The sequence below is a fragment of the Grampus griseus genome (genome assembly GCF_964374135.1).
Source record: "Grampus griseus genome assembly, chromosome: 2".
Lineage (NCBI taxonomy): Eukaryota > Metazoa > Chordata > Mammalia > Artiodactyla > Delphinidae > Grampus > Grampus griseus.
Genome location: NC_139018.1, coordinates 171,965,252 through 172,253,609, shown reverse-complemented (window position 1 = coordinate 172,253,609; position 288,358 = coordinate 171,965,252). Strand labels below are relative to the sequence as shown.

General features: G+C 41.5%; 3 protein-coding genes across 3 annotated transcripts; all 3 read left to right on the top strand.

Moving 5' to 3' along the window:
* Positions 1–9,373: 9,373 nt before the first annotated feature.
* On the top strand, positions 9,374–29,778 carry HACD1 (3-hydroxyacyl-CoA dehydratase 1; the record flags this gene model as incomplete). The annotated part of the gene is given in 8 exon segments (XM_082648009.1): positions 9,374–9,440; positions 9,443–9,635; positions 18,585–18,702; positions 18,889–18,907; positions 18,984–19,072; positions 21,703–21,824; positions 26,813–26,991; positions 29,604–29,778. Coding segments are annotated over 8 exon segments (870 nt in total). The 3' UTR covers positions 29,687–29,778.
* Positions 29,779–144,431: 114,653 nt separating this feature from the next.
* On the top strand, positions 144,432–280,494 carry ST8SIA6 (ST8 alpha-N-acetyl-neuraminide alpha-2,8-sialyltransferase 6; the record flags this gene model as incomplete). The annotated part of the gene is made up of 8 exons (XM_082647596.1): positions 144,432–144,532; positions 145,018–145,116; positions 221,056–221,145; positions 245,642–245,728; positions 272,156–272,300; positions 276,184–276,296; positions 278,710–278,802; positions 280,026–280,494. 8 exons carry the CDS (start codon positions 144,432–144,434, stop codon positions 280,492–280,494), a joined length of 1,197 nt encoding a protein of 398 aa, XP_082503722.1.
* On the top strand, positions 165,672–165,971 carry LOC309818125 (small ribosomal subunit protein eS26-like; the record flags this gene model as incomplete). The annotated part of the gene is made up of 1 exon (XM_082647597.1): positions 165,672–165,971. One exon carries the CDS (start codon positions 165,672–165,674, stop codon positions 165,969–165,971), a length of 300 nt encoding a protein of 99 aa, XP_082503723.1.
* Positions 280,495–288,358: the final 7,864 nt, after the last annotated feature.

Genomic DNA, 288,358 nt, shown 5'->3' with positions numbered 1-288,358 from the left:
AGAGAGTCAAATAATCAAGAGAATATGAGAAAACTATATAGTTTTGCATATAGTGACAACTTCAAAGAACATAAAACAAAAACTGACAGAACTTCAAGGAAAAATAGACAACTCCATGATTATAGTTGGAAATTTCAACTCCCCTGTCTCGATAGTGATAGAAGTCAGTAAGGTTGTAGAAGCTTGAATAAAACTATCAACCAGCTTGTCTTAATTGAAACTGATAGAACACTACATCTGATGAAAGCTGATTACGTATTCTTTTTTTTTTTTTTTTTTTTTTTTTTTTTTTGCGGTACGTGGGCGTCTCACTGTTGTGGCCTCTCCCGTTGCAGAGCACAGGCTCCGGACGCACAGGCTCAGCGGCCATGGCTCACGGGCCCAGCCGCTCCGCAGCATGTGGGACCCTCCCAGACCGGGGCACAAACCTGTGTCCCCTGCATTGGCAGGCGGACTCTCAACCACTGCACCACCAGGGAAGCCCCCTGATTATGTATTCTTTTTAAGTGCACATAACATACTTATCAAGATAGAGAATATTCCAGGCCACAAAACAAATCTCAATAAATTTAAAAGGATTCAAGTCATACAAAGTATGTTTTCTGAGTACAATAGAATTAAATTAAAAATAAATTACAGAAGAATATTTAAAAGTCCCCAAATATTTGGAAACTAAGGTAACACTTCTAAATAACCCATTGGTCAGAGGAGAAATAAAAATGAAAAATAAGAAGTATTGTGAATGGAATGATATTGAAAATACAACATATCAGAATTTATGGGAAGCAGTTATAGCAGTATTTAGAGGGATATTTATAATATAGCATATATACTGGGAAAAAGATCTCAAATCAATTGTCTCAGCTTTTGTTTTAAGAATCTAGAAAAAATTGCAAATGAAACCCAAAGAAAGCAGAAGAAGGGAAGCAGTAAAATCAGAGAGGAAAGCAATGAAAAAGGAAACAGAAAAACAATAGGGGAAAATAAAAGGCAATAAATAAAATTGATAAAACTGTAGTCGGACTGATGAGGGAAAAAAGAGAGAAAAGATACAAATTACAAATTTCAGGAATGAGAGAAGTGATGTAACTACAGATGCTACAGATATTAAAAAGATAATAAGGGAGTATTATGGCCAACTCTATAACTATAAATTAGATAACTTAAAGGAAATGGCAAATTCCTTCAACTGCACAAACTACTAAAGCTCAGGACAGAAACAGTTAACTTGAATAGCTCTATTTCTATTAAAGAAATGTAATTTCTTGTTGAAACCCTTTAACAAAATTAACTTTGGGTCTAGATGGATTCACTGGAGATGACCAAGGGGCATGAGGAAATTGGGAAGGGATGGGTTGATGGTATATCTTCATCATTTTGATAGTGGTGGTAGTAGTTTCATGGATATATATATATGTCAATACTTATCAAATTGTACATTTTAAATATGTACAGATTATTTTATGTCAATTATACCTCAATAAAGCTGTTTAAAAATCACCAGCAAGAATATCCTTTGCAACAATTTATAGTTTTGATGAAACATTTTTAGACAATCACTTAAAAATATGAGTGAGGGCTTCCCTGGTGGCGCAGTGGTTGAGAGTCCGCCTGCCGATGCGGGGGACACGGGTTCGTGCCCCGGTCCGGGAAGATCCCACATGCCGCGGAGCGGCTGGGCCCGTGAGCCATGGCCGCTGGGCCTGCGCGTCCGGAGCCTGTGCTCTGCAGCGGGAGAGGCCACAGCAGTGAGAGGCCCGCGTAACGAAAAAATATATATATATATATGAGTGAAGGTAAAAATGTTTGAAAACCACACCCTCAGGTCATTACCCAGCAAGATTGCCCCACCTCCCCAGGCTCTCCTAATAAATAATTCTAAAACAACTGCTTCTTCTGACTAACATGGTTTAACATGTTTTTTTTTTGAGCAGGTCGGACCAATCTGTAAAATGCAAGGGTCTATAAATAGCCTTTTCACAACAAAAGATAGTTTTATAATAAATATAAACTCCCTTGATTTATTTTAGCTCAACTCTTGACTTCCACTTTTGACCCCTTGCTTATTATAAAGATTATACATCTTCTTTAACCTAATAACTGCTAATGACTGGGTAACTGGATTAGCAATACTCAACAGTTGGTGAGGGTTTATGGTGGTTCCGCTGACTCAGTTTGCAGCTGGTGTATCATGAAGGATCTTTGAAAATGAAGATGTCACCAAGGAATCTGCTTCTCCCCAGCATTTACCATTCAAAGATTTTTCAGAGGCTTCCAGGCATGTTAAAATAAGCCACAGATTTTCAAAACAGATGACTCCAATTATGAAGGTAGCTCAAAGTTTCTGGGCACAGTGAAAAATGAATGTGCTTACTGTAAGGAAATATGTAAGAAGGAAAAAGGCAGCTTCATTCTAAAGCTCCCTTGCTATATCTGTGCCTATGTAGCAAATGTTCCCCAAAGGAGCACTTAAAATACTACTTTTTATATTGTGTTTAGTCTAACATAATTAATGTTTATAATAGCATATGTGTATCTTTCATTTCGTTTTCATTATCAATTTTGTAAGGTATGAAATTGTTCTTCGAGAATGAATTTCTTACTTATAATAATATGACTATAGAACAGAAGGGTTTTACTTACAAAGGTTGGACTTTCAACTTTCTGCCTAGAACCACATTTGTAGGATTGATTCTATTTTAGAGGAGATGCTAGTAAGCTCTAGGTAATGACATCACTGTGCCTCAGTTTTCACATCAATAAAAAATTAAATTAATCCAACATTCCTCCCAAAATACAGTGCTAAATTTATCATTTTCTAGATTAGTACCTCTGCGTTTAGAGGTTTCTCACTCTTAACATTTCAGTTCTCGTTCTCCTTGTATTTGCTTTCAGCTGTACTTCCCTTACTCACTTCAGCTGCATTTTATAAATACTCTCTTCTTGAATCTACCAGCTTTCTTCTCTCTCATATTCATTCCTATTGTGATACTTACAAATAGAAAAACTGGTTAAAATTTTTAATTGTTTTTTTCTCTTCAGTTACTGACATCACTTCCCATTAATGATATCATTGTTCTTATCCTGTTGAAATAACCACATCAAGCCTAGTTAAGTTTTATCACTATATGCTAAAAACACGCATTACATATCACATTATATCACTAGCATTACTAACACAGTCACTAACACTGTCACCAACACAAATCATTAACTCTGATTTCAAGATTTGTTTTAAAGCTATGATAATCAAGACAGTATGGTACCGGTATAAGGATAGACAAATCAATCAATGGAACAAAATAGACATTTGAGAAATACATCCATACATATATGGACATCTGATTTTTGACAAACATACAAAGGCAGTTCAGCAGAGAAAGGATAGGTTTTCAACAAATGATACTGGAACACTTGGATATCTATAAGCAAAAACATGAATTTCAATCTATATTTCACACCATATACAAAAATTAACTCAAAATGGATTACAGGCCTGAATGTAGAACTCCAAACTATTAATCTTCCACAAGAAAACTGCACAAAATATTTTGTGACCTTGGGTTAGGCAAGAGTTTTAGATATGACATCAAAGACATAATCTATCAAAGAAAAAAATTAGTAAACAGGACTTCATCAAAACAAAAGCAACTCACAAACTGGGAGAAAATATGTGCCCATGATATATCTGATAAAGGACTTGTATCCAGAATATATAAAGTACTCTTGAAACAATAAGAACACGATCGTACCACTAAGAAAATGGGCAAGAGATCTGAATAGTCTCTAAAGCAAAGAAAATACCCAATTGACAAACAAGCACATGAAAAGAAGATCAGCCCATTAGTCATTAGGGAAATGAAAATTAAAACCACAATGAGATAGCACAACACAGCAATTAGAATACATTAATATAAAATTTCAAAGACTGGCCACACTAAGTGTTGGCCAGGATGCAGAGCCACTGAAAGTCTCCTACATGGCTGGTGGGAATGTAAAATGGTACAACCCCTTTGGAAAACACTTTGGCAGGTTTTTTTAATTATTTATTTATTTTTTAAATTAATTAATTTATTTTTGGCTGTGTTGGGTCTTCGTTTCTGTGCGAGAGCTTTCTCTAGTTGCGGCAAGCGGGGGCCACCCTTCGTCGTGGTACGCGGGCCTCTCACTATCGCGGCCTCTCTTGTTGGGAGCACAGGCTCCAGACGCGCAGGCTCAGTAGTTGTGGCTCACGGGCCCAGTTGCTCCGCGGCATGTGGGATCTTCCCGGACCAGGGCTCGAATCCATGTCCCCTGCATTGGCAGGTGGATACTTAACCACTGCACCACCAGGGAAGCCCATTTTGGAAGTTTCTTAAAAGGTTAGGCATATACCAACCATGCAAGCCAGTCATTCCACTCCTAAGTATTTACCTAAGAAAAATGAAAGCATAGATCCGAACAAAGACTTGTCAACGAATGTTCATTGATGCTTTATTTGTAACTGGAAAAAAACCAAATATCTAAGCATGAGTAGATAAATTATGTGGTGAATGGATAAACAAACTGTGGTATATCCATACAACAGAATACTTCCCAGCAATAAAAGAGTGAATTACTGGGGCTTCCCTGGTGGCGCAGTGGTTGAGAGTCCGCCTGCCGATGCAGGGGACACGGGTTCGTGCCCCGGTCTGGGAGGATCCCACGTGCCGCGAAGCGGCTGGGCCCGCGAGCCATGGCCGCTGAGCCTGCGCGTCCGGAGCCTGTGCTCCTCAACGGGAGAGGCCACAGCAGTGAGAGGCCTGCGTACCGCAAAAAAAAAATTAAAAATAAAAATAAAAATACAGTCGTTCATGATCAGTGCTATGCAATTCTTCCCCACAGCCAAAACACACACAAGTGTGTTAAGTAAAAGCAGAAGACAATATATAATTAGCTGCTAAAATGGATGACACATTATCAGTACAAACTAATTCTGTGGAAGAGTAAGGATCCAGTATGAGCTGAAGCAATCAGCGAAAGCCACTTGAAAACACTGGTATTGAATGTAGCCTTGAAGAGTGAATGAGACTTACACAAACAGGAATGGGAAAATAGCAGTTTGGGTAGGGAGAAAAGAATGGAAGTTTGGATTAAAAGTTAGCCAGATCAGTTTACAGACAATGGACAGACCTTCTTAGCTGGGTCAGAGTATTTTGGTGACGGGCACTTCCTAAGAGATAAATGTTCGATTGGCTCCCCTGGGTTCAGGTTATAGTAGACAGCTCTGAAGCCAAGCTAACTAATCCATTTTTACCCTAAAGACAAGGGCTAAAGTGTAGATTGATAAAAGATGTTTTGAAAAGTGAAACAATGTTATATGCAGAAAGCTATTCCAAATCTTTTTTTGCTTTGGGGACACCTTGCTTTCAAGCAGGCTCCCACCTCAACTTTTTTTTCCCTGCCTCAAAATACCTCCATCTCCACTTCCTTCATGCCTGTCTGAGAAAGAAGGGTCCTTTCTCTTTTTGAAACCTAATTCCTCCATCTATGTTCTTAATCGCTAACCCTCTCACAACCACAGGGATCTTGCTTCATGAAATAGCCTATTTCACATAGACAATCAGCCTCTTCATATCTTATTGCCCCTTTGCTTCAACAAATAAGCAAATAAAACCCTTTTTTTGGGGACTCTGCTGTGTCTCAAGATATTTCCTTATTCATTCCCCTCTTCATGCTGAAGTTGACCACCAACCTAGCTCTGGGCTGTATCATTTCTCTCTCAGACTGAAACTCATCTCATTTCCTGCATCCCTCATGCCTTCTGCATTCAGTTCACTCTGCTGCCATATTAACCTTGGGAAAGAGGCTTCTTCAGTATGATTTTCCTTCTCTCCAGTCTTCAGAAATTCACTCCTGCCTTTTAAAATAGAGTGGTTCTCAACGTGTTTCTAGTCTCGCCTGATACTTTTAAGATTTAGTCAGAGTGCACAACTCACTTATCCTCAAGCTTCTTTGTTTTTCCCACTCCCACGTTCATGGTGAGCCCTCAGCCTGCAAGATCCTCCTGCAATCTGTCTGTTGGAATCATACTCATTCTTCAAGTATTCAAAAGTGATTTTCTGAGCCCCCAGACAAGTTATTCCCATAGCACTCCGCGATTCACTTTTCAATTTCTTTTACTCTGCATTTGATGATAGAATACGGACTTTGGTGTCAGGAAGAGCATCAAAATCTCTACTTATTAGCTTCTGACCTTGGGCAAGTTTCTTAATCCTTCCAGAGTTCAACTGCCTCATTGGAAAATGTGGATAATAATACCTATCTGTGAAGATTGTTGTATGGATTAAATCAGTGGAAGTGCCTGGCATATGAAAGGTGGTATGTTTCTGACATTATCTTGGAATACATTTGTGTGAGTTTCTTATCCACTAAAAAGCACTGTAGGTCTTTTGAGGACAGGCCCCATTTTTCATTCATTTTGGTACCCCCTATTGGTATGTAGTATACAGTAAATTATTTACTTTTTAAAGGGACAGTTTTAGAAGTCTGTTGGCATGTAATTTACTCTTAGGATATTTCAAAGTTTTTTCCCCAAAATGTTATATTCAACTTTGCTAAAAAATATAGCCACTCTGAAAATGTTACATCTCATGTCATATTCAATGTTTTAAAGAAATAATTGGAGGAGAAACTATTAACTGTAATATACAAACTCATTCTGCCACAAAATTTGGGTTTTATGCTAAACATATCAATATTGTAAATTTTACACTTTAAAATATTTATTACGCATGACACTAAAATTGACTCTAAGTAATAATTTATATACATAAAATGCATCTGCTTTATGTGTTTAGTGTGATGAGTTTTGACAGATGTATACACCTGTGTAACACCACAATCAACAAACAGAACACTTACATTATTCCGAAAGGATTCCTGTGTCTATTCCCAGCCTGTTCTCTCTGCACACATCCCCAGCACCAGGCAACAACTTTCCTGTTTCTTGTCACTGTATATTAGATTTTCCTTTTCTAGTTTCATATAAATGAAATCATATACTATGTAATCTTTCTGCTTTTGCTCAGCATAGAGTTTATTAGATTCATTCATGTTGCATGTTCAGTAGTTTGTTCCTTTTCATTGCTGTCATATTCCATTGTATGAACATACTACCATTTGTTTATCCATTCACATGTTGATGGACATGGATTATTTTCAGTTTGGGGCAACTATGAATAAAACTGCTATGGGCTTCCCTAGTGGCACAGTGGTTGAGAGTCCGCCTGCCGATCCAGGGGACACGGGTTCGTGCCCTGGTCCGAGAAGATCCCACATGCCGCGGAGTGGCTGGGCCCGTGAGCCATGGCCGCTGAGCCTGTGCTCCGCAACGGGAGAGGCCACAGCAGTGAGAGGCCCGTGTACCGCAAAAATAAAATAAAATAAAATAAAATAAAACTGCTATGAACGTTGGTGTCCAAGTCTTTGTATGGACCTATTTTCGTTCTCTTGGTTAAATACTTGGTCTATCCTTATGCCTACCCTACTGTCCTGTAAACTGTAGTTTTATACTGTTGAAAACAGATATGTATGTGTTCCAACTTCATTCTTACTACACATTTTTGTATCAATTTTAGAGTTATCTTGTCAAATTAAAAAATATTCTGCTGGGATTTGGAGAGAACTGACAGTTGAACAACTTGAGTCTTCCAATTCACGAACATAGAATAGGTATTTACTTAGGTCTTCACTTTCTCTTGACAGTGATTTATAGTGTTCAGTGTACGGGTCTTGCACGTTTTGTTAAATTTATCCCCCTATATTTCACGGTTTGGGATGCTGGTAAGCATTAGATTGTTTTACTCTAAATTTCAATTTCCAGTCGTTCATTTCTAGAATGTATGAAAGGATTGACTTTTTGTTACATTGGCCTTGTATCCTGCAACTAGTTCCAGTAGCTTTTTTGTGGATTCATTAGGCTTTTCTAATAACACAATGTTGTCACTTGCAAATAGTTGTACTTCTTTTTCCAATGTAAATGTCTTTAAAAACAGTAGTTCATAGTTTTCATGAAATTTGAACAATTTTCAGCCAGTATTCCTTCCCCAGGCACACCTCAGACTTCCCCATCTCCCATTGTCAACATACTCCTCAAAATTATCTAAGTTTCTCAGATCAGGCTGGTAGTGCCGTCTGGGGGAGGTGCCCAGAGCCCAGATCAGGATCCGCGTGGACCAGGTCCAACTTTCGTCTCCGTGGTCTTTCGGGGGTGGTCTCCAGCCCAGGGCCAGGATCAGGTTCCCGGAGGACGACCTAACAAGTAGATCGCTTCCCTTGTTCTGCGCAGAATTTCTTTCACTGGATCACCAGAGATCCGAGTTGCCCGAATGGCGCGCACACACTGATTTGGGGTGACTCAAACTGTTTCAGGCCTGTAAGTGGTTTACATGGATTTCACTTAAATCTCACAACAACCCCACGAGGTAGGTTTTAAAATTATTCCCATTGAGGAAATTGAGGCATGGAGAGATTTAGTTGCCCAAGTTCACACAGCTAATAAGACTGGTGGAGCCTGGAATTTGGGGTTTGAATTCCAGTCATCTGACTCCAGAGCCTGCCTTCTTAACTGTGTGCTTTAAGGGGAAAGAGGAAATAACTGTTAGGAGAAAGCATGTGTATCTGGAAGAAGATTTTAAAAAAAGGAGACACAGAGTGCATAACAGTGGGATACTACGTTTCTTAAGGGAAGGGCTCTTGCTAGCTTTCCACCCGTAGGTTGCCTCTGTCTGCGCAAACTTTTCTCCTTTGGTATCTTGTCACGTCCTATTTCCTCCAGTTTCCCTCTAACATCCAGCGTCCCGCGCTGCAGTGCAATGAACGCCCACACAACACTGGCTCCAGTGGAATCCACGCAGGTGAGGCACGCCTATTCCACCCCCCGACCCATGCCTGCTTCGCCGGCTGGGATAAGTGAAACGGTATGAAAAGTTGGCGCTTCCTCCCCAGAAGCTCTGAAGAATGAGTCTTTGGCGGGAGGATCCCACGGCCTCTCTCCACCTCCAGAAACCATCTTACAGAAGTCTGGGCGGGGAAGGGCCACGCCAAGTCCAGGTGCGTTTCGGCTCAAGGCACTAACTAGCAAGGCGCCCGTAGTCTGCGCCAAGACGCCCGGGCTGTCTCCAAGAGGAGGCTTCCCCAGCTGGCGAGGCGGATGGGTTTCCCCGAGAGCAGAGCTTGAGCTCGCACCCAGGGGCTCCCGGGACCCCCGCGCGCCCCCTCGCCCAGGACCGGCGGCCGGGTCCCCGCGCGGCGCGCGCTCCCGCGGGCCGGGGGCGGGGCGGTGGCCCGGGACGCCCTCTCCTCCCCCTGCGGGCGGCCGCGCTGGCGGCGCCGAGGCTCCTACGCGCGGCACATGGGGCGCCTGACGGAGGCGGCGGCGGCGGCAGCGGGCGGCGGCGCTTCAGCGGCGCGCTCGGCCGGACCCCTCCCGCTCCCCTACCCCTCTCGTCCACGTCCCCCGGCTGCGCGGCCACCATGGCGTCCAGCGAGGAGGACGGCACCAACGGCGGCGCCTCGGAGGCCAGCGAGGAGAGGGAGGCCGCGGGCAAGAGGAGGCGCCGGGGCTTGCTGGCCACCGCTTGGCTCACCTTCTACAACATCGCCATGACCGCGGGGTACGTGCGCCCCGAGGGGCCCTCCTCGCGCCGCCGCCCCTTGGCGTTCCGCGCTCCGGGCGCCGGCGGGCCGGGGGGCGCGCCCGGAGGCGGGGTGGTCGCGGCGCGGGGGCGGCGCGCGGCGCGGTGGCCGTGGGGGAGGGGCGTTGCAGCCGCCGCCGGGCTTGAATGGAGCGTGGTCGGGGGGGCCAGGGGCGCCGGGGCCCTGCTCGCGGGGCATTGCCTAATACGGTGCACGGCGTGCGCTGCGGCAGCGGGGCGCGGGCCGGAGGTTAAGTATAGACCCGGGCAGGAATGCGGGGCCGCCCCGCCGGGGAGGCGGCTCCGGCCCGGCCGCCGCGGGCGCCGCTGCTGCTGCAGCTGGAGAAACGCCGGGGTCCCGCCACCCCGGAGCCCGGAGCCGTCTGGCCGGGGGCCCAGACCTGCGTCCTCGGCCGCCGGCCCCTGGAGTGCGTCCTCGTGCCGCCGATGGTTGGGCAGAGTGTTCCTAACTGTTCGTGTCGCTACGGGTTTTTTTGCTGTTGTTTTGTTTTGTTTTTTAAGTAATAGTGCTCTCGAGAGCTTCTTACTTGGGACGGTTTTCTAAAAACCCTGCCGGATCGGAGCATAGCACTCGTGTCCAGCATCTTGTTGGCTCCATGACTGATACCCCGTACTTTTATTTGTGGCTTTGAGTACGACTTACAAGTTAAGGTTACACAATGACTGTCTCTTTGCAAAGAGCTGTCACAGTGACTTGTGTCGACCGCTTTTCAAAACCGGATGGGAAAATGCTCTTGCGTTTCTCAATGGCGTTGCCGTTTAAAAAAGTTATTTTCCCGTTATCACATGAAGTATTATTAATCTATACAAATCTGGGGAAACGTTTAATACCTTTAACTTTCTCTAGGGCTTATAGAAAAATGTGATTGATAAAGATTTAATAAATGATTTGACACTACTGAGTACTTATTATGTGCTTAATACCAAATACAGTTAATGAAAATATTGGTATCTATTGAGGATTCACTGTGCGCTAGGCACTGTGTCAGTCACTCTAGGTGTACTATGTCATTTCTGGTCCTCTGCAGTCCTGTGAGGGGTGCATGATATTACATTTGATAGACTAGAAAACCGAGGCACAAATAGGTGAAGTCACTTGCTCAGGTTCCCCAAACCAGCAAGTGTCAGACTTGGATTTCGGCACAGTCTGAATCCAGAGCCGTGCTACTTCTTTCCACTTCACTAAATTTTATAATCTTGAAAGGGAAAACTAATAGAGTCAAAGCTACTGGAGAACAATGGAGTACCCACTGTGTGCTGCAGCCTTTAGATACCCTGGAGGCTGAAAATATCCTCTGTCCTCTGTGCTAGTCTCATCCAGTTAATAAACACTTTGGGGACGCCCACCATTTATTAACTGGTCTTGTGCCTTTCCTTTCCAGGCCACTCTCCCTTTTGAAGGCCGAGGTACCTTTTCAAAAAATGGAAGTCAATGCATAACTCCAGTTTAAAGCCTTCGGTGACCCCCCCACCCCCCCACCCCGCATTGCCTCCACTGTTGTGGAAGGGATTTAGGCTGTCTGTCGTTCAAGGACCTTTGCGATATCTCCCTGATTTCCTCTTTCCAGTTTTATTGCTTTTGAAGTCTACTGTAACTAACTCTGCCCTCAAACACCATGCAGTTTTATCTTCATGGCTCTCTCCGTCTTCGCTCAGGCTGCTCATCCTTTGGGTAATAATCCCCGTGTTTCTGCTGTGACTTCTAGCCAAGCCGCCTCTGAAGTTTTCTGGGTCTCTCACCCGACCTGAAGTATAATTAAATGTGCTCTCAGCTGTGTTCTCACACTTCATTCCTAACCTTCCTCCCTGGCTCAGCAAATTACTGCTTCCCCGAAAGTTGTTTGTCTCCCTGCCTATGTTGAGAAGGTCCCTTGCCAAGGGGTGGGATAGGGAGGGTGGGAGGGAGGGAGACGCAAGAGGGAAGAGATATGGGAACATATGTATATGTATAACTGATTCACTTTGTTGTAAAGCAGAAACTAACACACCATTGTAAAGCAATTATACTCCAATAAAGATGTAAAAAAAAAAAGGCAAGGGGAATGGAAATGGAATAATCCATATAATTAACTCTTTGGGGGCTTTCTAAACGTGTTGAGATTTGAAGAAGGGATAGGATTTGCATATGTAGGGGGTAGATATTCCAAGTGAGATTAATTCTGGAAATAGGCATGAGATGCAAGAAAGCCTCCCGATTTAATTGGAGGGTTGGGGCAGAGGGACCCTGTTGTTTATCCATCCTCTCTATATACTGGTTTACATCTGCTAATGCAAAGGTTCTTTTGTTCATTTGCTTGTTCTGTTTTTCTCTTTTAGCAGAACTTTGGAGGGTTTATTCATTTTTTTGTAATCGTCTTGAAAACAATCAAAATAATATTTAAGAATTAAAATTTTACATAAATGTAGAAAAGAACTTGCCTAATTCTATAAGCTTAGCATGGCCTTTCATTTCTCCTTGTTATCGCTCACGTGAGTTACTTCCTTCAGATTTTTACTCAAATCTCCATTCTCAGGGAGGCCTTCGTGGCTATCTTCATTCAAATAGCAAAAACCGCACACAGACACTCCTTATCCCCCTTGCCTGCTTAATTTTTCTCTATCGTACTTATTACCGTATAACTGTACAATGAATTCTACTGATTGGTTCTGTTGCTTATTGTCTGCGTCGTCCTGTAACAGTGTCAGCTCCGTGAAGCACTCAAGAAATAGTTGTTGAGTGAATGAATGCACATTATAGGGTACTGTAGTTACAGTATCTGCTGTGTAGGATATTTTCTGTTTTCACTCACTGTTTCACCAAATATTTCTACATAGTTTTCATAATTACACTCTTTCATGGTTACATAAGAGGGAATAGAGTTAAGGTACAGTAATGGACTAAATCATGCCTCTAATGATGTTTTACTTTAATTTGTTTCTCTTGAATTAGTTGTTTAGGATGAATTCCTGGAGTAGAACTACAGGATGTAATTAATTTAATTAAGTAATAATGTAATTTAAAGGATGTGAGGATTTTTATTGTACTTGCTCACAACAGATGCTTGACTAGGAAAGTGAGCGTTTCTCTCTCTCTCTCTCTCTCTCTTTCTCTCTTTTAATTCTTTTGCTTTGCTACAAACACTTTTGAAGCCCACATGTGTTAGTGCGTTATCCTAGGTCAAGCGAGAGACAAAAGCTAAATATTTTGGGCCCTGTCCTTGTAGAAGTGCTACCTGGGGCATTTGTAGATTGCAATAAAAGACAGGATGAAGTAAGTGTTCCGCAGAGGTGTCAAGTCAGACAGGTAGGGAGGATCAGAGAAAGCTTTGGGCGGGGGAGGGGGACCATCGCATTCCAACTGAGCGGCGGGGATGAGGAAAGAGCAGGAGTTAGGGAACAGCTCATGCTGACGTGCGGTTGGGGTGACAGCAAGCGGGCCTGCAATGTAGGCTGGGAAAGGAAGGGAGCCTGGCTCACTGCACAGCCCTTACATGCCTCGCTAACACGTTTGGATTTTAACCTGTAAACAGTACAGGAAGGTGTTCATTGAAGGTTATGTTTTCACTCCTTTTTAGCTGGGTGACCTTAGGTAAGTTCCATAACCTCTCTGACCCTGGGTTTTCTCATCGGTCAGGGTAGCAAAGCAACTACTTTGCTAGGTTATTACAAGGAATTAAGAAATAGTGGATATGAAGTGGTCGGCAGGGTGCTGGGCACACAGTGGGTGTTTAGAAAGGATAATTCCTACCCCTAGTGGTGAATTGAAAAATGCACGTCATGCAGAAGGAAACTATTTAAGATATCCTCACAGTGTACATAGCCTGCATTAGCAGAGCACCAGACCCAAGGTTCAGGCACGTACATTTCTTTAAGTGTTGAGTAACAGACATATATTTTATTCCTGAGGTAGGTGGATCCACGTATGAACCTACCACAGCTTGTTTCTCCTTCATCCGTGGATGGACGTTTGGGTTCTTTGCAGTTTGGGGCTATGACAGATGCCGTGGTGAGCGTCTGTATGCAAGTCTTGTGTGGACCCACGCTTTCATTGTCCTTGGGTAAATACCTATGAGTAGAATGGCTGGGTCATAGGGTAGTCACATTGCTGGTTTCTTATAAAACTGCCAAACTTTCTTCAGAGTGGTTGTACAGTACATCCCCACGGGCAGTGAATGAGCTTTCTGGTTGCCACATATCCTCATCGGCACTTGGTGTGGTCAGTCGTCCTAATTTTATACCTTCTAAGTGGTGTATTGTGTTACTGTGATTTTAATTTGCATTTCCCTAGTGACTAATGACCCTGAGCATCTTCATGGGTTTACTTACCAGTTGTGTACCTTTTTTTGGTATAGGGTCTGTTTAAATCTTTTGCCCATTTTTTATGGGTTTGTTGTTTGATTTTCAGCTATTGAATTTTGAAAGTTCTTTATATAGTCTGGATACAAGTCCTTTATCAGATATGTGATTTGTAAATATTTTCTATCAGGTATGGCTTGCTTTTTCATTCTCTTCACAATGTCTCTCAAAGAGCAGAAGGTCCTAATCTTACCGAAGTCCAGTTTATCTGGCTTTTTTCTTTTATGAACCTTTCAGCTTAACTCTGTTGGCATGAGAGCCTTATGTGTGATAAATTGAAACACATGTTGGCTACTAAACGAGTCTGCACGTAGTCTAGGAAAGGAAGTTTAGAGTTGTCAGTGAACACCACACAGAAGTATGGATTGTATGAACGTCAAAGATCATCTCCGGGGCTTCCCTGGTGGCGCAGTGGTTGAGAGTCCGCCTGCCGATGCCGGGGACACGAGTTCGTGCCCGGTCCGGGAAGATCCCACATGCCGCGGAGCGGCTGGGCCCGTGAGCCATGGCCGCTGAGCCTGCGCGTCTGGAGCCTGTGCTCCGTAACGGGAGAGGCCACAGCAGTGAGAGGCCCGCTTACCGCAAAAAAAAAAAAAAAAAAAAGACGCGATAAAATCAGAACATCATCATTTCTCAGTAACTGCCGAAATAATGGATGTGGATAATGACCATCGGTGCTAACATCACAACGAAGAGGGACAGCCAGAAATTTTGGGCTCCCTGGGGAAGTACGCAACACAACGGAGAAATTAACCTTGAACGTGAATCTGTCTGATCAATCCTTTAGAACTAACTAAGCACTCACAGGAAATACGGAGGCCAGAAGAACATAATAAATGACATGGGGGTATCCAGTTAGCAAAACCCAGACCACGGGTAACTCTGCAGGAACCACTCAGGGTCTTCAACAGATAAATTTCATGAGAAAGAGGGGAGGAGAGATGAGGATGGATGGAAGGAGGTGAAACCTATAGATTTAAAAGAGTCATAAAACACATAGCAACTAATTGCAATGTATGAATCTTATTTCAATCATGATTTTAAAAAATTATGAGACAGTTAAGGACATTTGTATCTTGACTCTAAGTTTTGTGATTGAAGAAGTTATTGTTCAGTTCTTCACATGGGGTAGTGGTGTTTTGGTTATGTTTATGAAAAATAAACCTTTTAGAGATACATAATTAAGCATTTATGAATCATATTATAGGATGTATGAGATTTGATTCACAATAATCAGGGAGGAAGGCTTGTGGGGAAAGAAGTGAATAGAGGTTTGGATGAAACAAGACTGTTAATAAGATGATACTGGTTGAAGCAGGGCAGTGGGCAAATGGGGGTTCATCGTACCACTCATTCTCTATACCTTTGTATATGTTTGAAGTTGTAAAAAAATTTTTAAAGCGGTGTTGAAATTAAGAAAAAAAAGTATAGGTGTAGATAACCAAGTTCTTCAAAAAGCAGGTGGTCTCCAAGAAATCTGAGGAGAAAAAGAAGCCCCAGAAGGCAGCTAGAAGAGCTCCACCTTCAGTAAGATTTTTCAGGGTAATTGTAGCCATAGTGGCATGAGAAGAAGGCATTTAGTGAGTGTTAGAAGGTGTTTAGGAAGTTATGCCACATCTCTTTCGTTGCTGCAGTGTTCTGTCTCCACTTAGTAACTTAAGATTTCCTTGAGGCCAGAACTATGTCTTGTTTATCCCTAATTCCCCAGCACCTCGCACAGTACCTGTCCTGTATTGATCCTGAAGATGAATGAATGAATAAATGAATTAAGCAAGTGAGAAACCTACATGCGGAACACATGTTTATATTTTCCAAAGAGAGTGTTTTGTCAAGGACTGATAGTGTCTATTTGGGTTCATATTTAGGCAATCATTAGGTCTGGCATTTTTTTAAAAAAAAACTGTCCAAAAAAGAATTCCTAATTGTAGACACTCCTGTCACTTTGGGAAATTTTTAAAATTACAGTTACTAAACTGACGGATAGAGGAAACCCAACGTTAGCTGAATGTAGAGCCCTCAAGAGAGACTTTGATTCTCACCCTTTGTGATTGGGTGGGGGGGGGGCTTAGGAAGTGAGCACGGGTTAGTTCAGATGAGTTCCTGGCCATATTTACCAAAAAACAGATGAGAGGTTAGTATAGATAGTTCCATGGTCCTTTCTAACCCCAGAGTGTTAATTTCTTTTATTTCCAACAGGTGAGTGGGGATAGTATTGTTATACTGTACTAGTTGGTACAATACTGCCGCCTATGGGAAAACAGTAAAATTTGTTATACTGTTAAAATGCATGGATTTTTATATCATGCCTTTAAAAATGTAGAAAACTTGCCATCTAAATTAATCTTTTGATGAATTCTTTGGTAGGTTAACAGTTACCTCTTAAATCGGTCTTTGGTAAAAATCTGATTTGGATTTGTCTAAAAGAAAAGACAAGTATATGGGAAAATGTGAATGAAAACATTAAACTTTTTGTTTTCTTGTTAGAAGTAGTGTAAGGACTTGGAATTGAGGATAATGAAATCAGAACATTTTAAACCTGGAAGGTACCTAAAACATTATCCAGATTAGCACACTCAGATTATCCCAGCACAGGGTTGAGTGTTGGCTCTAATGCGGGATGGAACTGTGAGGTGAATCCAGTAAAAGCCATGGTGCAGTAGGAAGGGAAGAGCAGTGAGGGTTAGGAGACCTCCACCATTAACTTACTTACTCTGAGCCTTAGGGTAAGTCGCAAGATATCTCTGCATGGTGATTGTTTCGTATAAAACAGTGGCTTTCAAACTTTCTTGATAGCGTACTACTATCAGTTAAAATATTTGAGCATAACATTCTGTATAACTTTAAAAATTACTTATAATTTAAATACATGAATTATTATGATTAGCTAATATCCCAAGGCACAGTATATGCTTAGAGCCAGACCAGTACAGCAGAGTAGTTCAAGAGCGTAGACTGTGAGATGAGTGGTGAGTTGAGGTCCCAGCTGACTGGCTATAGGGCCCTTTCTGCCTATTTCCACAGCAGTGAAATAGGATAGTAGTAGTCGCTACCTCATGGGGTTATTGTGAGGAAGAAATATTAATATACTAAATATGCATATAAGACAGTGTCTGGAACATTGAAAGCATTCTGAAAGTGTACCTATCATTATCATTGTTGTTATTATCCTTAATACTTATACATTTCAAAGGTCTTTGTGGTAGTTTCCGGCACTTGCCTGATTCCTTGTCATATCTCACTAAAGGTCATTGTTTTTAACCTCATGGTGTGCTGAGGAGAAGAGATTCCCAGGGCTGAGGTGCCTCTCTGCCATTTTCTTGCTGTTTGATTGAGTCTGCATTTTCACCCCCACTCAGTCGCTCGTTTCTTTGCAGGCACCTTTAAGCCATTTGTCTATTTTATTGAGTTCTCTTTAATTAAAAAGTTAAAACTGTATAAAATTATTATAAATTTTATAGTTCATAAATTCATTTAACTAGACACTTTGGAGACCACTGTTTTCAAAAGCCTGGGGTAGCTATTCATTTCCATGGGTGTATTATTAAGGAGTTTTAAAAGTTACAGGAGACGCAACTTTTTTAAACTTCAAAGTGCTTTTGTAATTGCAAAGGAAACTGGAAAAAAACATTACCTCTCATCAGTGACTCTTGGAGATTGAGTACCCGGGTGACAAAGGTGGTCTCCACAGGTGTAGCTTCTGTTTTTAAGTGCCATTAATTCACAGCAACTATATTTAATGTACAAGTGTAAGTTAAAAGGGGGGAGGGGACATATGTATTTTTTCTTTTTCGAAAACAAACTTTTTTTTCAATTGAAGTATAGTCAATTCAGGTGTGCAACATAGAGATTCAGTATTTTTGTAGAATATACTCTACTTGAAGTTATTAGGAAACAATGTCTATATTTCCCTGTGCTGTACAATATATCCTAGTTGCTTATTGATTTTATACATACTAGTTTGTATCTCTTAACCACCTGCTCCTGTCTTGCCCCTCCCCCCTGCTCTCGCCCCCTTGGTAACCACTAGTTTTAAAACACACTGTTTAAAAGCAGGCTTATGTCTGACCTTCTATATGTGTCCCTTCTGTGGTACCACAATTGTTTTTATTTAGAGAAAATGATAAAAGTGTTAATTAATGATTCTCATTCAAAATTTTTACCTATAATTACATATAAATATATACTATATGTTTGTATAAAATACATATTTATACACACACAGCTTTTTACCTCAAATTTTTATATAATTATTAAATGCTTTATAATAACTTCATTTTTGGTACAGAAACCTATTCCTTCAGTCCGTCAGTTTATCTGCTGAGACCAAAAATGCAATGCACAGTGTTTGACATTTGTATGTAGTTGATCTCGAGTATGTTCTCTTTATTCCCTTGAAGAGTCGATGTAAAAACGATGTTTGTCATTTCTTCCTATGGGTTTTTAAAATAGAATAATGAACTGAGAGCATAATAACACATACATGTTATTACTGTATAAATTATGACATTTCCTTACAGGAGTCAGTGGAATTCGTTGTGACAGAATTTTATAAAATGCTTTTACTTTCTCTAGGTGGCTGGTACTAGCTATTGCCATGGTACGTTTTTATATGGAAAAAGGAACACACAAAGGTTTATATAGAAGTATTCAGAAGACACTTAAATTTTTCCAGACATTTGCCTTGCTTGAGGTAAGTTTTCAACGACGCTGTTTATCTGTCACTGCCATATTTATTTGAAAATATATCAGTGGAGCAAAATTAGCCTTATTTTGCTGATTATGTACTCCCTACAGATGCATTTAAAACCAACGATGACAGGAATTTATTTTATGTTGTATGCTATTGACATGTGATTTTTTGTGTGTTTGCTTACAGATAGTCCACTGTTTAATTGGTGAGTTTTTGATTTAATTTTTATGTTTGGCATAGATGGCATTTCGGGCAGTGGTTGACTTGTTTTTTTCTTTAAGGAATTGTGCCTACTTCTGTGCTTGTGGCTGGGGTCCAAGTGAGTTCAAGAATCTTTATGGTGTGGCTCGTTACTCACAGTATAAAACCAGTAAGTGACACAACACTTTGTCTACTTGAGCCTGCGGGAAAGCTTTCTTATTAATAGGAATCCAAAGTGTTAACTGTGTTTCAGGAAGCAGAACCCTTGGCCAAAGAAAGGTTGGGTTTGGATGTAAGTGTGATTGTACATTGACTTAGTGCGTTCGTAGAATGGCTTTGAAACACCAGCAAAACCAAAAATTGGCATTTTTATAGCCATATAAATTGGGGTTTTCCAATTTAAAAAAATTTTTTTATTTTAGGCTGCGTTGGGTCTTCGTTGCTGCACGCGGGCTTTCTCTAGTTGCAGCGAGTGGGGGCTACTCTTTGTTGCGGTGCACGGGCTTCTCATTGCGGTGGCTTCTCTTGTTACGGAGCACAGGCTCTAGAAGCGCAGACTTCAGTAGTTGTGGCGCATGGGCTCAGTAGTTGTGGCTCGCAGGCTCTAGAGCGCAGGCTCAGTAGTTGTGGCGCATGGGCTTAGCTGCTTCGTGGCATGTGGAATCTTCCCGGACCAGGGCTGCAACCCGTGTCCCCTGCATTGGCAGGCGATTCTTAACCACTGCACCAGCAGGGAAGTCCCTATCCACTCTTTTTTTTTTAAGATTCTTTTCCCATATAGGCCATTACAGAGTATTGGGTAGAGTTCCCTGTGCTATACAGTAGATCCTTATTAGTTATCTATTTTATATATAGTGGTATGTATGTGTCCATCCCAGTCTTCCAATTTATCCCTTTCGCCTCTTTTTTATATTACAGAAAATCTCTTCCTTGGTTTTACTATTTAATCTTCTCCAACAGTGGTATCTCATGGACATCTTTCCACCCATCTTTAATTAATTCAACCAGCATGTATTGAGTGCATTCTATACCCCTGGCACTGTGCTTACTTTGGGATTTACAGAAATGAATAAGTCAGTCTCAGCTGTCAGGGGTACTGACCATCAGGGAGTAGGGGGCAGCCCTACAGATGTTGAGTCATTCAACAAGTATGAATTACGCGCCTATTCTGTTCCTGACGCTGTGCCGGGAATCTGGCTATTTATAATACACGTATGGTTCCCACCTCATGGAGCCTGGAATTGGGAGAGATGGTGCACAAGTTGTTGCAGAAATAATTGTTTGATTTTACTAGTGTTAGTGCTTTGAAACAAGAGGCCAGTGTGGATTGCAGTAACCGGCAGACTTGGCCTGACTTAGGGAGTGAAGGAAGGCTTCCCCGAGGAAGGAGTGTATCAGCTGAGTGCTGTAGATATACAAGCATTTGGCAGACAAATCCTGATAGAAATTGGCAAGTGTTATAACACAGATATGAACACAGTACTGTGAGAACAAGGAAGGGGAGCACGTAACTGCTCAGGGTGAGAGGAAGGGGTTTGGGACAAGTTTTCCAGAGGCCGTGGTGGTTAGCTGGATCTTAAAGGTGAGAAAGGGTTTCCCATGGGAAGTATTGATAAAGGGAGGAGCATTCAGGGACTTCCCTGGTGGCGCAGTGGTTAAGAATCCACCTGCCAATGCAGGGGACACGGGTTCGAGCCCTGGTCTGGGAAGATCCCACATGCCACGGAGCAACTAAGCCCGTGCGCCACAACTACTGAGCCTGTGCTCTGGAGCCTGCAGGCCACAACTACTGAGCCCGCGGGCCACAACTACTGAGCCTGCACTCTAGAGCCCACGAGCCACAACTGCTGAGCCTGCGCTCTAGAGCCCGCGGGCCACAACTACTGAAGCCCACGCACCTAGAGCCCGTGCTCTGCAACAAGAGAGGCCACCGCGATGAGAAGCCCGCGCACTGCAACGAAGACCCAACACAGCCAAAAATAAATAAATAAATTTATTAAAAATGAAAAGGGAGGAGCATTCTATTGATAATTAGAGGGAATGGCGTGTGTTAAGACACATTCAGAGCATATTCTGGAAATAATACAAAGTTTTGTGTCCCCAGAGAGAGCTGGGGGTGGGGTTGAGTCGTTGCACAAGAAGTCAAGATTTCTGAGCTCCAGCTGTAAAGATCCTTGAACATCATGCTCAGGTGGGAGGGTTTTACCCTTTCCTCCTGTTAAGCAGTGGGGAAGCCATGAAGCTTTTAAATCCTGGGACTAGCACCTTCCAATTTTGTTTCTGTTGGTTTGCTTCTGTGTTTTGCTTTTAAGAGAAAACGTCCACCTCTGAAGTGGACACTGCATAGGGGGCTGTGACAGCATTCTGCATGAGAGGTGATCAGGTCCTAAATTGACACCGTGGTAGCAGGGCTGCAGTGAGTGGGCAGATTCGGGAGTTAGTGCTGCAGTAGGATGGGTGTGATTTGACGACCAACAGAAAGTCCGAGGGTCAGATTGTTCCCAGACTGGTTTTGAGGGGCTGATGTTGTCCTGGGATGGTTGAGTTATTGGCTAGAGTGAAGGGTGAGACAGAGAACCCAATAGAAATGTGACCATTCCTGTGCTTAGAGCACATTTAAATCGCGTGTTTGTAAAGACTTATTAATGGTGACTGCATTGCGTTTTCTGTATTGCATCTGTCTAACCCTAGCTCTCCGTTATAATAAAAGGCACGTACCAAATAATAAACAGAAAATATCTTCGTGGAGAAAGAAGTTCAAGGTTAAACAACGCTGTGGCTTTCTCTGTAATTCTGCAGATCCAGAATGAGGAGAGTGTGGTGCTTTTTCTGGCCGCGTGGACGGTGACAGAGATCACTCGCTATTCCTTCTACACATTCAGTCTTCTGGACCACTTGCCATACTTCGTTAAATGGGCCAGGTGGCGACGATGTCTTGCAGTTTAGTTGCTCTCGGTCCTGCGCGTGCGTGTTTTGTGTGCTGAGCTAACACAGAGAATTAAAATGTGTGTCTTAGCCCTGTGTTGCCAGGAGGCTGCTGTTTTTGAAATCAGCAGTGTTATACCTTGCATTCTAAAAGCTTAACTTAATGACCAGGCAACAATCATATTAACATATATCTTGAGTGAAAGCAATGCCAGACAAACTACGTTAGTGTCCTTAGCCTCTGAGTCGGTCATTCATTTTTCCTTGAAAGCAAGATATACATCTTTGGAATTACGTTAAATCAACTCTTGGCCAAAAATATGGCATTTTGTTTGATTGACTTAAATTTTTTTTTTTTGACAACTCACAAGGTTTTTATTCTACAAAACAAAGTTAGGAAAATAAGCTAAAACACTAAAAATAAACTTTTAAAATAGGCAAGCTTTAGTAACAAAATGCATATTAAAGAAATTATTTGAAACTTCCAGTGCATAGACATTATTTTAACACGACAGACTTTCATTGAATTAAATACATACTGTTCTTGTAATTGCTAAAAGTGGCCCTTACATCAATCAGTTATTGATTTAAATTACTTTAATATTCCACCTAGTATCCACAAGTTTTAGTATCTTATATATACAATGTCAACTTTCTTGTGTGTGTATAAAGTAGCAGAGACAGACATTTTAAAAAGTCACCCTTAGAGACTTCCCTGGCGGTCCAGTGGTTAAGACTCCTTGCTTCCGTTGCAGGGGGCATGGGTTCGATCCCCAGTCAGGGAACTCGGGGAACTAAGATCCTCCATGCCGCATGGCACGGCCAGAACAACAACAAACAAACAAAAAAGTCACCCTTATTTGAAATTGTATTGTTTGTTATGAGGACAAAATTTATATTTCAAGGGTTCTAAACATAGCCCTCCCAAAGCAACAGTTTTTAAAGCAGAAGATGTTCCGTCCTTTTTAAAGTATGCGTTCTTTGAGCAGCTGGTATTTTACAAAGTTATTATAAAAACAACTTATTATTTGTGCCCTTTGGAGAACAAATCACAAACCAGCATAGATTTGTTCATTTCATTCTCCATGTTGCACTTAGAGTTGAAATAACAATAATAACAATGACATATGCTGTGTACCTACTGCATACCTGAGGTGCAGGTGTGAGTGCAACAAAATCTCTGTCCTCTCAAGATGGAAGGGACAGAAAATACAACAACTAACAGGTGTGAGAAATGCCAGGTGGTAAGAAATGCAGGGGAGCAGTTGGGTTAAGAAACGTCTATCCCATATATGTCTATGTAGATAGGTAAATTAGATAGATAGATACGGTAGATAAGATAGATAAGATATGTAGGTAGATAGATAGATATATAGATAGGTATCCCACATAGGTAGAATAAAAGAATTTGACAGTATCTTCATGTGTCAAAATTTTTATTAAGCTACAAAAGTAATATGCTTTCATTGTGAAAAAATCTCAAATAGTTTTAGTATATAGAATAAACGTGGAAAGTTCCTGTTTGTACTCCTACGTGAGCCCCACTCCCTTTCCTTGGAGAGAGAAAGTTGGGAGTTTACCATCAGACTTTGTTTTAATAACAGCAATGTGAACACACAGATGTGAGTTTTTAAAAACATAAATAGGGGCTTCCCTGGTGGTGCAGTGGTTGAGAATCTGCCTGTTAATGCAGGGGACATGGGTTTGAGCCCTGGTCTGGGAGGATCCCACATGCCGCGGAGCAACTAGGCCCGTGAGCCACAACTACTGAGCCTGCGCATCTGGAGCCTGTGCTACACAACAAGAGAGGCCGCGATAGTGAGAGGCCTGCGCACCGCGATGAAGAGTGGCCCCCGCTTGCCACAACTAGAGAAAGCCCTCGCACAGAAATGAAGACCCAACACAGCAAAAATAAATAAATAAACTACCCCCAACATCTTCTTTAAAAAAAAAAAAAAACATAAATAGGATACGATACTTGATTTTTGTTTATATACTGGAGATCTTTTTTTAAGTCAGTACAGGTCCATTTAGATCTAGCTCTCTAAATCTTAATGCTGCATAATATTCCATAGTATGACTGACTCAGTTCTATATTGCTAGAATTTAGATTATTCCCAGTTTTCTGATGCTATAAATACTGCTTTGTGATATTAAAAACAATGTAATATCCGTATTTCCATTATTTTTTAAAACTCTGATATTTGTATTAATTCATAGCTAGCTTATAAAGGTAATTCATAACTAGTGTCAGACTTGTTTTTGCTCCCCTTATACAAAAAGCCTAACATTTTTTATTAATTACTCCTTTTTTAATAACTCATATTATACATGTTCAAATATAATAAATTAGTATATATAAATAACCTAAAAGAATAAAAACCTTTTAAATTGTCTATATTCCCCCTACAAAGGATTATCACTCTTAATTATACTATATACCCTTTCAAACGTTTTTATATTCTCTAGCTCTTTTTTAGATATTTGTGGCTTACCATTTTGAATATGACAAAATACTTCAAAATTATAGTTGGAGCTTAAACGTTTCGTCTGTCATAAGAAGGTTGCACTACCATTTATAAGCGTTTGGCAAAATTGGCAGTTTGGAATGTAGCTGGATTCTAATCCCAGAATGCATCTCATGCCATTTTGAATGACCTCCGTCTTTCAGACTTCTAGCACCTTTGAAAATACTAATTCATAATATGGTCTCTTTTTATTTGCTGTATTTATAAAATTTGTTTGCGGGAGATAATGGTCTCTAATGCTTTGCCCGCCTTTTAGAATGCATTTGCATGTCTTGAATTTCTGGAAAATTTCCAAACTCTACCATTGCATGTTTAAATTTGCTGTTAGAAATCCTTTGTCAATTGCCTTAATGTTAAACAGGTTACTATAAAATCTTTCAACTTTGAAATGCACATGTTAACATAACACATCACGTCAGTTAAACATAATCGTGAATAATTATGTTTCATGTCAAGAATCTTAAAGATCCCAACCAGCTGTGTATTTGCCAACCCCATTAAATAACCTAAAATAACATTTATATTTATGTTCCAGTGTTGAAGCTATTCTCAAGTAAAGCTTAAAAATGGCTTCTTATTTATAGAGTTGCCCTGCTGTGATGGTTTGAATATACTTTGATTCTATTTATCTGCCAGACATGTTCCTAGAAAAACCCACTGAATAGATAAATGCATAATGTTATGTTTTCATATTGATTTCCATTTTAATTTCAAAAAAGCAGTCCCTTCAGAAAATTTTTGATGACAATTGGGAATCTGTAAGGAAACATCACGTCTCTTTCTGAATAAGTAGTTAAATCTGTCATGCTGCCATCAGAACTTAGAGAGTTGGTGACATAGAGCCTTTTCAAAGTGCAAGTAAAGTCAAATAAATTGTGGAATTTTTTCCCATTTCATTAAAAATAATCACGTCTTTAAGGCTTTAACCTAGTTTATACTTAGTGTGATATTTTTTCAGTTAAAGAACAATCTTGGGCTTCCCTGGTGGTGCAGTGGTTGGGAGTCCGCCTGCTGATTCAGGGGACACGGGTTTGTGCCCCGGTCCGGGAGGATCACACGTGCCGCGGAGCGGCTGGGCCCATGAGCCATGGCCGCTGAGCCTGCGCGTCCGGAGCCTGTGCTCCGCAACGGGAGAGGCCACAACAGTGAGAGGCCCTCGTACCGCAAAAAAAAAATTAAAAAAAAAAAAATAAATAAAGTAAAGAACAATCTTACCCCCAAAAAAATTATCTGAAAGTCACATAAAGTTAAAAAAAAAATTTAAGAGGTTTGAATGTCTTACTTAAGAAGGGAATATAAAATGCTCAGTTATGTACTTTTAAATTGAGGTAGGAAATCGAGGTTGGAAAAAATTGATTTAAATAATACACACATAACTACACCAGGCTGATGAGGAAGCAGGCGGCATGCACAAGGCAAGGAGGGGACACAGAGGGGCAGTAGAAGGATCATTTTCTTTCTTTACCAGTTCATCTATTTTGGCAAATAATTCTGCCCCCCTCTGTCCTCTCTTGTCCTTGCATATCCTTGGCACATAGGAATAAGGAAACTCTTAAGAAATGTCATTACCTTGGGCGCTTGAGGCTGTCCTGCGGGTCCACTAGTGGACACTTGTGCAGTGTTCCTCTAACTGTAGGTGGAAGTGATGCTGGCCCCGCTCTGTGTCGGAGGGTGCTCCGCAATGCAAACGAACAAACTGTGACTTGGATTTTGACTAGAACTCTCTCAGCTCTCTTTTAAGCAAGCTGACTATTCCTTTAATGAGCAAATTCAGGAAACGACCTGTCTTCCTTGTTTTGTCATGAAAACAGTTTTAGGCAGTATGTTCGTTAGTAGTTACTGATGCTTCAGGTGGTTTTATCAGTTTTCTAAAACAGTCGTTCTTTTAATTAGTAACCACAAAACGTTTTCCAAATGTCTCCAAACAACGACTTTGGCAATTTCAAGATTTAGATATAAAATTAGGATCATAACTGGTCTTTTTTAAAAACACAGCATTTGATCAACAAATGACTAGCTGCAGGGAAAAAAAAATCAGTATGATTCCAGGTGTCAAAGCAGTTACTTTTACAATGCCTTACAATGCTTACATTTACTTTACAATACACTAGAATAGTTATAATACTTGTATACTTTATTATACTTTAAAAACTGCATCAATCAGTCACTGACTTTAAAATCTATTGTTATTTCAATTCTGTAAAGTAAGTTGACTTCTTACTTTATTAAGATCTTGCCACTTAAAATGAAAACTACTATAAGAAAAAAAAGCGATGATAATTAAATTAATAAGCAAATGATTAAAGTGAAAAAAAATTAACCTTGTTACGTGAGGTTAATATAAGTATGTATAGAAAGGAGAATTTTTAAGCTTAAATAAAGTAGTAGCAAAAGAATCATGATATAAAATCCAATAATTATTCTAGAAAATAATTGTCAGGTTTTTCTTTCTCCAGATACAATTTTTTTATCATCTTATATCCTGTTGGAGTTGCTGGTGAACTTCTTACAATATACGCTGCCTTACCATATGTAAAGAAAACAGGAATGTTCTCAATAAGACTTCCCAATAAATACAATGTCTCTTTTGACTACTATTATTTTCTTCTTATAACCATGGCCTCGTATATACCATGTAAGTATGTCTCTATTAGTATTATACTTTGATTTAGCATATGCTGTCAAAGTTTTTCAAAAGATGTCATAAGATGCCAGATTAATAAACAAGGAAAAATAATGTCTTAAAAATACATCAAAACCTCCGTTCAATGCCACATGTATTCATAATTTCAAATAACTGAAGGGTGAGTTGTGAGAAAAAAAGGTAAGTAAATTAACACACAAATGATTGCCTTCTCAAAATCACTTAAAAATAAGCTTAGTATGATTTATGTTTTTAAAGAAAAGATAAAGCCTGCAGTGAACTCTTTGAAAGCATTTAGAATTATGTATCTGAACATGAACATTTTATCCAAGAAAATCTAAGGTCATTTCTATTCATTAAGCACATACTTGGAAAGATCATCCAGGAGTACTTGTTAGTCTTATGTGTGTTGCCCTGTGTACTAGAAAATAATAAAAAAGCTGCTTTTCTTAAAATATTTTGAATAACTCAGTCTTTCCACTAATTTCTCCTCACCTTTCCATAGTTGCAATGCATTGGTGAGACTCTAGTCATTTCATTTAAATCCAAATGGTATATTTTTAGGTCAGATTTTGATAATCACTAGCAGGAAATATGTAGATAAAGCAAAGCTGTTGTTTGCCCTCCTCAGTAAAGTTAGAGACTCTGGGGTCAGAGAAATGAGAAATGTTTATAGAATCTAAAATCGACATTGATGCAATGTGAAATAATTTCATCTAAAGAGGATGAACGTAAAATTTGGCCACTTCCTTGGGACCTCCAACTTTTAAGCTTTTCCAAAATCAAAATTGCCTTGATGGTCATATAGTGATTTTATTCCCCTCATCTTCTCCCATCTCAGCCTGACTCCTCCGATTATCCACCAGGGCCAGTGCAGGAGGGCTCGGGGGTGGTGTGCCTATGACACTTGTTTCTTCCCCTGCTTTGCGCAACATCTAGTGAATGTTGGAGGTCTGGAGCAGAGCCAGACCTGTCCTATCATAGTTACAGGTTCAGGTCTTGGGTTGCCTTTTTTTCCTCACAGCCACTGAGGCATCTCTGTGGAAACCCAGGGCCCAAGAGATCATGGTTTGAAACCATCAAACCAGTAACTTGTGACTGTGCATTTTCAGGTGTCCTATGAAGACCAGCCTTTGCCAGTAGCTGCTTCTCAGTTTAGGAGGCTGTTAGTTACCTGAGAGCCCCACCTGCTGGAGGATCAGCCAGCCAGGGGGGTGTTTTCACCTGATTATTAGTATTAGTAGTAATAGCAACTAATTCTACTTTGCTTATGAAATCCTTTGCTAATTACAAGTATAAAAGTACATTTTGAGCACTTAGTGCTCAAAAGAAGTTCTTTTAGTTCTCATTTATCGATGGGGCCATTAGAGATTAGAGAGGTTAAGTGAATTGCTTTAAAAATCACTCAGCTAGTGAATAAGATCAAGGTTTGAACTCAAGCCCATACTTCTACTAAACTACTCAAGATGTTATAGAAGTATTTGCAAAAATCGCTTTAAGTCTATATGGCCTGAATATATTTAGGCCCTTAGGTATAATATGACGGTTACATTACTGAAGGTTGGATACCTAAATAAAAAAATAAAATCTTTTATGCATGTTGGCTCCATTTGAGCTAAGTTCAAGAAGTAGTTACCCACAGTTTTGCCTAAGCAAAATATTCAAAGCTTGTTTTGTCATTAGGTTAATTAGTTTTGGCTATTCTGTTCGTTTTCAGAGGTATTTGTATACTTGTATTGTTTGTAGCTGATGTTAATTTGTTCATGCACCAACATTTACCCTATAACTTAAAGTACTCGTTCAAATTGGCTCAAAATCATTCTCCAACTTTGACAGGGTGGATGACCATTTGTCTAACTGACCTAATACATATATATTTGTGTGTGTACCAGACCACCCTTATGCCCAGCCAAGAGGGGTTTTGCTCTGGGCCCAGTTTTAGATAGAGGGCCATGTCCTGGCTCACTGCTGGTCACCACTCCACACAGGACCCCCTTCCTTCAGATCACATCCTGGAAACCCGGGACCATGGAATTTGCAACCCAGATGGCACTGAGCACGCATCTAGACTGCATAGCTCTCTTCCCCAGTCTGTTCTCCTGGGGGTTATAGCACCGTTACCTGTGTACACATCCCTGAGATCAGGGGGCAGCTGTTTGTGAGGGGGGTGGATGCAGCTGGGCTGTGCGGCCTTGGACATCCACACAGATGTTCACGAGACCTCTCATGGTACAGGACAGCCGATGGAGTGGAGCGAAGGGGCCGGGTGGGACAGCTTTCCGTGTGCAGCACTGTTCTGGCACGGTGTTCCGAAGAGTTATAGAATTCTAAATTCAGACATGGCCTTCCAGGTCATTATGAAGAGAGATTTATCAAAATATTTAGGTTTGCTGAAGAGACTGACAGTTGATGGCATTAAAATATTTAGGCATCTGGTATGTGGCCCTCCCTTTGTACACTTACCCTGAACCCTGTAAATATTAGGGGGTGGTAGCAACTGTATATGATGTGCTTGCTTTCAAAGGCCGCCATGTTTAAGAGGTTTCAAGTATAAAAGATTTCCAACCATAGCTTACCTTCTCTGTTTTCTTTTTTCAATTAAGTGTTCCCACAACTCTACTTTCATATGTTACGTCAGAGAAGAAAGGTGCTTCACGGAGAGGTGATTGTCGAAAAGGATGATTAAATGATCCCTACAACAAGGTGCCTTTTCCAGAATAACCAGGATTACTTGAGTCCAAGTTTTAATAATAAGAATAAACAGCTTCATGAAAGATCGCGGATTGTGTTATTTCTTCAACTATAACGGGACATGCGGTATTTGCCAATATTTGCCTTCAGATTGTGCCAGGTCCGTTTTCTCCAAGAACTATGCAAGTGTTTATTATCAACTCCTGGGTCGGTGATGATCATAAAAACAAATAATTGGGTGTATTACCTGGAAAAACAACTTTTGTTAGTTTTTAAACTAAAAATAAGTGTTACTAAATTTTTTTTGCAACATATGTTCAAAGCTTTTGAAATCAATATTTAGAAATTAGTTTAATGATTTAATATTATGATGCCTGCCAGTGATATTTATAAATGAAACTAAATACAGAATTATAATAACTGTTAATAATGTATTAGCATTTCTTGAACCCAAGGTCTATTTCTCTTAAGTTATAAGGTAGCATTTTTGATTAATAACAATTTTTGGAAACATAGACATAGTTTGCTATGGTAAATCTTTTGATCTAGATAAAGTAGTCATATAAAAAGCCCAAAATATTCAAGTATGTGTCACAGTTGGAAAATATTCTTTGGAAATATGTTTAGGCCACTGAAATTATACTCCTAAGCAAGTTTATTTTTATTTGAATTAACTACTCAAGGTCAAGCTTTTCAATTGTAAGGATTTTAAGGGATTAGAAAGAATGTATGTACATACTTGGCCTCACTTGTAAGAAAACATAGTAACATTGAATCTGATGGTAACACTGTGTCTGTTACATTCAGAACTCTGGCTGAAAAAGGCTGCTCTATACCGTGGAATCATCTAATAAAAAATCATCTTGTGACAATCCCTTTGTGGTACTTAGGCAACAAAACGTTTTAGGGTATGATCTGAAATAGACTCCGTTTATTCTGAATTCCATTGAATAGCAAAAATCTTATGGTAAAGCTTCTGTCCACGGGTTGAATAGAAAGATACACTGAAGATAATCTACTAATGCTTTAGTTCTAAAAATGTTTTAATTCTTAAAAATGTCCTTAAAATTTTCCCCCTTATATTAAGGTAAGCTGCTTTGCTGGCCTGTTTTAGAGACACTATTAAATGTGTGACTTTAAAAGAAAGGGAACTTTGGGCCTGCTGTAGATATGTAGGTGTCATTTTGGCTTTAATTATTCTGTATTCTTTGCATTTACAATCAGCATGTAACTTTACACTTTCCAGAATTGCTTGTTTTGTGTTACTACCTCCTTTTCAAATGATTTCATGTGGAGATTTGTAGCGCAGAATAGTTTTGCAAACTTACATTTTAGATAACTTGATTTTTAAAAAGGTGCTATTTGTCTTATTATGTTACATTTTTAATATTTCCTTTGCAGGATTAGGTTACTAATTCTCAAAAACGCTGATGTTCATTCTGCGTTTACATGGCTTTGATCGTTTTCATCTTGAATTTTTATATGGAAGAAATTTTCAGGGACTTTTTCCTTTTGGTAACATAGTATAAGAAGCTCACATATTTATCTTGTTAGATGCCTGTCTTATGAAAAATATTTTCAATCCTTTTCCTAAAATTTGCATTAATTCAACTTGTACTCCCTACCAGCAGCTGTAATTCTTTTCTTTTCCCTTAAGTGATGGAATATCTTGAAGTAGGAATTGTGATCAACTTTAATAAAAATGAAATACGTCAAACTATTCAGGGACTATATTAATATACTCAATGCATGCCGAAACTTTAGACTTAGTTTATCTTTTTTTTTTTTTTTAAAGAAGATGTTGGGGGTTGGAGTTTATTGATTAATTAATTAATTTTTGCTGTATTGGGTCTTCGTTTCTGTGCGAGGGCTTTCTCTAGTTGTGGCAAGCGGGGGCCACTCTTAATCGTGGTGCGCGGGCCTCTCACTATCATGACCTCTCGTTGCGGAGCACAGGCTCCAGACGCGCAGGCTCAGTAGTTGTGGCTCACGAGTCTAGTTGCTCCGCGGCATGTGGGATCCTCCCAGACCAGGGCTCGAACCCGTGTCCTCTGCATTAGCAGGCAGATTCTCAACCACTGCGCCACCAGGGAAGCCCCTAGATTTGGTTTATCTTCAGGATCTTTTGTTTCAACAAATTCTAAGCTGTCTTTTGTGTAGAAAATAAAGTGCTTAAATGGTAGTTTCATTTTAAAAAGAGTATTTGAAAGTCCTTTGCACTTGTTTGCTGTGACAACATTTTCTTTTGAAAATCTCCCAAAAGCGTTCCTTTGAGTAGGCAAGTCAGGCTTGAATCAAATAGACCTTGAGGGCTTCCCTGGTGGTGCAGTGGTTCAGAGTCCGCCTGCCGATGCAGGGGACACGGGTTCGTGCCCTGGTCCGAGAAGATCCCACATGCCACGGAGTAGCTGGGCCCGTGAGCCATGGCCACTGAGCCTGCGCGTCCGGAGCCTGTGCTCCGCAACGGGAGAGGCCACAGAAGTGAGAGGCCCGCGTACTGCAAAAAAAAAAAAAAACAACTATGCTACATGATTTTAGTTCAATAGTATTGTTCATTGAACAGAACTTCTAGTCTTTTCTTTTTTGGTCAATAACCTAAACACACACACACACACACGCACGCACGCACGCACGCACACCTCTTAGGAATATATTCAGGATTGTGAAAAACGTATATGTTCCTGTTTTTGAGAAATATGCACAACAGAAAGTAATTATAATTTGCCTGAGTGATTTATGACTTAATCATCAGTTGACTAAAATAGATTTGTGGTTAGATGTGTATGTTCAGAAGCTAGTTTTATTGAGTATACTCTAACTGAACTTTATTAAAACCTTTACAACAGAAATTAATCTTAAGAACTGAGGAAATGGAAAGATTAATTTACATTAAATGTACTCAAGAAGAAAAAAATGACTTAGTTTTCAGCTGGGAGAATGTTGATATTTGAGCATCAAATTTTTTTTTCAAAGCTACAAGTTTGTGACTTATATGCATAAGCATTTGCTCTAAGATTAGGTATTACTTTTTTGTTTCAGTTCCAAAATCAACATATATGGGATAATTTATATAGAAACTGATTTTGTAGCATTAAAAATGTATCACATTTTAGGGGCTTCCCTAGTGGTGCAGTGGTTAAGAATCCTTCTGCCAGTGCAGGGGACATGAGTTCGAGCCCTGGTCCGGGGAGATCCCACATGCCGCAGAGCAACTGGGCCCTTGCACCACAACTACTGAGCCTGTGCTCTAGAGCCCGCGAGCCGCAACTACTGAGCCCGAGTACCACAGCTACTGAGCCTGTGTGCCTAGAGCCCGTGCTCTGCAACAAGAGAAGCTACCGCAATGAGAAGCCCATGCACCGCAACAAGGAGTGGCCCCTGCTCTCCGGAACTAGAGAAAGCCCTCGCACAGCAACGAAGACCCAATACAGCCAAAACTAAAAACAAATAAATAAATTTTTTAAAAATGTATCACATTTTAAAAATGGAAATTAAAATTTCAGAAAGTTCAAAATTTGAGGATTTTTTTTTTTTTTTTTTTTTGCAGAAGAGTTGATACTATCTGTACTAGGTAGTATGAACTAACAGTGTGATAGCAAAAGTTAGGTATGAGCATAGCTAGTGAAAAAGGCCTTTAAAAACAGGTTTTAAGAACGTTGGTTATCTCACAGGCTGTACATGTTCATAGTTACGAAGCATTTTTGGCTCTGAAAAGTTCCTAATTATTATTATGCTTATGGAATTATCTGCTTTATGTAAATGCATTCAGATAGTTTTTGAAGAAGTGGGTTTTTTTTTGTTTTTTTTTTTTGTTTTTTTTGCGGTATGCGGGCCTCTCACTGTTGTGGCCTCTTCCGTTGCGGAGCACAGGCTCCGGACGCGCAGGCTCAGCAGCCATGGCTCACGGGCCTAGCCACTCCGCGGCATGTGGGATCTTCCCGGACCGGGGCACGAACCCATATCCCCTGCATCGGCAGGCAGACTTCCAACCACTGCGCCACCAGGGAAGCCCTGAAGAAGTGTTTAAAAATATTTTAGATGCATATATACCTTGTGAACACTCGAGTTTGCTTATTTTTTTAATTAAAAAAATTTTTAATTAATTTTTTATTGAAGTATAGTTGATTTACAATGTTGTGTTAGTTTCAGGTGTATAGCACAGTGATTCAGATATATATATCTTTGTCAGATGCTTTTCCCTTATAGGTTATTACAAAGTATTAAGTATAGTTCCCTGTGCTGTACAGTAGGTCCTTGTTGGTTATCTATTTTATATATAGTAGCGGAGTTTGCTTATTTTAAAATACGTGTTTCATTCAGTAAACATTAAAAGAAGAAAAGAAGTCATTGCCACATTCACTTTAAACTTAAGGCTGAGTTGTTTTAGTACTAATTCTCGCCTTGTAGTGAATGAAATGGATTAATTTAAAGCTATAAATATTTCTTTAGGGGTAAAATGTACATAGATTTATTTCTTGACAAATATTAACAAAATAAAATTATAAACAATACTGTAGGTTATTTTTACTAGATTCTGATGGCAGGTATTTTTAAATTCATCAGCCACTTTCAGTGAAAGAATGGTGACACTTGTAACAGCTAAGGACTGGGACCTGGGAGTGAGACCTGTGCTAGATTTGGGGGGAAGTACTTAATTTTCTGAAGATTCTGAGTCCTCATCCATAAAATGGGGTAAGGAATTGTCTGAGTTGCAAATGAGATAACATCTATAACCGTGTAGCACAGAGCTTGGCAAATAGACGTAATCAGTTAATGACAATTTGCTTTTAATGGTTTTGTAACAACTATATTGTGCCAGGTGAAATTTCTGAAGTCATATCAAACCCATTTACTTCTGGGGTAGAATTTAGTATCACTTCCAGAGAATTGTTTTGGTGGAATTTTCTTTTCCTATACTTTTTCTGTTTTTATCGATTTGAACGATGGCTTCGATTTAGCTATTTTTCTTATCTTGAATTAGAAGGAGAAAGCTATAATTTCATTTAGTAGGGGAACAGTGGAGAGGAGCTACCTAGGCGTTGGTCTCTTTTAGGATATAAGTGGTGTCCCGATTGACAAGCCTTTTGATAGTGAATATTTCAAATAAGGCAGAAGCTGTAGTGAGATACTTTCCAGCCAGCCTGGCCCCCTGGCAGTGCTCACAGGAGTGGGACGCGGGCTTTGATTCACTGACAGGAGTCCCTGGGCTGAACGAACTATCTTTACAACAGAAGATCTTTTTAGAGAATTCTATTATGTCAGCGTATTATTAATAACTTGTATTAATAGAAGAATATAAAAGTGTTACAGGTTTCTCAAATGAAGAGTTCCTTGATCAGAATGGGATGAAATAATTTTGCTCCGAAACGCCTCGTTAATCTGCCATTGTTAGCAATAAGATGATTCTCCAAAAACCTTAAGCTCATCATAAGTCCCCATTTTAAAAAATTAGATATAAATCTCTGACATCCTAAATGGTGTGCAAAATCTAGATGGTAAATCATCTTCTCTCGTGTCTAATCTGAAGAGCTAGGTGACCACATTGGTCAGAGTTGACCGAAGGCATATGGTCCAGCTGTTATGGTTTCAGATGACTCAAGTTCATGGGTTTTGGAGGGGACATTGCAGCTTCTACTGGCTGTTCAGAAAGGTCAAAATTCAAACAATACAGAATGACCTAGAGTAAAAAAGTGTAAGTTTCTCTTCACTTTTTCCCTTTGTTCCAATACTTCAGGCATTAATAACAATTTGGTATCTTTTTAGACCCTTAAAAAACACACATTTATTCTTTCTCTTCCCCTTTACACACACACACACACACACACACACACACACACACACACAAATTGTTACATAAATGGAAATAATCTAAACATGTATTATTTTGCTTGCATGTCTTGGAGATTTCACGTGTGTACATATGTATGTGTGCATGCTACTTCTTAATATGTATTTCTCCATTGATGGACATTTTTGTCGATAATCTATAATCATTGATAGGTACACAAAAATAACATGAGACGGTAATGCTGACAATCGTAGTGTCAATATATAACATTTACTGACATTTATTGTGTACCAGGCCATGTGTTAATTTATCTCACTTAACAAGCAAATGAGGTACACATATTATAATTAATATTTTACCATCGAAGGATCAGGCTCAGAGAGGTTAGGGAACAGCCCCAAGTACTTTTAGACCTCTTTACGGATGTACACATGTGAGAGAGATTCCTAGGTGTAAAATTGTTAGGTTAAAGAGGACACCCGTTTTAAATTCTGATGGATACTACTGAATCGTGTTCCAAAAAACCTATGTCAGTTTAATCCCAACAGCAAGGTAGGGGAGCACATATTTCTTCATATTCTTACACTAAACAGTGTAAATCTTTTCATTTTTTTCCCTTTTATATTTACTTGATTATTTCAGTTGAACGTATCTTCAGATCTTTATTGGTTATTTGTATTTTTTTCTGTGAATTGCCCTTCCGTATTGTTTGCCCACTCTTCTCTTGAATTGTTAGTCTTTTTTATTGGTATGGGACAGCATGTATGTTATTTACACGCATTCTTTGTCATGTGTGTTTCTGTCTATGGTGTGCTCATCGTTAACTTGTTTATGATGGCTTCTGTCTTATAGGAGATTTCAGTTTTTATGTACAAAATCTGCCAATATTTTCCCTGGTTTTATGTTTTGCTTAAAAAGACCTCGACATCTCAAAACCTTAAGTACAATTTCTTATTCTTCTTCGGCCTGTGTAACTTCCTTTCCATTTGAAATTTTGAGTGTTCTGCTGTAGGGTAGGGTAAGAATCTAATCATTGTGCTTTGACCCGCATGAACCTCAGCTTGTAACAGCATTCACTGAACAAGATCTTCCTTCTTCTCACCGAAGCGGGGTGCGGCCTGCGTCAGTGTCAGGGGAACGTTTCATTTCCGCGTGATCTGAGTCTACGATACTGTCGTGAGACAGAGGAAGAGACTCTTGGCCTCGTCACACGGGGAGGTGATTTGTGTGTTGAGGTTCCCATTCTTTCCTCTGTTTTTGTCTCCGTGTCTCTTCCAGTACAAGCATGGGTCTGTTTTCACTCTGAGATTGGAATATGTGTTTGGCGGAGGTGTGTTTCGTGTCTCAGCCCATCAGTGACGGTGCTGTGGCCCAGAAATGCCCGGGGCACTCACCTTGGCCCGTGCCACCTGTGGGAGCCCCACAGACACTCCACTGGCTGCAGCCCATCTTGTGATGGCGTGGCCAGCCCAGCCCTCGTGGTTCTTGTTATGGTTACCAAAGGCACCTCAACAGCCATCAGGGAACTTTGGCGAAACAAGATTCATGACTCAGGTCCTGGAGGGTCACAAGGACACATCCCAGGGCCACACGGCAAGGTCTTGGGGAGAGAAAGAGAGGAAACATGGGTTCTGCCTTTACGGGAGGGAAAAGCGAGGTCACTCAAGTGCTCAGTTATCTAGGTCACCCAGGGCTTTCGAAAAGGGGAACTTCACGGATGCAGGGGGGCCTGACTTCGTCCAGTCGTGTTTCTGGCACTGTGTGTATTCGAGATAGATGACTTTGAAGTAGATGCTTCAGCTATCAGAAGCTTAAGGTCAGGTACCTACATGACAATCAAAAACGCCGTACCCTACAAGATGAAATAGGAAAAATCGATTATGATCTAATTTTGCTTATTTTTTCCCCTTGTAAGGGCAGGCCTCTGTTAGAAATGGTGTTTTGGGGGGGCATTTATGCATCTAGAGAGGAAGGAGCCACCTAGGTTCTAAAATCTCTTACCTTTGTGTAGGCGGTCTAGAAATCCTTTAGTGGGACAAACAGAATTTTAATCTAGAAATAGCCATATGGTAGAAGATTTTCTTTTTTCTTAAAGAATATGATTTAAAAATCGAGTTCCCTCCATGTAAAAATCCCCAAGATATTTTGCTAATGTGGGAAAAAGCAAGGGGGTGGACTAGTGTGTGTAAGGTGCATGTTTTGTTTAAAAAGTGGGAAGAGGAGAAACATCATATATTTGTATGTATATACAGAAACTCTAGAAAGATATCTAATAAAATACAGATGGTTTTTACCCATTGGCGACAGACATGGGGGTGGAACTGGCCAGGTGTGGAAAAAAACTGAGAGGAGACTTCTTGCTGGTGACAATTTTAAACTTTCTAGTTTGTGAGCCACGTGAAAGTATTACCCATGTTTTTTGGTTTTTGTTTTTTTTTTAACAGGGAGTGGTCAGTAGTGAAATGCAGCAGGAATTTCAGTAAGGCGAGAATGGGAAGTGTCTATCGTGTTTCCCAATGATTTGTTAAATTATGAACTTTACCAGAACAGGTTCGTAGGTGTGTGAGTGGCTGAAGCAAGACTGCGTGCAGTGAATTGAAATGTGGATGAGAAGCATTTTTATTGTATATTACTGAGTGAAGAAACCACCCCAGGACTTCCCTGGCAGTCCAGTGGTTAGGACTCAGCACTTTCACTGCCGAGGACCCGGGTTCAATCCCTGATCAGGGAACTGAGATCCAGCAAGCTTTGCAGCATGGCCAAAAAAGAAAAAAAAAAAGAAACCACCCAAAACGTAGTGGCTTAAAACAAGTCATTTTACTCTCCCACCGGCCTGAGTTGTCTGGGCTCAGCTGGGCGGTTTCTTTACTCCATGTGATATCAGCCGAGGCTGGAGTCACCTGGGGACTCAACTGGGTCAGAGCATCCATGATGACTTGCACGCGTGGCTGTCACCTGGGAGCTGAGCCGGGGCTCTTAACTGGCTTTCCTGGATACGGACGTTCTGTCTGGCCTTGGCTTCTCCAGGGTAGCTGGGTGCAGAGAGACTGCATACCCAGAGCAAGGAGGGGATGCTGTTTTCATAAAGGTGAGACTGAGAACTGGTCCAGCATCACTTGCAGCCCATTCTGTTGTTCAGGCAGACCTAGGGCCAGCCCAGAGTCAAGGGGAGGGGACATGAAGCCACCTCCTAATGGGGAGAGTGACAAATCATTTATGTCCATCTTTAAGCAGTCGCAGGAAGCCTTTGCCAGAAATTAATTACAACTGAAACATCTCCTGCACAACTCATATTAGAAAAAGTCCTAGCTGAGAGAATTACAAACTTATTTGCAGAAAATTTTAAGATTACGACTAACAAAAAATCTGCATGCCCTACCCCCTGTGGAACAAGGAGGAATGTAATGGGCAACTTAGTCCAAAATGTTTGGGTAGCTTAAAAACTTGTGTTTAGTGAGTTTTGCTTTGGAATAATGCCCTCTGCTTACCTTGACGGAAACAATAAACCATCACAGGCAATCTGCTTGTGCATTTCTCTCAGAGTATGGATAATATCCTCTACATTACCTATGTGAAGAGCATTAAAGATTTTTTTGCAAATCCTAGTGCTAGGAATCTTTACTTTCTGTGAAGAACTGATACGATTGTTTCTTATAGTCAATGCAAAACTGATTATAAAGAACATACGAAAAATTTACAGGTCCAATTTAATAATACTGTAGTGTACGACTTGCATAACTTTGCGTTAACTACACCTTAGTGATGATTTTCTGTACCAGCTAGATGTTCCATGAGGTGAATTGCTATCTATTTCTACTTTTCCAGTTTAATGTATGGTCCTTATAAATCTTCTAAAATCTCTTGCAAAATAAAATAGAGAGTACATGAATGAATAAAGGGAACAACGACAAAAACATTTGTTAGGTGGATAGAGATAAGACATCTTAAATTTATACGCTTATGACTGAAAGCCAGAGTTTGTTTAGTAGGAAGGCAGGAACAGAAGAACATTGAGTCTAAGCATCTGAAGAAATCTCAGAGGAATTAGAAAGGGGATGCTGGAGGTCCCAAAGATACTTCATCTCTCAAAAACTCTTGGTTAGAGCTACCCTGTACTTTAAATTGAGAAAAAGAGGGATTTTCTTAATCCAATACCTAGTACCTACAAAGAGCCTACAGCAGACATACTGAAGGGTGATCTAGTGAATGTTTTCCTTCTTGTAACAGGACACGTATGTCCGCTATTACATTTTCAATTCAGCTCTGTTCTGGAGGTCCTGCCTAGTAGAATAAGGGGAGTAAAAGTATGAGGAAGAAGGAGACAAAGCTGTCGTTCTTCACCGATGATACTGCAGAAACTAAAGCAGCCAATGAAGTATTCCTGGTTATCAGGAACAGAGGAGAACGAGAGCTGGGAGAAAGATTGCAGAACTAAAAATGTAGGTGACAAAACAAAAGGGGACATACTGGCTTGTAATGGAGGCTTGTAACCATCTCCCAAATCTGTTCTCTTTTATGGTAATTGAACCCTTGACTTACAACTTGCCACTGAGAATAAGGGTATTGCCCAGGGTCTCTTACAGCTAGGTGAGCCTGTATGACTAAGTTCTAGTCACACTAGCATGTGATGAGAAGTGGCGCATGCGGCTTCCAGGAAGCATGCTCTTACTGGGATGTGGATGCAGTGGCGGCCATCTGTTTTGGAGCAGGATGCATCTTGGAACTCCCTAGGAATAGCAGAGCAATAGGAAAAAGGAACATGGATCTCTCCCATCATGGAGCAGCCATAGGGCCGCTGGATACAACTGTGCAGTTGGACGTGACATTAGTGGGTACACGTCGCAGAGACCACAGTGTGAATATGACCCCATAGAGTGGTGCAACAGACATCAGGAAAAATGAGTATCCTGCACAACCATACACAGTATCCCAGCGTCACCTGCTCCAGGTAGGGCTACCCCGAGGAGTAAGTCTTGGGAAGCTTACACCTAGACTCTTTCAAATACTGTTACTTTGGATCTCTGCTACAGGTGCTGAACCTCCGTTACAGTTCACACAAGGTTCTAAATTGGGAAGAGGGTGCAGTGTCCTTTAGCAAAGAAAGGAAGTCAGACAAAGTAGTAGCCAAGGGGCAAGATGAATTTCACATTTGTTGAGTGAATGCTCTGTGCAAAGATCTACGGTAAGAGCTGGTGGAAGATACGTGAAGGACAGTTCCTGTCCTCCAGGAACTTAAAGTCTAGTGAGGAAAAACCCATCTATAAACTTCAATAACTTTCGGGAATACAACCTTCAAGGAATTTATAATCTAGTAAAGAAAAATATATTTATACCAGTAATTTTAATACATGGCAGTGAAGTGTGGCTCTGAGGCAGCAATCTAGTAGGAAAAGACATTTATACCAATAATATTAAGTGGGTGCTGGAGGCATCCCTGATGTTAAGCAGAGTATAATTAGCTAGCCCCAAGTTTCCGAATCACAACGTTCATCAGTTTTCCCTTCAGATAGCCTTAAGTTATGAGACACAGTACTAATTTTTCTATTTCAGTGCCCTAAGACATCTGGCAGCACGTAAGCAGTTTGCCTAGTGTATTTTAAAGAATTCTTCTTAGTAAAAGAAAGAGAAAAAAATCAATATTTTTTTATTTGCACACAGATGAAAACATGGTGGGCCTCAAAGGAAAACAAATCTAATTTATTTTACAGTGGTTTCTAAATATTACTCCAGAGAGACTTATATTTATGGAGAGTATCAATATGACCTTTAAGAAACTTACATTATTTTGGTGGTGGTGTTCTAAACAGACTATGATAATAATAATACCCAATAAAAGAAAATGAATTTGAAAAATAACGTGTGTGTGTACTGGTTATGTGTGGGTGGGGACCAACCACAAGTTCTGCAAGTCTTTTCTCAATATTAAGACTGTTGTCACTGGAGTAGCAATTTGCTGTTTCAGCCCACCATGGATGTTTATTAAGGATCTATTCTGAGCAGTGCTCTGCTGGGCACTGTGGGAATGTGGTTAATAAAACAAATTCTGCATTCTCATACAGTAGGCCACTGCCCAAAAGGAGGTATAGACACACATACTCATAACTAACCAATACAGAGTACTAGGTAGAGGCCCAAGGAAGTACGAGTATGTTGGGGAGGAAACTTCTTTTGTATTAAAAAAAAATTGATTTACAGAAAGGGGTGGTAGGTGGAATTTGCCTCTCAGGGTCAGGTTTGCTGACCCTGTTCTAGAAGAAGAGAGACTACAGGTGGGATCTTCTCTTTTGGATGACAAAGGACAACCTTAGGTCGGATCCTTTTCTTCCCTGGGTAGCTCAGTTTGTTCTAAGACAGTATGTCCCCTTAGGGTACATTCCCAGCCTAAAAGTCATCGCCATGGGAATATGGGCTGTGATCATCTGTTATAGCTATTTTGGTCCATGAAAAAGGGGTCATGGAATCTATTTCTTTCCCTGTATTGGAGATATGGTAAGGAAAGAGTCCATGGTCTCATTCTCCAGCTGTTGGCCAGTCTGGCAGGAGGCTCGCTGGCCAGCATCTCAGAGTCTAAGAGCAAATCTTTACCCACATTTCTATGTACCAGGGAAAAGATGAATTCTTACTGGGTGAAGCTTAAAGGACTTCATTGGAATGATGGGCATTAAGGATTGGAAACATTCCAATATGCAGAGTTAGAAGTGAGTTTGGGGCTGGGGCAGGTTTGGAAAGAGGGAGGGGGTAGTGCAAACCTATAAAACTAAGAGGCCAGAGCATATACAACAGGACCAACAGGCACACGGTGGGCTACGTAATAAGACGCACGGCTACAAGGGCCGTTGTGTGGGTTCTTGCTCCGTGGAGAGTCATGGTCTTTGTTCAGCAGGCAAAGGCCATCAGAGATTTTTGAACGTGGTGTTGACAATTCCACCTGTACTTCCTCATCGTGGGAGGAGCTGGAGGCATCAAAGATCGAAGGCTGGAGACCAATTAGGAGGCTGCTGCATTATTCCAAGCAAGAAACACTGAGAGACTTGACTGAGGGAACATGAGAGAAAAAGCGAAGGTGGATGAGACATTGGAGACCTTGTCAAGAATGACGCTCCAGGATTTGGTGCCTGGGGAGAGATGGAAGAGGAAAAAGTACACCCTCAAACGGTCCTCTAAGTTTTAAGCATGTACGTTATAAATATGATCTTATCATCTAACAGAAAATAAAACACAGTAAGCATGGTTTATATTTCCCCCAAAGATACACATTAATGGTGGGTAAATACACATTTACCCACATATTAATTAATTAATGTGGGTAAATACACATTTACCCACATATCGGTAAATGGCAGGTCTATTTTCCTCACCTTGCAGTCATCATCAGCATAATATTTTCCCTCGTAACTCACAGCTTGTTGCCTTAACCTTCAAAGTATATCCAGAATGCAAACATTTCCCATCTCCACTGCTGATACCGTTTGGGGGTTGGCTGCCATTTTCTCTTGCCTATGTCATTACTGTAGTCTCCTAGCTATGTTCCCCAGTTCATCCCTGGCTCCCTGTCATCTGCTCTTAACACAGCAGTCACTTATCTTTTTATAATTTTTATTTTATATTGGAGTATCGTTGATTTACAATGTTGTGTTAGTTTCAGGTGTACAGCAAAGTGGTTCAGTTATACATATACCCATTCTTTTTCAGATTCTTTCCCACCTAGGTTATTAGCAGTCAGTTATCTTTAAAACAAAAGTAGGATCACGTCATCCCTCTTCTCAAACTCTTCCAGTAATTCCCCACTTCGCTTAGAGTAAAAGCAGACCTTCTAACCACAGCCTACACACCCTCCATAACCTGCTGCCTCACTACCACCTTCTGCCTCACTTTCTTTTGCTACTTTGCTCTGGCCAAATCTGACACCTTGCCGTGCCTGTAAAATGCCATCCAGTCTCCTTTCTCAGGGCCACTGCACTTGCTGTTACCCTTCCCTTTAGGTGTTTGTCACTTTGCCGGAGCAGCCGTCCCTGACTACCATATGGTGTAGCAACCGTATTCCCTCCACTGCATTCTCCAGGCATTAGACTCCAACTTAGTTTTTTTCCATAACTCTTGACAAACTATGTATCTATATAGTTTGTGTCTCTCCCTCATAGGGACTGTAAACTCAACGTGGGCGTGATTAGTCTTTTTCTTTTCTTTCGTTACTGCATTTCCAACACCCAGAGCAACTTGGCATAGAGCAGATATTGAAATATTTATTGAATTAATGGAGTCAACAGAAGGCTGAATTCCACAAGTGCATACTAGACGTTCCCGTCGGGTTTTTTTCTGTGTTTTTTAAAATTTATTTTATTGAAGTATAGTTGATTTACAATGTTGTGTTAATTTCTGGTGTACAGCAAAGTGATTCAGATATCTATATCCATATCTATATCTATTCTTTTTCATAGTCTTTTCCATTATGGTTTATCACAGGATATTGGTTATAGTTCCCTGTGCTCTACAGTAGGACTTTGTTGTTTATCCATCCTGTACATAATAGTTTGCAGCTGCTCATCCCACACTCCCAATCCATCCTCCCCCTCCCCTGCCCCCTTGGCGACCACAAATCTGTGCTCTGTGTCTGTGAGTCTGTTTCTGTTCTGTAGATATGTTCATCTGTGTCATATTTTAGATTCCACATATAAGTAATATCATATGGTAGTTGTCTTTCTCTTTCTGACTTACTTCACTTAGTATGATCATCTCTAGGTCCATCCATGTTGCTGCAAATGGCATTATTTCATTCTTTTTTATGGCTGAGTAGTAGTTCATTGTATATATGTACCACATCTTTATCCATTCATCTGTCGATGGACACTTAGGTTGTTTCCACGTCTTGGCTATTGTGAATAGAGCTGCAGTGAACATAGGGGTTAGATACTCCCATTGCTAACACGTACCTTTAACATAGCATCTGATGTGTTAAGAGAAGCACCTCATTAGAAAGTTCTGGTAAACTACTTCTGGTAAATTGTAATTGCAAAATAAAGCCTAGTCTTAACAAATCCAAAATCTACAACATCTTGGTAACCATGCTGCTTCACTGAGTTCTAGCAAACGAAAAAGCTCTGAGGTGTGGGCTTAGGTTAATGAGTGATCTGGGCATTATTTTTCAAAACAGCTCTAATCTTCAGAATTCACTCAAGCAATCATATAACAAAATTCCTTCAACAACTATCTATATACCAACACCGTGCTCTGGGCATGGAAAGATGGAAGGTTGTTCCTACCCTCAAGGGCCTTACAGGCTGTGAAATAAAAGAAAAAACAGGTCAGCCTGCAACTAAAAATGCGTGTGTCAAGTGCTTTGTGGGGGAGGGGTAGTACAGAAGAGGGGCAGCTAACCCAGGAAACAGTCTGCAGAGGAGGCCAGGCTGGGGCTGGATTAGGTGGATTTCATGTAAATGGAAAAGACAGAACGGGGTGTCCTAGGCAGAGGCGACTGCAGCCTCAAGCGTGCAGTGCTGGGGGAGTTTGGGAAACTCCAAGTACTTCTGTGCGGCTGGTACACAGGTATCTTCTGAGATGTGATGAACATGAGGATGGAGGTGTAGGCAGAGCCTAGATTATGAAATAGAAGGAGACACAAGACACATGTACGATGGTCATTCTGATCGGGGCACCTCGTGATAGAAAGGGGACCTGTAGGGAGGAGGGGTCAGACAATGCATACATGCTGTTGTATTAAAGTTTATGTTTAATTCCGGGTGTTGTTTAATAGTACTTTCTCTAAAAAAGCTCTCAAGTATTATACAGTAAGTGTAAGAATAAATAACACTTTGGTTCTGATCACACATCAGTTTTGATTAATTGAATTGATAAGTTCATTACAGATGGAAAGTTACACACTTCTGTTTTATTTGTATCAGGTAAAGTTAATGGTACAATTTGTGATCTTTAAGATTTTGAAAGTATTTCCCTTTTCTCTTTGAGAGTTCCTATTTCTGAGTCTGTACTCCTGTTTCAAGGCACGTAAATCATTTTGTCAGCTCAAGAAGGCCCTTCCATTGTCTGAGGGCAAACAGCCTTGAACTACAACTGCAAGATTTTTAGAGAAAATTCCCAGCCTTTGGAGCAGGCGCGGCAATCTCTCATGTTCTCCCAACTAATTGATGGTTAGTGGCTGCCGGGGTTCTGTGCCGGGCACTCGGAATCGTGCCAAGATCATGAGTGACGTCTGTACGGGCAGGAGACGGCCAGTGGTGGCGTGTGTCTCTAAGTGTTACCACCCCTGCTGAGGAGAATATACTCTAACAATTCAATCTGGTGGCAGTGCTGAGAAATCAGACCACTCTTTTTAGCCTTCTCTCCAAAGCCTTTGAACCCTCGAAATTTTCTGAACCACGTTGGCTTTTAAACTCTTTGAACCATAAGAGACACAGGGACATGAAGTAACTTGCCCAAGGTCATCCAGCTGATAGTTGGTAGATCCATGATATAAAAGCAATCTGTTTGACTCCAAAGATCATGTCCCTCTCTTCTTTTCTTTTTTTATATTATGGATCTACCAACTATGAGCTGGGTGACGTTGGGCAAGTTACTTCATGTCTCTGAACCACAATTTCCACATCCATAAAATGGAGAAATTAATATCAGCCTCAGAAGAATGTTGTACCTACCTCATCGCTTTCATCACATACCATCATTCTCTCAGTGTTCTCTAGGTTGGCAAACTACTGCCTTTAAGCCAGATTGAGCCCTGTTTTTGTAAAATAAAGTTTTATGGGAATACAAAAAAGAAAAAGAGAGACACAGGGACTGAGTTTTGACACATGAATGCAATTCACGGCCATAAGCTCTCAGACTTCCTTTTCCTTGCTCTCGACCTTCTTTTGGCTGCTAGACAGGTTACCAATGTCTACCAAACATCCACCCGGTGTAACTGGCTATGGAGTAGTCAACCAATAATGCTCCTGCTTCCATATGATATCGGGTAGGGTATTTTCAAATGCTTATTGATACGATAGTTGGACACCAAAACTATGAGTTTTGCTTAGATGAAAAGATAAAGTTTAAATAAGAAGGGGCATGGCAGATAAGAAATTAGAACCGTTTTTTAAAACACTGAAATATAATTGACATATAACATTATATTATTTTCAGGTGTATAACATAATGATTCAGCCTAAGTATAACTGCAAAATGATCATCACAATAAGTCTAATTAACATCCTTATGGAAATAGAAAGAATAAAATCAGGGTTATGTGCACGGGAGCTACAGAGTTCTAACTTGGAATTTTTGCCTGACAAAGGTCTAGCTTACTTCCTACTAATTGCTTGCTAAAGTTAATTTGCAATCCTCAAACTAAAGGTCAGGGGGTAGTAGAGGAAAACTAGCTCTTTTAACTAGTGTATCCAAATGTCTCAGCAACTTACCATAAAGTCAAAAACGGACTGGTGTGCAGCTCTCTCCAAACAGTGACTTGGGGACCCAGCCTCCTTCTAGCCCTTGCCTGGGCCAGGTTTTACATATGACTCCCAAGACCAACGTGCCTGTCTGTACCCAGCTAGCACAGCAGGAGAGACACACAGATTCGCGTGTAGCAAGTTTTATGGGCCAGACGTGGCCGTGGCATTCACAGATGTTCCACTGGCAAAGACTTGGTCATGAAGCCAAAGCAAACAAAGGATGCTGGTGCCCTGGAGGTAAAGGAAACAAGCTGGTGAAGAACTTCCTTATTTCTCAAACAGACATACCCCAGACTTGCTTTCACTGTAAGGTGCCTATGGGCTGGTGCCTATTTACCAAAGGGCCTTCGTTTTTATTTTTAAAAAATGTTTTTGGCGGCCCCGCCCCCAGCGCGGGGCATGGAGCCCGGGTTCCCGCGGAGCCAGAACTCCTGGCTGGGCGTCCAGTCCCGCCAGCGGCTCCGACGGGAGGGCGGAGCGACCCCTCGCCGCCCATTGTAGCCCCGCCCCGAGGACGGAGGCGGGAGAGCGACCACGCCTGCGCCAAGTCCACAGGGCCCGTGGCGTCTTCTCTCAGCGTCTCTTAGTAGCAAGTGGCCTCCTGCAGGGCCAGTTAGCGTCACACCTGTGGTTGACCTGGATCTGGGATGGGCCAGCGCTTTGGCTTGGCCTTCTGGGATTGACCATGCCTGGCGGAGTGGACGCAGACAGGAGGTCGGTCTCCTGCGGACACGCTGGGGCTTCAGCTTCTGGGAAACACTGGGCCCCGTCCACGCAGACAGGACCCCAGTGTCTTCAGGACCTGCTGGGAGGTGCCGCCATGAGAGTGAAAGGTGAAGAAAAAATGGGGAGAAGCTTCCTGTATGTGGCTGACGGGTGAGGGGGTTCCGTTTTCAGAAGGGCCCACAGAGGAAGGGCTTGATGTGGAAAAGTGTGGATTTCAGGTAGTTTTATGTGTGTAGACAGTTTCCAGTGTCTCTCTTTGGTATGTGGTATCTAGTTTACTTGGTATCATTTTTTGCTTTTGTTTTTGCGGTATGCGGGCCTCTCACTGCTGTGGCCTCTCCCGTTGCGGAGCACAGGCTCCGGACGCGCAGGCTCAGCGGCCATGGCTCACGGGCCCAGCCGCTCCTCCGCACGTGGGATCCCCCCGGCCCGGGGCACGAACCTGTGTCCCCTGCATCGGCAGGCGGACTCTCAACCACTGCACCACCAGGGAAGCCCACTTGGTATCATTTTTTTAAAAATATATTTATTTGTTTATTCAGCTGCACCCGGTCTTAGTTGTGGCAGGTGGGCTCCTTAGTCGTGGCATGTGAACTCTTAGTTGCGATGTGCACGTGGGATCTAGTTTCCTGACCAGGGATCAAACCGCGGCGCCCTGCATTGGAAGCGCGGAGTCTTACCCACTGCGCCAGCAGGGAAGTCCCCGGCATCATTTTTTGCAGGGACTTTCCGCTGTGAATGTCCTTGGCGGCTTTGTCATAAATTGACCACATCCATGTCCATCTGGATTATTTCTGGGCTCTCTGTTCTGTTCTTCTGGTGCCTGTTTTTGTGCCCATTCCACACTGTTTTGGTTCCTGTAGCTTCCTAGTGTAGTTTGAAGTCTGGGGCCAGGTTGACTCCAGCTGTGCTCTCTTTTCTTAGGATTGCTTTGGCTATTTGGGGTCTGTTTTGGTTCCACACAAATGATAGGGTTGTTTGTTCTGTTTCTGTGAAAAATGCCATTTTAATTGTGTTAGAAATTGAATTGAATGTGTACACTGCTTTGGTTGCATGAACGTTTTAACAATATTCTTCCAGTGCCTGATCACAGAATATTTCTTCTTTCAGTTTCTTTATGAGTGTCTTACAGTTTGCATTGTGCAGGTGTTTGACATCATTGTTTAAATTTACACCTGGGTATTTTGTTCTTTTCAATGCAGTTGTGAATGGGACTGTTTTCTGAATTTTTCTGATACTTCTACTTTCTTCTTAGTGTATAGAAACGCAACTGATTTTTGTGTATTGCTTTCGTATCATGCAACTTTACTCAATTCATGTATTACTTCTACCTTTTGGTGATTTGATGTGGAAAATTGTAATTTAAAAATCCCATTGTTTCTACTGTATCCCAGTTCATCCACAACACCCAAGACATAGTGACTACTAGTATTATTAGGAGGTACTGTGGAAAGATTATATGTGGATTCCTACAAGAGTAATTAGCTTAACTATTTGGGGTGAACTGAATCTGTGTAGGACTTGGCCCCTGTCATGAAGTTTGATGTCTTACCTACTTTTCTGGCCTGGTATTGACATGTTTGTTTTCAAAAGTTATTTACTTACTAATAATTTCAAACATATAGAAAACTTGCTGTCCAAGTACAATGTACTCTTTATCTAAAGTTCAGATTCCCTGGTCATCATTAATTTACCACCTTTGCCAATTTAAATGACACCTTCCATTGTGTTTTACCCCCAGAAAGGGACACTCTCCCAGGGAACACCCACATAACCCCAAATGAGAAATCATTATGGTTTTCACCTTCTAATCCAAGCCACAGGCCCACTTCCATTTTTACCACCTGTCCCAGAGCATGAAAATGTCTTTTTCCATTCTGATCCAGTTTTCTTTTCCTGGAAGTGTTCTTGAGACTTTCCGTCATTTTCACAACCTTGACGGGTTTAAAGCATACAAGATGAGTATGATCTGGGTGACCTTCTCTGTATGGCTTCTTTCCCTCAGGATGTTTTCCATGTTCATGCGTGTTGTAACATGTAACAGTACTTCATTCACGTTTTCCATGGTGATTAAATTTATCGAGCGTAACATTTACCATGTAAACCATTTAAAGTATATAGCTCTATGGCATTCACTACATTAACACTGTTGTACAGATATCCTCACCATCCATCTCTTGTACTTTTTCATTTTTTCCCAGTGAAACTGCATCCATTAAACACTGACTCTCTTCAACCCTTGTCAGCCACGTTCTACCTTCTGTCTCTGAGTTTCACTTCTCTGGAGGATACCTCATAGAAGTGGAATCATAAGAGTCGTCCTTTTGTGACCGGGTTATTTAACTTAGCATAATGACTTTAAGGCTAATACATGTTGTAGCATGTGTCTGACTTTCCATAGTTTTTAGGGCTGAATAATATCCCTTTGTGTATATATCACATTTTGTTTATTGATTCATCTGTCCATCCATGGACACTTGGGTTACTTCCACCTTTTGGCCGGTGTGAGAAATGCTGCTGTGGATATGGGTGTACAAACATCTATTTCACTCCCTACTTTCAAAACTTTGGGGTTCATTCCCCTGAAGTGGAATTGACGAGCATACGTTAATTTATGTTTAAGTTTTTGACAAACTGCCATACTGGTTTCCATAGCTGCTGCACCATTTTACTCTATTTCTGTGTATGTGGAGTAATAGGGAAGTGTATAGATCTGCCCTCTTTTGCTTATCCATTCACCCGCTGATGGCTATTCAAATTGTTTCTACCATTGGACCAGTGTCAACCATGCTGCTATGAATATTCGTGTACGAGTTTTTGTTTGAACACCTGTTTCCAGTTCTTTGTGGCACATATCTAGGAATGGAGTTCTTGAGCAAACTGTAATTATGTTTTTATCTTTTTGAGGAAATGCCATACTACTGTACATATTGTCTGTACCATTTTACATTTCCACAAGCAATGTGCAAGGGATCCAATTTCTCTACATTGTTACCAGCATTTTTATTTGTTTGTTTCTGATTATAACCATTTATTGTAGGTGAATACAATGCACACTGTGGTTTTAATTTGCATTTCCCTCACAACATGAAAGAAATATACCTAAGACAGTTTTATTAGAATCTCAAACCCCAGGATACTGCTCAGTAGACATAGCTGTTGTGTAACCAAAAACTATTAATGTTCCCCTTAAATAAATTTTAAAAACCATTGAGCACAAAAAATAGAAAAAAAAAATTTTTTTTAATTCAAAGAAAATTTGAAGGGAAAAAAGCCCATAATTCCACTCTATATTTTAATATATTTGCAATCTTTTACTTATATTTGTAATTTTAAAAAGAATATTTGTAATTTTTTACTTATTTTATGAAAAATATTTGTAATTTTTTACTTATGTAATTTTCAGATTTATGTATAGCAGTTATAATTATTTAAAACAGCTATATCGTATTTCATGGAACTGATATTATTTATGTAATTTCTTCTTTTTGGATATTAATTTGATTTGATTCTAAGCCTTCTTCCTCCACCTTTATAAATAAGGCTGCAGTGAGCAAATTCTAACATAATATTTTCATCACTTAAATTGTTTTCTTGTAATTATGCAGTTGCATTATTGTATAAATAATTCTGAAGTGAACACATTTCAGCAGATAGTTTTTTCTTCTATTGTATTATTTCCTTGGAATAAATATCAATCAGTTACATTACTGGATTCAATAGTATGAATATTTTAATAATTCTGGATGCATTTTTTTGTTGTGTTGCTTTTTCAGATGTTTATACTAATTTAAAAAAATTTTATTGGAGTATAGTTGATTTACAATGTTGTATTAGTTTCAGGTGTACAGCAAACTGAATCTGTTATACGTATACATATATCCACTCTTTTTTTTGGATTCTTTTCCTATATCAGCCATTACAGAGTATTGTGTAGAGTTCCCTGTGCTATACAGAAGGTTCTTATTAGTTATCTATTTTATATATAGTAGTGTCTATATGTCAATGCCAATCTCCCAATTTATCCGTCCCCTGCCCTTATCCCCTGGTAACCATAAGTTTGTTTTCTACATCTGTGACTCTACTTCTGTTTTGTAAATAAGTTCATTTGTACCCCCTTTTTTTTAGATTCATAAGCGATATCATATGATATTTGTATTTCTGTGTCTGACTTACTTCACTCAGAATGACAGTCTCTAGGTTCATCCATGTTGCTGCAAATGGCATTATTTTGTTCTTTTCTGTTGCTGAGTAATATTCCATTGTATATATATACCACATCTTCTTTACCCATTCCTCTGTCAGTGGACATTTAGGTTGCTTCCATGTCATGGCTATTGTAAATAGTGCTGCAGTGAACATTGGGGTGCATGTATCTTTTTGAATTACAGTTTTCTGCAGGTATATGCTCAGGAGTGGGATTGCTGGGTCGTATGGTAGTTCTATTTTTAGTTTTTTAAGGAACCTCCATATTGTTCTCCATAGTGGCTGTATCAATTTACATTCCCACCAACAGTGCAAGAGGGTTCCCTTTTCTCCACACCCTCTCCAGCATTTATTGTTTGTAGATTTTTTGATGATGCCCATTCTGACAAGTGTGAGGTGATACCTCATTGTAGTTTTGATGTGCATTTCTCTAATAATTAGTGATGTTGAGCATCTTTTCATGTGCTTTTTGGCCATCTGTATATACTAATCTTCAGTGCTATTAATTTTACCCTTTTATTCCAGTCTCACCAGCATTTGTAAAACGTTTCCTGAAACTAACTTACTAGGTGTAAAATGGTATTGGGTTGGCCAAAAAGTTTGTTCAGTTTTGAGTGAAAATAAAAGAGACAGTTTTCATTTTCACCAAGAATTTTATTGAACAATGGCTTCACTAACTGAAGAAACTTTTTGGCCAACCCAATATTTTAGCGTTGTCTTCTAAGATGAACATTGTTTTCACTGTTTGCATCTATAAAATGCTTGATGTTTTCTTTATAAATTTGAAAGAGCTGTTTATCTGGTAGAGATATTTATCTTTGTCTATTGGTTTTGCTGCAGTTTCTTTTCCTCTCTGCTGTCTTGTGATTGTAGGTTGCCCATACCTCACTCCCCGTGGACACAAGTGCTTTTGTCTACACAAGCTGTTTCTATTTCCCTTTGTTTTTTGTTCTGTTTTTTGTTTTGGCTGCGCTGGGTCTTCATTGCTGCGCACGGGCTTTCTCTAGTTGCAGCGAGTGGTGGCTACTCTTCATCGTGGGGCGCATGCTTATTGTGGTGGCTTCTCTTGTTGGGGAGCACGGGCTCTAGGCTCACAAACTTCAGTAGTTGCGGTGCATGGGCTCAGTAGTTGTGGCACATGGGCTTAGTTGTTCTGCGGCATGTGGGATCTTCCCGGACCAGGGATCGAACCCGTGTCCCCTGCATTGGCAGGTGGATTCTCAACCACTGCACCACCAGCAAAGTCCCTCTATTTCCCTTTGTGATGTTTCACTCTAAAATTCGTAACCACAGAAATCCATGTATAGTGGGATCTATTTGAGACTTTGTGTTTTATCCCATTGGTTTGTGGTTTTTTTTTTTTTTTGCAGTACGCGGGCCTCTCACCGCTGCGGCCTCTCCCTCTGCGGAGCACAGGCTCCGGACGCGCAGGCCCAGCGGCCATGGCTCACGGGCCCAGCCGCTCCGTGGCATGTGGGATCCTCCCAGACCGGGGCACAAACCCGTGTCCCCTGCATCAGCAGGCGGACTCCCAACCACTGCGCCACCAGGGAAGCCCTGGTTTGTGTATTTATCTCTGTGTCAACTCTGCACGATAGGTAGTTGAAAGATATTCTAGAGATGGGGAGACTATGTGTGTGATGAAAGGAGAGATCAATCATTTAATTTTCTGCATATAATTTTGTTTTTAGGTTGACTTAAATCTCTCAGATAATGGCTGAGTATGGGTACAAGTGTCTGTGTGTGGGTATGTCTGTGTCAGAAAGAGGGAGAGGTGAGGAAGGACAAACAAGGTGATGATAAATTGTGGTGGTTGGGCTAGAACTAGTGAGCTGGTAAATTGTTTGGGGTTCATGCAATAATTAGCCCACGTTTCTCTATTGAGTTCGTGGATTCCAAGCAGCTTCTGAATTGTCAGACTTGATAGAGCATTCACTTTGTATTTATTATTAATATCTGATTTAAACAAGTCTTCCAAATGAGTCATTCATGGCAATGAACTAGATTCAGGTTCTCATATCAAGCAAACAACCTAGAAAGGTATTCAGATTAAGGACATGCAAAAATGCTATCAGGAAAGTAGCAGGGTGATGTTGAATACAATAATTTTGTTTTTCAGGAAGACATGGGATAAATGACTGTTTGAATAAACACTGCAATAATTGTGTGCAGAATTCATATTTTCTTAGGCTGAAAGGCAAAAAAAGAATTCAAGTGCAAAGAAATTGATGGTTCATTTATGAGAATGCATTGAGAAGTAGAATTATAACTGCCTGAGGCTTATTTAAATTTATAATTAAGGCAATTCAGAAGGAAAGCAGTGTAGACTTGATCTACCCAATGTTGTGATCTTAAGACTCTCCAGACTTCTTGATAATATAAAACATGATTGTAGCAGAATTAGTGAACGTGTATGGAATCTGGACAGAATCCAGAATTTAGTGCAGTCCAGGGAAAAAGAATTCTTTTGTGTGGTGAATATATAGAGGCATGATACAAACTAACCTTCACCTATTTATTCTGGTTCATGGTCTGGTCATGTCCCCTGCCAGAGCTTTTCTGGGAAGCTGTAAGGAGAAAATGATCTGTTGGCCTAGCTTCTGACCTGACTTCCTTCCTCTCTGCGGGGCATCACTTTACATTTCCTTAACTGCAGGGACAGCTTGTATGGCTGGTAGTTGTTTGAATTGAGAAATGGATTTTAATGAACGACAGTTTCTTTTGCTCAGCTGGAATTGAAGTGGTCATCGACTAAATTAACAGTCACGGTCAAAGCTAAGATGACAGCTGTGTCACAGAAGGGGAAAGGTTAGGGTTTATTTTGTGCTGCTATATTAGAATCATGCTCTTAAAATAATGGGTTTTGCAACTTCACACTTTTGAGTTACTTTGCTATTCTTTCTAAGGTACCATATGGCTCCTTCAGGGTAGTTTTGGAACCTTCAGATGTCAGGACAGGGATAGCAACCTGGCTGTGAATCATTCATTATTAATCAGATGGTAATTTATATTCATCATGTGATTTAGAGTACATAGTCTTAAGTTTTTCTTCATCATGACCAAATGTAATAGGTCATTAACATTAGTCCTCTTGAACATCTAAGGATACGAAGGCAGTTAAAGGTTAAGGCAGGGCTTCCCTGGTGGCGCAGTGGTTGAGAGTCCGCCTGCCGATGCAGGGGACACGGGTTCGTGCCCCGGTCCGGGAAGATCCCACATGCCACGGAGCGGCTAGGCCCGTGAGCCATGGCTGCTGAGCCTGTGCGTCCGGAGCCTGTGCACCGCAACGGGAGAGGCCACGACAGTGAGAGGCCCACGTGCCGCAAAAAAAAAAAAAAAAAAAAAAAAATTAAGGCATGTGGACCAACAGAATAAAAATCATATTCCCTAGCATTTAATTTAACAAGTAGTGTAGTTTCTACTATTTCAGTGTGCTTCACAAACCTTCCTTCAGGCATTTTGAAAGCACTTTTATTAGGCATTATGCAAATTAAAATTATTAGTATTAAGTTTGTTTTCATTTTTAGTTCATTACTTCCTACGGAATAATATTGCCCAATGCTTTTCCAGAAAACTCTTAACGATGTGTTTTAAATGCATTCCTACTCATTTACCATTTTGATAAATAGACTTAGATTTAATGTATTATATGGTTTAGTCTCTTTAAAAGCCATGTAGCAGTTTTGCAATAGAAAGTGGAAATGCTGTGACTTAAGTTTAAAATGTGCCACCTTTCAGAAGGCTTGGATGAAACAAAATGAAAGAAAAATCTAGTGAGAATAACGTTTATGGTGTTCCATGAGTCCCTTAAGCTACCTTCATGCCTTTTCATTCCCTTTCTTTTTGCTCCTCTGGTTGATTTCCACTGACATACCTTCAGATATGGTGATCCTGTCTTCCACTTGATCGAGACTCTGCTGTTGAATCTCTCTGTTGAATTTTTCAGTTCCGCTATTGTGTACTTCAGTGCTCTGATTTGTGTTTGGTACTTTTTAATATCTTCTGTTTCTTTGTTAAAATTCTCACTTTGTTCATGCTCTGCTCTCCCGACTTCAGTAGCAACATCATGACTGGTATTTTGAATGCTCTGTGAGATCAGTCACTTACCTCCCTTTCATTAAGATCCGTTTCTGGAGACTTATTCTTCTGTTGGGAACATATTCTCCTGTTTCTTCACTTTCCTTTTCTCTCTGTGTTGGTTTCTTCACATTAAACAAAACCGTCTGCCCTCGCAGTCTTGGTAGTCTGCCCTCATGTAGGTGTTGAACTTCTCCAATCAGCCCAGCCCAACCTCCTGGTTACATCCTACACCTTTGTATTTGTCCAAGCTGCTGTCTTTATTTATTTTTTTGCGGTACGCGGGCCTCTCACTGCTGTGGCCTCTCCCGTTGCGGAGCACAGGCTCCAGACGCGCAGGCTCAGCGGCCATGGCTCACGGGCCCAGCCGCTCTGCAGCATGTGGGATCTTCCCAGACCGGGGCACGAACCGCGTCCCCTGCATCGGCAGGCGGACTCTCAACCACTGCGCCACCAAGGAAGCCCTGCTGTCTTTATTTTTAATGGCTCCCGGGAGAATAGGATGTACCAAGACTCATCAGTGTCCCAAAGGCATGAGAAATGCCCACATACCCATTCAGGCCCTTGGGGGACTTCTAATTGCCTGCCCCTTTAGCTCCCCAATCAGGCTAATTGGAAGCCGGAGCTTGAAGCAGCAGCTGGTATTTCAGGAGGTTAAATATGTGGTTTAGACCATATCAAGGAGAAACTAGGAACTGGGTATTTTTGTCTACTCACTCTGTGCTAAGCTAGAGGGAATAGCTGCCGGGAGTGCTTGTTTATTGGGAAGGGAATAAAAGAGCATCTCATGTGCTGGAAATGTTTTTGTATCTTTATCTGGGTGATGATTAAGTAAACATAAAAAGATGTAACCCTTCACTGAGTTGAACATTTAACATTCTTTACTGAATGTATTCACACCTCAATGAAAAGGGGAAGTATTTGCTCTGGTTTATTCTGTAATTCTAGAATAAAGTCAATAAGTCAAGTTGAGAACAGTGAAAAGAACAAAGGAAGGGAAGACCCATAAGTCATATTACAGCTCTCTTCAAACAGTTGAAAAGATGTTATTTGAAAAAAAGATTTGTCTTATTTTACATGTTTTTAAATTTTTTATTTAAGTATAGTTATTTACAATGTTGTGTTAGTTTCAGGTGGACAGGAAAATGACTCAGTTATACATACATATATATTTCTTCTGATCCTTTTTCCTCATAACGTTGTTACAAAATATTGAGTATAGTTCCCTGTGCTATACAGTAGGTCCTTGTTGTTTATCTATTTTATATACAGTAGTGTATATATGTTAATCCCAAACTCCTAATTTATCCCTCCCTCCCCTTTCCCCTTTGGTAACCATAAGTTTGCTTTCTATGTCTGTGGGTCTATTTCTGTTTTGTATATAAGTTCATTTGTATCATTTTTTTTAGATTCCACATATAAGCAATATCATATGATATTTGTCTTTGTCTGGCTTACTTCACTTAGCATGATAATCTGTAGGTCCATCCATTTTGGACCTGAATAAATGGCTGAGTAATATTTCATTGTGTGTATATATATATATATATATATATATATATATATATATATATACACATACCACATCTTTATCCATTCCTCTGTAGATGGACATTTAGGTTGCTTCCATGTCTCAGTTATTGTAAATAGTGCTGCAGTGAACATTGGGTTGCATGTATCTTTTTAAATTACGGTTTTCTCCGATATATGCCCAGGAGTGGGATTGCAGGATCATATGGTAGCTCTAATTTTAGCTTTTTAAGGAACCTTCATACTGTTCTCCATGATGGCTGCACCAATTTACATTTCCACCAACAGTGTAGGAGGGTTCCTTTCTCTCCACACCCTCTCCAGCATTTATTATTTGTAGACATTTTCATTATGGCCATTCTGACTGGTGTGAAGTGATACCTCATTGTAGTTTTGATTTGCATTTCTCTAGCAATTAGCCGTGTTGAGCAACATTTTATGTGCCGTTTTGGCCATCTGTATATCTTTGGAGAAACGTGTATTTAGATCTTCTGCCCATTTTTTGATTGGGTTGTTTGTTTTTTTTTAATATTGAGTTGTATGAGCTGTTTGTATAGTTTGGAGAATAATCCCTTGTTGGTTGCGTCAGTTGCAAATATTTTCTCCCATTCTGTAGGTTGTCTTTTCATTTTGCTTATGGTTTCTTTTGCTGTGCAAAAGCTTTTAAGCTTAATTAGGTACCATATGTTTATTTTTGTTTTTATTTCCATTAATCCAGGATCCAGAACCAAAAAAATATTGCTGTGATTTATGTGAAAGAGTGTTCTGCCTGTTTTCTTCTAAGGAGTTTTGTAGTATCCCTTCTTAGATTTAGGTCTTTAATCCATTTTGAGCTTAATTTTGTATATGGTGTTAAAGAATGTTCTCCTTTCATACTTTTACATGTAGCTGACCATTTTCCCAGCACCACTTATTGAAGAGATTATCTTTTCTCTATTGTATATTCTTGCCTCCTTTGTTGTAGATTAACTGACCATAAATAAGTACATGGGTTTATCTCTGGGCTTTCTATCCTGTTCCATTGATCTGTATGTCTGTTTCTGTGGTAGTAACATGCTGTTTTGATGACTGTAGCTTTGTAATATAGTGTGAAGTCAGGGAGCTTGATTCCTCCAGCTCTGTTTTTCTTTCTCAAGATTGCTTTTGCTATTAGGCGTCTTTTGTGTTTCCATACAGATTTTTAAATTATTTGTTCTAGTTCTGTGGAAAGTGCCATTGGTAATTTGATAATGATTGCATTGAATTTGTAGATTCCCTTGGGCAGTATAGTCATTCTGACAATACTGATTCTTCCAATCCAAGAATATAGTATATCCTTCAATATATTTGTGTCATCTTTGATTTCTTTCATCAGCATCTTATAGTTTTCAGAGTACAGGTCTTTTGCCTCCTTAGGTAGGTTTATTCCTAGGTATTTTATTCTCTTTGATGTGATGGTAAATGGGATTGTTTCCTTAATTTCTCTTTCTGATTTTTTTTATTGTTAGTATATAGAAATGCAACAAATTTCTATGTACAGTAAGTCCCCTACATATGAACGAGTTCCGTTCCGAGAACTCGTTCATAAGTTCAATTTGTTCCTAAGTCCAACAAAGTTAGCCTAGGTACCCAACTAACACAATCGGCTATACGGTACTGTACTGTAATAGGTTTGTAATACTTTTCACACAAATAATACATAAAAAACAACAAACACAAAATATAAAGAAAACATTTTTAATCTTACAGTACAGTACCTTGAAAAGTACAATAGTCCAGTACAACAGCTGGCATACAGGGGCTGGCATCAAGTGAACAGGAAAGAAGAGTTACTGACTGGAGGAGGGAGAGGACATGGAAGATGGTAGAGCTGAAGGATTGTCAGCAATAGGAGACGGAGGGCGAGCTGCAATTTTGCTCACACCTGACGTTAATGGCACAGGTTCTGGTTCCTTGCTGGATTCGATTCTACCTACCCTCTTGAAAAAAATGATCCGGTGATGTCTGGGTAGTAGCTCTTTTTTGCTCATCATAGATGATGGTAGCACTGGATTGCATTCTGAGTGGCTGCTGAAACCTTCGTGTACCATTCTGTGTTCAGGTCCTGTGCCTCAAAAACTAACGGTGTCTCCTCAAATAAAAAAATCCCCTTGGCATTTCCTGCGTTGTGAATCTCTTTGGTTCTTCAGTTACTTCTTCCTCTTGTCTCTCTTCGTCCTTACTCTGGGCCTCCAATTCAATCAGGTCTTCATTAGTGAGTTTCTTGTGCCCCACAGCAAGGAGTTCAGTGTTATAAGAATGAGCGATGTCTACCATCTTTTCACCTCACTCCACTGTCTCAATTATTTTCACTTTTGTTTCCATTGTTATTGCTTGGTGCTTCTCAGCAGTACTAGCTGTATCACCGCTGCTTTTACACTTGCTTCCAGACATCCTGAGCTTGAAATAAACATACAGTACTCCTTTACTCTATACAGCACTGTACAGTAAAGTACACAAACGCACAACCACTTGTAGAGGATGCACGCACGTGACAGTGTACACCAGACATGTGAACTAACTTACGTGGTTGGATATGCGAACGCAGGTTTGCATCTTTGAAAGTTCGCAACTTGAAGGTTCGTAGGTAGGGGACTTACTGTATTAATTTTGTATTCTCCAACTTTACTGAATTCATTGTTGGGCTCTAGTAGTTTTCTGGTAGAGTCTTTAGAATTTTCCATGTATAGCATCATGTCATCTGCAAACAGTGACAGTTTAACTTCGTTTCCAATTTAGAGTCCTTTTATTTCTTTTTTTTCTCTGATTGATGCGGATAGGACTTCCAAAACTATGTTGAATAAAAGTGGCGAGAATGGACATTCTTGTCTTTTCCCTGATCTTAGAGGAAATGCCTTCAGTTTTTCACCATTGAGGACGATGTTAGCTGTGGGTTTGTCATATATGGCCTTTATTTTGTTGAGGTAGGTTCCCTCTATGCCCACTTTCTGGAGAGTTTTTATCATATACGGATGTTGAATTTTGTCAAAAGCTTTTTCTGCATCCATTGAGATGATCACATGGTTTTTGTTCTTCAGTTTGTTAATGTGTTGTATCACACCGATTAATTTGCGGATGTTGAAAAATCCTTGCATCCTTGGGATAGATCTCGTTTGATCATGGTGTGTGGTCCTTTAAATGTACTGTTGCTTTCGGTTTGCTAGGATTTTGTTGAGGGTGTTTGTGTCTACGTTCATCAGTGGCATTGGCCCGTAATTTTCTTTTTTTGTGGTATCTTTGTCTGGTTTTGGTATCAATGTGACGGTGGCCTCATAGGATGAATTTGGGAGTGTTCCTTTCTCTGAAGTTTTTTGGAGTAGTTTCAGAAGGACAGGTATTGTTAAATCTTCTCTAACTGTTTGGTAGAATTCACCTGTGAAGCCATCGGTCCTGGGCTTTTGTTGGTTGGGAGTTTTTAAGTCACAGATTCAATTTCAGTACTTGTAATTGGTCTGTTCATATTTTCTATTTCCTCCTGATTCAGGATGGGGAGATTGTACCTTTCTAAGAATTTGTTCATTTCTTCTAGGTTGTCCATTTTATTGGTATATAGTTGCTTTTAGTAGTCTCTTATGTAATGTTTCATTATGTGGATACCCAGTAATCCTCTTAGTTACCTCATTGAAAATTTAGCTGGCCAAATTCACAAGCTGCAGTGAAACTTCCTGGTAATTTTATATGAGTAAGAGCTAAGTGAACAGACATGGTAATGGAATCTACTATATAGGCTTTGAGGGTAAAAAAATGTCCTTACAATTTCTACTAACAATTGAGAAATTTAAGTTATGCACAGTAATTTTACAACAGAGAAGACTCTTGCTTTGCCTTATCAAATATTAGTACCTTATGCTGCATGATCACCAAAGGATGCACATAACTCCCCTTTCATAGTGAGGATGTAGTTTTCTATGGGAACCATTTTATCCAAATGCCTCCTGAGAGTATTGAGAAAGGACCTTAACTGCTGACAGTCTAGGTTTTAAGAAAGGTCCAAAGAGTGAAAAAGTATTAAAAGCAGAATGAATATCTCAGGTCTGATTACAGTTATCTTGTCATAGAAAAAGCTGCTGAAAGAAATAAGTGACATGATTTGAAAGTATGTCAGTAGCTTTCTGAAGATAGAGTAAAGAATAATGGGCAGATCCAAAAAAAAGAAAAAGAAAGAAAGACCTGGAATCATTTTATTCCAGGACAGCTATTCTGGTTGATGATCCTTTTAATAAAAAATTAAAATTTTGAGACACTGTAGACAGAGATGATCACCTGCACGATTAGGGATTATCGCTTCTAAAAAGATGTTCGTGTTTAAAAAGCGTAGCAGCAACTACTGACAGCAGGAAAGAAAAAAGCAGCGTTTAGCAGATAGAGCAGGAAGTTCATGCTCAGTTGTTCTGAATTTGAAAGAAGCAACCCATGGGGACTATGTAGAGCCACAAGATGGGATATTATCTTCGATTTTATAAGTAAGAGATAAGAGGTGAGAGCGTGTATTAGAAAAATATATATATATATTTTTGGGGTGGTTACAGGTACAAAGAAATGAAAACTGCAGTGTAGGATAAAAAGAACAAGTGTTTTATAGAGAGGAGTTCCACTCTGTGTTGAATGTCAAGGTAAGATTTGTCTTTGACAATCACATATTAAATAATTTTAGAATGGTAATATTGAAGTTTAAAGGGAAAAAAAGAAATGGAGAGAAAATAAAAATGTGAAAGGAATAACATGCACAGTCAATTTTCCTGGCATTGTTATAATCTTGAATAAGCTTGCATAAAATGTATTTGGTTTTGAAAAATGAACAGCATATCCACAGAATGGCAAAAATATTGCAAATCATATATCTGATAAGGGACGTGTGTCCAGAATATATAAAGAATTCTTACAGCTCAACAATAAAAAGATAAATAACTCAATTAACAAATAGGCAGAGAATTTGAATAGATATTTCTCTGAAGAGGGTATGCAAATCATTAATGGTCACATGAAGAGAAGTTTCAGCATCATTATGATAAGGGAAATGAAGATGAAAACCATAATGAGAAACCAGTTCAAACCCACCAGGATTGCTATAATTTTAAAAACAGACAATAACAAGTATTAATGAAAATATCTGGAAATCGAACTCCTCACACATTGCTGGCGGGGTTGTAAAATGGTGCAGCCACTTTGGAAAACAGCTTGGCAGTTCCTCAACATGTTAAATATAAAGTTGCCATGTGACCCAGCAATTCCACTCCTAGGTATACACCCGAGAGAAATGAAAACGGTTTCTACACAAACATTTGTACACAAATGTTCACAGCAGTATCATGCCTCATAGCAAGAAGTAGAACACCCTAAATGTCTGTCAGCTGATGAATGGATAAATAAAATGAGCTGTATCCATTCAATGGAGTATTCATGGGACATAAAAAGGAATGAAATACTGATTCACGTTGTAATGTGGACGAACCTTGAAAGCGTTACGCTAAGTAATAGAAACCAGTCACGAAAGACCACATATTGTATGATTTCATTTAAGTGCAATATCCAGAGTAGGTAACTTCATAGACAGAAAGTAGATTAGTGGTGGCCAGGGGCTGGAGAGGTGGGAAATGGGGAAAGCCTGCTAACGGGTATGGAGTTTCTTTTTGGGGTGATGGAAATGTTCTAAAATTACATACTGGTGATGCTTGCACAACTTCGTGAATATACTAAAAACCATGCATTTGATATTTACTTGAAAAGTGTGAATTTTATGATACATAAAATATGTCAAGAAAGCTGTTATAAAAATTGATAACAATTACATTCAGATTATAAACACAGAATTTCTAAAGAAATGGTGCTGTTAGGGTTCTCGATTCATATATCATGTTTGCCTTCTCTTTTACTATTATGAATAACTGTACTACCTTTGTCTACTTGACTGAATCATGGAAGTGAAGTGGTACTCTTCCATCTGACCAAGCTAACCTTGGTTTTGCTTTCATTCATTTATTTCTGTCTCATTCATTAAAAATTAGGAAGGAACATGTTCTACTTATTTGTTGAGATAAAGGAAACGTATTTCCTATTTTTCCGTTTTAATTACTGTCTTTCTTTGTGTGTTCCTATGAATCTCAAATCTTCCCTCCTCCCCCGCCTAGAACATACCGTTAAAGAAAATGATTGGCTAGAGGTGGAATGGTGAAAGCATCTAGTATTATCCTGCTATTTTTACAAAATTTTTTCACATTTAACCCTGATTGTCTACTCCATGTGTACATTTTTATATGCCATATAATTTCAGTTGCTTCAATTAATGTTGTATTAGGAATGCTTTTCCTTGTTTTGGCATAAATTTCCCGATGATTGAAGTTGGCAGAATAATCGCCACCTTCTCCTCTACTATGTCCATATCCCAATCCTGGACCCTGTGAACGTGTCGCCTTATGTGGCAAAAGGGACTTTGCAAATGTGGTTAGGTTGGGCATCTTGAGATAGGGAGATTGTCCTGGAATATCCTGGATTATCCAGGTGGGTCTGATATAATTACCATAGTCCTTTAAGGGAAAGAAGGAGGTGGGAGAATCTGAGGAGATATGACCTTGGAAGCAGAGATCAGAGTGAGCCAGGGGACCAAGAACAAGGAATGTGGGCTACCTCTAAAAGACGGAAAAGCCAAAGAAACAGATTCTCTTCTAGAGCCTTCTTCCAATCCATTTTGGATGTCTGACTTCAGAATTGAAGATAATAAACATAAGTTGTTTTTAAGCCATTCAGTGTGTGGTAATTTGTCACAGTTACGATCCGGATCTAACACAATCATCATTTAAAATTGCTTCCTGTTGTTGTCACAGTGGACCATAGCTTCCCAACTCATTTCCTTGTTTTGAAAGAGCAAGCATTCTGAAACAGCAATGACATCAGTGTAGCCAGATCTGCACGAGGAGGTTTGGTCTGTGCAGACAGAGTGGTCTGTCCACTGCCACCGTTTCTTCTCTCTGAGGGATGCTTAACAGTGAAGAGGACTACAGAGCACCTGGCCCCATTGCCATCAGAAACACTTCACTGCAGTCTCGGGTAGCATAACTCAGGTAATGTGCAGCTGGACAGTCGTGGGCCCTGAGTGCAGAAACCATATTTTCTGAACCAAAAGTTGAAAGACAGAATATTGAAAATTGGGCTTTTAGGAAACTTGGAACCTGTGACTCTCAGATGTATGGCTCAGTGAGTGATGGTTTACGGTCTCTTTAGTTGGTGGATAATAACGTAAGCATTGCAGAGGGCAGAGCTCCTTCTTTTGTGCCTTCTTAATTAAGTACCATGAGACAACGCCAAACAATTTCTTGTTGAGACACTGGACGTTTCCATTTTGTCTTTCGAAGTTAGCCTGAGTTCCAACAGATGGAAGGGCAACAGGGCAGCAGCATTTGCAATGGATGACCATGGAGAGAGACATAAACAGAAGCAGAGAACAAAGATTAAGTTCCCAACCGTGGAAAGTGCAAAGCTTCCTAGAATTCAACATTTGTAGGGGTAAACAAAATTCATGAGGCGAATGTTCCATTAAAGTCCATAAACTTATGGGCGGATAGGGTAGGTTAGGCCACATGAGCTATAAACTGTGATGATGGTATACACTGTCCAGTTAAACTGAGTCCATCTGACATATGTGGTGGTCTAGATTGTTGTTAATAGGCAGCATGGTGGAAATGGCAATTAGGGAAAATGGCAATGCGTTCACATGAATGACTTAATTAGTATTATTTGCGCAAAGAGCCATTTTCAAACACTTGTTTTCTTCTTTTCATTTTCTGAGTTCTCTCGCACCGGGAATCAGAATCACTATTTTCTGTCAATCGAAGCTCCATTTTCCATCCAAATCATCATCCATGCCATTGTGCAGGGCAAAGTGCTGAGTTCCCCCAACATTTGCCCTGCGTCATCACCCAAGGGCTGAGGTTCCTGACACTTTATTTTCGTGATTCCGTGCTCTACCCAGCACTTCTTCCATTCCCTGCACTGAATGTTCTGCACAGTGAAACTTGTGCTAAGAGGCTTTGACTTGCTTTCCACATGCCGGGGTGGAGGGGGATGTCAAGGGACATTGAGACTAAAGGACAGGAGAGGGCCCAGTAAACATGTTCTCTGAAGTTCAGGAGTTCGCCCAGGGCATGGTAGTGGGAACAGCCAGCCCCAGAATAGGCAGTAAGAGGATGTGTTGTCTGTAGAGAAGTGGAAAACAAAACTGGCTAAAAGTGGAGAGAGTGCAGACAGTCCCATACAGGATAAATCCAAGGAGAAACATGCCAAGACACATATTAATCAAACTACCAAAAATTAAATACAAAGAAAAAATATTAAAAGCAGCAAGGGAAAAACAACAAATAACACACAAGGGAATCCCCATTAGGTTAATAGCTGATCTTTCAGCAGAAACTCTGCAAGCCAGAAGGGAGTGGCAGAACATATTTAGAGTGATGAAAGGGAAAAACCTACAACCAAGATTACTCTACCCAGCAAGGATCTCATTCAGATTCGATGGAGAAATTAAAACCTTTACAGACAACCAAAAGCTAAGAGAATTCAGTACCACCAAACCAGCTTTACAACAAATGCTAAAGGAACTTCTCTAGGCAGGAAACACAAGAGAAGGAAAACACCTACAATAACAAACTCAAAACAATGAAGAAACTGGTAATAGGAACATACATATCGATAATTACCTTAAATGTAAATGGACTAATGCTCCCACCAAAAGACATAGACTGGCTGAATGGATCCCAAAGCAAGTCCCATATATATGCTGTCTACAAGAGACCCACTTCAGACGTAGGGACACATACAGACTGAAAGTGGGACTGAAAGTCCCTCACTGAAAGTGAGGGGATGGAAAAAGATATTCCAAGCAAATGGAAATCAAAAGAAAGCTGGAGTAGCAATTCTCATATCGGACAAAATAGATTTTAGAATAACGACGATCATAAGAGACAAAGAAGGACATTACATAATGATCAAGGGATCAATGCAAGAAGAAGATATAACAATTATAAATATTTATGCACCCAACAAAGGAGCACCTCAATACATAAGGCAAATGCTAACAGCCATAAAAGGGGAAATCGACAGTAACACAATCATAGTAGGGGACTTTAACACCCCACTTTCACCAATGGACAGATCATCCAAAATGAAAATAAATAAGGAAACACAAGCTTTAAATGATACATTAAACAAGATGGACTTAATTGATAGTTTTAGGACATTCCATCCAAAAACAGCAGATTACAGTTTCTTCTCAAGTGCTCATGGAACATTCTCCAGGATAGATCATATCCTGGGTCACAAATCAAGCCTTGATAAATTTAAGAATATTGAAATCATAGCAAGTATCTTGTTCGACCACAATGCTATGAGACTAGATATCAATTGCAGGAAAAAATTGGTAAAAAATACAAACACATGGAGGCTAAACAGTACACGACTAAATAACCAAGAGATCACTGAAGAAATCAAAGAGGAAATCAAAAAATACCTAGAAACAAATGATAATGAAAACACGATGACCCAAAACCTATGAGAGGTAGCAAAAGCAGTTTTAAGAGTGACGTTTATAGCAATACAATCCTACCTCAAGAAACAAGAAACATCTCAAATAAACAACCTAACCTCACACCTAAAGCAATTAGAGAAAGAAGAGCAAAAACCCCCCAAAGTTAGCAGAAGGAAAGAAATCATAAAGATCAGATCAGAAATAAACAAAAAAGAAATGAAACAGTAGCAAAGATCAATAAAACTAAAAGCTGATTCTTTGAGAAGATAAACCAAATTGATAAACCATTAGCCAGACTCATCAAGAAAAAAAGGGAGAACACTCAAATCAATAGAATTAGAAGTGAAAAAGGAGAAGTAACAACTGACACTGCTGAAATACAAAGGATCATGAGAGATTACTATAAGCAACAATATGCCAATAAAATGGACAACCTGGAAGAAATGGACACATTCTTAGAAAAGCACAACCTTCTGAGAATGAACCAGGAAGAAATAGAAAATATAAACAGACCATTCACAAGCACCCAAATTGAGACTGTGATTAACAATCTTCCAGCAAACAAAAGCCCAGGACCAGATGGCTTCACAGGCAAATTCTATCAAACATTTAGAGAAGAGCTAACACCTATCCTTCTCAAACTCTTCCAAAATATAGCAGAGGGAGGAACACTCTGAAACTCATTCTGCGAGGCCACCATCACCCTGATATACCAAAACCAGACTAAGATGTCACAAAGAAAGAAAACTACAGGTCAATATCTCTGATGAACATAGATGCAAAAATACTCAACAAAATACTAGCAAACAGAATCCAGCAGGACATTAAAAGGATCATACAGCATGATCAAGTGGGGTTTATCCCAGGAATGCAAGGATTCTTCAATATATGCCAATCAGTCAATGTGATAAGCCATATTAACAAATTGAAGGAGAAAAACCATATGATCATCTCAATAGATGCAGAAAAAGCCTTTGACAAAATTCAACACTCATTTATAATAAAAGCCCTCCAGAAAGTAGGCATAGAGGTGAACTTACCTCAACATAGGCATATATGACAAACCCACAGTCAACATCGTACCCAATGGTGAAAAACTGAAACCATTTCCACTAAGATCAGGAACAAGACAAGGTTGTCCACTCTCACCACTATTATTCAACATAGCTTTGGAAGTTTTAGACACAGCAGTCAGAGAAGAGAAAGAAATAAAAAGAATCCAAATTGGAAAAGAGGGAGTAAAACTGTCACTGTTTGCAGATGACATGGTGCTATACATAGAGAATTTTAAAGATACTACCAGAAAACTACTAGAGCTAATCAATGAATTTGGTAAGGTAGCAGGATACAAAATTAATGCACCGAAATCTCTTGCATTCCTATACACTAATGATGAAAAATCTGAAAGAGAAATTAAGGAAACACTCCCATTTACCACTGCAACAAAAAGAATAGAATACCTAGGAATAAACGTACCAAAGGAGACAAAAGACCTGTATGCAGAAAACTATAAGACACTGATGAAAGAAATTAAAGATGATACAAACAGATGGAGAGATATAGCATGTTCTTGGATTGGATGAATCAACACTGTGAAAATGACTATACAACCCAAAGCAATCTACTGATTCAATACAATCCCTATCAAACTACCAATGGCATTTCTTTGCAGAACTAGAGAAAAAAATTTCACAATTTGTTTGGAAACATAAAAGACTCCAAGTAGCCAAAACAATCTTGAGAATGAAAAATGGAGCTGGAGGAATCAGGCTCCTGGACTTCAGACTATACTACAAAGCTACAGTAATCAAGACAGTATGGTACTGGCACAAAAACAGAAATACAGATCAACAGAACAGGATAGAAAGCCCAGAGAGAAACTCATGCACATATGGTCACCTTATTTTTGATAAAGGAGGCAAAAATATACAATGGAGAAAAGACAGCCTCTTCAATAAGTAGTGCTGGGAAAACTGGACAGCTACATGTAGAAGAATGAAATTAGAACACTCCCTAACATCATACACAAAAATAAACTCCAAATGGATGAAAGACCTAAATGTAAGGCCAGACACTCTAAAACTCTTAGAGGAAAACATAGGCAGAACACTCTATGACATAAATCACAGCAAGATCCTTTTTGACCTACCTCCTAGAAGAATGGAAATAAAAACAAAAATAAACAAATGGGACCTAATGAAACTTAAAAGTTTTTGCACAGCAAAGGAAACCATAAATAAGATGAAAAGGCAACCCTCAGAATGGGAGAAAATATTTGCAAATGAAGCAACTGACAAAGGATTAATCTCCAAAATATACAAGCAGCTTATGCAGCTCAATATCAAAAAAACAAAAAACCCAGTCCAAAAATGGGCAGGCGACCTAAATAGACATTTCTCCAAAGAAGATATACAGATTGCCAACAAACACATGAAACGTTGCTCAACATCACTAACCATTAGAGAAATGCAAATCAAAACTACAATGAGGTATCACCTCACACCAATCAGAATGACCATCATCAAAAAATCCACAAACAGTTAATGCTGGAGAGGGTGTGGAGAAAAGGGAACCCTCTTGCACTGTTGGTGGGAATGTAAATGGATACAACCACTATGGAAAATAGTGTGGAGATTCCTTAAAAAACTAAAAATAGAACTACCATACGACCCAGCAATCCCACTACTGGGCATATACCCTGAGAAAACCATAATTCAAAAAGTGTTATGTACCACAATGTTCATTGCAGCTGTATTTACAATAGCCAGGACATGGAAGCAACCTAGGTGTCCATCGACAGATGAATGAATAAAGAAGATGTGGCTCATATATACAATGGAATATTACTCAGCCTTAAAAAGAAACGAAATTGAGTATTTGTAGAGAGGTGGATGGACCTAGTCTGTCATACAGAGTGAAGTAAATCAGAAAGAGAAAAACAAATACCGTATGCTAACACATATATATGGAATCTAAAAAAAAAAAAGGTTCTGAAGAACCTAGGGGCACGAGAGGAATAAAGATGCAGAGGTAGAGAATGGACCTGAGGGCATGGGGTGGGGGAAGGGTAAGCTGGGACGAAGTGAGAGAGTGGCGTGGACATATATACACTACCAAATGTAAAATAGATAGCTAATGGGAAGCAGGCACATAGCACAGGGAGATCAGCTCGGTGCTTTGTGACCACCTAGAGGGGTGGGATAGGGAGGATGGGAGGGAGACGCAAGAGGGAGGGGATATGGGGATATATGTATGCATATAGCTGATTCACTTTGTTGTAAAGCGGAAACTAACACAACATTGTAAAGCAATTATACTCCAATAAAGATACTAAAAAAAATTAAAAAATAACAGTAATAGCTACGAGTTTTTTATAAGACACGTTTTTATCAAATTGAAAAAATTTCCTTCTGTTACGGGGTTGCTGTTGGTTTTTATCTATGACCTTGCTATTTTTATCTATGATCCAGTATTGACTTTTATCAAGGCCTTTTTCTTTATCTACTGAATTAATTGCATATTTTTGCTCCATAAATCTGTTAATGTAGTGAATTACACATTTATTTGCTTTTTGAATGTTAAGCCAATTTTGAATCATGGAATAAACCTCACTTGTTATTGTAGTGCTATCGTTTTTATATATTGCTAAATTTGATTTGCTTATATTTTATTAAGGATTTTTGTGTTTACATTTACAAGGAATATTAGTCTGTAGTTTTCTTGTAATGTCACTTTTAGGTTTTGGTATCAGTGTTATAGTGAGTATATAATATGAATTGGGAAATGTTCTTTCTTCCTTGTAAACTGAAAGAAATTCTGTATTATTGTAATTACTTCTTCCTAAAAGTTCAGTAGCATTCACCAGTGAATTCTGGGCCTGGTATTTTCTTTCCAGGAAGGTTTTTTAATTAGGCATTCATTTTCTTTAACAGATACATTACTCTTTAATTTCTATTTCTTCTTGTGCTACTTTTACAAAGTTGTATTTTTGAAGGAATTTGTTCATTTCTAGGGAATTTCTCAAATTTATAGAGAAAAAGTTTTTCATAATGTCCTTTTAGTATTCCTTTTATGTCAGAGATCCAGAGTGATGTCCTTGTGTTCATTCCTGATATTTTTCTTTCTAGGGTTTATAAATTTTACTAATCTTTCAAAGGGCCAACTTTTGCTTCATTGATTTTCTCTATCATTTTTTTTTTCTATTTCAGGAGTTTCTTCTTTTATCTACTATTTCCTCCTACAGTGTTTTTGGTTTTATTTTCCTGTTCTGTTTCTAGCTTCTTCAGGTGGAAGCTTCCTAGATCATTGACTTTGAATATTTCATTTCTAATACATGCATTTAAGTTACATAACTTTTTTCCAAGCACTAATTTTGTTCCATCCTATGGATTTTGATATGTCATATTTTTATTATTATCTAGGCTGAAACATTTTCTAATTTCCACTGTGATTTGTTCTTTGATCCATGGCTTATTAAAAAGTATGCTGCACCATTTAAAAATATTCAGGGGATTTTCTAGTTACTTTATTATTATTATTATTATTAAGTTCTGGTTTAATTTATTGGAATCAGAGAACATAGTCTTATAACTTCAGTCTTTTGAAACTTATCAGGAAAGTCCTTTGAAAAAGCATATGATCTATTTTGTTAACTGTTCTCGTGCACTTGCAAAGAATGCATATTCTCCAGTTTTTGGATGCAGTATTCTGTTGACTAGCTTGAGTTAGTTAATAGCGTTGTTCAGACCTTCTACATCCTTGCTTGTTTTTTCATCTGTTTATTCTATCAATTACTAGGACGTGTGTTAAAATACTCAACTATGTTTATAAATGTTTGCGTTTCTTCTGTTACTTCTATCATTTTTCACCATGTTATTATGTACATGCAGACTTAGGATTGTTTTGTCTTTCTGATGAATCAACCTATTTATCATTATGAAATATCCTCTTGATCTGTGTCTTGAAGTTAACTTTTTCTGATATTAATATAGGCACAATAGCTTTCTTATGACTGGTGTATGCAAGGGATTTTTTCCCATCCTTTTACTATGGACCTATCTTATGTTTAAATTGTATCTTTTGTAGTCAGCAATGACTGGACTCTGTTATTTATCTAGTTTAACTATTTCTTACTTTAATTAGAACATTTAGTCCATTTATGTTTAACTACTGATGTAGTTAGCGCCATCTTCTTACTTGTTTTCTATTTATCCCACTTGCCCTTTGTTCCTTTTTTCCCCTCTCTTCTTTTAGATTAATCAAGTAGTTTCTAGTATTACATTTTATCTCTTCTATTGGCTTTTAGCGATACCTCTTTGAATAATTTTAGGGATTACACAGAGGTTATAATATGCAAGCTTTGCAAACTGAACATATCAAAATCCATCTGGAATACCACTTACTAGACAATGTAAGAAACCTTTGCAAACTATAATTTAACTTACTCCCCTTTGTGACTTTTATGGAATTATTGTCATATATTTGATTTTGCACAGGTTAAAAATCCCACACTACCTTATAGTTACGGTTGTTTTAAAGACGTTAAAGAAAAAATTTTGAAGCATTAAAAAGAATTTTACATCTTTACTTACATATTTACCTTTTCTGATGCTCTTCATTCCGTCTAGGCTTTTATTCAGGATCATTTCTCTTCAACCCAGAGGACTTCTTTTGTATTTCTTATAGTGCAGGTGATGAATTCTCTCAGACTTTGTTTGCTTGAAAATTTGCTCATTTTGGCTACGGTGTTGAAGGACCTTTTCACTGAGTATAACAGTCTAAGTTGACGGTTTTTCTTTTGGCATGTTAAAATGGCATTCCTTTGTTCTAGTTTTCATTGTTTTTGAATAGAAGTTGTTTTCTGAAATATAAAGTATCCTTTTAATCTGGATATTATTAAAGTTTTCTCTCTACGTTTGGTTTTCTCTCTATTATGCTTTTCAGCAGTTTGGCTATTACATGCGTAGGTGTAATGTTCTTTCTTTGTCGAACAATTTTTGTTTGGGGACCTGAGATTCTTGAATCTATAGGTTGATGTCTTCCTTCACTTTTGAAAAACTCTCTGCTATTATCTCTTCGCATGTAGCTCTGCCTTGTAATTTTCTCTGTTCTCTTCCTGGGTCTCAAATTACATGTCATTCCATAATTCTCTGAAGATCTGTTCGTGTTTTCACTTTTTTTCCCCATTGTGCTTTAGATTAGATAATTTCCATTGACCTGTTCAAGAACATTTATTCTTTTTCTTGCTGTGTCAAGTTTGTTTGTTATTAAGCCTTCCCAGTGAATTTTTCATTTTAGATATTATGTTTTTTGTTATAGGATTTCTATCTGACTCCTTTTTAAGGCTTTTCATCTTATAATGGAAATTTCCTCTCATTTGTGCACCACTCCTTTAAAGTTCGTTAGCATATTCGTGATTGTTCTCTTAAAACCCTTGTCTCTAATTCTAACATCCGGGGCATCTGGGGATCTGCTTCTAGTGATCATTTTATTTCTGTTGATTTAAAGTCACATTTTCCAGCTCCCCTTCATATCTGTAACTTTCAATTGCATATCATTCTGTGACAAAAGAGCATTAGAGGGGGCTCCCCTGGTGGCGCAGTGGTTGAGACTCCGCCTGCCGATGCAGGGGACACGGGTTCGTGCCCCGGTCCGGGAAGATCCCACATGCCGCGGAGCGGCTGGGCACATGAGCCATGGCCGCTGAGCCTGCGCATCCGGAGCCTGTGCTCCACGACGGGAGAGGCCACAGCAGTAAGAGGCCCGCATACCAGAAAAAAAAAAAAGAGCATTAGAGATTGAAGTAGAGAATAATTTTTTTCCAGAAAAGCCTTACCCTTTAGGGTTAGAGGTTGATTTCTTTTCTCAGCAGTAAGTGAGCAGGGTCAGGATTGCATTGCTGCTTTACTTACTTTCAGTTTATTTCTGGTGCCATTTGTTTTGAGAATGAGATCAGAACTGAAGAGTCTATTAACAGACTGCTCTCTGCCTTCCAGCCCCATTTTCATCTTCCCCAAGGTGCTGTTTACTCAGCATTATTGCTGAGGCAGGCAGGGACAGCTAGTTCTGTATCTGGAGAGCCTCTAAATTCTGCTCCACTAGACCAGCCAATGTAATCCTAGCTTCACTCACCTCTCGGCTACCCCTGTATCTCTACCACAAGTCTGAGGATGAGTGTTTCTTCAGTTCTTTTTTCATACTATATTGTTTACAAATTTATAAAGTCTGATATTTGCATTTCATGTTTTGTTCTGACTTAAAACCAGCTAGAAAACAAACTTACAGTTACCAGGGAATAAGGTGGGGGGAGGGATAAATTGGGAGATTGGGATTGACATACACACAGCTATATATATAAAATAGATAACTATAAGAACCTACTGTATAGCACAGGGAACTCTACTCAGTACTTTGTAATGGCCTTTATGGGAAAAGAATCTAAAAAAAGAGTGGATATATATATGTGTATGTATAACTGATTCACTTTGCTGTACACCTGAAACTAAGACAACATTGCAAATCAACTATACTGCAATAAAAAAATTAAAAAAGAATACTTGCGGGCTTCCCTGGTGGCGCAGTGGTTGAGAGTCCGCCTGCCGATGCAGGGGACACGGGTTCGTGCCCTGGTCCGGGAAGATCCCACATGCCGCGGAGCGGCTGGGCCCGTGAGCCATGGCCGCTGAGCCTGCGCGTCCGGAGCCTGTGCTCCGCAACGGGAGAGGCCGCAACAGTGAGAGGCCCGCGAACCACAAAAAAAAAAAAAGAATACTTGCATAATGAGGATGTTTAGAAAATGCTCACACCACCACATGTGTTATATTGGATGCATAACTGTATTAACAGAAGAAGCTTACCTGGCTACTTTCTAATCATATTTTGAAGTGATATTAAAGTGATGTCTACACATTTTGGGGGGGGGTGTGCATGAGGGTGTTTCTGTATGAGATTAGCATTTGAGTCATTGGACGCAGTGAAGCAGATTGCCCTCCCCGATGCAGGTGACCAGCGCAGGTGAGCATCAGCAAATCCACTGAGGGCCTAAACAGAGCAAGAGGCAGAGGAAGGTTGGAATCACCATCCCTCTGCCTGACTGCTTAAGCTGAGGGAGGAGGGTCTTCTCCTCCCTCGGACGGGGAACTACATCTTCAGCTCTTCTGGTTCTCAGGTCTTTGGACTTGGACTGACCTGTAACACCAGCTTTCCTGAGACTCCAGCTTGCAGATAGCCGACTGTGGGACTTACCATCTTCCATGATCACATGAGCCATTTCCTCATAAGAAAATCTATCTATATACGTACGTATCTTTATCTATCTATCAATCTATCTACCTACCTCTATCTATCTATCTATCTATCTATCTATCTATCTATCTATCTATCTATCTATCTATCTATCTATGTCTTATTGGTTCTGTTTCTCTGGATAACCCTGACTAATACATGGTCATTACATGTATTAGTACTAATACATGGTAATCAATAACTGATAATGAGAAGGTCCTAGAGTTACCATAATGGAAGTGACAGAGGTAAGATGCCTGAAAAAATCAATAGAGAAGAGGTGTTCAAGGCAAATGAGAGGGGAGAGAATGGTCCAGGTGCAGCCACGAGGAGCAAAGAGGACACTTAGCCCATCTGTACGTCCAGTGGGTCAAGAGTGAGAGGTTGAGTCCCAGTGGCCACCACTTGGAAGAGCTGGAGAGGACACAGCGTCCTCAGGGGAAAGGTGGCTTTGGGGTTCTGAGCAGGAATGGACTAGAGTCAGTTCTCCTGTAACACTTTTTCTCAAATGGGAATTTGTGCAGCACAGTTGACATGTCAGGGAACCATTTGAGTCTAAGGTGAATTGTGCATTTGCTTAGATGCAATTTCATCTGTGAGCAATACTAAGTGAAACTCAGAAGAGCTCTCCAGGGTGACTGGAGCACCCTAGGCAGACATGAAATGCACACTCTCCAGCCTCAACCAGGGCCTCGGTTTCCCACATGCGTTAGGATCCGCCCTCACATTAGGTGTTACAAATTCCCTCTGGTTTCAGCGGGCCCTTCTCCCACTGCCTCACGACCACCCACAAGCTGCAGCCCGTCGACATCCACTTCCACAGGCACCTGGAAGTCTTGTTCAAGGTAAAATGCCACGTTCATTGGAACGTATATGACTTTCTTCACTATTTCACAGGTGTCAGGTTGTGCTACTGTTTTTATTCGATTCCTGTGTTTTTCTAATATGTCACTGACAAAGTTCTTGAATGTTTTGCCCCCATGCTGTTTTCCCCATAAGCTCTGTGGTTTTTATAGGGCAGTGTTTTGGGTTTGTTTGTTTGTTTTTTATTTATTTTTGGCTGCGTTGGGTCTTCGTTGTGGTGTGCAGGCTTCTCACTGTGGTGGCCTCTTCCTGTTGTGGAGCATGGACTCTAGGCACGTGGGCTTCAGTAGTTGTGGCACGTGGACTCAGTAGTTGTGGCACGTGGGCTTCAGTAGTTGTGGCACGTGGGCTCAGTAGTTGTGGCTCACGGGCTCTAGAGCGCAGGCTCAGTAGTTGTGATGCATGGGCTCATTTGCTCCGCGACACGTGGGATCTTCCCGGACCAGGGCTGGAACCCGTGTCCCCTGCATTGGCAGGTGGACTCCCAACTACTGCACTGCCAGGGAAGCCCTATAGGGTGGTTTTAAATAGCACAGTGATTTTTGTTGCGTTACCGCAGACCTGTGTTTAGAGATAGGCTGCCATTGAGTGGATTTTGCTGATGAATGGACCGTACGCTCCAGAGAGCATCGTGGAAGGGTTTTGAGGAGATAAGGAGGTGCAGGAAGAGAGGACAGTAAAGGGATTATGAGAATGCAGGGTGTAAAATGTGACCTGGGAGTCTGGAGCTGCTCGGGGATTAAACAAAAGGCAAAGGGTACAGTGGGATTAGCGCTGTGGTCTCCAGGCTCCTAGTGACAGCCAGGCTGTGAGTGTTGAAGTTGGCAGGGGGGTGGGGGAGGTCGGGGGGGTGTGGGTGGGTGACTTTCTGGGCCCCTTGTCCTTTCTGCCAAAGGAAGCAAAGAAGTGAGGAGGTGAGGGGGTCAGGGCGGGTGGGGTCTCTCTGGGCACAAGGGGCTCCCTGAGAGAATCAGTACTTGAGTTTGAGTAAATTCAAGATACAAATGAGATAATACTCATTATTATATCTGTTTGGATAGGAGGAGGGGATTTAAAAGTAGGAAAAGTCAAGGCCTGAAAATACAGGTGGAGTGGAGAAACTTATTCCGGTGCGAGAGGGAGAACGTAACAAAAAGAGGAGGTTGGAGACACACATAAAGAAAAATGATTTCACAGCCTTCCCGGTTTTGCCTCAGTTTATTTTCAGTGTCTGAGCGGGAATTGTGGTGAGGAATTGGTATCATTTCTGTCAAAACTGACAGGTACTTTATGAAATGGTTTGAGAAGGGAGGATAACTTTTTGAATAGAAAACATTCTTATTTTATTTCAAAAATAAAGTTAATGTTCTTCCAATGGAAAAGGGGGTGAAGTGCTGAAAGTAAAAGAAGAAATAAAAAATCTCATTCTCCACCAAGGAGTAGAAGCACGTCTAATATTTTAGTGTATTTTCCTTTGAATATTTTCAATATTCCATCTTTAATGTGAGTGGACCCCAAACTAAAAGCATGTACTAAAAGCAATAGTGCATATTCTAATTCTAATTATTTTTAAAACACTGCTTTCTGATTTTAAAAACATTCATCTCAACATAAAAGTCATGACATATAGAAAAGTATGGCAGAAAACTGAGTGCTAAGAACTCCATCACTCAGAGTTTTATGTATTTTCTGGAAGGTTATTTTACTTACAGTTTAATTTCACAATATCCCGTGCATGGCATGGTTATCCCAGGTCTATTTATAAGTTCTACATCTGTGATTTTCAAGCTGTAGTCAGTGGGCCACCTGCATCCACAACTCCTGTGAGCTTGCTGAAATGCTGATTCTTGGGCCAGGAACCAGGACCACTTAGTTGGGATCTCCAGGGGGTGGGCCCAGGAGTTAGCATTTTACAACCTCTTCAGCTGTTTCTTTCTAAAGTTTGGAAATATGATCTAGGTGGGGGACAATATAAAGAGAAACTTAAGTATAAATATCTGGTTATTAGCCTCTTGCAGTTAAAATTGAGCCACTGGAGTTATAGTCAAGAGTGATAACACCAAAGTTTGTTAAGCTGTGATGTGCCAGGTGTTTGACATATGAAACCCCAGTTTTCCCAGGACTCTGAGTACAAATTGAATCACATTAAAGATCTTGTTTCATGCACTTGTGCCCTTACCAGCATAACAGAGTTCAGCCCTTCTCCGACCTTCCCAGGCAGGTCTGGAAGCCCGTGTTGTGTGTCCTCCGTGCCCTGGAAGCACTCACTCATTGATGGAACTTTAGTAATTCCACTGATATTTCTCTAATTTGCTACTTCTCTTGCCTGGCCAGTTTCGCTGGTACCTGCATGCCTTAGGATTCTGCAGAGAAACAGAACAGATAGGATGTATGCACGTGTGTATAAAAAGAGATTTATTTTAAGGCCTTGGCTCACCCGATTAGGGAACTGGTCCCAAGATCTATACGGTGCGTCAGTGAGCGGGATGCCCAGGGGAGCCAGTGGCGTAGCTCCAGTCTGAGACCGAAGGTCTGAGAATCAGGAGAACCGATGGTGTGTTTCTAGTCTAAAGGCTGGCAGACTCGAGACCCAGCAAGAGCTGATGTTTCAGTTTGACCCAAAGGCAGAAAAAAGCTGATGTCTTTGTTTTAGTGAGGAGGAATTCTCTCTTCCTTGGGAGACGGTCAGCCTTTTTGTTCTATTTCAGGCCTTCGACTGATTGGAGGAGGCCCACCCACACTAGAGAGAGCAATCTGCTTTACGCAGCCTACTAATTTATTATTTTAAAAAAATTTTTATTTTATATTGAAGTATAGTTGATTAACAATATTGTGTCTGTTTCAGGTGTACAGCGCAGTGATTCAGTTTTACATACACAAGTACCTACTTTTCAGATTCTTTTCCTATTTAGGTTATTACAGAATACTGAGCAGAGTTCCCTGTGCTATGCAGTAGGTCCTTGTTGGTTGTCTACATATCAATCCCAAACTCCCAATCTATCCCTCCCCCACCCCCTTCCCCCAGTGACCATAAGTTCATTCTCTATGTCTGTGAGTCTGTTTCTGTTTTGTAAATAAGTTCATTTGTATCTTTTTTTTTGATTCCACATATAAGCAATATCATATGGTGTTTTCTTTGTGTGACTTACTTCACTTAGTATGATCATCTCCAGGTCCATCCATATTGCTGCAAGTGGCATTACTTCATTCTTTTTAATGTGAACCTACCAATTTAAATGTTCATCTCATCAAAAACATCCCCACAGAAACATCCAGAATGACGTTTGACCAAATATGTGGGTGCCACGTGGCCCAGTCAAGTTGACACATAATTAACCATCAGGCTGTGTCTTTCTTATTCAATCCAGATGGTGCATGTGGTATTATATGAATAAGTTAAATAGTTTTTATATTACAACCTAATTATTAGAGATCACATATTGTTATGTACTAAAACGCTAATTCAGAGTTTTAAAATAAAACTACACTTTCACAAGCTAAATTTAAGTATCAATACAATAATTCAGTCTAATATGAAAGGAGAGGCATTGCAGTTGGGAATATATTCTGATCCTTAAATTATTTTACTTTTTTTTTAATGGAAAACATTATCTTTGCCTATTCTTTTATTATTTGCTTGTGTTATTTTATTTATATGGGTTTCTTGAAAATAGCATATTCATTCATTTTTGTTAACAAATATTTACTGAGGTCTTTCCTATATGTAGTCACTGTAAGCACTGGAGAAACTCCTGTGACAGGCATGGAATTGCAGACCAATTGGGAAACACATATTAAACAAATCATTACATAAGTAACTTCTAGTAATGCTTGTGGTCTGAAAGAAAAATGCAGGATATGACATATAACGGGGCCTCTGTCCTAGAAATGAGGGTTTATGAAGTTGTGGAAATTTCCTCAAGCTGAGGCCATAAAGGATGATCTAGAGTTAGCTTCGTATTGGATGGAAATAAAGCTATTTCAGCAGAGGAAACAGAACATGCAAAGCTTCTGAGGTAAGAAAGAGCTCAGAGCGTTTGGACTAAGAGAATTCTAAGGTGGTGAAAGCCGAGAGGAGTCCGTGTAGACCCGTGCAGGCTTTGTTGAGGGTTTGGGGTGTTTTCTTTCTTTCTTTCTTTCTATTAATTTTTATTGGAGTACAGTTGCTTTACAATGTTGTGTTAGTTTCTGCTGTAAAGCAAAGTGAATCAGTTATATATATATATATATCAGTTATATATATCAGTTATATATACCCATATATCCAGTCTTTTTTAGATTTCCTTCCCATTTAGGTCACCACAGATCATTGAGTAGGGTTCCCTGTGCTAAACAGCAGGTTCTCCTTAGTTATCTATTTTATACATGGTAATGTGTATATGTCAATCCTAACCTCCTAATTTATCCCCCCGCCTTTCCCCCCTTGTTAACCGTAAGTTTGTTCTCTATATCTGTGACTCTGTTGCTGCTTTGCCAATAAGTTCATCTGTAACGTTGTCCTAGATTCCACATATAAGTGATATTATATATTTGCTTAGTTCATCTGTAACATTGTCCTAGATTCCACATATAAGTGATATTATATATTTGCTTAGTTCATCTGTAACATTGTCCTAGATTCCACATATAAGTGATATTATACATTTGCTTTTCTCTTGCCGCCCTATTTCATTCTGTATGACAATCTCCAGGTCCATCCACGTCTCTGCAAATGGCACTATTTCATTCCTTTTTATGGCTGAGTAACATTCCATTGTATATATGTGCCACCTCTTTTTTATCCATTCCTCTGTCGATGGACACTTAGGTTGCTTCCATGTCCTGGCTACTGTAAATAGTGCTGCTTGGGATGTTTTCTTAAAACACATGGGAAGCCTCTAAAGGGTTTTAGGCAGATGCTGTGATTGGATGTGCAGTTGAGAAGATCACTCTGGATGCTCCCTGGAGGTTGGACTAGGGGGAGGGGGGAGCGGCCGTAAGGAGATGCTTTGGAAGCCATGGAAGAAGGGAAGGTGGGATGACGGCTGGACGCAGGGTGGTGGTGCTGACGGGCAGCAGTGGATACTTTCAAGGAAGTTTGAAGACACAGAATTGACAGACTTGGATGTGGATGAAGGAGAAGGAGGAATCAAATCTTGCTGCCAATTTTCTAGGATCACTATCGGAGTGGGTGATTTTGCCCTTTGTTGGGAGAGGGCCCACTGGAGGGATAGCAACTTAAGGGGGAAGATTTTGAGCTCGCTCTGGACTTCGGATGTCAGCGGGATTGCCAAGTGTAGTAACATCAAATAGACAGTTTGGAGGGAGGGAGGAGGGTCTAGGCTACTGGTGTATAAATGCTTTGGTTTTGACCCGATCTGGGCAGATGAATTTTCTAGAATGAAAAATACTGCTTACAGACCTCCACTTACTTTTCTGCCCAGCTGAGTCTATGGTGATTCCAGTCTCCAAATGGATTTTGGAAGAGAGGAACCACTGGCCCTGGAGTAGGGGGTGCAATGGAGGTGAAGAAAGGCCAGGAGTATTCTGAGTATATCAAAAGGGCACTCAGGCAGAAGAGTAGCAGCTGCCCACTGCTCTCCGTGGAGCAGAGCTTCTATCATTAAACCTGGCAAATGATCCTAAGGCAGAAATAAAGAATCTTTCCTTATTCCATTCAGTAGGTCAGGCTCCTTTGGTTGCAATTCCATTGGACTTACATTAAGTTGAAATTATCTCCAGTACTAGATTTTTCTGGTGGTTTTGGTTTTTATTTTCTTCTGTTTTTGTGTGGCATATTTTAAGGGGAGTTTGGAAAGCTAGGTCAGAGGTTGCTAGACAGACATCGTTTTTAACCAGTAGTCAAATTTCTTCTTTTCTTTTATTTTGATTTGTTTAAAATTTTATTGATGTATAGTTGATTTACAGTGTTATATTAATTTCTGCTGTACAGCAAAGTGACTCAGTTATACATATATATTTTTTCATATTCTTTTCCATTATGGTTTATCACAGGATACTGAATATAGTTCCCTGTGCTATACAGTAGGACTTTGTTGTTTATCTATCTTATTTTCTGATTAAAGGAAATAATTTTGTGTTTAGTTGATTCTGTATAATGGTATCACCACTGTCTTGTTTGGGGCATATTCTTTTTTTTTAATTGAATAAAAGATTCAATTAAATTGTATAGTGCTTTGCAATTTTCAAAAGTTTCACACACATGATTTCTTATAATCCCATAATAACTCTTTTTTCCCCCTACACTTATATTGCCACTCCCAGTTTCCCTCTCCCCACTGGCAACCACTAGTTTGTTCTCTATATCTATGAGTCTGCTTCTTACTTATTTTATTCACTAGTTTGTTGTATTTTTTTAGATTCCACATATAAGCAATATCATACAGTATTTTTCTTTCTCTGCCTGACTTATTTCATTTAGCATAATGCCCTCCAAGTCCATCCATGTTGCTGCAAATGGCAAAATTTCATTCCTTTTTATGACTGAGTAGTATTCCATTGTGTATGTGTATATGTATGTGTATATATATATATATACCACAACTTCTTTATCCATCCATCTGTTGATGGACACTTAGGTTTCTTCCACACCTTGGCAATTGTAAATTATGCCACTATGAAAACTGGAGTGCATGTACTTTTTCAAATTAGGGTATATTCTTTTGAATCTAATCAGAAATATATGAAAATGATACTATGTTTTAAGTAATTTCCCCAAATTTTTAAAGACAGAAAATGAAAGATAATACTTAGAACTCAACAAACTCTTCAGTTTTTAAAATTTCTAGTTTAATGGATCAATGTTTAGCATGAATCAGATGTTCCGTTTTATCCCATTGGATAATTTAGAACCCAGAATAAAAAGTATAATAGTAAAATAATGGACTATTGTGTTTCCTTCAAATCAGGGAATTTGGCATTATGTTTAGGTCTTGGTATTTATAGAGCAGCAAAAGAATTCTATCCTTACCTAAGGAATAGTTATTATTGTTATTATTACTATCATTATTATTATTATAGTTTTTAAAAATAATGTGTTTTATTTACATTTGGCTGCATCGGGTCTTAGTTGCGGCACACAGGATCTTCGTTGAGGCATGCGAGCTCTCTGTTGTGGTGCCTGGGCTTCTCTCTAGTTGTGGTGTGCAGATTTTCTCTTCTCTGGTTGTGGTGAGTTGGCTTCAGGGCGCGGAGGCTCTGTAGTTTGTGGCACGCAGACTCTAGTTGACGTGCGTGAGCTCGGTAGTTGTGGCGCACAGGCTTAGTTGCTTTGCATCATGTGGGACCTTAGTTCCCTGACCAGGGATGGAACCTGCGTCCCCTGCATTGTAAGGAGTATTCTTTACCACTGAACCACCAGGGAAGTCCCTATTAGTATTATTTAGGCACTTTTTCTTTCCTACATATCAAGAGTACTGAGTGTAGCTTTCAACCTAATTCATTAGTGTCTAAGTCAGTTGGTTGGGAGATTGCAAAAGATGGCATAGGCTGAAATGAATCAGGGTTTCCTGAACAAAAACATAGCAGACATAGTACTTTATTCATTTTTCTTGTTTCCCTGTACTCTTTATTTTAAAACTCTTGAAAAAAATATATAATTATACCATGTAAAGTATTTTGGGGCATCAACAGAACATAAGCACTATTTTGATGAAATATCAAGTTAAGTCTTTTAGTACAAACATAAAGCCATCTCCCTCCCTCCCTTCCTTCCTTCCTATTAACTGCTAGGCACGGAGCATTTTGTCTAAATGTATGGAGAGTATGTAGCTGTCTACAGCATGATGTTGGCCTTAAAGGACTTAACTTCTTGTCTTAAAGGACAGATATATGTGCACCTAATAAAACAGGGTGAACTAAGAGGTGGAGTGAGCTGGATGTGCATTAAATGGGGAAGGAGCCAAGCCCTGCATTCTAAATGGAAAAACTGGGTTCATGGTTTTGGCGGGGCCGGGAGCAGGAAAACTGGCCAGATGGAAAGGGCTCTTTAAAATCACCTGAGTGACTGGATCAAGGGATTTCTAACAAAATTCCCAATTTGGCACTAAAAATGAGGATTTTTTTTTTATAAATTTATTTTTTAAATTTATTTTTGGCTGCATTGGGTCTTCGTTGCTGCGCGCAGGCTTTCTCTAGCTGCGGAGAACGGGGCCTACTCTTCGTTGTGGAGCTCGGGCTCTAGGCGCGCGGGCTTCAGTAGTTGGGGTGCGTGGGCTCAGTAGTTGTGGCGCATGAGCTTAGCTGCTCCGTGGCACGTGGGATCTTCCTGGACCAGGGATCAAACTGTGTCCCCTGCATTGGTGGGTGGATTCTTAACCACTGTGCCACCAGGGAAGTCCCCCAAATGAGGATTTTTATGATTGAAAAATTTTATGAGTAAAATTAGAAGCCATTAAAAGCAACATTTAGGCCCAAAGGACTTAACTAAGGGCCAGAATGCCTTTGTGGGTCACGGTTGCTAATGTGAATTGTACTCAGGTGAATCTGGAGCCAGCACAGACCGAGGCCCAGTCGTTTCTTCTATAAAACCAGGGCCTCTAAGTGAACCAGCTGCTGTGCTCTGAGCCTCTAACATTTTGAGCTGTTCTCAAGTGTAGCTGCAAGTAGGGAGAATTCAGACTCCCTATTGGCAGTGGTTCACTCAGCACTGTTAGGGATTCAAGGTGAAAATGTCCTCTGGGCAAATGAGCTTGGGAAACATTGAGTAAAACAAAGTTAAGCAAGGTTTTCTACGGCAGAACGTCTCTAAGATGTTAACACCCTTATTCGGACTGTGAACTTGCAACAATATTTCCCAAGTTTATTTGTCCAGCGAACTCTTTTTCCTAGAGCATCTTCTAAGAGTTGTGTTCCACAAAATATGCTTTGGGAAACATTTTACGGGACTAATCTTTGACTATAGACTGTAGCTGGGGTAACCATATAATTTACAATATTATCCCAAGTGGGAGTCTTTGAGAATAGGCAGGGAGTTATTGGTAATTATGTTTGACAGCAGCATAGACTGGGACTGCCTTGGGCAAACCAGGATGGATGGTCCTCCTGGATCATAGCTAATAGGGCATGTTGCAGTGGCAAATATCAACCTCTGGACATTGCATCGTAAAAGCAACAGAACATAAATAGGTTGGGTCAGTTCACATCCTCTGAGAAGCAGGTCTCAGGGTGAGCTTAGATATGCCAGAGATTTATTGGGTGACCCTCCAGGAAAGGATGCAGAGGGAGGGAGGGAGGAGGAGGGAAGAGCTTCAGACTGTGATTCAGGTCCGATCCCTGTGAAAGGACAGAGGAAGGAAGGGAAGGAGGGAGGGGGAAGGATTGGGTAGGAAGAGCCTCAGATTGTAACACAGTACTCAGAGAGACTTGATCAAACGGATGGGTCCCAAAGCAAAAGGTGCGTGTTGAAGAATTCCACCTCGGGCAGGAACGGGCTAGCTCTGGTGCCCTCGCTGTGGGAACCAGGCAGGGGAAACTTGGCTTCAGCAAAGATACCATGCCAGGTCCCAAGGGTGGCAGCTAGATGCTCCCTTCAGTAGGTTCTCTTGAAGGGGATATGAAAGGCTCATCTCTGTGGCCACCACCTAGGTTAACTTTCCAAACATCAAATACTGAATTACCATTATAACGATTTCAGTTCTATCATTTTGTCCAAGGACAATATCCAAGGACCTTGGACCTTGGCCCAGGTCCCCACAGCCCTGTAGAAGAGGCTGACATTTCTTCATAATTGGGAAATCCCTTAGCTACTGAAAGACCCCTATCCCAAATGGGCATTCATTGGAGAAGCTTTTAGATGATTCCAGAAGATGCAATTCATCAGGTAGGGGGATTCCATCCTGGGCTTATTTGCAGTCTTGTTGCCAATGAAATGCTATTACGATAGATGTGCTGTATTGCAAAGGCAGCAGTACTGTCATCACTCCATGGTTTATGGGTGCGCGGATGTTCCTGTTCTTGGTAGATTCCAGCAGACAGAGGAGAGAATTTCAGCAACTTTGAATTCAAGGCTCAAACCTTTTCTGGTCCTGACTTGGCTGTTGAAACATGGCTCTTGGAGAGTTCCATGCACTCTCTGAGACAGCGTGAGTGTATTATCAGAAGTGATGGCCTGCACAATAGATTTCTCTGTGCTCCTCTGTGGCTGCTTCTAGGTGGAGATGGATTTTGACCCAGCAGACCAAAATGGAGCATTTGTCTATGACCGTATTTCAAAAGCCCAAATGATGAATTGTGGTTATGCCTCTGTGACGGTTAATTCTATGTATCGACTTAGTTGGGCCACGGTACCCAGATACTTGGTCAAACTCCAGTCAGTTTGTTGCTGGGAAGGTGTTTTTAGCTGTGAGTAACATTTAACTCAGTAGTCTTGAAGGAAAGCAGATGACCCTCCAGAATGTGGGTGGGCCTCATCTAATCAGTTGAAGGCCTTAAGAGAAAAAAGACAGAGGTTTCCTGGGGAAGAGGGAATTCTGCCTCCGAACTGCCTTTGGGCTAAAGCTGCCATGTCACCTTTTCCCTGGGTTTTCAGCCTGCTGGTCTACCTACCCTATGAGATTTGGCGTTACCAGCCCCATGAGCCAATCCCTTAGAATAAATCTCTGTCCTTGTGTCTCTCTCACTTCCTCTTTCCCTCTCCCCCTCTCTCTCCCTCTCTCTCTCTCTCTCTCTCTCTCTCTCTCACGCACGCACGCATGCACGCACGCACAGACTATTGGTTCTGTTTCTCTGGAGAACCCTGCTCATTACAGCCTCTTAACGGAGAAGAGCCATGATGTGCTTCATCCGAAATGGTGACTCATTCAAGTAGCTGGTATTTCACTTTGAAAAGCACCCTCTGCTCTCCCACCTTGTGTATCATCCTGTTGGCGAGGGAAACAGTAAACAATAGCATTGGCAGTGGCAGAGATCATGCTCAGAGTGCCCTCCTGGAGTCCTGAGTATGTGCTTGGTGGTGTTCTAGGTACTGCCCAGGTATTAACACTTCGAGGTCACATTTAACAACCCTGTGAAGCGAGCGTGACTGTTCCCATTGTACACACGAGACAGCCGAGGCACAGAGAGGTTATGCAGCTTGTTCAAGGGCCACAGCTGGGAAGTGGCAGAGCCAGAGTGCCGACTGGGGGTCCTGCTCGCGAGCCCGTGCTCTTACCCACTGCAGGCTATGCTTCTCGGGAGGCGCTGCACACAGCATGGAAATCCTGCTACTGCAGCTGCCGGTCTCTTGGTCCGCTCAGCTTGGTCTCTTGGTCCGCACCCATCGAGGAGCCCCAGGCCTATTCGCTCCTCCCCACTTCTCCAGGGGCCCAGCACAGAAGCAGCACCACACACCTGCCCTGTCCGGCTCTACCTCTCCCCGCCCCTGACAGAAAGCTGTGCTTCTGTAGTGATGAATAGATGTCACTGCTCTTCTGTCCAAACCCATAGAGTGTGAAACACCAACAGTGACCCCTAAGGTGAACTGTAAACCTTGGGTGAGGTGTCAGTGTAGGTTCGTCGACTGTAACCAGCGTACCACTCTGGTGGGGTCTGTTGATGATGCGGGAGGGGCCGGGTGTAAACGGGAGCTCTCTGTGCCTTCTCACTTTCGCTGTGAACCTAAAACTGCTCTAAAAATCAAGTCTTTAAAAAAAAGACATATTGAAGCCCTAACCTCAGAACGTGGCCTTATTTGGCAATAGACTTACTGCAAATCAGTTAAGATGAGTTCATACTCAGGTAAGATGGGCCCCTGAACCAATATGACTGGTGTCCTTGTAAGAGAGGAGAACACCTGCAAATAGAAGCATGTACAGAGGGAGGATGGTGTGAAGACACACAGAAGTCAGCCATGGGACTGGAGGGATGCAGCTACCAGCTAAGGAACACAAAGGACTGCCAGCAAACACGGGTAGCTAGAAGAGGCAAGGAAGAATGCTGCCACAGAGAGAACATGGCCCAACGCATGCCTTGATTTCAGACTTCTAGCCTCCAGACTATGAGACAATAAACTTTCTTTTAAGCCAAGAAAAAAGAAAATTAAAAAAAAGAGAGAGAGAGAGAAGAAAGGAGTGCTATACTTTGATTTCTAAACCTCAGGTTCTGGAACTTTCTGGGGGGACCTCCAAATTTGTTCAGCTCTTTCTGGACCCTCTGAATGGACCTTAAAGATGGACGATAGCAGCTGCTTCTTCACGGAATTAATGAGGCCAACTCCCAAGGGATGGGATGCTCAGAGATTGTTTGAAAGGGATCCAGGCTCTGCAACATGAGAGAGAAATGCATTTTATTTTATTTTACTTTATCTTATTTTTGGTCTGTACATAAATACTGTTGTATTTTTTATGTTTTTTATTTTATATCTGAGTATAGTTGATTAACAATGTTGTCTTATTTTCAGGTGTACAGCAAAGTGATTGTCATACTAAGTGAAGTAAGTCAGACAGAGAAAGACAAATATCATATGCTATCGCTTATATGAGGAATCTAAAAAAAAATGATACAAATGAACTTATTTACAAAACAGAAACAGACTCACAGACTTAAAGAACGAACTTTTGGTTACCGGGCCCGTGGGGGGTGGGGGGGAAGGGATGGGGGAGGGATAGATTGGGAGTTTAGGACTGACATGTATACATGGCTATATTTAAAATAGATAAGCAACAAAGACCTACTGTAGAGCACAGGGAACTCCACTCAATATTCTGTAATAACCTAAATGGGAAAAGGACTTGAAAAGGAATAGATGCATGAGAAATGAATTTTAAACAGGTATCTGGATCTTCTTGTGCCTGTGAATGTCTCAGAATGTTTTAAAATGAATTAAATATAAGATTACAAAGGACACCAATAATATTTTTACCAAACTATTAAATATGGTTACCAAACTGTTGAAAAGTAAATTGCAATTTAATAATATAGGTGCTTTGTTATTAACATCATACCTCACATGATTTAGCAGTGAATCTCATAGTAGAATTTCAAGGTAGTAACTAGGTTAAGTGATCTTTTGGAATCTCTGAGAACTGTTATGATATGAAAATAGATGATATTGCAACTGGTCACAGAGTCCCCAGTATTGCTAATACTATTGTCAATCGTTGCCCACATTTATACTTGATGAAAATATTAGATTTTGGTTAAAAGATAGTGAAAATAAAGATGCAGGTTTTTTTGTTTTGTTTTTGCGGTACACGGGCCTCTCACTGTTGTGGCCTCTCCCGTTGTGGAGCACAGGCTGCGGACGCGCAGGCTCAGCGGCCATGGCTCACGGGCCCAGCCGCTCCGCGGCATGTGGGATCTTCCCGGACTGGGGCACGAACCCATGTCCCCTGCATCGGCAGGCGGACTCCCAACCACTGCACCACCAGGGAAGCCCAAGATGCAGTTTTTTTCCATGCAAGTTTCCATGTTCAGAACTATTGTTTTAAAAGTTTCCAGATACTTCTTATCTAGGTAGAGACCAAAAATTCACCTTTGCTGGTGACTTTTCTTCTTTATTCTTGGAAGGGCTGGTTGGATGAACTCTGCCTACTCAGACGGACAGGGGCTTAATTGCTCCGCAGAAAGGATCATCCCGTACATTTTGTTGCTTGACAAAGTCTCTGCTCTAGAACTGGTTAGGTATTGGGGGGCAGAGGGGTGGAGAGAGAGGGACAACCTTACCCAGGACTCAGGGAACTTCCAGGAAGCAAAGAAACTTCAATCTCTTCTGTTCTGATTTTAAATGTGATGTGGTTAAGAGCACAGAATCTGAGCCAGACTTTTAGGTTCAAATCCCGCTTCTTTCTAGTTACTAGCTGTGTTACCTTACTTCTCCATGTCTCCATGCTTTCATCAGAAAAATGGGGCAAAAATTAATATTTACTTCATAGCATCTCTATGAGGGTTAAATGAACAAAGCGTTGAGAACAGACCCCAACTATTCATTATTATTATTGCTTCTGTTATTAAAGGTCAATATATCAGAACCTCTTTGAGGATTGACGGGGTGCTGACTGATGTCTGCTTGGCTTGCAAGGGTACCAAAGATTTCCAAGATGGAGCTCACATCAGGGAGAGGGTGTCTGGAGTCGCGGCCACAGATTCCCCATGGCTCCTTGGGTACGGTGGGCTGGTTCCAGCACGACCTCTGGATGAGGCTACAAATCTCTTGCTTCTTCTGCTTGCCCGGGTGGGCTTGGGCCACAGTGGCAGAGAACATGAATGCAGATAAAATAACCACATTCATAAGAGCCCCGTGGTGAAGCACCGTCAAGGGAAAGGGGTCTCTCTCATTTAAGAAAACTTATGGCTCTGGATCACCCGTGGAATCATTTAAACAGTGATCATGGCACGTGACCTTTGAAAAACTGGTAGCAACAAAAGCAATGGTGATGAAGTAAGGACTGATCAGATGGATAATTCCCTCTACCTGCTATTTGAAAGCCAGACTGGACGTTTTATTGCAGTAAAATTTTACGGAAAAAAGCCCGAATGAACTTTTTGGCCAACCCAACAGAGTGAAGAAACTTCCAGAATTCTTCCACAATTCCGGGCAAGTGGGTATTTGAGTGATGAATTTGAAAATTACAGAGGTATAACCTTATCTGTGTCTGAAGGTAGCAAGATAGTCATGCTACCAAAAATATTCTTTTGATGGATATTATAATTAATTCCAATTCTGAGTGTATATCGACTTGGAAGTGATACCCAGATTGGGAAATAAAGGAGGAATCAAATCTAAGGTTGAAGATATGCTTGAGACTTATTTGACAAATAATTTTGTATTAGCCATTGTTTCGAAATACTGCAAACCATCTTCTAGTCCTTTGCAGCAGTACCAATAGTCCAAAACTAATTCCAGTTCTCCCCTGCAACCTCCAGAAACCGATGCAGAAATTCAAAGCATAATAGATGCTTTCCAAAGCGTCAGCGAGTCATATCGGAAGGGCGAGAATCAGGAGAGGTGGGCTGAGCAAATACGTGTCACTCATCTGACGGATGGTGCATCTGATCACGTTGGAGTTTGTCCTCCAAAGGGCGTTCTTGTTTTCAAACTCATTTTAAAGCACATGGAGAAAAGCTGTCTCTTTTTGACTAGTCTGTGAATTGCCAGCATCCTTTATGGACCTTACATGTCTACGCTGGTTAGCTGGTGATCAGTGGCTTCACCTGTGCATTTCCCCCAACAGGCTGTGTCCTCTCGCCCCACCAAGATTAAGAGGACGGCATCACATTGTAGAAAGGATCGGGGTATGTGGAGAAGAAAGAGACAGGTCTTGTTTACTCTGCACCACTTCGTGGCCATATGATCTGGGAAAGTTACTTACCCTCACTGGGTAAAAAATGCTGTAGCTACTCAAAGCAGGAACTGGATCAGATAATCTTAGGGTCCTTCCAAAAAAGGCTATTTCTGTACAGCTGTTAAAATTTTATACTGTATATCTGGGTATAATTATTGTCTTTTAAATTTTATTCTGGTTTTTGCATATTATGCAATGAGCATTTATTGCTAATTAAAACTATTAAAAAGAATTTGCACTATTAGTATTTACGTTTTCCCAGTTAAAAAATCGTTGAAATGTTACCATTAAACACTTAAGAAATTTTGCTGACATAACTCTGGTCTCTGTATGTTATTTTTAAATTGTACTGAAGTGTGATCTTCATCTTAAATCTTTAGCAACACTGTCAACCTGACGCTCTGGGATAGAAAAGAGGAAATTGTCTCTGGTGTTGCAAAGGTGACCAAAATTCTCATTTTGAGTTAACACTGTGAGGATAAGCTGAGGGGTCCCACATTCCTTGTTGGTTGTGGGACCACGGGCCGTCTTCTTATTCTCTCTTTATTGCCATCTGTAAAATAAAAGTTGCTGTACAGATTAAATAATGATCACAATACATTATAGATAGCATCACTCTGTAAAAAGTAGATGTTTATTAGCATTTTGTAAGTTAACTGTGCTAACAGAAGGAAATTCTGCTCTTCAGTATGTTTTGTTTGTTTAAAAATATTTTTGTCATTTTTCAGTTACAGTGTCTGACAATGAATTGCCAAACGTAAGCTATTATTTAATATGTAAAAAGTTTTAAGTTGTCTTGGGCTTCCCTGGTGGCACAGTGGTTGAGAGTCCGCCTGCCGATGCAGGGGACACGGGTTCGTGCCCTGGTCCGGGAAGATCCCACATGCCACGGAGCGGCTGGGTCCGTGAGCCATGGCCGCTGAGCCTGCGCGTCTGGAAAATGTTTTAAGTTGTCTTAAACTCATATCTCAATAGCACCATGTGTTTGTTTTGTTTTTATATAATTATAAATAATTTTTATTTATCTTATAATAGCAGGACATAAACATTTTCTAAGATAATTGAAAACACTTAATGAACATATGATTGCCTGTCATATTCCGTTGGATAGATATGCCATTATTTACTTAACCAGCTCCATTGTCCCAGTTGTTACTATTATAAATATTATTTTGATGAATATCTTTTTTTATTGAAGTATAGTTGACATATAACATTATATTAATTTCATATATACAACCTAATGATTCAATGTTTGTATTGATATATACTGTGAGATGATTACCACAGCAAGTCTAGTTAATATCTACCACCATATGTAGTTACAAATTTTTTTTCTTGTGATGAGAACTTTTAATATCCTCTCTTAGCAACTTTAAAATATGCAATACAGTATCATTAACTATAGTCACCATGCTGTATATTAATTACATCCCCATCACTTACTTATTTTATAACTGGAGGTTAATACCTTTTAACTGTAAGCTTAGTTTCTTTGTTTGTTTATTTTTTTAGATTCCACATATAAGTAGGATTATATGGTATTTGTCTTTTTCTGTCTGACTTATTTCACTTAGCATAATGCCCTCAAGATCCATCCATGTTGCCCACAAATGGCAAGATTTCCTTCTTTTTTTAATGGCTGAATAATATTCCACTACATACATATATATGTAGTGGAATACATACATACACATACATACATATACATGCCATATTTTCTTTTTGTTTGTTTGTTTTTGGTTTTTTTGTTTTTTGGGTTTTTTTTGATGTGTTAATTTTTTTAAACATCTTTATTTAAGTAAAATTTCTTTACATTGTTGTGTTAGTTGCTGCTGTATGACAAAGTGAATCAGCTGTACGTCTGCATATATCCCCATATCCCCTCCCTCTTGCATCTCCCTCCCACCCTCTCTATCCCACCCCTCTAGGTGGTCACAAAGCACTGAGCTGACCTCCCTGTGCTATGCGGCTGCTTCCCACTAGCTATCTGTTTTACATTTGGTAGTGTACATATGTCCATGCCACTCTCTCACTTCGTCCCAACTTACCCTTCCCCCTCCCTGTGTCCTCTAGTCCATTCTCTACATCTGCGTCTTTATTCCTGTCCTGCCCCTAGGTTCTTCAGAACCTTTTTTTTTTATTCCATATATATGTGTTAGCATATGGTATTTGTTTTTCTCTTTCTGACTTACCTCACTCTGTATGATAGACTCTAGGTCCATCCACCTCACTACAAATAACTCAAGTTCGTTTCTTTTTATGGCTGAGTAATATTCCATTGTATATATGTGCCACATCTTTATCCATTCATCTGTCGATGGACACATAGGTTGCTTCCATCTCTTGGCTATTGTAAATAATGCTGCAATGAACATGGGGATGCATATGTCTTCTTGAGTTAGTGTTTTGTGTTTTCTTTGGATAAATACCCAGAAGTGGAATTGCTGGATCATATGGTAGTTCTCTTTTTAATTTTTTGAGGACCCTCCATATTGTTTTCCATAGTGACTGCCCCCAATTTACATTCCCACCCAGAGTGCACAAAGGTTTCCTTTTCTCCACATCATCTCCGACACTTGTTATTTCTTGTCTTTTTTCATAATAACCATTCTAACAGGTGTGAGGTAATAGCTTATTGTGGCTTTGATGTGTATTTCCCTGATGATTTGTGATGTTGAGCATCTTTTCATGTATCTGTTGGCCATTTGTCTGTCTTCTTTGGGAAAATGTCTATTCAGATCCTTTACCCATTTTTAATCGATTGTGGAGTTTTTTTGCTATTAAGTTGTATGAGTTCCTTGTATATTTTGGATATTATCCCCTTATCAGCTGTATGATTTACAAGTATTTTCTCCCATTCGGTAGGTTGCCTTTTCATTTCGCTGGTCGTTTCCTTTGCTGTGCAGAAGCTCCTTGTTTTGATGTAGTCCCAATTGTTTACTTTTGCTCTGATGCTTTTGCTTTTTGCGTCTGATTCAAAAAAGTCATTGCCAAGACCGATCTGTCTGTGTATCTATCATCTATCTATCTATCTGTCAATAGATGAGCATATTCATCTAACTCTCTCACAGCTGGGCCTGCACCTGAGGTGATGTATTTTGTACCATTTCCCAGAGATTCCCAGTCTCCAGCTCTGGTAACTAACTTACTGACTGGCTGCCTTCATTCTCTGTATCAGTTTTCTCCCTCACCTGTCTGTGTTCCTTATACCACCTAGCAAACTGCTTTCACTCAAATCCTTGCCTAAGGGTCTTCTGTGGAAACCTAAACTAAGATGTCCTATAACTGCTTCCTTTTATTTTTCAGGCTGGCCTGAGAAACCTTGGGAAGCAACTGTTTCTGTTTAGTATCACTTAGATGTCTGGGATTCCACCACACGGCCGGAGTTTAACAGTGTCCAGGAAAATCTTTCAGTTCAATTCTAGTTTGTCCACCCTTTCTTCATCCTGTCAGAGCTGGTATCAGCCTTGTTGTTGCTTAGATTGTTAGCTTCTTATTTCCTCCCTCCAGCAAGCCACTTGCTTCCACAGAAGTTGTTCACATAAGTAGTTTTCTCACCAGTCCAGGCATGTATCTCTTCATGGTCACTGGGGACAGAGAGTCTGTCTCGGTCACCCACGTATTACTCAAAACTAGCTTGAAACAAGAGCCACTTATAATTTCTCACGATGCTCTGGGTTCTCTGAGCTCTGTTGAGATGCTGTGCTCTCCACTTGGTCTTGGCTGCGTTCAGCTGGGAGCTCTGCTGGCTTCTTTCACATCTGGTGCCTCAGCTGGACTGGAATGTCTGGGGCTGGCTGGCCTCTCTCTCTCTCCATCTGGTGCCTCATCATGGTTATAGTCTAGCCCAAGCTTCTTTATATGGTAACTGGCTTCCAAGAAGGTGAAAGTAGAAGCTTAAAGCCTTGTCTCAGAAGTCCCAGTGAAGTCCCATCACTTCCATTGTTTTCTCTTGGTCAAAGGAAGCCATTAGGCCAGCCCAGACTCAAGGGGGAGGGAAATAAGAGTCCACCCCTCGATGGAAGGAGTGGCATGCACGTGCACAGATGGAATCGTTGGCGCCCGTCTTAGGAAATGATGTACACGGCACTTTTTTCACTTTCAGGGTGATACCATGAAACTGTGGTCAGCATCATGTTTCACCTCCTGTACCGTTGATTAGCCTCACCTGGCCAGAGATTTTCTTCCCATTTTCATTGGTTCTTCCATCTACCAGTGCCAGTCCTTTCTAGATAATATGCCTCTTTACACATATTCCACAAGGCACAGCAGAACCAACAGCAGAGGTATCTCTCATGGAACCGTGTTGGTAGTACCCTTGGTAACACTTGCAATAGTACCTTTTGTCCTTAAGAGTCAAATTAATTGACAACAAAACTTTGCAAACATCTCTTCCAAATCTCTCCCAGTACCTGGAAAAACTGGCATGGCTCTTCAGGTGTTCTTGCCATATACTCCTCTTCTTGTTATTTTATAAGAGGCACGTGGAACAGGAAGTCTGAGTTGGCTATTTGCAAACTTAGCCTCCTTTTCCTAGAATTGTAATGGGTGAGAAATCTAAGAAACTTACGGTTGTGCTTTCGGAGCTGCCACTTGAAGGTTGTTGGCCTTGTCCTTGGGGAGCCCTGTCAAGCAATTCTGTCTCATTATGTTCCAGAGTTTCTCCCAATGGAAAAGGACCACAGATCTTAACGTTTGCCCTTCCTCCCCAGCCCCGCTCCTCAGAGAGTACTCGAATTAAAAACCAGCGTGAGACTAGTCTTTGGGTGAAAAGCTTTTCTTCCTCTTATTATCCTCCTTCTTTTTGCTATTTTTTTTCTGGTTCTGTTAAAAGATTGCCCTAGAGCCAAGAGAAATTGTGGACAGTGTTGTAGAGATTAAAAAGTCACAGTTTCTGGATCTTTAGTGTTAAATGAAATGAAAGCGTTTACAGTTTGCCCTCTTCTCAGCAGGGAAGTCATTACTCCGGTGACTGAAAGCTATGTCCTTTCACCTCATTTTACAGATATTTTGAAGCCTCTTTCTGCTTCTCTAAGGAACAGTTCAAGGAGCAAAGGAATTTGCATATTTAATTTGTCATGTTATAACTGTAAAATAGAACCATCTGAGGAGGTTTTCACCCTCACGTTGCTATTGTTTCATCCCACATGACTTGAGCAACTAGAACAAAACACGTCTCATCTGCTGGATGGGGCAGATGCTGGGAAAATTCCAGTTAGGGGCAGAATACAGTATTCTGAGGGGAGAGCAACCCAGTGGCAGGCAAATTATTAGTTAGGGGGTCTGGCAGAGGTGTTTGAGTGCTCCGGGAGGCTAGCTGGCTCAGTGAGGGAGAGCACGGCCACAAATTTTGGAGCCCTAATTGTGGACCCTTAGAGTTAGGGAAGTCCATCACAGCTAGTAAGGCCTCCAGCCACTTCTCAGGGGTTTAAGAGGGAGATTAGAATTTTCTAAGCAGTCGATTAGGAACAGCAAGGCAGGACCTTAGTCCAAAAAGAGCTAAGATTTTAGGCAGGTTTTCTAACTGGGAAATGATGTGAAGACTATTGATCAGACATGGAACACAGACATTCTTTTTTTTTTTAACTTTTTATTTTATACTGGAGTATAGCCGATTAACTGTGTTGTGATCGTTTCAGGTGCACAGCAAAGGGACCCAGCCATCCATATACATGTATCCATTCTCCCCCAGACTCCCCTCCCATGCAGGCTGTATGACATCCCTTATATGCGGAATCTAAAAAGAAATGATACAAATGAACTTATATGCAAAACAGAAACAGACTCACATATGCGGAATCTAAAAAGAAATGATACAAATGAACTTATATGCAAAACAGAAACAGACTCACAGACTGAAAGAAGGAACTTAAGGTTACCGGGGGGAAGGATGTGCGGGGAAGGGATAGTTAGGGAGTTTGGGATCGATGTGTACACGCCGCTGTATTTAAAATGGATAATGAACAAGCTCCTACTGTATAGCACAGGGAGCTCTGCTCAATGTTACGTGGAACACAGGCATTGGAATGCTGTCAGTGGTTGGGCTAGAGCTCTTCAGATTCCGTCTACGTAAAATGCCTGCAGTGGTCATTTTGCTTCAGCCACGGGAAGGTTAAGACTTCACAGGTTAGAAGCTAAGCAAGCCTCATCCTCTCACTTTGTATTATCTCTTGCACCAACTGTGACAAGGTCTGTGAGAAATTAGGGATTGTTTTAATCCAATGTGATTTTACAAATCAAAGCCTTTCTTACTTGTGATCCATATATCCCAAAATTCTAGGTGGGGTTTTGTCTCCAGAAAAAAAATTTTTAAATGGTTTAGGTACCGAAATTCCTTTGGAGAGTCTTTGACAATGAGAGGTAGTGAATGACAGTAATGGAGAGAGGATGACAGTGACAAGGCTGGATTGTGGAGAGGGTTTGAGAGTATGGGAGAGCAGATGAGGAGGGAGAAAACCTCACATAATTCAGAGTTGCAGTGAAGGCTGGCATAGATCTGGACCACTGCATTATCCATGTCCCATATTTGCTAGCCGGTATCCATCAATCCATCATTTCCCAACTTAACTATTTATTTATTTAATTCAAGTATAGTTGATTTACAACGTTGTGTTATCATAGGATATTGAGTATAGTTCCCTGTGCTGTACAGTAGGACCTTGTTGTTTATCCATTCTCTGTATAATAGTTTGTATCTGCTAAGCCCAACCTCCCACTCCATCCCTCCCCCACCCCTCCCCATGGCAAACACAAGTCTGTTCTTTATGTCCGTGATTCTGTTTCTGTTTCATAGACAGGTTCATTTGTGTCATATTTTAGATTCCACATGCAAGTGATATCATATGGTACCAAATTAACTATTATTCACTGAATGCAGGTACTTATAGTTTTGTTACCTTAGACTTAGTGGAGAAGACAAGAATTAAATGAACTGCACAATCTGATTTTTCGCTGAGATAAATTTTAGAATTTGATAGACTGCTACAGGGAAAATTATTTCTTTTGATAGCATTTTTAAAAATTTCCTCTCAGGTGAGGAAAATGAGGTTGTGATTTCTCTGCAGCTTCATCTTTTCTGTCCTCAACTCTGTAATCACTTCAAGTCAACGAGTATATATTAGGCATCTCTTATATGCTAAATATTTTTAGCAAAGCCCAGTAAATTGATGAGTTAGCCCTTGATAAGTCCCATTCACTGAGGGTTTATTTTGTCAAACACCAAGCTTGTTGCTTTATGTACACGTCTCATTTAATCCTCATAATAATCCTTTGAGGTATTGCTGTGCAACAAATAATCGCAAAACTTGGCAGCTTGAAATGACCATTTTATTATGCCGACAGATTCTGGGTTAAGAATTTAGACAGAGCACAGAGGGAATGGCTTGTCTGTGATGCATGAAGTCTCAGGTCTCAGCAGTGACAACATGAAATCTGGGGCTGGAATCACCTGGACGTGTCCTTACATATCTGGTAGTTGATGCTAGCTGTTGGCTGGGGCACCTACACTCGGCCTTGCTGTGTGGCCTGGGTTTCCTCAGAGCATGGTTGTCTCAGGACCTCCAAAAGTGAGTGCCCTGGCTAGCAAGGAGGAAACTGTATTGACTTTCACGAATAGCCTCCAGTGCCATTCATCACTATTTGAAATGCATTCTGTTGATTGCCAGCGAACTGCAGGTCTGCCCTGTATTCACAGAGAGGGTGCGTAGACCCCACCTCTTGAAGAGAGGGGGTCAAAGAATTTTCAAACGTGTTTGTGAACAGCTACAGGCACAGTTTTTGCTCATGCACAATAGTGTCATCAGGCTTAGGCTTGAGGTATAGGATCTCCTTATAAAAATCAAGTCCATACACGGATGAGACTCCTCAGGTACAGTTTCTCAGGTGTGGCTCTTCAAGACTGGTCCCTCTTTATCTTAAGACCTGAGGACTAAAGAAACAAACTACCCAGGCCTTCCCTGGCAGTCCACTGGAGAGGTCTCATTCTCATTCTGCACGGAAAGACTGTATGCAAACTGGTGAACCACTCATTTTAAAACATTTTAGTGGGTATTTCATGTGAGTTTGTAAGTCTTTTGTTATGCAACATATTTAATTTATAACATTTATAACGTGTAAGAAATTAAAGGACCTGCTGATTTATTGATTGACTTGGAACATAGAACCCTATCAATGATGGTACCCTAGCTGCAAATTTGACTTTATAGTAGAAATCATTCCGAGGTCCATGGGAAGAGGCGGTTTGCTTACAAAACCAAGGACGTTTCTGTGCCTGTTCTGTGAATCTTTGCCGGCAGGGTAGCTTTCATTAGTATTCATGCCTTATTGCTTGTGTCTTTACTTTTTTCAATAAACATCTTATTTTTGAAAAATAGTTATTCAAGGCAAATGGCCAGGGATAATTTTCAGGGAAACATGCTTAAAACAAGACCTTTGATGGCCCTGAGCTGAGTCGTAATGATTACGCAGTAGGTGGCACTTTGAGTCTCTTGATAGACAGATTTCTCTCATCAGAAAAACAGCCTGTATCATAAGCATCTAACCCAAACTTCATCGACCCTTTCCATTTGTAGCAAGGACAATTTGGTGCCTAAACTTATGGCTTGCATTAAAAGCTTAGGAATCTGAGATCCATAGTTTGAAGTATACTACATCACTGTTAATATCTTTTTTTCCAAAGACTTCAAAGGAATGCTTTTTTCTCCCCCCCTGTAATTTTTCCGGTACATAAAGTGCTTTGGGTTTGAGGTAGGAGAATTCAATTCTATAGTGTATTTCCTAGATTCCTACCTGCCATGTGCAGGAAGCCACAGACAACAAAGCTGAGACAACAAAGGCTTTAGTTCAGGAAATGGATCGTCCAGTAAGAGCTGTGACAAGGACACGAACAGTCACAAATCAAGGAGGGTACCAATGACAATGGACTGTGGAGGCATGGAGGTAGTTGCTTGCGTTCTAGGAAGATCCCATCCGATTGGCGTGGGGAGAATCAGGAAAAGTTTTCTAAAGATGGTGAGACGTTTGGTATATAGAAACTTGAGGAAAATTGGCTTATCACACTAGCAACACACAAAAAATGGGTATCTAATACTTAGGAAACATCTTCAGCTCTACTACAGACTTAACACCCGACCAAATTTTAGGTGAATAGTAGAAGAAATATTTCCTTGGTAGAGTTACGGAAGCCCATAAATGGAATGTCCCTTTGAAGTGCTGTTGGGGAGAAAATGTCGGATTCCTCTTTCTGGATCAACTCACAACTTTGCCTGGAAGAGAGTTTGGTTGGAGTCATTGTATCTGCACCTCCAGGTGTGCAGCAGCTCAGGAGGGCACTGCCAGGTAGTCATCTTTAAGTAGCAGGTCAGCGCTGCAGTGTTTAAAAGTCGGGAAGACTGTTGCAACGCATCTCTCGGCATCCATCTTTCTACTCCCCCCTCACTTCCCAGTACTTCCAGTCATGGTAGCTTTCAGGTGTTTCTTGATCATCTGCAATTCAAGTAACGATTATGCTAGGAATGACCCTACTTCGATTGAATTTTCAAGGGAAGATGAATTCACAGTCCAAGAGAGTGTGACCTTTTATTTCAAATATGTCATCCAGTTGAGGCAATTGCTAAGGGAAGCTTTACCGATTTCTTGAGAAACAGCTTGTAAAGAAAGCTTTAGCTCATAGATCCAAAGTAATAGAAGGATGACAGAAAAGAGAGTATGGTGCACATAAAAATGAGTAAGAACACTTGCTGGTCTTCATTTTAACAAGTCATTGACTGACAGGATATTTATGACCTTAACACTTTAAAAAGAAGGCTTAGCATGAGAGGAATAGCTTCTGTCTAAGTTCCATCTGTTGGAATAATAGGAAAAACCCAAAGGAAGACCTGAAATCTTAAACTGTAAGATAAACAAATCTGGACAAGTCCCCAGTCTGTGTTAAGATTCCTTATTGGTTCGAAGGGAAGCTAAAATGGTCAGAAAAGTATCATGTGATGGGAAAAGGAAGGTTGAACAGGAAGCCAGAGACTCTTTTTTGCATTCATTTCCTCTGCCCCTCTTTGAGTTCAAGTTTTCTCGTTTGTAAAACAGAAATCATCTAGTGCCATAAATCTCACAAATCTCTCCCAAGGCTTTTGTTGGAATAACATCAGATAAAAAATGCAGGAGCTTCTTGGGGAAGGGCGAAGAATAAGCTAATAATCATTGCCATTTATATGCAGAATGCTTCACATATACCAGACGTAGGCTTTCAGTGTATTATCTTAGCCCCAGAACAATCTTGAGGCAGGTATATATATCACTATTCTATCGACTAGGACACTGAGGTTAAGAACTACTAAGAATTTGCATATGATCATGGCAATAGTAAATGGTAAAGCCAAAATTCTCTGACCCAATTGCTAACCAATTATATATCTGGTTTAGAACTGGAAGCATCTAATAATGGGCTACTTTGTTCAATTCTGTTTACAAGGTATGCCAGTTTTCTTATCTTTCTTTTTCATTCTAAATCATATTTCTTCATTTTATACCAGTTCCTTTCCTCAGCACCACTGAACTTTATCTTGGTCCAAACACTCCCCCACTCTCCACTCTGATAATTCTTAAACATCTTTCCAGTCTCAATTCGAACACATCACCATCAGGATGTGATACTGCACTTACCACTGTATTCCTAGCGTTAGCACAAAGCTGGTCGCCTAGTAGGTACATAGATATCCATTCAATAAAAGATTGAATGAAGGAAACAGACGCAGAGAAATGAAATGAGTGGATCAATGCCATGTGGCACAACGGACATCCAGACACCCAAATCTACTGTTCTTCCTTCTTTCCCACTGGGTAAGTTTATTTCCTGTCCAAAATAATGGATTTTGAAGCTGAATACTTTAATTATCATCCATTAATTAAAACTTCAGGGATTCCCTAAATTAGCCATGCACTGTAAAAATAGAATGAGAGGGCTTCCCTGGTGGCACAGTGGTTGAGAGTCCGCCTGCCGATGCCGGGGACGCGTGTTCGTGCCGCGGTCCGGGAAGATCCCACATGCCGTGGAGCGGCTGGGCCCGTGAGCCATGGCCGCCGAGCCTGCGCGTCCGGAGCCTGTGCTCCTCAACGGGAGAGGCCACAACAGTGAGAGGCCCGCGTACCACCAAAAAAAAAAAAAAATAGAATGATAGTATTATTTTGGTTAAGAAAAAAATCATCGGACAGGAACGTGGAGAGAGCTAAAACAAGATTTGGGACAAATTAATGAGATGAGAATGAGAAGCTAGAAGCAATATGCAGATATTAGAGAGAAGGCTCAAGGCTACTTCATATTAATTTTTGCAGCATATGGGATACTTCGTGTCAACCCAGTTTGAAGAATATAAAATTCTTCCTCCTACTTAACTGTGCAATGTTCAATTTCATCTTCTTCCTGGCAGGACACAGTGCTGTGAAAATAAACAAACTGAAAGGTGAAAAAAATGCAAGAGTGAAAATTACCATGTAAAGAGAAATTTTAATAAATTACGTTTAGGTGAGCTTGTAATGCAGAGGCAGAATAAACAATTTAAGTGAAAAGAGGTATTTTTGTCTGTTAAGAAATGGGATAATTTCAAAAAGTGATGTCACCATGCCATAGCATTGATAGATGGTATTCTCCATGACAGTGGGACAATCCATTTCCTCCTTTGCCTCTTTAGTATAAAGCAATCACTATGACACCTAGTGTTTATTGAAATCGTTGACAAATGATATATGCCAGCATGAAAAGAAGTGTGTCACAACATTTATTGTATGATTTATTTTTTCAACTTAGGGCCATTTTCAAGTGGCTTGGTAACCTGAAAGTTAATCTAACATGCTCATTGTAGATGGACTGGTTCAGATGAACTTGGAATGAAAAAAAAAATGATGATGTGTGTTTTTTAAATTCTTCATGATGGAAAATTTCAAACATACACAAAAATACAGAGAATTATACAGGAACCCCCAAGTTTCATCACTCACTTTGAACAGTTATCAACTCAAGGCCCGTCATGGCCCATTTATACTCTTCTCCCTCAGTAGATTATTTTGAGACAAGTTCATTTAAAAAAAATTTATTGGAGTATAGTTGATTTATAGTGTTGTGTTAGTTTTAGGTGTACAGCAAAGTGATTCAGTTATACATATACATGTATCTATTTTTTTCATATTCTTTTCCATTAGGTTATTACAAGATATTGAGGAGAGTTCTCTGTGCTATACAGTAGGTCCTTGTTGGTTATCTATTTTATGTATAGTAGTGTGTGTACATTAATCCCAAGTTCGTAATTTATCCCTCCCACCCATGTTTCCCCTTTGGTAACTTATAAGTTTGTTTTCAAAATCTCTGAGTCTGTTTCTGTTTTGTAAATCAGTTCATTTATATCATTTAAAAAATTAGATTTCACATATGAGTGATATCATATGACATTTGTCTTTCTCTGTCTGACTTACTTCCCTTAGTATGATAATCTCTAGGTTCATCCATATTGCTGCAAATGGAATTATTTCCTTCTTTTTTATGGCTGAGTAATACTCCATTGTATATATTTACCACATCTTCTTTATCCATTCCTCTGTTGATGGATATTTAGGTTGCTTCCATGTCTTGGCTATTGTAAATAGTGCTGCAGTGAACATTGGGGTGCAGGTATCTTTTATTAAAAAATTAATTTTTTTTTTTTGGCTGCATTGGGTCTTCGTTCCTGTGCACGGTCTTTTCTCTAGTTGTGGACAGTGGGGGGCTACTGTTCGTTGCAGTGCGCGGACTTCTCATTGCAGTGGCTTCTCTTGTTGTGGAGCACGGGCTCTAGGCACTTCAGTAGTTGTGGCATGCAGGCTCAGTAGTTGTGGCACGTGGGCTCTAGAGTGCAGGCTCAGTAGTTGTAGCGCATGGGCTTAGTTGCTCCACAGCATGTGGGATCTTCCTGGACCAAGGATCAAACCCGTGTCACCTGCACTGGCAGGCAGATTCTTTTTATTTTTTTTTAATTTTTATTTTATTTATTTATTTTTACAAAATTGTGATAGTTTTATTTACATTGATCTAAATGCCTTCAATAGACCAATATTCTTTAATACACACATTATCTTAAAATTATCTTGCATATAATACAATCTAGTAGAGTTTTACTTGTAGCATAACAATAAGAGTATTATTAATTAAAGCCATTATAGGTGTTGTGATCCAATACTGAGACACAGTTTAAAATTGTGTAACGAATGTCTTCTTTCAATACTGTCAGTGGTTGTATCAGTAAGGATCTGGCAGGTGGATTCTTAACCACTGCACCACCATGGAAGTCCCTCATGTATCTTTCTGAATTGTGGTTTTCTCCAGATATATGCCCAGGAGTGGGATTGCTGGATCATATGGTAGCTCTATTTTTAGTTTTTTAAGGAACCTCCATATTGTCCTCTATAGTGGTTGTACCAATTTACATTCCCACCAACACTGTTAGGAGGGTTCCCTCTTCTCCACACCCTCTTCAGCATTTATTTTTTGTAGACTTTTTTGATGACGGTCATTCTGACTGGTGTGAGGTGATACCAAACAACCCAATTAAAAAATGGACAGAACATCTAAATAGACATTTCTCCAAAGAAGACATACAGGTGGCCAAAAAGCACACGCAGTGATGCTTAACGTCACTAATTATCGGAGGAATGTAAATCAAAACTACAAGCAAGTTCATTGTTTACTGAAGCAAATCTTCCAATGTTCTTGATATTCTTTGATCCAAAAGTATGTTAGTTGCATCCCTAAAGCATAAGGAGCCTTTTAAAATACAAGCAGAACATCATTAGTAAGCCTAAAAATATTAACAATAATTTCTTAATTGTATCAACTATTCAATTAATGTTCAAATTTGTCTGAGTCATAATTTTTGTACAGTGAGTTTGTATGAATCAAGAACCAAATAAGGTCCATACATTGCAACTTGCTGATACATTTTTTAAGGTTTTTTAATCCATAGATTCCTCCTCTCTCTTTAATTGATTATAATTGATTTGTTAAGGAAACCTGTGCACTTGTCTGCTAAACTTCGCATATCCTGAAACTTTCTAATCGCATCCCAGTGGTAAATGGTTTAACATCGTTCTCTTTCTTGCATTTCCTGTAAACTGAGTAATGAGATTTAGAGCTTTGATCATTCAGGTTCAAGGTTTTGATGGTAATACGTCATGAGTGGCTTTGTGTGCTTCCATCAAAAGGCGGCTTGTCTGGTTGGCCCTCTATGATATCAATAATCATTGATCATTGCCTAGATCAGTGATCAGTAATTGGTGATCATTGCCTAGATCTAGATTCCTTAACTCATTAAGGTTTGCAAATGTGGTGGTATTCTAATTTTATCACTCTCTTCATTTCTTATCTAAAATACTTTCAAATTTCCCCTCTTTGATGATTGTCCTGAGACAACTACTTGGCTTCATTTTACCCTCATCAGTTTTCAGAATGACTAATTGATTCTTTCCAAATGTGACTGCCTTCCAAATGTGACCAATGAGATTTGTTTTAGTCTCACTGCTGACGAATAGATTGAAACATGTTTGACGTGTTTCAATTCATTGCAGTTAATATTTCTTTGATGCTCAAATTGTTCCCTTTTTGGCCAGTTGAAGACTCTTCAGTGTCGTTGACATGATGTTTTAGGCTCATTTTGGCATTACAAGATATTTTAGGCTTATCTTGTACATTTCTTTCCCTAGACCTGGAATCAGCCATTTATCCAAGAAGTCCTGGTTTCTTTTCGTACAAAATAGTATTTATAGGCTATAACCTGGACTCTAGGGATGCTCTTTGCTACCTTACTGCTCTTAAGCCCTTTTAATGGACAGAAATATGACAAATATGTGCATATGTATATATTTTAAAATTTTACTAATTGTATACAGTGGTGCATTTCCAATCAAAATTTTAGATTATCGAGTTTTAACTTAATTCCTTTATTTTATTTTTTTCTCATGCTGAAAATCTTGGATCCTAACAACATTCATAGAATTACTTATTAGATTTCTCCTATAGGATATAAAATAGCTGCAGAATGTCAATACCAGGATTATTACTAACAATAGTTTAAAATTTATTTTGTTTGTTTTTAGGGTATATACCACAAGGGGTGAAGCACCAGACTGCCATATTTTAAAGTCACTTGAAATACTTCTTCTTTCTATGCTTTTACCATCAACTGGATGAACAGTTAGGCTTCATTTCATTTCGCTTGGATTTACAGGGATTGCCTTTTTTTTTTTTTTTTTTTTGCGGTACACGGGCCTCTCACTGTTGTGACCTCTCCCATTGCAGAGCACAGGCTCCGGACGCGCAGGCTCAGCGGCCATGGCTCACGGGCCCAGCAGCTCCGCGGCATGTGGGATCCTCCCGGACCGGGCCACGAAGCCGTGTCCCCTGCATCGGCAGGCGGACTCTCAACCACTGCGCCACCAGAGAAGCCCTACAGGGATTGCTTTTTAAAGAAAATTTTGAATTGTAAGTATTTACAGTTGTGCTGTATCATATGCCAGTTATAATCTACACAGTCTTCCCTGGCTGTCACTTAGTGTTAGTTTTACATATTAATATATATTCAGTGCTCACAGCCAGTCATTATGCCAATTCTTCTTCAGTCATTTGGTCGTCAGAGTCATTTTCTAGTGGATTCTTCAGGAAGGGCACGTGAGAACCACACTCTTGAGTTCTTGCATGTTCATAATAGTTTGTATATGACTTTAAACTTGAATGTCTGTCTTACTGGATATAAAATCTTGGCCACATTTTCTTAACGTTTGTGATATAAGTGTTACTCCACCATCCTGTGGCATAAAATGTTGCTATTGAGAAGTCTCATGTCACTTTATATAAACTTTCCCTAATGAGGGGCTTGGTCATTTTGCTTTGATGTCCAAAGGGTCTTTTTTCCCTTTTATTTAAGTTTGATAGATATACTAAAATATGTCTCATTTTGGCCACTCTGGATTGATTTTCCAGGGTCCTCACGTGCCCTTTAAATATATAGATTCAGATCTTCTTTATATCAGGAACATTTTCCTGAATAATCTATTACTTTCTCTCCAGTCCTTTTTATCTTTTCCTTTATTTCATTTCTATTTTTTTTTATTTTTTAATTAATTAATTAATTAATTTGGCGGTACACAGGCCTCTCACTGTTGTGGCCTCTCCCGTTGCGGAGCACAGGCTCCGGACACGCAGGCTCAGTGGCCGTGGCTCACGGGCCCAGCCGCTCCGTGGCATGTGGGATCTTCCCGGATCGGGGCACAAACCCACGTCCCCTCCATAGGCAGGCGGACTCTCAACCACTGCGCCACCAGGGAAGCCCCCATTTCTATTTTTAATTTTCTTCCTATTCTAGCTTCTCTTTTCTTATGATGTTGATTTGTCCTTGTGCTCTTCTTACTTTTGTGCATTTGTGAGATTATTTCTTTGTTTTCCTTCTAATTCTTAACCTCCCTCAGCCCACTTTTCAAACTTTTCTTTTGTCCAATCATCTCATTTTTCTAATCCTGACTTATGGCATTCTTCCATAGCTTCTATCATTTTCTCAAATTCTCTTGGCTCATTTGGAAATATAAGGTTCAGGTATTTATTGTTTTATGGTCATGTCTTTATGGCATGATTTTATTGTCTATAGGAATAGTTCTCTGTCCATTATTAACTTTCTTTCTTCTTAAAATAATATCACGTGGATTCAACCCCAGTCACTGCTGTAGATCACGTTTGTTCTGTGCTCTTCCAGGGGAGGGTGTCTGGAATATCTTTCCTAGATCGAACGCTCTAGGGCTCCATTTTCTCTTGTCCTTTGGTGTGTTCAGCTCTTTCTGAGCTATGTTACCTCCTACCTTAGTCCGACTCTTTTCTTCCCTTTGCCCTTAGCGTCCCTGATGTGTTCCGTTTACATGCAACGCTCAGCAGCTTCTCTTCCGTCTGGGGATTTATCCTGTAGTCGCTTTAGGAAAGTGATGCTGAGTATTTGAGGGCAGAAATATCCATACTGTCGTATCTTCACTGTGAATGTTAGCTTTTAGAATTACAACGACTTCTTTATCTTTTTAAATGCGCTGTGATCTGAGCTATCTGAGAGCTGGCAGGGCACCTGGAGCTTGCCTGCAAAGCCCCTTCATGGTTTTGGCTGCCTTTATCGGATGGACCTGAAGAGCTTCCCATGCTGAGAGGGACCTCTTCCTTTTGGGAGTGGGTACCTGATGGCAATCCGGTTTCTGGGCTGTTGGTTGGAAGCCCCTTGTCTCTCTGCTTCCTTCTGTAGTTGTCAGCACCCATCTTGTTGCTGCTACAGTTTTGACCCCTCCTGCTTATGGAAATACCTTGTCACTTTGGTTGCAGACGTTGGTTGTCTGTGGGTTTTTGTTTTGCTCTCTCAATTGTTCTGCCTATTTTTGTTGGGGGTGATTCAGGGAAACTGAAAAACTGTGATTGCCGCCACTGCTATCTTTCTGCCTCTGGGTAACTTGGGAGCAAATGCGCTGCTGTAGAGATTTTAAAACGCGTAATACCCGAGGTGAGATTTTACTTGTTTTTCTTTGTAATGGCTTTGTTCCTTTTTCCCCTTTAAACATATTAGATAATAGACATCATACTGTTTGAAAATACAATGAAAATCATTGATTGGGGTTTGGAAAATATCAGAGATCTCAGGAGAAAATGCTGTTTTGTCTGTGTTTGTAATATTATGGAATCAATTATTCCAATCCCCTTCAGAATAAATACTGAGAATTATGACCTTTTTCCTAAGCTAAGCCTCTCAGAAATTCAAGCTCACCAAATGTATGAATAATAAGCCAAGAACCACAGACTGGAGGAATTAAAAGGAAATGAACTTCCACATTTTTTTTTTTTTTTTTTTTGCGGTACGCGGGCCTCTCACTGTTGTGGCCTCTCCCCTTGCGGAGCACAGGCTCCGGAGGCGCAGGCTCAGCGGCCATGGCTCACGGGCCCAGCCACTCCCGGACCGGGGCACAAACCCACGTCCCCTGCATCGGCAGGCGGGCTCTCAACCACTGCGCCACCAGGGAAGCCCTGAACGTCCACATTTTAAAGATCTGCCTGTTGTTATTCTGTTGCTGTGTAGTGTGGGACTACCAAAATCTTCTATCACTTATTTTTTATTCAAAGTGATTAATGGCAACTTCCAATTTCTTATCACATGGTATAACAATCAACTTATGTAATTGATTTCTTTTTTAAAAAAATTTCTTTGAAAAGGATCTGATTCATTTCAGGAAGTAAGTATAATATGCAACACAGAGTATTTCAGACAGAAACAGACTCACAGACTTAGAGAATGAATTTAAGATTACCAGGGAGGATGGATGGGGGGAGGGATAGTTAGGGAGTTTGGGATTGACGCGTACACACGGCTATATTTAAAATAGATAACCAACAGGGGACTTCCTGGGCGGTCCAGTGGTTAATACTTTGCCTCCCAATGCAGGGGGTGCGGGTTCGATCCCTGGTCGGGGAGCTAAGATCCCATATGCCTCGTGGCCAAAAAACCAAAAACATAAAACAGAAGCAATATTGTAAGAAAACTCAATAAAGATTTATAAAAAAAAAAAAGGGCTTCCCTGGTGGCGCAGTGGTTGAGAGTCCGCCTGCCAATGCAGGGGACACGGGTTCGTGCCCCGGTCCGGGAAGATCCCACATGCTGCGGAATGGCTGGGCCCGTGAGCCATGGCTGCTGAGCCTGCGCGTCCGGAGCCTGTGCTCCGCAACGGGAGAGGCCACAACAGTCAGAGGCCCGCGTACCGCAAAAAAAAAAAAAGATTTATAAAAAAAAAATGGTCCATATTAAAATAGATAACCAACAGGGACCTACTGTATAGCACAGGGAACTCTGCTCAATATTCTGTAACAACCTCATTGTGAAAAGAATTTGAAAAAGAATAGAAACATATATATGTATACCTGAATCACTTTGCTGTACACCTGAAACTAACACAGCACTGTTAATCAACTATACTCCAATATAAAATAAAAAGTTAAAAAAAAAGAATCATTTCAGTTAACAACTTCTCTTGTGTATACAGCTAGTGCCAAAGTCTCTTTGACTTGTCAAAGGTTCCTTAATTTCTAAACCAAAAAGATTCCTTAAGGTGTTTTTTTTCCAATTAAAATTCCATTTCTCGCTAAAATAAATGAGCAAATGGTCCCCCTCCCTCAGCACACTTCACCAGCATTCTTTCCTGAAAAAAAAATACTGATTTTTTTTCCTTTTTATGTATCAATCTTATATTTATTAGTGGTTTACTCCTTGCAAGGCACTATACCAGATACATTTCAGGTATTTTTCTACATTTCCTATTCTCTCAACTATGCAATATAAGTATTACTATCTCCATTTTACAGATGAGACACTTGGGGTTCAAAGACTTGCAGTATTTTGTTTGAGGTCATAGAACTAGTAAGTTGGTGAAAAAATTTGAATTCAGTTCTGACTTCCAAATCAGGGCACTTGACATTGCACCAAGTTGCCTCACTTAATTTAGCCTTTCTTTACTTCTTTATTCCCGCCCTTCCTCCTGCCTCTCTCTGTCTGTCTCTTTTTTTCCCTCCCCCTTCCTCCCTCTTTCCTTCTTCCCACATTTACTCTAAGTCTGGCGCTGTTCCAGGTGCTGCGAAAACAGCAGGGAATACACCATCCCTGCCCTCGTGAAGCTTACGTTTGAGTTTGGATTGTGTTTAGAGACAAACAAATAAGCAAATTTGTATATGTGTGTTCAGTGTATCACATGATGACCAGTTTAGCACTCGCCTACCACGCCCCATCCTCAAAAAAAGACAGCAGGATGTGAGAAGTAGAGAGTGCTTTGCAGTAGAAGGTTGCTGCTTTGTGTGAAGTTCACGTACCTCCATGTAGCATAAGACCCCACACATATACTATTTACAGCAATTTAAACTCCTCTCCCCCAGCTTCTCTTGCAGACATATCTTTACACGAGTGAAAAATAATGTTATTCATATCATTCTTTACTCAGAAAGTTCTAAGTGCTTTTAATGAACACATAGCAATATTATTTATGTTACCTTCTGTTCAATGCTCCCTAAATATTGCCTAGGCAACCTGTTGATCAGACAAAGTTGACTGCTTACCACAGTTAGGGGCAACAGCATCTCAACAGAGTTTTTATAGGGTCTCAAGGGAGGGAGGGAAGACAGATTTTATTAAGAATCTGAAGCTTGGTTTAAGGTGGGGCTCTCAAAGCAGAGGCTTGATAAGGATCTTGATGTAACAGTTTAGGATTGGCGGGAACAGTGAAGCAAGAAATCTGAGGCAAGGACTTTAGAGTCTCTGGGAAGCAGGAGTAAATGGTGACGCTTCCTGGGGAAGCCTTGATGGGTCTTTCCAGAGTTTCCTGTAAGGATCAGTCAAGTCATATCTGGGCAAAAGTGTCCTGGAATAGTAACATTATGCGGATAAAGTTATAAAGACCGGTGGGTAGTGAAGTCTCGTTAAAGCAGACCCTCTGATTATATACGTTAAATACATAAAATCAGGGTTAAAAATCTTTATGTGATTCCCACACATCATAATATGGATACTTTTTTTTTTTTTTTGCGGTACGCGGGCCTCTCACTGTTGTGGCCTCTCCCGTTGCGGAGCACAGGCTCCGGACATGCAGGCTCAGCGGCCATGGCTCGCGGGCCCAGCTGCTCCGCGGCATGTGGGATCTTCCCGGACCGGGGCACGAACCCGTGTCCCCTGCATCGGCAGGCGGACTCTCAACCACTGCGCCACCAGGGAAGCCCGGATACTTTTTTTTAGTTGTTGAAAAGATGGATTTGAAACTTATATGAAATGTCCCTATTAGAAATGGTAGTCAGTTTCAAATTTGTTTTCTCTATTTTCTGTTCTGAAATTTCAGTGGTGTTTTGACATCCATTCTTTTCATCATCTCGCCCCACTGTCTAAAATAGGGCAAGAATTTCGTTTCTGACCCATCTTAAATCTGTATGGATAAATTCCATGGCAGTCCAGTGGTTAGGACTCGGTGCTTTCACTGCCGAGGGCCCAGGTTCAATCCCTGATCGGGGTGGGGGGGGACTAAAATCCCACAAGCTGTGCGGGGCAGCCAAACAAACAAAAGAATCTGTACAGACAGGTTACATGGAAATATATCGTTCGATTTGGCAACATTGGCTCTGGTTCCAACAGGGGAGATTCTAGGCCAAAAGATTTTTCTTTGCAACTTTGTCATTTGGTACTTGTTCACGAGGTCTTTACTTCTCATCCCCCACTCCCTTTATAAACATGGCCACAGTTTTATACACTGCCTCCTATAGATGTGGTCGGCAAGTTCCCCAAAATACTTTTAAGACGCTCTGGCCAATTTGGAGAAGTGGATCAGAATTCATGTGGTAGACTGGCTCATTCATCCTCTTTGATACATCTCAGCTACAGCACAGCTGTCAGGACAAGGGAGTTGTAAATCTACATGTTAGCATTCACATTTGAATTAATATTAATGGGCAAAGCTGTCTCTAGGAGCAGATGATACGATAAAGAATGAAGTCTGTCAACTTCAAGTCTCCATACGTTCTGGATTGAAGTCAAGGTGGAATATGCTGAGACTGCCACGAAAGCACTGAAAAGCCTGCTTCCATTTCCAGCATCCTGTCTTTGTGGAGCAGGGTTTTCTGCAGGGACAGCAACCAAACCGAGATTACCAAGTAGACGGGACATAAGAAACGCACTTCGGATGTTGCTGTCTCCCATCCACCCCAGATGGGACCATCCAGTTGCAGGAAAACAAGCTCAGGGCTCCTACTGATTCTGCATTATGGTGAGTTGTATAATTATTTCATTTTATATTACAATGTAATAATAATAGAAATAAAGTACACAATAAAAGTAAAAAAAAAAAAAGAATGTAGTCTGAGAAGCAGATGATAAAGGTAGGGTGTGAAAGTATTATTTCTGAATCAATCCAGGTTGACTGCCAACAGTGTCACCCTGTGTTGATGTTGTCCAGATTTTGCTCTTTAGAATGGCCTTACCGTGGTTTGGGTTTGGGATTTTCTAATGTTTAAAAGACCAGACGTCTCTACCTTTCCGTTAGAAAAGGCAAGAGAACAAACTCAGACCCATCAAATTGCTCGGGCAGGATTTTAGAACTTTTACTCTCATCCCTGACATCCATCGGTTTAATTGTAGCCCCAGACAGTTTCTTTTGGGCATTGAGCTAAGACAGTGCCCAGAGGCTGTGATTTCTAAATGGTCCTTGGGTTCAAAGTCATGTGGACTCAGCAGCAGTGAGCTATGCAGGCATCAATTCATCCTGCACTTTTACATGTAAAAAGGCAGCCTAAATGATGACCTCCCTAAAATCCCTAAGACAAGTCCCTATTTAGATAATGAACAATCCCTGCAGATTTCAGGAGAAACAAAAGCAGAGCACATCCAGGACTGTCTTATTTCAGTTGTGTTTAATGTGCAATATTATACACTGATGGGCAGTAGAGAAGAAAGCTTTATTTAACTTCTCTTTTTAGCTGTTCACCACTAGAACAAGTCAAAGTGAAGCCTGATGAGGTGACTCTCCAGGGAATTTCAAAACGTTGATCTACTCTAGGTCACATCTTTCCCCAGAGACAGCCTCACTGATGATTTGAGTAAACTTGTAGCTACCTATAGGGTATGAATAGACTGTTCCAGCCAGGTCCTATTTGGTTTAATTTATCTTTCTTTCCAGAATCTACTTAAAGTCTCTTCCCTTCCTTCCAGGTCTAAAAGTTTACTGTTAATAAGCCACTATCTCCCTAAGGCCATTAAAAACTTCCCATGTCTGATTTTGGCTTCCTGTTAGATGGTGAGCTAGGATGGGTTGTTGGCTTTCTCTCTTCAAATCAACCTTAGGGAAACTAGAAAGGAGAAGAAATCATGGATTTGAGAAGCTAACAGAAATGGCATGAACCTTCTGGGGAGAGTGAATGAATGGTGTGGCGACTCCTGTGTGTGGATGGGGTCAAGGTGGAGGGTGAGTTGGAGGGAACAGGGTTAGTTTGAGGAGGACACTTCAGAAGCAGTAAGAGGACAGGCTGGAGAAGAGCTCTTATGTTCTGTTCTTGCTTCTTCCTCACATGACCCTGGGTCACTAGTTGATGGATCCTTCATCAGAGAAATCAACTTCATCAGAGAAACCAACGCTTCATCAGAGCGCCCAGGTCTCTAGTGCCAGGGCCTTTGGAGTAATATCAGGGCAGAGCGAAATCCTTACAGAAGTGGGGAATTTATAAAAATAGACAAAGAGTGCCAGACGCAATGTGCAACTGTCTTCACTTCTGTGCTTCTAAACCCCCAGGGCTAGTAGATTACAGCTGAGGGAGGTGAATTATCACACTGCCTATTTTTAAAAGGAGTTTAAAGACGAATCCCTGACCAGCACAGGTGCCTCATAAAGTGCCAAGTAAGATGTATACAATAAAAAGCAAACAAGAGCAAAGCCCCTCACACCTAGATGCTAGGGTCAACTTAAGACCACCAAAGACAAAGCGAATTATACCAGTTTCTAGAGATAAACAGAAGATCGCCTACAAAGAAACAAAAAGCACACTCCTCAGTAGCAACCCTGGGTACAAGAAAACGATGGCTTAATATTTCAAAGTATTGAAGAGAAATGAACGTTGAACCAAGAATTTTATATTCAACTGTTTTGGCATTTAAACTTGAGGGTATAAATAAACATTTAAGTACTTCTCCCAAGGATGTTGTTTGTGTAACAGCAGTTCAGGACTAGTAGGGCAATTTCATGGCTTCTGGGGGCCCAGGTTCCTTCCATCATGTTGGTGAGACACCCCTTAAGGTGCTGGCCTCAACTGTTTGATCCCTGATGGCTACTCCAGCCGTCACCATTATATCCATATTTCAGCCGTCAGAAATGAAGAAGGGAAAGCCATGCCATTTCCTTTGCTTTTTACAGTTACAGCTAAAAGATGAACACATCACTTCCACTCATATCCCATTGACTGGAACTTAGTCACGAGGTCATACCTAGCGGCCAGCGAGGCTGGGAAAGGCAGTCTTAATTCTGGCTGTATGTGAGTCCAGCCCAAAATTCAGAGGTTTTGGAACAAAATGGAAAAGGGGAAAAAGGAAAAAAATTTTTTCTGCCACCATTATATATCCCAAACCAGAAATACTCCTTTTAAGGTGGGGAAAAGACAAGAATGTCTACTAGCACCACTACTGTTTGACATAGTTCTAGCGAATGCTATTAAAAAAGAAAAAGAAGTGGTTAAGCAAGAGATGAAACTTTCATTACTATAGGTGATGTAATTTACCTAGAAAAAAACAACAGAATCAATATATAAGCTACTAGAACAGTTAAGGGATTTTAGAATGGTTGCTGGATATGTCAATTTACAAAAACCAGTGATTTTTAAATGCTTGTGTTAACGGTCTAGAAAAATACAACAAAAAATAAGGTGTGATTCTTAATTCCAATGTAATTTAAAGATACTTAGGTTTTAATAAAGAATACACAAAACCTTTTTGAGAAAAATTTTTAACTGAATAAAAGGCAGAAATAAATCTAAATAAACTTTTAATGTCAATGGATATTAATATTATAAAGATGTCCTCCCAAATTAATTCTACAATTCTTCCCCAATTAATCTGTATATTCAAGGAATCTCAAATCAAATTCTTGGTTGAATTTATTATAAAATTTATATGAAAGATTAAGGGTCCATGAATGGCTATATTAGTCTTTAGAAAAGAGAGAAAAGAGGGGCTTCTCATCTGACCAGATATTGACATACTGTGAAACCACAGTAATTTTTTAAAATTCAAAATTTTAGAAGGCGATATTGGCATAAGAACAAGCAAGTAGATTGTTGGAATAGAATAGACAATTCAGTGACTTAATATACGATAAAGATGTTGCTAGAAATTAGTGAAAGGCTGCATCTTAGATGATATTGGGAAAACAGACTCCCCATATAAAGAAAAATGAAAATGAAACTTTCTAATACCACATGCAAGGGTGGGACTCCAGCTGGATTAAAGACCTGAATGTGAAAAGTATGCATTAAAATGTAATAGAAGATAATGTAGGAGAATATCTTCTTTTTTTAAAAAAATTATTTTATTGAAGTATAGTTGATTTACAATGTTGTGTTAATTTCCACTGTACAGTAAAGTGATTCAGTTATACATATATATATATATACATTCTTTCTCATATTCTTTTCCATTATGGTTTATCACAGGATATTGCATATAGTTCCCTGTGCTGTACAGTAAGACCTTGTTGTTAATCCATTCTATGTATCATAGTTTGCATCTGCATCTGGGAGGGATGTGGGAAGGATGAGAGTGGGAAGGATAAACAAAGGGAATCGATAGATGAAAGGAAAGAGGGGCTGGCAGAGACCCCTACAGAAGCGTTTCTTTTGTTTTCTTCATGAAAATATTAGAATGGATGGGTCCCTCAAGGGTCCTGGCCCTGAAGGAACAGGGCACAGAACGTTTCAGTGAGGATGGGCGGGAGAGACGTTGATTTGACACAGGTGGAAGGGGGAAGGGACCACCTGAAGAGGAAACTGCTACTGATGAGAATCTCAAAGGTGAGAGTCGGATGCCAAGGAGAGCACCATCTGTCTTCCTAGTTCTGTCTGCTCTTCCATAAGGAAAGTGCATAACATTTGGATTAAAAAAAGAAAATCCAAGGCCAAGTACCAAGCCACATGGGGGCATTTTCCTCTTTGAGAAAAAGAAGCTCAAGTGGGGTACACGGTGCGGACACCCAGGCTCACTTCACCGGGGAGTTTCTGACTCCACAATTAATTGGCTCCTACTGGACTGATTTCCTCAGGTGTAATTTGTGTCCACAAGAGGCCAACCTTTAAACTCTCACAGTGCATCAAATGCGGCAGAGAAAGTGAAGTTGAAGGGGAAAAAAAGTCATCCAAATTTTACAATCATCTGTTAAATAGTGGTAAATGGTACAATACTTGCGTAATGTTTTATCTGCTTCTTCAGATTCCTCAGAAATGCTTTGTGTTTATACTTCAAAACTATTTTAAATCTTGTCTCTTAAAAACCTCCCTAAATCCTAAGATGTTATATTTTTAGAAAGCTCTAATTTATTTCTTCCTAAAGCTGTGTTTTTGTTTCTGGTTTTGCTATTGAGAATGATTGCAAATTCTAAGTCACAAACAAATGGGATAAAGTAACATGATAAAAACATTTGGAGTATGGCTGCAATAGAAAGTAAATTTAAAAACACAGTGGTTCTATAGGATGCATCTTATACAGAGATTTAGAAATACTAAAATCGATATTATTCCATTTACTATGAATAAAGATAGGATGGATGCTTTGTCTTGAATTCAGAAAAAGATACATCTTTTAAGTGAAAGTTTCAAGGGAAGAGTTGGTATTCAAGGTAGAATTTGAAAAATGGGTAGATTTTAGGTGGAGAAAAGGGCACAAGGCAGAGGGAACCATTTGAACAAAAGACGAGGAACGATAAAAGAGGAGACATGTTTGGGAAATGGTGAGCGGTCCCATTTTTAGGTTATAAGATGGGTTGTAACAAGAAACACCGATAAAAATACATACAAAGTGCTTGGCACTGTTCTAAATGCTTAATGTATATTAGCTCATTTCATCTGTTCACAACCCTAAGAGGAGACTTTTCAGGTGAAGACACTGAGGCGTGGAGAGAGGTGACCTGAGATCACCCAGGTAGTAAGCGACAAGCCCAGGATGCTGGACCCTGGTGTCCAGGTCCTGATAGTAACAGTGGAGTGTAGTTTGGGTGTTGACAGTAGAGTTTCATCTTAATTGGGAGGCACTTGAGAAATACTGAAGATTCGATTTTGGAACAGCAGTATGGGATGACCTACGTACAACAAGTTTAAAGAAAAATATTTGAGTAGTGGCATATAGGATAGACCAGAAGTGGAGCTAAGTGAAGTCAAGGAACCTCTTCTTTTTTTATTTTTAATTGAAGTATAGCTGATTTACAATGTTGTGTTAATTACCGCTATACAGCAAAGTGATTCAGTTTGAATCACATACATATATACATATTCTTTTTTTAAAATATTCTTTTCCATTATGGTTTATCATAGGATATTGAATAGAGTTCCCTGTGCTATGCAGTAGGACCTTGTTGTTTATCCATCCTGCATATACCTGTTTGCATCTGCTCATCCCACACTCCCATTCCTTCCCTCCCTCTCCCCCTCCCCCTTAGCAATCACCAGTCTGTTCTCTATGCCTGTGATTTTGTTTCTGTTTCATTTGTGTCATATTGTAGATTCCACGTATAAGTGATACCGTATGATATTCGTCTTTTACTTCCCTTAGGATGATAATCTCTAGGTCCATCCGTGTTGCTGCAAATGGCATCATTTCGTTCTTTTTTATGGCTGGGTAGTATTCCACTGCATATATGCACCACATCTTCTTTATCCATTCATCTGTCGATGGACATTTAGGTTGTTTCCATGTCTTGGCTATTGTAAACAGTGCTGCACTGAACATATTTGAGGTGCATGTACCCTTTCAAACCATGGTTTTCTCCAGATATATGCCCGGGAGTGGGATTGCTGGATCATATGGTAACTCTATTTTTAGTTTTCTGAGGAACCTCCATACTGTTTTCTACAGTGACTGCACCAGCTTACATTCCCACCAACAGTGTAGCAGTCAAGGAACCTCTTCTGATGTTGTACTGGGGGAAGGGGGTGACAGTGGGATGGGGTTGAGGAGGTGGGAAGGGAGGGGAAGACATTGAAGATGAAGCTGGGAAATCAAGGCTCAGCGGCCTGCCAGTGGCTTGATCTTGTCCTCACAGGGAAGAAGGAGGCCACGAGGAAGATGTGGTTTGGGAGGAGAAGCAGATAAACTTGCAAGAAATCAAAGGGGAGCTATCCAGCAGGCTTCCAGAAAGAGGACTTTTCTCCTGTTTAATAATGGGAGAGGACAATGCCCATCAAATTTAGGAGTTCGTTAAGGAGGAATGGAGCTAATCCATGTGTGCGGATGTTCCCTGAGGACCACGGTCCAGGGGAAAGGACCGAGGACTGAACATTAGGAGAAAAATGCCTGCTTTCTGCAATGTTATTGACCTTTCTTCCGCCCCCAAAACCTGAGACACAAAACATACCCATGTCACTTAACAGAGCCTTTAACTGATTGTCCTGAGGCTCACGTTGGGTTTAAGATAAGATAGCATAACCAGGGCTATCGTGAAGGCCACGCTTGGTTGTTGATAATTAAACCCTCTTGTTTCTGTATGAGAATCATTCCTTTTCTGCTTCCGTCTGCGCAGTCCTCAGGTGTGGTTGGCTGTGGATTCAACGGTGCGTTTGTTTCTCCCAGTGGTGGTTCTTCATCGTTTCTCCCAGTGGTGGTTCTTTATTGTTTCTTCCAGTGGTGGTAGCCTTTATTTCCTACTTTCTGGCTTTCCTGTTCCTGAAGGAATGCTGCCGATACTGGTGCCACCACTTCTAAAACAGATCTTGTCTCATTTCCTCAGTAAAAATGACATTTTTGTCTAGCTTGCCAGTGGCCTCAGAAGAAAATACTTTGCTCTGTTTGCTGCTCTAGTGAATTCCACAGATCTGCTCTTTTCATATTCAAGAAGTCACTTGGTTTTGTAAAAGCTCAAGATAGTGTGAAGTTTATTCATACTTGGAAGACATCATAAGAATGCATATTTTGCAGGTGAACTCTTAATCTGTGTTTTATATGTGTCCTCTCATGTCATTCATTCTGCAAACATTTGCTGTCACCTACTTAAGTCACAGTGTGGTTCTCAGTGCCGGGGACAGAGGGTGAACAAGGCAGGTAACACTCCTGCCCTCAGGGAGCTTGGCCTTCCAAACAGAAAAACTATGGGCTTTATATATTTCCTTAAATGAAAAGCACTATTAAAAAGGACATAAGAAAAATCAGAAATTTTAAATTTCTTAAATATCTAGAAACATAAAAATCAGTGAAATAAGGTTAATTGGTCATTCCTGGAAAATAAAGTGTGTGAGAGCTATCATTTACTATTGTGTTTGGTGTAAATTAATTCATGTCAGTCCAATATCTGTATTGAAACATTATAAATTCTGAAAGTGTGCTTTATTAAAAATTAGCTGATCTGGGAATTCCCTGGTGGTCCAATGGTTAGGACTTGGTGCTCTCACTGCCGGGGCCCAGGTTCAAAGCCTGGTAGGGGAACTAAGATCCCACAAGCCACACGGCCAAAAAAAAAAAAAAAAAAAAATTAGCTGATGAGGAATTTCCCTTCCCTCAGGTGTGTATTGTATGGTCTTGTTTCATAGCAGAGGAGTCTTTCCTACCTGTGTTGGATGGTATTCATCTGTTCAGCTCCGCTTAAACCTGATGACTGACTATAAAAAGGTGTATTTTTAAAATGGCAACTCATCCTCATCTGTCATTTTAGATTTTGCAATCTCGTATTAAATTTTACTTCTGTAGCCATCCTTGCTTTTAATTAAATACCTAGACATTTTTTGGAGGCACTGGCCTACATCTCTATCCCGGTATCACTGACAAATCCTTAGGTTAGACCGACTTAAAAAAAAAAACTCAGAGTAAAAATCTTTTAATTTTTAAGATATCTTCACTGAAAATATAAGCTCCAGTCATGCCCTAATGTTTTTGTATGTATTTAACCTCTTTTCTGGAACAGATTTAAAATAATTAGGGCAAAATCAGTACTTCCAAGGTGGAATGTAATTAGTAACTGCAGCAACATGCAGCTGATTTCAGGAAGGAGCGTGGAAAAATATGTCCTTCCAACTCCATGGCACATGGGGTAATATCTAATGAGCATCCACGGAGACAGCAGAGACTCCTGGGTCCACAGCTGCTAATAACTTGCTTTGGGACTAGGGACTTGCTTTGGGACTAGGGAAAAATCATTTCACTTGCCACTGGCTGGGCTTTTGCAGCTGGAAGAGAAAGGATAATTAGGCTGCTATTTGGATAAAGCAGAAAAGAGAATCCCGGCTCTGCTGGCGGGGTTCCAGTAACCCAGACACAAAGCACGGTATTGGCTCCAGTGACCTGAGTAACTCCTTCAAACTTATATTTTATGTGCACGTTGGAAATTTAACTGAGCAGACCAAAGTGGTCAAAGAAAACTGTTAAAGAGAAACAAAAGTGCCTGAGGAAGAAAAACAGTGAAGTTAATCGACTGCGAGGGTCAGAGTTAGTACCGCAAGCTCCTGGGAGAAACCACAAAAAGAAGACCAAGTTGTCTCGGCTCCATAATTTTAGTTATAATATAAATTTGATTAAATTTATATTTTAATTACATATCCATAAATGTCATTGAAAAGTCTTCATAGAGTTAATAAAGTGATAAAATAGCTTGCAAAACGTCAGTGATGTGGAACATGTAAGGTCCATGATCAAAGTTAGTGAAATATAAGTGTATCCTTTCTCTAATCCAGGTAATCAACCTCTCAGCATCAGGTGCCTTTGAACACAGGTGGAAAATGGGACTCATTCAAATATGCAAAACATCATTAAAGGAACATTTTCCAAGGGAAAACTAATTAAGGTGGGTAAACGTATGGCTATCTCCTAATTTAAAGGTGAAATTACCATTGGCACATCATGTAGACTCTGAAAGAATAAGAATTCTAGTTTACAACGTCCGTGAGTTGGAATGGTACAGTGGTCCATGTATTTGGTCTGGAGCCATGCTAAGTCATTCCATGAATGTAAGAGAATAAGAAAATGTTCTCTTAAAGGATGGTGACTTAGAGGTGAAATATGAATATTAAGCAGGGGCCTTCCCTACCAGTGAATACTATTTCCATGTCCATATATAGCAGAATGGAAAAGACAATGACTAAAAAAAGAAAGAGTCTGTAATGAAGTGTTTTATTCATCAAGGATTTTCTTTGTTATCAGAAGTTATCAGAATGGTTTTGACTTAGAAATTTCAGTGCTGTTCTTGTGACTAGATCACAAGACCAAAAATGCTTCCAATTGGTAATTTTTCATCCCCTACTCTAGTAGAGTACAGAAGAATAAATACTTAATTTCTGTGCTATTTTCTAATCATACTAGTGCTATTTGCTAATCCCTAAATGACTACCTTTGATTTTTCCGTGGAGACGTCCAGTTTTTCATACATAGCTTTTGGAACAGTTAGGTCTCCTGTGTGAGTGTTGGCTTTCACTGAATTGTGCTTTCCTAGGACCTCAGGATTGCTTTTTAAAAACATTGCTAGTGATCCAATAAACCTATTTTACCTGCAGAAAGAAATGGTGAAATGTACTGGACTGTGAATAATTTACAGTATGTTTTTAGAAAAAAAAGTAAATATTTTATATACTTTACGGTAAGTAAAACATGTATTTAGAAGAACAACATAAATACTTGATAGGTTCCTGGGTTTCTTACTTTGGAAGGCCTTTGCACAGGATGAGTTATATATTTAGATCCACAATAGTTCATGTATTTGCTTCTAATGAATATCTAACCTGGAGCGGTTTGTAAGTCACTGTGGCTTCTGTATTTCACTAGTTCCTCTAGGTGAATAGATTTTTCTTTTCCAAAGAGCTTTGCTTTCCACGCCACATTCAATTTTTCCTTTCCCCTTTTGGTACTGGAGAAAGGAGCAAGAAGACATTTGATGTGGAGATTGGGTTAGTGAAAGGGCTGGTGGGAGCAAAGTGTGGAGAACAACGCGCAGATGTTAAGCAGGTGATGGTTAACGAGCTAAAGAAGCTATTACAGGCCGTTGTTCCCTAGTATGTAAAAATGAGGGCTATTCTCGAAGTACTAAAGAATTGCTTTCAATTTTCAGAATGATTAGCTCAGACTGGACCACCTGCACCTTGTCTATCAATGTTCAGAAATGGAAAGGGTCCAGGTCTCTTGTTCAGTATTTATTTTGCACTTATTAAAAGTTAAATTGTGGGCTTCCCTGGTGGCGCAGTGGTTGAGAGTCCGCCTGCCGATGCACGGGACGCAGGTTCGTTCCCTAGTCCGGAAAGATCCCACATGCCACGGAGCGGCTGGGCCCATGAGCCATGGCCGCTGAGCCTGCGTGTCTGGAGCCTGTGCTCCGCAACGGGAGAGGCCACAACAGTGAGAGGCCCGCGTACCACCAAAAAAAAAAAAAAAAAGTTAAATTGTTACAACTTGAGGTATAAACATAAGCACCTTCGTACTTTATAACTTTTCTTTTTTTCTTCTTTTTTAAAATTTTTATTGGAGTATGGTTGATTTACAATGTTGTGTTAGTTTCAGATGTACAGCAAAGTGAGTCAGTTATACATGTACATGTATCCACTCTTATTTAGATTCTTTTCCCATATAGGTCATTACAGAGTATTGAGTAGAGTTCCCTGTGCTGTACACTAAGTTCTTGGAGATAGGCAATCTACCAAAACAGCTCTGTTTTTATGATAGCACTCTTCCCTTATTGTTTTCTCCAGAAATGCCTTATGCCACCCCCCAACCCCAATTCTCTCTCCTTTACGCCTCTCACTCACAATCAGAAATTCTTTTCCTAAGTACAGTCGACCCTTGAACAACGCGGGGGTTAGAGATGCCAACCTCTGCACAGTCGAAAATCTGCATCTAACTTAAAGTCAGCCCTCCGTGTCTGAAGTTCCTCTGTTTCCTATGTTCTGCACCCAGGATTCAACCAACCTCACATCGTGTAGTACTGTAGCATTTACTATTGAAAACACCCCACATGTCAGTGGACCCGTGAAGTTCAAATTCGTGTTGTTCAAGGTAAAATAGTTTTAAGGTAAACTATAAAATATTGGGTGATCTACCTGGAGAATGTACACCACCAGGGGGCAGAAGGAGGACAAAGACACCGCCCCCCACCCCGACCCCACCGTCTCCCGGGGCCACAAGGCGGGGCACAAGACCTTGGTTAGGTAATCACAGCTCCTCTTATGAGAAAGGTGAGCTCGTGGCCCAAACTGGGTCCTGCCTGAGGAGTTTTCTAACTGCAGCTAATGTCAAAAGGGTCTCTTCGTGAGGCTGTAGTAAAAATGCAGCTATGGAGCTGCCTCTGACTGTGTTCCCCGTTCCCTGCTTGTGGAACAGAGTCCTCTGGCAAAAAAAGAGAAGGAAGTTTACATGCAAATGGGGAGGATTTTAGGCAGAGACAATAAAGCATGTCCAGAAGCAAGAGAAAACAAGCCGTGTTAGCCCAACGGCAGGAGGCTAAGTGTGGCAGGAGTATAAGAAGGTAAGAGGAAGCTGGGCTGGTGAGCGTGCTCCATCCCAAAGCAATAAAGGGCGGGTGGTAACGCGAGGCCACCCGAAGTGAGAGGAGGGCTTGTAGGAGTTGGAGGGGCCATGTGTTTCGGGATGTGCCAGGCGGTGCTTTTGGTTGCCGGCATGTGTAATTGACACGGGCAGGGGTGGAACTGAGTGGAAGCATCTTTATCGGCTAGTTCTGGAAACATCAGGAGGACTAGAGAACAGAGCTTGGAAAATGGATATGAACCAATAGAGACCAGGAAGCAGGGACAGTCTTGCCAGGGCTTTGCAATCAATACCATTCCTCACGGATGCCACTGCCACCATGCTGAGTAATTTCCCAGCTGTCCCTGCAGCTTGGTATGACTTCCTCAATATGTCTTGGAGGTGAGTGTGTGATGGGCCAGACCTGGATCACAGGCCCATAAGAGGCTCCTGCAATAATCTAGTTAAAGAGAGGTGGTGGTGACCAGGGTCACAGAAGTGGCAGGTGGCAGCCTGAATGGAGAGAGAAGAGTGGATTCAGGAGATGTTCATAATGTAGAACTGAAACGGTCTATTGATCAGGGGCACGTGCGGTGGTGGTGAGGAAGAAGTGTGAAGGATGCCACGCGGTTTCTGGCTTGGGCAACTTGCTGGCTGATGGTCCCCTCCACTTAGAGAACCCAGGAGGAGGAATAGAATCATATTAGCTTCGTTTACCCTACTTTCCGATGAAGCAAGTCAGAGAGGTTAAGTAGCCTGCTGAGAATCACCCCCAGTGAGCGGCAGAACCAGGATACGCACCAGATTGGTTTGAATAAAAACCTCATGCTCCTATTCACAATAGCCAGGACATGGAAGCAACCTAAATATCCATCGACAGAGGAATAAAGAAGATGTGGTGTGCACACACACACACACACACACACACACACACACAATGGAATATTACTCAGCCATAAAAAAGAATGAAATAATGCCATTTGCAGCAACATGGATGGACCTACAGATTGTCATACTGAGTGAAGGAAGTCAGACAGAGAAAGACAAATATCATAAGATACTGCTTATATGTTGAATCTAAAAAAGGGTACAAGCAAACTTATCTACAAAACAAAAGTAGAATTACAGATGTAGAAAACAAACTTACGGTTACCAGCAGGGAAAGGAGGGGGAGGGATAAATTGGAGATTGGGATTGACATATACACCTGCTATATATAGAATAGATAACTAATAAGGACCTACTGGATAGCACAGGGAGCTCTATTCAATACTCTGTAATGGCCTATATGGGAAAAGAATTGGAAAAAGAGTGGGTATAACTATATGTATAACTGAGTCATTTTGTTGTACAGCTGAAACTAACACAGCATTGTAAATCATCTATAATCCAATAAAAATTTTTTAAAAACCCTCATGCTCTTTCTCTTATAGCAGAGTGCTCTGAGTATCAGAATAGGAGGATCAGGGAGTGATCTATTAAAATGTTAGTTCTTTATTTACATATTGTCATCTTTTCCAAAGAAGTATTTCCAATTGAAATTTTTAACGGGAAGAAGTGTTTTCATAGGAGAATAACTTGCTGAAAATTTCAGTCTGTGGCCATTAGGCTCTAGGCTTTCATTATACTTCATTCTGCATTGTTTAGTACCTAAATCTTCTCCTTAGATTTTGTACTTGTATTACTACTGTTATCGTGCCCAGCATTTCTAAAGACCACTGGAATTTTTAGCAGTAGTTGGGTTAGCTACAGAAAAATGTCTAGATACTCTAGAATTACATGCATTTATTTAACAGATATTTATTTTGTACCTTCTGTGTGTTCTAGGCACCTGGAATGCAGGAATAGGGCAAAATAAGCAACGTCTGTGCCTTTATGAAGCTTCTCTTGTAATTAGGAGAGATTGACAATCTACAAATAAATTATTATGTATCTGGTGGTGATGAGTACTGTGGAAAACATAAAGCAAACGAAGGAGGTAAGAAGTGCTGGTCATCTGGACCTGAGGGGTAGTTCTTATTTTATTAAGGTAACATTTGATCAGACTAAAGGAAGAGGGAGTCAGCCATGGGCATATCTGAAGGAACAGTTTTTCTGGCAGAGGGAACAGAATTGCCAGTGCAAAGGCACTGTGGCCAAATCATTTCATCTCGTGTTTCACAAGTGTATCGTGTGTACAGACGGTCCCAGGCTTACAATGGTTTGGTTAAGATTTTTTGACTTTACAGTGGTGCAAAACCTTCGAATTCTGAGCTTTGATCTTTTTCCCAGGCTAGCGACACATGGTAGATATTCTCTCGTGACGCTGGGCAGTGCGCCCAGTCAACCACGCGATCACGACAACCATTCTGGACCCAGACAACCATTCTGTTTTTCACTTTCAGTACAGTATTCAGTAAATTACATGAGATAGTCTACACTTTATTGTAAAACAGGCTGTGGGCTAGATGATGCTACCCAACGGTAGGCTGACCCACGTGTTCTGAGCATGTGTAAGGTGGGTGAGGCTGAGCTATGGTGTTTGGTAGGTTAGGGGTATTGGATGCATTTTTGACAGGATATTTTCAACTTAGGATGCGTTTGTCCGGGATGTGACCCTCGTGTAAGTGGGGGAAGACCTGTGTCCCCTTCATCACGCTGCAGCAGAAGAGGGCTACAAAGGAGACAGGAAGGAAGTTAGTTGAAGTTTATGCCTGATTCCAAAATATTTCTAAATATTTTCCCTCAATTTTGAATTATAAGACCATGTTCTAGAGACACGTCTGGGAGAAAGATGCCCTTAAGGATTCTGACATGCCAGTGAAAATGAAAGCTGACTCACTTGTGCCAAAACAGCTAGAAACATTCTACTACGTCTAAAATCTACGTGAATGTAGACAGGGATCAAACTGGTGATATAAATGAGTAGTAAAGAATAGCATTCTGCTTAATTGCTACTGACTGTAAAATCAGACTTATTGAAAAATCTAGTTTTAGAGATAGCTATAAAATCAATCCTAATGTTGAGTGCTAAATATCAAAGTAGAACAATAGATAACTTGCAGTAGATACGGGTTTTTAAACTATGGACGAAAGTGTTGAGTATTTTTACATGGTTCCATTTGGGTTCAAAGTTTTTAACTTTTTTTTTAGCGGTTGAGCAGTCAGTTGACATGTCAAGAACCTGCACAGGGTCACAGACGTGCTTCACTCAGCAAATATTTATTGAGACCTTGTCTCATTCCTGATTAGAGAGAAATTGTTTTTATTAAACAATTAATAAACCATCAGGTTGCCTTTTGATTCGTTTATTTTTTCTATCATTTTCCTAGAAGCTGCTGTCAAATCCTTTTACTAAGGGTTTTTTAAAAATCTCAGAAATGTTGCTAAATTTTATTAAATGCCTCATTTTCCTTGGCTAAGATGATTGTGACTTTCCTGCAATAATCGCATAATGTGATAAATAAAATTAGATTTTCCTCGTGGTGAACCATCTTTCCATCATGAGAATAAGTGCCAGTACTTTTCTGTAAAAAAACAGACTTCATATATGTATTTGTTTTTAAAAGACTTTTTTTTTTTAAAGCTCTTTTAGGTTGAGAGCAAAGTTGAGAAGAAGGTACAGAGATTTCCCACATACCCCCTGCCTCTCCCATTATCAAAATCCCCCACCAGATGGTATATTTGTTACAGTTGATGAACCTATATTGACACCATTATCACTCAAAGTCCAGAGTTTACATTAGGGTTCACGCTTGGTGTTGTACATTCTATGGGTTTAGTTAGACAAATGTGTAATGACGTGTATCCATCATTATAGTATCACACAGAGTATGTTCACTGCCCGAAAAGTCCTCTGTGCTCTGCCTGTTCATCCTCCCTCCTCACTAACTCCCGGCAACCAGTGATCTTTTTAATGTCTTTGTAGCTTTGCCTTTTCCAGAATGTCGCAGAGTTGGAACCATACAGTGCTAATGGCTCTTTTAATGTAGTTCTTGAGATTTATGGTATGTTGCCTTGTTCATTCATTTTAATTGCTGAATGAGTAACTGACAAAATATTTATCATTCTCCTCCTGAAGGGCAATTGGGCAGTTTCTCCTTTCTTACTTGGTATAAAATCCTAGGTTGGAAATAGTTCCGGCTCAGAATGTTGAAGCTGTTAGTCCGTTGCCTTCTAGCTTCCTTGGCGGCCGCTGAAAGTGTAATACCAAACACATAGCGAGTGTGTGATACGCCCGGCATTCTCCTAACGTCTTTGCATAATATAGCTCATTTAAGCATTATAAAAACAGGCTGACGTAGATACTATTATTATTGTTTTAATTTATTTTTATTTTTGGCTGCGTTGGGTCTTCGTTGCTGCACGCGGGCTTTCTCCAGTTGCGGCGAGCGGGGGCTACTCTTCATTGCGGTGCGCGGGCTTCTCATTGCGGTGGCTTCTGTTGTTGCAGAGCACAGGCTCTAGGTGCGCGGGCTCAGTAGTTGCGGCTCGCAGGCTCAGTAGTTGTGGCTCGCGGGCTCTAGAGCGCAGGCTTAGTAGTTGTGGCGCACGGGCTTAGTTGCTCCGCGGCATGTGGGATCTTCCCGGACCAGGGCTCAAACCCACGTCCCCTGCATTGGCAGGGGGATTCTTAACCACTGCGCCACCAGGGAAGTCCTGATACTATTATCCCCATTTGAAATAAGGAGAAATTGAGGCACAGAAAGACAAAGTGTCGTGCCCCAAATTCTGTAGCCGATGAGTAGGACCCAGGTAGTTCACCTTGAAAGTTGTTTCCTAACCACTGGATTTCATCACTTCGCATCACGGGTTAATTCCTGATCCTTGGATATGACACGGTTTGTTATCTGGCACCCGCTGCTGAGATTTCCATATTTGTGCAGGTGTGAACTTAGTTGCTCTGTTGTTTCCTGTTATCTTCCTGGGTCGTCTGATGCCAAGGTATGTGGTCCTATTCCTGGGTCATCTCTGAGGCCAGGGTATGTGGCCCTATTCCTGGGTCGTCTCTGACGCCAGGGTATGCAGTCCTATTCCTGCTGGAACCCACCTACTGCTCACTTCCATGCAACCCGAGAGGGAGCTTACAGCTCAGGCGACGACCCTTGACAGACGGACGCAAGCTGATGAATAAATGCATCCCGTGCCTGGCCTTCAGATGGACCATTCTCAGGTGCATCTCAGACGGTTCCTTAGAGAGTGCCTGCCGGGATTGAGCGCCAGATTCCCGTAGAATGGACCAACCAAATCATGGTTTCTCTTTCCACATCCCTTAGTACTGCTTCTGGGGTCACTTCTCAAATAAGCTTCTTACTTGCGAGCTTTGCCTCGGGCTTTCCTTCAGGTGGGCAGGGTGGTGGGCAGGTCAAGAGTTGGCATCAAAAGTGGCCCTAGAAAACATGAACCACTTACCAGTCAGACAGTAGCAGGGACCCATTTGCTGGTGGTAGGTGGAGTGGGGAGCCCCCTTGACATCACAGTTACCCAGACACTCACTGCAATGGCTTGGAGCAAAGCACAGGTGAAGATGAAGCTTTCACTTAAGAGACAGGTAAGGCCTTTGAATAGTATGTGGCATGAATCACAGATGGGCTGGTTTGGGTTAATGCTTTAAGAGCTAACTGTCAACTCAGTGCAGGCTTTGAAAACTGGAGCACCTCATGGCAGGATTTAAAGAAGATATCATCGCATGCACCCCTATGTTCATAACAGCAATAGCCAAGACATGGAAACAGCCTAAATACCCATCAACAGATGAATGGATAAAGAAGATGTGGTACATATACACAATGGAATATTACTCAGCCATAAAAAAGAACGAAATAATGCCATTTGCAGCAACATGTATGCAACTGGAGATTATCCTACTAAGTGCAGTAAGTCAGAAAGAGAAAGACAAATGCCATATGATATCACTTATCTGTGGAATCTCAAATATGACACAAATGAATTTATCTATGAAACAGAAACAGACTCACAGACATAGAGAACAGACTTGTGGTTGCCAAGGGGTGAGGGGTGGGGGAGGGATGGACTGGGAGTGTGGGATTAGCAGATGCAGACTAGTGTATATAGAATAGATGAACAACAAGGTCCTACTGCAGAGCACAGGGGACTATATTCAATATCCTGGGATAAATCATGATGGAAAAGAATATTTAAAAATATATATATATATGTATAACTGAGTCACTTTCTGAACAGCAAAATTAACACAATATTGTAAATCAACTCTACTTTAATAAAACATAAAAGAAGGTGTCATCACTTGTGGCTGCAGAACATGTTGGCCCAGGATTGAATCGTGTGGGTGGCAGAGCTACAAGGAGGATTGGATCTACAGCCTCGACAGGCTTCCTGTGCAAATGCCAAGATCATGATAGGAAAGGAGTAGGACGTTGAAACCTGAGAATCTTGAACCCCCAGGTTCCCCTAAACTCTCTGGGCTGGCAGAAGCAGTCCTCCACCCCTGCCCTGCCACCCCAGTAAGAGAGGGGAGCTTCACCTTGCCTAGATGCAGACGAAGACCTCGAGAGAGGCAGATACCTCTCATTATAATGTTCTTCCTCCTTAAGCTCTGCCCTTGCCCCCATCATTGCCTCCAGACTACTAACCAGGGTCGAGTCACAGCATGGCTTAAGCAAGAAAATACAAGTCTGTACTTCAGGAGGAAAGAGCATACATATCAAACAAATTGCAGTACCTACTGGCAGAAGCCAAGGGAACACATTTGGGAGTGGATCTTGAAAATGCCAGAGCAGACAAGGCAGAATATACAATGGAAGAAGGGAGAATTTATTAATAAGGGAGCACTCCCCTGTGATGTGAAGTCTGGTGGGGTCTGGGTACCACTGCAGGGCACCTGTCACTCATTCTGTGCAATCTGAAAGTGCACTGTGCAACAGGGGCTGATGGAGAAACGCCAGCCCTCCTCCAGGTGGACAATTCAGTTGGTCCACATCTGTGGGTTCATGTATTGAAAATTGATCTGTATGAGGGACTTGAACATCGCATATTTTGGTATCTGTGGGATTCCTGGAACCAATCCTTCCTGGATACCGAGGGACGACTGTACTGAGACATGCTATGAGGTTCATCAGAAAACCCCTGGTATGATCCCTACATCCACAGGGGTTCCCAGTTCAGTGACATACTTTTTTTTTTTTTTTACAGAAAGTATTTCTTTTTAATTTTTTTTATTGTGGTAAAAGTCACATAAAGCATACTATGTTAACCATATTTAACTGTCCAGTTCAGTGGCATTAAGTACATTCATATTGTTGTGCAACTGTCACCATCATACATCTCCTGAATTTTTCACCTTCCTAAACTGAAACTCTGTCCCCATTAAACACTAACTCCCCATTCCCCCTCCCCACACTATGAAGTAAGTCAGAAAGAGAAAAACAAATATCATATATTAACGCATATATGTGGAATCTAGAAAAATGGTACAGATGAACTTATTTGCAAAGCAGAAATAGAGATACAGACGTAGAGAAAAAACATATGGACACCAAGGGGGGAAAAGGGGGGTGGGATAAATTGGGAGACTGGGATTGACATATATACACTACTATGTATAAAATAGGTAACTAGTGAGAACCTACTGTATAGCACAGGGAAAAAAACAGAAGGTACAGTCTGTTTGTAGGACATATATTAAGTTAACCTTAAAAATGCATTCCAATATACATTAGGTGCAGACAAATACTATTTGATTCCACTTATACGAGGCACCTAGAATAGTCAAATTCATGGAGTCAGTGATATACTTTTACACTGGCTTTCTCACCTCTGCTTTACTTTCCCAAGTTTCTCCCTTCTGATCCCAGGGATTTATTGTGTTTTTTTTTTATGAATACTTATTTTTTTTAATTTTATTTATTTTTTTATACAAAAGATTCTTATTAGTTATCCATTTTCTACATATTAGTGTATACATGTCAATCCCAATCTCCCAATTCATCCCACCACCACCAACCCCCACCACCACTTTCCCCCCTTGGTGTCCATACATTTGTTCTCTACATCTGGAATACAAATTGGAAAAGAAGAAGTAAAACTGTCACTGTTTGCAGATGACATGATGATACTATACATAGAGAATCCTAAAGATGCCTCCAGAAAACTACTAGAGCTATGAATTTGGTAAAGTTGTAGGGTACAAAATTAATGCACAGAAATCTCTTGCATTCCTATACACTAACAACGAAAGATCAGAAAGAGAAATTAAGGAAACAATCCCATTCACCACTGCAACAGAAAGGATAAAATACCTAGGAATAAACCTACCTAAGGAGGTAAAAGACCTGTACTCAGAAAACTATAAGATACTGATGAAAGAAATCAAAGATGACACAAACAGATGAAGAGATATACCATGTTCTTGGATTGGAAGAATCAATATTGTGAAAATGACTATACTACCCAAAGCAACCTACAGATTCAATGCAATCCCTGTCAAATTACCAGTGGCAGTTTTTACAGAACTAGAACAAAAAATCTTAAAATTTGTATGTGTTCAGACTATACTACAAAGCTACAGTAATCAAAACAATATGGTACTGGCACAAAAACAGAAATATAGGTCAATGGAACAGGATAGAAAGCCCAGAGATAAACCCACGCACCTATGGTCAACTAATCTATGACAAAGGAGGCAAGGATATACAGTGGAGAAAAGACAGCCTCTTCAATAAGTGGTGCTGAGAAAACTGGATGGCTACATGTAAAAGAATGAAATTAGAACACTCCCTAACACCATACATAAAAATAAACTCAAAATGGATTAGAGGCCTAAATGTAAGACTGGACACTATAAAACTCTTAGAGGAAAACGTAGGCAGAACACTCTTTGACATAAATCACAGCAAGATCTTTTTTGATCCACCTCCTAGAGTAATGGAAATAAAACCAAAAATAAACAAATGGGATCTTATGAAACTTAAAAGCTTTTGCAAAGCAAAGGAAACTACAAACAAGACAAAAAGACAACCCTCAGAATGGGAGAAAATATTTGCAAATGCATCAGCCGACAAAGGATTAATCTCCAAAATATATAAACAGCTCATGCAGCTCAATATTAAAAAAGCAAACAACCCAGTCAAAAAATGGGAAGAAGACTTAAATAGAAATTTCTCAAAGAAGACATACAGATGGCCAAGAAGCACATGAAAAGCTGCTCAACATCACTAATTATTAGAGAAATACAAATCAAAACTACAATGAGGTATCACCTCACACTGGTCAGAATGGGCATCATCAGAAGATCTACAAACAAATGCTGGAGAGGGTGTAGAGAAAAGGGAACCCTCTTGCACTGTTGGTGGGAATGTGGATTGATACAGCCACTATGGAGAACAGTATGGAGGTTCCTTAAAAAACTAAAAATAAAATTACCATATGACCCAGCAATCCCACTACTGGGCATATACCCAGAGAAAATCATAGTTCAAAAGGACACATGCACCCCAATGTTCATTGCAACACTATTTACAATAGCCAGGTCATGGAAGCAACCTAAATGCCCATCGACAGACGAATGGATAAAGAAGATGTGGTACATATATACAATGGATTATTAGCCATAAAAAGGAACGAAATTGAGTCTTTTGTAGAGATGTGGATGGATCTAGAGACTGTCATACAGAGTGAAGTAAGTCAGAAAGAGAAAAACAAATATCATATATTAACGCATGTATGTGGAACCTAGAAAAATGGTACAGATGAACTGGTTTGCAGGGCAGGAATAGAGACACAGATGTACAGAACAAACATTTGGATTTATTGTTAAACAAACTAGCTGCACAAAAGCTGCTGTCTCACCTTTGCTTTTGGAGATTAAGGAGAAAGACCTGGGTTAAGATAACCTATTATTTGGAGAAAAGGTTCCTTTGATTGATCTATCAGTTTTCTCCATTTTGGGTTATATTTCACAGCCTTTGGGTTTACTCTGCTTTGTTTCCCCAACATCTCGATTTGGATGCTTAACTCATTGGTTTTCCTTTTTTTTTTTTTTAAACTTTTTAATATGTGCATTTAAGGCTGTACATTTTCCTGCTTTCACTACAGCCCACAATTTGGTATGTTGTCTTTCATTATTGGTTTTGTCTAAATATTTTGAAAATTTGTTTAAGATGATTCTTTGACCTATGAATTATTTGAAAGCATTTTTAAGTGTGAGGACAGTTTTATTAGTCTTTCTGTTATTGGTTTCTGATTTTCCTGATTTGCGATCAAAGAGAGAATAAGATCTCTGTAATACCCATTCTTCAGGATTTGTCAGGACATGTTTGGTGGAGTAGAATGTGGCCAGTTTTCAGAGGTATTCTAGATTAGATTGAGAAGACTGTGTTTTTTCAAATTGTGTTGTTCAATCCATTTTTTTGGTCTCCTTTAGAAAAAGGTGTGTTGAATGTATCAGATTTGTTTTGCATAGTTTGAGGTTATGTTGCTGTTTGTTCTTTATAAATTCAGGATTTTTATTTTTACCTAGAGAGTTATGCCTTTTATTCTGAAACGACTTTCTTTCTTTCTAATAGTACTTTCTATCTCTGTGTCTGTTTTGTCTGATATTTTTAAGCTTTCTTTTGGTTAGTATTTCTTTTGTATATCATTTTACATACTGTTATTTTCATCTTTTCTGTGCCATTTTGTTTATTTTTACCTAATCTGTGAGTTTCTTTTAACTGGTAAGTTTTATTTTATTTATTTTAATAACTGATATGTTTGAATTTATTTATACCATCTTATTTTTGTTGTTGTTGTTTTGTTTGTTTGTTTGTTTTTGCGGTACGTGGGCCTCTCACTGTTATGGCCTCTCCCGTTGCGGAGCACAGGCTCCAGACGCGCAGGCTCAGCGGCCATGGCTCACGGGCCCAGCCGCTCCACGGCATGTGGGATCTTCCCGGACCGGGGCACGAACCCGTGTCCCCTGCATCGGCAGGCAGACTCTCAACCACTGCACCACCAGGGAAGCCCTATACCATCTTATTTTGTGCTTTATTTTTGACTTCTAGTTACTTTTTCTTCCACTCCTTTTCTGTCCTCTGTTGAATTGGATGATTTTTCTCTATTCTCTTTTCTCCTCCACTAGTTAAGAGTTATATTTTTACTTTATAATGGATGTCTTTTTTTCCCCAGCTTTATTGAGGTATAATTGACAAATAGAGTTGTAATATATTTAAAGTGTACAACATGATGATTTTTAATATATTTTACATTGTGAAGGATTCCCACAATTGAATTAATTAACACCTCATGTACTACAGTGGATGTCTTAACATTTAAAAAATGCATATTTGACTTAACAATGTATAAAAGTAGTTACTAATTCTACTGACCTTCTAAATGGTTTAATTCTGGTAGCTCCTGTTCTTTCTTGTTATTACTGTCTATTATCTTCATTCAGTCTCATTTTGTAGTTTCTTTCACAGATGAGTCATCATTATTTTGTTTTATATAGTCACTGTTGGTTTGCCATTTTGCTTCTTCACCATTATTCTTCATCTCCTTTCTTCTGGGGTCAATTTCTTCTTTTCTGGAATGTACCATTTACAGTGTTTTGTTTTGTTTTGTTCCCAACAAAGGTCTGTGGGTGGTAAATTTTTTCAGTCTTTTAAAACACTTTTTAGTTTATCCTCATCTTTGCATGATAGTTTAGGCAGATATAGAATTTAAGAGTGACAGTATTTCCCCTGGCACTTTGAAGATTCAGTTAACTTAGGTATTTATTTTTGCTGATAGGAATATGCTGTAATCTAATTACCCTTTCTTTGTAAGTTACATGTCTTTTCTCTTTGATTGCTTCTAAGACTTTTTCTTTGGGGTTCTGAAGTTTTATTACAGTGTATCTAGATTTGGATGTATTTTTAGTCATCCTGGATGGGGGCTGGCTGCCAGGGGAACCAACCACGTGACTGGAGGTCTGGAACTTTCAGTCTACCTCCAACCTCGGAAGGGGAGAGATGATAGAGGTTGAATCAATCGCCAATGGCCAATCATTTGATCAATATCACCTATGTAATAAAGCCTCCATAAAAACCCAACGGGATGGGGTTTGAAGAGATTCCGAGTTGGTGAATGTGTAGAGGTTTGGGGCAGAGGGGTGCACTCAGACTGCATGGAAGCTCTGTGCTCCTTCCTACATACCTTACCTTGTGCATCTCTTCCATCTGGCTGTTCCCGAGTTATATCCTTGTATAATAAACTGGCAATTTGTAAGTAAAATGTTCCTCTGAGTTCTGTGATCTGCTCTGGCAAATTAATCAAACCTCAGGAGGGGGTTGTTGGAGCCTCTGATCTATAGCCAGTTGGTTAGAAGCACAAGAGACAACATGGACTTGCTGTTGGTGTCTGAGGTGGGCAGTTTTGTAGGCAGTCTTAACCTGTGGGATCTGATGCTGTCAGGATCTGATGCTGTCTCCTGGTAGACAGTGTCAGAATTGAGTTAACTGCTTGGCGGTGTGGAAAAAAGAACCACACACACACATTGGAGTTGGTGTCAGAATTGGATAGAGTCTGATTCCTCTCCCATTGAATATATGCTAGGCTTAGGAACTTGTATGACCAATAGAATCCAGCAGAAGTAATGTTCTGACACTTATGAGACTAGATCCTAAGAAACTTGCAGCTTCTGCCCAGGCCTCTTAGAACATCTTTGATGGGAACTGTTGGCCACTAAGTAAGAAATCTGGCTGCCCTGAGATCACTGTGCTAGAGAGATTAAGTATGTGGGTACTCCAGCGGACAGCCTCAGCTGAACGCATCCTTTGAATCATCCCCATCAAAGGGCAAGACATGTGAGTGAAGCCACATTGAACCCTTCAGACCACATTTGACACCATGTGAAATATTAGTATCACCCAGATGAGAACTGTCTGAATTCCTGAGCCACAAAATCTTTAGGTATCATAAAATATTATTGTTTTAAACCACTAGGTGTTGGGATGGTTTGCAGTGCAGAAGTAGGTAACAGCAATATGGGTCTTCTTAAGCTTTTCTAAGGTCTTTTAATTTCTGTTTCAAGGTTTCCAACTCTTCATCTTTCAGTGGATAATTTTATCAGAATGGTATTCCGGATCATCGATTCTCTCTTTAGCCATGTATAATCTTGTCACTTGACCCATCCGCTGATTATTTTGATATCAGTGACTATACCATTGACCCTTGAACAACTCAGGGGTTAATCTAAGTATAACTTATGGTCGACCCTCTGTATTGGAGGTCTCTCCAGATCCTTGGATTCAACCAACCATGGATTGTGTAGGACTGTAGTATTTACAGTTGACAAATATCCATGTTTAGGTGGATCTGTGCAGTTCAAACCTCTGTTGTTCAAAGGTCAACTGCATTTTTTCCCTCATAGTTCTACTGGTTCTTTAGATAAAAGTTTACTTCATTTATCATCACTCTTTTCTCAGTGTCTTGATTCACCCTTTCATGTCCTTCATGATGTTAAACTTGCTTATTTTATGTTCTCTTTCTGATTATTGTTTAATAATCCTTCCATTAGTTGTACCTACTGAGACATATTCATGGTGAATTCCTCAAGTGTTTTGCAGTTTTTAATTTTATGCTCATTCTTAGTGAGATTCCTTTTCTTTGAGATTTTTATGGAACTAGAATAGTTAGCACTTTCCTGCCATGTTAGCAACATTAGCCAGGGACCAAGCTTTATCTTAATTTTAGGACGACTTAGGATGGGTAACATTTGGGTAAACCCAAATGAAGCAATGGTTTTAGATTGAAATTCTTTCACCCAGATCTCAGGCAGAGACAAACAATTGCATTGTGCAGGTGTGTGGGTCTTTGTTTTTCTAGTTCACATATTTAGTTTTTAACAACAAAAAAAGCTTTATGCAGGAATTCTAATTCCAACTCTGTCTCTCTGGGAACCCAGTGTGCCTCTTTCATTCCCTGCTTAGAAGTCAAAAGCAAACTTCTAGGTTACCAGGATGATAGTGTATTACAGGTGAGCTGCTTTCAGTCAGAGCACACACTTCCTGCTCTTTTCTTTCAGTATGTTCCTCATTTCTGGTAACTGGGGCTTTCCCTTTCTTTATTGAGAACTTAGCTATGCATTCCTTTTTTATCATTAGATTTTATAAAACATTTCTAAGTGTTTGCAACAGGTTCAAGTATTGCTTGAATAGGTATTCTTTCTATCTTTAGCTAAAAGGTCTGAGTTTCTTTTTCCCTCCTTCTTTGGAAAATATTTACATATATATTCTCTTTTTAATCTCGTTTTTGTGTGTGCAAAACAATGATTATTTCACCCTGAAAGGCAATGAAAGTAATGCACTTTTACTACATCCTTTACTCTTCTTATTTTATATTTTCCACAATCTGCCATGAACTGGAATTTTCCTTCTCAGATTTATAATATATTTATAATATTTCTGTAGCAATTTTTAAAGAAAATGTAACAGTTTTATTGTGGAATTCTATTATTTAGGCTCAATTCTATTTTTAAAATGATCTGTTGCTTATCTGAGTTCTTTCTGATTACAACTTCTTCATTGTGAACTTCTTATTTTGATTCATTTTATGATCTGATTATAGCTCAAGTTGATTTTTTTCCAGGATACATATAGAAATATTATATATTCTGAGTTCTTAAATATTTGAAAATTGCATGTGCTTTTATATATAAAACTATCTTAGTTGGGTATGGAATCTTGGGGTCACATCTTTTCTGCTCAAAAACACAGTAAATATTGTTTGTTCTTTTGAGTCTAATGTTGTTGAGGGCAAGTCAGAAACAAGATTAATTTTTACCTGTTTCTTCTGTCGGGATGGTTTTAGAATTTTTTCTTTCTTTTTAAATAATCGCTGCAAGAGGATACATCATAAAGTTAATTGTTCTCTATTAAATTTCTCTGGATCCTCATGAGTTCACATAATGAGTTCAGACATTGAGAACACAAAACATCTGCGTATTTAGATGTTTCCTTATTTTGGTAAAGTTTTCTTCTATTATATCCTTAAATGTTTTAATACTTCATTTTTATGCTTTTAAAAAACAACCCCTAATCTCTACATGATATATATCTAATATCTGTCTTTGATACATATGTTTTCCTAATCAGTGTATTTTCCTTGCCCCTTTCCTTTGTGTTTTCTGCAGTTTTCATCAGCCTAATCTCTGTGACACTAATTGAGATTTTTACCACCTAAATTCTCTTCCTCAGTCTTCTAAAGGTAGTTCTAAATTCTGCAATGGTTTTTTGTGTTTTGTTTTTTACTGTCGTCAGCTCACTTTCCTTCCTATTGCCTTGCTATCTTGTCTTTCAGTTTTTCTTCTTTGGGTTCTTCTTTCATAGTGTTTATATTATATTTCGTTTCCTGGGGAGTACAAAGTGATCCTTGCTTAAATTTTCTGCAGTAAGACTTGTTTCAACATATATTTCTCATTTGCTTTTCTGTTGGTTACATTTCTTTCCATTGGTCAAATATTTTGCAGAACTTTTGCATAATTATTTTCCTGCTTACTCATCTTTGAAATAAGTTAAGCCTGTTTCTTTCTGCTACTTGCCAGAAATATTATGAATGGAAAATCTTTGGCAGTTCTTCCTTTTTATTTGCCTACTTGTTGAAATTTAGTTTTGCATTAAGGACTTGCTATTGGATATTTTTGTTTCATTATTTATCTGCTTATAGTCTAGGATGTATGGAATGAAGAGGTGGGGAAGAGAAGTTGAGGAGAGAAATATGCCAGGCTTGGGTATATTATCTTAGCACACACAACACCCACTCTCCAATTTTGTTGAAACAACTGGAGTTCTAACCAGTCTTGCAAACTCTGGAATTAGGGAGGATAGTCTGGCACAGGCTAATTCGGTATAAAAACCAGTGTATCAAGGGCCATTTGTTTATTGAATAGGTGTTCATTTTTCTTTAGTAAATTGACTTTAATTGTTAGCTGGAAAATTCTTTAGCAGCATCTCGCTTCAAGATTAGCAGTATCTCTAGGTCATCATTCCTAAATGGAATGGCTAGAAAGCTGTATTCCGTGAAAAGCAGAAATATTGGTCACCATGTTTCTTTTAACATGGTAGCCCTGGCCGTTCCCACTGATGGCTATCATCTTTGCTGGGTCCTACTCCCAGCCTTTGCTCTTCCAAATTGAGTGTTAGTTGGACCTTCAAAAACTTTTCCATTTCTTTTCCACAAATCTAAGTCATAAATAGGGGAGATGAGTCTTGAACTTGGTACTCTCGTCTAATTAGTTCATCTTTAGTAGGCATTCTGGGGGCTTGTGGAACGGGATTGTGGCCATTTTATAGTTTCAGGATAAATGCGGAGTTTCCATCTCTCTTTTTTGGTCCTTTATGATCTTTTAAGTGGACTTCAGGGAAAGGAGATTTAGACGTTAAGATGTTTTATATATTAACGTCTATTTTATACTGTGAATAATAACTTTATTTTTTTGTTTTATAATTTTAGTTATACTACCAATTGTGTTTTATATATATATATATATATATATATATATATATATATATATATATATATATATATATCTCCCAAATGGAATTTGTGTATCATCCTAGGTGTTCTTATCTTTAAAGTGACTTTATACATGGAATTTCTTCAATTTTTAAAATATTCAATTAGTAACGGGAAAAATCTGTAACAAAACATATTTGAAAATGTAGCTCCCCCCCCACAAGGTTGTTGCTTTCTTGAAGTTATTTCTACTTTTATTTATATCCTCTGATTTACTGAAAATATGTAGCCTTGGTTACGCTATCCTTATGAATTTCCTCCCCCCCCCAAGGAGTAGTTTAATATTTATGAATGTGCCATTGTCCTGCAGTCCTCACAAATCTCTAATATTACTAAAACCAATCAAGCAGCCTGAAGACATCAGAAAGCATTCTTTCTAGACAGGGAGATGAAAATGTCACCCAGATGCATGAAAAATTCTTCGGTGCATCAGTTTTCTCTGTTTCTCACAGTACTCCTTCCTTTCCCTGTATTGAACGTTTCCATTTGGGTATTCTAGTAGATATAGTAGACACTTGATATTTTGGATTTTTCATGAATCCTCCAAGCCATGCATTTGAAAATATTTAAAACCTTATACCCAAAAAGTTGAGAAACCCCAACTTCCAGGAAGATTTTCAATGACTTGGACATTTTTTATATATCAAAACTTTCCAGTATTCTTTTGGTAAGTTATTTGATGAAAGTAAAGGCACTCCTGATGACAAATAAAAAAATAACAAAGGCAAAATGAGAGGCAGATGCTGGGAAAACTGGGAGAGTAAGGTAGGTTCACACACCAGATGGGGCTTCTGCACACCAGCCTGAGTTTCTGAGGGTTCAGATATTTGGGGCTGCTGGTCAAACCTATGAATGTTAAGTGACCAAATGCACATTTTCCCAGTATTGGTTCTGTGGCTGATAATATTTAAAGAACCCTGTTTTCGTCAGGTTCTTTGATCTCTCAAGGATAAGCAAGATAATTCTTATTTTACCAACCCAGGTCTTCAATGACAAACCTTGTGGTAAAGACCCCTACTGTCAGATTTTAACACTGGGCTCAGAATTCCCATTGCAGATTTACACTTGGTTTTCCAATTAAAATGGGCTTTTGCGAGTCCCCTGCTGATAGCCATTGGCTTGATAAAAAGGAACTTCATTTGCAGAAAGGGTGTTTAGGGAGCCCAGTGCAAGGCTGACTCTTCTGCTGTTGCCTTGAGCCCAGTTGTGCTGAAAATATGAAACTTTGGTAAATTAGGTGAAATTGCAGCTTCCTGGCTGATACAATAATGCCCTTTACTTTTTTTCTGGAAACCATCTTCAGCGTGAGTTGTCTGCACAGTGCTTCAGCTCTAAGAGAAAGCAAATTCAGACTATCTTCCAAATCCAGACAACCTTTCCATTTTCAAGATAATTGTGTCCTATCCCACTTATCTAATAGTGCTTGTACTTTCAAACACATAGAATTGGATTACTTTATTATTTTAGCACCAGCTGAAGATAGCATTACTTTGTCATACCCATCCTCAGATAAGCAGCTGGATCCCTAAAAATGTCAGTCTTAAGGAAAAGTAGGAACTTTTCCTTTATCGATTAATACATATTTTAATAGGAATAGTGAGCTATGGAAGGAAATCCTACTTCTAGTCACGTTTATTTTCAGGTTTTAGAGCATTTTCAGAGCATTAATTCTGAGGCGTTTTATTCATTGACCAAACATTTATTGATCAACTGCTATGTGCAAAGTTCTGGTGCATCTTCACCCAAGTATTTTAAACTGGAGTAAATGCAGAATTAGTAGAAAGGAACTAGGCAGCCTTGCATGTCTCTTCTTGATATATGCTGTGATTTCTTCTGAGATGAAATCACTGGCGACAGCTTTATTGAGCTGTCTGGGCTGCTGGCTTCTCAAAGGCTCTCACATTGGTTTTTCAGGTTAAGACCTTATGCGTCTAGGAGAGTTCAGTTGAAACATATTTTTGTTACTAAGGACACTAAAACCTTTGAAAGCACCTTTACCAAGGTCTTCGCAAGGTGGTAGAGCCCAAGGGTTGCTTTTGGAAAAATATCTACAAAAGCAGATGGAATAGTCCAGTGAGCTCCCATATAACCACCGTGGAGTTTAGGGTTTATGGATGTTCCTCCAGGGTTCAGAGGCAGGGGCAAAACCCAGGTAGGTTGCACAGTGAGCCCTGGGGCCATGCGCAGACAGAATAGCTTAGGGCCGGAAGAGGGGAGGCCCACGCCCAGATAAATAGCTGGGAAGCCAGACTGTATCACGCTGTCATGGGATCACTCTCCTCTAGTATAATACATGAGATACTGACTAATCAATGAGATGCTAACCAACATGATCCAGCCCAATATGAATTAGAGCAGTGGTCTGACAGCTTGTTCTGGAAAGGGCCGGAGAGTCAACATTTCCGGCCCTCTGATCTTTGGGACCACGACTCAATTCTGTCCTTGCAGCGCAAAAGCGGCCCTAGATCAATAAATAGAGCCACACGCGGCCATTGATAACACAGAGGAATGGGGCAGGCAGTTGGTCCAAGGAAGCTCTTCACAGAAACGGGCAGGGGACGAGTTCGGCCTGCGGGCGGTAGTTTGCCCGACCCCTAGGGACGGCCTGGCCCCCGGAAATCCATTCGCCGTCCCTCTGAACCTGCCTTCAAGCAAGGGGAGGTGCTTGGAAGTCCCTTGCAGCCTCTGCGCGTGGGACGATCCAGCAGAGCGACTACTCCGTTTTCAAAGTTTTGGAAGTGGGCCCTTCCCTCCCTGTTCTTCCGCCTCTCCGAGCCCTCGCTCTCCTCCGCAGGGGCGCAGAGCCAGGTGTGGTCCGCTTGGGTGGGCTGCGTGGGCTTCGGGGAAGAGCGCGCGGCCTCCCAGGGGCAGGTGAGGGCGCAGGAAAGTTGGAGCCCAAGCAGCACGGCGTCCAGCGCCCGAGCCCCAACCTTCAGGTGACCCCGCGCGGCGGCGGCGGCGACGACGACGACGACGACCAGAGCCCGCAGCAGCGCCGAGCGCCTCCGGGAGGAGAGGAGGCGAGCTGGGCGCCTCGCCACCGCCAGCCGGGCTGCCACAGCGATCCGGGGCTGGGCGGGAGCCGGGGGAGAGAGCCGGGCCGCGGCGCCTACCTCTGCCCGCTGAGAGCGAGCGGGCCGGGCCGGGGGCGCGCGCCGCCGCCGCCCCTCCCTGCCGCCTTGAACGCTGGAGGTGTGCGTGGCGGCGGCGGCGGCAGCGGCGGCGGGAGCCGCCAGTCGGGGCCGCCCGGGCTGTGCTTCGCCGGGGCAGCAGCGGCAGCGGCGGAGACGGCGGCGGCGGCGGCTGCGCCCGTGGCTCAGGATGCGGCCGGGAGGCGCGCTGCTCGCCCTACTCGCCAGCCTCCTGCTGCTGCTGCTGCTGCGCCTGCTCTGGTGCTCGACCGACACGCCCGCCCGCCCCAGGTAACCCACCGCCGCGCTCCGGCCGCCCCTCCGCGCGTCCCGGGGGGGCCCCGGCCGCCCCCTGCCCCCGTTCCTCTCGGGCGCGCGGACTTTCGCCCGCTGCGAGGACGAACCGACGGGCAGCGGCGGCCTGAAGGTGGGGCGGGATGGGGGCGTCCGGGAGGCGGCCTGGGTGAGTGGCGGGTATCGGAGGGGCGACGCTAGCCGCGGCCAGGCACCGGCTGGGGCGCCGGGGGACCGGTCAGAGCGGAGAGGGAGCTGCGGCGCCGGACCTGCCGTCGGGTTCCCCGTCGGTCACCCGGGCTCTCCCGGCGGGTCCGCGCTTTCCCTTTCTTCCCGCCCCGAGCCTCTTCGCAAACTCCGGGGTTTGGGAGCTGCGCCGGGAGCCAGGGCGCGCGAGGATGTCCCGGCCGCTGGGCTGCGGGCGCGAGGCCGAGCCTGCCAGCCAACTGCTCCCCAACTTAGTTTGCTTCCCGGCTGTGCAGGTTCTTGGTGGAGGAAAGCAGGGAGGCCATCCACGGCACCCGCGCCGCGCCAAGGACGCCCGGGAGCCCGCCGACCCGGCCCCCGCGCACCACGAACAGGTACCCGCAGCGCCGGGCGGCCGGAGGGAGGGCCGGAGGGAGGGGGCGCCGCGGCTCGGGGAGGGGACGCCGCGGCTCGGGGAGGGGACGCGGCTGCACCGCGGGGCTCGCTTCGAGTTGTCTGGTTGGGACCACACGATTGAGTGGATTTGAGAGAGAGAGAGAGAGAGGATGTGTGTGCCTACGCGCGCGTGTAACTCTCACACTCCCTCAACCTCCACTGCAAAGCCTGTCCCTCGATGTGGATGGTCTTCGAACCAAGGGAGATACGAAAGCAGCTGCACTTTGAAAAAAATGGGTGCTGAGTTCCCCTCGCGATAATGGTGTGCTGGAAACCTCGAGAAGCAGCTCAGCCTGTCTCTCGAGAGGTTTGGTTGGTTTGCTTTGTGTCTTTATGCTTTCAAGTGCACCGGTGTAAGATTCACGTTTGGGAGCGTGGAATTCTGTGCTCAGTGTTGAGAATGTTTTTGTCCTTACTGAATGGAGACAGATTTTTTCTTCGTCACTCCTAGGAGTATTTATCCATGTGCAATAATTATTTGGGTTTTATCTTTTATTTTTAACCTGTCGTAAAAGTAATCCACTCTTAGTGCAGAAAGTTAGATGATATGAGAAATGGATTTAAAAATATTCACTCGGAGTCCCACCACCCAGAGATCGTATTAAGGTTTTGGTTTATAGTCTTCCAGGAGTTTTTCCCATGTACATGTATTTGTGAAGTATACTTAAGATTGTACATTGTATTTTGTTCTGCCTTTTATCTCTAAAAAATCAGACATATATGTGTTATTACAATTTTTTTTTGCAAAACATTGCTTTTAATTGTTGCATAATTCATCGTATGAATGTGCTATAATCTATATAACGTTTTATTTTTGGACACTTAGATTGTTTCCTGTTTTGTTTTGTTTGCTATTAATAATTCTATGAAGTATATCCTTGTATGTAAATCTATCTGCATTTGCAGTTCTCCGAGGTGGATTGATAGAAGTTGAATGATTAGATCAAAGAGTATGTACATTTTAGGTACTGAATACATTTGGCCAGTTGCTTCCTGGATGGGTTGAATCAGTTTACATTTTCACCAGCAGGATCTACTGCTTTGAGCCTCAGCCTTGCTACTATTTTTGCTTCCTTTAATAAACTTATTTATTTTATTTATTTCTTTTTCGCTGCATTGGGTCTTCGTTGCTGCCCGCGGGCTTTCTCTAGTTGCGGTGAGCGGGGGCTACTCTTTGTTGCAGTGTGCAGGCTTCTCATTGCGGTGGCTTCTCCCATTGCAGAGCACGGGCTCTAGGCGCGCGAGCTTCAGTAGTTGTGGCTCACGGGCTTTAGAGCACAGGCTCAGTAGTTGTGGCGCACGGGCTTAGTTGCTGTGCGGCATGTGGGATCTTCCCGAATCAGGGCTTGAACCCATGTCCCCTGCATTGGCAGGCGGATTCTTAACCACTGCGCCACCAGGGAAGTCCCTGTTTTTCCCATTTTGTATACTGTCTCTTTTCCTCTATGTCTTGTGAATCCCTTTTCCCCTGTGTATCTTTCTGTGTATTCTTGGATCTTGGACCATCTTAATTTTCTGAGTGCATGACTTAAGGCTCTGGTGTAGTTCCTGCATGACCATCAGAAGGGTTTGGGGGATCCCAGAAGGAATCTTGAAGTACAGCACGACATTGCCTTCTGCAGCCTCCTACTGGAATCTCACAGCGTATCAGGGGCACTGAGAGATCCTGGGGTAACAAAGCTTTAGAGAAAAATATTAGCCTGTACTTTTACTTTATGCAGAGTTGTGTATTATAGGTAGTAGTTTTCCAGTGAATTGGGGAGCATTGCATCTTTTTCCAAGTCCTGGTACTGTTATACATTCTGGTGTTGTCCCTTGGGAAGACTTAGAAAGAATGTACTAATTAAATTATCTGGTCATAGGCCTTTTTGGAGGTAATTCTTGGATGAATTTTTCAGCTTCTCTTGGCGTACTTCTTTCTACTTGGCGTACTTCTTGAGCTAATACAGGTAATTCATATTTTTTTCGGAATGTGGTCCATTTTCTTAAGGTTTTTAATTTTGTACCATTCTGTTGTATTTTTCAAAACTTGTCTTTTGATCTACTTTATATCCCCTTTATCATTTATGATTGATTATTTATGTGGCAGGGATACAAATTTTAATCCATACCACTCGGTTGTGTAGAGAAATTATAATTTTGATTTTTCTGTAGCTGGTCTGATCTTCTTCCAAGAGCCCCAGCTGTAGGTAGAAGGTATAAGTAATAGTATAATAACAATACTAAAAGCAGTAAGGATAGGCAGCACTTACTGAATGCTTATTGTGGACACTGGTCTGAGTCCTTTACATTTATTAGCTCGCTTAATCTTCAAAAAATACTGAGAGAAACTCTTAAGATCCTCACTTTACCGATGAGGAAATAGGCACAGGCAGATGGAGTCAACTGCCCAAAGTCACGGAGTTGACAAACTGTGGACCCAGGAGTCAGACCCAGGCCATGTGGATCCAGAATCCCACACTCTTAATCTCCCTGCTGTGTAGTCTTCCACAGGTGCTGGGCAAGATGGAGTGTGTGTGTGTGTGTGTGTGTGTGTGTGTGTGTGTGTGTGTGTCCAGGTTAAAGCTTAGTCAGAAGTGCCAACTTAAGCAACTCTTTCTGGTATGTTTATTCTCTCTGGGAGCAAATGCTCACTCTTTCAGATTGTTTCCACCATCTTTTCTGACTTTCAGATGATACCCAGATCTAAGTGGGAGAGGGGCTGAGGTGCGGTGGTAGAGTTAAGCGGTGGGGTTCATGATCATGGTATCCTTTGACCCTCTGCTCTCCAAGGGGATGTTGTCCATTTCCCGTCTGCTGGGTGGGTACCCTGGTGATAGCCAGCGATGGAAGCTGCCGTTTGTGGCTCATTCTTCTCCCTCAGGCCTTCCACCTGCTGGTACTCTCCACTGTCTTGGTCTCACCTGAGCTCCCATTAATGCTACATGTCAGGGATCTGCTGAAGATTCTCTTTTAGTTCCATCCTGAGTTGTCCTCTGCAACATTTGCTACAATGCTACCTCACCCAGCTCTAGCTGGCTAGTTCCAGCCAGTCTGCCCACTATTTTGGGGCCCTATCTAAACATACACGGACCAAGGCTGGTTCAGGAAACTTAAGTATCAGGACCTCCCTCTATTTGCCACACAAAGTGGATGTGACCCTGTGTTAAGTTAGTTTTGCGGTGGAACACTGCCCAAGAAGTGATCTTTTTCTAGAGTCCTAACTGGGGGAGGAGACAAAGCCCCATCTACCCTTGTTGTTACCCTCACCTTTCTCCAAGCCAAAGCTCTCTCTTTCCTTTCTTTCTCCTCTTTCCATCTTTGCTCTAGGCTGGAAATGTGCAGGCTTCCCCTGCATCGTAGTTTCTTTTTTTTTGTCCTGACTCAAACCTGAGCCTTAAGGGTGCATTGTGGGGACTGGAATTAAAAAAAAAAAAAATTGGGAAGGCTCCAGGAGCTGAGTCTTGCAGGTAAGGTAGTTAATGTGCTAAAGAGGCATAATGGGAGGAATTTAGAGAATCTTTTCTTGGGGCTGAAGCAAATCCTATTTCATTTGTCCAAAGCTGAATATCACCTTATTCTTTCTCTTTGCATTCTTTTAGGGAAAAGGCTTTATCTCTTTATACTCCTCCAAAGAATGCTTCAAAATAACTAGGGAAATGTCATGTCAAAGTCAGAAAGACAAAAGAGAAAAATATACTAACAATTCTCAAAATATGACCCCATCACAATGGATTGTTTCTCTTTCTAGTAAACTTTGTCAATATGCGTCATTGGTTTGTTTGTTTTTCAAACAAACAGCTCTTGGATTTTATTTCTCACTTCTGATGTATGTCCGTGTTTTATTTCCTTTATGTGTTTTTTTTTTGATTTTTTTTTCTTTGTGTTTTTTTAATCTTAAAATATCATTCCTTTTTTTCCAACTTAATGTTTTGAAGTGAATGCTTCATTTATCGATTTTTCCCTTTTTCTTTGTAACAATAATATTTAATACTATGCATTTTCCTTTGAATGCAGCTTTGCACCTGTTCTATAAATTTGGATACATAGTGTTTTGGTTTTTAAAAATATATTCTAAATTATTTATAATTACATTAGAACATTTTAGTTTTACGTCCATAGTTCTGTAGGAAAGTAGTCTCCCCCACCCCCAGAGTAGCAGTTTTAACTTCCTTCAAGAACTTCTCCTTTGCATTCACAGCTTGTCTGTTTGGTGCAAGAGGCCTAGCTTTCAGCCTGTCTTTTAGGAGAGTACTTGTAAATTTCCAAGTGGTTGGAATTTTTTTCTTAAATATTAATTTAATATGTGTTCTTAAATAATATTAATTTCATTTTTGATTATAAAAGACACCAAATAAAATCCTGCCATAATGTTATAAGTGAGCTCCCAAATATTCAGTCATTAGACATGAGAGATTGGATTATTGTGACATGAATGACATGGCCAGAGCAAGTGTGTGTAACTATCTGGCTTGGAATTCCAGGGTCCCTCCATGGGAATTATCTAGGTCTCGGTTATGGTTTGCCATCTTTTAGTGGCAGTGTCCATTTTGGCTTTAATGTCCATGGTGATGATTCAGGATCCTGTGGCTGGCTGGGACTTTCTGGATAGAAGCCACTGTTCTTTGAAGGTGCTGCTGAGTTGGTGCCTCTTTCACTGGCCCGTCTGGAAGGACTGGACTACAAGTCCACCAGAGTTGTGGTAATCCCACTTCCACTTCTCTGCTTTCCTAGAGAGGTTCGCCTGCTATTTCCATTAATGACCTTTCTTTCCATTCCCTGTGACCCTTTCTCCCTGCAGTAGAACTTGATTTGTCTCTCTTGAGAACTGGGGTTCAGTAAAGGGCAGACCTCAAAAGACAGTCATGTTATATCCCAACTCATATTATTGTAGGGAGCATTACTGCAGAGATGTTATTGTATGTTTTTAGATGAACACACTGAAAAGGAAAACCACCTGTCATTTCAATGTTGAAAAAAATGCTAGTGTTCATATTTTCAGTAATTTTATGTGCACATATCTAGTAATTTTGCTATGAATATTTTGGTATGGATTAGTAACTTTTTTTTAACAACATCTGAGCTTTTCTTCATGTCATTAGTATTCTTCTGCAACATAATTTTTAGAGCATGGTGTTTGAACGTATGCACATACTGTAATTTATTTATTCTTCCCTTTGGTCACTTCCGTTGTTTCTTATTTTTGATTTTGATGCGTATTCTAATATGAACAAATTTATAGCCTTACACACAATCTTGATTATTCAGATAAATTCCTAGAAGTGGAGGGGCTTGATCAAAGAATATGTGAAAATGTTAAAATGTTGCTATGACTGGTCCAACAACAATAGTTGTTCCAATTTATTCTTTTGTGAGCAGTATATGAGAGTGACCATTGTCTCAAATTCTTGCCAATTCTGTGCATTAGAGTTTCTTTTCACTTTTTAAAATTTCATACTCAAGAATAGTATTTCACTGTTGTCTTAATATGTGTTTATTTGTTTACCATTGTGTTTAATTTTTAAGATGTTTGTTGACCATTTACATCTTCTTTTAAATATTTTATTGCTTAAAATTTTTTTTAAATTGAAGTATAGTTGATTTATAAAGTTGTGCCAATCTCTGCTATTCAGTAAAGTGACTCAGTTTTACACATATAGACATTCTTTTTTTAATATCTTTTCCATTATAGTTTATCCCACTAGATTGGATATATTGATAGTTCCCTGTGCTATACAGTAGGACCCTGTTGTTTATCCATTCTAAATGTAATAGTTTGCATCTAGCAACCCCAAATTCCCAGCTCATCCCTCTCCCCACCCCCACCCGTGGCAACCACAAGTCTGTTCTTTATGTCTATGATTCTGTTTCTGTTTCGTAGATAGGTTCATTTGTGCCATATTTTACATTCCACATATAAGTGATATCATATGGTATTTATCTTTCTCTTTCTGATTTACTTCATTTAGTATGAGACTCTCTAGCTGCATCCATGTTGCTGCAAATGGCATTATTTTGTTCTTTTTTTATGGCTGAGTGATATTCCATTGTATATATGTACTGCATCTTCTTTATCCATTCATCTGTCGATGGACACTTAGGTTGCTTCTGTGTCTTAGCTATTATGAATAGTGCTGCCATGAACATAGGGGTGCATGTATCTTTTTTATTTATAATTTTGTCTGGGTATATGCCCAGGAGTGGGATTGCTGGATCATAGGGTAAATCTATTTTTAGTTTTCTGAAGAACATACTGTTCTCCATAGTGACCGCACCAACTTACTTACATTCCCACCAACAGTGTAGGAGGGTTCCCTTTTCTCCACACCCTCTTCATCTTCTTTTTTTAAATTGGCTGTTCATAGCCTTGTCTATTTTACTATAAAGATATTCTAGTTACTTGTTGATTTACAAGAGGTTTATAAGCATCAAAAGTATCAAACTTTTATTTATCTTGCATTTAAATTGGCTTTCTAATATAGTTAACATTTAATTATGTCTGTGGTTATTTAATCTGTAGAAGTTTTCAACTTTTCTGTATTCGTGTCACTTATACCTACTTTTTATTGTCAATCCTGCTTTTGAATTGATTAATTTATTGATATATTTAGTACCCTGAGATAAGTGGACATCTCTCACTTTAAAATATTTAAATCTTTACTCCTTCTAGAACTTCTTTTAGCACATGGCAAAAGGGGTGGGCTTTTTTATTAAGTTACTATTATTCTATTATATACTTTCTCCTTTGAAAATGACTATTTTTTAAATTTGAATTAAACGATTGCTTACAAATCTAAAAATACCAGTTAGATTCTCTTTTCCGTGGTTGACATTTGTCTCTAAATGATCCTCTCCTCATTTCTTTAGTTCTTTGTTTCCATTCCTTTCTTGGTCAGTTGGCATGTCTTCTTTCTTCTAATAGTTTTAGCTTTGGAATGTGGATAGTAGTGTTTCTGAAACTTCAGATATTTAAGAATGCAGTTCTTATTTTTCATCCATGAGTCGTGAATTATTGCATCACAGCTGCACTTTTTAAACATTTTCATCTTAAAACTTTTGTAAGATGTTCCTCTATTTTCTGGCTGTTAGGACTCTGAGAGAGAAATGAAGGTAATATTATTTCTTCAAAAGTAACCTATTTGATTGTTTTACTGGATCCTGTCAGGATTTTTTCTTAAACTGAAAATTTTAAAAATTCACAGTGCTATCTGTGTCTCGGCAACTACCTCTTTTGATTAATTTTGTGTATAAGCATTTTTAATCCACTGACCAGGTTATTTTTAAATTTAAAAAATTGTGTAGTGTACCTTTGATTATTTGATGTGTTCCACAGAGTCTGCTTTTATTTTGAGAAGACAGTCTTCACTTCCTATCTTCTGTCACTATACCTCTTACCCACCATCCCTGTCCCATGTAAACAACTTCACTTCTCTTCCTGAGTCTGCTTTTCTCTTTGTCCTTTTCCTCTGCTCTCTGGTATGGCTTCTCAAATTTGTCCTCTACATTCCTGAATTATTTTTCTCTTCGTGTCAATTCTGTTTTGCCCTGTCTAAAACAGTATATCTATTACATTTTTAGATGTTACAATTTTTTCCTTCTTCCAGCCTGCTTCTTATCAACTCAGTTTATATCTTAGAAAGCATCTAAGTCACATTTTAAACCCCACCTTCCATTTCTTCATATTTTCTTGTATATTCTTGAGAACATGAAGCAAATGCTTTCTAAAGGTTTCTTCTGTTTCTTATAGTAAATGTTTTTCTGAAGTATGATTTTTCTCTGCATCTTAAGAATAATGTTCTATCCCTAAGTTAGAGAATCTTTTAATAAGATTTGTAACTTGGGAGGCTTTTTTTACATATGTTAATTTATTTATTGCATGCAGTAGAACTGATGAGGTAGGTATTATTCTAATTCCTATTTTTTTAAACTGAACTATAGTTGATTTATAATATTGTGTTAGTTTCAGGTATATAGTAAAGTGATTCAGATATATATATATATATATATATATATCTTTTAAGATTCTTTTCCATTATAGGTTATTACAAGGTATTGAATATAGTTCCCTGTGCTGCACATTAAATCCTTGTTGTTTATCTATTTTATATATAGCGGTGTGTATCTGTCAATGCCATCCTCCTAATTTATCCTTCCTGGGGGGCTTGCTTTTTAATTTATATATCCCCAAATGAGGAGTCCTTTCTCTGGCCTTGTGCTCATCAGAAAGAATGCCCTAGAACCCCTAGTGGCTCCCACCAAGGGCTGAAAGATCCTGCTTCTTAGAGCGTCCACCAGATGAGAGACTGAGCCATTTAGCCCTTAAACAAATGTCTGATTTTTTAAAAATTTGAATTGAAAAACAAATCTGGCAAAATACAGGTTACATAAATTTTACTAATTTGACTTTTTAAATACTGGACCTTAAAGCTATCTCTTGCTCCCATGTCTTGACCTCATGACTGTCAAAAAGTGTATATTCCTGGGTGGTCCTGATCAACCTGGACTTCCGCGGCTGCCAGGGATGGTGGGTGACATATGTCACCGGAAATCCAGAAATGGCCGGGCTCCTGGGGCTCTCCCCATATCTGCCACCCCCTTCACATTCCAGGGTGTGTGAGATGGCTGATTCCCTTTCTATCCCCTTCCATTCCCTCAGTGCGGCTTTATAAATGATACGATATGATATGATATGGAAATGATATGGTAATGATACGGTATAGTATGATATGATATAGTGTGGAATGATGTGATATGGTATGGTATGATAGGGTATGGTATAATATGGTAATGGTATGGTATGTTATGGTAATGATATAATATATGGTATAGTACGATATGCTGTGACATGCTGTGCTATGCTATGATGGTGGTATAATCTCAAGAGGCTGTAGAAAGACAGCAGTGCATAAGCAGTGGTGCAGCAGCACCCAAACCAGCTTCTGCTGCCTCAGGAAGCAGGTCCTTCCTGTGTGGGAGCAGCCCCCTGATTTTGTGGTTGGGGCAGGCTCTCCGTGCTCAGGTAAATAAAGACAGGCAGTGGGAGGAAGATGAAAACCGCTCTCATTTTTTTTTTCTCCCTAGACCTGCTCTGTTTCAGGGGTGAAAATTTACATCAGCTGCTGGTAATTTCTCCATGTGATGCCCTATTACTAATAACTTTTCCTCTCCCAACCTGACACGTTTCTAAAGCAGCTATCTGTTGCCATCAAAATGTGTGGCTGTCATTCTTTGTAGACGTGTGTACTTCCGTAAGAGTGTAAATAGTCTGGAAGAGGGAGAATCAGGCCTTGTTGACTCGCTCCTGTCCCACTGGGCTCATAACTGCGAGCTTCAGAAAATTCAAGATGAGCGTGAACTAGAGGTTGTAAAAAAAGGCTGTAGAGCCACACATAACTCTGGAACAGCTGGTTTTCACCCTTTTACCCCTTTCCTCTGCACCCCGCCCTCCAAGTAGATGAAGGCTATTAAATTTTACTTTTGAGAATTGGTATCTTTGCTTCTTTGCTTTTAGAAGTAATGGTACTCTGTGTGTCCTGATGTTGAAAATTCAGTATGTTTTAAAGTTGCTTGGAGTCCGCTTGCCGGGTTCATTTGAAATGAGGCTTTACATCTTGCATTCCGCCTCCTTCCCTACTTCCCAATCCTATGTGTTAATTGCCCCTCTTCTTTTAAAGGTATACAGGGGGTTCTCCTCCATTTCGGCACTTCTGGTGTTCCCTGTTTGAAAATGGATGTATGGTGCTCCCCAGATTGACATTTTTTCAGTCCCTTCGTTCCCTGGTGCCTGTGTCATGTCTTTGGCTGCTCTGGTCTGGTGTAAGCTGCAGGGCACCATTGTCCAGGGGGAGGCAACCCAGAGAGAGGGCTTCAGAACACAGCCTTTAGTCCCTGCCAGGCTTCTGTGGGCACATTGACATGTGGACAGCAAAGCCAGGATGAACCTGCAAGACATGAAGAAATGTTCTGCTCTTTCCTTTGCTTTGTAGGGTGAGTGGACGGGGGGTCAGGAGTTAGGAAGAAATGGCGTGTGATTGGCCCAACTCTCACTTCAGAGGTGGTTGGAGATGGAATTTAACTTTCTGTTTCATATCACGCCATGGCCTGCTTGACAGGGCCTCTCTTCACCCAGCGCCGGGGTGTTTCTTTTAAGACTTCAGAGCTGACATTAGGCAGTCAGCAGACAATACTGTTTGCACCCGGTGGTTCCATTGCAATGTAAATCAAGGTGGCCTTAGCGCTGTCTGGACTTGTGTATTAATTCACTGTGCCCTTCATAGACATATTCCTTGAACCAGCAGGCATTAGGATGAAGCAACAGAAAAAAAGCCTGACTGCCTGGGGAAGGAATAAAGTTTTTTTTTTTTTTTCAGGAGTTATAGAGAAGCACAAACATTTTGAAGGATTAGGTGCTCACAGAGGAAATACTGAGAGGTGAGGCTAGGACACAGCAGAAGGGATGTGACGAGAAGAAAAGGAAATAAATATATCTCCTCATCTGCCAGGAGAAGTTACTCTTTTTAGAGCCACTAGCAGAAGCTGCTCTGTGGTTTCAGGGTGCAATGGTTCTGCGACCTCTCATTTGGGTGCCAAAAAAGAGGCTCTTTAAAGAGCAATCGATGCTTTGAGTAAACTTTAGGGAAGTGTTCTTGCATCCTGGTATCTTGTTTCATGTCTCCTTTTGCCATTAAGAAGATGGTTATGGCTTTAGTATACTTATCTGTACTCAGTAAGACAGTTAGCTTATCCAGGGCAGTTAAATCTATCTTGTCTGTACTTTCAGATTTAAAAAACTTTATTTTGTTCCACGAAGTGCTAAGAATACATGCTGTAGATAATCAGTCAGTAATTTCTTGGGAACAGTCATATCCATGGGCATGTTATTTCTAAAGATAATTTTATAGGGCATAACCTGAGCTTCTGAAATTATTGAAGAATAATTTCCATTATCTTGTTAGTTACAGTTCTTGGTTCTAAAAACACTAGAATTCTCTAACACATAATTTTTAAACTGTGGTATTCCAAAAAACTAAGGTTGTAGGTTGTAAAGACGATTAATTTTGAAATTGATTAAAATCTCTCACGGGTTCCTGGAATCTTAGTTGGATTCAAGTGGTACCCTCACGTGCTGTCTCGGGAGGATATACTCAATATTCCATATATTCTTTTTGAGATTATACCTCATTATTTCCTTACTCTGTGGGATAGAATGTGTGATCCAAAATTTTGTGTCTGGCGTGTATTTTTTTATAGCATATGTGCTACTTTGTTATTTCAGGGGAACATCCGTATTTTACATGTTTATATTTGTCACCATAGCGTTACTCTTTGCACATTAAGTTTGTGGGCACATTTTTGTGTTTCCGATTTGGGAGTTTATCCAATACTCCCTGTTTATTTTGGGGCTGCAAAATACTCATGTTTTCCATGTCTGGGGAATTTTATTCATGAGGTAGATTGAAGTTCGGTGAGGTCTGTGTCTTGTCTGTTTCTTTCACCACAGGTATCTGGAACCCCCAGTGTGTTAGGATTTGAGTCCTCTTGCCTTGTGTCCGCAGTGGTACTAGGTTTTCGAAGGTACATGTGACCATGTTGCATTGCAAGAGAGCCATTCCACGAGCTTCCCTTGGTAAAATACCAATGTTAGCAAAACCTGATTTATAATTGTGTGGTTGTGTGTGATTATGTCAAATAAAATTTTGTAATTGGAGGATGGGTTAAAACTGGAGGGTTGAAAACTCATATCTGCAATCATTTCTTAAAGGGAGAATATACTGATACATTAACAAAGAATTTGAATAAGTAGACGGGAACTTTTATGATACTTGTACTCTTAGGAGAATTTTTTTCTAATAAAAAATTTAGAGATTAGTGATCATTTATCTCTGCAGTCCATCATAGAACTGCTACTTCTGTGGGGTTTTGAGAACTCTGAAAATTCACAGAGCATTGGAAACTTCATAGAAATGTAACTTTAGGTAAATAATGATTTAAAAAAATGCATGGCCAAAGCAAAGATTTAGTGTTCCTCATAGTTATGCTGGACTGCTGATGGAAGATCCTTTAAAACCAAGATGCATATTCTAAGCTAGAAGGTCGCCACATAAAAATTGATTGTGTAGTGTATTAGCTACTCATGTTTGTGAACTGTAGGCTGGTTTCTTAGTAAAGCTCTAGCAATCTGAAAAAAGTGTAGATTTTACAGTATTTTGAACACTATAGGATTTCCTCCATTTTTCTCCAGAGTGGTGAGAATAAGACATGTATCACGTTTAAAAGATTGTTTTATATCATCTTTACTATAAAAACAATAAAGTAGAGGGCTGGTGTTTGGGGTAGTTTCAGATGTGGAACTTTCAGGGTTTTTTTAATAAATGTAATTAATTTTGTAAATGTAATCTAGAAATCTATGAATTTTATTCAGTGTAACAAATTCTTTAAAATGAAACTTATTTAAATTAATTAACAAGTTTAGAGGCGGGACTTCCAGATGGTGGAGTGAGGGTAGTGTCTACATGCCCCTGGATCTCTACATGCAAAAAAATGAGTTTAGACTCTTACCTGACACCGTACACATAAAATTAACTCGGCATGGGTCATAGCCTTAAGAGCTAAAACCATAAAGCTTCTAGAAGAAAACACAGAAAATTTTCGTGGCCTCGGATTAGGTAGAGTTCTTAGATACAACACCAGAAGTGTAATCAATAGAGGAAAAAATTGATAAATTATATTTTATCAAATTAAAAGCTTTTGTGCTTCCACATACACCGCTAAGAATATTAAAAAGATAACCCACAGATTGGAAGAAAATATTTGTAAATTGTATATCCAATAAAAGATTTGTATGCAGACTATATCAAGAGCTCTCACAAGAAGACAACTCAATTTAAAAATGGGCAGAAGATTTGAATAGACATTTCACCAAAGAAGATATACAGATGATAGAAATGGCCAATAAGCATATTAAAAAAATGTTTAACATCATTAGTCATTAGGGAAATACAGATCAAAACCACAGTGAGGTCTCCACTTCACACCTTTTGTGATGGCTCTTCTAGTAGTTCCACCATGAGTGGGGCAGCTCCCTCCTGAAGCTCATGACAGTAGTCCTTGTTATGACCCAAGAAAGGTTTATTACACAAAGTGGGAAGTCCCGAGGTGGGGGAGGGGAGGATGGCTCTCCGGGAAAAGTTCAGGAACAGAGAGAAAGAGAGGGAGAGAATAGTGAGTACACAAGAGTTTTGTAGATGCCTTATGAGTCCACAGGTAATCCTAAGACCTTGAAGCAATTTACATTTGAGGAATTATTACAAGAGTGACTAAAAATCAGTATCCGTTTGGCTCCAGGAGTTGTAATTTCTCATTTTTTCTTATTATGAAAGCCATGAGCTTTGCCATCCTGAGTCCTGTAACAATCCCTCATTCAAATTGCCATAATCAGTGGAGCCAGAGCTGACCTCCTATTGAAGAATGTCGGCACTGGGAACAAAGTTAAGATCTTTCTTTCCTCATAGAAAGATGCACACAGTGACAGGGAATGTTGAGCCTGTGTTTTACAGTTGAAAATACGTAAACGTGTGACTGTTATACCACAGAGTATGATGAGACCCACTGTTATAGTTTAAAGGAAGGCACCAAGACATCTGTTTCCTACAAAGGGCGACCTGTAGTTAGCGAACCTTTAAAAAGGTCATATCGGGGACAGGGGAGGCAGCAGTCTTTGGCAGACAGCTTTCTTAAGGCATATAGAATAGTCTGTTTAGGGGGGAAGGTCCCTCATTTTCAGCAGGTCCCATTTTTTAATCCGCCTTCATCTGGGCTCCAGGTTTGAGAAAGGATGGCAGAATGGGCAGGTGTTATTAAGTGGGAAAGGGAATTCTCCTTGGGTTTGATAGATCTGTAGGTGAGTAGTGTTCGCTTTTATGGCTGGAATGAGGAGAAGAGGGACCCTTGTTATATTTTGGTAGGATGTCATAAGACTTAAAAATCAAGAGTTCCAGGTAACTATGGCAGAGGGCAGAAGAGATTTATCTGGGAGACCACTGTCCATTTTGTAATATCATGAGGGTGTCTTTGAATAGGTCATATGCCTCTTGATTAGGGCTCTTTATTAGGACTGCTGCCTGTAGCCAATAGGAAGAGTGGAATTCCCAGTGATGCCTGTTGTAAGACACATGACTACACTGAGTGAGTAGCGTGTACCCCGATCAGAGTGGATAATATCTGGGGACCCAAAGGGAACTAACAGAGTTTTGGTGAGACCTACAGTAGTGGTGTCAGCAGTAGCATACTGGGAAGGATAAACCCAAAGTAGGCCCACATAAGTATTAATCACTGTGAGGCCATAGTGACTTATGCCCACAAACTGGGGCAACAGCTCAATACAATCAATTTGCCAATGAATGAAGGGACATTGGCTCCTTTGGTGTAATCCTCATTGGCCACGATGCCAGGACAGAACAGGCCACAGAAATCGCATTGGGAGGCTAAAGTTTTGGTTACAGCCAGTGGCATTGGGATACCATGGTGTTTGAGACCATGTTTAAGAATCCAAGGTCCACAATGACTGGGCCCTTAGAGCCAAGGAAATGGGAGTGCTATATGAGTTTACTTAATAAATGTGAGCAAGTTGGTAGCTATGGCATTAAAGTGAGCCTTTTCCATGGGACCTTTAGAAAAATGAGCTGAGTCATGGGAGACTTTAATGTAGTATATTAAAGCAACAGTATGTTCCCGGTGTGGAAGGCCCCATAGGGAACAATCCTGAATATGAAATCTAGTTTGTGCTTGTTGGTTAGCCCAAAGAGTGGACCCATTAGCTACCACCAAGGAGTCTGTAAAAATATGGACAATAAACATACATTTATTGAGGGACTCCTCCAGTGCCCATATGACTGACCTTGTGGCCCATCCTTTATCTACCATGTCTTGGCAGTGGGATGGAAAGAAGTAACTCTCCGGTGGATTCCCATGGGATGGTGGTGCTCTTGTCCATAAAATAAATGGATTCCCTTTCTCCTGGACTCAGGGGACCTTGCAAGTGGCCTGTGGGGCCAGGTGAGGGGCCATCTTTCTCGGGCAAGGAGACTCCAGAAAGCATGAGAATGAGTGTGTAGAGTTTCCACAGTAAAGAAGCCACCAGATGCCACTGGTGGCATTGTTAGCTGGGTGGCTTTTGGGGCGGCCTCCAGGGCCTGTCATTGGGGTGACCTCCATTCAGATTGACCTGATTTTCTTGTGATTGCCTGAATAGATCTTAATGAAATGAGTAGATGGGTTGTATGTTGCTTCCAGAATCTAAATAGGCAAGTAGATGTTGGGCTTGAGAGGCCGGGAAGTAGGGTTATTGACTGGAAATGGTTTGGAGCAGCCTTCTGGGGACCAAATGATGCCCCCAAATTAAACTGAGGTGGTAGAGTCTTGGATCTTTTGGGGTGCAGTGACCCAACTGTGGTTAGTCAAAATCTGGACCACAGTTTGAATGTCTTGTGCAGTAACTTCATGAGTTTCTGGCCTCGGTAGAATATTGGCAGTCAAAGGCCATAGCTGGTGTTTGAGAACAGAGCAAACCCATGAAGGTCCTGTCTGCATACATGGTGGGGACATATATATATATATATATATATATATTTTTTTTTTTTTTTTGGCTACACACTGCAGCATGTGGGATCTTACTTCCCCGACTAGGGATTGAACCTGTGCCGCTTGCAGTGGAATCGTGGAGTCTTAACCTCTGGACCACCAGGAAAGTCCCCCATGGTGGGGATATTGATGTAGCCCACAGGTAATTGAGTGAGGGTATATCGGGGCACCTCATAGATAGATGCAAATTGCGACTGTGAAGCTGGAGAAATGGGGACAGAATCAACTGTATTAGTGAGATCAGTAACTCTGGGGATCTACCTCACGGAGGGTATCCTACCACCCCTCTACCCACTGATGATATTTATAAACTTTCTTGCCTAAGGAGTCTTACTCTCAATTGTCGGGATTTGAGGTTTCACCCTGGGGCTTCTCTTTAGTGCAGAATTAATTTGTGAATTTTCCTTTTTAGGGTTTAATAAGGCTGTGACATGTTGAAATGCTAGAGCATTAAGAAGGATTCATAGTCTCTGTCGATGACCTTTAAGAATGCATTAGGTTTTTGTTTTTTGGGTCTTTAGGAGGTGAGAAGAGGAAGCTGGTTAACATTTGAGTTTTAGCTCCTGGATGCCAAGGGCGAGTCCCTCTGTGCCCCTGAAGGTCAGGATCTTTATGGCAAAATCAGGGGCAGGAACAGCTACAGGTGTACTTGGTGTTCTGAGTGTTCTAATTAACCATTTCCCGTCGGGCAATGAGCCTCAGCAGGCCACAGAGGGATAACTCTGCATCCCAGCTCACCTGGGGGCCCCCCACGGGCTCACTGGGGCAACGGTGGTGGTGGAATCAGTGAGCACCATCACAGTTGTGCTGGAACCGACAGACGCAGGTGGGAGATGTGACTTGGAGACTGCTGGCACTAGCCAGTGAACAGTGGAAGTGCAAGTGCTACGACTTTGAAAAAGAGTTTGAGGGGGACCTTTGAGATGGCAGAGGAGTAAGACGAGGAGATCACCTTCCTCCCCACAAATACATCAGAAATACATCTACATGTGGAACAGCTCCTACAGAGTATCTACTGAACGCTGGCAGAAGACCTCAGACTTCCCAAAAGGCAAGAAACTCCCCACGTACCTGGCTGTGTGGCTGAGAAGGTCTTGGTGCTCTGGCCGGGTGTCAGGCCTGAACCTCGGAGGTGAGAGAGCCAAGTTCAGGACATTGGACCACAAGAGACCTCCCAGCCCCATGTAATATCAATTGGCGAGAGCTCTCCTAGAGATCTCCGTCTCACCGCTAACACCCAGCTCCACTCGACGGCCAGCAAGCTCCAGTGCTGGACACCCCACGCCAAACAACTAGCAAGACAGGAACACAACCCCACCCATTGGCAGAGAGGCTGCCTAAAATCATAATAAGTTCACAGGCACCCCAAAACACACCACCAGACACGGTCCTGCCCACCAGAAAGACAAGATCCAGCTTCATCCACCAGAACACAGGCACCAGTCCTCTCCACCAGGAAACCTACACAAAGTGAACCAATCTTACCTACTGAGGGCAGACACCAAAAACAACAGGGACTATGAACCTGCAGCCTGCGAAAAGGAGATCCCAAATACAGTAAGTTAAGCAAAATGAGAAGACAGAGAAACACACAGCGGATGAAGGAGCAAGGTAAAAACCCATCAGACCAAACAAATGAAGAGGATATAGGCAGTCTACCTGAAAAAGAATTCAGAGTCATGATAGTAAAGATGATGCAAAATCTTGGAAATAGAATGGAGAAAATACAAGAAACGTTTAACAAGAACCTAGAAGAACTAAAGAGCAAACAAACAATGATGAACCACACAATGAATGAAATTAAAAATACTCTAGAAGGACTCAATAGCAGAATAACTGAGTCAGAAGGACGGATAAGTAACTTGGAATATAAAATAGTGGAAATAACTACCACAGATCAGAATAAAGAAAAATGAATGAAAAGAAGTGAGGACAGTCTCAAAGACCTCTGGGACAACATTAAACGCACCACCATTCGAATTGTAGGGGTCCCAGAAGAAGAATAGAAAAAGAAAGGGACTGAGAAAATATTTGAAGAGATTATAGTTGAAAAATTCCCTCATATGGGAAAGGAAATAGTCAAGTCCAGGAAGCGCAGAGAGTCCCATACAGGGTAAATCCAAGGAGAAACACGCCAAGACACATATTAATCAAACTATCAAAAATTAAATACAAAGAAAAAATATTAAAAGCAGCAAGGGAAAAACAACAACATACAAGGGAATCCCCATAAGGTTAACAGTTGATCTTTCAGCAGAAACTCTGCAAGCCAGAAGGGACTCGATGGACATATTTAAAGTGATGAAAGGGAAAAACCTACAACCAAGATTACTCTACCCAGCAAGGATCTCATTTAGATTTGATGGAGAAATTAAAACCTTTACAGACAAGCAAAACTAAGAGAATTCAGTACCACCAAACCAGCTTTACAACAAATGCTAAAGGAACTTCTCTAGGCAGGAAACACAAGAGAAGGAAAAGACCTGCAATAACAAACCTAAAACAATTAAGAAAATGGTAATAGGAACATATATATTGATAATTACCTTAAATGTAAATGGATTAAATGCTCCAACCAAAAGACATAGACTGGCTGAATGGATCCCAAAACAAGACCTGTATATATGCTGTCTACAAGAGACCCACTTCAGACCTAGGGACAAATACAGACTGAAAATGAGGGGATGGAAAAAGATATTCCAAGCAAATGGAAATCAAAAGAAAGCTGGAGTAGCAATTCTTCTATCAGACAAAATAGACTTTAAAATAAAGACTATTACAAGAGACAAAGAAGGACACTACATAATGATCAAGGGATCAATCCAAGAAGAAGGTATAACAATTGTAAATATTTATGCACCCAACATAGGAGCACCTCAGTACATAAGGCAAATGCTAACAGCCATAAAAGGGGAAATCGACAGTAACACAATCATAGTAGGGGACTTTAACACCCCACTTTCACCAATGCACAGATCATCCAAAGTGAAAATAAATAAGGAAACACAAGCTTTAAATGATACATTAAACAAGATGGACTTGATTGATATTTATGAGACATTCCATCCAGATTACAGTTTCTTCTCAAGTGCTCATGGAACATTCGCCAGGATAGATCATATCTTGGGTCACAAATCAAGCCTTGGTAAATTTAAGAAAATTGAAATCGTATCAAGAATCTTTTCCAACCACAATGCTATGAGACTAGATATCAATTACAGGAAATAATCTGTTAAAAATACAAACACATGGAGGCCAAACAATACAGTAGTAAATAACCAAGAGATCACTGAAGAAACCAAAGAGGAAATCAAAATATAGCTAGCAACAAATGACAATGGAGACAAGACGACCCAAAACCTATGGGATGCAGCAAAAGCAGTTCTAAGAGTGAAGTTTATAGCAATAAAATCCTACCTCAAGAAACAGGAAACATCTCGAATAAACAACCTAACCTTGCACCTAAAGCAATTAGAGAAAGAAGAACAAAAAAACCCCAAAGTTAGCAGAAGGAAAGAAATCATAAAAATCAGATCAGAAATAAATGAAAAAGAACCGAAGGAAACGATAGCAAAGATCAATAAAACTAAAAGCTGGTTCTTTGAGAAGATAAACAACATTGATAAACCATTAGCCAGACTCATCAAGAAAAAAAGGGAGAAGACTCAAAACAGAATTAGAAATGAAAAAGGAGAAGTAACAACTGACACTGCAGAAATACAAAGGATCATGAGTGCTACATTTAGCTTTTTAATTAATTAATTTATTTATTGGCTGTGTTGGGTCTTCGTTGCTGCGTGTGGGCTTTCTTTCGTTGCGGTGAGTGGGGGCTACTCTTCGAGCAGGAGCTACTCTTCATTGCGATGTGTGGCTTCTCATTGCAGTGTCTTCTCTTGTTGCGAAGCGTGGGCTCTAGACCTGTGGGCTTCAGTAGTTGCAGCTCACAGGCTCTAAAGCGCAGGCTCAGTAGTTGTGGCACATGGGCTTAGTTGCTCCAAGGCATATGGGATCTCCCTGGACCAGGGCTCGAACCCGTGTCCCCTGCATTGGCAGGCGGATTCTTAACCAGTGCACCACCAGGGAAGTCCCAAGCTTTCTTGAGGCCCCAGGAGGCCTTTTGGGGCCCGGAGTTAGGTCAGGTTGGTTAGGTGCTCTCTCCCTTAGAGCCTGAGCCTGGCTTGGTGTCCAGGAAGTACTTCATTGCTCTCCATATTTGCTACCACTGAGGGAAGACTGATCTCCAGAGGGCTGAAGGAGCAAGTTGGTGGATTCAGTATATGGTTGCCAAACCGATTTTCCAGAGTGAGGCATAGAGATTTTTTCATCTTGAGCCAATTTTTAAAGCTATATTAAAGTATAATTTACATGTACTAAACTGCATACGTTTGAAGTATTACAAGTTAATAAGTTTTCACCTAGGTATGAACCTCGAAACCATCATCAGAGTTCTGATAATGCCTATATTTACCTCATGTCCTATTATTATCTCTTCTTGCCCTTCCCACCTCTCCAGGTAACCACTGATGTACTTTCCCTTAGAATAGATACGTTTGCATTTTCTTGAATTTATCTATTGGAATCATGAACTGTTTACTGGGTTTTTCTTCTGGTTTCCTTTGTTTCATAATTATTTGAGATTCATCAGTGATATAAACGAATAGCTCATCTCTTTACTTTTTGATGAGTAGCATTCTTATCTGGATGTACCATTGTTAGTTTACCCGTTCATCTTTTTATGGACGTTTAGGTTATTTCTAGGTTTTCACTCTTGAAAAGCTGCTACAAAAAAAAAAATATATATATATATATATACACACACACACACATATATATATATCAACAATATTTAAACCTCTCTCACCTCCTCGCTTCCAAGATGACCAAGAAAAGAAGGAATAATGGTCATGCCGAAAAGGGCCGCGGCCACATGCAGCCTATTCACCGCACCAGCTGTGCCGGATGCGTGCCCAGGGATAAGGCCGTTAAGAAGTCCGTCATTTGGAACATCGTAGAGGCCGCAGCAGTCAGAGACATTTCCGAAGCGAGCGTTTTCGACGCCTGTGTGCTTCCCAAGCTGTATGTGAAGCTGCATGACTGTGTGAGTTGTGCCATTCACAGCAACGTAGTCAAGAGTCGTTCTCAGGAAGCCCGGAAGGACCGAACACCTCCACCCTGATTTAGGCCTGTGGGTGCCGCCCCATGACCTCCGCCACAGCCCATGTAAGGAGCTAAGTCCTTGAAGACTGAAGAAATACTGTCCCTGGGAAGACAATAAAGTGGAAATTATACTTTACAAAAAAAAAAAGGTAGGTACTGTCTACCTTTTTTTTTTTTTTAATTTTTCAGATCTTTTATCTGTTACGTAAAATTCACATTTTAAACCTGTGGATACAGGAATTACAATCACAGTTCCTTGGCACCGTGGTAGCATGACTGTGGTAGTGCTCCTAGATGAGGGAGTGGTATGTGAAGTTCACAAAGTACAAATTGACATTTCTGTAACATAAACGCCAACATTAGTAAAATGATTTTTAGATGAAAGTCAAAACAAAATGGAGCAACTTGTGTTACTGTCATGGAAGCCTGCCTACCAGAAGCCCAAATCAATGGCGATGACGAGTTTTGAGGGGCCAAGAATTTAAAGGGGGACTAAAAATCATGGTTTATTTGTTGAATGAAACCAGCCTTGGAATTTAAGAAAATCACATTTTAAAGTTTAAGCACAGTTATAAAAAACAGTCTTTGAAAATTTTCATTTTTGCTTATTCTCATTTTCAGCAATCATAAAAATGTGAATCCAATCCCATCAGTACAAGACAGTTCCAAGAATATAATTCATGTCTCAAATATTCCTATCAGAGCATTAAGGACCACCCATAAATCGGTATGTCAGTTCTAACTGAAAACCGAAAACTGGATTAGGGAGAAGATAAATCTAAAAGTAAAATAATGGTTTCACACTTTGGCAGTTTAGAAAATTAAATAATTTTAAACCTCAATGGAAGAATGTACCGCGAGGAAACAATCCTAACAGCAACAACAACAACAAATCAATATATTTTTTTTCACTTTTACAATTCAGTTTATTTGCTGTTTTACAACTTATATTTCCAAAGGCTTTACAATGTCATATTTTCTTGTTTTTTGATATAATGCTTTAATAGTTCAATCAAGAGAGATACCATATGATGCAATATTGAGCTCTTCCTTGAAGCTGGAACTCGGCAATTTGTTTCCTCTAGAGCTGCTGGGTATTGCCTAAACTTTATAACATCTGCCTCGAATCTCTGTTACTTTGCAGGGGAACTTGGTTTTTGAGCTCTCACAGTTACATTCCAATGATTTGTGAGAGGCTCTCCCGGACTCCAGTCCCTCTGGCTTGGTCATAGTGTGTTTTCTTTGGAGGCTGTCGTTTCAGCTGGTAAACCACAGGGATGACGCGCTCATATTCACCACCAGCTTGTAATAACCTGTACTTATTTCTGGTGGGCCAGACCATCAGCTGGGGAGGGACAGAGCACCCAGGTGGCATCCTGATTATCCTTCCAGCCTTGCGGGACCTTCCTTTGGAAGATGTCAGAGGGCCCTGTGGACTCACTTCTTCAAGGAGGCATTCTACCTCATCCATTTCATCTTCAACTTCCAACTCAAGAGTCTTCTGAATCCTCCGCCACCCCATCAGGACCATCAGCGACACCAGCTCCTGCCAGGTCAGTGTTCCACAGAACCAAGTCATTCGGAAGTCAGAGCTGAAAACGGACGCTGGGGAAGAGTGCTGAAGACCCCAGGGGATGGCGGGTGCTGCCATCTGGCTTCACTTTTTGGACCAATTCTCCCCGCCTCCAAGGGCAAAAGGATATGATGAGTTTTCTGAAAGGTTCTCACTATTCGAGACCGGCCTGACTTGAAGAGCAGATTCCAGTGCCAACAGTGACATAAATGTCTCTGTTTACCCACAGCCCTACAGATGCTGAATTAGTTTACACTGACCATCTCAACAGGTGTGCTGTGCCACCTCATCTGCTTCTCTCCTTTCTCCTGACATTGAACCTTGAACCTTCCCTCTGGAGTGCTGTTAACTAAGCCCTGTGAGGGCCCCTTGGAGCCCCTTCCTCCCTGACAGTGTCAGCTCTCAGTTCCGCTCCCTCTTTTCCTCCTGTATGAGTTCCTCTCCTAAGTGCAAGCCTTTCCCCAGCTTCTGTTCTTGGCCATCTTTCCTCTCGAGATCCCGTGCACATCCACGATTTCAGCTGTCTTCCTCTGGAGAAAGCAGTGCGGTCAAACAGAAGGTAACTGTCAGGTCGGAGGTGAACGTTCTGGGTTGAAGCCCAGCTTCCCGACTTCCTCCTTGTCTGCCTGGGTCAGGTCTGGCATCCTCTGTGCCTCAACTTCCACATCATTAAAGTGGGTTTGTACTCTCTAAAAAAAAAATTAAGTGCTTTAAAAAAATTTTATTTTATTTTTGGCTATGTTGGGTCTTTGTTGCTGTGCGCAGGCTTTCTCTAGTTGCGGTGAGCGGGGGCTACTCTTCGTTGTGGTGTGCGGGCTTCTCATTGCGTGGCTTCTCTTGTTGCAGAGCACGGGCTCTGGGCATGCGGGCTTCAGTAGTTGTGGCACGTGGGCTCTAGAGCGCAGGCTCAGTAGTTGTGGCACGTGGGCTCTAGAGCGCGGACTCAGTAGTTGTGGTGCACGGGCTTAGTTGCTCCACAGCATGTGGTATCTTCCCAGACCAGGGCTTGAACCCGTGTCCCCTGCCTTGGCAGCAGATTTTTGACTACTGCACCACCAGGGAAGCCCCATAAATGAGTTTTTAGAAGTTGATTTTCCTGAACTTCACTGACCTTCATGGCTGTGGATTATTCTGAAATCCATAGAAGTCCTGGCAGCATTTCCTCTAAGCTCAGAACACAGTGGTGAGGTAATAACAACCGTACCTTTGCTACTTTTGCAACAGTACTCTGGAATTGAGCATAATAGGTGGAGGAGGTGGTAGGGGAATCACCTCTTCTGCCTTCTTAGTTTGCACAGTAAAGTGGAAAATCCCGGGCTCAAATCCAGGACAGTCTGACTAGAGCCCACTTCAACCACTGAACTCCAGTAATTTGTTTACACGTCTTATTTAAGTCCGTGTAAGTCAGTTGAGAATCATGTAGTACCTTTGTCCTACTGGCGCAGCCCAGCACAGCGTAACGCCAGGTGAGGAGCTTAGCCACGCAGCCCAGCACCTTCCAGCATTCTCAGGACCAGGCGCTCGCTGCTGCCCTTGCTCTGGCTGCCGAGCAAAACACAGGCACCCCCTGCCTCCTACACGCTTCTCATCTTTCCCGTTGGAGGAGGTCGCCTGTAGATCCAGGCTGGGCCTTACAGGCTGCCCAGTTGGAGAGTCAGTTGTGGGTTGGGCCCCACCTCACCTCTTTCCTGCTGTCAGCTGGAGTAGGTAAACAGCAGATGGTCATCAGAGCAGCTAAAGCCTCAGTTTCCTTAACTGTTAAAGAGAAAATTTTTGATGGAGCTCATCCTCCAGTAGCTTCCTGAAAAAGGATGCATAAAGTGTTCCAGTGAAGGACCTTTTCCAGGACACTCAACGATGACAGTTGCCCAGTCCTGTAGTAGGTCCTGGGTGAGGAAGCCTTGACTCATGGGACATAACAGCATTGCCGGATGCCTGGTACATGTAAGAACCCTGACTGCATAAGAAGCACTCTGCTATGGGCACAGGATGTTACCTGGAATCAGAGAACTAAATGATCCTGACTTTTCTTGATTTTAACTGGTAAAAAGTCTAACTACTTTTTGTAACAGTACTCTGTACTAATGATGGTCAGCTATTTATTTTTATTTGTATTATTAATATTCACAACTTATTTCCTAATTAAATATTTAAAAGTTCTCGTGCTAATTCTGGTGTTAAAAACTTTTAAAATCTCTATAAATCTGGTTTTGAGACAATTGATAGTAATTGACTTTCTTTGTTAGAACCAATTGCTGAGTAATAAAATGCACTTTTCAAAACAAAACAAAATCAAGAGGTTTAAATCTCGGTGATAACACAGTTGTCTGTAGAAGCAACTCTATGCCAATAAAATGGACAACCTGGAAGAAATGGACAAATTCTTAGAAAAGCACAACTTTCCGAGACTGAACCAGGAAGAAATAGAAAATATAAACAGACCAGTTGAGACTGTGATTAACAGTCTGCCAACAAACAAAAGCCCAGGACCAGATGGCTTCACAGGCAAATTCTATCAAACATTTAGAGAAGAGCTAAAACCTATCCTTCTTAAACTCTTCCAAAATACAGCAGAGAGAGGAACACTCCCAAACTCATTCTACGTGGCCACCATCACCCTAATACCAAAACCAGACAAAGATATCACAAGGAAAGAAAACTACAGACCAATATCACTGATGAACATAGATGCAAAAATCCTCAACAAGATACTAGCACACAGAATCCAACAGCACATTAAAAGGATCATACACCATGATCAAGTGGGATTTATCCCAGGAATGCAAGGATTCTTCAATATATGCAAATCAATCAATGTGATACACCATATTAACAAATTGACGGAGAAAAACCATATGATCATCTCAATAGAATGCAGAAGAAGCTTTCGACAAAATTCAACACCCATTTATTATAAAAGCCCTCCAGAAAGTAGGCATAGAGGGAACTTATCTCAACATAATAAAGTCCATATGTGACAAACCCACAGCCAACATTGTTCTCAATGGTGAAAAACTGAAACCATTTCCTCTAAGATCAGGAACAAGACAAGGTTGCCCACTCTCACCACTATTATTCGACATAGTTTTGGAAGTTTTAGCCACAGCAGTCACAGATGAAAAAGAAACAAAAGGAAACCAACAGTGACAGGAGTAAAGCTGTCACTGTTTGCAGATGAGATGATAGTATACATAGAGAATCCTAAAAATGCTACCAGAAAACTACTAGAGCTAAACAATGAATTTGGCAGAGTAGCAGGATACAAAATTAATGCACAGAAATCTCTTGCATTCCTATACACTAATGATGAAAAATCTGAAAGAGAAATTAAGGAAACACTCCCATTTACCACTGCAACAAAAAGAATAAAATACCTAGGAATAAACCTACCTAAGGAGACAAAAGACCTGTATGCAGAAAACTATGAGACACTAATGAAAGAAATTAAAGACGATACAAACAGATGGAGAGATATACCATGTTCTTGGATTGGAAGAATCAATATTGTGAAAATGACTACACTACCCAAAGCAATCTACAGATTCACTGCAATCCCTATCAAACTACCAATGGCATTTTTCATAGAACTAGAGCAAAAATTTTCACAATTTGTATGGAAACACAAATGACTCCAAACAGCCAAAGCAATCTTGAGAAAGAAAAATGGAGCTGGAAGAATCAGGCTCCCAGATTTCAGACTATCCTACAAAGCTACAGTAAGCAAGACAGTATGGTACTGGCACAAAAACAGAAATATAGATCAATGGAACAGGCTAGAAAGCCCAGAGATAAAACAAATACTGTACACTAACACATATATATAGTATCTATAAAAAAAAAAAGGTTCTGAAGAACCTAGGGGCAGGAAAAGAATAAAGATGCAGATGTAGAGAATGGACTTGAGGATGCGGGGAGGGGGAAGGGTAAGCTGTGACAAAGCTAGAGAGAGGCATGGACATATATACACTACCAAATGTAAAATAGATAGCTAGTGGGAAGCAGTTGCATAGCACAGTGAAATCAGCTCGGTGCTTTGTGACCACCCAGAGGGGTTGGATAGGGAGGGTGGGAGCGAGGGAGACGCAAGAGGAATGAGATATGGGAACATATGTATAACTGATTCACTTTGTTACAAGGCAGAAATTAACACACCATTGTAAAGCAATTATACTCCAATAAAGATGTTAAAAAAAAAAAGAGTTTGACAGTTTCTTAGAAAGTTAAACATAAACTTGTCATATGACCCAGGAGTTCGACTCCTATGTATTTACCCAAGATCAATAAAAACATAGGTTCACACAAATGACTTGTATGTCATTGTTTATACCAACATTATTTATAATATTCAAACAATGGAAACCATCCACATGTCCATCAACTGGTGAAAAGATAAACAAAACAGTATATCTGTACATGAAATACTGTTCAGCAATAAGAAGGATGAAATACGAATATAATATAATATGCTACAACACAGATGAACCTCAAAAACATTATGCTAAGTGGAAGAAGCCATACACAAAATAACATATGAAACAGACACAAGTAGATCAGTGGTTACCTAGGGTGGAAAGTGGGGTAGAAATTAGCTACAAGGAATCTTTTGGGGGTGATGGATACATTCGAAAGCCAGGATGTGGTGATGGTTGTGTAAATCTATACAGTTACTAAATATCGTTAAATTGTGATATTTAAATATCATTAACTGAGCTTTTTATGTTCAGGAAACTTTGTGAGAACATACATGTTTTCATCCACAGTGCTTTGCGCTATGTGTAAGCTTTATGTAGTGTGTGTGTCTGCCTGGGTGGAAGCTGACGCATGTAAATAATGCTGTACTGTTGGAATGTGCAGAGAAGTATTTCTGAAGAGCACCAAGTTTAAAAAGTCTTCTTAGGTAATCTACGTAGTTACCCACAACATTGAGAAATAGACAGATGTGCAAAGTTCCCCCTGAGTGGTGGGGGTGTGTGTGGGAGGTACAAACTATTGGGTATAAAATAGGCTACAAGGATGTGTTGTACAGCACAGGGAATAGAGCCAATATTTTGTAATAACTGTAAATGGAGTGTAACCTTTAAAACTTGAATAAAAAGTAAATTAAATAAATTAACAACAAAAAACCTCCAAAGTTCCCCCGTTAGCATTCAGATTTCCTACACTGTTTTTCATGTTTTCTAAATAGTTCATCAGGTTTGAAATGCTGTTTATTTAAGATAGTGAATAATCACCCAGATGTGAGTATGTATGATGCGTAGGTGGTTGTATTAAGCTCCACAAAATCAAGGAGGATTTTTTAAAAATTATAGAACAGCAATTATCGGGCTGCTCCCAGGTGATGGTCTCAGCAGCTTTATCTGTACGACTTCACTGAATTCTCACAGGGACACTCTTCTGTAGGACTCTTGCTATTCTTGTACAGAAGGAGACACTGAGACCAGAGGGCTTAGTCACTTGTCCCAGGCCACACAGCCAAGAGGGGCAGCTGATGGACCTCGGAGTCTTTGCTCCAGATGGAGAAACGGGGGCTGGTCACACTGCGTCCCATGTTGAGTGCAGGGTGATCTTTCCAGAGATTTAAGGGACTGTGGGAGGAAATGTCAGGGAGTGGTCATGAACGACTGAGACATGTGGGGACGAAGGGCCTTGGGGACATGTGGGGATGAGAGCCTGGGAGGCAGGGGACCAGCCCAGAGGGGACCATTGAATCCCTCCAGACCGCAAAGGCAGAGTAATGAACAAGGATGCAAAGTAGACCAAGCACGGAGAGTGCGGCTTTAACAGCCAGAGGCCCATGGCCCTGTGCTCCAGGGTGCTAATCCAGGGCCCACGATGCTAGACCCCAGGGTGCTAATCCAGGCCCCAGGGTGCTAATCCAGGGCCCACGGTGCTAATCCAGGCCCCAGGGTGCTAATCCAGGGCCCAGGGTGCTAATCCAGGGCCCACGATGCTAATTCAGACCCCAGGGTGCTAATCCAGGCCCCAGCGTGCTAATCCAGGCCACTCTTGAAAGGAACCCGCCCTCCCCCAAGAGCTTGTTCAGCGTGGATGGGAGATTAGAGCCAGTTCCGTCTGTGTGGGTGAGCAGAGTCTGTGCCGACCTCAGGGACGGAGGCTGTCTGCCGGTGGCCACCTCCAGAAAGTAGCCCTCTCAGTTTACAAGGAAAACCACAAACCAGGTCATAGAAAGTACACTGAGACTCCACGATTTACTTTACCCAAGTGGGAACTAACCAACACAGATAGCTTACTTCTCCTCAGGTTTATTTAATATGAGTGTGTGTGTGTGTGTGTGAGTGTATGTGTGTGTGGGGGTGTGTGTGTGCGCGCGTGTGCGTGTGTGTGTGTGAGTGTATGTGTGTGTGTGTGTGTGTGGTGGGTGTGTGGGGTGTGTGTGTGTGTGTGTGAGTGTATGTGTGCGTGAGTGTGTGTGTGTGTGGGGGTGTGTGTGGGGGGGGGGTGTGTGTGTGCGTGTGTGTGAGTGTATGTGTGTGTGTGTGGTGTGTGTGTGCGTGTGTGTGTGTGTGGGTGTGTGTGTGTGTGGTGGGTGTGTGCGTGCGTGCATGCGTGTGTGCGTGCGTGTGTGTGTGGTGTGTGTGGAGTGTGTGTGTGTGTGCGTGCGTGCGTGTGTGGGGGTGTGTGTGTGTGAGTGTATGTGTGTGCGTGTGCGTGCGTGCGTGTGTGCGAGTGTGCGTGCGTGTGCATGCGTGTGTGCGTGCGTGTGTGTGTGCGTGTGTGTGTGTGCGTGTGTGTGCGTGTGTGGTGGGTGCGTGTGTGTGTGGGGTGTGTGTGTGTGGTGTGTGTGTGGTGTGTGTGGTGTGTGTGTGAGTGTATGTGTGTGTGGTGTGTGTGGTGTGTGTGTGTGTGGTGTGTGTGATGTGTGTGTGTGTGCGTGTGCGTGCGTGTGTGTGTGTGGTGGGTGCGTGTGTGTGTGCGCGTGTGCGTGCGTGCGTGTGTGTGCGCGTGCGTGCGCGTGTGCGTGCGTGCGTGCGCGTGTGCGTGCGCGCGTGTGTGTGGGGTGTGTGCGTGCGTGCGTGCGTGTGTGCGTGCGTGTGTGTGGGGGTGTGTGGGGTGTGTGTGTGTATGTGTGTGTGTGCGTGCGTGTATGAGTGTATGTGTGCGTGTGTGCGTGCGTGTGTGTGTGTGCGCGTGTGCATGTGTACGTGTGTGTGTGTGGTGGGTGCGTGTGTGTGGGTGTGTGTGTGGTGTGTGTGTGAGTGTATGTGTGTGTGTGGTGTGTGTGGTGTGTGTGTGTGTGGTGTGTGGTGTGTGTGTGGTGTGTGTGTGTGGTGTGTGTGTGTGTACGTGTGCGTGTGCGTGTGTGCGTGTGAGTGTGTGTATGTGTGTGTGAGTGTGTGTGCGCGTGTGTGTGGTGGGTGCGTGTGTGTGTGTGCGTGCGTGTGTGTGGTGGGTGCGTGTGTGTGCGTGTGTGTGGTGGGTGCGTGTGCGTGTGTGTGCGTGTGTGTGTGCGTGTGTGCGTGTGTGTGCGTGCGTGCGTGCGTGTGCGTGTGTGTGTGCGTGTGTGTGCGTGCGTGTGTGTGCGTGTGTGCGTGTGCGTGTGTGTGTGTGTCTGCCCTGCAGTCACAGGCACAGATCTGCCCTTTGTCCCCACCTGGGACATCATGTTTGCGAGACTGTACTGTACATTGAGGAACATCCGAGGAACACGCACACCCACCACCCTCACCACGCATTTCATTAATAGCAAGTCTCCTAAGAATGAATTTGTATCCAAACGATTCTCTCCTGACTCACCCACGAAAATATTTCAAAGAATCTTTTGAATATTTGAAAATATTCTCCCTAGCCATACTGCTTCTGGCACCCGGTTGAAGGTTCCTAATGGCTTCCTTCATCCATCCGGCAGATATTCACGCTGTAGGAAACTTCTGCTCTTATCTGAGAGCTGGATGGCTATGCAGGTGGTACCTAATTTGACTTGGATGAAAACAGCCTGCTTTCCTTAGGGAGCAGTGGCTAAGTCCAGCTCAGCGTTTGTGGCAAAGCACATCAATCCTCTAATTGCAGGTGTTTTCTGAGGCTCCACTTTGGTCAACCAGGGGTCCCGGATCTGTGACAGCCCTGAATAAGCATCAGTCACTGCTCTCAAGGAGTCCTCAGCCCAGGGGGAGCGGCAGCCACCTGTGATACCCATCCAGTGTAAGTGCCGTCATGGAAACACGTCGGGGGCAGCGTGGCAGCCCAGGGACGGTTGCACAGGTGAGGGTGTCAGCGTGGAGTCTTGAAGCCTAAGTAGAAATCCCACGAGCAGGCCAAAGGGGAAGAAGACATTCATGATGTGTGAAGGCTGGCTTGGGGGTGTACAAACAAGGTGTCTTTGTGAATCTGAAACTCTTTTAGGGAGGCTGGACCCGGGGGTTTGAGCTGAGGAGTGGTGGGCAGATGCTAGAAAGCTGGTGTGTGCTTGCCTGTGGGCAGCATACCGTCCGTCCTTAACCGTTAACTTCTCCCTCCTGGTGGGGCTTTCAGTCTCTGCAGAACAGCTCGGAGATACTGTTAAGTGTATCCCTTGACGGGGAACCAGGACCCTGCCCCAAGGCTGCACAGTTGTTTCTTGGCTTCTCCTCCCTTGTCCCTGCGTCCCCTCCCTTCCCTGATGAGCAACTGTTTGAACCTGCTCCTTGGAGTTCAGGGAAGGTCATGGAGACAGAATGAAGCCTATTTTCTGTAATCAAAGAAATGGGGGACACAGAAGGCTTTCGTGCGCAGGAACCCCACAGGGTCCTGCTCGGTATCAGGAGGACCACAGTGCCGGCCCCCTGCCCTGTCTCCCAGGGACACCAGAGGCGGATTACCTGGTTGAGCAGGTGCCTGCACTGTGGGGACCTTGCCTGGCGCCAGGGGCCCAGCATCTGTGTGGTTGGGGTCTATTGTGAACATCCCCCCAGCACCGTGCACATGATGGAGTGAAAGGGGAAGGAACTGAGAAACAGGCAGGAGACCATCAGGGCCTGACCTAAAACCCACGTGATGGGAGTGGATGGGAATTTAAGGAGAAACATGGTAAGTTTGGATCCTCGGTGTTGGTGATTGAGTAGAACTGGGGGGTGAAAGGAACCTGGGCAAGGTCACGGGTGTGTGCAGTTATGGACGGTATCAGTCTGCTGCGGCTGAGGTAACAAAGTACCACAGACTGAGTGGCTTAAACAACAGACATTTATTTTCTCATTCTTTTTTTAATTGAATTTAGTTCTGGAGGCTAGAAACCTGAGATCAGACTTGGCAGAGTTGTTTTGCTCTGAGGGTGGTGAGGGGAAGGGTCTGTTCCAGGTCTCTGTCCTTGGCTTTAGGTGCCCATCTTCCCTGTGTGCCAGTTTCCTCTTCTTGGAGAGACACTGGTCATTGCTGGATTAGGGTCCACCTGACTGGCCTCAGTTTCACTTAATTACTGCTTCAAAGGCCCATCTCCAAGTAAGGTAACATTCTGAGGTGCTGGTCAGGACTTCAGCGTATGAATTTGGGGGTGTGGGGACACAATTCAGCCCATAACACGAAGACGTAGACAAAGCTGTGAGCGGTGTGAAGTGTGAAGTTGTTCATTCTGAGGAATCATGTAACGAGGTTTGCCTGTACTTGCAGTGACCTGAACGGGTGTGTGTTATCTGTGAGGTGGAAGGGCCTCTTCCAGGGAAAGAATCCCCTGACCTGAATGGAGGCAGCAGGCCTTTTTTTTTTTTCCCAATATTTTTTTAAATTGAAGTACAGTTGATGTACAATGTTGTTAATTACTGCTGTAGAGCAAGATGATTCAGTTATACATATATATATATATGTTCTTTTTAAACAATATTCTTTCCTATTATGATTTATCATAGGATATTGAATATAATTTCCAGTAGGACCTTGTTGTTTATCCATTCTCTATATAAATGATTACATCTGCTAATCCCATCCTCCCACTCCATCCCTCCCTCAACCCCCTCCCTTTTGGCAACCACCAGTCTGTGCTCTATGTCTGTGAGTCTATTTCTGTTTCATAGATAAGTTCATTTGGGTCATATTTTAGATTCCACATGTAAGTGATACCATATGGTATTTGTCTTCCTCTTTCTGATGTATTTCACTTAGTATGATAATCTCTAGTTGCATCCATGTTGCTGCAAATGGCGTTATTTCACTCTTTTTTATGTCTGAGTAGTATTCCATTGTATATATGTACCACATCTTCTTTATCCGTTAATCTATTGATGGACATTTAGGTTGTTTCCATGTCTTGGCTATTGTGAACAGTACTGCTATGAACATAGGGGTGCGTGTATCTTTTTGAATTATAGTTTGTCTGGATGTATGCCCAGGAGTGGGATTGCCGGATCATAGAGGCAGCAGGCCTTAACGTAGTTCTGGAAATTTAGATTTTCTCAAGGTGAATGCAATTCCTCTGGCTTCTCATAGCTGATGTCTGGGAGAGACTAGCTGAGGGTCAGTGGGTTTCAGCAGGATATTTCAGGAGTGGTCATGGTCTAGTGGTTGGAGCTCTGGATGGGGTGTGTGTGTGATAGATTATTTTGAGCCAAAAGGAATAAAACTGCTTAAGAGGCAGGGTGGAGTCAGACGAACCCAAATTTTCATCTCTCCTCAGCCCATCTCTCTTAGTCAGCTCAGGCTTCCGTAACAAAGTACCATGGACTGGATGGCGTAAATGACAGAAATTTATTTCTCAGAGTTCTGGAGGCTGAAGTCCAAGATCAGGGGCCAACATGGTCGGGTTCTGATGAGGGCTCTCTTCCTAGCTTGGAAACGGCAGCCCTTCTCACTGTGTCCTCACATGATAGGGAGATAGAGATAGAGACAGAGTCCGAGACAGAGAGAGAGAGAGACAGAGTCCGAGACAGAGACAGAGTCCGAGACAGAGAGAGAGACAGAGTCTGAGACAGAGAGACAGAGACAGAGAGAGAGACAGAGTCTGAGACAGAGAGAGACAGAGTCTGAGACAGAGAGAGAGAAACAGAGACAGAGTCTGAGACAGAGAGAGAGACAGAGCCTGAGACAGAGAGAGAGAGACAGAGACCGAGACAGAGAGACAGAGAGAAAGACGGAGTCAGAGACAGAGAGAGAGACAGAGTCAGAGACAGAGTCAGAGACAGAGGTAGACAGAGTCAGAGAGCTCTCTGGTGTCTCTTCTTATAAGGGTACTAATCTCATCAGAGGGTCCCACCTGTGTGAACTCATGTAAACTTCACATGGGAAAGGGGCTAATGGTCTCTCTGGAGCCTCTTGTATAAAGGCACTGATCTGTTTCCCAAGGGCTCCACGCTCATGACTTCATCACTTCCCAAAGGCCCCATCTCCAAAGAACATTGCACTGGGGGTTTGGGTTTCAGCATATGAATTGGGGGAGGGAACACAAACATTCAGTACGTAACACAATCTAAATGTGTGACTTTAGACTTTTACCTGCCTTGTCACTGACACCCTACATCTGTCTCTCAAGGTGGTTGGAAGGTTAAATGAGATAACGCGATGCACTCAGATAATGCATTTATTCTACCACATTTCATCAGAACCTGGCATAGAGGAAATATTCCATCAGTGAGTCTCAGTTTGTATCACGGTAGAACTCACAAAGCCAGTTCTTCCCCATTATTATTTGTCTGTGGTGTTCCAGATTATTAATGCCATGTGCTCTAATAAGAATTGAACTTTACCTTATAATTTAGAAACACCTAAATCCTGTGTGTAATTAAATTATATAGTTTGAGAGCCTCTGTGCCCTATTTTTAAGTCAGTTTTTATTGTTTTCTAAGTTGGGTATTAAATAGTTAGAAAACCAAAGGGGTTCTATTAAATAATTTTTCCTAGAAAAAAGTATATGTGTGGTTTAGACTACTGTTAGTGTCTGGTACCTATTAAGTGCTATTTATGTAAGTATTATCTATCAACACTAAAAGACACAATGAAAATTAGCAATTCTCGGCCCTATTTTCCCCACGCCCTGTGGCAATAACTTCCAATCTATTAGCTATTTTTCTTATATTTACCTCCATATTTCTTCATAAAGTGCTTCAACTTCTGCTTCCTGATTTTTAAAGTTTAATGAATTTTTAAAGTTTTTAAAGCGGCATTTCATAATTGAACTTTTACATTTAATTATTTCTTTGAAGTCTGTTCATGGCAGAAATAGATTTAATCCTCTTATTCTCCATGTGCCTCACCAAAAGACAGACAGATGGACACACGCACCTCTTTTTTTTAAGATTTATTTATTATTTTATTTTTTGGCTGTGTCAGGTCTTAGTTGTGGCATGTGGGATCTTCGTTGAGGCTTGAAGGATCTTTCGTTGCGACGCGTGGGTCTCTATCTAGTTGTGGCGCACAGGCTCCAGAGCGTGTGGGCTCTGTAGTTCGTGGCAGGCAAACTCTCTAGTTGAGGCGCGCAAATTCAGGAGTTGTGGCGCGTGGGCTTAGTTGCCCCGCAGTATGTGGGATCTTAGTTCCCCGACCAGGTATGGAACTCGTGTCCCCTGCGTTGTAAGGTGGATTCTGCACTGCTGGACCACCAGGCCAGTCGCCACACACACCTCTTCACACCTCATTCCCCCACTTCCGTAGTAGAGTTGAATCCGTTTTTAAGTTAATTCTGTATTCAGTTTACATTATCATGAGTTTGTAAATATAAAGCTGAGCTTTATTCTGGACTGTGATTCCATTTCCTTTTTGTTCCCCTTGTGCGTGTTTTAAGTCTTCATTTTTTAAGAGGAGTTTTAGATTCACAGCAAAGTTGAGAGGAAGGTACAGAGATTTCCCATATACCCCTTGCCTGCCCTCCCCCCAACACACACACACACACGCACACACATGCACGCACACACACGCGTGCACACACACAATCACATGCGCACACATGCAACCACACACGCACACACACGTGCACACACACGCAGCTTCTCTCATTGTCAACATTCCCCACCAGGTGGTACATTTGTTACAGTCAATGAACCTACGCTGACACATAATTACTGAAAGTCCACAGTTCACATTAGGGTTCGTGCTTGGTGGTGTACGCTCAGTGGGTTTGGACAAGCATATAATGACATGTATCCAACGTTATGGTGTCTTACAGAGCATTTTCACTGCCCTAAAGATCCTCTGTGCTGTGGCTGTTCATCTCTCCCTCCCTCTCCTCAACCCATGGCGACCACTGATCCTTTTACTGCCTCATTATTTTTGCCTTTTCCAGAATGTCATATATGTAGTTGGAATCATACAGTATGTAGTCTTTTCACATTGGCTTCTTTCACTAGAAATATGCATTTAAGCTTCCTCTTTGTCTTTTCATGGCTTGATAGCTCATTTCTTTTTAATGCTGAATAATATTCCACTGTTGAATGTACCACAGTTTATTATTCATTCACTTACTGAAGGAGATCTTTGTTGCTTCCAAGTTGCAGCAGTTATGGAAAAAACCACTGTTAACATCCACGTGTAAGGTTTTGTGTGTCGTCTTGTTTTTTCTGTTCCTGCTTAATTTCTGTTTGCTTAGTTTTGTGAAGAGCTTTCATAAATTTTACTCCACATTCTCCAAAGAAGCTGTAAAATCTCACTCAATATAGTCCAACCATCAGCTAATCTATCACATTGATTTCTTTTTCCAGAAAATTTACCTCTTGGAGCTGCCTGCTGTCATACTCCAGTCAGGACTTATCCCTCCAGGCCTGCTGCCCCGTTGTCATGCTAGAATTTCATTTCAGGATCATTCTGTGAATTCTCCTAGTTGCTGCCTTAAACGGGGGTCCCTGTTTCCTGAATCTCAAACTCTTTTTTAATATACTCCCTCATTTTGGTAGATACATCCTCCGATAGATTCCTCAGAAAGGGTTCACGAAAGATAAACTCTTTGAGACTTCGCAGGTCTGAAAACATTTTGATCCTTCCTTACCATTTCATGAAAGTTAATCTAAGACTAGAATCTAGGTTGGAAACCGCTTTCTTTTTGTTTTTTTTGTTTTTTTTTTTTGCGGTACGCGGACCTCTCACTGTTGTGGCCTCTCCCGTTGCGGAGCACAGGCTCCGGACGCGCAGTCTCAGCGGCCATGGCTCACGGGCCCAGCCGCTCCGCAGCATGTGGGATCTTCCCGGACCGAGGCACGAAGCCGCGTCCCCTGCATCAGCAGGCGGACTCTCAACCACTGCGCCACCAGGGAAGCCCTGGAAACCACTTTCACTCAGCCTTTCAAAGGCATTGCTCAATTGTCTTCTAGCTTACAGTGTGTCATTGGAAAATCTGGTGTCATTCTGATTGCTGAATCATACATTTATTCATACGTTTGTTTATTTTTTTTCATTCAACAAGTATCTCTGGGACTGTTTCTACACCTACTATGTGCCAGGCTCTCTTCTAGGTTATGGGCAACCAGAACAAAACAGATAAAAGTTTCTGACTTTATTCCAGAGCTTACATTCTGATCTTTTCTATTTTTTTTTTTCCTCACCTGAGGATACTCCAATCCCCCACTCGGGGGGTATAAGCTTGGCAATCAGCATTCTGAGAGTCCAGTGGAGGGAGGGTTTAGGGGTCTCCCATTTGGTATATATACTTGGACTTTCACTTCATCATCCCTATTTCCACTATAGTGCCTGACCGCACCCTCCTTTGTCATGGATGTCTTCAAGTTTGTGGATTCTCTGGCTCCGTTTCTCCAGAGACCATCAGTCACGTATCTTGCTGGTGTGCAGGACGGATGGGTAGAGAGGAGCTGGGGTCCTCCGGTGTCACCTGACCCTCCGGTATACAGTGCCCCTCTCTGCTTTCTGGGGTTCCTCATGCTTGTAATTCCTGTGCCTTTCTGAGGTTCTGTGCTTCAAACCAGCATGTTTCTTATTCGTATTCCCCTCTGTAGGCATAGGGGTTGGAGGTTCCTTTGCTTCGCGAAGTCAGTTATGATTCACCCATCAACTTTTCATCTTCCAAGAAATTGTTTAAATCTCATTTTCTGTCTTTGAATCTCTTTGTGCTTATGGATTTATTCCTTTGTTACTTTGTTATTTCTTTTGAAAAAAATAAATGGGAAGTTAGAAGGAAGTGGAGATTAAATATAATGCATTTATTCCACCATGTTTGATAAGAAATTGTACCATATCTTTCCAAAATTTTAAAGTAAGTGAATTTTCATGTTAATACATGTATGCTGTTTTAATTTCAGAAGGGATTGTTGGGCCATTCCAAGTTTTTAAAAAGTGTAACCTTTTACACATTAAATTTCAAATTACCTGGTGTGTATATATCTGAAATCATCTCAGAACAGCAACCCTCATTTCATTATTTTAGTTTTCCTGATGGGGAGATATACAAGGAGGTATGTGTTTGCAACTGAAGGCTTACTTTACCCACTCCAAGGAGACTGTCCAAAATACAGAGAAATAGTATGATAGAACTTATACTCAAGGTTGATCCCTTTTCTTTTATTGCATTCTATGTTCTTATATTAATTTTAACATAGATGTTGTATATTCATTTAACATCTAAGACTCAAATGACTTTTTCACTCTGTTGGATGATGTGTCACTACTAGTCTCTTTTGTTGCCACAGAAAATGTCAAAAGTAGTACTAGCTGCTCCAGTCAAATTTGTCTTCTTATTTTATGTGTCATTTCAGACAAAGGGTGGTGCCCACACAGGACAAACTGGGGGCTTCATAGTTAAAAAGAAAACCAAACATAGAAACAGAGTAAACCATTCTCTTGTCTGGAATTTCCTCCCTGTGACATCAAGAAGGGCTTGCCCTGGGGTCTGGAGCAGGGAGCAGCAACTTCAAAGTGCTGGGGGGGCTTCCCTGGTGGCGCAGTGGTTGGGAGTCCGCCTGCCGATGCAGGGGACACGGGTTCGTGCCCCGGTCTGGGAAGATCCCACATGCCGCGGAGATGCTGGGCCCGTGAGCCATGGCCGCTGAGCCTGCGCGTCCGGAGCCTGTGCTCCGCAACGGGAGAGGCCACAACAGTGAGAGGCCCGCGTACCGAAAAAAAAAAAAAAAAAAAAAAGTGCTGGGGAATCTTGGGGAAGCTAATTAGGCATGCAGGTCCCTGGGCCCCGCCCAGAGGCTGGACTTAGCCGGTGGGGCTCAGTCATCTGCCTGCAGCAAGTGCACCGGATAATTCTGATCAGATGATCCTTAGACGACCCTTTGAAAACCCCAGGTCTGGAGGATCCATGAGGCCTGAGACAGCATGGCTTTCACATGGCCCAGATACGTTCAGCTGAGCGTTTGGACATCTCAGAGCTATGAGACACACTTAGCTTCCTTGAGCAAAGCAGTTTCTTTACCTGGCATTTTTCCCCTCTTTAACATGTTTAACATCACTTTAAAGTAAACCACTTTAAAGTGATTTTAAACTTGTATCTTTTTAAAAATTGTGGTTTTGTGATTATAAATGTATTATAACTTCATTGTGGGAAACTTAGAAAATAACAAAAATTGTAAAAACTAAACTGAAAATGACTACTCTCTCACCATTGAAAGGTTACTTGCTACCTTTATCACATGGGTGTATTTTCTTACAGAAAAAAAAAAGCCATTTTGTACCTTTCTTTTTTTCATTTAATGTTATTAGGAATCTGAAAATTCTTTATAAATAGATGTTTAGGGCTTCCCTGGTGGCGCAGTGGTTGGGAGTCCGCCTGTGGATGGGGGGGACGCAGGTTCGTGCCCCGGTCTGGGAAGATCCCACATGCCGCGGAGCGGCTGGGCCCGTGAGCCATGGCCGCTGGGCCTGCACGTCCGGAGCCTGTGCTCCGCAACGGGAGAGGCCACAGCAGTGAGAGGCCCGCGTACAGAAAAAAAAAAAAAAAAAAAGATGTTTAGTGTTTTTATTTTGTTTGTTTGTTTGTTTTTAGCTGCACTGTGTGGCACGTGGGATCTTAGTTCCCCAACCAGGGATCGAACCCTGGCCCTCAGCAGTGAAAGAGCGGCGTCCTAACCACTGGACCGCCGGGGAATTCCCATAATTAGATGTTTTAAGTGACTGCTCTTCCCTTGGCTAAGACTTCCATAATTGAGTCATTCTCTTTAATTTCTATTTTTCACTATTATAATCCTGGCCTCCATCTTTTCACTTTCATAATACTTCCCAATGTACGATATGTTATATATTCTATTTGATGATTGACTGTCTATTTCACCCTGCAAAATGTAAGCTCCAAAGGGGAAGGGTTTGAAGTTTAATCACTTAAACTTCCATCCCTATACTCAGTACCCAGAACAGTATCTGGAACAGAGCAGATACTCCATAAGTGTTTGTTGAATGAATAATGAATGAATGAACAATGCAGTGAACATATTTATGCCCATACTTTTTTCACTTTACGGATTCTTTTCTCTGGGGTTGATTTTCCTGTCAGCAGATACTAACAATTTTAATGCTTTGATACCTATTGATATTTTGTCAAGTCTGGAAAGATTATGCCAACTTAGACTCCTACTCCTATAAGAATTCTTGTTTCATCAGACCTTTCGTACCCTAAGTATTATTATGTTTTTATTTTTGTTAGTTTGGTGGATGAAAATGGTATCTCTTTGTTTAGTTTGAATTTCTTTGATGATGATGATGATTATTATTATTATTTTGCGGTACGTGGGCCTCTCACTGGTGTGGCCTCTCCCGTTGTGGAACACAGGCTGTGGACGTGCAGGCTCAGCGGCCATGGCTCACGGGCCCAGCCGCTCCGCGGCATGTGGGATCTTCCCAGACCGGGGCACGAACCCGTGTCCCCTGCATCGGCAGGCAGACTCTCAACCACTGTGCCACCAGGGAAGCCCAATTTCTTTGATTATTAATAGTTGAATATTAAATCTATATCTTAAAGCTTCAACCTTATGAACAAATTGATGATGCCCTGTGATTTTTTCTTTTTTTTTGGTCATTGGTGTTCAACAATTATTAAATTAAGCAAGTTTTTCTCTGTGTGTATGTTTAACAAATTGATGTAGAAATGTGGTTCTTTCTACATCATAGAGAAAAGGCAGAGGTTATTATTATTTTTTCTAGATGTAGAATGTTCATTAGTTTCTTCTTATTCTTTAAATTTTTTATTGAAGCGTAGTCGATGTATAATATGTTACAGGTGTACCGTATAGTGATTCACAATTTTTAAAGGTTATACTCCATTTCTAGTTCTTATAAAATATTTTCTGTATTTCCCATGTTATACAATATATCCTTGTAGCTTATTTTATACATAATACTTTGTATCTCTTACTTCCCCACCCCTGTGCTGCCCCTCCCCCTTCCCCACTGGTAACCACTAGTTTGTTCTTTATATCTGTGAGTCGGCTTCTTTTTTGTTACATTCACAGTTTGTTGTATTTTTTAGATTCCACGTATAACTGAGATCATACAGAATTTGTCTTTCTCTGTCTGACTTATTTCACTTAGCATAATGCTCTCCGAGTCCATCCATGTTGTTGCAAAGGGCAAAATTTCATTAGTTTCTTGAGTCATACGAAGAAGCCAGAAAGGTTGGGATGTGACCATGGTCTCAGACATCTGCTCCCTTGGGCCAGTAAGCCTGGTGTCCATTCCTTGACAAGCTGAAAAGTGCATCTCCATCATTGTTTATGAGCTCATAATACGAAACTGTATTTGTTGGCTGTATTTTTTTCTGCTGGCATGTTTTTAGCATACAGGTCATAAACGGACAACAGTAATAAGCCGGAAATGCATGCGGGGTTTTGAAACCGAGGCTTACATGCGTTGCAGCATAGCAAATTGGTGGGGTAGAAGAGGCCCACATCCACCCACCTGTCTGGATGGGTGTAATTGCCCCTGCTGTACCCAGTGCCCTTCTAGAGCGGAGTCTTAAAACAATGAGCTGAGGGGTCCTTTTCCCTGTAAACCCTCTCCGCATCCCGCTCAGAACAAGAGGCAAAGTTCTTGCAGTTGTTCATGAGGCATCATAAAACCTGGCCCCATGGCCTCCATGACCTCATCCGTTTCAAGTCTCCTCCCAGCTCACTGGGCTCCAGCCACACAGAAGCCCCGGCTATTTCTACAGAACACGCTGTGATCTGATGCCTTCTCCCGACTGCATCCTCTGGCTGGACCACTGCTTCCCGACCCTCACCCGCAAATACCCACCTGTCCTGTGCCTTCCCCTCACTTAGACCTTCTTCCAAGTTGTCTGCTGGCAGAGCCAGCCCTGTCCACCCTGTTGGCCGCCGAAGCCTCCACTTGCTGACCTCACTCTCCTGTCGCTCTTTCCCAGCCGTGTTGGTCTCTGTGCCGCTTTTCACCAATGGCCTGAGGTACGTTTTCCTTCAGGTTTTGTCTGTCTTCTCTCGCTCAGAAGTCAGCTCCCCGTGGGCAGGGCTGTGTGCCTCTTTTCCTTTCCAGCCAGGCCTGGAATAATAGAGGCTGACTCAACATTTGCTAGTTCATTCCTGTTTTACAGCTGAAGAAAATGAGGCTGGTGGAAATGACTTTCCCACCATGACACAGGGAGTGGGGGGGATAAGCCTGGAGATCTGAGTCGGAACCCCTGCCTCCAGGGATGTACTTAAGGCTGAAAGGGGCACAGCACTGGTTTTCTGAATTCTTCCTTTGTTTTTACAATGGGCTTTGCTGTTATAGATTCTCCTTGCTTCCTGGTAGCCTGGATAGCCTCTTGCTGTCAAAAATCCAAAGAAATCTAAATTACAAGCCCCTCCCCCCCTTTAAAACTGTCATTGTTTACTAAGACGACCGCCTTGAAGGGATGTGCTTCAAATACCTTTGCAAGGGCACTGGGAAGAAATCCCTTTTATGGAAAGGTTGTAGATGTGCTTTAAAATAGATGCCCCGACTTGCTTTTCTTTATCCTCCATCTCCAGGTGGAATCTACCTGACCTTCAGAACAAGGACCACAAAGGTTTCCCCTCATTTATGTGTCATTCTGTGAAAGTCACATGTCTTCACTGGGCTGGAATTAAGAGGCCACTTGGCCTGTGATGCCAGGACCCTCAGGCGGTCTCAGAGGAAGGTGATGGGGTGAGGGGATCCGGTGATACTGCGGGGTCTCCACTCTGTTTCCGCCGGAGATGTGTCTCTTTCATCATTTCATGTATTAAGCATTTGTATTCAATCTTATTAGCAAAAAAAGAAAAAGAAAAAAGATGTTTCACAGCAAAAGAGTTTGAGAACCAGGTGGTTAGCCATTTTACAGCTGAGGTCCAGAGAGGCCCCGCATGCAACAAGCTTCCCCAGCGCTCAGTCCCGGCTCTCCTTCACCAGCTCACAGCTTTTATGCCCTTCAGCAGTTTTAAAACTGGGAACCACATGCATAATTTTCACCTGAGGCGCTCACTGAAGATCAAAAGTCCTGGACCCCACTTCGAATCTAGGGCATCAGAATCCCGGGTCCCAGGAATCTGCATTTCTAAACAAGCCAACTGCCCATGTTTGTCCTGGGGCTTTCTCTCAACATACGCCCCCCCTCAGCACAGCCTCAGGCTGCTTCCTTGTTATCAGGGCCCCAGGACCCTGCCTGCTCTGCACTGGCCACTGTTAGACCTTGATTTCCCTCCCCTCCCCTTGCCCCTCCCCTACCGGCCCCTCCTTCGGTAATTTTATATTAATAGGGGGAGGGGATAAGCCCACTTTGGCAGGTGTGACCCATGCAGCTGTATACTTTCTCACCCAGGGGAGTGTCTGGGTCCTTCTGTGGTTTTCACCGGGAAGTCAAGAGTATCCAGAAGCCGTCCAATCGGACTCCAGGGTTGTGGGATCGGAGGGCTTCTCAGCAGAAGCTGTGGGCGCACTCGAGGCAGCGACAGGGCTTTATGCCCCTCGCTTAGCAAGAAGTCCTGGGGGAGCAGACCAGACTGGTGTCACAGCTCCCCAAGCTCCCAGAGGCCCAGGGTCCTTCAGCCCCTCCTTTCCACCATCCTCAGCATGTGTTTCTCATCCTCACGTCTGCAAATCGTGGCTGCCCCTGGACGGTCTGCATTTGCAGTTGGGATGAAGACGGAAGGGCTGAGGGCAGAGAAGCCTCTCCTTTCCTAATGAGGCTTTGCCTTTATACTTGGAAAGGAAATCCCTGCCCGTAATTGTCACATGCCCAGCCTGGCCGTAAGGAAGTCTAGAAAGATACACGTTCTGGCTTTGCCACCCTGAGTACTAGCAGAAGACAAAGGAAGGGGCTTGGTGACTGGCCGGGGAGCTGTCAGTCTGCTTCCTGCCACAAGGGGGAGCTCCCAGTGGTTGGAGCAAGTATTTTGTGTAACCCTATTGATACAAAGTATCTACAAAGAGTACAGGTGCTTGGGGGAGGAAGGGAGTACATTCATAGATACTTTGCTACAGGAGCAAAGGATAAGATGCTAAATGAAGCCTCAGTAAGACGTGAGGTTCAGATGAAAGTGGAACAAATACACAGGAGTATGTGGAGGTGTGGATAGTGGGGTTAGCGGTGGTAGTGGTATAACTCTAAAGGGGAAAACTGGTTGAATAAACGTGTAAGGGGTCATAAATTGCAGTGGCAGGAGATGTACTCAAAATATGGAATATGGATGCCAAGGGACCTGTCTGCAAATCTCTAAGCCAACAGCGGTGCACCTCTGGGCTTACTATTTGAGATGCTTGTGAAACCATGACTTCCCCACAGGACACCAGGTGGTGGGGTGGCAGGGCAGCTCGGGTGACAGAAGCCACAGAGCACATTTGGGCTCCGCTCCAGTTCACTTGCCAAGTTACCCCAGACTCACTTTGGCCCCTGCGGCTCTCTTTTCGCCGAGATGATCAGCAACAACGTAGCCAACGAACACTTCTCCATCCCTGGCTTACTTGCTCCGTCAGTTTGCCCATTCCTTTCTCCTCTGGATGGTTTTTGCCTTTGACTCCCATGATGCCAGCGTGGTGACTGTCCTTCCGTCATTCAGTGAGTGTCTGTCGTTCAGTGTTGCCTCCCAGCCCCTTTATCGAGCCTTCAGAGGCATCCGAGCTCTGCCCTCTGTGCCTCGCTCTTGCGTTTCGTTCCGCTCCCTCGTCTGCCTGGCTGATTCCTCAGCTTTTCCCGGGAGACCTAGCTCAGCTGCCGCTTCCCCTGGAAAGTCCTCCAGACTGCCTTTCCTCCCTCTGTCTGATTTCCTCCCTCTGTGTTTCTTTGGCATAACTCGTTATCACTGGGGGAAATTGACTCTATTTGTCCGTTTGTCCATCTCCTGGGTAGACTGAGAGCTGTGTGAAAGCAGGGGCTGGCCATCGTGTTTGTATCTCTAGCATTTACTGAGTGTCATCTCACAAATGTTTGTTGAATGAATGAATGAAAGTATTAGGATCTATAAGCACTCTAACTCTACAGAGAGCAAACAATCATCAGGACAGCTAATGAGGGGGACAGGATGTGAGAGGGGAGGGAAGGGAATGATGGCAGGTCACACTCAGCTCCAAGGAGACAGGCCCAGCTAGATACTTTTTACGTATTGTTACCTTTATCACTACAACAGCCTATAGAACGCATGTTAGAGCGTTTGTGTTATGGTATTTAAAGAAATGGACATTCAGAAAGATTGACTCACTCAGGTAGTAAGTGAAGGCAAACTTGTAGGGATAATACTAAAAGTTAATAGAGCTTAAAATGAAGTCACAACAATGCCTCGAAACACTGACAATAAGCAAAATGATCTTGCTTCTTTTCTTTGTACAAGGAGAAGGGTGTTTCACAGGCATAGAGAAAACACGCCCCACTGATTCCATCCCTAGTTGGGTCTGCCTTTTGTTTATTTTGTTATTATTTTTTTAAAGTTGTAAATTGCGTGCCATTCTTTTTTATTTTATTTATTTTAAATTAATTTTTATTGGAGTACAGTTGATTTACAGTGTTGTGTTTCTGCTGTACCACAGAGTGACTCAGTTATACATCTACCTATATCCACTCTTTTTTAGATTCTTTCCCATATAGGGCATTACGGAGTATTGAGTAGAGTTCCCTGTGCTGTGCCTTTTGTTCAGACTGACCTCCTAGAAGGTGTCTGGCTTTGCCTCTCCGGGGCCAGGCAGCAGGAAGATGCACCCTCAATTTAGAGGCAAGGTTGTGAAACAGACCATTCAGAGACTTCCTTCCTAGCTGCAAGCACCCTGTGCTCCGTGGCCTACCTACCACCCCTAGGTGGTACTGTTTCCAACTGGTTTTTCAGGTTCTGCGCTAAAGTACCTCACCTAATCCTGAGTTCTCACTGCTTCTCCTTGTGTGTTGTACCCCATGTTCCCCACCATCAAATTTCTTTTTCCGTATCAGACCCTTATGGCTCTGTGCTGAGCCATCCATCACGTGGCAAACTGTATCATATGTTAATTTCCACCGACGGGTTCCTGCAGGATTCTAGCTCGGTGTTGGGCATACTTGCCAGCCGTATTACAGTCACTGGGAATCTCTTCAGGACCCAGTGCCTCACTGGGAAGGAGTGACTCTGAAACTGTAGAATTTCAAAAGGGTTGGCGCGGATCTGCTTGGATATATAGGGCGCTTGCAAGAGTTTCTCAACCCTAACAGGCTGTGTATTCTGAATACACTCTTGAAGAAGGCCTGATTTTTTTTTTCAAATTTTATTTTATTTATTTATTTTTTATACAGCAGGTTCTTATTGGTTATCTATTTTATACACATCAGTGTATACATGTCAATCCCAATCGCCCAATTCATCCCACCCCACCCCCCCCCGCTGCTCTCCCCCCTTGGTGTCCATAGTTTGTTCTCTACATCAGTGTCTCTATTTCTGCCCTGTAAACCGGTTCATCTGTACCATTTTTCTAGATTTCACATATATGCGTTAACATACGATATTTGTTTTTCTCTTTTTGACTTCACTCTGTATGACAGTCTCTAGGTCCATCCACGTCTCTGCAAATGACCCTATTTCATTCCTTTTTATGGCTGAGTAATAGTCCATTGTGTGTATGTACCACATCTTCTTTATCCATTCGTTTGTAGATTTTTCGATGATGCCCATTCTAACTGGTGTGAGATGATATCTCATTGTAGTTTTGATTTTCATTTCTCTAATGATTAGTGATGTTGGGCATTCTTTCATGTGTGTATTGGCAGTCCGTATGTCTTCTTTGGAGAAATTTCTATTTAGGTCTTCTGCCCATTTTTGGATTGGTTTGTTTGTTTTTTTAATATTGAGCTGCATGAGCTGTTTATATATTTTGGAGATTAATCCTTTGTCCATTGATTCATTTGCAAATATTTTCTCCCATTCTGAGGGTTATCTTTTCGTCTTGTTTATGGTTTCCTTTACTGTGCAAAAGCTTTGAAATTTCATTAGGTCCCATTTGTTTATTTTTGTTTTTATTTCCATTACTCTAGGAGGTGGGTCAAAAAAGATCTTGCGGTGACTTATGGCAAAGAGTGTTTGAAGAAGGCGTGTTTTCTCTCCCACTAGAGGCTCTCAGTAAGCACTTGAAAAATAAAAATTGTAGGTATGATGAGACTGGCCTTTGTGGCCCATGGTATTAGAAGCTAGAGCTTTCAATTCTTTGGGGACTGAATTCTGAGTTTCAGTAGAGATTTTTGGGGAGGAACACTTCCTTTTCTCACCTCCCTGAGAGCTTTGTGATGGGCTTTTGTCGCCTGATGGTGAGATTTCAGGGTTTTGTTGTTCTTTCTTTTCCAAACAGTAGTTGATCTGGGAATAATAGCTTCTTTTTTTTTTTTTTAATTTTATTGAAGTATAGTTGATTTACAATGTTGTGTTAATTTCTGCTGTACAGCAAAGTGACTCAGTTATACATATATATATTCTTTTCCATATTCTTTTTCCATTATGGTTTATCACAGGATACTGAATATAGTTCCCTGTGCTCTGCAGTAGGACCTTGTTGTTTATCCATCCTTTATATACTCGTTGGCATCTGCTCATCCCAAACTCCCAATCTATCCCTTCCCCACCTGGCACCCCCTTGGCAACCACAAGTCTCTATGCCTGTGAGTCTGTTTCTGTTTTGCAGATAAGTTCATTGGTGTCGTATTTTAGATTCTACATGTAAGTGATGTCATATGATCTTTGTCTTTTTCTGACTTACTTCACTTAGTATGATAACCTCTAGGTCCATCCATGTTGCTGCAAATGGCATTATTTCATTCTTTTTTCATGGCTGAGTAGTATTCCAGTGTGTGTGTGTGTGTGTGTGTGTGTGTGTGTATGTATCTCACATCTTTATCCATTCATCTGTCAGTGGACATTTAGGTTGTTTCCATGTCTTGACTATTGTGAACAGTGCTGCTATGAACATAGGGGTGCCTGTATCCTTCCGAATTAGAGTGTTGTCTGGATATATGCCCAGGAGTGGGGTTGCTGGATCATATGGCAACTCTTCTTTTAGTTTTTTGAGGACCCTCCATACTGTTTTCCATAGTGGCTGCACCAATTTACCTGATTTGGGAATAGCTTCTTGAACACTGGAGTCCAGAGGCAAAAAGACGAAGCGCTAACCAGGGTCATCTTCTTTCACGAGCAAGTGGGTTTCCATGAGACCAAGACACTAGGCTAATTCCAAAGGCAAAAACAGACTCTTGTTGGACTAAAGGGATAAAGGCAAGTGCAATGTATCCCCTTATCAACAGATAAATTCCCACTGGTTGCCTGGGAAAGTGGTTCCAGTTGTCAGTGTTGTCTCCTTTGGAAACCCCTTGTCACTTTGTTCATGGAGAGAAGGTCCACGTACACTGGGACCTTGGGTGAACGCAGGTTCAGCTGCTGTCCTATGTGCTTTTCCCTGGACTGTCTCCTTGACCTCGATCTATATAAGGGAAATCATCACCTCCTCTAACAACAATACAGCAAAGACAAAGCTGTTGATTCTTTTTCTGTTATTTAACCTCATGCTTTGATGGTCCATCCTATTTCTGAAGAGGTCTGTTCTGGCATTATTTTGACTATGTCACATCCTTATGGCTCAGCACAGGTCTCCATAGCTCCACACCTGAAGACCTGTGGTGGCAGAGCCTTGGTCTCAAGCCCGGTGTGGTCTCTGGACCTGCAGTGTCAGCATCACCGGGGAGCTCGTTAGAAGGGCTCACCACGTAATGAGAGACTCTGGAGTTGAGACCCAAACCCTCCACGTGGTGTGGATACACGCTAAACCCTGAGCCCCACCCACCCGGGATGCCTCCTTTCTAAATGCTCGAGGTGAAATGAATTGGCATCATACTTTATCAAACCATGGCATTCAACACTTTCCTTTTTGTCCTTTAAAACTGCTCCTTTCTTGCATAGAACTTTGTACTAAAAGATGGAGTCTTTTGTGTGCAAATTAATAAATTTTGTGGGAAGAATTGGGAACTTGACAGGATTTTGGCATGACGGACCATCTGGCTTTCACACTGTATGCCCTCAGGCCTTACAGCTGTGGTACCTGCGGACCCACTTCCATCTGCAGGCCTCGGTCTCTCTGGCTGAGGGCTGTCTCCGGCGGCTTCGTCTACTTCACCCATTCGTAACATGCCAGCTCTCAACTGGTGACGGACAGGTGGCTTGAAAACACCCAGTTCCTGTACACACGGGGCGGGTATCTCTGAAGCCGGCTCCGCACTGGCTCCTAGAAATCTCCAGAGGGTTTTTCCCGCAGTTACCCAGTAGTCACGGTAGTAGTTCGCTTGACAATGCACACTTTATTAGATGCGTTCCCTTCTGTCTCCGTTTTAATTTTCTCCTATTGTCTTCGCTGGTGAGGCAGGGATGCCTGCCCTAGGGTTATGGAGATGACCAGACACACATCACCCAGCGCCATACAGATGAGGTCACCCGCGTTTATGAGCCACCTGTGCTCCCAGCCCGGGGCGGGGGGGACGCTGCATGCCACACAGGGTGGCACGGAGGCTGCGCTCTGGAGCACTGTGACCAAGCAGGGGCTCTGAGGCAGGCTCTGTAGCATCAAGCGGGTAGGGTGCCTGCTGGCTCTCATGGGATGATGAGGTCTGTTTGAATAATTCTGCGGGCTGGCAGGGGACTGAAGCCCGCTGATAAGGGATAAACAGGAACGGACCCTGATCCCGTGACGACGAGGGCTCTTTGGCTAAGGGACCTTACGTGTGGGCACAGAGTCAGGAGGAGAACGTACGCTCAGGCCATTCAAGGTCCCCAGTTGCCCCCCACACGTTGAGGCGCACAGAATGCTGGGCTCCGTCTGGGGTGATAAAGCACAGTATCTCACTCCCCTCCCATCTTCCCTGGGGTCATCTCCCCAGCGCACTCGCTTACATTTGAATCTTTATCTCAGGGTCTGCTCTGGGGAGAACCTGAGCTAAGACAACCATGTGTGGACATCAGGCATGTCCTGCTACCAGAGCATTAAATACTGATCAGCGGTTTCCAGAATTTCTGCAAGTCATCTTGTTTTAGCAAACATTCCTAGGTCATTACCCCAGTTTTGAGTCTCAAATAACTGGTGCAAGGAAGCTAGTTCTGTAGAGCACAGCACATTTATGGTAACACTGGGGATGTTATATTTCTTTCTTTCTAAAAGAAAAACAGTAAAAATTAGTTTGATAGACACAAGCTGGGGGTAAAAAGGAAGATACTGAAATAACTGTGAGTAAATGGAATGAGAGTTACTCTCAGGTTAGACCTGTTGAAATGTTTGCAGAATGAAAATCCATTTTTCCTTTTTCTGTAATTGACAATAAGGCAAAGTCTTAAAGTGAATAAATCAATAGATGACAGATACACACACATTTCGGGGGTACAGGCAAGACTGAAATAGAGTGTTAGAATGACAGTCAGGCAAAAGCAGAGCTCGCAAATGATGCTGTGAAGGTTGTTAAGGGTAAGATATCAGCGTAAAGCGTGAGGGGATGGAGGGGATGTTGCTTCAAAGCAGAAAGGTGGAAAGTGAGAATGACCGTCACTGGACCAAAGAATCCACTAACAATTTGTTAGATCCCTGTTTGTGATTTTGGATAATTTTGTAATAATTGGCACATAGCAGGTACTCAGTTAATACCTGTGATTTTGGCATCACTTAACTGTAGAGGCCTAGTAGAATCTATATGGTGTTGCTCTGAAGATAACTTCAAGCAAAGATGTAGTAAGAGTATTGCTTATGGAAATCAGGGCCCATCATGGGTGCCTGAATGCGTGTGGAACAGTGGTCTGTTTTCAGTGTGCAAAGAGGTGGGAGAAGTGGGCCCCATTCCTGGACATGTCATCTTGTTTTCGGGATGCTGTCTGCTGTTGTGTTCTTATCACAGTGGTAGCAGAAGAGAAAGTGAGAGTGTTGACAAAGCTAGCAACAACCAAAAAGAGACAAGAAAATAAACCACTGATGTGTCAAGAAGATTATACACTCATTTAAAAAGTGTATTTGGGGGGCTTCCCTGGTGGCACAGTGGTTAGGAATCCGCCTGCCAATGCAGGGGACATGGGTTCGAGCCCTGGTCCGGGAAGATCCCACATGCCGTGGAGCAGCTGAGCCTGCGAGCCACAACTACCGAGCCCGCGTGCCACAACTACTGAAGCCCGCGCGCCTAGAGCCTGTGCTCCGCAGCAAGAGAAGCCACCGCAATGAGAAGCCCACGCACCACAACGAAGAGTAGCCCCCCGATCGCCACAACTAGAGAAAGCCCGCGCACAGCAACAAAGACCCAACGCAGCCAAAACTAGATAAATAAATAATTTATTTAAGAAGAAAAAAGTGTATTTGGAGAGGTACAAACTACCAGTTACTAAATAAATAAATCACAGTGTTGTAATGTACAGCACAGGGAATATATTCAAGATTTAATGATAAAAAAAGGTTTTTTTGGTAGTGAGCACAGCATAGCATACAGAAGTAGAAATATAGTGTTGTACAAGTGAAACATGTCACGTTATGAGCCAGTAGTACTTCAATTAAGAAAAAGGAGGAAATTAAGGTACAATGAGGTCAGATGGGTGGATCCTAACCCAATAAGACCCTTATAAGAGGAGAGATTAGGACACACACATTTGGGTACTCAGAGAAGGGACCATGTGAAGAGAGAGAGAGAGAAGATGGCCTTCTACAAGCCAAGGAGAGAGGTCCCTGAATGAAACCAGCCCTGCCCACAACTTGGTCTTGGACTTCTAGCCTCCAGAACCATGAAGAAATAAACTTTTGTTGTTTAAGCCCAAAAAACCCTCTATTTACACTATACTGTAGTTTATTACATGTGCAATAGCATTGTCTAAAAAAGCAATGTACCTGCCTTAATTTAAAAATACTTTATTGCTAAAAAATAAAAATACATGAAAAGTACTTTTGGAGCACCCGTACGGTATCACACACCCCACTAGGCATGCAGGGGACCAAACAGTGGTGGGGTCTCTGGCCTCGTGGAGCTGACAGTCTGCTTGGGGGAGGGAAATATTAATCACAGAACCCCAGCACTATTAAGTTATAAGAAGGAGAAGAAAATAGGAGGCTGTGAAGACGTAACAAGGGGACCCACTGTGGAGGATTCCAGAAGATTTCCTTGAGGAGGTGATTGGGATTTGGAGAACAGGAAGGAGCATTTGTAAATATAGTAAATTTCACAAGCTTCCACTTACCTGTTTTACATGGTTGGACTTTGTGGGATGGCTTCTGCTTCTGGTGTGGTTTCAGTATTTCTCATTACCTGCTAATTTGCCTGCATAATATGTCAGGCACATACTTTTTGTTATCAAACACCCTCTGAGTGTCTCGTTGGCTTTGATGCTGCCAAGTGAATGGCAACAATATTCTATTAACAGTTGCTCCCATGCACATTTATTTTCTGTTGGGTTGAATGAGATTTTCATCACTTTCCAGTTGGCTCTATTCAATGTGAAATTACAATTGTCTATCATCCTGTCTGGTCCATATTGTTAAACAATTTCTATATTTTCTCTCATTCCCTTCTCTGTCTCTTAGCATGCTTAATCTTGTCCCATATTTGTTTATTTTTGGGGGGGAAACTTATAGCCAAATTTAGTGGATTTAAGTGGTGTTGAATCCCTGAAACCCAGGCATTTCTGATCATTTTCAAGTCCCCTTGGCTGTAAAGATACAGCACTGCCATTAAAGTAGGAGAAGATAAACTGTTGTCCCTGAGAGTCAGTGAAATAGTTTTTTTTACAGTCCGTTTCGCTAAGTGTTTAGAATGTGTATTAGCTGATTATCAATGTGTTGCAAGATGTCAGGGCCTCGATGTATTTCCCTGTTCCGCCGGGGGCGGGGGGTGGGGCCGGCAGGAAGGAGGAGCGGTATTATTACTATTTTATTTTATTTTATTTTTTTCTGTACGCAGGCCTCTCACTGTTGTGGCCTCTCCCGTTGCGGAGCACAGGCTCCGGACGCGCAGGCTCAGCGGCCATGGCTCACGGGCCCAGCCATTCCGCGGCATGTGGGATCTTCCCGGACCGGGGCACGAACCCGTGTCCCCTGCATCGGCAGGCGGACTCTCAACCACTGTGCCACCAGGGAAGCCCGGAACAGTATTATTTAAGGCTCTGTTTGCCATGGAGCCGTAAGTTATCTTCTGTGAATCAGGAGGGTAGCTGTTGGCTACCCTTTGGTAATGAGAAGATCAGTATCGTGGGAAGACAGAAGGCGATATATACATTTTGCCTTTGTGATTCACAGTAATTGCCTCTGACTGGCTAAATTCTGTCCCATAAAACAACTCTTAATTACTACTTGTGAGGAGTTTCTTTAGGGAAAATGATAACCCAGAGCATACTTGCAATATTTTGGAGATTAAAAATGATATTTCCTAAAAGTTTAGAGTGGTTGACCCTTTCAAATACGAGCTTTCTCCCAAAGTTTTTTTTTTTTCCCCATTCATTTTATTTTTAATACCAAACTTCTTCTCTTGTGGCATGATTTGAGACTTTCTGTTGGCTTAAAGACTCTTGGTCTCTTGATTAATATCATTGTTAGGTGCTCTTACTTTCTGTAAATATATTTAAGATGGAAATTATCGATGTGCATGAAATTATAGATTCTGAAATATTAAAATTAATAAAATATCTAATAGATTCTGAAAAAGAATGTATAAACCAAGCATTCTCCGCGTCTTTAAATTTCTCCACTTGTTTCCTTTTTACTTTAGGGGCTGGCTACCCAAAAAAGGAAATAAGATTCAATTTAAGACTTGTTCTAACTTTGTATGCATCCTTTAAATTCTCGAATCTTGCTTATTCAGGTCTAGTTAATTGGACAGTTTATATACATGATTTTTTGTGCATACCAATTAGAAGCACAGATGAATTAAGCTATATGCTACATAATTTTTATCCTATTAGGGATCGTTGGAAGTTGGGTTCCCTGGGAAATAGACTCTGGGATGGGGCTTTGTGTATAGCAAATTTATTAGGAAGTGCTCCCAGGAACGATGCCAGTGAGGGTGTGAGGGAAGCAGCGGCAGAACTTACACTTTAATGCTCCTACAACGAAGGTCTTGGCCACAGGGAATGGGAAGCTGGAGTGTCTCCTCTGAGTTGGGCTGAACTGAGGTGAGGTAAGGGGTCAGACATTGATCAGTCATTGGATGCAGCCCACACCTTTGAGAAGGCAGCTTCTTCCCCCGAGGATGGTTCCTGGGGAAGGATCCATGTGGGCGTCAGCAGAGTCCCAGCAGCTGGAGGGATGCATGTGCCAGTTCTGGAGGGGTCTGGATGTCACCACATCCTCTAGACGTGTGAGCACTAATTTCATAGCATCTGAATATTTAAGCATTTATTTTTTGTAACATCTTTATTGGAGTATAATTGCTTTACGATGGTGTGTTAGTTTCTGCTTTATAACAAAGTGAATCAGCTACACGTATACACATGTCCCCATATCTCCTCCATCTTGCGTCTCCCTCCCACCCTCCCTTTCCCTGAATATGTAAGCATTTAAATTGGTTCCAAGAAGTATTCATCAGTATCTGTTGGCAACAATATTCTATTAATATTGTTGATCCCCCCAATCAACAATAGAGGGTTTGGGGGGATGATCCCAAGTGATTCAAGTAGTCGCATGAGTTCATTCAAGTAGTCACATGCTGCCTCTTTACAAAGCATTTCAGGGTCCTCTGTCTTTGAGATGATAATTCTTAAAGAATGATCTATCTCACGGTTATCATTTTATAACCTCATCTTTATCTGTTTGGAAAACATATGTGTCTATTTCAGGCTTGCCAGGTGGAAAAACCCTTTAAAAATAAAATGCTGATGATATAGATGCAAATGAGAAAAATTGGGCGGCGTCTTGTAACGTAGTGTGAGTGCTGATCTCAGGTGCAGAGAAGGGGCGTGGAAAGTTGATGTCAGGGTGTGTAACAAAGATGTGTGCAAGAGAGTGGCCTGTAAGAATGTTGTGGAAGAGGCTGAAAAGTAGAATGAACTTCTGATGTTTTTCAGCAAAAAACAAACAAAAAAACAGATATGCTTGTTGCAAATTGGGTATTGTTCCTTGAAGTTGGGGAAATCGAACTGCTCCATTTCTGTTTTGTTTCTAACTTCCCTTTCAAGAACAGTGATCTCTGAAAAGGAAACATCTGGCACAATAAAGAGAATGGAAACCCAAGACAGGTAAAGAGCGAGTCAGAGATCACCTTGTCACTGCAAGTAAATTCTGTTGTCCAGATGAAGACAATTTATCCGCCAGGAGCTATGTGTTCCTTATCCATGTAATTGTATACCCACTACTGGTCATCTTTAAGGGATTTCAGAGAAGAGGTGATAGAAAACTAAGAAAGGAACAGATGTTATTTTGATATTTGAAGAGAGCATACAGATGTATTTTGGAAACCATCAATTGGTGAGTTTGACTCACATTACCCCAAGCAATTAGAAGGGAAATGGTAGGAAATCTCCCGGCGGTCCAGTGGTTAGGACTCAGTGCTCTCACTGCAGGGGGCCCAGATTCAATTCGTGTTCCAGGAACTAAGATCCCACAGGCCATGAGGTGCGGCAAAAAAAAAAAAAAAAAAAAAGGGAAACGGTAATAGAAGGTGCATGTTTACTGGAAACAAGACATGGACAGTTAACCTCCTTTCTTGTTTTGGAGGAAAGCAGATGTGTAGGAATATAAGCCCAGGCCCTGCAGGCCGAAGTCCTGGCTCTGAATCATCATTTTGTCACAGTTAACTGAATGAGTGTGGTTATGTCACATAATCTCTCAGAACTTCAGTTTCTTCCTAGGTACATAATAACCCTCTTGGAATCATATGGGCCCATAGAGGTCAACCTTAGGCTGGTCCGAAAGGAAGCACAGCTCAGAATGCAAAAAAGAAATAAAAACTGCATTCTTATTTTCCTTTTTTCTTTAAATACATAAAAGGGGATCCAATTCAGAACCCTCAGCCATGCTGTTCATATCCCGTTTACTCTGCTCAGTGTTTTGTCCCTCAGCCGCTCCAGAGACTCAGACTTGACAGGTGCTGAGAGAGCTCTCTCCCTTACACCTAGACCACGTGGATTTTCTCCCCCTTTTCAACGCTGCCTCTCCTCACCTACTCACTCAGACCTCTATTCTTTATTATTTCTGGCTGACAACCAATTTCTCCAAGTCTTTCCCTTCTGAAGCCTTTCAGATCTATCTCCCTCTGTTAATTCTCTGTCACTCTCTGACTCTGATGTACGAAGAGCCCAGGACCGGTCTGGCTGAGACAGCCCTCCTTAGGAGACAGATGGGGTAGGGGACACATGGGCGATTGGGGAAAGCCATTAGGGCAGCCTGGCGGAGGGAGAGGGTCAGTGATCAATTTCACTCTTACAGTGAGTTTTTAGTATATACCAGGCAGGTGCTTGGTGCTGGCGATAGAGCAGGGGGGCGACAGACGAAAGCTCTGCCCTCTTGGGCAGATACGTAGTGATAAGTAGTTTGCAAAAACAGAAGGTCGATGCTAGAAATGAGAGTAGGAGAAGTCACTTGGAGGGGCTGACATTTGAGTTAAGACCTGAAGGACAAGAAATAATGTTCCAGGCAGAGGGGACAGCAAGTGACCGGACCCTGAGCGTGGCGTGTTTGAGAAGCAGAAAGAGTGGAGCATGGGGAGGGAGGGGGAGATTTCTCGGAGCGATCTGGTAAGTCAGGTCACATTGTAGGACACAGGCTGTGGTGACAGTTTTGAGTTTTATTCTAATAAGTGAAATCACTGAAGGGCTCGAGCGAGAGAATGACAAAATATGATTTACACCTTTGAAAGCTTCCTCTGGCGGCTGCATAGGGAGTGGATGGCCGTGGGGTGAGGTGGAAGCCCAAGGACCATTCAGGGAGGCCCTGGCTCCAGTCCAGACAAGAGAAGGTGTGCCTGGAACCTGAGTGATAGGAGTCGAGATAAAGAGAAGTCGATAGATTTGGGGCAGAGCTGCTAAAAGCCTGGATGGGGGAAATGCGCAAACGGGAGAAAGCAAGGATGTTCCATTTGGGGCATCCACTGAGATGGGGAAGCCTGGAAAGGGAAAGGAAGTCAAGGGTTATGTTTTGGATATGCTACATTTGACAAGACTATTAGCCGTCCAGGAGGAGCTGTCAGCCAGGCATTTGGAGCATATAAACGAGTCTGGAGCTCAAGGGGGAGGTCAGAGCTGCGCGTATAAATTTGGGTGTCATCACCAGAGAGACGGGATTCAAAGCCAAGAATCGGGATGAGCTCACTTAGCATTAGAAATAGCTGGAGAAGAGGAGATGAACCGGCAGCAGACAGTTCTAAGGCACGCCGGTCTTTGGAGGTTTGCAAGAGAGTCGAAGCAAGTGTAAGGAGACCGGGAGAGTATGATGGCATGAATCCGATAAGAGGAGGGTTTTCAGGACAGAGGGTGTTCAGTTGGGTCACGTATTGCTGAAAAATCAAGTAAGATGGAAAGAGAGATGTGTGCATTGAATTTGGAGTATGGAAGATGTTTAAAAGCGTGAGGCAAGCAGTTTTAGCCAGATTTGAGTGGTCTGATGAGTGAATAAATCGTTGAGGAAGGGGAAGCAGTGAATTTAGAGAATTCTTTCGAGAATTCTTGTCTCCAAGGGAGGTAGAAAAATGAGTTGAGAGGTGGAGAAAGACCGTGGAGTCAAGGGAGGAGGACCTCTGAATTCTTGGAAGAAGGATCCGCAGGAGGCTCTGGTTACACAGAAGGAAGAGATGGTGGGCCAGTGATTTCCTTAAGAAGGTGCTAAGGGCTGGGGACCCAGAGCCATGGGGGGCTACCGGCTTTTGATGGGAGCAGAGACTTGGTTTCTGTTGTGACTCATGGTAACCTGAAGAAGATGGGCAGTGTTAAGGACTGATCTGTGTCTTCACCAAAATTCATATGCTGAAGCCCTAACCCCTCAATTTGACTGTGTTTGGAGACAGGGTCTCTAGTGGGGTAGTTAAGATTAAATGAGGTCATAAGCTTGGGGCCCTCATCCAGTCGGACAGATGCCCTTATAAAAGGTGGAAGAGATGCCAGAGAGCTCTCTCTGCACGTGTGCACGCAGGAAAAAGTCCACGTGAGGGCACAGTGAGAAGGTGACCATCTGCAAGCCAGGAAGAGAGGTCTCATCAGAGACCAATCCCAGTGGCCCCTTGATTTTTAGCCTCCCAGACCGTGAGAAAAGAAATGCCTGTTGTTTAAGCCACCCAGCCTGTGCTGCTGAGTAGACTAATGGAAGCCCAGAAGGCGACAGGTTTTAGATATAGTGGAAGATGTACGAAGGTGTTGCCCTTTGTGGGTTTCTGTTTCTGCAGTGGAGTATGAGGTAAGGCTATGAGGTGGGAGCGTAGGGGTTAGGGAGTGTGGGAGGTTGGTACAGAGGGAAAAAAGGAAGTAATGCTTTTGAGAGAGGAGAGTGAAGATTATTAGGGAAACATAGTAGACTTGCCAAACTTCAATGCCCACTTGAAGTTGGCAGAGCTGAATTTATTTTCACTTTATCATTTTTTTATTGAGATGAAATTCACATGCCGTAAAATAATCACGTAAAACACTTAAAATGTACAATTGAGGGCCTTCTAGTACATTCAAAACGTTGTGCAACCATCGGCACTGTATAATTTCAGGACGTTTCCATCTGCCTCAGAAGAAAAATCTGTAGCCATTCATCAGTCCCCGTTCCTCCAGTCCTTGCCAGCAGCTAATTTGCATTTTGGTTCAGTGGATTACCTGTTCTGGAGATGCCCTGTCCTTGAAATCATATAACATGTAGCCTTTTGTGCCTGACTTTTTTTAATTTAGCAAAGTGTTTTCCTCTTTCTTTTTTTTTTATTTTTTAAATTTTGTATTGGAGTATAGTTGATTAACATTGTTGCCTTAGTTTCAGGTGTCCAGCAGAGTATCCCTGTACAGTTCATATACATATATGTATTCTTTTTCAAATTCTTTTTCCCATTTAGGTTATTGCATAGTAATGAGCAGAGTTCCAAGCGAAGTCATTCAGCAGAGTTCGGTGATTTTTCTCCAGTATTTGGCTGGTCCAGGGTTGGCCCAGATGGCAGAGAGTTGGGTGCATCCAGGGCCCCACATTTGCTGGGCAAAGGCGACAGAGAGAGAGAGTGTTTTTGAGGGTGGGAGCTGGGGAAGGAGGGAAATGAAGACAGGAGTTTGTGTTGGAGGGAGATCACAATGAGATGAGTCACTGCAGAGAGAAATACTGGAGGAAGTGAGCTGGACAAGTAGAATGTATTAAGTTAACAGCGGTCAATTTGATTTATTATGTGAAACTGGTGGTTGAGACCCTTCATAGCATTACAGTAGCAAGGTCATGGGAGCAACGTAAATGCCCATCGACAGAAGAATGGTTAAAGAAGATGTGCTACATATATACAATGGAATATTACTCAGCCATAAAAAGGAACGAAATTGGGTCATTTGTACAGACGTGCGTGGACCTAGAGACTGTCATACAGAGTGAAGTAAGTCAGAAAGAGAAAAACAAATACCGTATATTAACACATATATGTGGAACCTAGAAAATGATACAGATGGACCGGTTTGCAGGGCAGAAATAGAGACACAGACATAGAGAACAAACGTATGGACACCAAGGGAGGAAAGCGGCGGGGGTGGTGGTGGTGGTGGTGTGATGAACTGGAAGGTTGGGATTGACATGTATACACTGATGTGTATAAAATGGATGACTAGGGCTTCCCTGGTGGCGCAGTGGTTGAGAGTCCGCCTGCTGATGCAGGGAACACGGGTTCCCAGTCTGGGAAGATCCCACGTGCCGTGGAGCGGCTGGGCCCGTGAGCCATGGCCGCTGAACCTGCGCGTCCAGAGCCTGTGCTCCACAACGGGAGAGGCCACAGCAGTGAGAGGCCCGCGTACCGCAGGAAAAAAAAAAAAAAGGATGACTAATAAGAACCTGCTGTATAAAAAAATAAAATAAAATTCAAAAATTCAAAACAAAAATGGATCCTTCACAGCACTATTCCAAGAATTAAATGCAAATACTTGGTAAGCTGTAAAGTGAATTATTAGGCTGGTAAAGTAGTATCACAGATATATCTTGATTTCCTTAAGGTACTCCACTGTAGCTGTCACTCACAAGCTGGATTGATGAGTGACTAATTGCATTGTTGCAAAAACATTTTTGATTCTGCTTGTTTTTAGCTCTGGGCCAACTCCCTTGGCAAAATGGTCAGTACTTCCATCTCAGACAACCCTTAAGTAAGAAGTTTCAGGTGGGACATTGGATAAGTAAGGCTTTTTGGTGTTTTCCAGAAGCCAGAAATGACTAGATGGAAAAGATATCAAAGAATCATAATATTAATTTCAGGAATCTTAAGCGAAAAGGTGCAGGAACTCCGAAGGAATACATGCAGACAGTACCTTTTATACTTAGAATTGCTCAGGCAGAATGAGAATGTGATAAGACTTGTAAATTCCAAATTACATTCAGTTGTAGGTAATAAAGAGATTTAAGAAGTTGAGAAAATATGTATTATTACTGGGAAAGAAATAGAAGAGTTGAAAGAAAATGATAATAAGTAGTTGAATCAGATGGACGCATTCATTGCCTAAGGAAAAACCCACAGCTTTAAGAAAAATAATCATTCTGAATATTGTATTTCTTGAATTAACAAATGCACTCATGTCTGGATAGAATTGAAAAAAGAATGTGAGAAAATAAAATGCTAGCACTGTGTGTGCATGTATCTCAGCTTTTCCTGGATTCTCTTAATCAGGCAGACCTCATTTTATTGCACTTCACAGATACTGCATTTATTACAAATTAAAGGTTTGTGGCAACTCTGCGTCCAGCAAGTCTGTTAGCGCCATTTTCCCAACAGCCTCCACTGATCACTTCATGTCTCTGTGTCACATTTTGGTAATTCTAGCAATATTTCAAACTTTTTTCCCTAATGTTTTTTATCTGTTATGGTGATCTGTGGTCAGTGATCTTTGCTGTTACTACTGTGACTCGCTAAAGGCTCAGATGATGGTTAGCAGTTTTTCGCAATAAAGTGTTTTTTAGTTAAGGTGTGTACATTGCCTTTTTAGACATAATGCTGTTGCACACTTAACGGACTACGGTATAGTGTCAGCATAACTTTTATATGCACTGGGAAGCCAAAAAATTCGTGTGACTTGCTTTATTGTGATATTCACTTTATTCGGTGGTCTGAAACCAAACCCACAATGTCTCCGACGTGTGCCTGTATTCATATGCACTTAATTCCTGTAAAATTCTTGTAGATAACGTTCCCAAAAGGTCTGTATATCAGAAAAATGCAGGTTCAGACCAAAGGAGGATACCTCGACGCAGCTGTTTTGATGTCACAGTGCTTGGATTTCCTAGGCTTAAATTAAGGATTCACAGCAAATTGGTCTTCACTCAGGGTCATCCCTGTGCATAATTTTCTTAGGTCACACCTTAGCCCCCCACGTGGCCTGACAGCTATGCAAGAACGGGGGGTTGCATGGTGTGGCTTGAAGAGCCCATTTCTCTCCAAAACTTGGGGCCTGCTTCAGATGCTGAATCCCTATCTTAGGGCCTCTGCTTGGGTGACTCACCCTCTCTGAATCCCAGTTTTGAGTGCCTGGGGCTGGCTTGGCCAGTAGTCAGTCCGTGGGGTGTGGGTGAGGCTCTGAGCAGCCGGAGCGGGGGCTGGGAGAGGGCAAGTGTTGTCCAGGGCAACAGAAGCCAAATCTCGGTGATGTGAGGGTGCTCACAGTGATTGCGCACCACGTCCAGGAGAGATCCCCAGGGTGAAAACAGGGATAGGCAAATCTATCCAGTGGAAATCGGCTGGGAAGTTGAGAATTGGGTAGCTGTATGTACCCCCAGGGGAGTAAGAGGGGCCAGAGCCCCTCCAGAGGCTCAGTGATTCAGTCCTCAGTCTAGACCAGAAGGGGGCTGTCTTTGCCACCAGGGTTGGGTGATGAGGGCAGAAAAACATTCCTTAAAGACTTCTTAAATTTTTTTTTTAATTGAAGTTGATTTACAATGTTGTGTTAATTACTCCTGTACAGCGAAGTGGTTCAATTATACACATATATACATTCTTTTTTTTTAAAATACTCTTTTGCCTTATGGTGTATCACAGGATACTGAATATAGTTCTCTGTGCTCTACAGTAGGACTTTGTTGTTTATCCATCCTATAGATACTCGCTTACATCTGCTGACCCCATCCTCCCACTCCATCCCTCCCCGATTAAAGGTTTTTTTTTTTAACACAGGTATGTTCATTGTGAAGTGTGGTCCATTAAAAACTCATTAGAACTCATTACCACGTATGATCCTACTCACAAACTCTAGTTTTCCAGATGCGTAGCAGATGGGACTAGGAATTAGCTGAAGAGCGAGAAGGACCATCCTCCAGGGGAAGGTGTGTAAGGGGGACATGAGATGATGCAGGAAAGAGGCCCTGTGACGAACAGAGGCACAGAGCGTGAGCCCTGCTAATGGCAGAAAATCCAGAACCAGACCCAGTAGCTCTGACTTAACAGGGTTCGGATTATTCCAAATCTCCGTAAAATAACATCAGGACATTTTATCAGCTGGGAAATTGTGGATATGCAGATATGAGATTAATACACCATAATGTAATCAAGAGTTCAGTGCTGTTGAGTATTGCTCCTGAGTTTCGTGAAATGAGACTTGATTGACTACACCGCTCAGAACCCAACACCTCATTGGAGTAATTGTATTTCCTCTTTTCAAGGATTGTTACATTGTGCTGTTTCCTTGTTGAATTTCGTCTGTGATTACATTGCTCCAGTTTGAGGTGGATCGGTCTCCAAGGACACTTTCATAACCCTTCCTAATCATGATTTCCCTAAGCACAGTACATTTGGTGAGCCAGCTCTCTGACACTTTCATTCATTATTAATGAGAGCATTTTGACATCATTTTAACTGCAGTAAAATCTCAAAGAGAATGAACAGAGACTGGGTTCTTCTGGTTAATTAAATCTTATAATTATCTGGGGGTTAATCAGAAGATCCTTTTGGTTCTAATTCCTCCTGTTGACTTTTATTTTCCTAGAATTTTATTTTACTTTTCAGTCTGATCAGCTCTAGAATCTCTTTTTCCCTGGATAAGTTATCATCTTCAAGTATCTCAGGTTCCTTGATCATTTATTCATTCATCCGTTTGCTCAAGTTTATTAGGGAGCTACTAATAGGTAAGGAAGACAAAAATCACGTCAAAGGCAGACATAGAAATGTGTCACAGGGAATCAAGGGAAAATTCTGGAGGTTGCTTTTTGAACAAATTCTAGTTTATCGTTTTTTTTATGAGAACAAAGGGAGCTTTAGAAGATCAAATAAAAAGTATAAATAGTGAGTCAGACAGCACATGAAGTGGAGATTCCAACATTTGTTTTTTGCTTATGTTGCTTTTAATGGCATTTGAGATTAAAGGTCAAATAGAATTCAACACAGTAACCCTTGTAAAGCTTGATAATCTATATTTGAAGATTCTAACTATTCATCTCTTCACCCAAAACTTCACTTCTCAACAAGATGTGTCTTTATTGCACTTTTCATGTCTGTTTACCTCAAATCCTAACCAGCAAAATGGGTACTTTAATTTTTTTATTTTTTAATTAATTTTTATTGGAGTGTTGTTGCTTTACAGTGTTGTGTTAGTTTCTGCTGTACAGCAAAGTGAATCAGCTAAATGTATACATATATCCCGTCTTTTTTGGATTTGCTTCCCATTTAGGTCACAGAGCATTGAGTAGAGTTCCCTGTGCTATACAGTAGGTTCTCATTAGTTATCTGTTTTATACATGGTAGTGTATAAATGTCAATACCAATCTCCCAATTCATCCCACCCCCTCCTTCCCCCCTTGGTATCCATAAGTTTGTTCTCTACATCTGTGTCTCTATTTCTGCTTTGCGAATAAGTTCATCTGTACTATGTTTCACATATAAGCATTAATGTACAATATTTTTCTCTTTCTGACTTACTTCACTCTGTATGACAGTCTCTAGGTCTATCCACATCTCTGCAAATGGAACTGTTTTGTTCCTTTTTATGGCTAAATAATATTCCATTGTATCTATGTACTGCATCTTCTTTATCCATTCCTCTGCTGATGGACACTTCAGTTGCTTCCATGTCCTGGCTATGGTAAATAGTGTTGCAGTGAACATTGGGGTGCATGTATCTTTTTGAATTATGGTTTTCTCTGGGTGTATGCCCAGGAGTGGGATTGCTGGGTCATAACGGTAGTTCTATTTTTAGTTTTTTAAGGAACCTCCACACTGTTCTCCATAGTGGCTGCGCCAGTTTACATTCCCACCAACAGTGCAGGAGGGTCCCTTAGTTTACAGTTTTTTCATCATTGCCTTACACAACATGGGTCACAGAAAACAATCTTTATTGACAGCCAGATTCCGGTGAGCTTTCTGTTGACTGAATGAAGTAGTTCCCCTCTTTACATTTCAGAATTTCAAATATCATCATTATTCTGCGATAGGGCCTTCTGCCTCGTTTCACATTTATAAAATTGCCGCAGTGAGATGACATTCCACTTGCTATTTTATTTTATTATGACACACTCTTCTCATAATTTTATTTCGTATTTCAGGTGCGGCGAAATGTTTGGACATGATTTCTGAAAGATTTTCTGCACTGATTTTCATTCTGATGACACTAACCTGAATTCCACAACTAAGCCCAAACAGCCTTTGTAAGATCCACCAGTTTTGATTAGATCAGTAAATTAAGATTTTGCTCGCCGATCAGATGTGTTCAGCAAACAGCCTTTGGGGTATTTCTGTCTTGACAGCATATATTTCCCTGGAGCCTCCGCACTGACTGGGCAGCTTCTCCATACTGGAGCCCAGTCTTGGCATCAGTTTTCATTGCTTCAGATTTCCCTCGCTCTGCTGATCGGAAACCATCGTACCACCCTATTCAACTTCGTTCATTTTGTTATTTTAAAGAAGATTCCATTCAGTTTTCTACACGAGGTCCCCAGCGTTTGACCCTGATGTTATCAAACCAAACTTGGGTCTCCTCGCCCGCCACGCAGCAAAGCCAATCCGCTGAGACCAGGTTGTGGTGGAGGAAAATACGGCGTTTATTGCAGGGCCCAGCAAGGAGAACAGACAGATAATGCTCAAAAGACCTGAACTCCCTGATGGCTTTCAGGGAATAGTTTTTAAAGGCAACATTTGGGGGAGGGCTGCAGGGTGCATGACTCTCTTCTGATTGGTTGGTGGTGAGGTAACAGGGTGATGTTTCCAAAATCTCAGTCATCGACCTTCTGGCTCTAGCCAGTCTGGGGTCTGGTGTTTGTGGTCAGTATGTAGTCACCATCCTCCACCTGGGTGGGGGAGAGGTTCCTGAAGCCCACAGAGATATGCATCAGATATGCATATCCCTTGAGGAGGAATTAGGACTCTGTTTTATCACTGAACTCTGGTCCTGACTTTTCTTGTTAAACTGTTCTTCCTTTGTTTCTGCGTTCGCTCACTTTCCTAATTAGTAACTGCTTGTGCCTGCTCTTTGGAACTCAGGGAAGACCTAGGAGACTAAAGCCTTTTTCTACAAACTAGTAATGGGGAGGAGGGGCAAGGAAGGGCTTTTGTACCCAGGAGGGCCCTGCAGGGTCCTGCTCGGTTTCACTAATGCTTTCCTGAAAATGAGTATGAAATATGAATATATTAAAATGAGCTATGAACTTACAGGTTATTAGAGGGTCTTTGCTCTTTGATGACTAAACGTATAACAGTGGTTATGGTTCTAATATTTAAGTATTTTTAAATTATCAAGTGCTGTCTCACACAGCACCAGAGAGTCAGTACGGAATGTAAATAAAAGTTATTTTCTCATTAAAGGTCTTATCTCAGAATTCACTTCTCCAAGTTTTATTGAAGAGATATTTAGTTGCCAGAGGAATTTCCTCATTTGTGTTTTGGTTGGGACAAAGAACTTCATGACCGGGGTTGCATAGCTGATAGGGACACTTAAGTGTGGATTTTACGGACATTTTAGAGATGTTTCCAACACATGTCCATTGGCCTTTTTTCAGAAGACATTGCATCCTCCAACTACATCCAGTTTGCTTGAATAATGCCCGTTGGAGCGGTGTGTTTGACGGGCTGGTTAAGCCTGAGTGAAGGTGTTAGGGATGGTGGGTGTGTGTTCTCTGTTGCAGAGCTCCCAGGAGGATGAACACTGGGTCTGACTCAGGAAAGCAATTATGTTAAATATTCTCAGTACCGTACATCTCCTCTTACAATATTTCCTTGGTTGAGCTCTTCATCTGAAAAAGAAAAAAAAAACCTCTTCTTTAGTGACATGGTAACTTAGCTCATTTTATTCTTGTAATTCTGTCAAGTGTTTCACTGGTTTCTCCCCACTCATGCTTCTGGCCATAGGACAGGCCCACATTTCTTGAAAGTCTTACTCTAGACTATTATGAAAAATCTATCAGAGCGGATGAACGTGATCCAGGAGGCTTATAATGCTTTGTCAAAGCGTGATCCTCAGTCCGGCAGGATTGGCGTCACCTGGGAGCCGGTTAGAAATGCAGACTCTCAGGCCCCATCCCAGAGCTGCATTTTAGTAAATTTCCCGGGTGATTCATGGGCACGTTGCAGTTTGAGAAGCCCTGCTTCAAGAGGCATCCCGTGATCTTGACGGCCGCCTTGAGCACTCCTGCTGAGCACTGCTTAGGTGGCTCTCTGTTCCAGTCACTGCTGAGCGTTCTTTATGCATTCTCAGTTACAAACTTTGCATCAGATCCGTCAAAGAGATAGTATCACCCCCGTTCTGCACACAGAGCTGAAAGCACAGAGGGGCTAAATAATTTTTAAGGGGCTAAGCATCGAGTGTGTAGCAGAGTAGGCATCTGAACTGTGATGTTTGCCACCAAAGTTTGTCCTCTCTATCAGGTAGTGTTTATTCAATTTGCAGATGCTTCCAGCACGCTCATTCAGAGTGTTAAAAGATAATTTTAATAAAAAGGTAAAATCATGGCTCTCATACAGATATGAAAATGAACACTTTTTAAAATTTTATTTAACTCATCAGTGAGGAAGCTGGTATGGGGTGACAGCCAGTTCAAAGGAACAGACGCATTTGTAGGTCAGCAATATTGAGATGAACAGGGCAAGGGAGGCAAAACAGGTTTTCCCACTGTGGGGAAGGGTTGTCTCTCCACTGGACATAACGCATTTGCATGCCCGTAGACAAGAATCGTTTTATGTTGCTATCACTTAACTTCAATACATAGAATTGCAAAATAGCTCTGTTAAAGGACAGGCAGCAAGGCAGATTTTATTCAGTACTACTGAAATGGGTGTAGGGACCCCTGCAGTGGAGTTTTGCTGTAGGGGAGAGAGATGGGACTCAACTCTGAATCCAACAAGGAAATGTGGGAATTTATAGCCAAGGAGCAGGTGGGGGTCAGTGGAGGGAACGTCAAGGGGTAAGGGATGATTCTCGCCAAACCAACCTGCTAGGAATCTTGCCAAAGGCAGACCAGGGTGATTGGATATCGCCTGGAGGATGGTGGAGGTTGAGGAATTTGGTCAGATAGCAAGGGTGATCACACCTGGAGGATGGGGGATTCCGGATGAGCTGACTTAGCAGGGTTCTTGTTAAAACTGGTCGCTTAAGGACATGCCCACAAATGGGTCCTAGTTGAAAAAGACCTCAGAGGAACTTGACTAGAGTTTGGTCAAGGAGAGACCATTTGTCAGTTCCTGTAGACTCAGAATCAGGTAACCCGGAGTGGCGAGTGCTGTAGACAATGAATAGCTCTCCACTGAAGAACCAATTTTTCCCTATAAGGGGAGGTAGAAGAGCACAGTGCCCAGGAACACAGACATGTAGTGGTCTGGGTTCAAAACTCTACTCCAGTTCTAACAGAGTGCCTTTACGTATGTTCTTTAATCTTCCAGTGTCTTATTGCTCTCATCTGTAAAATGGGCACAGTCCCTACCTTGTATATTCATTGTGAGGAGTAGATGACACGTGAATAAAGTTGACAATACATAGAGTTGCTGTTATCATCTTCATGTCTAACCAGGAAAGCATATCAGAATTTTTGCATCAAGGAATGTGGATATTAGTATCAAAAATATACTCAGTTTATCCAGGGTTTGCAAATTCAAAGCACGTTAAAGAAAGGTCAGAATAATCTTGGCTGTATCAAGTAAGAAAATATTGTTGGAGGTGGGTTTTAAAAGACTTGGAAGCACTGTACTGAGAGCAGTTCCATCCTGTCTACACTTTTGAGTTGATCTCAAGGCCCCGAGGATCTCACACTTCAGGACCAGTGAAAAGAGGCACGGATGGTCCAGTGCTGGTCACTTGTTTTCTTCCGTTTGTTCTCAGTCTGCTCCTATTTTATTTTGCCTCTCCTTTGACCCTCCTCTTGCCCATCTGGACTTGAAGTTTCAGTTAGCCTCCATATCAGACTTGTCCTTCTGGTAACCCTTACTTCAACCTGCTTAGGTAAGGCGGTGCTCTCTGTGTGCCTCGGAGGACTTCTACCTAAACCAGGTCCACCTGTTCCCCTTGGGCAAGCTGTGGAGTGGAGGAGACTGCAAGTTACACGGAGTGAAAGTCTTTTAGGTTCAGTACTCTTGATCCTTCCTTTAACTCTATAGTGGGAGGCAGTGATACTGTTAATGGTTTAGGGGAAATTGTGTGCCTCAGTGGATACACTGGCATCGTTCAGATCACACACCTCTGCGTTAGCTGATGCCGATCGCCTGGGAACAACTTTACAGCTCTGCAAGCTGTAGTTAGCTCAGAGCCACACAAACTAATTCTTATCTCGAAATATGCAAATTACATCCTATCTGGTAGCAGTCCAATGGACTTCCTTCTATTTGCACATTCGTTTCAGTACTTCTGATCTATAAGTCTGTGTGTTCTGTGGCTTCTGCTTTGAACTGGTTCCCTCATGGGGAATAAAAGAAAATCTTTAATGCATGTTCATGTCACATCTGTATGATATTGATGATTGTCCATTTTTGAAAACTATCTTTCCACAGTGGTGGAGGGACCAGAATACCTTAGGGTAACTGATTTAGTAAGAGAGTTAGTTAATTAATCGTTGTCAAGGGTAACCAAAGACAGGTAAAAGTCAAAGTGAAAAACCAAGTTAGCAGGGATTACTTGTAGAAATTTCTGCAAGTTAAGGTGGCTGCAGTGTTCATGTATAAGGAAGTGAAATTCTAATGTAGCCATTTTCATAGCAGTTCTTAATATTTTGAATTAAGTGATGTCCACCAAAACACAGATTCATGGTTTCTTGAAAGTAACGTGATGGTGGGAATCCACCAAGCCAGCATCCATTCTGCAGACTCAGCATGGTAAGCGTGTGCTTGTCTGTACTCTGCACCAGACTCTTTGCTCCAAGGCGACAGGGACATGGTCTTGTCCCCGTCCTTTCTCCAGTAGCCATAGTTCTCTGTGGCACAGATGCCTGGTGAGCGACTGAACAAAGAGGTTGGCCAGGGTCTTCCCCTCATCTCTGTAGACACCAAGACTTGATTTCATCAGTTCTTGGGTCTGATTTCAAAGGCAGACTTGTGTTCACCACACGCATAAGCCAGAATATTAATTTGTCGGTTGGAAAGAGTAATCAGGCTCTCCCGGTAGGCTGGGATGCTTGCCTTTCTCCCTCGGGGAGCTTGCGTGGCACGGGGTGCACATGACAATCAGGTGTTTGCTTGATGACCTTGAAGTGAGCACAGCTGGCCCCTGCCCCCTCTGTCCTAGAGCTGGCAGGCCAGTTGTCACACCAGTGGACCGGGGGGTGTCTGCTGATGGTCAGGACGCACTCCTGTCTCATCAGCGTCTCTTCCCAGGAACGGGGAAGGAGTGTGCAAGGTATGTAGATAGAACGATTCCTATTCTTTGGACTTCCCATTTTTAGGCTGTGTTCCCCATGTGTTAAGAAATTCTTTCTTCAGAGAGATAAAGTTGATTCGGTTTTAAGCTTTTCATTTAGATTCACAACTCAGTTTGTGCCCCCTTTCTGGCCACTGTAAATAGAATTTGGATGTCTCAAGAACTTGGGACTTCCCTGGTGGTCCAGTGGTTAAGAATCTGCCTTCCGATGCAGCGGACATGGGTTCAATCCCTGGTCGGGGAACTGAGATACCACATGCCACAGGGCTACTGAGCCTGTGAGCCACAACTAGAGGGAAGCCCATGCGCCACAACAAAGAGCCCGCGTGCCACAACTAAGACCCAACACAGCCAAAACTAAATTAATTAATTTAAAAAATAATAATTTGGATGTTCTTGGCACTCTTCAGTAACTTACAAGCAAGTTATTCTTTGGGATGTTTTATTTGTCTGGGGACTGAATGCATATTGCATTAATTAAAAGTCTTTAACTCTGTGTTTTAGTGGTTCTTGTGGATACCGACTAAATAATGATGACAGGGCTTCCCTGGTAGCGCAGTGGTTGAGAGTCCACCTGCCGATGCAGGGGAGGCGGGTTCGTGCCCCGGTCTGGGAGGATCCCACATGCCGTGGAGCGGCTGGGCCCGTGAGCCATGGCCGCTGAGCCTGCGCGTCCGGAGCCTGTGCTCCGCAACAGGAGAGGCCACAGCAGTGAGAGGCCCGCGTACCGCAAAAAAAAAAAAAGATAATGATGACATTACTTTGTAGGGACTGAATCACTTGTTCTGGTTAAGAGATATTCTTTGCATTTTCAGAGCCTTAATTATTATTAGTTTTCAGTACCCATTGTAGTCTCTAAGCTTCTTGCTATGTTGTAAAATCTTGCCAGTTGGTTTTCAACTCAAGTCTGACTTATGAAGATAGAATTTCAGATCAGCCACATAGATAACAATGATAGCAGAAATGCTTGTTTTTGTGTATCTTTCCCCTAATCTTATTAAAGATTTTTTCCCCCGTGGCATACTGAAGTGATGAAAACGTGCCTGAAGGCTTGGTTGCCGGTACCAAAAAAATAAATCCTATAATTAAATAATAAAAGCAATCAAAATCCATAATCTAAGACTCGCAAGGAATGGAAAAAGAGGAATTTGTACCACTTAATGGTTAGCAAACAGTCAGTAAAAGATGAGACTGGAATTACGGTCAAGGGCCAGGTCCTGGATGGCTCCGTGTGTCCCTCTGAGGCTGAGGGGGGACACGGAAGGGAAATGACACGATCAAATGTGTTAGCAGGACCACCCACCTGGGGACCATGAGGATGGATCAGAAGGGAAAGGGCCTAGCATACTGGACACCATGAATTTTATCAAGGCACCAACCCACCTACCTGGGTGATTTTGTTCCCAGCAGTCCTTGGGGGCAGGTATAGGAATGCATTAGGCCAGATGCTGTATTGCTCCATTGTGGCAGATTTGCAAGGTGGATGTGACAGAATGTTGAAGGAGCAGGAACTTGGGCATGCTGGTGAGATGCTACCCATGCTGCTAATGAGCAGACAAGCAATCTTGTCTAGTGACGTGCAAGCAGAGATTGTGATCTTGTAATGGAGCAATTAAAGAGACGTTGGCAGGGCAGTTGTTAGAGCCGTCTCAGCTCTCTGGTCTGGGACGCCTCAAGCACTAACTTGGTTCATCAGGTTCTAGCAGATCTCCAGGAGGATGGCCACCGTCCCTCCGTGACTTGTCCTGGGAGGCTATCTCCACTGTGTATTTGGCAGATGGTATGTGGGGTGATTCTTTTCTTTTCTTTGGCTAATTCTGGTAAGAAGTTCTTTAAAAGGGCTTTCACCAGCAAATTGAAATTAAAAAAAAAAAAGAGCTATCAGAGTTGATGGAAAGATAATTATTATCTTTATAATAGATAATTATCTATTATCTTATTTTGAACCCATGAGAGTCTGGCCCCAGAGATTTTGGTTCTTAGAGGTTTTTTTTTTGTCTCTCAGACCCAACTGCTCAGACCGCCAAATTGAGTTAGTTTGTGGGGGGCAGGGGTCCCTCTCCGTTCATATCCTAGACTTCTACCTACAGCAGCTCTGATGTGCTTTCTCTGCTGCTTTCTTTACCATTTCAAGTTCTCCCTGAACATCCAGTCCTTTTGGATGGGCCATTCCAACGTGATCCCCAGTCATCCTTCCTCAGGTTATAAATCAGCCCACACGACTTGTAGCCATCTCATCTTCTGCCAGGTTACTTATGACCCCAGGTTTTTGGATTTCCTACTTTCATCTCCTTGTATTTCTCTCTGTCCCCTTTGCCTTGTCTGAGAGATGTCCCCAAATCAGAAGTTGAGGAGGATTTATTCTAATGTCTTCGTCTGTGGTGGATGCCATCTTCTCAAATAGGATCATGACCTCTCTCAACTCAAACCTGGGAAGGTTTCTTCTTTTCCTCTCTCAAGAGCAAGTAACTCCCTTGTGGTTTTCCTCATGAGCTCAGATCTAAGGAACGTCTAATTCTCACTTATTCCCACAACGGAGAGGACTGATGGTCTAGCCCTCTCCCTGGAAGGTCTAATGCCTTCCACTTCTCCACGGGTCCTGGCATCTCTTACGGCGTCAGGTCTTCAGGCATCTTAAAACATGGCGGTTATATTGTTAATTTGTATTTCTGTCACTTTGAATAACAAACATTGTTGAAAACAGCATGAACTAGGAGGCTTGTCTAAGAGGCAGTGAAAGGGGCTATATTGGCCAGATGCCTAATGTAGACAAACATTTGAAGTTTATGGGTTCCACAGGTCAGTGTTTTAGCATTTTCCTAGGAAGACTTTAATGACATTAGATGAAAAGGAAGAAAACTAGGAAGATCCTTTGAATGAAAAGGGGGCAGGAGAGAAAGAGAGAACTCAAGGGGCTCCCCTTTCTGTTCCTTTTACTGTGAAATGACTTCTGTGGGTGGGAGAAGTATTACCATACCATCCCCTATTGTAATAACAACAACTGAGGAAACAACATAGAATGCATTTAGGAGAACAAGAACACAGCATTTATTCAGTAACTTTTGTGTATCAGCTGTTTTTATACCCATCCCGTGTTATCCCTTGTCTTGGTCCATTCAGGCTGCTGGACCTGGACCGGGTGGCGTATAAATACCAGAAATTAATCTCTCACAGTTCTGGAGGCTAGAGGTCCAAGATCATAGCATGTGCAGGTCTGGTATCTGGAGAGCCCACTTCCCCATAGACAGCCATCCTCTCATTGTAACCTCACAAGGCGGTAGGGGACCAGGAAGCCCTCTTCGGCCAATTTTATAAGGGCACTAATCCCATTCATGATCGCCCCCTCCTCATGACTTCATCACCTCCCAAAGCCCCACCTCCTAATACCATCACCTTGGGGGCGAGGGTTTCAACATACGAATTTTGGGGGGACACAAACATTTCATCTGTAGCATCCCTATAAACTACCTTATTGAGTAAAGATTTAGAAAGGAAACTCTTGGATTTAAAGGCCAAGGTCAGAGAGTGGAGCCCAGATTCAAGGCTGGCCCTGCTGGCTGACACCTAAGGCCCCTTTTGTCCCTCCGGCTTCATTCTTCACTCTCTCACCTCCACTTCCCCGCAGGTACCCTCATGTGCTTTCCATGGGCCTTCTGTGATTTCAGTTGGGCAAAGCTGTTTGGACTTTTTATTAACAAGGATACTCTCCGATTTAAGGAAAGTGCTCTGACACCAAACCCTGGGTACCTGTTTGTCACAGTTTCACAAATTCAGTCTTGTGAAGCCATCAGAATTCAAAGCACTGCTGGCTCAGTAATTCACTTCATTAACGGTGCTGCCTGAAAAAAATACACAGCAAATTAGAAATAAACAAATCCTTGGAAAGTACGGTAATACATTCAGAAAGCACAGAAGGTGAGGCACGTAGACACAAGGAGGACGGAAGTGGGGAGGGGGGGACTTCCCTGGTGGCGCAGAGGTTAAGAATCCGCCTGCCAATGCAGGGAAGACGGGTTCGAGCCCTGGTCCGGGAAGATCCCACATGCCACGGAGAAGCTAAGCCTGTTCGCCACAACTACCGAGCCTGCGCTCTAGAGCCCGCGAGCCATAACTACTGAGCCTACGTGCCACAGCTACTGAAGCCTGCATGCCTAGAGCCCGTGCTCCGCAGCAAGAGAAGCCACCGCAATGAGAAGCCCACTCACTGCAACAAAGAGTAGCCCCCGCTCGCCGCAACTAGAGAAAACCCGCGCGCAGCAACGAAGACTCAATGCAGCCAAAAAAAAAAGATAAAGAGGGATTTTGTGAGCCCATATGTATTTTGTGCACTGTCTTTTTAGACAGCACTTCTGGAGGATTAATTATGAATCTCTCTTGTTTATATCTTTATCTTGATACCTCCTGCCACCTCACCTCCCATATCCAACTTACTATGAAGTCCTGGCAGTTTTACCTCCAGAATAGATCTCAAATCTGTCAGCCTCTCTTCCTGCCAACGGGCAAGTGGATGTGGGCTTCTCATCCACTCTTGGATCCTGATCGCCTCTTTCTCTGGCCACAGAGGATGATTGCCCTTTTCTGACAACCACTGTGCAGTCAGGTCGGGCATGCAGCTAGTTCTGGCCAGGCTGAAGCATCCGGATACAGAGGAAGACCTTCCAGCACTTTCTTCTCCTGCCACAGCGATTATGGAAGTGGGTTGTTGAAAGGAAGGTGCCCCAAGAGCGCAGTACGCAGTATTCCTAGATCGCAGGGAGCACGGCCGCCCTAGAGAGCTACCCAGTGTCTAGTGGGCATTTCATGAGTAAGAAACAGACCTTTGTGATGCAAAGCAACTGCTGTTGGGGGATGTCTGTGAGCGCATCATAGTCTGTTCCATCCTGGCTGGCAAAGCAAGTTGCCGTCCTCTCTCTCCTGGAGCCCTGCAGAAGCCTCCTAACTGTCCCACCTTTTCTGTAGTCCTGCTTCCTCTCGTTTCATTTCTCAGTCAACTACTTAAAACGCACCTGAGGCCAGGCCCATCCATCACTCCCTGCCCCTAACCTATTGCTCCCTGGGTCCTTAGGGTCCATTCTAAACCTGGTTCACCAGGCCTGTGTGCTCTGGCCCTTACTTACTGCTCCAGACACCCTGTAGCCTTTCAGCCTTGAGCCCCACCGGCCTCCGTTCAGCTCCTCACACATTCTGGGGCCTTTGCACGTGCTTTCCCCTCTATCTGGAATGTTCCCCCCTCTTCCCAAAGTAACGCCCTTGGATTACCCTGGGGATCTGCACCCAAATGACACTTTCTCAGAGGCCCCCCGCCCCCAGGGTGCAGGCAGCTCCCCATGGTACCCACTGCTGTCTTCAGGATCCTAATAACCACAGATCAGAATTCGGTATTCATTCCTGTGGTTGGTTGGTTGATATACATCGTTCTCTTTAACCAGACTGCAGGCTCCACTAGGGAAAGGGACTGTGTGCTGTGTTATCCAGCTCGGTATCCTGTCTCCTGTGCCTGGCTCCCAGCACATATGAGATCCTCAGCAGATACCTTCAGGATGATTAAATAGATGCACTACCAGGAAGTTGGAGTTGTGTGCATGTTTTTGAAGTGTAGGGAAAGTGGTGGTTGATATATTTTTGAGCATTTACTGTGGTAGGCGTGGTACCAGGTGTTTTTCATTGTTCCCTCTATCGTGTATATATCATGACAATAGCACTATGGGGTAAGGACTAGAGATGCAGAAACAGAGGCCTCAATCAGTTCAGTAGCACATGTGTGTCCGCAAGGCTCGTTAGGCAGCCCGACTCCATGACCCATTTCCTTAACTCGCTTGATTTGGTTTTGTTCCAACTCCAGTTCTTCCAAGTTCATAAAACAATAGTAACAGACCCTTATATCACAGCTACTGTAATAATCAAAGGCCAGAGTTATCTTGCCTTCTTTTGGGAGAGCATTACAGATGTCCTGTGTCTGCATGCTTCCTAGCCGGAGACATCTTTTAGAAATAAAGCCTGCTTACACACACGATGATTAAAACTATTCAATAACTTGTTCATTGTGCATACTAACCTCAAAGTATGAGAACATGAAAATACAGTCCCCCATGGAGTGTTCTTTTCTGTTTGACTTTATGTCAAAAAAAACTTTCTTTTTTCTTTTTTCATTTAGACCCATTGTTGCAGGTGAAAATATCAATTTCCTTTTCCACAGAGAAATCCAATAAAGGGATGAAAATCAGACCTCAATTGGGCCCCCATTATCAATTCAATCTGCTTTTTGTTAACCGTATCTCATAAGCTCTCCTTTTAAATCAATCTCTTTTTGAATCTCTTTCACAAAACAGCACGTATCTGAACGAGAAGTTCCTCCCGCCGACAGAGAGATGCCAAAATCTTCAAGCCGGCTTGGAGACTTTATCTAACAAGACGAGAAAGTAAGTTCTACTCTTTGCCTTGAATGTAATTTCTTTAAAAAAATGGAACTTTATTTATTTATTTATGGCTGCACTGGGTCTTCCTTGCTGTGTGGGCTTTCTTTAGCTGTGGTGAGCGGGGGCTACGGGCTCTAGGCGTGCGGGCTTCAGTAGTTGTGGCTCACGGGCGCTAGAGCACAGGCTCAGTAGTTGTGGCGCACGGGCTTAGCTGCTCTGCGGCATGTGGGATCTTCCCGGACCAGGGCTCGAACCTGTATCCCCTGCATTGGCAGGCGGATTCTTAACCACTGCGCCACCAGGGAAGCCCTCATTTACTTTTAAAATAGGTGTTTTGTAAGTGTCAAAAAATGTTTCACGGCATCTTTGAAATCATTTGGAAAATAAGACTGTTCGCGAGAAAAGGAAATATCAGACAATAACGCATATATGTGGAATCTAGGAAAATGGTGTAGATGATCTTATTTGCAAAGCAGAAATAGAGACACAGATGTAGAGAACAAACGTATGGATACCAAGGGGGAAGGGGGGTGGGTGGGAGGAACTGGGAGACGGGGATTGACACCTATACACTATTGATACTGTGTATCAAGTACACAACTGATGGGAACATGCTGTAGAGCACAGGGAACGCTACCTAATGCACTGTGGTGACCTACATGGGAGGGAAGTCCAAACGGGAGGGGACATCTGTATGTGTCTGGCTGATTCATTCTGTTGTGCAGTGGAGGCCAACACAACAGTGTAAAGCAACCATACTCCAATAAAAAATTTGAAAAAAGACTTCACATGGAGGCATGACCTTGGGCTTGGAGAAGCTCCGTCGGGTCAGGGGGATGGTGAGGGGCTGAACAGTGCAGACCAGGGTCCGACCCTGGCACTGGGGACTCTGCGTATCTGTCCCTGAATCCACATTCACTAGACACTCCGTGTAGTCTTACCAGCTCAGCTTTTCTAGGCCCTGGCTCTTTTTGAGAACCCCATGGCATTCCGGACCCTAGTCTAGAGAAACGCGCACCTGTATCGAGCTGCTTGCAGTCCCATGAAGGTTAACAGGTTGACCCCACGCCCACCCCCGCTCCCGCCCCAGCTGTGGTTCACTTGCAGCTTCCCACACCTGCTGACGATCCTGTATTTCAGAGAGTCTCCAGCACCATCTTCTCCGAACTGGGGAAAGGGAGCTCGAAAAGCTCCGAGCTGCGTGCAAGGAAGAGCTACTCGTGGCCTGAGAGTCCGATGGTAGAGGCGCTGCCTTGGCTGTCCCGGGAAGGGGCGGAGTCTGGCGGTGCGGGGGGGCGGGGGATGCGCGTTCGGGCGGGGCCAGGGCTGGCACCTGTAAATCTCCCTGGAAGGGACTCATCAGAGTTGCAGGTCGCTGCGCGCTTGCCTGACCGAGTTGGAAAGTTGTGCGGGGTGAGAAGGAGAGCAGGGTCCTCATGGCAGTCTTGTGCAAGGGAGACCCAGCGGCCTTTCCTTCTCTTTTTCTTCCTAATAATCAGTCTGGCGATCAGTCTTTCTCTCTCCTCTGTCTTCCTCTCCTCTCTCTCTCTCTCTCTCTCTCTCTCTCTCTCTCTCTCTCTCTCTCTCTCTCATACACACACACACATCTCTTCCTCTTTTAATGTTAAAAACAGTTTATGTGAGGAAGCAGTTAATGCTGCCTGTAATCCATGTACTTCCATCCCCGGGGCGGCGGGGGGGGCGGGGCGGGGCGGGGGAGGGAAACTGCGGTAGGCAGACTGGTCTAATCTCCTTTCAACTAGACCTTGGGTAATAGACTAATAATACTCGCCGAGAGGAAGGGACCGTTGTCAACTGAATGTCCTAGCATCTGCTCCCTGCCTGAGGAATTACTTATATTAAATGGAACCCAGGATCCGTGAGGCAGGTCTCCCTGGAGAGCATCACATGGGCTGTCCAGCTCTCTAGGTGTACAGGGAAATGTTTCCTAGTTTAAATATTCCTGCTGTGTAAGGAACCCAGGGACCTCACTTAGAGACCTCACCTACTCTTCTGGGCCGGAGGTGCACGTCCAGTGCAGGAAGCCAGGACCGAGGAGGCCGCCTTGGGCGTCCCAGGTGCCTCTGCTTTGTCTGAGCCTCCCGACAGCCTGGATCCTTGAAGTTAGTGGGAAAGCCTACTACCCAGTAAGATTTCTGATTTGAGTGAATCTGGTTTGGCAGTCCAGCCCTGTATGCTCCTGTATGTTAGCTCAGTTTATTACAATGGATAGTCCTCTGGAAATGTTTGTTTTCTTTTCCTTCAATTCCAGCTGATGGGCCTAAGCGTCCTAGAGAAATCCACTGTGCTGCGTACTTGCATTTGCTGCACGTGACCCACTTCTCTCCCTTCACCACAGTTTGGTCTGTGTGCCGCTTTGCCCCGGGAGGCCGACCTACAGGGACTTCATCCATAGGCTCCTGGCTCCTTTGTCACCTGCTTTTCTTTGCATTTGACTCAGAGGAGAGCCCTAGAAATGGATCAGGAAGGGGGAGGAATGAAAAGAAGCTTTTCTCTTGTGATGTTGCTGCAGGCGAATTACATCCTTGACCGAAGGAAGGTGTTACATTCTTAATGAAGGTCATGACTTTTTTTTTTTTTTTTTTTTGCGGTACGCGGGCCTCTCACCGCCGCGGCCCCTCCCGCTGCGGAGCACAGGCCCCGGACGCGCAGGCTCAGCGGCCATGGCTCACGGGCCCAGCCGCTCCGCGGCACGTGGGATCCTCCCAGACCGGGGCACGAACCCGCGCCCCCTGCATCGGCAGGCGGACCCTCAACCACTGCACCACCAGGGAAGCCCGAAGGTCATGACTTTTGTTAAGTGTCTCTCACTCTCCTTTTTCACTTCATTCCCTCCACTGGACTCTTCAGCCTAGGGGTGAGCTCCTAATGGTTCCCTGATACTGTATTTGGATTTTCCTACATCCAGCCCAGGACTTTGGGAAAAGTGCCTTCTTTAAGCTTTTCTCAAATGACTCGGTTTGAGCAGGCCACTGTTTTTGCCGGGACCCTGGCTTATGGTAGATGGGCCAGAACTAGCAGTTGCAAACGCTTCTTTTCTTGCACAATAAATACGTTGAATTTTGAGGTGGACGTAAAGCAGCTTACGCATTATAGACGGCACTGCACGTCTGTGTTGATCATATTCGAGCCATTGTTTTGCTTGTTGTTTGCTGGAAGTTTTCCTGAGGGACTCAAATTCCACATGTCTTGCAGCACCACTCCTCGAGAGTAGAACTTGGAAAAATTGGTCCTTGCTCCCCGTTCCCTGCGACAAGCCTGTTGTATCCCTTGCCCGACATGTGAGTCAGTGTGTGAAAGCTTCAACTGACTCTCTTCACCTCTCTCTCTCTGATACGAGATGTCTTTGTTCCGCAGAGTGACAAAAGTGCTTAACGTAACCATGACCCGTAGCTGTACTTGGGAGCAAAGCGCTTGAGTCAGCGTGGCGGAAGGTTCTTTCATCACGGAAGGTGACGTTGTGTTTCAAGGCAGAGAATCTTACACCCCCTTTATGGGCGTCCGCAAACGTGGTTAACTGCAGCACGCGAATGAGATGGCCTGGGCATATGGTCTCATGTTTGCTCTCACTTTGTTCCTATTGGTTTGGATTTGGCGCTAAGACCTTTTCTCGGCTGTTTTTTAGAGAGATGCCTTTTCATGACCTGCACCGTTTTCAGCCAGCTCGTGCAATTAGCCTGCACTGTTATTCTGTTCCGCAGAGGTCTAGAGAAAGTAGGCATGAATTACCCATTGTTATGAAAGTGTTATTTTGCACTCAGGAGACTAATTTGTTCAGTTGTATTGTCTATTGTCCGGAACTGCGCGTTCTGCGACCACTGTTGTTACAGACGTACAGGGGACAATCAGGAAAGCTATTCGGTGCGTGGTGATAAAAGGCAATTTCATTTTCTTAGAAATAATGATTTAACTCTGTTTTTTTTTTTTTTTTTTTTTTTGCCTCTGTGTGGCACGTGGGATCTTAGTTCCCTGACCAGGGATCAAACGGGCGCCCCCTGCAGTGGAAGCATGGAGTCTTAACCACTGGACCGCCAGGGAAGTCCCTAGCTCTGTTTTTTTCATGGTCTGTTAAAGAGTTAGAATTTTCTCTTTCCCCAGCCAATTTGTCCATTTCAGATGCTAAAATGGAATTTAGGAAGAGGGCACTAGAGTGGGAGGGAAATGGTGCTCTGTCTCCCACTGGTCTTGACTTCATTTTTCAATAAAAGGAAGTTAAACAGTTGCCATTGGGAAGACCATCGAGATGGGGTACCTTGTATCACAAGTCTTTATTTTCTGTTTAAGACTCTGAGCTCCAAGACCATGAGTTTGTGGTTCTGTCCATGGTGCCTGTCACAGGGCTCAGCACATAGTACTTGCTCAGTAAGTATTTGTGGGATTAAACTAATGAATAAATAAATATACCTCTTAGATCCTCAAAGCATTTTCTCTACCATCTCTAATTTGTAGCTCTTAAAAAATTATCCATAAACTTCAACTCATTTTTGAAACCTATCTTTCACTTCTCTGGCTCTGTCTCTTACTTTGAATCTGAAGTTTTCTGGTTTTTCCTATCTCATTCTTTCTCCCTGAATGTTTCTCTGGGTTTCTCCATCCCAAACCTTTTTTTACCAGGTGTCTCCCAGATAAAATATTATCATGAACTAAAATGCTACCTAGCCGGGGCTTCCCTGGTAGCGCAATGGTTAAGAATCGGCCTGCCAATGCAGGGGACACGGATTCTTGGTCCAGGAAGATCCCACATGCCGCGGAGCAACTAAGCCCGTGTACCACAACTACTGAGCTCACGTGCCACAACTACTGAAGCCCACAAGCCACAACTACTGAGCCCACATGCCACAACTACTGAAGCCCACACGCCTGGAGCCTGTGCTCTGCAACAAAAGAAGCCACCGCAATGAGAAGCCCGTGCACTGCAATGTAGAGTAGCCCCCGTTCACCGCAACTAGAGAAAGCCTGCGTGCAGTAACGAAGACCCAATGCTGACACACATAAATAAATAAATAAATAAATTTATTTTCTAAAAATCTGTAACATACTACCTAGCCATCTTATCACTGCTAGTTTGCATTTTTCAGTATGGCAAAGATTATTTGTAATATTTTGTGCTATGTGTATATGATTGTCAAGTGTTGACCGTATGAATATCCAAGTTGTCCATCTTAATTCACATTGTTTCAGACCAATGAGCTGGTTTTTCAAGAGGAGATACTTCAGAGGGGCTGATCCAGGAAATGAACTCATTCCTCCCCATCTTAGGTTTTGCTGCCTCTGTTCCTGTGCCTTTTTCTTCCTGTGTTCCTCTTCCATTTTCCCAGATGATCCTGGATCCCAAGAAAATGTCCATCTACATTTCTTCAGTTTCCACCACCTGGTCAGGGTAGATGAGCTACTCCAACAAAATCTCCCCTAACGCAGTGTCATAACACAATCTTGTATTCTCTCTCATGCAGCATTCAGTATAGATGTTCCTTCCTGGTCAGGCAACTGTCCTCTGAGTACTGACTCAGGGATTCTGGCTCTTTCCATCCTATGATGCAGGCATCTTCAACAGGTGACCCCAGGGTTGCTGCTGAAGGAGAGGATGCTATGGAGAAAGCACACCCAGCTTGGAGTGGACACACATCACTTCCATTCACGTTCCACTGGCTGGAACTAGCCTACCTAGATGTTTCGGGTCATGTGACTGGGCTTGGCCAATAGAACGTGAGTGGAGCTGGCGCGTGCTTGGCGTGGGGGAGGTAGTTTCTGGCTGGGATGCCGCTTACAGCAACAGCTATGCTATGGAAACGGAGCGCCGATCAGTGACGTCAACCAGATATTTCTGCGCCATATGTACTAAATAGCTCTGCCGTTCCCATCATTCTGTTGACCCTAGGCCCTTCAGTCTTCCTTAAAGATGGAAGGAAACATTTTTCTTAAACAACCGCAATCTCTTATATCTTCTGAACACTTGAGTAGTTTAAATAGTACTTCTAGGGAAAGGAGCTATTTAGAGCTCTTCTTAGGGACAGAGTGTAAGCCACTGCCCTGTAACTTCCTGCGCAATCACCGGGGCATGAAAAAGTTGCTTGTGTTCAAATAGCTTTTCTTGGTAAGATTCAGATTCTCAGAATTAAGGTTTGGAAGCCAGGCTTGCATAGGCTGGGTGTGGCTTGAACCATACACTGCTTGGTGAGTGTGTGTGTCTGATGAGCTACTTCATGCCGTACCATTTAAAATTACTGAGAACAAGAGAATTTTCTGAAAGGATCATCTTAATGGGGCATCCTAAAGATGTCTGTTCGAAGGCTCTGTTTTGCAGGATGAAAGGCAAAGTGAATTGAAGGCTGGCCCCAAGCGTTCTTCCTGTTTATTATCTCAGAGAGCACAGCATGACCTGAATTGCAGCTTGAAAAGAAGAAGTATAAATTATGGCAGATCAGGCTTCAAAAAACCTGACTCTGAACATACCACTTGATAGCCTGTTAACAAAGCAAGTATTCCTAAGTTTTCACTTGTCTGTCAGGAAAAACAGCTTGTGGTCATTTACAAGATTTTCTCGGCATAGAGTGATGTATGACTTGTTCACCTAGCTTTAAATCTATGGTGCTTTCTTTGCTTCTTAAAGAGATACCCACAGTTTTGTCTGTCTTTTCATCTCTGACCCTTTAACTTGCCTTTTGTGGTCAGCTTTTAAGGACTAGCCCTTAAAATCTAGCCCTACTTCCTTTCCTTGGTATTGAGGTCAGAAAGAAGAAGTTAACACAAAACAGCCGTTCATACCAACTTGGTATGTTCTTAATATCTTGTGATGTATCTCTTGGTAACCAAAGGAGTGGCTGTGTTTGCTCGTATAAACTTTTAAGTTGGGGCAGGTGAGCTAACATCGAGGCTATGATAGAAGTCTCTGAAAAGTTTTTTTTTTTTGCAGTTGTGTCAAGTCTGTCAAAAGGTGGTTTAGCCATCATTCTGTGCCTCAAAGAATACATAAGAAATAAACCATCATACAATTTAAGAGCTTGAAGGAATAGTCTCTTAAATTCTTCTAATCTGTATACTTTTTTATGTGTAAGTTTTGTTTTTATAAAAAATCTAATTTCCTCAGTTTAAAGATAAAAGTGGGATCATGCCTTGTTCAGAGTCAGGCAACCAGTTAAAGACAAGGTGGGAAATAAAATATTTTGTGTGTGGTTGTTGATGCTAGAAGGTAACTGGAGGAATTCTAGTCTGAATTGCTTAGTTAATACGTGGCAAGAGTTGCTTAGTATCGTTTGTTACCATGCTGAAGATTGGAATCGTGAATTACTTGATTATAAGTGTTTGTTGGTGGAAACAAAACCGACTTTTCCCTCAGAGGAAAACTGAAACACTGACTTTCTCGTTATACTGCAGTCTTTTTTTTTTTTTTTTTTTTGCGGTACGTGGGCCTCTCACTGTTGTGGCCTCTCCCGTTGCGGAGCACAGGCTCTGGACGGACGCGCAGGCTCAGCGGCCATGGCTCACGGGCCCAGCCGCTCCGCGGCATGTGGGATCTTCCCGGACCGGGGCACGAACCCGCGTCCCCTGCATCGGCAGGCAGACTCTCAACCACTGCGCCACCAGGGAAGCCCCTATACTGCAGTCTTGATTATGTATTCACATTAGGCATTCTTTCCAATTTTAGAAGTGGGATGGAGAAGGAAAGCAAATCTGTCATTGATACTTTTGCCCACCACTTTCAAATACGTTAAAGGTATTGTTTCTTTACTATCTGTGATAACCAGACTTCCAAGGTGGCACCCAATGATCATTTCCTCCTGGTATTTACTTGCTTCTCCCCTGCCTCACTGAATAGGGCTGCCCTGTGTAAACAATACGATATCGCAGAAATAACGATGTGGGATTTCAAGGCCAGGTCATAAAAGGATTTGATAGTTCTGCCTTGCCTGCTGTTGGATTGCTCGCTGTGGGGGAAGCCAGCTGTCATGTCATGGGGACACTGAGAGGTCCACGTGGCAAGGAACTAAGATCTCCCACCAACAGCAGCACCGCCTATGTCAGTGAAGCTCCTTGGAAGTAGATACTCCAGCCCCGACCAACATCTTGACTTTACATCCTAATGAGCTGCTGGGCCAGAACTATCCTGCTAAGCTACTCATGAATTCCTGACCTACAGAAACTGTGCAGTAATAGTTTATTGTTGTAAAACAACTAAGCCACTAATTTTTTTCATAATTTTTCACATAACCACGGATAACTAATTGACTGCTCAATTCACAATCTTTATGATATTATATTTTTATCATAATGACAATTATTATGATTACCAAAATTATCAATAGTGGTAATAACAACTACCATTTTTGTGGACCTACTGTATGCAAGATAATTTAAGTATATCTACAGTCTTTGCAGTATTTCTTCAGAATAGCTTTTGTTATTCTAACTCCACGAGTGAAAGAGATGAAGTCGGAGGGTTAAATGGCTTGCAGAACATCAGACAGTTAGAAAAGGCAGAGCCAGGGCTTGGATGACATTCTGACTGTTTTTTTGTCACTAGTGTATGGTTCCAACCTTAATGAGAACAGAATTACAAGTCACAAGTACAGGAAGAGAAAGGCATTTGACTTTAAAATGCGAAGCTACTTAAAAGCAATCTTCCTCCAACATACCATATACTTTCCTCACTTTTTGTTCCTTATTTTACTTAAACATCCGTAATGTAAATATACACAGGTAGCTTTATCGTGTACAGCAACCGCTGCACCCTGATTGTAACTCGGGGACCAGGATGGCTTTTCTTGGTAAGATCACGGAAGATGGCTAATTATTGTCATAGTTCAAAACCAATATCTGAAACCTTTGGGTGTTTTTACGTTCTGATCATATATTAATTTTCAGTTTCAGAAACACACAGCAACTTCTCTGTGTCCAGCACTATGAAAGGCACAGAGACAGTTATTCTCAACCTGGAGGTGTGTATCATACTCCCTGGGAGCTTTTTCAAAGGATGCGTGGTTGAGAACGGGTTGAGAACTCTTGCTTAAGGAACACAATGATAAAGAAATTATTTCTACTCTTTTAACAGCTTGCAGTATATTAAGAAAGTCAGGGACTTCCCTGGCGGTCCAGTGGTTAAGACGCAGCACTTCTACTGCAGCGGCCGCGGGTCTGATCCCAGATCGATCGGGGAACTAAGATCCTGCATGCCACGCAGCGCGGCCGAAAAATAGAAAAGAAAACAAAACCAACGCAACAAAAAAACAAGTCAGATAGTTACAATACTTTAGTTTCTCCTTCTCAGTCTTTGTAGATTCCTCCGCATCTCCCCTCACTTTTGACACTGGAGTGTTCCAGCGCTCAGTCTTCAGACCTCATTTCTTTTCATCCTCAGACCTCAGGGGCCTCATTTAGTCTCATGGATTTAAATACCGTCTACATACTGATGATTCCCAAGTTTGTATTTCCGGCCTAGACCTCTTTCCAGGTTTCTATGACCTCTGCCCAGTGATCACCTCCCTGGGGTACTCATAAGGAATCTTGTGATCCTTATAAACCTCACAGGATCTCCTGGATCCACCCCCCGAACTTTGTACTTCAGCACTGTTCTCCATTTCAGTTAATGGCAAGTCTATTTTTCCAGTGCTCAGATCTAAATGCTTGGAGTTATCCTTGACGCCTTTCTTTTTATCCATCCCATTGTCTGTCATTAAATCTCACTGGCCACCTTGAAGTCATACCCAGAAGCTGATCATTTCTTACTCACTCTATCACTTCCAGCCTGGACCGCGCCATCTTTATTCCACTCCTGGGTTGTGGCCAACTTCTCTAAATTGCTCTTCCGGCTTTCACCCCTGCTCTCCTAGAGACTCTTCTCAATGAAGTAGACAGTGGGAACCTTTCTAAATGTAAGTCAGACCAGGTCACTTTTCTGTTCTAATGTTTTCGCATTTCACTCAAAATAAAAGACAAAATTCTTAAAGCAGCCTACTACAAGGTCCTTAGAGCACTTCTCAAATATACATGTAATATATTTGCCAGCACAAAGGAGCTGTTATGGGTGGGAGCAGAGTTGCATCAGGCTAAGGAAATGACTACAAATGGTAAAGTAATAATTATAACAATGTGTAATTGGGTTTATAACATTAATAGATGTAATATTGTATAACAAAAATTCCACAAAAAGAAGAAAAAGGGGAGAGACTGATATAAGAGTAATATTTTTATATATTAGAGCAATTAAGCTAGTATAAACTGAAAGCTGATTCTGATAAGATGTGTGTGGTAAACCCTAGAGCAACCACTAAAAATATAGTTAAAATTATTAAAGATGTCAAAATGGTACATTAGAAAAATTCACTTAAGGCATAGGAAAGCTGTAAAGGAGGAATAGGGGAACAAAAAAAATACACGAGACATAAAAAAACAAAAGTAAAATGGCAGAGGTAAATGTAACTGTATCAGTAATAACATTAAATATGAGTGGACTAAACCATTCAATCAAATGGCAGAGACTGTCAGACTGGATTAAAAAGCATGATCAAACTATGCTATCTACAGAAGATACATTTTTGGATTCAAATACACACACAGATTGCAAGTAAAAGGATTTTTAAATGTATATCTTGCAAACAGCAACCACAAGAAAGCTTGAGTGGATATATTGATATTAAAATAAATAAACTTTTAAAACAAAAAGTGTTAGTAGAAATAAAGCAGATCCTATCATCATGAAAGGGTCAATCCAGCAGGAAGATATAACAGTTATAAACACATATACATCTAATAACAGAGCACCAAAGTACACAAAGGAAAAACTGACAAAGGGAATAAATAATTCAGCAATAATTGGAGATTTTAAATACTCTATTTTCAGTAGTGGATACACCACCAGACAGAAGATCAACAAGGAAATAGTAGAATTGAACAACACTATAAACCAGCTAGACTTAACAGACATCTATAGAGTACACCACCCATCAACAGAATGTACATTCTTCTCAAGTGCACACAAAACATTGTCCAGGGTAAATCATATGCTAGGTTATAAAACAAACCTCAATACATTTAAAGAATAGAACTAACACCAAGTATGTTGTGTGACCGCATTTTAATGAAATTTAAGATGAATATTCAGGAAAAATAATTGAGAAACTCACAAATCTGTAGAAATTAAACAACATACTCTTAACTGTGCAGTGGGTCGAAGAAGCAATAGAAAGGGAAAGCAGAAAATACTTCGAGATGGATGAAAATGAAGACACAGTAGGCCAGCGTTTATGGGATATGCAGGAGGTGATAGCTAAAGTGTACAAGACGTCTTTTTGAGATGGTAAAAACGTTCCAAAATTGACTGTAGTGATGGTTGCACATATCTGCGAATACTCTAAAACCCACTGACTTCTCTGCTTTAAATGGGTGAGCTGTATGGCATACTAATTATACCTCAGTGAAGCTGTTAAAAACTTCAACAGGTCTGCAAATCTTTTGAGGATTTTATTTTAAGACAGAGTCTGATTCTGTAGGTGTGAGGCAGGGCCCGAGAATCTGCATTTCTAATAATCTTTCTATGTGATGCCAATACTGCCAGTCTGAGGTCCACACTTTGACTAGCAAGGCCTCTACCATCAGATTTCCTGCGACCTTTCTGGCCTCATCTCCTGCCACCCTCATGAGTGGATTCCTGAGTGACTCGTGTGTGATTTCCAACCAACCTGACCATCCTGCTGTTCCTCAAGCACACCGTGCCTGCCTCTGTCTCTGGCCTTCACACTTGTCCTTCCCTTTGCATAGAATGTTCTTCACGTTCCGAAACCCCCATATGTGTATTGCTTACTTAATCCCTTTCTTCAAGTCTCTGCCCAACTCTTACCTCCCAGGGAGATCTTCCCTGACCACCCCACTTAGATTGCAGCCCTATTTCACATACTTTCTTTCCCTCTATTCCTGCTTTATTTTTCTTCACAGTACTATAAGTACATTATACTTCAACATGATTTTAATTTATGTATTATTTGATGTACAGTTTCTTAGGGCTGCCATAACAAATTACCGTAGACTAGGTGGCTTAAACAACAAAAATTTATTTACTCACAGTTCTAGAAGTCTAAGACCGAGGTGTCAGCAGGTTTGGTTTCTCTGAAACCAAAACCAAGTCTCTCTCCTTGCCTTCTTGCTGTATGTATGAAGCGTACATACATGGTCTTTTCCGTATGTATGGTCTTTTCTGTATGTAGGCCAGCCTCCTGGTATCTCTCTGTAAATAAAAACTTCCTTTTCTTATAAGAATCCCAGTAGATTGGACTCGGCCCACCCTAATGGTCTCATTTCAATTTAATCCCCTATTTAAAGGCCTTATTTCCAAATATAGTCATATTCTGAGGTACTGGGGATTAGGGTTTCAACGTATGAGTTCGGGGGAACACAGTTCAACCCATACATTGGGTTTATTGTCCATAATCCCCTATTACAATATAAATTTCATGAGAATGTGGATTTTTTTAAGAAAATTTATTTTGTTCACTATTTTTATTATTGGTCTCTAGAACAATATCTTGCACGTAACAGATGCCCAGGAAGTACTTATTGAGTAAATACATGAAAACAAAAGGTAAGTGCTATAGAGATATTTAGTGGATTTAGGGTGGTGCAAAGGACATGGGAGAAAGAGATCAACTCTGCTTATGTGAGTCAGAAGAATTTAAAAGGCAAAAGGTTCATAGCCATTCATATATGGTTTAAAAATCTTACCAGGTGTAATATCCATGCTAGCTCCTTCACTCTTGTAACTCACTCTAACTATATAATGTTACTCTTTAAGAGATGGAGAACACTCAATTTATTGGTTCTTTCTGATTCCTTGCAACATATAGGATCCTAGTTCTAAAAATTGATAGTATAAGATCACTAAACGGTTATTTTCAACTCTGGATATCATAAGTGGAGATTTCTTTCCATAAACTTGAAAAGTGGGTCATCTTTCTTTCATCTTCAGAAATTATACAGCAGTAGTGTTGTGAGGGAAAACGCGGGAATCTTCAATAGCAGCCTCAGTCCTTGTTTATTCATTCTTTCCATCCTGGTGATGTATTTGCATGTTGCAGATATTTGTGAAGGGGATACTTTTTTAAAAAAATATCTTTATTGGAGTATAATTGCTTTACAATGTTGTGTTAGTTTCTGCTGTACAGCAGTGTGAATCAGCTATATGTACAAATATATCCCCATATCCCCTCCCTCTTGCGTCCCCTCCCACCCTCCCTTATCCCACCCCTCTAGGTGGTCACAAAGCACCGAGCTGATCTCCCTGTGCTATGCAGCTGCTTCCCACTAGCTGTCTATTTACATTTGGTAGTGTGTATATGTCCACGCCACTCTCTCACTTCGTCCCAGCTTACCCTTACCCCCTCCCTATGTCCTCAAGTCCATTCTCTACATCTGCGTCTTTATTCCTGCCCTGCCACTAGGTTCATCAGTACTGTTTTTTGGGGTTTTTTTTAGATTCCATATATGTGCATTAGCATACAGTATTTGTTTTTCTCTTTCTGACTTACTTCACTCTGTATGACAGACTCTAGGTCCATCGACCTCATTACACGTAACTCAATTTCCTTCCTTTTTATGGCTGAGTAGTATTCCATTGTATATATGTGCCACATCTTCTTTATCCATTCATCTGTTGATGGACGTTTAGGTTGCTTCTTAAAATGATATTTTTTGTTGGACTGTGAGGTACTGCTTGACTTTGGCATTCTATCAAATTAGTCCAGTGAAGTAAATTGTTACCCCCAAATAATTCTGATGAATAGCACCATGAATAGCTTTCCACTTATGCTATGTATTCCTATTTCACCTTCCAGATCCACTCTCTACCTTTTTCATTCTTGCTGCGTGCTCCAGGAGGCTGATTTCCTTGCGCTACCTTAGTTGGAGTCTCATAACTTTTGGCTTCTGGTCAGGGTCACTTTCTGGAAGTCATTGGTATGAGAGTAAAAAATGGGAAGAGAGAAAGTTTGGGGTATTTATTCCCCTGGATCCCTCTCTGTGGGAGCGGTTTAGGGATGACTTCATCTTCTACCAAAGGCCACCTCTGCAGTCCTGTGACCTTCTTCTGCACCTCTAGCCATAGCTCTTTCTGGCTAGTGTATGGACTTAGGGTGGTAAGAGCTTTCCTCCTCTACCCCTATCGTAGCCTTAGTGTGCTTCACCAATCCATGTAGCCTTTCCTTTACCACGTCCCACCCCTTTGTAAATAGATACCCCTTTCCCTCTTGGTTGGCTAAAGTTAGTCACTGCTTGCAGTATTTGCTAGCACGTGTCTTAAACATACAATTACTGTCCAAACCCCAAAAGTTAATGATCCAGGACAGAGAAAGTGTTCTTTAAAAAAAACAATCAATATCTGACTTTTTCAAATGTGGCAATTTGGAGATTTCAGTGGCGCTGTGAAGAAGAACATTGGCATCTTTAGGAATTCATTCCTAAAGCTGTTTTGGAATACTTAACTTGTCTGAGGGACGCTAAAAGGTATGCAGAGAATAAAAGTTTGAATCCCTTTCTCCTATGCCAAGTGACAATAATCACAGTATTCTAATTAGAAGTTACCATCACACAGAGTTAAAAACGATGTAAATAGAATTCTCCTGCTTCTAGTGGTTGAAATGTCAGTAAGTCAGTACCATGTGTATCTCAGTTCAGCCTGCTTGCTACATATTTCTCTTTTTTGGCTGTCACACATTCATCAGCCATTCCTTTAGCATTTGCCTTACCTATTGAGGTGCTCCTATGTTGGGTGCATAAATGTTAACAGTTGTTATATCTTCTTCTTGAATTTATCCCTTGATCATTATGTAATGTCCTTCTTTGTCTCTTGTAATAGTCTTTATTTTAAAGTCTGTTTTCTCTGGTATGAGAATTGCTACTCCACCTTTCTTTTGATTTCCATTTGCATGGAATATCTTTTTCCATCCCCTCACTTTCAGTCTGTATGTGTCCCTAGGTCTGAAGTGGGTCTCTTGTAGACAGCAGATATACAGGTCTTGGTTTGGGATCCATTCAGCCAGTCTATGTCATTTGGTTGAAGCATTTAATCCATTTACATTTAAGGTAATTGTCAATATGTATGTTCCTATTACCATTTTCTTAATTGTTTTGGTTTTATTTTTGTAGGTCTTTTCCTTTCTCTTATGTTTCCTGCCTAGAGAAGTTCCTTTAGCATTTGTTGTAAAGCTGGTTTGGTGATGCTGAACTCTGTTAGCTTTTGCTTGTCTGTAAAGGTTTTAATTTCTCCATTGAATCTGAATGAGATCCTTGCTGGGTAGAGTAATCTTGGTTGTAGGTTTTTCCCTTTCATCACTTTAAATATGTCCTGCCACTCCCTTCTGGCTTGCAGAGTTTCTACTGAAAGATCAGCTGTTAACCTTATGGGGATTCTCTTGTATGTTATTTGTTACTTTTCCCTTGCTGTTTTTAATATTTTTTCTTTGTATTTAATTTTTGATAGTTTGATTAATATGTGTCTTGGCGTGTTTCTCCTTGGATTTATCCTGTATGGGATTCTCTGCACTTCCTGACTTGAGTGACTATTTCCTTTCACATATTAGGGAAGTTTTCAACTATAATCTCTTCAAATATTTTCTCAGATCAGCCATTCCTTTAAAAAGTATTGCCCACTGGAAATGATTGGCTGTACTGACTGAAAATCTTATACCGCTGTATTGACTTGCAGAATTTATTTCCATGTAGACCTGAGCTCTTCAGGGGTTTTATAGAAACTAATTACAAAAAACTGTTTGATCTACACAGGATACCACTTAGAAGCCTACTGACTTAATATTATTGGGGTGTCTCCACCCATTTCAGTAGACAAGGTTTGGCTTTCACAATGAAGAGATGTTATAGGAAACTAAATCAGTACCTCAGCTGTTTACATAGGACTGATAAATGAATATCTTCAAGATAAGGTCTAGGCATCTAATAAGTACCCAATAAATATTTAATGGTTAAGTTAACTAACCATAAATTGTGCCTTTTGAAAAGTCCTGTTTATATCTTAATTGAAATAAAACTGGTCATAGCATGTGGGTCTTCATCTCCAAAGAGACGTCTCTAGCAAAACATTTTATTATTATTCTTTATTGAGGTATAGTTGATTTAAAATATTATGTTAGTTTCAGGTGTACAATGTAGTGGTTCACAATTTTTAAAGGTTATGCTCCAGTTATAGTTATTATAAAAGAGTGGCTATATTCCCTGTGCTGTACAATATATTTTCATAGCTTATTTATTTTATACACAGTAGTTTGTACCTCTTAATTCTCTACCCCTGTCTTGTCTTTCCCCCTTCCCTCTCCTCACTGGTAGCTACTAGTGTGTTCTCTATAGCTGTGAATCTGTTTCTTTTTTGTTTCTTTTTTGTTTTTTTTAGATTCCACCTGTAAGTGATATCATACAGTATTTGTCTTAGAAAAATATTTTAAATTTTAATATTATATTTACCTAGTATCATTTTTATATGTTATTTATAATCTGTACCTCATTTTGAGTATTACTAATAATGACTGAAATAGATATTATTTATTCTTTTGAAAATAACTTGCTGCATTATTTAGTATGATTTATTATATGTCTTAGTACCAGAAAATACTTCTGATGGGACTGATTTTCAGTTTCATTCTGAAAATAGATGAGATGCAGCATGATATATTGGAAAGAGAGCCAGAGTGTGAATTAAAGGATGTGAGTTGAATTCTTAGTTCATCTGCTTACAGTACAACATTGAGCAAGCTGTTTATCTTCTCAGAACTTTTAGTTTTGTCATCCATAAAAATGGGGGTGATATCATAGGGGTGGCTGCCTCTCACAATTTTGGGGTGAAGACCATACTTTGCAATTGAAAACCAACTGTAACTGTAAATTTGCAGAATGTATGATGTGATTCAGAGCATTTTACTCAACAGGAAAATTCTATAGAGGCACGTTTGTTTCACAAATTGGCCCACACTCGTAGCATCCATGGGATTTTTCCTTCTCTAGCCATGCTTCCACCTTACAAATCATGATGGTGCTGTGGTAGTCTTAATTATCTCAAAAAGCTGGTTGGTGATTTATTGTTCAGTAGAAAAGGACCAGCATATAGGGGAAAAAACTCTCATTAACTTTCCTTATTCTTTAGTCTTCCCCTTTGTAATACCAGAGGATAATGCTTCATTTCTAGACATAAAAAAAGATTCTTTGAACATAGCAACTCCAGGAAGTAAGTAGCTTGAGTACTGTCTTCTGATTATAAAATGGCCAGGAGTATTTCTCCTTTTAAAATATTGATACATATGTCTGCTGTAATGTGTTTGACTTGGTTTTAAGTATCAGGGACTCTAAAGTCAAAAGCCCTTCTATGCAGCTAACTTACTAGTAAAATCAGATACATTATGATTGGCGTCTTTCAATATTAAGTTACATTGGAGCCAGCTACAATTTGTTGGGAGACATACGTCCTGAAAACAAAACGTTTTTAAGACTAGACATACTTTACAATGAACTTTTATTCTAACTGGAAGTGGGTGATAATTTTAATGTTCTAGACTAAGCTTGATATAATGGGAAGGATGATTGTCAAAATGACACGAACTCTGCTTTTCAAGTACGCCAAAGTTAAAGTATAATATACATAAGAGTGCTTAAAACCTTTGGAGAAATAAAGTCATCTGTAATTTCCCAAGCTTGTAGTTGCTTCTTGCATCTAATATGATAGTTTTGTTTCACTGAGGCTTAGGACCCCTCTGAATCAGTTTTCTTGATGAGTCAGGTGTGGCAGCAAACTCTTACCTGGCCTTCTTGGCCAGCCTCCATAAGGCTCAGACTGGGGGGAAGACTGGAAAGTTCTGAGCCAGTCTCACAGGTTGTGGAACGGGTGGAGAAGGATAGGGGCAGTGGTGTGCTCACGTTTAACAACTAGCTTGTGGAGAATGCCCTGACTTGTCACATTTGCTGCTTCCAGTGATGTAAATTGTCCCACCTTGCCTGATTTCAAGCTACCAGTGGTTCAACCTGCTCACAACGTTGCTGGACACGCACCAGGCAGTTCTTCCAAGCTTGTGTGAGCCAGCTCCAGCACAATAATGAGAAAGAAAGTATGGAGCTAGGAAGAGAGGTTCCCCACACCCATCCTGCGGCAGCAAAGAGAGTTGAGAAAAGAGCTTACTCTCAAGTCCAAGAGTTGGCCAAAATGAGATAAGGATTTACTGTGTTTTTTGCTTTTAAAAGTTGCACAGGTTAGATCTCTCACAGCATAACCCCTTTCCTCTATTTCCTGTGTGAAATCTCAGCAAATTCTGCATTGATCACGATTGAGGGAGTTCAGAGTCGAAGATGGAGGCAGTCATGGGTTAATCATTGCAAAAAGGGTAAAAGTGTAACCAGATACGCACACGTGCACACTCATTTTATTTCATGCTAAGAAATTGGGGGGCTTCCCTGGTGGCACAGTGGTTAAGAATCCGCCTGCCAATGCAGAGGACACGGGTTTGAGCCCTGGTCCAGGAAGATCCCACATGCCACGGAGCAACTAAGACCGTGTGCCACAACTACTGAGCCCGTGTGCCACAACTACTGAGCCCGCGTGCCACAACTAGTGAAGCCCACACGCCAAAAGCCCATGCTCCTCAACAGGAGAAGCCACCGCAATGAGAAGCCCGCGCACCACAGCGAAGAGTAGCCCACGCTTGCCGCAGGTAGAGGAAGCCCGCACACAGCAACAAAGACCCAGTGCAGCCAAAAATAAATAAATAAATAAATTTATTAAAAAAACAAAAAGAAAAGAAAAGAAACTGGGAAAGTAGGAAGGATGAGTTGGGTTAATGGACTGGCTGAAGTGACTGACTAGCTACTGAGCTCTAATCTGAGGCTCTTCAGGCAATATACTGAGGAAGGGGTAGGCTTTAATATAGGGGTAGGTGAGTTGTGAACAGGTCAAGGGAGTGCACGTCAGCACTGGGGAGTGTTACTGCGTAGAAGCCATAATCTGTGGAGTGAGGAAATATTGCTTTGAACTTACAGTAGTGTATGACCTCATTACATTTTGTATTTATAATTAAATTACACACGTATTTCCTGGGTTAACAAGAATAATCAGCTTGATCTGGGATTGTGTTAGTCTAGAAATGCTTAGCCATCGAGGTCCTGTGGGGAAAGGCATAGTCTAGAAAGGCAGCCAATGTGTAAACACGGAATGAAATTCGATGTGAGAAAGGCTATTATAGAAGTATTGGTCTAAGGACTCTGAGAACACATAGGAAGTAGCAACTTCTCAGTTCTTTATCAGGGCTTCCCTGGTGGTGCAGTGGTTGGGAGTCCGCCTGCCGATGCAGGGGACACGGGTTCGTGCCCCGGTCCGGGAAGATCCCACATGCCGCGGAGCGGCTAGGCCTGTGAACCATGGCTGCTGGGCCTGCGTGTCCGGAGCCTGTGCTCCACAACGGGAGAGGTCACAGCAGTGAGAGGCCCACGTACCGCAAAAAAAAAAAAAAAAAGCATATTCATTTAAATATACTGTAGGTTCAGTGTGACTAGAATTTTGAATTTTAGATATTTGGTCCTCAACAATGGCCGATGTATAATGCTCATTATCGTATTTATATCACCATGGAAAATACAACTTTTTAGCTCAATATGAACATTTTAAAAGTTTTTTAAGGGGTAAATGATGTACAATATACTGTAACTTAAGTGTGCAGTGTGAGGAGTCTTGGCATATGTGTGTACCATTACTCCAGTCAGGATTAGGAAGACGTCCATCACCCACCAAAGGTTTCTCATGCTTTTTTGTCATCCGTTCCTCTCTACCACTGCTGCCCCTCTTGTGCCAGCCCCCATTTCCAGGCAGCTCCTCACGGGCTCTCTGTCACTGTAGGCTAGTTTTCATTTTCTGGAATGGAATCTACGTTGTGTACTCTTTTTTTGTCTATCTTTTTCCATCCTTTGTAAGTAGATGCCACCATCTGTTCATCCATTCACCTCTCATGGAGGTTCACATGATAGTTATTTGGGGCTGTTACAAATAAAGCTGCCATACAAGTCTTTTGGCGGCTGTGCGTTTGCATTTCTCTTGGAATACCTAGCCATGGAACGGCTGGGTTGCATGGGGTATATGTAGGTTTACCCTTTGAAGAAATTACCCGGTGGTTTTCGGAAGGAGTTGTAGATTTTCGTTCGCACCAGTAGTGTAGGAGAGTCCCACTCACTCTGCTCCTTGCCGAACTTAGTGTGGTCTGGCTTTTCAGTTTTAGCCACTCTAGTGGCTGCATAGTAGTATATAATTGTGATCTTAGTTTGCAGTTCCCTAGTAGCTGATGTTGTTGAGCATCTTTTCATGGGTTGATTTGCGACCTGTTTATCATCTGTGGTGAAGTGTCTGTTCAAATCTTTGGCCCAGCTTTTAACTGGGCTGTTTGCCTTATTGAACTTTGAGTTCTTTACATATTCTGGATGGCATCCTGGTACTGCAGATTTGCTGGTATGAATTCCTTTAGCCTTTTTATACCTGAAAAAGTCCTTATTTTACCTTCATTGTTTAAAAGGTTTGCTCACTCTCGAATCCTAGATCGACAGTCCTGCCAAATCCTGTACTGTATTTTAATGACATTGTTCCACTGCCTCTGACTTGCATTGTTTCTGGCAAGTGTGCTGTAATTCTTATCTTTATCTCTGTGTACATAATGTGTCTTTTTCCTCTTTTAAGATTTTCTCTTTATCACTGGTTTAAAGAATTTTTTTTATTATGTGCCTTGGTGTAGTTTTCTTCATGTTTCCTGTGCTTTGGGTTTGTTGAGCCTCTTGGATCTGTCGGTTTACAGTTTTCCTTGAATTTGGAAAATTTGCCACCATAATTTTTTCAAAATTTTTTTGGTTTCTTCTCTCTTTCTAGGACCATAATTTCTCATTTAGGCCCCTTGAGGTTGGCTCACAGCTGAATGATTCTCTACAGCTTTTTCATTCAACCTTTTTTCCCCTTTATGTTTCATTTTTAAGTTTCTATTGCTGTGTCTTCAAATTCACTAATCTTATTTTATTATACATCATGAGAAATTTAATTTCTTTTTAATTTAATAAATGAAATTTAAACAAAACTTTAGACTCTGACACATTTGGTTTTTATGATAGGATAATAATTTCTCATTTACTGTACTTTTCATGATATGTTTTATTTTGATGACTTAAGATACAGTTGCAGTTCTCATTGGTTTAATTAGATATTTGTATTTGGCCCTTCCCTTTCCATTTCTCTTTAGTTGAGCTTTGTGAGACAATAACTCTTTTATAACTTTTAAAATTTTTTAATTGAAATGTAGTTGATTTACAATGTTGTGTTAGTTTCAGGTTTACAGCAAAGTGATTCAGGTATATACATATATACATATACAACATACATATACTTTTTCAGATTCTTTTACATTATAGATATTACAAGATGTTGAATATAGTTCCCTGTGTTTTATCTATTTTATATAAAGTAGTGCGTATCTGTTAATCACAAACTCCTAATTTATCTCTCCCCCCCCACCCTTTGGTAACCATAAATTTGTTTTCTATGTCTGTGAGTCTGTTTCTGTCTTGTAAGTTGATTTGTATCATTCTTTTAGATTTCACATATAAGTGATATCATATGATGTTCGTCTTTATCTGACTTACTTCACTTAGTCTGATAATCTCTAGGTCCATCCATGTTGCTGCAAATGGCATTATCTCATTCTCTTTCGTGGCTGAGTAATATTCCAGTGTGTCTGTGTGTGTGTGTGTGTGTGTGTGTGTGTGTGTGTGTGTATACATATATATCAATCACATCTTTCTTATCCATTCATCTGTTGATGGACACTTAGGTTGCTTCCATGTCTTGGCTATTGTGAATAGTGCTGCAATGAACATTGGGGTGCATGTATGTTTTCAGATTAGCATTTTTGTCTTTTCTGGATATATGCCCAGGAGTGGGATTGCTGGATCATATGGTAACTCTATTTTTAGTTTTTTGAGGAACCTCCATACTGTTTTCCATAGTGGCTGCACCAACTTACATCCCCACTAACAGTGTAGGAGGGTTCCTTTTTCTCCACACCCTGTCCAGCATTTGTTATTTGTAGACTTTTTAATCATGGCCATTCTGACTGGTGTGAGGGGATACCTCATTGTAGTCTTGATTTGCATTTCTCTAATAATTAGTGATGTTGAGTATCTTTTCATGCGCCTATTGGCCATCTCTATGTCTTCTTGGGAGAAATGTCTATTTAGTTCTGCCCATTTTTTCGATTGGGTTATTTGGGTTTTTGTTGTTGAGTTGTATGAGCTGTTTGTATATTTTGGAAATTAAGCCCTTGTCAGTTGCATCATTTGCAAATATTTTTTACCATTCCATAGGTTGTCTTAGGTTCATTTTGTTTATGGTTTCCTTTGCTGTGCAAAAGCTTGTAAGTTTGATTAGGTCCCGTTTGTTTATTTTTGCTTTTATTTCTCTTGCCTTGGGAGACAGACCTAAGAAAACCTTGGTATGATTTATGTCAGAAAATGTTTTCCCTATGTTCTCTTCTAGGGGTTTTACAGTGTCACGTACTATGTTTAAGTCTTTAAGCCATTTTAAGTTTACTTTTGTGTATGGCGAATGGGTGTGTTCTAACTTCATTGATTTACATGAGGCTGTCCAACTTTCCCAACACCCCTTGCTGAAGAGACTCTCTTTTTCCCATTGTATATTCTTGCCTCCTTTGTTGAAGATTAATTGACTGTAGGTGTGTGGGTTTATTTCTCGGCTCTCTATTCTGTTCCATTGAGCCATATGTCTGTTTTTGTGCCAATACCATGCTGTTTTGATTACTGTAGCTTTGTAGTATTGTCTGAAGTCTGGGAGGGTTATGCCTCTTGCTTTGTTCTTTTTCCTCAGGGTTGCTTTGGTAATTCTGGATCTTTTATGATTCCATATAAATTTTAGGATTATTGGTTCTAGTTCTGTGAAAAATGTGAGATGACAATTCTTTTGTTACTTTGTATGATGGACCCTGGTACACACATTGCTCTGATGGTTGTCCTGTTTCCAGGGTGATCAAATGACTAAAAACCACACCTTGGCGGTAGATAAGACTTCTCCAGACAGGAGAGGATAGTCACAATGTCACATCTCTCTCTTGAAGAGCCAGAAATTGAGAGAGCCTTGAGTAGGCTGCTGAATGTGCATGTCTTCTTTTGTTTTCTTTTTTTTAGCTTAATGCTGTTTTGCAGAAGGTCTTTAGATTAACTCTCAGCATGTGGAGGCAGGTGATCCTCACTCCAGCTGGGAAGTGCCACGTCTAGTCAAAGCTTTGGGGCTAGAGTATAGATCTCTCGAGTCCCTTGGTGACAAGACTTGGGGCCCATGAGAGTGAGGTTAAATGGTTGAGGTTGGAAACCTGTGTGCAAGTCAAACTATTTTTAATCTCTCCTGTGGTAGCTCTTTGCTTTGTTCTCCTTTAGTATTTTGCAAAGTCTTTCAAGATTTTCAGCTTTTCTTAGCTGGTCCAACGGGAACCAAGAGAAAATATTTTCGATTAATCTTGGTGGCAACATTGACAGGCGAGATACCCAAAAGGTAGGTAAATTTCAAGGGCAAAGGAGTTGATTGGTTGACCACCTTCCCCACCTATAAGAAATACCTCCTTTTAGAGACAGACTTTGGAGCATCTGCATTATACTGCATGGGGGTGGAGAAGGTCCTTTTCTGACAAGATTCTTTACTCCCTTCCCCAGACACTCATCAACATATACTCTATCTTTTTATTGCAAAGCCTTGATCTCAAGTAGCTGGCAACTAATGACTATGCTATTAACTGAAAGGAAATTTAAGGGTTTTTTCACTCAAAAGGATATATGCATTTTAATTGATAACCGTTAAAGACTAGAGGCTGTTTTGTGATTTAAGGGAGTTGTTACTTAATGATGAAATTTCAGGTAGAGGGAGATCTGCCAGGGACTGGGATCTGACCAAACTGTACCACTATGCCTGTAGATTTTTATGCCAGTATACATCTCTTTTAACCTGGTCCAATCTGCTTTTTTAATGTACTGTTCAGAATTAAAATTTAAGATGATTATTTTGTGGAAATGTTATCCATATATCCCAAGGTAAATCTATCAACTTAGAGTCTGAAAAAGATGGTAAACTATATATTTATGGTAAGTGTCTATAAAAATAAATTTATTTGTTAACCAGCCGTAAGATACGCATGTGAATTAGTGTGCTGTCGTGGTTGGTTCGTAATGCTCCGCTGGACTTATGAATGTGAAAATTACGTGTTCCTAAATCAACATGATTCTTTGTGAATCACATGCTCCTAAAGTTTGGAAATGGCTGTGATGTTTACTTCCTTCTACATCACCTTATTTCAGAAAAGATTTAGAGGCTAACATGAGTAGATCATAAGCGTCCTTCAGAAGACTTACATATTCATTTAGCAATAAGTGAGATCTTTCTTTTCTAATTTCCTTGACATTTGGCTTGTAGGTATTCAGAGGATGACTATCTTCAGGTCGTCACTAGTATCCAGAGCTGTCCATGGAAGCGACAAGCAGAAGAGCATGAGAAGTTTAGGTAAAAAGTTTCTTCATAAATAATATGAGATTTGAAAATGTTTTGTACATTCGCTTTGTCGCTAAAGTAAGCAATGCGCTGTTAAAAAGAAGCGTGGAAGGGGCCAGGCGACCATGAGGGACTTTTCGTTCTGAGATCCTCTCACGAGACACACGGCCCTGTATCCCCAGCTCTTAGCTAGAAATTTGCGATTATGTTGCTGAAATTAATTACAGAAATCCCAACTTCAAAAGGAAGGTTTTTGTTGTACTTTTTATCATATTTTAGAGGATGCTGCTGCTTCTTTGTACCATTTGTATTTGACGTGTATTTGTAACTAACATGTAGCAGTGTAAAGGAATTTTGGAAAACAGAGAAAGAAAAAGAAATCACCTGTGGTCCCAACGCTCTAGAACAAAAACTATGTTCCTTTCTGCATATTCCCTTCCCGTTTTTCTCATTAGCTTTTTAATCTCAGCACCATTCAGGAGCATGAGATGCTGCAGGTCATAACCCAGGGGGGGTGCCGTCAACCTGACAAGACCAGGTTATCAGTGGATGGTTACAGAGCGGTCTTGTGCTTGAATACCTGGGAGCCCACCCAGACGGGAATAAATTGTGTCAAAACAGTGGCCTGCGGGGGATGCATGGGTCGTTCTCTGGTACTGCTTCCTCCTATTATCTGCACATAGGGTGCAGCCAGGCCAGGTGTCTCTGTGCCTGCCTGGGCTACCTTGCTCTGCTTTTCTTTGCCACATTCTGATCCTTTGCTTTGCATCAACACAGGTTTTGTCTTGTGCCAGGTTATTACAATTCGGTAATATGTTTTTATCTCTACTGGTTCCTGTTTTCAAAATTTACGTAAAGCATCGACTCTTCTAAAAACCTTATTAAAGAGGCTTGGCCTTCACCTGAGATTCTCTTAACGCTGCTCGGTTCTGTTCGCTGTAGGAAGCCAGTTCTTCTGCATGCAGGGTCCTTCAGTCAGTACATGCTGGAGTCATTGGACCAGCTGTCTTTGATCCTGGTGCCACTGGAGATGGGTTGTGGGCAGCTCCCATTGAGAGAGAAACTTCCTGATTGGGTTAAAGGTGAAAATGAACATCTTTCCTCCACTGGGTAGACATATGGTTGTCATGACCTCCTGTAGGATTCCACTGTCTTTCCTAACTGGCAGTTAAGAGTGTGGGATTCCTGTGTAACTATTTCATCTCCAGGACATTTTATGCTAGATTGTCCACTATAGACTGAACTTGTCCCCTCCAAAGTCATAAGTTAAAAATCTAATCGCCAACAGGATGGTATTCGAAGGTGGGGCCTTTGGGACGTAGGAGGTGATTGGGTTATGAGGGTGGAGCCCTCATGAATGGGATTCACGACCTTATAAAAGAGACCACGTACTGCTGTCTCGCCTCTTCCATCATGTGAGGACACAGCAAGGAGACAGCTGTCTAAGAACCCAGAGGTGGATTCTCACCAGACACCGAATCTGCCAGCACCTTGGTCTTAGACTCCCAGCCTTCAGAACTGTGAAAATAAATTGTTGTCTATAAGCCACCTGGTTTATAGCATTCTGTGATAGCAGCTCAGATGGACTTAGACACAATCCTACCGAAGACTAGTTTTGAGAGATTCTCGTGACAGGAAGACCTGATAGAAAGTTGCAAGGGCAATTGTAACCTAAGCGATCACAGGGTCAATGAGTAGCAGAAGAGTCTGGTTTTGAGAGACCTTTCGACAAGTGCAGAGTAGGCAAAAAAAGAGAGACCTATGGAGGTATTGAACTATTGAGGATTAATCCCAGATAATTAGCTGGAAGGACTAGATGAGTAGTGACACCAACAATTAAAGTCGGGATAAAGGAGCTTCCACTTCTGGCGGTAAAGCTGATTCAGGGCAAACCTCCTGAGAATAATACAAACAAAACGAAGTATATGAAACACTTCTTTGGAGGGCAGTGGAGAGCTACCAAGGCAGGGGGAATTTCCAGGACTAAGGTCCAGAAGAAGAGAGAATGTGAAGAAGAGACGCCTTTGGAGCTGCGTCCCCTCACAAGGAACTTGCTGGATGCAAAAGCAGAAGCATGGAGGACAGGTAGAGACATAGAGCAGGGCTTCCAGCATACCCTAGAAGAGACCCGTTCTCTAAAAGACTGAAGCCCAATCGAAGTCATTTCCGTCCTCCCTTGGATTTAGGTCTGCCCTCAGCCTAGATGCCTGATAAAAACAAAATAATCCTGGGGCATCATTGAATCCATTGAGGGTCCCGAATAGAACAAAAAGGTAGGCGAAGGGCAAACGTGCTTCCTCTGCTTGAGCTGGGACATTCATCTTCTCCTTGGCCATCAGCCTTTGGACTCCTCCTGGGACTTACACCACTGGCTTCCTTGGTTCCCAGGCTTCGGATTTGGGCTAGAACCACGCCACTGGTTTCCTGAGCCTCCAGCTTGCAGACTGTCTATCGTGGGACTTGTCAGCCTCCGTGATCATGTGAGCCAATCCCTCATAATCAACGTTCTTGCTACATATCTAAATTAAAAGGAATAATCCTCTCTGGAAGAAGGTAACCTCCTTCTGAGCCTCGAATGATCTCTGCACGTTTTTACGCACAACGTCTAGCTCAGTTAAAAAGAGAATTCTTTTTAAAGGTTTTTTTCCTTCTTTCCCTCTTGTGTGTGTGTGTGTGTGTGTGTGTGTGTGCACGTGCACGCACTAAAAATCAGGAGTCTCTTTGAATCCAAAGCCGTATGAAAGTCACTGGTGCCAGTGATAATGGATAGATGCTGTATAGATGGCTGGTATGCAGATTGGCCACTTTTCCCTTAGAACCATCTCAGTATAAAAAGTGCATCTGTAACTGTGATGATTACCCCATGGTAATCATCTATCCCTTCAGGGCCAATTTAAGTAAACATCTGGGACCGTAACACTTATTGTTTGCTGTCTTTCAAGAGAACAGTCATGGGGACATTTATTTATTTACTTGAATATGTATTATATTGGTACATTCTTTTTATGGACGTATTTGTGAACTAAATTATATAAACCCTCATCAGAACTCTGTCCAATTAAATCACAGTAAGCCATTCACTTTCCTCAGTTTTTACCGATATAGCTGGCCAAATCTGGGGAGTTTCTGGCTTATTTATAAAGCTGGCATTATAGAAATGTCCCCTCTTCTTATAGATGTCAAGTAACTAAATAGTATTCTATTTTATTTTATTTATTTATAGCAATTTATACCAAATTGAAGAAAAGTGGAAGGTGGTAATATTCTTTTAGCAGGAATAACAAAAGTTACATTAAATTCTGAAAAAATGTGAGCAAGTGAATATATTCTAAATCCAGCTGCAGCCTGATTGTTGAAAGTCCCAAAAGTTGACACCTAGGGGCTATTTAAAGATTATGGGACTTCGTGGTCACAGGATCTCAAAATCAGAGAGCTTTTAAAAGCTTTCCTTAGATAAATAAGCTACTTGCTAGCATAGGGCACGCATTTTATTTATCAATAAATATTTGTTTCGGGATTACTCTATCAAAGCACAGTAGGCTTGAGCCTGTTACACAGGCTTAAAGTAGAACCTCAAACACAAACCTCAGGCACAAAGCAGAACCTCCGTAAATATGTATTAAATAAATGGATGCATGGAAACCAACAAGGGAATGGAGGGTTTTCTTACTGATTTCAAAGGAATTGAAACAGTTTGGAGAGACAAGAAATAAAAGTGTGACTATTTATGATTTAATGTAAAAGTGAGTGATGTATACAAATACCGTAGTATATCAGTGCTCGGTCGCTGTGGGATGTAATTTCTTGAAACGTTTTGTGGAAAGAGGCAGGGCTTGAGCTGTAGCTCTGAGGACAAGCGGAAAGGGAGGGAGAGACCAGGAGCGATGGGACCAGGAATAAACATGAGTGAGTTTCAAGACCAGCTTCACCGTTGCAGTGAACTTGTACTAGAGGGTGCTTGGGGTGCAGGGGAGACATAGGTAGATGGGGTCGGCCTGATGGTGCACAAGACTCTGATTATCAGAGTAGAATCCTTCCACAGGCTTTCTGTAGATACCAGGAACCCAGGAGGGATATCGCCAGCAAGGGAATTACGTGATGAATCTATTATTTTAGGGAATGCATTCAGTCAGCAGAGCCTTAGGAGGGAGGGGGTAGACTGAAGGAAGCCAGAGCAGTCAGGGGCTGGTGGGAGAAAGATGACTCTGCAATATGACGGAGATCTAAAACATCACTGGTAGCTACAGAAATAACAAGGCAAGGACACTTGGCTGTGAGCTCCTTGAGGACATGTTTTATTGTTTTTAATCTTTGTGTCTCCTGTGACCATCACTTAGATGGTACCCAATAAACAGCTGTAGTAAACATGAGTGAAAAAGGGGCAGGACTTGGTGGCTTATTGATTCCTAGTTTTCTAATTGAAGGAGAAAGAAAAATAGAGTCAGAGACCCATGAGAAAATGTGGGTCTGGTCGATTGTGGTAATAGTGGTGCCAGTGACAAGTAGAAAGATTTCAAGGGCCAATTGCTTTTGAGAAGATAAGCCTATTTGGGGCAGGCTGTGTTTGAGATGACTTTGGGACAACCAGATGCAGAAGATGTTTCCTTGGTCTGGGATAAACACGGAAAGTGTTGAGAGAAAACGGGCTCTCCCAGAAAAGAAAGTTTGAAAGCTACGTTACGTAAGAAATATGGCCCTGGAGAAGCCTATCTTCTCAGCAGTCTTAATTTTTTTTCCATTTAACAATGTTTGTCCTCTTTTCATAAATTCTTAATGTCATTCAGTAATTTAATTGTGAGTCTGAGAACTTGTACCTGGGGTCTGAGTCCCTAACTTTCCTCAACCTTTACCTGGAAACATCTGAGATCTATATTGGTGGTTCCATGAAGCCCTTGAAATTGTATGTGACACTTTGCACATGTTTCTGGGGAAAAGATCCCTAACTTTCATCAGACTCTCAAGGAGCCTGGGAGCCCCAGAGTGGACTAAAATATTTCTTAAGAACTCTTCCAGACCTGAGGCTCTGTTTGCTTTGGGGTTTGATTGTTTGTTTCACCTTCCATGCTAAGCATGATTATCGTTAAGTTTAGGTGTGGCTATAGCTCAGATTTATCCGTACTTGTAATTCTAAATTAATTAATTAAATTAATTCTAGACTTCGGTTATGAATTGTTATTTCTGTGAGATCCTCAAGAGGGATTTGAGTAAGAGCTGAAAATGTCCTACCGCCTTTTTTTCTCCCTTGGCGTATAATTTCATTTACGTATAACTGTACAAAGTTAAGAATGTCAAGCTGTCTGCCTTCTGCTTTCAAAATCATTAATTAATTTTCCTATTACCATTATTTTCCCCAAGCACGAGTTGGTACACGTATACTAATTTGTGGAAAATCTAACCTGCATTTCAGTTTAAGAATTTATAGATGGTCCCCCATTTACGATCGTTGGGCTTAACAATTTTTTAATTTTATAATGGTGAAGAAACAACATGCATTCATTCGAGACTGTACTTCACATTTTGAATTTTGATCTTTTCTGTAGTGTCTGAGGACAGAGGGAACAGAAAGTGTCCACCGAACTGAGAAGGTATCTTGAGATTGAAGAATGAGGCAGGCAGCGCCGTATAATCGGTGGATCCGTTTCTTATATGGTAACTTACATACAGGGTAGGATCAGGCAGACGTTGATCCAGAGCATATGCAGCTGTACTCTGCATCTCCGGGGGGCAGTTGGGACAATTTTATAGTTAACCTAGGGCATGGGGGTATGTGTTTGCAGACAGCAAGTGCATTCCTAAGTCAAGATTTATGATGGCGAGCTAGTCTCACGGGTGCCAGGAATATGTCCGCGGACGAAGGTCTTTACCACTGTTTGGAGACTAACAGCACAGAAACCACCTGGACCTAATGATGATTAAACAACATCTATGAACTACAGAGCCCTTGACAACAAAGAAGAGATTTACCCCCAGTGCAGTCCTAGGTAAGGTCATTGGAAGGACAGGAGGAACCGAACAGGCCTGGATGGCATCAGTATGCTAACAGCCATGCACCAGGATAGCAATACATACCTGATATTATTTCGTGATGCTGGGCAGCTCCCAGGCAGCCTGGTGGTCACGAGTGTGAATAACCCACGTGCTGACAACCATTCTGCTCTTCATCTTCAGTACAGTATTCAATACATTACAGGAGATATTCAACACTTTATTATAAATGAGGCTTTGTGGTAGATGATTTTGCCCAGCTGTAGGCTGATCTAATAAGTGTTCTGAGCACATGTGAGGTAGGCGAGGCTAAGCTGGGATGTTCGGTAGTTCAGGTGTATTAAGTGCATTTTCGACTTAGGGTATTGTACACTTCTGTTGGGTTTACTGGTGTAATCTCATGGTAAGTGGAGGAAGGTCTGTATTGGTTTCCACACTGTCTCCCTGTCACGTTTAGAGATGGATAGGTAATCATTTGCTTGAGCAGGACACTTGGATGTTTGAGAATAATGTTACCTAGTCCAAGCTTGTACTTCTCGCCATGCAACAGGCCAGTAAAGTGAGAGATGAGTTGTTGCAGCGAGGACGATCGCCTTTATTTGGAAAGCCAGCAGGCTGAGAGGATGCTGGACTGGTGTCCCAAAGAACCATCTTGCCCGGGTTTGGATGATAGTTCCTGTTATTGCTGCAAATATTTTCTGGTTCCTGCCAGACTCGGGAGGGGATGCGTTAATTCATTTTTTCCTGCAGCCACTCACAGGTGGGCCTGGTCAGGATGTTTCCTGTGAGTGAAACAAAGGTATTTTAGCTTAAGCCGCAGGCATGCGAGGCAGGGTTCCTAGAGATGGGCCATACTTTTACATCCCTTTAGTGATGCTCTAGCAAAAGCAATAGAGCAATGGAATACAAAGGTTGAAGTAAAAGAAACAGATCCAGTATGGAATCAGATGTGCTTTTCCCTATTACAATAACATCGAAATAACTTAAATTTAAATTAAACGTGTTATGAAAAGCTCCTGACTCCTCTTCCTTGTCTTCCTCTACTTCACCCTTGAAAACTCTTTTGTGAAGCTCTGGAAACTTTTGGTAAGCAGGTTTTATCCCAGCAGAAGATCTTTTTTTTTTTTTGCGGTACGCGGGCCTCTCACTGCTGTGGCCTCTCCCGTTGCGGAGCACAGGCTCCAGACGCGCAGGCTCAGCGGCCATGGCTCACGGGCCCAGCCGCTCCGCGGCATGTGGGATCTTCCCGGACCGGGGCACGAACCCGTGTCCCCTGCATCGGCAGAAGATCTTTGAGCTTCAATAATCAGGCTTGGATTCCCTCGGTAACTTGCATGGTTATTACTGCATTAGCTTTCATGAATTGTTTTCTAACTTAAAAGAACTGTGTTCATTTGTGTAATCGATTATAGAAAGCTAACAGGTATACAAGCAACAGAGCTTAATTTTTATTTTACTTTCACTTTTTTTTTTTTCCAGAAATAGTCGCACAATTATTTTGTTTGGGGTTTCTTTTGGAACCTCTAATACCATTTGATTTCTTGAGACATCCCTGTGTTTCACGGACGTGAGTTTGAATACAAAAATGACTGAACATTATCGGTATTTACTGAAAACATAGCGGCAGCAAATGGTGCTATTGTATAAAGGCACATGTTTATTTTAAGGCTCATGCAAATGAGATGCGTTTCAAATTACTTGTGAAACAGGTATTTTGTACCTGATTACTTTGTTACAGATAACTATTACATGGTAGCAATTTTAATAAATCTCAAATTATCCCCTCAGGTTTGGTTCGATTAAAATTTCTTGAAAGTAACTTTGTCTTTCTTTGTGTTGGATATAAAAGATTCCATTGCTGTCTTAGTAGATTCTTTGATATTTCTAAAATAACAGCCGATGTGTTGCTTTCATTTTTATTTGAGCTCCTTGGACAAAATACAGTGTTAAACAAAAGAAACTTACAGACTACATATCACATATGTTAATTTTTTTACTATGTGACCCTTACATGTTTGATGATTTAGCTATGTGAAAGGCTATAAATTCTGCAAATAAATAGATGGATAACTTAATCAATATTTTTCAAGAACTCGTAAAACTGAGCAACTACACTTAGTTTGACCAACAAAGTTTTCAACTATTTTCTAAAATATGTCTCCAGAAGCAATAGCTATGGTTTGATTTCGGATAGCATGTGGTGAGCTTACTCCCTTTTTTTTTTTTTCATTCAGTCAACACTTAACATTATTAAGTCCCAGACATTTTGTCTCGTAGCATAGATTTCTTGGAGAAAAGCAAAAGTCATCTCTATCAGGGGCTTCTTTTGATTATACAAAACCATGTTCATTTTTCTGAACCTCCTCGTACCCTTTAAATTGTCTGCTGCTTACGATTCATGCAGGGTGACTCTGATGACAGCTCAAAGCAATACATATTTTTTAAAAAATTTAACAAGATGTTTGCACTTTGTGATAGGTGTTTTGGGTCAGCTGTCAGATTGAAAAAGCTTCTTTCCCTCGTTTCCTCTGCCTCGAGACCATTTTTCAGTGTTAATATTCTGTCATATCATTTTCTATTTGTCATGCCATACAGCCTGCCTGTGCATATAGAAAAGCAACAAAACCACACCATGTCATTGCACCTGCTGTATTCAATAATAGAAACTGTCTCTGTACATTTAGGGACTAGTTCCTGTCTTAGTCTACAGAATATAAACGTCGCCATAAAAATGTATCAAACCACATGGGATTCACTGATCTTCTAAATTTTATTTCAAAAACGTCTCTCCCAAGTTGTACTCGGTATTAACCATATTGCTTTATGCTCCTAGGTCGGAGAAGTCTTCTTCTAGACCGCCCTGCCTTTCAAGCCCTCTGCTCCCTGTTACATTGCTTGGGGTATCTTCATTGGTACATTACGTTGTTTAAACACTGGTGCAGTGTCCCTGTGTACGTAGAGGTCTTTTTCCAGTGTTTCAACATTATCTCCTTCACTTCTGAGTTAACATTTCAGTGGAGTTCCTGTCCTTTGCTTTGACAGTCATAGTCTTTCATATTCTAGTTACCTTGGTTTACTTATATTCTACTCAAATAGATGAGCTGATCTTTCATAAACGTCAAAATATCAGTGTACACATATAAGGGGAAAACTCAGTCATCTGAGATGCGAATGGAATTTGGTCTTTATTTGTTCTCTTTCTTAACCTGAAACTTGTGTGAATCCCACATTGAACAGGGAATCACACACCCTCTTGGATCTTCCTATGGCTGCCGGCTTATGAAGCAGAACCTTGAGTGGGTTGAGGTAAAGCTAAAATTGTGACGTGTGTGAAACTGTCCATTTATTGTATATTTCAAAACGTATTGAACACCCAGCTCTGGGTCGGGTGCCTGGGCTTCCTTCCAGCCCGCCTTTTTGATCTTCTGTAAATTATCCCAGTTCCTTCCTCATTTCTCTCTTGCTTCTCAATGCGATGCCTCAGGGTCCGGAGATACAATGGGATGTCAGGTTTCCACGTTCCCAAATGTTTTCTCCCTCATCCTTCCTCAAAACTCCACTTTCTCTGTGCCAGACCACCCCTGCCATGGGACGTACTAATTCATGTTACGATGTGAATGATGAATGGGTGGATTTTTTGAACGCCATGCCTCCCATTCTGTATCTAACTGGATTCGTTAAGGACAGTCACCAATGTCTGACTTTCTAATTCCAAATGTCTAGGCCGTTCTGCCGTCCTACTTTTGTGAGAGAGCCAAGAATTGGAAAGTAACACTCTGTGTGCTTAGTACCATGAATTAACCTGAATCAGGGATGACTGTCAATTCTCCCATCCTATCTTTCAGTGTGATGCCAACCTGATAATCCCACAAACTAATAACAGATCCACGCTGGGTTGCTGGAATTTCTCCCAGTGGTCTGGGAGGCTAGTTCAATCTCACGGGTGGTTCTGTTTTAATTTAGGTATAAGCATATTGCCAAAAGAGGTAGTGTCTATTTGAAGCCCTTAATTCTTCTGATCTGTTGGGGCTGAAACAATGCTTTCGTGCCTTTTGAATCCCTGCGAAGCACTGGAATTCTTAGATCACTGTATTCTTTAAAAGCAGTCTACTTTTTGGACTTCCCTGGCGGTCCAGTGGTTGACTCCATGCTTCCAGTGCAGGGGGCATGGGTTGGATCCCTGGTCGGGGAACTAAGATCCCACATGCTGCAGGCAGCCAAGAAATAAAAAAAGGAAAAAAAAAACAACAGCAAAACCAATCTATGTTTTTAGTGTGAAACGTATATTCATCGTGAGCCAGTTGATTCTAAAATCACGGTATTTTGACCCGCCATCTTGATTTGAGTTTTCATTTCACTTCTTACCCAAAGACCCTTCTCCACTGCATAACCGAACCCTGGAAAGAGTTGTCTGTACTCACTCTGTCTTCCACCCACATCCTTAACGACAACATTTCACCTATGTCAGCAGTGACCCCACATGCTAAATCCAAAAGGCATTTTCCCTTCCCGTTTTGTTTGAGCTCTCACCTCTTACCAGGATCTGGAAATGAGAAACCATTCCTCGCTCCTTGAAAGATTCTCACCCTGGGTTTCTGTGTTGCTCCATTTGTTCTTTTGGCTCCTTCCCCCTCATCCCCATATCAATCCATCCTCGAGTCCTGTTTGTATTTTAGAAATGTCTCTCTAGAATATGGGAATCTTTGCTGGTGCATAGGAGACACTCCATGGCTGGCTATGGTCGGGGGGACTCTGCTTCTTCGCTATTTCTCCTTTGGATTACTGCAGTGACCTTCACAAGGGTCATCGTCCATCGTGCTGGTACCCTTCTCCTCCGTTCTCCATACAATAGCTGGATGGCTTTTTCACAAAGTTTTATTGGAGTGTGGTTGATTTAAAATGTTGTGTTAGGTTTGGATGTACAGCAAAATGATTCAGTTATACATATATTCATTCTTTTTCAGATTCTTTACCCACATAGGTTATTACAGAATACTGAGTAGAGTTCCCTGTGCTCTACAGTAGGTCCTTGTTGGTTATATATCTTATATATGGTGGTGTGTGTATGTTAGTCCCAAGCTCCTAATTTATCCCTCCCCACCACCTTTCCCCTTTGGTAACCGTATGTTTGTTTTTGAAATCTGTGGGTCTGTTTTATAAATAAGTTCATTTGTATCATTTTTTAAAAATTAGATTCCACATGTGAGTGATATCATATAGTATTTGTCTTTCTCTGTCTGACTTACTTCACTTAGTATGATAGTCTCTTGGTCCATCCATGTGGCTGCAAATGGCATGATTTCGTTCTTTTTTATGGCCAAGTAGTATTCCATTGTATATATGTACCACGTCTTCTTTGGATGGTTTTTTTTTAATGGAAATTGGGTGATGACGGGGGGTCACAACTCACTTCCACCAAGCCTACCCCTGCCCCAACCTGTTTGGAATCCGCTGAGTGTTGTTGTTGTTTTGCAGGGCCGGGGGGGGGGATGCATTCAAAACTGAGACTTAAACTCCCTTAAGGCCCTGTATTTCCTGGCCACTACCTACTTTTCCGGCCTCACCTCGCACCACACACCCCACCTGGCTCTTTTTGCTCCATTGCGTTGGTCTTCTGTCTCATCAAATGTCTGATACTTGCTTCAGCCCCGGAGGCTTGACAGCTCTGTCCCTTCTGCCCCCCATGCCCCTGTTCATGTGCACCAACCTTTCAGATCCCACATCCATCATCTCTTGTTCAGGAAGGCCTTCCCTGAACACCCTGATGAAGTCACTGCTGCTGTCCTGTGATGAGATTCTCCTTCAGAACACTGATCACAAGTATGGATTGGAATTTTGTGTGTGGGATTAATTTACAGCCCTGGTTACCTGTGATCCATGTATTCTAGAGAGTGCAAAATATTGATGGGAAAACACTTTCATCAGGAAGAACCACGAATCTTTCTAGGGCTCAGTATAGAAACCAGGAGTTGGAAAGTATACTCAGGTTTCTGGGACTGAGCTTCCCATTGGCTTCATGTGTCTTATTTGATTGACCTTTTGTTTGTTTTCCATAGTCATTGATTTTATGTTATATTTGATCTCCCTATGAATGCTGAGTTCCCACTAGGGACCATTTTACCTTGGACAAGAGGCACCTGGGCAGTCGGTCATTTGTAGCATCATTATCGTTCTTATTAGGTTAAGTCACTTCTCCCGGCCAGTCTCTTTATCAGTTTGATAAAGATGAGTAATACCTTCTTTCATGAGTTTTTATGAATTTTCAATACATAGAATGTTCAGTATTGAGTCCGTTATATGTTAAAGTCTCAATACTTGATCACTATTATTATTATTGTCAGTTTAATATCATTTTCCTAGCTTACAATGAATATTTTACTAAAAATAGTAGGTTGCGGTCTTCCTGTGCATCGTCTGCAGTAGAAAAGGACTTACCTTTATAGGAGCTGTCTGTGGCTTGTCCCTCCCTTTCAGGACAGCCGGTCAAATCATGTTTGGCAACACGCTTCAGAGGTCCAACAAGGAATGACTTTGAGTTGCCTGAAAATTAACCAGCCTAATTCTAGGCAGTGCACAGAGTTCTGCATCCCGTTCTTTCCCCAGATGACTTAGCCCCTCAATGGGGACAAAACCCTAACCGTAACGCTAACCCTAATCCTACCCTGGCAAGTTCAGGGTAGGATGCCTTATCTATTGGGCAAAGCCTGAGGGCGGAGATGAAAAGTCAGGATGTGGAGGGAAACCAGTGGCCAAAAGCAAGGAAATAAGTGCCCAGGTCCCAGAGGCCAGGCAGACACAGAAGCTGAGCTTGGGGCTGTAGCCAAAAAAGCAGAAGATGGTGAATTCCTCAGTGAGCCGTGGGGGCTGACCTGGAAGAGTGCCTGAGAGATGAGCCGCTGTGGTGGCTGCTGGGAGCGCTTGTGGCCCATTTGTCCATGTGAGTCAGGCTCAGAAATGATCATGGTCAGAACCGGCCTCCTACCTGTCCCTCCATGTGTGCAGGACGGCGACTCCCATCCCTAGCACAGAAGGAGCCCTTTGTCAGACACACGCATCGCTTGTCACTGAAGCACACAATTAGGACTTGGTCAGTTTAAAGGTCATGAAATAATGGGACCCTTTATAAAAGAAAGTAGTGTCAACACAAAATATACGGGCAACAGTTTCCTGAGGAAATGCTTCACAGACCAGCACGCTGGTGCAATTACGCGTGAGATCGATTCAGCCTTGTAATGATAGAACTCTGTCTTTGCAGGGTTCACAGTGTTACTCCAGGGTCTTAAATACATTGCCAGACGGTGTCTGCAAAAAGGAAAAAAAAGTTTCTTACTCCTTTTTATTTCCCCTCCCAAATATCTAACTAAATAGAAGTAGAAACAAAAGACTTCTTTGCGTGTTCTTCACTCATTGAGTAATAATGACTCTGACCTGGAGTTTTTTTTGTTTTTTCTTTTTTGGTCTGCAAAGTAAAATATATTCCAGAATCTTAACATTCACCTTAACAGCTGATTCTGTATTTTTAGAACTTGTGTTTTCCACACTTACGTAATTGGCTGTTGACGTTAATGGAACAATGTTTGAAAGTCAGGAGCCAGTCCCGCGATGGGGCCCTGGGAGAGACTTGGGCAAGTTCATTTGGTCATAGCTTTGTGCTCATTCAGAACGGCCTCTGGACCAGCCAGACGACTGAGTCTCTCTTCTGTTTTCAAAGGCTTCGCAACCCTCCTTCTTCACAATCTAACTTCTCATTCCACTGCTGCCTGCCATGTGATCTCATTCTCTCCTTATGAGACCTGGGATGAGTGAAAACAACGACAGGTTACTACAATACCGCATGATGCAAAGGCCATCCCCCCCATCTTGCTTTTGTTTAAGCTGCTCCCTGTGTCGGGGAAGGCATCGCCCCCTCCCAGTGGCCCCCATCACCCTTGACATCTTCCCTTCAGTGCCCATTTGCCGTTCATCACCAGACTTCCACGGTTTCACATCCTAAGCATGTCGCGAAGCTGTCTCCTCCTCTCTCTCCTCCACCAAAACTTGGGGCTGAATTACCGGGCTGGTTAATTTCCTGTGTCCCCTTGACTAGGCTGTAGTGCCCAGTTATGTAATCACATGTGAGTCTAGGCATTGCCGTGAGCATGTGGCTTACATCTACCCTCAGTTGACTTGAAGTAAAGGCGATGACCCTTGACGATGTGCGTGGGCCTCCTCCAATCAGCTGAGGTCCTTCAGGGCAAAAAGTGCGGTTTCCCAGAAAAGAAGAGATTCTGCTTCAAGACTGCAGCATCACCTCCTGCCGAGTTGCCATCCTGCCCGCCTGCCCTGCCGATTTTAGACCTGCCAACTCCCCTGACTGTGTGGGCCAATTTGCTAAAATAAATCTAGATAGGTAGACAGACAGACATCAGTATTGATAGACTCCTGGTTCTGTTTCTCTGGAGAGCCCTAACTGATAGAGCTGCTCTAATTATCTCTTAACTGTTACCTAGTTATTAACTGGTGTTCTGGTTATCTGTTGCTGCCTAATAAACTGCCCCCAAACCTGATGATTTGGGACTTCCCTGGCAGTCCAGTGGGTAAGACTCTGCGCTTCCACTGCAGGGGGGCACGGGTTCGATCCCTGGTCAGGGAACTAAGATCCCACAGCACGTCCAAAAAAAAAAAAAAAACACCTTGATGACAAACGCAATGATTTCATATTCTCTCACAGTTCCACTGGCTGACTGGGCTGAACCGGGGGACTCTTCATCAGGGGCTTTCATATGGTTTGTAGTCCAGTGGGGGGCTGGACTGGACCTCCAGGATGGCTCCCTCCCACGGCCGGCAGTTGACATTGGCTTTTGTAGGAGCTCAGGTCGGGCGGCCAGCTACAGCACCTGCAAGGGAGCCTCTGCGTGTGACTTACGCGTCTTACAGCGTGGTGGCTGGATTCCCTGTCCAGAGAGTGAATGTTCCAAGAGACTCAAGCAGAAGCCCCAGGACTTTTATGACCCAGGATGCCACCTGTGCTGCGTTGTCTCGGTCACGGGTCACAAAGTTCAGCCGAGATTCAAGGGAAGGAGCTTTAGATTTTACTTGGCGTGAGGAACACCTCGCGTGCGTGGGGAGAGAAGGAGGAGGTAGCGGGCATCTTTGGAGACCATCTCCGATCCTGGGTCACTGCTGTATCCTCCCAACTGATGGTACCGGCTTATTCAAACCCCCCCATCTGTCCTCCCCACTGAAGCCAGGGCACACACCCTAAAATCTCATTGTAACGCTGCCGTAACTAGACCTTCCCTGACTCGTCCTTTCCCACAGGAGGAAGCTGAGTTGTTCGCCCCGTTTTGCTTCTAAGACTTGTCATGGTGCAGTTCTGCAGCGTTGCCCGCCTAGTACACCACCCACCAGGCCAGACAGAGTTCCTTTCAACATTTTGCACATCCGACGTTCTCTCTTCTCCCAGCTTGCACACTCCCTGTTTTCTGTTTCTCAGTGTCTTCCTCCCTCTCTTTCTCTTGCCTTACCTGGCTCCCTTTATTCACCTTTTGGTTCTCAGCTTAAACTTTGCTTCTTCTAGGGGCGCTGAGTCCTGACGCCCCAGGTTCAAATGGAACACCTTCCCCTGGGCTCCCGTCCGCAGGGTCAGCCCAGATCTTGGCTTTGCATGAATGTGGACTTGGACTCAGTTAGACTTGCTTTCACTTTGCTTTATTACTGAATCAGCAAAATGTACACACCAGGTTAGGGGATTCAGGTGAGCGGATTGTCCCACTCAGAGCAGCCCCTAAAGTTCTTGTAGTTTATACAACCCTTGGGCGGTGAGTAAGCTCACACCACAAACTGTGGGCTCCCTACCTTACACTGACAGCGTGCCAGTCTCAAAGGTTCACGCTGTTGTCACAAATGGAGGTTCCATTGGCCTACAGTCTCACCCTTCCGGGTTCCTTTTCTTACGCATCAGTGGTACGCGGCAGGCCTGGCATCAGTGGTACGCGGCAGGCCTGGCATCAGTGGTACGCGGCAGGCCTGGCTTGGCCTATCCCAGCTCCTGACCCTCTGCTGCCCTCGTCACAGGACTAATGTCACGATGCTGTCATTGTTTGCTATCATCTCTGTCCCACTAGATTACAAGTTCTTTGTGGGCATTTACTCTTTTCTCTGTTATATCCCTGGTACTGAGAACAGTACTCAGAGCTTGATTTGCTAAATAAATATACCTGTGAATGAATGAAATCTTCAGTTTACCCTAAACACTGTTCCATGTCACTAAACTTGATTCCTGACTCTACCCTCTTGGTATTGGCTGTTCATATCTGTCCTCTTTAGTGTCAGACCCTGCCATTGTCTTAGCAGTTCTGTTTTGGTTCCCAGCCCTAAGCAGTCTGTTGCCTGGGCAGAAATTTTGACCTTGGCCTTGACTCCATGGACCCCAGTTCCCAACCCTCAGTGCTTTAACATGTATCCAGCTGGGTTTGCCCCTGAGGAAGGGAATTGGATGCTGTTTCATTCTTTTTTGCATAGTTGTGGAAATTCAGCACAGTTTAAAAATATTTAATCACAGTTTACAAAACATCTTGAGTTGTATATTCCCATGAAGGTCATGGAATTTATCTACATGTCTTGTGACAGTGGCTGTGTGGGCTGTGTCAGTGGCTTTATTCCCTCTGTGTGTCTCTTTTATGGTTTATTTGTGTATAATAAGGTGACATTTAGCGAGAGAATAAGGCACACAGACATTAAGACTTAGGTTCAAATCTCAGTCACCAGTTACCAGCTGTGTGACCTCAGGCAAGTAGCTTAGCCTCTCTGTGTCTCAGTTTCCACATCTGAAAAATAAGAATAAAAAGTAGTGATGATCATAGTGTTCACCTCATGGCACCTTGATGAGGATTTTATAAGTTACTATGTAAAGTGCTTCAAAGAATGTCTGGGACAGAAATAGAGTCACAGATGTAGAAAAGAATTTTATGGTTACCAGGGGGGGATGGGGGAAGGGATAAATTGGGAGATTGGGATTGACGTATACACGCTATTATACATAAAATAAATAAGCAACAAGGACCTACAGTATAGCACAGGGAACTCTACTCAATAGTCTGTAATGGCCTGTATGGGAAGAGATCTAAAAAAGATGGGACACAGGTATATGTGTAACTGATTCACTTTGCTGTACACCTGAAACTAACACAACATTGTAAATCAATAAAACAATAGAAGCCCCCCCCCCAAAAAAAAGAATGTCTGGGACACAGTGGGCACCATGCACGTGTTTACTATCATTTACGCAGGAATATTCTTGAGCCACAAACTCACGTTTCGCTTTTTATGTTCCTGTCGGGGCCTCTATCTTGTGGCTCCTTCTGACCCCTCTTCTGCCGAATGTGCTGTCTGTGAACCCGGGTTTCTGCGTGATCACGTGAGCACGTTGCTCTCTGGATCCTTACGGGTCTTGATGTTCTGGTTGTTGGCACGTGACTGTCTCTCACTTTCTGTCTTCCTCTCCTCTGCTTTCCCTGGATTTCACGTGTATGTGTCTGTCTCTTTTCTTTTCCTTCTTGGTCTCGTGCTCTGTCCATGTCTTTCTCTTTTTCCCTTGGCTTTAGTTTCCTCTTTCTCATTAACCTGGCTCCCTCTCTTCTGCAGTCACCTGTCACAGGAGAACTGAAAATTGAAAAATATTGTCTGCATTGATTAAATAGCTTTCCATTCTTTTTCAGGAATTTAGAAGCTTAGGAATACGATATTTTCCTTGCTCTCCAGAGGGGGCATTACATTGTCCTTTGCTTATACAACCTTCTGAGGACAGACTTTCCTTGCAATTCAGTGACACTTAATACAAAAAAGACCCCCCTCTTGAACAGAGGTGAGCAACTGTTCATCACCTTCATTGCTTTGCCCGGAAGGCTTCTTCCAGGTTCTACTTCTGTGCTGCTCCAAGTTCCAGATGACAGCAGGGACAGAGTCTCTTTTATTCCTTGAGGTGTTCCCAGGGTCTAGCACGGTGCCTGAAACACAGGATGCTCTCGACGAATAGTTGTGAAATGAGTGAATTCCACTGGGGAATGTTGAGGGTTAGGGGGAGACCGACAAGAGCATCGTGTGACGGAGTCATGGTTCTGTCTCCCGGCAGCCTTACTTTAATCTCTTCGCTTTGTTCTTTCATCTACTCAGTAGATCTCAGTAGGTCTCACATCTCCCCCACCCCACCCTTTGCACCCTCACATCACTTGCTTTCTGTGGGCCCTTTCAGTCTTTCTTTTTTTTTTTTTTTCTGCGGTACACGGGCCTCTCACTGCTGTGGCCTCTCCCGTTGCAGAGCACAGGCTCCGGACGCGCAGGCTCAGCGGACACGGCTCACGGGCCCAGCCGCTCTGTGGCATATGGGATCTTCCTGGACCGGGGCACGAACCCATGTCCCCTGCATCGGCAGGCGGACTCTCAACCACTGCGCCACCAGGGAAGCCCTCGGTCTTTAACTAGGTGAACTCTAACAGCAGTTGGCTTTCCTCCCTCTGGTCTCCTTCCCTTACTGTCCAGTGACTTGCCCCAAACGTGGGTTTCTTCACTCACTGAACACATATTTATCCTGTGACCCCTATGTGCTGGGCATGTACTAACACCTTCTTGGAACCTTCCTCTTGCCCCCAGGCTGGTTCAAGCGCCCTTCCTCTGTGCGCTTAGCACAGCCTCTTCTGATGTCTATCTGTATCCTGTTGAAATTATATTGAAGTACCAGTCACATTTAGTGTCTGTCTCTCCTGACGTAAGTAAACTCCCAGAGGGCAGGGTCCATCCATGCTTTCCTCGTATTTGCGTTTAAGAATTTATAAGTTTTAGTGCTCATGACCTTGAACTATGGCCATTTCTCAGTGGGTGTTGGGTAACTACGGGCTGAATCGTTCTATGCTTTGGTCCTGGTTCGGTATCTCGAAGTTACACGAATCTAATTCCTCCCAACTCCGTACAGTATTTGAAGAAAGCTACTGAGTCCCTTCTTCTCCCAGCTGGACAGTATTAGTTCCGGACAGGCCCTGGTTTCTCAAGGTGCCTTTGGAAGCAGAGTTTCTACACCAGACCCAAGCACAGTGAGTGTGGCTTTGAGCATCAAAGAGTAGAAGGCATCTCTCCCCTCTCCTCCCAGGTCACTATTCTTTTATTATATTGTTCAGTTCACAGTGGGCTTTTTTAGTGAGCCAGTGTTCACTGCTGAGTTATACCAAGTCAATTTAAAACCTGGGAATCTTACTCCTTAAATGACTTATGTCCAGGAATGACTTATTCTCAACTTCCACCACCAAATTATTCTTCCTCTCCTCCCTTCCCCCGGCCCCTACACCACAGAGCTGCACACACAGGCCCACGTGCAAACACACGGACTCACACAGAGTCCAGTACGGTCACTGGGGCGTGATGACTGTGTACGGAGGCTGGGCTGGGGTCTTGTACATGACGTGACATCAACACCTACACGATAGAAAGGGCCCTTTGAGTCCATTGCACCCTCTTGTGTTTTGTAAGTGTGCTTTCAATTTTGAACTTGTAGATTCTGTAAAAATCTTTTGGGTAGTGAGATAGGGTGGCTCAAACGAGGACATTTTTCTCGTTAAGATCATAAACAGCACAAAGCAGAGGCAGCGCTTATTTTATTCACCAGTGTGTAGACGGCACAGTGCTCAGTGCCTGCCTACATGCTAAATAAATATGAACGAATGAATGAATGAATGAATGGGTGAGCGAATACATGTGTGATATGTGACCGGCTTACCTTTTACAAGCCTGAGCTGTCCTCAGTTGGAAGGTGAGTATCAATGGAACCTATTTTGTAGGATTATTGTATCGCCTGAGATAATATATGTAAAATATTTAGCACATAGGGAGAAGGCACTAAATATTTGATATTGTTACGATTGGTCCATCAATAAATTATATAATGTGGGGTAGGGACAGAACAAGGGCAGAAAAGGGAGCGTCCACAGAAGAGAGGCGATGGGTGTATTGCTTGGCCCAGGTATGTTGTGATTTTGGTGACAGAAGAGAAATGTGGCCACGTTAGAAAACACAGGAGGGTAAAGTAAGTCCTTCGAATTCGTGCAGGTGCTTAGGTTTTTTTTGCACTATGCAGGCCTCTCACTGTTGTGGCCTCTCCCGTTGCGGAGCACAGGCTCCGGACGCGCAGGCCCAGCGGCAATGGCTCACGGGCCCAGCTGCTCCACGGCATGTGGGATCTTCCCGGACCGGGGCACGAACCCGTATCCCCTGCATCGGCAGGCGGACTCTCAACCACTGCGCCACCAGGGAAGCCCAGGTGCTTAGGTTTTAAAACTCCTTTTCCTAGGACCCTCATTAGAACCTTAGGGAATGGATGCCAGAAACAAGGCAGCTCTTTAGTAATACTTGGAAAGTGCCTTTAGCCTCTGCCGCACCCTGACTGCCCCAGACTCAGTAGGGAGTCTCCGGAGTTTGATAAACAGGAGAGAGGCCTGTGAGCCCTGGGCTGGGACGCTTAGGTGGTTGGTATTCAGAGTGTCCTGTGGTGTCTTGTGCACTGCAAGCCTTAAGCCGTCCTTAACATTTCATGGAAATCCAGGAAGCATCCCGCTCAGAACTGAAGAAGAATTTTGACCTGGGACTTGAAATGAATCAGAAAGAAAAGAAACAAAACAAAAACAAAAAAGCAAAGATAAAAACCAAGGAAGCACTCAGCACCTAGGGTGGCAAAGAAAAACGAATTTCTACAGTGTGAACAAAAATCTCTCTCAAAAGTACTTCATTAGACCAACTGTGATGCAAAGATGACTTTGGACATCTTCAGATTCTGTCTTTATAGATCAGGGCTAAAAGTATTAAGCCAGATTCTCCCAGGACCAACCTACTTTTTGTTTTTAATAGATCTTTATTGGAGTATAATTGCTTCACAATACTGTGTTAGTTTCTGTTGCACAACAAAGTGAAACAGCCATATGCATACACACGTCCCCATATCCCCTCCCTCTTGAGCCTCCCTCCCACCCTCCCTATCCCACCCCTCTAGGTCATCGCAAAGCACCGAGCCGATCTCCCTGTGCTATGCGGCTGCTTCCCACCAGCCAGGTATTTTACGTTCGGTAGTGTATATATGTCCATGCCACTCTCACTTCACTCCCACCTACTTCTTGAGAGTTAAGCACTTTTGAAAGAATGTGAACTCTTTCCGGTTCTGGAAATCAATGCAGTACAGAGAATCCCCATTCATTTCTGGGGGGGTGGTGGAAGGGACTAGATTTCCTTTTGGAACTGGATTGCATAGAGGAAGTTGCTGAAGGTGTGACACAGCAAGGGTTAGATCATCAGTAAACCAGGGGTTTCTTCTCCATTAAATCCTAGGACACATTGTCTGGACCACTTGACAACCTCGATCCCATCCATCGGGAATCGTGTAACCCTCCATGTAAAATAAGAGCCTTGAATGTCTCAGTTATATAGAGGGTTTGGAATATTCACATGTAAAATTTTTTGCAGCCTTTGAGATATGTCTGGACAAGCTGTCAGTGGGGTGCTACCAGCATAATTTTGGGAACTGCTATGTTGTTTGGTGCCATTATGGAAAGCATCCCAAAGGAAGAAGCTCAAATGACAGCATTACCCACCCAGGATACTCTAGTGTAAACTGCAAAGAAGTGAATGTCAAAAGACATAAGCTGGAGTCACGAACAACCTGGGCGCCTTGGTTCTAACCCATACACTTTCTCAACTCCAGTTTTCTCATCTCTAAAACGGGAATGGGGGCTTCCCTGGTGACACAGTGGCTAAGAATCCACCTGCCAATGCAGGGGAAAACGGGTTCGAGCCCTGGTCCGGGAAGATCCCACATGCCGCGGAGCAACTGAGCCCGTGCGCCACAACTGCTGAGCCTGTGCTCTAGAGCACGCGAGCCACAACTACTGAAGCCTGTGCACCTAGAGCCCGTGCTCCGCAACAAGAGAAGCCACCGCGACGAGAAGCCTGAGCACCGCAATGTAGAGTAGCCCCCCCGCTCACCACAACTAGAGAAAGCCCTCGCACAGCAACAAAAACCCAACGCAGCCAAAAATAAATAAATAAGACTACTTACTACTTTAAAAAGTAAATAAGTAAAATGGGAATAATTGTATTTTCTCTCTCCCTGGTTGTTGTGGGCATCAGATGTCATAATAGGTGTTAAAATGCTCTGGAGAGCGTACAGTGCTTTACCGGGGTGAGGTTTGTGAATGCTGGTCTGGTTGGATATTTGCTATGCAATGGAAAGGGTGAGCTTTTTGACTCCATCTACCGATCCAAATGCTAATCCTTCCTGAAACATCCTCACAGACACCCCCAAAAATAGTTTTACCAGCTCTCTGGGCATTGACTTGGCTCAGTTGACAGGTGAAATTCACTATCACATCTAGTGAATACCAAGTGTCCTTCATTTCTTAATGTCTCTTGCTCTTTTTACACAAGAAGGGGGAAATTGCCATGCCCATGATTGTGAGCACATCTGGTTGACTTTGGAGTCACCAAGGGTTAGAACTGACTCTGTTTTTAGGGATGATGGGAAATGGAATAATAGAAATAAAATTCCATTTTGTTTTGTTCTAAGCATCTCAGCTCTATACTAACACTGGCTATTATGGGGATCTTTACTGCAGATGAACTGGGAAATGACAAAGAGCGTAAATTTATAATTCTGCCACTAACTATAAAGGCTTAAAATGTCCCATTAGTCAGTGACCCAACATAGGCTGCAGAAATGACATTTTGGATAATTATTCCGATGTTTTTCCTGGGATGTTATTAGGAGTGATTAGGTATTTAACATTGATTTTTGATAGTGATTTCTTTAAAAGTGCAGGGTGGGGGGGCTTCCCTGGTGGCGCAGTGGTTGAGAGTCCGCCTGCCGATGCAGGGGACACGGGTTCGTACCCCGGTCCAGGAAGATCCCACATGCCGCGGAGCGGCTGGGCCCGTGAGCCATGGCCTCTGAACCTGCGTGTCCAGAGCCTGTGCTCCGCAACGGGAGAGGCCACAACAGTGAGAGGCCCGCGTACTGAAAAAAAAAAAAAGTGCAGGGGGGATGGCTAAATCAATTCTGGTACATTCAGACAGTGCAACACTACTCTAGCAATAAAAAGGGATAAATTACTGACACACATGGCAACATACATGAATTGCAAAAACATTTATGCCAAGTGCAAGAAACCTTACACAAAAGCGTATATACAATATGATTCTTTTTTAAAAAATTAATTAAATTTTTAAAAACATTTTTATTGGAGTATAGCTGATTTACAATGTTGCATTAATATGATTTATATAGATTTATATTTATATAGATTTATGTATATGTTTATATAGATTCTGGAACAGGCAATACTAATGTTTGGTAAAAAATAATCACAAAAGTGGTTGCCTTGAGGTGGGGGTTGGCTGGAGGTGGACTGGGAAAGAATTTGAGGGAATTATCTGGTGGGGTTGGTAATATTCTGTATCTTCACAGGGGATTGGGTTACAGGGGTATATGCACTTCTCAAAACTCATTGAATGCACTTGGGGTTTTATTCTATGTAAATTCTACCGCAGAATACAAAATAGTGATAAACATGCTGAAGTATTTAGGGGTGAGGTGTACTGACACCTGTCGTTTATGTTGAATTGCAATAACTATAACGACAAAAATGGATTGATGGATTAATACACAACAAGGCAAATATAGTAAAAACTTACTTGTAGAGTCTAGCTGGTCATTATTCAAATGCTCTTGTCCAATTCTTTCAACTTTCCTGAGAGTTTGAAAATTTTATAATAATTGAAAATAATTTCAGAAAAAAACAATTTTTTAAAAAAATTTTGGCCACGCTGCACAGCTTGCAGCATCTCAGTTCCCTGCCCAGGGACTGAAGCCGGGGCCACAGCAGTGAAAGCGCCGGATCCGACCCACTAGACCACCAGGGAACTCCCAGAAAGAAAACTGTTTAAAAACCCACAAACGGTACTTTGCTTAGTGGTTTTTTTTTTTAATAATTGCATTTTTAAATTTTTATTTATTTATTTTTGGCTGCGTTGGGTCTTCGTTGCTCGCACGGGCTTTCTCTAGTTGCGGCGAGCGGGGGCTGCTCTTCGTTGCGGTGCGCGGGCTTCTCATTGCGGTGGCTTCTCTTGTTGAGGAGCACGAGCTCTAGGTGCACGGGCTTCAGTAGTTGTGGTGCGCGGGCTCAGTAGCTGTGGCTCACGGGCTCTAGAGCGCAGGCTCAGTAGTTGTGGTGCACAGGCTTAGTTGCTCCGTGGCATGTGGCATCTTCCTGGACCAGGGCTTGAACCTGTGTCCCCTGCATTGGCAGCCAGATTCTAAACCCCTGCACCACCAGGGAAGCCCTGCTTAGTGGTTTTTTTGTGTGATGCAATATTCTTTCAAGCACCAAATATCCTTAGAGAAATTAAGTTACTTGTAAAAGGTAAATGAGAATCTATTCCATTGCCTTTCTCAACATGCTGCATAAAAGAGACATTTAAAATTATAAACACATAAGGATTTCTGAGTTTGCAATATGTCACATGAATTGTTATGAAGTTAAATTTATAATTTCAAATACTTAGTATCATGTTTTTGACTACACATCATTTCATTTTCAATTTGTTCTTTTGTTGGTCTGGCCTCCATGAGCTATTAGAAATGGTAGGTTCTGAAATACAAAGAGAAATAATAAGCAGGTGATAGAATTCAAGTAAGAATGTACTATTTTAATAATATCAGCTAACTGATATGAAGTAATTTGAAAATCTTGATTTTTAGGGTACAAATATCACAGCACTGACTTTTCATACCCTGAGAATTACTGGCATTCACGGAGACTGGAATATAATTCAAAATGACTATGACAGACTAGAGCATTGTATTCTTTCAAAAGAACCAAATTCAGTAGGAACATGTATAAAAGTACACCCTTCAGGACCAAAAACCAATAAAAAAAAATATGCGATGGGAAAGGACCAGTTAGGAATTCAGGGTATCAGTACTGACCACAGTCAGCTCTGTCTGCTGAAAAGTCACTGTTCCTTGTGCTATGGTAGGATCCAACTTTAATATATATTTTTAAGTAAAATGGAGAAATTAGTAAAGGTTTAAAGATGAACAAGGTGACCTTAATGAAAAAACTGGTCTCATGGAGAAAATCTGAGAGAAGAGGAAATTCTCTAAATGCTTCAAAATTGAAAAGGTTCAAGTTGTGCTTGTTGATTACTGCTTTCAATTACATGAAGTGTTTTTTATGGAGAGATTCTATGAAAAACTAACCAGGGAGGTGGATTTAACTGAAGAGAGTTCAGTTGTGCAAATCAAAGAGTCTCTTGACTTCCAGGTTGATTAAACTGTGGAATAATTATCAAGAGACGCTATGGAGTCTACACCCCCGGAGAATTACATAAGCAAAATATAAATTCTGAGTGGTTCTGAATTCACCTGCCAGAGGTTGGGGGCAAATTCCAACAACCCCTGGCAGGACCTTTCTGGGTCTGCATTCTGACAATAAGGTTTCACTCCATAGGAATAGTTTGGAAATAAGAGTTCAGTACTAAATTACATTTTTCTGGGCTTTCTGTAAAGAATGGCAACTTGAAATTCACGTCATTTAAAAATTCGGTCCTTAAAGTACAGCAGTGTAGTTGTTGTTAGCAGTACTGTATTGCATACTTGAAATTTGCTAAGAGGGTAAATCTCAATTCTTACTATAAAAAGAAGAAGAAAAAGGAAAAAGATAACTATGCGAGGTGATGGACATGTTGATTAGCGTGGTTATGGTGATGATTGCACAGGATGTATGCATATTAAACCATGAACATAAACAATTTGTGAATTTTTTTTTTGCCCGCACCACGAGGCTTATGGGATCTTAGTTCCCCGACCAGGGATAGAACCCCAGACCCCCTGTTAGGAAGCGCAGAGTCCTAACCACTGGACCGCCAGGGAATTCCCCATACGTATTTGTGAATTATACCTCAGTGAAGCTCAAAAAAAATCACTGTATTGAATGATGCTTCTTTTCATTGAACTTGTCTCATAATAAATGATTACATATTGTTTTGGTGATGATTTGTGACACTGGTCTTAATTTAGCTTCTGTACTGTTTAATAAAATAATTAGAAGGTATTCTGCCATTTTCTCTGTTGTTACAACATTATCATGAGAAAGAAGTCTTTGTATTTAAACCATTATATAATCAGTATTTCCTATGGGTGACTCGGTCCCTACCTGAGTGTAAGTACGTTAATGTTCTTTGCTATTTAGTCCTACCACAGCACTCTTGCACCATCCAGGGACAGTTAGAATGGAATGAGATAAAAATGTCATCTTTGCGAATGAGGTATCTTCTCTCTGAAAGTCAGTATGGCAAAATCCTCTTCTGCGTTTTCCATCGTCGTCTCTATTTTGGGTTTCTTAATCTTATTCCTTGACTCACTTTTATCCTTATGCTTTGCAGAGTGGAACTTGCTTCGTGTTGTGATGCCGTTCAAAACTTCATTGTTTCTCAAAATAACACTCCCGTCGGGACTAACGTGAGTTACGAGGTGGAAAGTAAAAGCAAAATCCAAATCAGAGAGAACATTTTTGATATGTTGCCAGTGGTGAGTGAGAATTTCTTGTGGTTTGTGTCAACATTTAAGGTGAATGTTGGCTCAGATTAAGATATAAGAATGGGGGCTTCCCTGGTGGCGCAGTGGTTGAGAATCCGCCTGCCGATGCAGGGGACACGGGTTCGTGCCGTCCGGGAAGATCCCACATGCCGCGGAGCGGCTGGGCCCGTGAGCCATGGCCGTTGAGCCTGCGCGTCCGGAGCCTGTGCTCCGCAACGGGAGAGGCCACAACAGTAAGAGGCCCGCGTACCGCAAAAAAAAAAAAAAAAAAAAAAAAAAAAAAAAAAAAAAAAAAAAAAAGATATAAGAATGGAGCAGTTAATTCATTAAAATGCCACACTCTGTTGTGTTGTGTAAGATACGTATGGCAGTCCAAGGCAGTTTTGAATACTTGTGGCTCTGCGGGGAATGGTATTTATATCTTAAATGATAAGCTCTTCCAGCCCATGAGTCTTCATGACTCATTCTTGAATGAGATGAGGTACTTGGGCTTTCTGCATAGTAATTACCAGGGCTTGGGAAGATGCCCATTTTTCACCTGCAATAAGACTCCTCCAGTTGTCAGTTTCCGTGACTAAATCAATTCCTTCACAAAGAACTGTAGGTTTATGTGACTAGTCTTTGGGAAGTAAATACATAAGAATTTGCGGTCCGTAAACATAACCTCCACAAGACAGGGATTTTTATCTACTGTGTTCTTATGTATCCCAGGCTCCTAGGGCGTTCCCCAGTGCACAGATGCATTCATTACATATTCGTTATTTAAACTAATGAGTAATGATACTGTATCATTACACTATAAATCCAAACTTAGGGGGAATTTTTCTCCTGAAAATATCCCACTGCTGATGAACTACACTCTCAGGCATCTTTTTTTTTTTTTTTTTTTTGGTGGTACGTGGGCCTCTCACTGCTGTGGCCTCTCCCGTTGCGGAGCACAGGCTCCGGACGCGCAGGCTCAGCGGCCATGGCTCACGGGCCCAGCCGCTCCGCGGCATGTGGGATCTTCCCGGACCGGGGCACGAACCCGTGTCCCCTGCATCGGCAGGCGGACTCTCAACCACTGCGCCACCAGGGAAGCCCTCAGGCATCTTTTTATGATTTGATGAAAAGCAATTAGGCCAAGTCAGTGGTCAAAACGGGATCGCTTTATATATGCTGTTTACCAACTGTAGAATATTCAGTTCTTACAATTATTTCCATTTTGCTGGACCTTTGACTTGTTTCAACTATTTTATTGTCATGTACGTTGTTCCAATTTTTTTTTTTAATATTACAATTCAAAGGAAGTATAATTTTCTGGGAATGAACGAAAAATCAATACACAATGTTAGAGAAAAAATATTGCAGATTTTCCGGAAGGGAACGGGGACCAAAAAAATAACTCCTACGGCATTCTGAAAATCCCCTCGTGATGCACCGAAATTACCAATAGCTGAAAAGATAACAACTAAAGAATATTTCTGTCCCTTATCAGGGAAGACCTTCCACAGAGAGCGACTCTTTCACTCTTGCCATTGTTGCTAGTGTTGTCCTTGCCTTAGGCTGGTCAGAACAGAGGAGCTGCAGGTATTTTTTTGCTTCTGATTTGGCCCCTTGAAAAGAATAACTTAGCAGCATAGGCTTGTTAATTCTGGATGCAATTAGCAACAGCATCCACTTTCCAAATTAATACTGACTTTTTAAAACTAGGGGGAGGAAATTCCGAAGTTAATACAGTAACAGCTGCAAAGCGAGGTCACTTTTCTGTGTTTCTTCAACATCCCCTTCCACAGACACAGCATCCGAGGTTGCTTCCCACACCCCAACCCTGCTTTGTTCTGTGGGGCACACAGCGAGCAGATCGCAATAGATGCTTTGGGTGAAATGGTGTGAAGTCACTTACTCCGAAGGTTTGCTTAGTTACTTGAAAGGAAAACAACGAAGCTGGTTTTCAACCAGAGTTAGCAACAAGCAGGCAGTTAAGTGGCCCAGATTTGCGTTTTCTTAGGAGCCTTATTTTAAGGAACGTTGAAATTGTCATTTATTTGAACTCTTACTGAACGTAAGATAGCAAAGCATATGGACTTTTTCCTCCCAGTTGACCAAGAAACCAGAGAAAAACGTTCGTTATTTTGAGTGCTTAATTGGAGATACGTTCCCCTCAGTAATCTTTTCTGTTGTACCATAAAGAGCCTCTTTGCATTCTGCCCTGTCTTTAAAATTCAGAATTTACTGTGGCATCGGTTAGTAAACACGGTCTGAAAATATCTTGCACTAGAAGTTCAGTGATTTGAAGTAGCCCAGGGTCTGTGGGAACCATTCATTAAAGAGCCAGACACTCTGCTGGGGTCACATCTGTGCAGGGAAATAAGGCACATCCTTCAGTTAACCTTTCACCCCTTGAATGACAGACAGCACCTGTATAATGTGTCGTGGTTAAGACCATGGACTCTGAACCAGACTGCCTGGGTTTGAATCCCAGCTCTGCTGCTTTCTAGCCCTTCCTTAAACTCATGCCTCCGTCTTCCCATCTGTAAAATGCTCGCAAGGTTGTTGGATGGATTCCATGTGTTAACAAGTTACGACTCAGGAAAGTGCTTCTCGCACCAGCAGCGCAACGTGATTTTTCATTTTCATGGACAAACGCAGACGTGCTGAAAGAGGGTTCTCGTCACTCGTTTGGCATCTCCCAGTGCAGATTCAGGAGCACGCGGGAGTCAGGGTGATTCAGGATCTGTTGGGCAGCTCAGAACCACACTGGTCCTGGGGCGTTGCCAGTGGGGCTGGTACACTGGGCAGGAGGGTTCCCTGATTCGTAGCAGTGTAAATATCCCCATCGTGGCGATTGTAATTTACCAGTGGTTTCACAATCGGCTCACAAAATTCCTGAATATTTACCAGTTGGTGCCCATAAGCTGGTACAGCTGGGTTCCAACGTGGTGCTGGGGGTTGCACCCAGGTGGCCATTGGGCCAGTCGTCACCCATCAAAAAGCAGTGGTCCTCTAGGCGAGGTCTGCAGTAGAAGACAGGGGAAATGAAAAGTAATAAACATGCTCTCTGCCCCTGAGGACCTACACTCACGTTCTGGAGACAAAGCAGGTGAATCAGGACCTCATCATCGCGGAACTCTGAGCTGACACCCTTGCTGCTGGTGAAGGTCACATCCTTACTTCCGGAAAAGTGACCAGCAAAGGCAAAGTACACTATCAAATTGAAAAGTTATGTTTCAGACCGCGGAGGATTTGGTAAAAGTGGGAAGTCTTTTGGGATCGGCCAGTTGGGTCCTTGGAGGAAACAAAAATGATTCCGGCCTTAGAAATGAATTTGAAACAAATCAGCACAGAGTTGCTGGGCCTCCCTGGAGCACCGTGGCTGACCATGTACAGAGGCCGCAGGCACAAATCTGTCCTCACTGAGCCTGAAGGTCCACCTGCTTAAGAAGCACAGAGAACTTTCACTAAATTATCTATTAATTTTATGGCCAAGAATAGAGAATTGAATGCTACCTTGGAATTGCTTTCTTTTCTATTTTTGGCTGGAAATGGTCCTGTTAGTCCGAAAGGCCCATGTGGGATTTTCTCATCCTCAATTTATTTACTTAATTATGTGATGTAAAATACGTTAAAGTACATTTTAAGAACAAGTGTATTATATTTTGTATTATTACATTATGTTTATCTATGATATGCTATATATTCCTCTCGAGAAATGAAACAGGTTTACAGGATTTTTTTATGATGTCGTAAGTTGATTAACATGCTGTGGTATTGCTTCTTGTTCTTTTTCTTTCCTTAGCATGTGTAAAGATTAAGCTACTTGAATTAAGCTGATGATGTTTATGGTTCTAAAACTAAAGCTATTTTATGACAGTTTTTCCCTTTCTCCTGATAGACTCAGCCTTTTGTGGGGTACCCTTACAATCAGTGTGCGGTGGTTGGAAATGGGGGGATTCTGAATCAGTCTCTCTGCGGAGCCGAAATCGATAAATCCGACTTTGTTTTTAGGTAAGCTCTGTCGAATTGGTTTCTTTGACATCCAAGATCAGCTGGATATTTTAAATGAATAAGCTAAAGATACTCTGTGTAAATTTTGACCTTTGAACTCTGTTGCTTAAGCCTGCAATTTATCTAGTGTGTTTCCAAAAGTGTTAAATGGATCATGAGTTCCTCTGAATGTCGCTATGGTCACTTAACTTTCCAGAAACCCTGCATGAGATCATAGTCAAAGAGGGTCTTCACTGCAGGACTTGTCACAACCTTCAGTATATTAAGGATACTTTTTTTTTTCTTAAACAGAGCATTTCAAGAACACTTTGTTCTCAGGTAATACTTGTGAAAATGCTGACTTAGATATTGTATAGCCACACAACATTGATGTTTATTTAGGTTTCTGGCCTGAAATTTTTAAAAAATGTGCAGCTTCTAAATTCTGATCTTTTAAAATGTTTATATCTCAATACAAGCTAGCTTGCCAAAACAGAAACAAAAGTAGTTTCTCTGTGTGTCTGAACCAATAACACAAGCCACAGAGCATCTCCACTTTCAGAATATGATGGAAAGAGGATTCATCCCTGTGAGGGTGGATTTCAATTGAAATGCACCTTTTTATAAAGTCAGTTGAAATCCGTTTCTTCCTATTTCAGGAGCACAAATTGCATACATCAGAGGAGATCCTTTGAGCTTTATTGATTTAATGCTGCCCATGAAAAAGAAACATGTTTCTGAATCAGTAGCTCCCCCTCACTTTAATCTCATTTAGAATTTTATGCTGAAGATAATAACAGAACAACAGACCTGGCAGTCCAACCATTATTGAATGTGTTCGTCATGGTGAATGTGAAAATGGCCAATACCTGCATGATTTAGCCATTTTGTTAAAGTACTCAGTATGGAAAAACCATAAGGAAGATAAATAATTCTTCTCGTAATAGACATTTTTATAGACTGAAAATTCCCAAAACATCTGGGGTGAATATTATTCCTAAACATCCATTTTACTTTATAGCAGATATAAGAAATACAAGTTTAGGTTTAACAAGCAGGGGAAAAAACCCAAAAAAACTCAACAGCTACTTAATTTATAACTCTAAAATAAATGCGTATATTTCTAGATTCTGCATTTGTTGATGCAGCCATTTTTCTGAATATAGAGTTCCTTTTGAAGTTAGCCTTCCAAACTGAAAGGTCAAATTGGGGCTGTACATAGTTGGTGTCATTAAAATTTATTTAATTTTTAAGCCTATGTCTGTTTTGGTTGTACATGTTTCATAGTTTATAAAACCATCTGGAAGCTGATTCTCTTTTTTTTTTTTTTTTTTTCATTTCAGAAGATTGGGAGCTGTCAGTTAAGTGTGTAAGGAGCAAAAATAGGGGCTGAGTGGCTTTACTGTACTGTGTATATACAATACCCAATATTTCCCCTAGGGGTCTCCAGTGATACCATATTGGAAAGCATCTCTGAGTCTTCAAAAGAATATGAGACTGTTCTAGAAAGTAGATTTGTTACAGGAAGCCCACTAATGAAGACATTTCTGTGGCCTCTTATCTAAATTAATATTTATTTTTCCCAAGGTGCCATATTTGTTTTCTGATGTATCTTTTTTTTATCAGTGAGAGAAGTACATGTTTCATTTATCCATATATTTCATAGAGCATGGAATAGAATATTTCAACCTCATCTTACAGAACACATCAAGTTTAAACAGCCTTCCTCAGAGATGCTCCCTTTGTATGTATAGCTTTAAAGAAATGGTCTACTTGAAATTCTGAAATGATACTTTCTCTTTTCTGTGTGACAAGAATACACTTACTCAGAATTACAATTCTTAATTTGTTTTCCAATTTAAAAACAAAATAGTGCTCAAAAGAGGATGAGAACATCAATATGAAAACATCATTGTAAGAACGTTAAGGCTTTGTTTATTAACAGCTTAATTTGGTGGAAAAACAGTCCATATGGGAATCAGGAAATTTTGATTTTTTTTATATAGTCTTTGCTTCTGGCAGACATTATAACCTTAGTCGCAGTGCCTCAATTTTTTAAAATCTGTAAATTGGTGATATGCCTCTGTGGGAATCTAATTAATATAAATAATAATTTTAATAAAAGGATCATGAACTCTTCAAAAGCTAGGCAAGGTGTAATTGTCATTTCTAGTTTTGTTACTTATAAAGGTCTTACATAGTACTGAAAGCATTTATCAAATTCATTTATTTTATCCAGTGTTGAAATGCCAGCTAAGAGTTCAGTACTTATTGTTTTTCGATGGAAATCAGATGAATTCTGAGGGTCCTCTTAACAACAATAATTTTCTCCAATAAAATGAGAATGATCACATGTATATGTGTGGATGTATGTGGATGTACATTTTTTTTTCACAAGTTATATTTTGAGAATAGTTTTCCTTCCAAATTTCAGGTGTAACCTCCCCCCAACCACAGGAAATGTTACCAATGATGTTGGCACTAAAACCAACCTGGTGACTCTAAATCCCAGTATCATAAGACTAAGGTAAGTACCTCAAATTACATAACTGTTCAAGAACATTTTTCTCATTATTTAACCTGTTTCTTAGTCTGAGCACTAATCTTGTTGCTGAGACTGACTTCTAATACAGCTGGAATGGCTTTTTAGGAAAATATATAAGAATATTTGGTAATTTAGGTTGTGGCTCAGAAGAGGTATGTCCAGTTGTACTTCTAATGTCATAAGCTGAATGTTGCTAATCCAATGAGAACTTTTTAATAGTGAAGTTCCTTTTTTAGATTTCCTTTCAGAATTTTAGTGTTACTCTTGTCTCGATAGCGCTTTCTTGAAAAAACGTAGTCTATTTAGAAGCTTCAGAGAGTAATAACCCTTAGGAGAACCTGGCAAAATCCAGTTTTCATTTCGGGCAGTTTATTACTAAAAAATAATTCGTGTATTTTATTTTCCACAATGTAACTACTACAAAATGTTGGCTGTTTAATAAAAATCCTACATATAGGTTTATTCAACTATTTTCATCCGAAGTGACTAATAATTGTTATTAGTAGAATACACCCCTCAAATAGTTCTAGTATGGCTTAAGAGAATATAAAATATTGTACCTGTCTCCCCAAGGCTTATTTTCTAAACACACGCAGTCATGCACACCAGTATATTTACTGAGGTATTATTTAAATTAAACACATAGAGCTCTCACAATCCATGGAGGAAATTTAAGGGGTGTGTGTGTGTGTGTGTGTGTGTGTGTGTGTGTGTGTGTGTTTATGCATATAGATACTTTAGACTTTCTAAAGGAAACTTATTTTATAATAACATGTATATACAAATGTACAGCTGAATGCATTTTTTTAATGTACAGATATTTTAAGAGTGTGTTATGTTTGAGAAAACATTTCAGCATTATACATTTGGAAGGTAATTCGTCATTAAAAAGCAACCTTAGGAAAAAAGGACTGAGTTGGAAGATAAAATAATATAAAAAATGTATGTCCAGTAAGGGTATTGCCCCATAAGAAGGTAGGAATGAGAGCCTAGATATGCCAAGAAAGAGAAATGAAGACCTCACCCCTGATGTTTACAAGATGCTTACTTAACGTGCGTTTTTTCTGAGTCTGCAGTTTGTCTCTTTTATATACAGTGATATAAATGGTTCTATTTTTTGGCCAGTGGTGAATTCAGCCTCATGTTACCAAAACTGCTCCTTTGATGATTACTGTTAAAATCATGATGTTTTAAAACTTTGGCAGATATGGGAACTTAAAGGAAAAGAAAGCAATATTTCTGGAGGACGTTGCAACCTATGGAGATGCATTCGTCCTTCTGCCAGCATTTTCCTTCAGGGCCAACACGGCGGCCTCTTTTAAGGTGTACTACACACTGAAGGAGTCTAAAGCAAGACAAAGAGTCTTATTTTTCCATCCCAAGTACCTGAAAAACCTTGCCCTCTTCTGGAGGACTAAGGGTGTGACCGAGTATCGCCTGTCCTCCGGCTTGATGATCACAAGCGTGGCAGTTGAACTGTGCGAGAACGTGAAACTCTATGGATTCTGGCCCTTCTCTAAAACTGGAGAGAACACACCTGTCAGCCATCACTACTACGACAACAGGTTACCTAAGCGCGGTTTCCATGAGATGCCCAAGGAGTATAGACAAATTCTCCAGCTTCACGTGAAAGGAATCCTCAGATTACAATTTAGCAGATGTGAAATAGCCTAAACCAGATGTCTTTAAACAGGAATCATGTTCACACAGTGCAGTAGGTGAGTGTCAGTGTTCCAAACCCCGAAAGAGGGGGTTGTAGGGAGTCGTAGGAAGGGTCCCGGAATTTGGTTGGATCAAAGCTCTGGCACTAGGTTTGCAATCTCAGCAACTCATTTCATTGTTCTGATCTTCAGTCCTCTTCCTGTAAAATGGGGACCATGATCTCTAACTCATATTAGGAGAATCTGATAATCTGTGAAAACTTTCCGCAAGTATTTAGCCTGAGGTAGGGACTCCATAAATGTCTCCTCACTGATATTTTTAACAGCCGTTTTCACCTTCACCAGACATAATAAAAAGGCAGGCTGTCTTGAAGCCTCTTTCTGAAGAGAACAGCTGAACTGCCAGTATCCACTGGAATTCTTTCTCTGTCAGGAGCCTCTATTATCCGTAATATCGTTCCCACCTTGCTTCCTGTCTTAAAGAGGACATATAAGAAAACTGTGTAATTGAACAAGAAACCCGTGGTTATGCAGGAATGAACGCCTCACGCCTCTAATTACATTCACTTGTGTCTTGAGCTGTGCTGGTGTCGTGGTTGGATTTAGGCCAATCCTTTTCCTCCTTTATCTACACTTAAAAATCACTCTTTAATATACGTATTAACTTCCTGTCTCACTCTTAAGCCTTTTCCTCTCCCACTGACAGGATTTACTTCAAGGGCAGGAATAGTTACAATTCTACTTACCTGTTGTCTGTGGCGGTCACTCATACAATTTACTTTGCTAAGGTTGTTGAACAGCTGCTTCATGCTAGACCCTTTCCCAGGCTCTGCGAGAGGGATATAAAAATGACTAAGTCCTGGGGACTTCCCTGGCGGTCCAGTGGTTAAGACTCCGTGCTGCCACTGCAGTGGGCCACGGGTTCGATCCCTGCTCGGGGACCTAAGATCCCACAAACCGTGCGGCGCAGACAAAAAGAAAAAAAAAAAAAAGACTAACTCGTGCAGGAATAAACAGATGTGCGTGCTGTGAACAATGAAAGGGTGTGCTCAGTATTCTCACAAAAGCTATGGGGAACAGAGGCAGGAATCATTCAGTCGATTTCAGTGGAGTCTGTTTCAGAGAAGAGCTGGTTTCTGAATTAAGCCTAGAAAGGGAGTAAGGCTTTACCAAATGAAGAAGATTCTAGGTAGAGGGAATATGATGGGGAGAAGGCTGTCCCCTTGATTCTTTTTTTTGGCTGCGTTGGGTCTTCATTGCTGTGCACGGGCTTTCTCTAGTTACGGCGAACGGGGGCTGCTCTTCATTGCGGTGTGTGGGCTTCTCGTTGCGGAGCACGGGCTCCAGGCGTGAGGGCTTCAGTAGTTGTGGCACCTGGGCTCAGTAGTTGTGGCTCACGGGCTCTAGAGGTCAGGCTCAGGAGTTGTGGCACACGGGCTTAGTTGCTCCGCGGCCTGCGGGATCTTCTCGGACCAGGGATGGAACCCGTGTCTCCTGCATTGGCCGGCGGATTCTTAACCACTGTGCTGCCAGGGAAGCCCTGTCCACTTGATTCTGATTCATGAAAACGAAGCTGTTTGAAGGTAAATCATGGTCTTTGCCCCACAGTCTGCCCCGTGAGGGTAGGATATAGCACATGGCGGTGGTGGCTTAGGCCCACATCTGTGAAATGGGAATAATACCAAGCTGGTTGATTTCATAGGAAAGTTGTAAGAACTAAAGCACAGAGAAACTTAATTCTCATAAGGAAAAGTGTACATTTACATGAGAAATAAGACATCAATATAAAATAAAGCTTAAGGAGACATTGAACATTAGCATTTTGCAAAACTCCCTTACATCCTGATGATACATGTTAATACAGGTCATAAGTGCATCCATTCATAAGGTATTTGACTTAAATAAGTAATCACGTGCACACTTTCGTGCTCGTCTTTGTATCAGCACGAGAAGAGCAGAAATAGGAACAGAGCAGACTGAGCATGGCAAATTAATTACAAATGTAATTCTGAGTTCTTACCTTAGCCAGATTATTGTTTTATTCAGGGTTCACTTGTAAGAACACTCTGCCGTAAATTGCTTATTTTGATAAAGTACATCTTTGATTCAATCGTAGTTGCCGTTTGTGATGCCATTCTTAATTTACATTTTCATTTGTTCTTCTTTAGCAAATGAAACCTATTACCGCCATAAATTGATTTCAAAATTCATATGTGGATATTTTCTAAAAGGAATGTGCTTTTAGTTACATAAAGTCGAATTCATTTTTCTTTCTTTCTGTAGTGACGAATAAATGACTGCTTTCTACTGATTCTAATGGGTTTAATTAATTTCTGAAAATCTGCTATCAGGATTGGTAATGTTTCTATCATGTTACTAGCAATGATTATGAAAAATAGATCGGAACACTCTAATATTTTATAGTTTAGTAAAACGTTTCCCTAAAAATGTTTTCTGCTGGGTAGAGACATAAACTTTGCTTTTTGATGACATGGGAAATATATGATTGATGAGTAGAAAGAATATAGTGAACTAAATCATTAGATATACAATATGGAGACTTTATAAGTTATTTAATAAAAATTACATATGATTAGGACATTTAGAGCCTACTTAAGGTTTTCCCATATAACTTCCCATTTTAACCTTGGATATTTTGTCTAGAGTATCAAAACATCAGTAAAATTTTCAGTGTCACTGATAAGGATTTGGGAAATATTCAAAATGGTGGGAGAGCAAGGAACATTGTCCTAATGATACCCATGTTCCGGTTAAATGTCAGTAGAAAAACTTTTAAGTTGTGGAGAACATTTGTAGATCTTTTCCCATGGACACAACCAAAGTTGGTTTCTTTTTTAACATTTGTATTAATGTTTGTGTTACCAGCCTCAAAGCATGTTGACGTTTATACAGCCATCCCAGCTAGGTTCACATTAACCAAAAAGCCTAGGTCACAGAGAACACGTGCGCTCTTTCTGTCTCTTTCCTGGGTTGAAATCACAAGAGCTTGCAGTTACCTGCCATTGCGTGAAACTCCCCTTCACCATCTGTAGTGTCCCCAGGGTTTCTTTATTGTGGAGAAATAAAAGGAGTGGGAAGATGGTGTTCATGTGACATTATCAAAATTCATGTTCTATTATATTTTAGAAAGTAAGAAACAAAATCTGTTTTGGAACAGAAGAACATTACTGGTGCATCACAATGGAACACGTGGAAGGTCATCCTCCAGCAGAGAGGAAATGTTATAATGTAACCTATCAGCTATGTGAACTGGAAATAGTAAGTCACAGTTCTTTAGATCCAAACAAAAAGAGAAACTCTGAACTCCATCCTGTAGATTTAGAGATTAACCAAGTCTAGGCATGACACTCATGAAATCCCTGGGTGTAATGAGCACCGGGTAAATCTTGTTACATGGATGGATTTGATCTTCTGCTCTTTAACTTCAAGTACATCTATAGGCATGGAAAACGGAATGTTTGAGTACTGGTGCTAGCCAGTACTAAACTCTTAGTTAGGACTCCAGCTCGTAATACCACCCGCCACCAGTTTCTAAGGGAAATACTGGCTTGCTTGATTCCATTTTCTACTGGTTGTTTAGAATCAATGGGGCAATGTAAGTGAATAACAAGAGTGCAAAATAGTTTCTATTGAAATCCAAGGGTAAGGCAGAAACATTTATTGAAGCATATAATAATGCTGTATGGCCCCGGAGGGGCTCCATGAATAATTGCATGGAGTTAAGTTTTATACACTATAATAGTCCTTGAAGTCTCTGGTGCCTTTTCCTCCTAACGAAAGGCAAATGCAAATAGATCGTGACTTTCACGAAGGAGGATTTCCTTCTGCTTGTAAATTCCAACCCAGGGAATATGTGGGCACTCAGCCAGGTAGTCAGCCAAGGACATTGTTTTGAGGACTTACTATGTATAGAATACTGAAGTAAGCCATAAATCAGACCCGTTTGGGACAAGATTTTTCCTTGCTTACAAAAAATGTACCAGTTAAATACTATATCATGTCAAGCACCCTAAATCATTCCATGAATTTCCAAAAGCTTTGGGAAAATTGGAAAGCTTTGTGGATAACAGGTCTGCTCACATTCTAAACAGCTAAGTATCATGCAATATGTAGTACAGTTATGACACTAAAAGCATTTTATGTATGTAACATGACCCGGAAACACATTGTTTTGCTACTAAACATTGCAGGAATTGCAGGAATTCACAGGAAATATCTGAAGCACTTGACCTAATAAGACTATTTCTTTCTTTATTCTTGTTTTTTAAAAATCCCTTTAGAGCCCCTGGGTGAGTTCAAGGTTTCCTACTTGCCTGTGGCTTCAGAAGGCTGAATCCATAGTGGGCAGTCACCATTGCCCTCCTGGAGATGGAGGGCCAGGGATATTTTTCTTGCCCATCTCATCTGGGTCATCAGCCTTCCAAGAGCATTCTTCTTTTTACCAAAAAAAGTGTGGTATATGATAGAGATGCATCACTTCATTTTATATAATGGAGAAAAGATCAACTCTTTAGCAGATGGTATTGCAACACTGGCTCATAATAGAGAAAAAACCAAATTCCTACATTGCACCATAGAACAAGTTGGACTCCAGGTAGATTAAAGAGGGATTAAAAGATGACTGCAAAGCTAATAGAACAAAATGTAGGTAAGGGGCTGTACCCCTTAAACGTAACCCCCAAATAATGTCTTAATCAGGTTGAGAAGTGATGGCTATGGCTACATTAACATGTAGAATTTTCTAGTCAGTGAACAACACCTTAAAGCTAATAGAGAGTAACAGACTAGAATAGCTTTTAGCAAAGCATAAAATTCATGACATTACTATAGAAACATTCCCGGGAACTACAAATCAACAAATGAAAGACAGGAAACTCAATATAAAAATGAGCAAAGAATAAGAATGTGATCTACAAAGAGAAAAGCTGAGTAGCTAATAAGAATAGAAAGTGATGCTCAAACTTACTAATAGCTGAGAAATGAAAATTAAAATGAGATATATTGCTAAGAATTCATAAGATTGTTAATTCCAAATGCCAGTAGACGTATAAACTGATTGAGCCATTTTGGAAAGCAGTCTCGCAGTACTGAGTTAGCAATGTTAATTATTTGGCCTATGGCCCAGCAATCCCACCGTCATACCTATGTCCCAGAGAACGTTCTTTGTAGGTCCACAAGGAGACAAGATTTAAGATATTTATTTCATTATTGTTTGTGGTAGCAGGAAGTTGGTTACACAGGTACCCATCTCTAAGGGAGTCAATGAGGTAACATTGGTAAACACATAGTATGAAATATATCAGTTAGAAGCAACTTACTGGATGTGTATAGAGCTAGGATAAGTCCTTAAAATACAGCAGAAAGGGGAAAATAAGAGCTATAGCATAATGCCATTGAAATATACGTTAAAGCATATATATATATATATATACTTATATATACACATGCATACATGTGTACATACATATTAAAGGGCATATATTAAATACTAGAAGAGTGCCAATTTAGGAGGGCATGATGGGAGTGGGTTTAGAGATAAAGGAATAAGTAAAGGGATAAAATGAATAAATAATTCAAGAAAAGGAGACTCACTCCTGTTGTTTGTGCGTCAATAGTTTATTCCCCTATTTACTGAGTAGAAATCTATTATATGGTTGTACCATGACTGGTTTATCCATTCACCCATTGAGATACATTTTAGTTGTCTCCAGTTTTTGGCTGTTACAAATACAGCTATCATGGACATTCACGCACAAGTCTTTGCATGGACGTATATTTTCATTTCTTTGGGGTCAATATCTAGGGTTGGAACCGCTGGGTCACATGGTCTGTGCCTGTCTAATACTTTTTAAAACTACCAAACTATTTTCCAAAGTTGTTGTAACGTTTCATGTTTCTGTCAGCGGTCTATACCAGTTGTAGTTACCCCACATCTTTGGTAAAATTTTGTATGGTCAATCTTTATTAATTTGAGACATTATGTTGGGTGTATAGTTGTTTCTCATGGTTTTAATTTGAATTCCCCTTCGATTATCTTCTCAGATGTTTATTTGCCTTCTATGTGTCTTCTTTGGTGAAGTGTCTATTCAAATATTCTGACTATTTTTGATTGGATTGCTTTATTATGGAGTTATAAGAGAATTTTTATAAATTACCGATACAGATCTTTTGTTAGATATATGTTTTGCAACTATTTTCTCTCAGTTTGAGATTTGCCTTTTCATTTTCTTAATAGTGTCTTTTGAACAACAAAAGTTTTTAATTTCACTAAAGTCTAATTTATGGATCTTATAATTTTATAGTTTGTACCTCTTGTTTCAAATTTAAGAAATCTTTGACAAACCCAAGGTCACTAAGATCCTCTCCCGTGCTTTCTTAGAAGGTTTTACATTTAGTCTTATGAGCCACTTTGAGTTAATTTTGTGTGTGTGTTTATGGTGTGAAGTAAGAGTCATTGGATTTCATTTTTATAGTTGCTTAAGGTAATTAATATGAGACTTTTTTTTTTTAGAAGATGTTGTGGGTAGGAGTTTATTAATTTATTTATTTTTGCTGCGTTGCGTCTTCGTTTCTGTGTGAGGGCTTTCTCTAGTTGTGGCAAGTGGGGGCCACTCTTCATCGCAGTGCGCGGGCCTCTGATTATCGCAGCCTCTCTTGTTGCGGAGCACAGGCTCCAGACGCGCAGGCTCAGTAGTTGTGGCTCACAGGTCTAGTTGCTCCGCGGCATGTGGGATCCTCCCAGACCAGGGCTTGAACCCGTGTCCCCTGCATTAGCAGGCAGATTCTCAACCACTGCGCCACCAGGGAAGCCCCGAGACTTATTTGTGTTTTTAACATGGGAGTTTAATGCTGTAGATTTTCCTCCAAAAGCTGCTTTCCACAAATTTTGATACGTTATATGTTGTTATTCATGCAGTTCAGAATACTTTGATTTTGTTTCTTGTTTGTACCAAAAGTTACTTAGAAGTATATTATGTACTTTCAAATATTTCTGAATTGTTCCAGATATATTACTGTAGATTATTTTAAATTAATTTCAGCGTGGTCAGTGAACATACTTTGTATGATTTTAATCCATTTAACTTTATTGAGACTTTTATTTTTATGGAGTAGACCATGGTCTTTCTTGGTAAATTTTCTGTGTGCACTTGAAAAGCATGTGTATTCTGATGTCGCTGGGTGCAGTGTTCTACTAATGTCAATTAGGTCAGGTTGGTTGATATTGTTATTTAAGTCTTCTGTATCTTGTGATTTCCTGTGTGCTTCTTCTGTCAATTAATGAGAGAAGAGTGTTAAATCCTTGACTATAACTGTGGATTTAACTATTTCTTCTTGCAGTTTTATTCATTTTTGCTTTGGTTCTCTTGATAAATGACCTCATTATCATTCTGAAATTATCCTCTTTGTGCCTAGTAATATTATTATTATTTTTTTATTTTTATTTTTTTTTGCGGTATGCGGGCCTCTCACTGTTGTGGCCTCTCCCGTTGCAGAGCACAGGCTCTGGACGCGCAGGCTCAGCGGCCATGGCTCACGGGCCCAGCCGGTCCACGGCATGTGGGATCTTCCCGGACCGGGACACGAACCCGTGTCCCCTGCATCGGCAGGCGGACTCTCAACCACTGCGCCACCAGGGAAGCCCCCTAGTAATATTATTTTCTCTGAAATCTACTTTGATATTATAGCCACTCCAGCTATTTTTAATTATATAATTAGCATATCTTTTTTAGCATATCATTTTACCTTGAACTTATTTGTTTCTTTATACTTAAAGTAGTTTTCTTATAGGTAGCAAATAGTTGGGTCTTGCTTCTTTATGTAATCTGAACATCTGCCTTTTATTGATGTGTTTATAT